General features: G+C 40.9%; 5 protein-coding genes, 1 long non-coding RNA gene and 1 pseudogene across 7 annotated transcripts; 3 read left to right on the forward strand and 4 right to left on the reverse strand.

Moving 5' to 3' along the window:
- The first annotated feature begins 8,244 nt into the window (after nucleotides 1-8,244).
- LOC136694276 (uncharacterized) lies at nucleotides 8,245-9,899 on the forward strand. Its single transcript, XR_010802164.1, has 3 exons — nucleotides 8,245-8,393; nucleotides 8,528-8,652; nucleotides 9,738-9,899. It is a non-coding gene; the product is annotated as an uncharacterized lncRNA (long non-coding RNA).
- Nucleotides 9,900-52,000: 42,101 nt separating this feature from the next.
- Nucleotides 52,001-242,093, reverse strand: LOC136694205 (zinc finger protein 420-like). Of its 2 annotated transcripts, XM_066667585.1 has the most exons (4): nucleotides 240,504-242,093; nucleotides 97,397-98,221; nucleotides 64,316-64,329; nucleotides 52,001-54,050 (listed from the first exon to the last, which is right to left on the reverse strand). In XM_066667585.1, exons 1-4 carry the CDS (start codon nucleotides 242,091-242,093, stop codon nucleotides 52,463-52,465), a joined length of 4,017 nt encoding a protein of 1,338 aa, XP_066523682.1. In that variant the 3' UTR covers nucleotides 52,001-52,462. The 2 variants fall into 2 exon arrangements, with proteins under 2 accessions (XP_066523682.1, XP_066523683.1); XM_066667586.1 differs by lacking the exons at nucleotides 64,316-64,329; nucleotides 97,397-98,221; nucleotides 240,504-242,093 and adding an exon at nucleotides 55,198-55,301 and having other exon boundaries at nucleotides 52,001-54,255.
- Nucleotides 65,766-67,947, reverse strand: LOC136694258 (uncharacterized). Its single transcript, XM_066667671.1, has one exon. It carries the CDS (start codon nucleotides 67,815-67,817, stop codon nucleotides 66,879-66,881), a length of 939 nt encoding a protein of 312 aa, XP_066523768.1. The 5' UTR covers nucleotides 67,818-67,947; the 3' UTR covers nucleotides 65,766-66,878.
- Nucleotides 105,461-109,059, forward strand: LOC136694268 (zinc finger protein 850-like). The gene is made up of 2 exons (XM_066667684.1): nucleotides 105,461-106,374; nucleotides 107,598-109,059. The coding sequence occupies exons 1-2, from the start codon at nucleotides 105,549-105,551 to the stop codon at nucleotides 108,926-108,928; spliced, it is 2,157 nt and encodes a 718-aa protein (XP_066523781.1). The 5' UTR covers nucleotides 105,461-105,548; the 3' UTR covers nucleotides 108,929-109,059.
- LOC136694016 (zinc finger protein ZFP2-like) lies at nucleotides 134,526-140,201 on the forward strand. The gene is made up of 4 exons (XM_066667355.1): nucleotides 134,526-134,759; nucleotides 135,304-135,574; nucleotides 135,726-135,735; nucleotides 136,109-140,201. Exons 1-4 carry the CDS (start codon nucleotides 134,526-134,528, stop codon nucleotides 137,442-137,444), a joined length of 1,851 nt encoding a protein of 616 aa, XP_066523452.1. The 3' UTR covers nucleotides 137,445-140,201.
- Nucleotides 151,909-185,464, reverse strand: LOC136694212 (NLR family CARD domain-containing protein 3-like). Its single transcript, XM_066667593.1, has 10 exons — nucleotides 185,352-185,464; nucleotides 176,926-177,255; nucleotides 170,881-170,935; nucleotides 170,430-170,631; nucleotides 167,620-169,390; nucleotides 161,581-161,754; nucleotides 160,440-160,613; nucleotides 160,118-160,291; nucleotides 154,013-154,059; nucleotides 151,909-152,749 (listed from the first exon to the last, which is right to left on the reverse strand). The coding sequence occupies exons 2-10, from the start codon at nucleotides 177,189-177,191 to the stop codon at nucleotides 152,202-152,204; spliced, it is 3,411 nt and encodes a 1,136-aa protein (XP_066523690.1). The 5' UTR covers nucleotides 177,192-177,255; nucleotides 185,352-185,464; the 3' UTR covers nucleotides 151,909-152,201.
- On the reverse strand, nucleotides 191,239-199,907 carry LOC136694223 (NLR family CARD domain-containing protein 3-like; annotated as a pseudogene).
- Nucleotides 242,094-265,059: the final 22,966 nt, after the last annotated feature.

Consider the following 265,059-nt stretch of genomic DNA (forward strand, 5'->3'; position numbering starts at 1 on the left):
TCCAGGAAAAATAAGTGTCGGCTCTGCCAACATGACCAGAGCACATGTACCTGTCCAGTTTGAAGGAAGGGTTGATCTAAGATGACCTCCGTTACCACACCGCCAAAATATGTCAGCGTATTTGTACCTGTTGTGACAGCGTATTTAGCTTATTGATACCAAAGATTTGTACCTGAATGTATGGTGCCGCTGGGATACAGTGGACACGGTGTGTAACTGTAGAACTACAGAGTGACTGGTGTGTGGACGGTGGAGCTGAGAGAGTGGACAGTGAGTGGACATGGTGTGTAACTGTAGAACTATAGAGTGACCGGCGTGTGGACGGTGGAGCTAAGAGAGTGGACAGTGCGTGGACAGTGTAACTGTAGAACTACAGAGTGACCGGTGTGTGGACGGTGGAGCTGAGAGAGTGGACAGTGAGTGGACACGGTGTGTAACTGTAGAACTACAGAGTGACCTGCGTGTGGACGGTGGAGCTGAGAGAGTGGACAGTGAGTGGACACGGTGTGTAACTGTAGAACTACAGAGTGACCTGCGTGTGGACGGTGGAGCTGAGAGAGTGGACAGTGAGTGGACACGGTGTGTAACTGTAGAACTACAGAGTGACCAGCGTGTGGACGGTGGAGCTGAGAGAGTGGACAGTGAGTGGACACGGTGTGTAACTGTAGAACTACAGAGTGACCGGCGTGTGGACGGTGGAGCTGAGAGAGAGGACAGTGAGTGGACACGGTGTGTAACTGTAGAACTACAGAGTCACCTGTGTGTGGACGGTGGAGCTGAGAGAGTGGACAGTGAGTGGACACGGTGTGTAACTGTAGAACTACAGAGTGACCGGCGTGTGGACGGTGGAGCTGAGAGATTGGACAGTGAGTGGACACGGTGTGTAACTGTAGAACTACAGAGTGACCAGCGTGTGGACGGTGGAGCTGAGAGAGTGGACAGTGAGTGGACACGGTGTGTAACTGTAGAACTACAGAGTGACCGGCGTGTGGACGGTGGAGCTGAGAGAGAGGACAGTGAGTGGACACGGTGTGTAACTGTAGAACTACAGATTGACTGGCGTGTGAATGTGGGGCTCAGAGAGAGGACAGTGAGTGTAGAAACAAGGAGGTGTTCATAATGTTGTGGCTGATGGGTGAACACACTCCTGTAAGTTTGAGCTGTAAAACCACAGAAGTGCAGCCCCCCACTGCGGTGATGAGGGGGAGGAGCTGAACCCAGCGGGGGGCATCACATGACCCCGGTGTTGGGGGAATGCGCTTATGGTCACAGCCCTAGTTTCAGGTTGATGTGGAGTTTAATGAGTTTATAAATGTGTGTGTTTGATCTTTAGAGTCCAACACGGAGGAATCAGCAGAATGAGACCAGGACTGAAGAAATGTAAGATACACACACACACACACACACTCTATACACTAACACACACACACACACAATACACTGTACACACACAGACACACTACACACTATTCACTAACACACACTCACACACTTACACTAACACACTATACACACACACACACACACACTATACACACACACACACACACACTATACACTAACACGCACACACTGTACACACACACACACTATACACACACATATACTATACAGACACACACACACACTATCGTACAACACAAACATACTCAATCTAACACAATGTAATGTGTGTGTGTGTGTGTGTTACAGATTACTGTGATCTGACTCTGGATCCAAACACAGCACACACTGCTCTCTCTCTGTCTGAGGGAAACAGGAAGGTGGAGAGTGTGGAGGAGACTCAGTCGTATCCAGATCATCCGGAGAGATTTGATGATGTTCCTCAGGTTCTGAGTGTGGAGAGTTTCACTGGACGCTGTTACTGGGAGGTGGAGTGGAGCTGGGGGTGGGTTTATATCTCAGTGTCGTACAGAGGAATCAGGAGGAAAGGACGAGGAGATGAGAGTTGGTTTGGAGACAATAAATTCTCCTGGAGTCTGTTCTGCTCTGAGAACAGTTACTGTGTCAGACACAATGATCAAAAAAAACTGAGATACACCCCCCCTCTCGCTCTAACAGAGTCGGAGTGTTTCTGGACTGTGGGTCCGGCACTCTGTCCTTCTACACCATCTCACCTCACACACACACACTCACACACTTACACACACTCACCTCCACATTCACTGAGCCCCTCTACGCTGGGTTTAGGTTCTGGGATTATGACTCCTCAGTGCGTCTGTGTGATTTGCACATCATTGTAAGTTGTTTTTATTTACATGTTGCACACTGATTTAGAGCAGTGGGGAAATACACTAATATGGAAGGAGAAAGAAGTAAGGAGATATGGTCAATTCAAATTAAGAAAAAAATATTATTTCTCTGATAGTGTTAGCATTTTCAGCCTGTTAAATGCAAAGAGACCAAACGGTGGAGCGAGAAAGTCTGGTTTAACTTTGTGTACTTACTTAAATAAGCTGCCATTGTATTACTTTATTCTGTTCAAATGTATTTGTGGCATATTCAGTTTTAAAAGTGAGCAGGTGCATGGAGGTCTTTTATTTTGTAAAGTAAATGAAGCTAGGCGACATGCTCATCATTACCACGTGTTAGTGAGCGCACCTCGGAGGTGATCACCGCTGTAGTATTTGCACTAGCTCTCAGTCTTGGTCCTGGTGCCGCTGCCCTCTGCAGATTGTAGTTCTCTCCTCACTCCATAAAGGTTCAGAGAGCTTTGTTCGTTAGCTGCATCTGGTGTTGGGCGGCAGAGAATTCTCCAACAACGTGCAGAGCAATGGCCCTTGGCTTATCATATTCTGTCAGGTTTTAGAAAGTGACGTTTGATCTAGTCATTACACTCTGCGTTTGACATCTGGAGGAGAATTATTAAAGGGTGAACTGAAGGGTGCAGATTCAATAAGTGAGTCCTCAAACAAACCCACAATGTACTACAAAAGGTGGTGTATGACCCATTGTGGGTTTGTTTGAGGACACTGAAAATGGTCCACTGTAGTGGAGTATGGATCGAATAAAGAAATGAAAAGTTCTGAATGAAAGACTCTCCACTCTCAATAAGGATTTCTTGGGACAGAACCCCACATTCCACAAAACTGTGTGTGTGCGTACAAACTCTGCACCCCTCCCCACACACACACACACACACCAACTCACGCACATCAAAGTCTGACCAGGACACTTGTCCATGACCCCCTCCTCGTCTTCAGAAATGGAAAGATAACAGGCCCAGTTTATGAGGCTTTTAGGAAAAAGAAGATCAAACAAAGTGGTGAAGACCAGAATTAATGAACCTAGTTTATGGCCCTCGGCGTCAAGATGGCAAGCCTTATCGTATGCAGAATCACACAGATGGCCCTTATGTTATTCTCAAGTGAATGTCTACTAACTAATGAAGTGATGTGTATTACTGTTTCAATCATGAAGGAGAATTTCTGTCTCTGATTAGGAAAACGAATTAGTTTCTAACATCTAGCATAATATTGTAGTGGGATGTAATTGTAACGTACCCAAGATATATAGATACATAGATATTTGATAAAAATAATCCAGGACACTCATTATGCTGTACCCCAAGTATGTATAATGTATTTTACCCTAGTCATTATTCTATATTATTCAGTATATGTGACTTCTTTCTCTCTCTGAAATGTGAAACAAGTCACGTGAGCCTCAGACCCAGGATCCAATCAAAGGAAGGAGACCTCCCAAATGGGCGTGACCGCACCACATCTGAAAAGGGAGTGCCCATCTCTGTTCACTCTCTTCTCTTGTTACTCTTCTGCTACCCTTTTCTTTCCGCTATGCTCCTCACGTCGCTCTTCACTTCGCTTGCGACACTCTTCCTTCTTCCTTACGCCGACGAAACTACTCTTCAAAAAGACTCTAACAAAGGATCTCACTCAACTTCCAAGGGACGCCTTGTGCTAGTTAGCAGTGTGATACAGAAACTACCGAGTAACATCGAGTAACTCTCAGTAATCTTTTCTTTGCTTATTTGAGTTCATGTTTTGTCGCCCAATCAAAGTTTAATCTCACGACTGATCAAAGCAGGTTAAACTTATTTTGGCCAGAATAAGATATCACCCCTGAGATTAGTTGATAGCGGATTTGTTAGAGTTATACTCTGACTTCTAAGGGCATCGCTTCTGGGGACTCGAGTAACGAGTGAATGACTCTTCGACGCCCCCCCTCACTCCGGGGACGAACCAGCCAGGCCAGCAGTTCTCCGTGAAGGGAATCCCCCGACTGATGTCACACTGTCTAAGGCCAAGAGTGTCTGACTCACCCTGGAAGGAATCCCCTCCCTAACGAGCCTACCTTCAGTGACACGGGGAGGACGAGAAGCAAAGACCCGGAGAATGGAGATTGAATTGTTGGACCCAACGGCTTGGTGATAACGGTGACAAGAGTAAGCAAGCAAAATTTACTCACTTTTCAGAAGCTGATGCCTAATTAAGTCTCTTGATAAATTTATACATTGATTAAATCTCATTTAGCAACACATTAGTCAAGTCATATCACCTAGCCTATCTTTAAATTCGAACCGGTTTGACCTGCGTTGATCCACTGAGAATTTCTAGGATCGTGCTATGTTTAGTAAATAGTCTCTTTTCTCTTAATAAAATATTTCCATTACTTGAAATAACAGTGTGTGGAGTCTGTTCATTAAGAGTCTGAAAATCCCGAAGAACTCACGTAGCGATGACAGTATTCACTCTCTAACTACTTGTTAATGTTTTTGTCATTTAAGTCAATCATAACAATAACAATTATTATCATTAGTCAAAACGTCATTATTCAGAACGAGATCGAATAAGGTCAAACGCTACATATATACTACACCACCATTGTGTCTCAGGTCATGGCTTACAGAGGAAAAATAAAAAACAAATTGTCTCCTGTGTTTTAATTTTAGAGGCAACTTTGAAAAACCTTTCCATGGAATGTACACAGCTCTATTTGGCTGTTTTTTTCCCCTTAGGACACTGCATGATAATCTTTATTCTAGGTCCTGTGCTCTTAATGGCCATTCATTAACTAAATAAACCCATAGAGATCATCACGGTTGGTGCTGAAAAACTACTCTGGTTTCAGTTGTGAATGAAACTTTGTGATTCCAGAATTTTTATGTTGGTTGAAATGTGCAGACGGCTTTCAAAATTTGGGGTAAGTTTGGGGTGTTAAATGCCTGTTTAATCCCCACTTTGGGGGTTGATGTGCATGTCCTGGGGCAGAGGTCACCAATTGTATCCACAAAGGGCCAGTGTGGCTACAGGGTTTTATTCCAGTGAAGCAGAGGCACGCCAGATTATACTTTTGTAATCAAGTCGTCTCAGCCTTAAACAGTCATGTAGGGCCTGGTCCCGCTTCATTTGAATGAACGCCTGCAACCAGAGAGAGAGAGAGAGAGAGAGAGAGAGAGAGTGTGTGTGTATGTGTGTGTGTGTGAGAGAGAGAAAGAGTGTGTGTGTGTGAGAGACAGAGAATGTGTGTGTGAGAGAGAGAGTCTGTGTGAGAGAGATAGAGAGTTTGTGTGGGAGGGAGTGTGTGTGTGAGAAAGAGAGTGTGTGTGTGAGTATTACGCTGCGCTATGTATGTTTTTTTTCTCTCTCTCTCTCACTATCTCTGTAAAATTATAGGTTCTGCAATCTGTTCCAGTCCATGTTTGTTCACCCGTCTAGAGTTCATTCCAGTTTCCAGTTCGTGTATTTGTGCGTCGACCTGAGTCCAGTCCACCATCCAGTCCATGTGTTGTGTCTGTCACCATTTCGTCATGTCGGCAGGAGTCATAAATATGTCTGTGTGTACACTGCTAGTCAGCTTTGTTTTTGTGCTATGTGATTTGTGTTGTGTATAATGAATTCTGAGTGTTTTCCTGGTTTTGACTTTGTTACATTCCCACTTCGACTACGAGTTTGTTTTTGCCCCTTTTTGAATACTGATGTAGAGTAGAGCTGGCTGCCGTTTGTTTTGGGAGTGGGTTTTGTGTGAGTTTTTGTATATACATAGGGGTGTAAGGCATTGTCTTTTGTTTCCTTTTTGTTTTCACTTAGGTAAGTTAGAGCTGTTTGTGCGTCAGTTAGGAGGGGTGTTTGTTTGTTGTTTTTGTCGGCATAAGGCCATCCTGAAGTTCACTGGTGTTTGGCTCATTGTAAATATCACATTTACAATATATATTCTATTCATTATACATTCTGTGGTTCCGTTTGTGTCCTTTTGTTTCACAGTTTACATCTCTGTTACAGTTATTCCCTTCTCATACATTAATTCCAACACACACCTCATTCTGTTACGGCTCAACCCTAGACTGGGTCGTAACAGTGAGAGAGAGTGTGTGTGTGAGAGAGAGAGTGTGAGAGTGTGTGTGTGAGAGAGAGAGAGAGTGTGTGTGAGATAGAGTGTGTGTGTGTGAGAGAGAGAGAGAGAGAGAGAAAGAGAGAGTGTGTGTGTGAGAGAGAGAGTGAGAGTGTGTGTGAGAGAGAGTGAGAGAGAGAGAGAGAGCGTGTGTGTATGTGTGTGTGTGTGTGTGTATGAGAGAGAGAGAGCAGACATGCTTCACTGCTTAACCAGATCATATTATCATCCACACTGGCACTAATGACTTAAGGTCACAACAAGAGAGAGTAGCTGAGTGCATAGAAGGAGTAGCACAGACCACACAGACCTTCCCCACCACAAAGATCTCCATCTCTACCATTCTGCCCTGGAGAAACCTCCACCCTGCTACTATCTACAAGATAAATGCAGACATCTCCCGCAGATGTGCATTAATAGCCAATGTCCACCTGGTACACCACCTCAACCTGAACATCCATAATCTCCATGACCACGTTCACCTGCACAAAGACTATGTGGGAACCTTTGCCAAAAATTTGAAAGATGTGGCCCTAGGATGCAATGCAGACCCCCCTTGAGAAGCCAAGGAGCAGACCTACGCTACAGTGGTGAAAAACCCAGCCCCCACCAGTGCTGCAGACCTAGGCGAGATCAAACAGCTGCTTAGTCTTATATGCAGCAGACTGCTGAGCTAAGTGACAATCACTAAACACAATCAAACCACAGACTGATTAATAAATAAAATGAATGTCCTTGCACACAGGTTGTAAATAGTTTACAAAATCAAAAGCTATACTACACAGGTTTATCTCCTTTTAAAAACTACTTGTATTTGTTTTATCACTTCCATATAATTTAAAATGAAACCTCTGTCTATCTCGATGTGGAACATTCAGGGCATAAAATCATCTCTATTCGGGTACAAAAGTAAAAACACTGAATTCATACAGAACACAAAAAACACTGACATTATTATTTCAGTATAAACTTGCTGTAAATCTGATTCCATCACTCACTGTCCCCCCAACTACAAAGAAATCATTCTTCCATCTGTTAAACACCCTGACGTTAAAAGAGGTAGAGATTCTGGTGGAATTATTATCTGGTACAAATCAGAACTGTCTACATTTATAGTCCCACTAAAACTAGAAAAATCACTAATTTGGCTTAAAATTTATAAAGAAATTACAGAAACTCCAAAAGACATCATCTTATGTTCTGTCTACAGCCCTCCCAGGGAATCCCCTTATAGAGAAGATGTATTCCCCCATCTCCACGACCAGATCAGCTTTAGACTTTCAAAAATGGTTGACTCAAGTCAAAGAAAAAGACGACTTAGGACAAAAGATGAGGCTGAATATTATGTCCGAGCAGCGCTTGACAAACCAGGATTTGAGAAACGCTATATTGGTGTTCACAAAGGTATGTTAACTAATTTGGATGTTTGAAGTATTTTTAGACATGGACTATAGTTGCTACATTTTACTATTTTCCCCTGTACTATGATATTATAGTATTAATATTAGTCATCCACGTTATTTCCAAAATGACATTTTTTTTCTGAAGATGAGAGGGTCCAGTAATGAGATAATAATAATGTTTACTTATGTTTAAAGGTCGTGGAGTGTTTGCCATGGAGGCTGTACCTAAGGGTGATTTTGTCCTTGAGTACAGGGGTGAACTCATAACACAAAAAGACTGCAGCTGTCGTATGGCTTATTATACAGAGAAGGAACAATTTTTTTTTGTTTGATTTTTAGTGGAAGGGAAAGTGCTGGTGGTAAGTGCCTTGAAATGTCTGTATTTATATGATAGCTACTGGTTATATTAAGATTTTTTAAATTGTTCTGTGTTTATCTCAATGCAGCGTGGATGCTTCTCAGGAAGATGATTCTTTGGGAAGGCTGGTTAATGATGATGCAAAACATCCAAATTGTAAGATGAAAACTATTGAAGTCAAGGGCAAGCCACATCTGTGCCTTTTTGCACTAAAAGATATAATACCAGGTGAAGAGCTTCACTATGATTATGGGGATGGAGACTGGCCTTGGAGGGAGCAGGTAATGTTTCCAGACAGTTTGGCTATTTTGAGTAATGTGTTAAGTAATTATGAGTATCTAATTATCATATGAATACTCAAACCTTTTTTACGTGGATGTGATATTGCTGTCAATATGTCTATCACTTTGTAAAGTCCAAAAAACAGAATCTTCATGATAATCTCGCAAAGTTCAGACTGCAACAAGTTCAGACCAAGCAGGGCTGCAACTTGAGCCATCTGCAGTGATCGGTGATTGTCCCCAACAAAAGAAAAAAAAGGTGAGAACTGGAATTGTTGTAGAGGGGATGAAATCATGATTTAAATGAATCTAACTCAAGCCTTGAATTCAGCAGAAAGAAAAGAGTGGAATAGGGACCCCATTTGTGACCACACACGAGTGTGACAATACGCTGTGTCGACTCACTGCTTTTGGTAAATGTCAGTCTGGAATTGAACAGTGCGTGTCGTCCCAATTCTGACTATAGAGGAGGGTACCTTCCCTAGGATGATAAGACTGTGATTTTGTTCACTCTTTCAGACCTAGAGTAGTAAGAATGTCTGACCCTTTGCCACAGTTAATGAACAATACCATCAGAATTTTTGCAATCCAGTGCTTTTCCTCATCCATGTTTTAATCGCTCTTTCTTTTGTGATAGGGTCGTGTTTAGCCAGTGCTCTGAGATCATCATGAGTATTTCTCTGTTATCATTTGTAGTTGTTGAGTAAGGAAGAGCTTGGCAGTGCATTATCTCCGACAGAGATTATGGGAAGCAGGCCTGCTCCCTATACTGTTTTAAAAGGCTATGATCAATATTGCTTCATATTGGTTAGTATACAGGAGTGGTATTAGTGTACTAGTAGTGTCTGTTTCTTAAAGCTTTGCTCTGAGCATTCGTCTGTTACTATAGAAAATCTGAAAAGGGAAAAACTCACAGCTTCTAAATGTGCATGTCGTACTGTCGAGTTTAAGGTGTATGTTGCTAATGTGATAGACCACGATATGTTTTAACCACACAGATGTGACGTCTCCGTTTTTGTACTTGTGTGTGAATGCATGTTTTCATGCAGGATTTCAAGTGGGTGTGTATCGTCCCCTTTCTGACTCTAAGGGAGTGTCCTTTTCCTAGGAGGACAAGACTGTGACTTTGTTCACTATGTCAGTGCTAAAGTTTCAGAATATGTTACGCTTTACCACAGTTAATGGTAATACAGTCAGAAGGTTCATATTTTCAGTAGTCCTCCATATGGTGTTTTTCAGCACATCCGCTGTTCATCTTTTGTTAGTCTTTGAGTAATGTAAGCGTATTTCAAATGATGATTTGTCTTGATGTGATTATGAGTATTTCTCTGTTTTTGTTTGCAGTTTCCAAATGAGGACAAGGTGAGCGGTGAATTATCCCTGACTGAGACTACAGGACGCAGGTCTGGCATTTCAGCATCAGAGTCTGCCAAGGTAACAGTGTCTCGCTATGTATGTGACATGCTGCACTAAGCTAGGTTTGTCGATGTGTCCTTTTAGGCAGTATACTAGTACACCATACTACACAGAATATAAGTTTTATGCATTCTACAAGTAGCTTTCATTAACTTCAAGTGATGCCCATCACTTGAATTGTGTCCCAAAAATTACAACATTGTCTAGAAGTTCATTCAGTTAGGTACATTCAATAAGGTAAAGTGACATTTCAATTAATGTCATATTTCAGAAATTATGTATTATTAGAATAATATAGAATAAACCTCAATCAGAAAAGTACATTCACTTTTAACCACCCTACTTGTTTCTGGATCTTTTACTTCAAATTGCTGTGTTAATGTAGTGTGGCATGGAGGCAATCGGTTTGTGGCAGTGCTGAGATGTTATTGAAGCTCAGGTTGCTTTGATTTTAGCCTTCAACTTGTCTTTATTGCTGGGTCAGGTGTTCCTCATCATACTCTTGAGAATACTCTGTATGGAGTTTGGGTCCAGAGAGTGAGCTTAGTATTCATGCATGATGTCATGGACAGCAAGCCATCTGGAAATAGTTTTGGCAGATGCCAAGTCCTACTGGACAAGGGAATCTGCATGTCGATAAAGCTTGTCAGCAGATGGAAGTGTGACGTCTTCTAAAATCTCCTGGTAGACACCTGAGTTGATATTGGACTTGATTAAACACAGTATGTCAACAGCAGCAGATGACCTGGCACCCCAAACCATCACAAAGTGTGGAAACCTCACACTGGACTTCAGACACATTTGATTCTGTGCCTTTCTCCAGACTCTAGCACCTTGATTACTAAATAAAATGCAAATTTGACTTTAATCTGAACAGAGGACTTTGGAGCACTGAGAACCAGACCAGCTACTATTTTCTGGCTCAAGAGTGGCTGGATTTTAGAAATGTGGCTATTGTAACCCCTTTCATGAACACGTCACATTGTGGTAGCTTTTGATGCAGTCACACCAACCTTGTTGATTTTTCTGAGTAAAATGGGTTAACAGTCAATTCAAATAGGCCACAGTTAAAATAGTTTTGTATCCCATCATGGTAATTGTCAGGAATCACAGGGTGGGCTGACTGAGACGGACGCACACGCTAAAGCACAGATAAACTTTAATTTACAAAAGAACAACAAACAGAGAGCTTTAAATAACAAGATAAGCTAACAGAGATCTAACAGAGACATGGACAAAGGAGCTAAACAAACTGAAGAGGAATAAAGACAAACTAGAGATACGGACAGACTGGATAACATAACTGACTCAACACGATACAAAGAACGAATGACCAACAAACAGGAAGTGCAGGAAGGGGACTTAAATACAAAACACAGACGAGACGCACCTGAGACAGATAACAAGGGGGCAGGGTAACAAATGACACAGACGAGGAGGCGGAACAAAGGCGGGACTAGAACAACAACAAACATAGCCATGTGCTAAAAGAGAAGCCACGAAGAACCACGGAAGACAAGACTCAAGACAAGACAGAAACAGACACAGGAACTGGGGACACGACAGGACCGGATATGTGAGATGAGACATGGGACATGACAGGAGACTGACAAAGGGGGGCAACAAGAGACTGAACAAAAACTGGAACGGCCTGGACAGGACGGAGTGGACACATGAGACTTGACTGGAGACTGGGGTTGCACATTGGACAGGAACTGTGACAAGACAGGGGACTGAACAGGTTTGGGGACAGAAGACTGGACATGGGCAGATGACAAGACGGGACTGGAATGGAGACAAGACAGGTGACTGAACACTGGACGGATACGGGGACTGGACATGAGGCAGGACAGGTGACAGGACTGGGTGCTGGGACTGGACAGGAGACGGAATGGATAACTGGGAATGGACAGGGGACAGGACTTGATGGCCGGGGAAAACAGACATGACGAGACGAGGGCGTGACAGTAATTTTTAAATGTGATGTAATTTTTGGGGTATATGTAAGATTTAAAAACATGTTTTACTTTACTGTAACATTACAAAAAATAAATAAACAAGATGGATTGCCATGACCTTTCATTTCTTTTAACATTATCTGATGTATATTTATATATAAGAAAGTCAATCATCAGTGAACAACTCCCAGCACTTTCAGTGTCCATCAAAATGCAGAACACTACAGAACACACTGAATCCAGTTTCTTTAGCAGTAACATAGTAATACATGCAACATCATCTTCCAAAAAGGAACGGGTCTATGACAAAAAGCAAAACTGTCTTTTTTGTGGAAAGGCAGTCTTTAAAATGGCACGTCATTTACTATCTGTCCATCGCAACGAATCTGATGTTGTCAAGGCAAGCATACCCCAGAAATTCCAAACAGCGTAGTTTGCAGCTAAACCTGCTTCGAAAGCGAGGGAATTTTGCACACAACACAGAAATTATTAGACATGGATCTGGGCACATGGTTGCATGCTATCGTCCAAAGCAAAATAAAACATCACAGCAGTTTATACACTGCATTCACTGTCAAGGCTTGTATTAAAAAAAAAAAAAAAACATTATGGAAACGTGAAAAACTGTCCATTTAAGTCAGCTGATAACGAAGACTCCCAAGGTCGAAAGAAAGTATGCGATCCCTTTGTGCATTCTCAACTCCAGTTGGGCTTGACTTGAGTAAAGGCCTAAAAGATATTCTCTGTCACATGACTTATGATGAGGTCTCATTTATTGTGAAGAGTGACAAATGCATTTTGCAATTTGGTGAACATTTATTCAGGAGAATGGAATCTGACCAAAGTAAACATGACTACATACGACAGAAATTAAGGGAACTTGCCAGACTGGTACAAGAAGCAAGCAAGACAACTCCTCTAATAAAGATGGAAGACTTCATTATCCCTGCAAACTTTCCCCATGTTGTCAGTGACATAATTATTTGAATACAAAAAAAAAAAAAACATTACGAAAACTAGAGCGGAAATGGCGATCAACCAAGCTTGAAGTGTTCCATTCTGCCTGGAAGGACAGCCTTATAGAGTATAGAAATGTCCTCACTAAAGCTCGCTCAGCATATCTGGCCTCGCTGATCTCCCATAATAAAAATAATCCGAGAGCACTGTTTAGTGTGTTTTCTAGAATTACAAAAAATCAAGCAGGTTCTGAACAACTAATTCCAGCAACTCTCACCAGTAAAGATTTTATGGACTTTTTTAATAATTAAATTGAGAATATTAGACAACAAACTCAAGCCACAGGATCAAATCCATCCTGGCTGCCACCCGATGTGAATGATATAAAACATAATATAACTGTAAAAGAAAGACTTGAAACCTTTTACCCACTCCCACAATTAGAACTAGAGAAGATTATCACCTCCGCAAACTGTACAACTTGCACACTTGATGCAATTCCCACAAAGTTGCTCAAAGAAGTACTACCAGCTATTATTGATCCTCTTTTAACTATAGTAAACTCATCCCTTAGTCTGGGCCATGTACCCAAAGCTTTTAAACTAGCAGTTATTAAACCTATGATCAAGAAACCAAATCTTGATGCTAGTACACTGTCTAATTAGAGGCCTATTTCTAATTTGCCATTTCTGTCCAAGATCTTAGAAAGAGCTGTGGCCCAACAACTTAGTTCATATCTACATAAGAATCATATATATGAAAAATTCCAATCTGGATTCAGGCAACATCATAGTACAGAGACAGCTCTAGTCAAGATAACAAATGATCTTCTTCTTGCCTCTGATCAAGGCCACGTATCCCTGTTGGTGCTTCTTGACCTTCGATACAATAGACCACAATATTCTCATAGAAAGGTTAGAAAACATGGTTGGAATCACAGGGACAGCCCTATTATGGTTCAAATCTTACTTAACGGAACGTTATCAATTCGTAAAAGTAAACAATCTAAATTCAAATTATTCTAAAGTAAGATTTGGAATTCCACAAGGCTCTATTTTAGGACCATTATTATTTACATTCTACATGTTACAGCTAGGCACAGTTATAAGAAACCATGGCATTAACTTTCACTGTTACGCAGACGACACACAACTGTATATTTCAGCCAAGCCCAATGACAAACACAGATTAAAGAAAATAGAGGACTGTGTAAAAGACGTGAAAGGCTGGATGTTGCGTAACTTCCTCCTTCTAAACAGCAACTAAACAGAGGTCCTGCTTTATGGTACAAAAGTGGCAAGAAATAAATTATCAGATTTAATTTTAAATCTAGCAGACTTTCCAGTTAAACCTGGTTCAGCAGCAAAAAATCTTGGTGTCATAATTGACCCGGATTTATCATTTGATCAACACATAGGTAGTATCACTAGGACAGCTTTTTTACATCTTCGCAATATTGCTAAGATTAGAAATGCCTTATCCCTTCAGGATGCAGAAACATTAGTACATGCCTTTATTACTTCAAGGCTTGACTACTGTAACGCACTACTGTCAGGATGCACCAGCAGCAATTTAAGAAAACTTCAACTAGTTCAAAATGCTGCAGCCAGGGTCCCCACTAAAACTAGAAAATTTGAACATATCAGCCCAGTTTTATCATCACTTCATTGGCTACCTGTTAAATTCCGCATTGACTACAAAATTTTGTTATTAACATATAAAGCTCTACATGGGCTTGCTCCTGAATATCTTCAAGATACAATTTCCTATTATGAGCCTCCACGTTCACTCAGATCACAGAATACTGGATTTTTAATTGTTCCCAGAATTCAGAAGGCCTCAGCTGGGGGAAGAGCCTTTTCTTATAAAGCCCCCAGACTCTGGAATGATCTTCCAGAAAATGTTTGGGACTCAGACACAGTCGCAATCTTCAAATGTAGGCTAAAAACTCATCTATTTAGTTTATCATTTGGTAGCTAATACTCCCCCATAGATAAAGGCAGCAGATCCGGGGGGTCCATGGACACAGGAAATTATAGTAAACTGAGACGCTGGTGCTGTCGTCCCGCCACTTCTTGCGATCACTCAGGTTTGTTGACGGTGGAGCGGAGGGATGCCAGTGTTTCAGGATGCTCCCGTGTCTGTGTGTCCTCCTGGTTCTCTCCTTTTAGTTAAAGCTGTCATAGTCAGATCTGCCGGAGTCTTTAGCCACACTCTGGAAATTTTCATATTTTCTACTTTACAAACACAAAACAGTTCAAAACTAATTCCATCCCTTTACATCTTTCCGAGTAAACAACTGCCCACCTGTCTGTCTGGACACTGATGGATGAATGTCGAGACCCTCCTCCACGCTTCAGACCAGCTGCCCACGCTCCAGCAACCACCAAGTGCCTTGAAGCTGTCCCTACACTGAAGTTCTCATGGACTACTAACTATCATCACCAGTAGATTGACCAGAGGAGATTCTGGCTCAGGCTCGGCACTGTCGGCTGGCTGCCCTCTCGGCGTGAATGCGGCACGCCGCGTCTGGCCCAATTCTGGCTGCACGTTGGCACTGTCGGCTGGCTACCGTCTCGGCGTGAATGCGGCACCCTGTATCTGGCCCAAGTCCGACTGCACGTTGGCACTGTCGGCTAGCTGAGACTCGGTGTGAATGCGGCACGCTGCATCTGGCCCAGCTCCGGCTGCACGTTGGCATTGTCGGCTGGCTGCCGTCTCGGCGTGAATGCGGCACCCTGTATATGGCCCAAGTCCGGCTGCACGTTGGCACTCTCGGCTAGCTGAGGCTCGGCCTGAATGCGGCACGCTGCATCTGGCCCATTTGCGGCTGCATGTTGGCACTGCCGGCTGACTAGGCGATTGCCATTGCAGTTAGCACACTACACTGATCAGAGCATTTTATTAAATACTGCGTATTAATCGTATGTGGCCCACATCTAAAAATAAAAGAAAATACTGGTAACTGTCTGGAAAACGATGTAATAAATTTTAAATAAAATAATCATTATTTTAACTTGTTAAATGCCCTACAGTTATCGGTAAGCTCTGTAATATTTTAGAATATAGATGTAATGACTGGGACACGAACGACAGAAATGATTATGATAAATAGGGTTAATAAGGAGACAGTGCCGTGCGGAAGGGAGGAAATTGTTATTTAAGTTTTTGAAGACGACAGCTTTAAAATGAATGAACTCTGAATGAGAAAACGGAAGGTGGCAGAAGCGAACCACTGTAAAAACACAGAAGAAGAAGACAATGAAGATTCGCGCTCTTTTCTGTGACCGCGGCGCGTGAGCAGCTCTCACCGGCCTCAGGGAACAGCTTCATCCCGTAAGTATTTCAATTTAACCTTATATTTTCATATACACAAGTATTTTGGTATCTCCCAAATGTAGTTAACATCGTTAATGTTACGTATGTTATTTTATAAACTGATATACGTTACATACCTAATATTGAACCGTTTGTTTTTCAAATGACAAACTTTATAGCTAACCGGTTTAGCTAGCTCTTTTTTTTCCTCTGACATAGAAAACATTGAAATGACATGACAATCGCTCATACATAGAGTTATTTTAATTTGAGTAATTATGTGGTTTGATGGTGTATTTTACAAGACAATGTGAGCATTTGTGTGGGTTTTTGTTTCACACAGAACTGCATACTTCAGTATAAGAAATAAAATAAATAAAACTGCTTAAACACATTAAGGTACTAGCTAAGTAGGTTAAAATACATTCTCAATCTCAGGGCTGGTTTTTGGGTGTAATGTAATATTTTAAATATATAATTCCACATACACTAATCCTTTATTAGGCAGTAGCAGTGATTTTGGGCAAGTGATTAATGCACTGTAAAAAATCTTCAAATTTAGTTGATTATACTTGAAATAGTGTGTTGGGAATATAACTCATTTGTGTGATAGTTCATCTAACTCGAAATGTATTGTTCTGATCAACCTGTAGGCACAACATAAAAAAAATGTGTTGAGAAAATTTGTTTGGAAAAGTTACTGATCAAGATAAACCTGCGCATGCTCAGTGGGAGGTTCGGGAATACGCGCGAAGGACGGTTGACTTCTCTTTGTTGTGGCTCGAAGTTTGGAGAAGTTCAAGATTGAGGTAAATAACTAGTTCACAAAGCATTTTAAAGTTACGTTTCTATTTTTAACACTATCTTAAAGCCATGAATATGTGAGGGAAATTGCCGTGGCATTGTTATATTAGCTAACTTTGCCACCTCGACGGTAGCCATGGAAAGTTCGATTATGAGCTGTTTGTTTCATTTAATCAAATGCCCAATGTAACAGACTCAAACAGGCTGTGTAACAAGCCTGAGCGATTTCTTTTAAGTTCTATTTTGAAAATGTTAAGTTGGCATCTTGTTGGCTGGCTTTTTTCCACCTTATATACTGGAGTAGGTAACGTTATATTGAGCCTCCTCAGTGTTTGCTGAGCTGTTTAAGGTAGAACGGAAAATTCAGGAAGCTGTCTACAACAACGCTCCTTTAGTCTGATATCATTTATATGAAGGCAGCAGGATGTTATTACAAGATTAAGCCGTAAAAGATACAAAAATAGCCGTATTGTCTGAATTGGTTCAACAGATGCACAGACATGAATCAGTTTGGTAAAAACATTTCTCATTACTTTTCCACACTAGGAATAGGCTTAAATAGTGTTCAGACCTACTATTTGTTTTTTGTTTTGCTTTTAAAAAGTTCGTAGGTGTCTAACAGCACTAGTACTATACCTGACACTATACCTAGCAACGTCTGTTTATCAAAACATTTAGCTAAATGTAAAATATATATATAATGTGTGTGTGTGTGTAAATAAATTACAAACACATTAAATAACGTTACATCGTTTGTGGTTCTGTAATTGCATTTACAAACTATACTTGTGTACAATGACAATACTAACATTAATATTGTTTTCATTTTTAAGGGAAAAAGGGATACATTAGATGAAGTGGAAAATCTGCTCTTTCACAAGCCAAGACCCGGATGTTCGGTTGAAGGACCACAGAGTATGCCATGGATTCCATGGTACACGCTGGCCCTGTTTTCACTCCAATTGTGTGTGTTCCTTTAAAACAGTTCCTTGAGATGTCATCTTTCAAAATGTCATAATAAAGTATCTACATGTCACCAAAGTTCTACCTTCAAATGTGAGTTTTGTGATTACGAAGATGTTTGCGATAAAACCCTGCAGGGCTGAGTGAGGATTCCTTGGAAGAAAAAAGAAAGGCAATGAGGGCAAAGATGGATAAAAAGGGTCCAAACATGAGTTGGACCAAACCTTTTTTTTTTACAGCGGAAGGAGGTTGTTAAGCAGGAACCTTTGGTTGGTCTGGTTCGAGAATGATGGTCAGCACTGTTCTTGGAGAGTCAGGTGAGTAGTGTGTTTGTTTGCTGTACTTGTGACTCTGGCCCATTTCAGCATATTTTTCTTTTTATAGTTTTTGTAGGATTGTTTCACACTGCAAAACCTAGTGTGAACCAATCTAGTTTACTTGTCTAAAATGATACTTAACTTTTTTTCCCCAAACAGTTCCAAAACTCTTATAATGCGAAGTCATCAGCTGTTTGGATTATTTATTTATTTATTTACTTACTTATCAACCAAGAAGCGTACAGCATTGTCCAACCACAGTAATGTTATTTAAAGGCAACAAGTTTTATCGCACACAACACTTCTCATGAAAGCGTCCCAAAAGAAGGCTATTTTTTTGGCCTTGGGATGATGGGATGGTTTTAGTCTGGATCCCTTCATAACTATTATCAACTGAACCAGTGTTGGTCTAGAAATGTACAGGTTCTGTACATAATGACTATTAATTTGTATTCTCTATTGTTTACTCTTCTCTCTCTTCTCTCTCTCTCTCTCTCTCTCGATATGCAGTGAGTTTCGTAGAATAACTGCCATCAACCTGAAGAGTCAGTTGCATGGTGCACTGGACACATGTGCCAAAACTCCTTAAACTGTACAGGAATGGCAGCCTTTGGAGGAGATGTCCAGGCCATTCTTGATAATCTAGATGAAAACGTTTGTTGCTTATTTTAAGCACATTTGTTGCTACTGCATTTCATCATGATTGGGGCATAGGGATTGGAGGCTGAATAGACTACAGATCATAGTGTGAAGGCTGTATAGTGTTGTATAATTATTCAATTTTGCCTTCAAATTTATTGCATTCAAAATTATTGTGCAGTATTTCTAACTCACTTTTTTTTAAATGATTGCCATTTTTTCCCCTTTTAGACATCAGTTATATTGAAAACGGTAGAAGCCTATTTACTGAGAGAGAAAAAATAAACAAAAGCATGTGAAGTAGTTTATTTTTGGAGCTGTGAAGTTAGTTAAATTTTTCAAAATTAACTATGAACATGAACTAATTCATTTTCTTTATGTAATTATGTAAAGATGGACTGCAGTAAGAAAACTAGTGGGGCAGTGAATAATGCAGGTGGGCAGGGAAAAAAGCGGATAGGAGGTTAATTTAATTTATTTAGATGAGATCTTTAGCATCAGTTGTAGCAGAATTGTTTGTGTAATCGTTTGTACTATAACCTGATAATGTTTTACATTTGAAGTCCTGTAGTTAATGAATCTGCATGCATAAGCAGTTTAGTTTTTCATTCAATATTTTTATAGAAAATATATTGAAGAGAACAGAACATGTACATAATCTCTATATGTTTAATTATAGAGCTGGAATTCAACAAGGAATACAACTGAGGTGACTACACTTGAGTGTTCTTTCACTACACTGCACATCCTGAAGATCCCTGTTGTCCAGGCTGACAGAGATGAGGATATGGCTGATATTTCCATCATTGTTGAGGGCAGTGAAGTATTGACAAAGCGTGAGAACACAGCAGAGGCTTGCAAACTGTTGATCAAACTGATGTGTGCCATGAATAAGTGTCAAATGTGTGCTATTGTTATATGGCCTTAGCATAGTATATTTTTTAAGGAAAGTCTGAATGTAAAATGTCAGTTCTTAGGGTGTAAAACCAATTGTTTTGTTTTTGTTAAACAGTATTTGAATGTTAATTGGATTTAGGAAATCATGACACTGCCAATTTCAAATTTCAATGCCAGTTACAAGTATATTTTCTATGTATTGATTTTATGTACTATTTGTATACATTGCAATTGCTGTATGTTTCCATTGTTTAAAGGTTTTCATATGTTGTCATTGTGGTGGTACCCTCAATTGTACATATTTGTACATTTAATGAGGGAACATGATTATATTATAATTGTAGATTTTAAAACGTGTTGATTTCATACACCCTGTTTCATCTCCAGGACTTTTATTATGTTTTTTGTTATATGACATTTCCATAATGAAATACTACAAACGTGTCTCCCACCGGAGAAGAGAATGCAATGTACAATTAAGTAACAAAACTGGACTTTTAAACACTTGTACCTTTTAGTGACCAATAATGTGCCTTTTTTCTTTTTTTCTGAGAGTGTAAGTTATTTAATAAAGCAATAATTTCACCATAAACCTGATTGTACCCTTTTCTGAGGGAAGGGAAGGGAGGGGTGTGTGTGTGTGTGCGTGCGGCGTATAGAAATAAACTATTAAAACCGATAATGAGCCAGATCTGGGCCGAGTCTGGCACTAATGGCGTGCTTCTGGCTCAAACTCGGCCGTGGTCCGGTTATCGCAATTTAGTTATGGCTTGCCGGACTAGGGCTGAGTCATTTGAGCCGCGCCTCAGCCACAACACTCGTCTTGCAAGTATTCAGGGGCGAGACCATGTAAGGATTTATACGTTAGTAAAAAAAATTTGTAATCAATACGGAATTTAACTGGAAGCCAGTGAAGGGCCGATAATACTGGGCTGATATGATCAAATTTTCTAGTTTTAGTGAGGACCCTGGCTGCAGCATTTTGAATTAACTGGAGTTTACTCAAGTTTCTGCTGGAGCATCCTGATAAAAGTGCATTGCAATAATCTAATCTTGATGTAATAAAAGCGTGAACTAATTTTTCCGCATCTGGGAGGGATGAGGAATTTCTTAACTTAGCGAGGTTCCGATGATGTAGGAAAGCTGTTCTTGTAATGTTACCTATATGCTGATCAAATGATAGATCTGAATCAATTATAACACCCAGATTTTTAGCTGATGAGCTCGGGAGAACAGGGAAGTCAAAATTATGTATTAAGTCTGATACCTTATTTATAGCAGGTTTTGGACCTAGAAGGAGAACCTCGGTTTTGTCGCTGTTTAGCAGAAGGAAATTGTATGACATCCAATGCTTCAATTCTTTAACACAGTCCTCCATTTTCTTTAGTGTAGGTTTGTCATCTGGTTTGGCTGATATGTATAAGTGTGTGTCATCTGCATAACTGTGGAAGGTAATGCCATGCCTGCTAATAACTCTGCCCAGTGGCAGCATGTATAATATGAATAGTAAAGGTCCTAAAATGAAGCCTTGGGGAACTCCAAATCTCATTTTTGTATGAGTAGAAGAAACATTATTTACGTTTACAAACTGATAGCAATCTGTGAGGTAAGACTTAAACCATGATAGGGCTTTTCCTGTTATTCCAACCATGTTTTTTAATCTTTCTAGCAGAATAGTATGATCAATTGTATCGAAAGCTGCACTGAGGTCTAGTAGAACTAGCATGGATACGCAGCCTCGATCAGAGGCGAGAAGAAGGTCGTTTGTTATCTTAACTAAAGATTGAAGATAAACCAGATTGAAATTTTTCATATATGTTATTCTTATGCAAGTATGACCTAAGTTGTTGGGCCACAACTTTTTCTAAGATCTTAGATATGAAGAGAAGGTTAGAGATGGGTCTGTAATTGGATAGTTAACTAGGATCAAGATTCGTTTTTTTGATCAGGGGTTTAATAACTGCTAGTTTAAATGCTTTGGGTATGTGACCTAGTCTAAGGGACGAATTTATGATTGTTAAAATGGGATTGATTATGACTGGTAATACTTCTTTAAATAGTTTTGTTGGTATTGCATCAAGTGTGCAGGTCGTACAATTTGACGAGTAGATGATTTTCTTTAGTTCTAGCTGTGGTAGTGGGTCAAAGTCCTCTAGTCTTTCTTCTATGTTTTGTTCTATATCATCCACACCAGATGACAGACAGGCTGGATTTAGTAATATGGTATTTATTGTTTGTCTAATATTTTCAATCTTATTGTTAAAAAAGTCCATAAAAGCATTGCTGGTGTGAACAGCTGGGATCTGTGGATCAGTAGCTGCCCGATTGTTTGTAAGTTTAGAGATTACATTAAAGAGTGCTCTAGGATTGTGTTTATTATTTTCAATCAGTGAGGACAGATGTGCTGAACGTTTATTGATGAGTGCCCTTCTATATTGGATAAGGCTGTCTTTCCAGGCACAGTGAAATACTTCCAGTTTAGTCGACCGCCATTTCCGCTCTAATTTCCTAACAGTTTGTTTTAGGGTGAGTGTTTCTTCATTATACCAGGGAGCGAGTTTTTTCTGTTGTAGCTTTTTACGCTTAAGCGGTGCTACACTATCTAAAGTTGATCGAAGAGTGTTATCTAAGTAGTCCATTAGTCTGTCCAGCTCCAGTGGGTCTGCTGGACTACTGACTGAGGTCAATAAATCAGTGATGTTTTCAGTAAATTTAGGGGCTGTAGATGGGGTTAGTGAGCACTTTAGATAATAATGTGGGCATGTACATTTTTTAATATTGTAGTGTATGTTGTATGTTGATATACACCGTGATAAATATATAAATATATATTTGATTTATTTATGGCCGTGGCGCCTGAACGACGAAATGTTATCTCGGGTGAAATCTCAAACAGACACCCCAGATGGTAGAACTGACTGAACTCGGCTTGACCTCCTGGAAGCTCATCCGCACCGGACAAACGGCATGGACCAACAGCGACCCCAGGTGGACATTTGCGAGATCACGTCTCGCCTAAGGCCGTCTAAATACATAATGGACTTAATAAAATTTTTGTAAATATGTTTATGCAATATGTATGAATGTCACTCTCTGTTGTCCTCAGATGAACGTCCACCCTCTAATGAAATGATGTGTATTACTGTTTCAACCATGAAAGAAAGTTTCTGTCTCTGGTTAGAAAAACGAATTAATATCTTCTAACATAATATTGTAAATGGGACGTAAACACGACGTACCCAAGATAAAATCTTATGTAAATGTTTGATATTAATAATCCAGGACACTCATTGTGATATGTTACTAACATGTATAGGAAATTTCGATACGCAAAATTTCTATCTTATTACTGTTTGAATCTCTGATCCAAACCTTCCCCCTTTTCTCTTTCGGGAGGTGAGTCACGTGAGCCTCGGACCCGCACCCAATCAAAGGAAAGACACCTCCCAATAGGGCGTGACTGCACTACCTTTGAAAAGAGGATGTCGACTCATTTCTCTCACTCTCTTTCTTTTTGAAACCCTCTCTCATTTTCTGGCTCTCTTAACTTCCGCTCTTAACTTCCTTTCCTGAAGCTCTGAACTTCGCTCTCTAACTCTTAGTTCTTAGCTCTTAGCTCTTGCATTTTCAACTCTAAACGTTTAGCTCTCTCTTACAACTCTTAACTTCGTCTCCGCTCTGAACGTCTGTACGCGTTCTCTTTGTTTTAACTCTTCAAGCTCCAACCTCTCCAAGCGAGACGTTTTCCCCTCCTCACGCCGACGAACAAAGACTTTTGAAGAAATCTCACTAAGCTCCCAGGAGACGTCTTGAGTTAGCTAGTGCGAGAAAGTCTACGAATACGTTGAATGATTTGAATACCTTCCTTTCTTTTAATTGTGTTTGTTTTATCGCCCATCGAAGTTTGATCTCACGAGTGATCAAAGCAGGTGAAACTTATTCGTGGCCAGAATAAGATATCACCCTTTTTGATTAGTTGATAGCGGATATATTAGCGTTATAAGCCGACTTCTGAGGGCACTACTTCTGGCGAATCGAGCGACGAGGCAACCACTCTGAAGACGCCTTCCCTTTCTCAAGGGAAACCAGCCAGGCCCGCGGTCCTCCGTGAAAAGCTCAATCCCGTCCAACGCCATTACGGCTGAGGCCGAGAGCTTCTGACTCACCCTGGGAGGAACTCCCTTTTCAACGGCGCTCAGAGGACGAGAGGCGAAACCCGGAGCACCGAAATCAAACCGTGGGACCCGACGGCTCGGCAGAAAAACGGCGAACGAGTAAGCCAGCTAAGTTCTCACATTCTCCAGAAGCTGATGCCTAATTAAGTCCCTTTATAAATTTATACGTAATCAAACCTCAGTTAGCAACATTTTAGTCACAAGCCATAGTGCCTAGCTTATCTTTAAAGTCGAATCGGCTTCACCTGCATTGATGCCGTGAGATTACAAGATTATGCTATGTTAATTAAATATCCTTCTCCTTTGTTAATAAAAACTTTCATTATTTGAAATTACAGTGTGTACAGTCTGTTCAGTAAAAGTTCTGAAAATCCTGAAGATCTCAATTAGCTTGACTATTATTCATTCTCAAACTAATTATTCACGTTTTAATTGCTTAAGCCAATTATAAACTTTAATTACTATCATTAGTCAAATATCAGTAATCATAAGAGTCTGAATAAGGTCAACGCTATAAACACAATATATAAATATATGGGATTATGACTCCCCTCTTCTGTTTGATGTCCTTTTGGTCTAAGAGCATCATAAAGTGGATTTGTTATCTTTACGTTTCTGAAGGGAGGAAGGGGCTGTGGGCCAGGTATCCTGGTCAGTCCTTTGATGCCGACCTTATGTGGGTGCGTGAGGGTGTGTGTGTGTCTGATAAACGGATCTGCGCACACTGTGGAATGTGAGGTTCTGTTACAAACGCAATCCTGATCAGAGAGGAGAGTTCCCCCCTCAGAATCTTTCATTTCTTCATTTCTTCATTTGATTTGATCCATACTCCACTACAATATCTAAACTCAGTTCATATGAAATTAGGTAGTGGTCTGAGACCGTGGAAGACTGAGGGAGAATATCTAGGTTTTTTATGTTCGTGCCCAGGGTCAAAACCAAGTCTAGTGTGTGATTACAATAATGCATAGGACCTGATACATTTTGTGTGAAACCAACAGAATCTATGATTGATGTGAACGCCTTTTTTAGGGGATCATCACTTTTCTCAAAATGAATGTTAAAGTCTCCTACAATTATTAACTTATCACATGACACTGCTAAATTAGCAGCTAGTTCACCAAATTCTTTTATAAATTCTGAATAGGGCCCTGGTGGTCTATAAATGTTTAATAAGGAGATTGTGTTCTTATTTGTGGCGGGGTTAATTATGTTAATGTACATAATTTCGAAGGAAGTACAGTTGTAACCATGTTTTTAGTTAATAATTAAATTATTTTTGTAAATTATACATAATCCACCCCCTTTGCCCGTCAGTCTGGGGCTGTGTACGTATTTATAGCCTGTAGGAGTGGCTTGATTTAGTGCTAAATATTCATCATTTCTGACGCAAGTTTCACTAAGGCATAAAATATCAAGTTTCTGATCCATTATTATTTCATGTATAATGACTGCTTTAGAGTTAAGTGCTCTTATATTGAGTAGGCCAAACTTTAGGTCTGTGGGGATGATACTACCCTCTGTTTCTGATGGTTTAATAGTGATTAGCTTATTGGGGCACGCTGTTTGATATTTTCTGGGTTTATGTTTGATTCAGAGGTCAGACACAGTATTGATACTGTATCAAATGTTTATATTTCTTAGAGCAAGCTTTATTATCTGTAAGTGTATCCTTAAAATCACTTACCTGTTCGCTGTGTAATCTACTTGCCTGGTTTCTGCTGGTGGGTGGGGTTAGTCAAGCCTGGCGAAGAACATCCTCGATGTTCCCAGAGAGAACTGCAGAACCTAGACGTCTAGGGTGAAGCCCATCCCGGCGGTAGAGGGCAGGACGTTCCCGAAAACACTCCCAGTGGTCGACGTAGTCCACACCGACAATGCCACACCAAACCCGGAGCCAGGAGTGGAGTGCGAAGAGCCTGCTGTACGCTTCACATACTCGTCTGTAGGTGGGTAGGGGGCCAGAGACAACGATCCTTGCGTCCGTCTTCTTCCGAGCGGTATCCAGAAGCGAACGGTAGTGCTCCTTCAGGACCTCGCTGCGGCGGGCGGAAGTGTTGTTCGTCCCCACGTGGAGAACGAATGGTGCCGAGATACTCACGCTGCCGCAGCGCCAAGGGAAGTCGCCTGGCAACATCCAGGACACAAGCACCTGGAAGACAGGACACAGTAGCGTTACTCTTTGTGCCTGAGACTCTTAAATGTCTGACTATAGAGTCGCCGATGATAAGAACACCACCCTGTTTAGTTCTCGGTGCCGGTTCCGGAGCAGGTGAGGGCCAGGAGCTGAGCACCTCAAACCGGTTAGTAGAGGTGAAGACTGGCTGCGGTAGAGGGGGAGACGACCTCGGCTTCCCACGCCCACGCTGACGCTCCCAGCTCGGGGCTGGACTGAAGATGGCCGTCCCGGGGAGCCGTTGCGACAGAGGAGCCAATAATATTGCAGGATAATTCTTGCTGAGCCAAAATAGAAATGCAGTCCAAAAGCCTTTTAGTTTAGGTTAAAACGCACTTGATTGTGTGTAAAAATAATAATAATAATTATATATATATATATATATATATATATATATATATATATATATATATATATATATATATATATATATATATATATATATATATATATTAGGCCTTGAATTTTAGTGGTAACTGGGGTGATAAGGCTGAGGAACATTTGATATGTATTATTTTCAGTAATTGTCCTAGCATCTGATATTTTTTGTATTTTCTGTTTTTCTCTTAGCACTGCCACAGAAATGGGATGAAGCTGAGGTAAAAGCTGTTGAATGGCATTTGATGAAATTCATTAGTATGTGTAAAGTTCCTGGTAAGAGAGACTGTTTGCAGTGTCTGAATGCTGAACCACATGCTCTTCAGAGAAGATCATAGACTGGTATAAAATTTTATGTAGAAATTCGAATAACGGCCTTGAAAAGGCAAACTTGTTAAACTTGTTTTTAAGTGCAAAAATGTTCTAGAAGAAGTGATGCATTTTCTTAAGGCTGTGCAGAAATATTGGCAATGATGTATAAACTCTGTTCTGATTGCACTGCATTGTGACTCAACACTTTTTAAAAAAAATAACTTTATATTTACCTTCAAGATGAATGGATGGATGGGCTAAACTGCTGTAGTCTGAGTAGGTAATGCTGTAAATGTTCAATGATATGGGCCCTTTTATGTAAAAGACAGAAGCAAGTGTTTTATCATATGATGATGGTTCTGATGAAATGTTTGAATTGAGAGTGCTGCCATGTTTTTATAGATGGCCAGTGGTACGCTTTAGTTTTATTTGGTTAGACTATGTTAAATACTTCTGCAAAATTGTAACAAGCAGTAGAACCCTGTTATATTTTTTGAAGGTGTTCTACCAGTTTATAACATTGCATTGTTCACTTTTTGAGAGTGGTTCATTCACAGTGGGGTTTGGTGTGAAAATGTGTTCTATTATATGGAAACTTAAATGACTCAAGTTTCCTTTTTAATTGTATAAAAATATTTTTTATTCAATTTTGTGCTTATTATCTTTTATCTTATTAAAAGCCCTTGGTTGACTTTCAGACCCAGATTATTTAATCTCTGTTGCCATACTAAGAGAGTAGTAATATGACTATTTAACAGAAGTAATTAACTAATAGCTGTTTCAGTTTGTGTTGCAGAGGAGTGATGAAAGATATGCTGCACCAGATGGATAAAGAAAGATAAATGTGTTTTGCCAAAATGTGGTGTTCAGATAAACATCACGGTCAAATCTAAAATATTTTCTAATAAAAAAAGAAAATGTATACTAAATAAATAGTATGATCACAAGTATTATGATGTCTATGAATCTTCGTTACATTTATATATGTACCCATCACTGTCCTCACACTTTAATGCATCCATTATGTTGGAATGAATGTTAAACACTACACTAGAGGCCTTTCAGAGTCAACATTTTCTGATTACAAAAACAAACATGGCAACAGTGGAGGAGGTTCTTTGTTCATGCTTCACTACAACAACATATTTGTGTGTGTTGTGATCAAGTAATGAAGCTGTTTTCAAATGATATTTATTTGGTTTGTGTTGGATGAGGAAGCTATGAGCGTTTTCTGTTGGTGCAGACTTGCAGAGTATGACCAAGGATAACTCTAGAGGGTCTGTCTGGAAAAATCCCTTTAAAAAAGGAGTGTGCTTAATCAGCTGTGCACACAGAGAAAATGGTGCCTAACCCCACTGCCGGAGCTGTGCTAGTGGAAAAGTGACCAGGTAAAAGCATGTTAAGCTGAGCAGAATAGAGCTGGTCTTAAGCAGTGGGAATAACACCATATCACACCACCCCCCCCCCCCCCCACTGCAGCACTGAGAATGACTGAAATGTGTCCTACCCGGTCTCTCTCTCTCTCTCTCTAAAGAAATGAAAGTTCAGTCGTTCCTAGCTGAGTGTGGACTGAAGAAGAGTGTGTTGGTTCAGTGATGATGTCTCTCTAAGTTTCTGCTGTTGGAAATGAAATCAGATTAGACTGAACTTTCTCTCTGAAGACGTCCAGACAAAGCTCAGAAAAGGTAGCAGTGTTTTCTCTTTCTCTCACACATCACTCTGATCTCCTCACACCAATGGAGACATTGTGGTTTTGTTTGTATTGTGTGGGTGAGGTATATTTATCAGACTGTCTCATAAGACAGTATTAAAAAATGTTCAGTGTGTTTTTTATGTTCAGCCATATGTATGTGCGCTACAGAGAGGGATGTTTAGGATGAGCTGTCAGTGAGGCAGGACACTATCAATTTTACACCCTCCCTTTAGAACATGCTAATGTAAACTATTCTCTATGTTTGCCTTATTTGGAAAGGAGAGAACTATATAGACGAAAGGATCCGAGCCAGCGGGGAGAGATCATAAACATGGGGGAGAGAATCGGAGCGCTCAATTGAACACTACTCTCACGGGATCCTTAAGAAGCCGTAAGACACTGTTTCTGTAAATAAAGATGTATTTACACTTTTAACCGTGTCTGCGGAGATTCTTTTCCATCACCTGTCTTTACAACACAGCAAAAGTTAACAACCAAGATGGCGACGAGGATGGGATTTGAGCTGTGACCTGCCTGCTTCAGATGACCCCAGCATTCGAACTCCCGCTTAAAAGCCGGCAAATAGAAGGTGAGATTTTCACAAATTTGAGCGCTGGTTGGGTGTTTGGGCTGTCTGATGCAGAAAAGGTTGCACCGAAATAGACTCAATAGTGTATGTAGTGTTGTGTTGATAATGGTGTTGGATAAAGTTCTCCGTTCTAAATTTTAACTATAGTCATAGTAATAGAGAAATGAAGAAAATAAAAGGGAATAATAAAGAAAAGAGTAAAGAGGAAAAAGAAAAGGAAATGTTGAAGTATAAGTGTAGAATAGCTTAATTAGTAACGATGAGGTGAGCTGATGATGACATGCACGTTTGGGTAAACAGGGCCCTATTTTTGCTTGAAACTGTAAGACATGAATCACAGTCATTGCGTGAAAGTAAGCTTTGAGTATTGTGGAATTGGATTGTATTGAAATAGTGAGAAGCCCTGGGCCCTGTGGCATTTGGTTAAAATTTATTTAAGGTTTAAAGGAATTTAAGGTTTTAAGGTTAAAAGTAAAAGGAATAAAAGAGGAAAAGAGACAATAAGAGAGTTAAATAAAGAAAGGAAGCCACTGATTCGAATAAGCCCTTGTGGAGGCGGGATTAGCCCGGCCGCAAATCCTGAAAAATTCACTAGGTGATTTTTTGGGTCAGTTTGATGAGAAACTGGAGGTGTGATGCAGAGATTTAATTAGGGGTGCCCACTCGAAACACTGTTGACGAACAGTGTATTGATGCTGCCTCTTTTTGAATTATTACACCTCATAAGGTAGCATAAATTAAAAATAAGGAAATAAAGGAATAAGGAAATAAGGTAAGGGCGGCAATAAAAAGCATGCTGTTAATGTGTGAATGGGTCGACTATGAGAAATTGTGTTGAAAATGATGAGTGTGTGTAAGCGCTGTTTGGAGGATGTTGGAATATGTTTGTGTGCCTAGTGAGTTAAGAAAAAAGGAGTGTCTTGCTGTGCATGTGTGTGTGTCAGCTGAGTATGTGTGCCTCACCCCCTCCCTTTTCCCTTTTCAACTTTGTCCCTTAGTCTGTAACTATGTGTGTGTGTGTCAGCTGAAAGAATTTTTTTGGGAGAAAAAGGAGAAAGTGGGGGAGTGATCAACCCCCATATTGAGTGTGTGTGGGGGAGAACTGGTTTCTCCCTTGCGCTGTAAAAAAGCCATGAATGTTCTGTGGGTGTTTTTAGAAAAAGTGGGAAAGGACACCTCTGCCCAGAGAGTGTCAGAGAGAGAGAGAGAGAGTTTAAAGAAAAAGGGGAAAGGTGATAAAGAATTAGAGATTTAGAAATTAATAGGGAAAGAAATTTGTAATGGTAAAAATTATGAGCTTCGTTCAAGGACAGTTATTTAAATGAATATGAACCTCAATAACATGAGGGGTTTGTTTATTTATGAAAATGAGCCTGAACGGAAGACGTTTTTAAAGTAAAAATATATAAAGTAAAAATAAATGAGCTTTCTGGGAGACAGTAAATTAAAGAAAACAGTAGAAAATGAGCTCCAGAGAGACGATTTTATGAGCTTTCTTGGAGACTATACATTAAGAAAATATAGACAATGAGCTCCAGAAAGACGTTTTTAGATGTTGAGAATAGGAGAAAGGAGAGCAAGGTGTAAAGCTGAGTAATTAATAGGGTACATTGAGGAAACTGTAATGTTTAATCATGGGAACTAAAGGGAAAATTGTTATTGGGGAAAGGAGAACAATTTTGAAATCTCCATATGATGGCTTTTATTGAGAGAAAAAAGGGACAATGAGTCTAGTTCCTCTCATTTTATTGAATTTTTGAAATCTTATGCTTTGCAAGGGGGGTCTAAGTGACAAGTGTGTAAGGCCTAAAATTCACTCTTGAAAAAGAGAAATGGCAGGACTTTGATTTGTGATGTACTGATAAAAGCCACGTTGATTTGATTTAAATAGAAACTAATAGTTATTGGGCAAATTAGAAAATATTGATGTATAGTGCTGTGCAGGGGTTTGAAGCTCCTGATAATGGGTGTGGTGCTTGTGCTGTGCTTATGATCTAAAATAAAAGGGAATAGAGGATTAATTTAACATAGTGGGTGAGAGTGAATTGGTGGAGCAGTAATTTGGTTGTGTTCCCTTTGAATGCAATAGTTTGAAATTGAGATACATTGAATGGGGTAATTGTTTTAGGCCAGTGGAACTGAGGAATGGCCTTATATGGAGAGAGCTGCTACAAGATGGAAATAAAGTGTGTTGGAATGGTGTTATTTCAGTTGCTCAGAAAAAGGGGTTGAATTTTATAGTCTATGGTGTTGAGATCTCTGTGAAGTACTGTTACTTTATATGAGAAAAATAATAATTTTTAGCTGCCAACTGATAAATGAAAAATACTGCCGATGTGTGAATATTGGATAACTCTGAGTGTTTGGCATTGGTGCTTTCTGGGGTTTAAACATACCACTGCGATGTTTATATGTGAAGAGTACAACATAGTACATTAATCTTATTTTAATATATATATCTTAGGAACCAAGATGCAGGGTTGGAAATTTACTATCATGTGGTCATAGAATAGTATGTGAAATGTTTATGCTAAACTGGTTAAGACGAACCAGATGTTAAAGGAAGCTGCATTAAGGGTGAACTTATTGCCATCAATCACTTTAGACCCTTTTTAGGGGGGGGTTGAGATTAAGGTCATTTAGGCTTCAAGCCAATGAAGAGATTTGTTGGAGGTGTTCACAATATTGAATGAAGGGTAAAAATGTTGGTAAATAAAATACAAATAAGCATATTGAATGTTTAATTACTAAGAAATAAGCTGAATGTATTAAATTTCTATTTGTCTTTTTATCCTGTGGGGTGTGTGTGTGTGTGTGAGTTCTCTCATCTGTGAGAAGAGGACCAGGAGGAAAATAGGGGGGTCAAATTTGCCCAGAACAGAGCAGACTGCACAAAGGCCAGTCATTTTATCCACAAAATTCTTTCACAAACACCTGCATTGATACATTTAGATTAAATCATTAATATGTCTCATTATTAAAAAGTAATAATTGGAAATTCATTGATTTGTTTATCTATTTGCATTTAGTCCATTATTGGTGCAATAGTACATGACATAGACTCCTTCAAAGAAACGAGGTTTATGAAGAAAAATTATTATTTGTAAATGGGTTTTTTGATTTAAGCTTTGCTATAAGTGTATGGGGTTGCAAATATTTAGTGGTAATCATATTTAGCAGTGCTTGTTGAGTCTTATATAAGTTTGTATATTCTTTAATTACAAGATAGTTACTGAATGTTTAATAAATCTAAGTTTATGGTGCACTTAGTAGTTATATCACTTAGTAAAGGGGATTTAGTGGTGTGAATTGTATTGCATATTAAGGTTTGATTTCTCTGAAGTTGGCAAATTCAATTGGGGATTAATTTTTATTGATTGTGGTAATATAGTGGCCTATAAACAGAAAAAAAAGGGAGAGAAATAATTAATAAGTGTAAGTTGGGAACATATTTAGTCATTATTATGCCAAAAATGGGCACTAATGTTTCAAAAGGGGTTACTCCTGTTGATATAGTTGAGAAAAATAATCCTTTAATAAAAGGCATTGCAAGAATATCAGAAAAATTTTATAAGCGATGGCCTGACATAACCTAGATGTAATTAAAACAATAGAGGTGAAAATAAATAATCGACCATTGACAATAATGGCACATAGTGGAGCTGCTTTCACCTGTATTCGGCCTGAAGATGCTATACACCTCCCCAAGTCTGGTCAGATGAATCGGACAATCGGGTTTGAGAGAGTAAAACAGCCGATTCCTCTCACAGAACCAATTGAGCTCTTCTATAAACATCTGAAGACTACAATACCCATACTGGTATCAGAACATACACATATTGCACTTTTGGGAAGAGATGCTTTGTGCAAACTGAACTGTACAATAAAATGCACACCAGTAGGCTGCCTGGTGGAAGTGCCAAGTGAAATGATTGATCAACTGATGATGAAAACAGAGACTGAAGCTTCTTCAGTATTTTGGATTGGAAATCTTAGCGAAGAATTCTTGGAACCAGCCAAGATGTGGGAGAAGTTTATTGTAGCAAACATGCCTGATGCAAAGACTCCAGAGTATCCATTTCATTGTACACTGAAATACTTTAAGGATGCTGAACAATCAGATGGAGAACAATGGCTGAGTCATCAAACAAAGCAAGTTGAATTACGTTCATGTTGCATAATTTTGGGACCACAAGGAGCTGCTATGAAGATAGACAAAAATGATTACTTGCATAAAGAGTTTGAGATGGGAAAAAGTGTACCACATGTGACTTTACTGGTGTCTGAAGATTGTGAGCAGAAACAAATAGGTGAAATGATTGCAGAAGCAGAAGAAGTTGTCTTTAAACCGCTTAAAGAGAATCTTTCCATCTGGAGGAGTGAAGATCAGCGATTTATTAAGATTATGATTACTGCTCAAGGACAAGGACAGCCACAAGTCGTCAGGATGACACATGAATCACTTTACAATGAGAAGATGGATTCAAACTCTTTGAAAGAGGAAATGCTGCGATGTGTTCCAAAATGTTTATGGTCACAACATAGTACTGACATTGGATTTGTGAAGTCAGCTCAACCAGTGAAAGTTGAACTACAACCAGGAACAAAACCTCCATGGAAGCCTCAGTATCCTTTGAATGAAGAAGCAATCAAAGGGATCGAACCACAAATTGAAGGTCTTGTGAAGGCAGATGTTCTGAAGATAACACAGAATCCGCAGAGTAATACACCTTTGTTGCCTGTGAAGAAGCCAGATAACTCTTATCGTTTAGTACATGATTTGAGAGCAGTAAATGAAGTAGTCGCAGACTTTCCAGCAGAAGTGCCAGATCCACATGTTTTGTTAGCCCAAATTCCTCCGGATGCAAAGTATTTCACAGTATTAGATTTATGTGGTGCATTTTTTAGTGTTCCACTAAGTGTAGAAAGTCAGGGTTTATTTGGGTTTACTTACAAGGGACAATTCTATGAGTATAAGAGATTACCACAGGGATATAAACATAGTCCTCACATTTTCAATAAAGTATTGAAAGCTGATTTAGTTGGGGTAGATCAGAAGTTAAAAAGTACTGTCATTCAATACATGGATGATATTCTTCTCTGTGCACCAGATGAGGAAACATGTCATAAGGATTCAATTACTTTGTGACAGATGCTGGCAGAGAAAGGGCACAAAGTCTCTCAGAAAAAATTGCAGTATTGTCAGGAAAGGGTAGTTTATTTAGGACAGACCATAACACAGGGACACAGATGTATTTCTGATAAGCAGTTAGAAGCTATTCGCAAAGCTCCCAAACCCAGAACAGTTAGAGAAATGATGACATTTTTGGGTATTGCAGGGTATTCCTCAGCATGGGTAGAGGACTATACTAGTTTAACAAGACCTTTGATGTAATCTTTCCTGGACACAGGATGGCCTTTTAGCTTTTGAGACAATAAAACAGAGGTTACAAGAGGCTCCAGCATTAGCTCTGCCAGATTATTCTAAGAATTTTTTGTTATACGTGTCTACTTCTACTGGAGGAAAATATGCATGTGCAGTTCTTTGTCAGCCAACAGGTACGGGAACCAATCCCCAACCAATTGCTTATTATTCAACAGCTTTTTCAGAAGTGGAATTGGGGTTACCAAGTTGCTACAGAGCAATGGTGGGAGTGTACTTAATGTATGAGAAAGCATCATCTGTCACTATGGGTTACCCAGTGACAATTCTTACACATCATAGTCTTAGAAATCTTTTAAATTTTGGTAAATATACTCTAACTATGCCTAGAATTAGAGATTATCATAGGCCCTTAGAACAAGAAGATGTCACCCTAGCGAGGTGTGTAACAGTAAATCCAGCGGAGAACTTGCCTACTCCAGAAGATGGTGAACTACATGACTGTGTACAAGACGTAGAGAGGTATTCGAGACTTAGATCTGATTTGCAAGCTATTCCGTTGCGTGAGGCTGAAGTGGAGTATTGGAATGATGGGTCCTGTTATCGTGTAGGAGATAAATTGAGGGCTGGCTATGCAATAGTAAGAGCACAGGGGACAGAATTTGTTGTTGAAAAGGCTGAAGTGATTCCACAGCCTGCATCTGCACAACTTGCTGAACTTGTGGGGTTAACAGAAGCATGTTTGTTGGCTGAAGGTAAACGAGTGAACATATATATAGATTCGGCGTATGCCCATAATGTGTGTCATTTGTTTGGATCAGTGTGGAAAAACAGGGGGTTTAAGAAAACTGATGGGTCACCAATACAGCATCATGCTCAAATAATGAAACTGTTGCTTGCTATGATGAAACCTAAAGAAATAGCAATAGCTAAATGTGAAGCTCATAAAATGGATGCATCAAAGGTCTCTCAAGGGAATAGAGCAGCTGATGGAGCTGCCAAAGCCATTACAGGAGCTGACAAACTCGGGGAAGTGTTTTTGGTAATTCATGAAGTGGACTTCGAAGAGAAGGTGACACTTAATGATGTACTTATGCAGGAAGCTGTTCCTGAAATAGATAAACAATTGTGGTTAGATCGAAGTGCCAGCAAGGATTCTACTGGTCTCTGGAGAAACCATGAGGGGCTGATAGTAGCACCCCCGGACTTGTTAGGTCTGATGATTCAAGAGGCACATGGGTTAGCTCATGTGGCTAGGGGAGAAGTTAGGAGGAAGATTACAAAGGAGTATGGTTTTTGGGCACCATATTTGCTTGAACAGATTGATTACGTAATTGGCAGATGTATAATTTGTTTGAAAAATAATGTTCGCAGGGGGTTGATGGTTCCGCCTGGTTACATTCCAACACCAAGGGGTCCTATGCGTGAGTTAGTTGTGGACTTTGTTGACATGATAAAACCAGTTGAAGGTAAGAGGTATATGCTGGTTGTTGTGGACAGGTTTTCACAATGGCCTGAGGCATGTCCAACTAAGCGTAAAGATGCTGAGTCGGTTGCCAAGTTTTTGTGTTGAGAAGTCATAAGCAGGTGGGGACTTCCAGATCGAATATCCTCAGATAATGGGAAAGAGTTTGTGGATAAAACGGTGAAATTAATTTAGCAAAAATTGGGAATTAAACAGTGTTGGGAGCTGTGTACCATCCGCAAAGTCAAGGGATTTGTGAAAAAATGAATGGTGTCTTGAAAAATCGGATTGTTAAAATCTGTCAGCACACGGGGTTAAATTGGATAGCAGCCCTTCCATTAGCATTAATGGTGTGTCGTTCAAGTGAGCTGCGTGATTTACACATGACTCCTCATGAGTTGATGACAGGCAGACGAATGCCAACGCCATGTTTGCGTACAAGTGGGAAAGGTCCAAGTTTAGCTCTTTTAGAAGATGATATGAGAGCATATGTTTCATACTTAGCTAATTTACATAAAAGAATATCCACATACGTTTCAGAAAAGCAAAGAAAAGAGGAGGAGCAGGAGAGGCTGGATGAGCAAAGGAAGAATACAGTGCAGCCTGGAGACAAGGTGTTTGTAAAGGTATTTAGAAGAAAATGGTATAAGGAACGCAGAGAAGGACCTTTTGAAGTTGTTTGCAGTACTGGAACGGCAGTCCAAGTCAAGGGGTCTCCAATGTGGTATCATTTATCTCACTGTGTTAAAGCACCAAGTGAAGAGGAGCCTTCCTCAAAGGGAGGAGAGGTTGCAGGTTCAGGAGAACCAAAAGAACATGGAGAACAGGTTGAAAATAACATGCAAGAAACAAACCAGAGTAGATCTCCTGAAGAGGAGATTGTCCTTGGTTTGGATGATGCTGATGACTCTGTGTATATTTCTGATGATGCCAGACATGACACAGCAGATTGTAAACGAGACAAAAAGTTTGGAGAAATTGAATTTCAATATGTCCCAGAAACAGCAGGTCCCATTCCAGAAAGCAGTAATTCCATTTCAAAAGACTTGGATCAAGAAAAGAGTCCAAGACCAGTTCGGAAAAAGGTTACACCTAAACGGTATGAGAACTAAAGAGAATGAAACTTTAAAGAATTTTACTTTTCCAGTGTCAAAAGTTAGTGAGGGGGTAAATGAATCACATCTAACTACACTAGTGCCTTTGGTAATTTCAACAACGTCATCACCTTTCAAGACGCAATTCATCTTCCCTGTAAATGTGGAAGATTCAATACAGGGAGTAATAGTCCTCCTAAGTGGAAAAAAGTTGTGGTGAAGAAGTGCTGTTAACAGGACCGGAAGTTGATCATTTGCCTTGTGACCAGAGAAAGTATCTTTTATTTAATGCCTTTAGGTGGTTCAAAGTTAGAGACCATTGTTCAATTCTTTTATGTAATGTTACATGGGAAGATCAAGGGGAATACACTTGTACTTATTTGGAGCCAGAGCTTAAATTTGTGCTATTTCAAAATGTGTGGAGAGAAGGGTACATAACTCGTACACAAATAGTGACGATAAAGGACCCAAGTCCTATTGAAGTTTTTACCTCTACTAAAAGAGTTCAGGACCAAACCACTATAGCAATGACTCTGACGGTTACTAAAGAACAAATTAAGCCAATTACTTTAGCTCCAGAAATAAGTAAAGGAAATAATGTAACAAATCAGATTACTACTTTAGATATGCCATTAAAGGAGATGAATTTTACTACACTGCCAATGATAACTTCTGCTTCGGGTACATCTGAATCTATCAGAACTGTTGAAAATGAAAAAATAACAAGATCACATAATGTTGTAACAGTAACCCAGACTCCTGAAGTAATGTCCTTTCCATTGTAGAAGAAAGTAAACATAGAACAGGGACAAGAGTTAAATATAGAACATGAAGTGAATATTAGTCAAATGACTTTTGAAGCTAGAAACCCAATGGAAGACATGGATTCAAATGGTTTAGTAACCACTCAGAAAATCACTTTAGAAGGGCAGAGAGAGTTTTTTGATTTTGACTGGACATCTGAAGAAATGACTGACCATTGCCATGTATTACAGAAAAGAGAAGCAAAATGGAAAGCATATGGATTTGATTCTTCAGTGTTACAAATCACAGACCCATGGGCAGCTAGAAATGTATGGTTTCAGCAAATAACCCATTCCGTAAGAATGAGTAAGAAGTTGACTGGTCCATGTTCCAACACCAAGCACATGGCCATCAATTTTAGAGACAGTACCAGAACCACTGCATGCTATGTGTCAATCTTATGGTTTATCATGGTTATTATATCAGCAAAACTCTGAAGAAGATAGAATAATGGCTTTATCAGTGCATTTGTTTAGACTTAGATTAAATTGTACTTGGTTGATGAAGCTGCCATATGTGAATTTCCTTGATCAGCATGAAAATATACTGACTGCACGGCCTGATGCGATGGAAGTAAAATATGTGGAGACTAAAGACTGTTTTTGTTCCAATGATACTCACAATGGACAGGGGATGTTTATGGGAATATCTGATTGTGCTCTTTATATGATGAATTTTAAAGAGCCTAAACCTAAGGATGCTTTGTTTAAAGTGAATTTTCACAAACCAGATAGGAAACAGAGTAGAACATTAATGGTGCAATATGACATTTTGCCTGTAAATGTGACTATAGGAAATTTTAAGGATATTTGGTGGGTTTGTGGAGATAAAGAATACATATTTCTACCATATGGGTGGACAGGCTGTTGTTATATGGCAACATTAAAGCTTCCTTATGAGGTTTATACTCTCCAAAAAGGTGAAGCAAGTGATGAAGCAAGGGAATTCTGAAGATAATTCTGTGAGAAGAAAGAAAAGGGAAATGGCTCAGTTTCATAGCTTGGAAGCATATCATTGGAGAATCAGTATAGGAGAAAAATGGGGTATAGGATTATTTCATGGTAAGGTGTGACATTTTTAGCAGATCATATATTACGTACACTTTACAAGGGTTTGCTAATGAAACAATAAGAGGTTTTCAGTATTTGTCAAATACACAAAAAAGTCACAGATTAACATTTTTGAAACATGACATGGCTCTGGATTACATTTTAGCTAAGCAAGGGGGTTTATGTGTGGCTTTGAATCTAACAGGGGATGCCTGTTATACCTTGATTCCGGATAATTCTGATAATATGAATAGTGTTATAGAAGCATTGAAGCATATAAGGGAGGCGTTTGGTCCATCAAAAGGAGCTGGATGGTCTGTGAATGCTTGGTTATTGGAGAAATTAGGACCACTAGGAGCAATGTTGGCTCAAGTTTTTGGAGCAGCTCTTTTAGCAGTGTGTATAATGTTTTGTTTTTGTACATTATTGTCAACTTGTGCAAAAGCTATGATTTTGAAATGGGTTGGAGTTGTAATGCCTGGAGATCAAGTACAGATGCCATTATTAAGTAGGACCGACTCAGACAAACATGAGGAGGAAATTTTGGAAAACAACCTGGTGGAAAGATATCCATTTTGAATATCCATTATATATTTTTACTATTCAATTATGACATTATTCTATTATTTTGTTAGGTTTATTATTTAGTAATCGATTATAAAGATTCTAGGATGTGTACACTGTAGCTTAAAAAATGTATTAATCTATTAGTATTACTATTATTAAAGTTGTATTTGATGCTTATTTGCATCTGTAATTTTTGCAAAAGATACTGGCTGTTGTTTCTTTCTTCCAGAAAGAAAAAAGGGGGGAAGATCACTGTAAGGGAGGATGGTTGTTCGAGATTCCTAAATTGCTACAGGGATTCAAAAACTCAAAAGAGGACAATAAAACAGAAGGACTTTGAAACAGAATGGTGAAAACTTGTTCAATATGTCACCAACATCACATCAGAAGACAAAATTGCTGAAAAGACAATATTATGTCATATGTTCCTATTGAATTGTTTATTAGTAGTAATCTTTGATATTGATAAACCATTATACGAGTGATATTAAAAATTGTAACAACTGTTTATTATGAAGACTTATAGACTGATGAAATGTAATCTGTGTAAGTGTATTGAAATCTCAGATGTTTTGCTTTTATCGATGTTAGGGCCAAGGGGTGTGTCAGGTAGGGACAGGTCCTTTGGAAGGTCCGATGGGTCGACCAGCCTGAATTTGGACATTGGTTTGATTTTATTTTCTGAGATTTCTATACACATTTACTTAAGTCAACTCCCTACACATATAGAATAAATTTAATTGGACTGGAGTACAGTTTGTGATTGCCTAGGCAGAGGGATCATGGGAGAATTTTTCCTGTCTAAAATGTTTGAAGGATTTTCAAGAGAGATGGCTGCCTGGCAGGTTTTTTCACCCTCACACTCCATGAAATTTTGTTACATCATAATGCAAGTAATGTTAAAATTGTGTGTTGGAAGGTATCACCTATTTGTTATGACATTAACATGTATGGGTTGCTTAAAATTTGCGAGACTTTAACAGTCTCGAAGGGAGGAAATTATGAGGTATATTTAATCATAAGACCTTAAGCGCAGTATTAAGAAATGTTCACTGTTTATATGTATGCTCTCTGTCTGTGCTCCACAGCTGTCAGTGAGGGTAGGAGACTATGCAAAGAACCCTTTAATTATGCAGAAGGTTCTTTGAGTGTTTAGGGTTCTATATAGAACCATTTCCTTTACTAAAGAACATTTGAAACAATATAATTTTTAAGTGTGTAGTTTATGGACTTTTTTGTTTTTTATGCCCTTTGTTGTTTGCCTTTTTACTAAAAGTTGTTTTGAAGAGGAACTTGGAGTGCAGCTTATTTTTGTTTACTGTTGCAAAGAAAAAAATAAAGAAAATTGTGTCCCCTTAAAGGGTCATCAGTCAAGCAATAAATCATCATTCAGTTCCAAACCTTCTGTGTCCCGTGTTTTTGGAATAACAGCACATATGCTTATGTTGTATGTTGATCATACACCATGATATATATATAAATATATATTTGAAATATATATTTATATATTGTGTTTATAGCGTTGACCTTATTCAAACTCTTATAATTACTGATATTTGACTAATGATACCAATTAAAGTTTATAATTGGCTTAAGCAATTAAAACGTTAATAATTAGTTTGAGAATAAATAATAGTCAAGCTAAGTGAGATCTTCAGGATTTTCTAAAATTTTAATGAACAGACTGTACACACTGTAATTTCAAATAATGAAGATATTTATTAACAAAAGGAAGGAGGATATTTGATTAACATAGCATAATCTTGAAACCTCACGGCATCAACGCAGGTGAAGCCGATTCGAGTTGGAAGATAAGCTAGGCGATATGGCTTATGACTAAAATGTTGCTAACTGAGTTTGATTATGTATAAATTTATAAAGGGACTTAATTAGGCATCAGCTTCTGGAGAATGTGAGAATTTAGCTTGCTTACTCGTTCGCCGTTTCTGCCGAGCCGTCGGGTCCCACGGTTCGATTTCCGTGCTTCGGGTTTCGCCTCTCGTCCTCTGGGCGCCGTTGACAAGGGAGTTCCTCCCAGGGTGAGTCAGAAGCTCTCGGCCTCAGGCGTAATGGCGTTGGACGGGATTGAGTTTTTTTCACGGAGGACCGCGGGCCTGGCTGGTTTCCCTTGAGAAAGGGAAGGCGTCTTCAGAGTAGTCGCCTCGTTGCTCGATTCTCCAGAAGTAGTGCCCTCAGAAGTCGGCTTATAATGCTAATATATCCGCTATCAACTCAAAAAGGGTGATATCTTATTCTGGCCACGAATAAGTTTCACCTGCTTTGATCACTCGTGAGATCAACTTCGATGGGCGATAAAACAAACACAATTAAAAGAAAAGAAGATATTCAAATCATTCGACTTATTCGTAGACTTTCTCGCACTAGCTAACTCAAGACGTCTCCTGTGAGCTTAGTGTGTTTTCTTCAAAAGTCTGTGTTCGTCGTCGTGAGGAGGAGAAAACTTCTCGCTTGGAGAGGTTGGAGCTTGAAGAGATAAAACAAAGAGAACGCGTACAGGCGTTCAGAGCGGAAACGAAGTTAAGAGTGCAGGTTAAGAGAAGTTGAGAGCTGAAAAAACAAACGCAAGAGAGCGAGAAAAAGAATGTAAGAGAGCTTGGATTAGAGTTTAGATTCGAGAAAAAAGAGAAGTCAAAAATATGAGAGGGTTTCAAAAAAGAAAAAGAGAGTGAGAGAAATGAGTCGACATCCTCTTTTCAAAGGTAGCGCGGTCACGCCCTATTGGGAGGTGTCCTTCCTTTGATTGGGTGCGGGTCCGAGGCTCACGTGACTTGCCTCCCAAAAGAGAAAAGAGGGGGACAGGCAGGAATCAGATTCACAAAGAACAAGATAGAAAATTCGTGTATCGAAATTTTCTAGACATGGTAATGACATATCACAATGAGTGTCCTGGATTATTAATATCAAGCATTTACATAAGATTTTATCTTGGGTACGTCGTGTTTGCGTCCCATTTACAATGTTATGTTAGAAAAACATTAATTCGTTAATTCGCGGGGGTCTTTGCACCCCCGCGGTCTGTGGAATGTGGATTCTGTCGCAGACGAAGATCCTAGTTAGGGTGGAAAAGTTTTTAATGAAGAACTCTGATTTCTTCATTAGACTTTCATCTTCTTTATTCGGTCCATACTTTATAACTAACCCTAACCCTAGAACATGCTTCTTGACTTTCTTTCACATTGCATTTGAACAGACACGTGTCCCAGTGGTGTATTTTAGCACTTTGGAGAGGTCTAAGACCCCAATGACACCAAAAGAAAACACATTTAGGACGAGCAGTGAGTCCAGCGTGGCCTGTCAGAGACTAATAGAGCTAAGTCACGCCCAACAAACAAACCAAGCACTGTATATTTGTAGTGATTCATTGTAGAAGCTGTTTTTACAGATTGAAGACCAAAAGGACACTTGAAGATGTTCAGAAAGACACCGGGGCAACACTGGATTCAGACTTGAATAACTACAAAATAAATAATGTCAAACACACAGTTTTTTTCTGGTAAATGTTCACACACAGACACAGACGTCTGAGCCACAAAATGGACCCCTGATGATTGCCTTCACAGTGAAATGAAGTGTAAAATACTGTTTCAAGACAAAAAAAACACAGTGAGTGTTTCCTAATGTTTTTGATGTTCAGCGCTAAGATGGAGGCATATGGAATCATTCTTATGATCAAACAAACACATGTACATGTCATTTTAAGTGTTTTATTGAAGAAAACACCAATATTTTACACCTTTTCCATACAGTCAGTGAATAATGATCCTTAAGATTTGGGTATCTGTACTCAGACGGAAATTCAGAGAGATGGCATAGTGCTAAAAAGGAAATGGTTCTATGTAGAACCCTGTGCACACAAATACACACATTCTGCATAATTAAAGGGTTCTTTGCATCATGAAGGGATTCTTCAGATTGTTAAAGAATGTGCTATAGATGGTTCTATTTAGCACCTTTTAGAAAAGTGTTCTATATTCCACCAAAAAAGGCTTCTACTCTTGTTACAATGTCAAGCTTGTTAGAGGATACAGGAACCGTTTGTTGGTGTCGCATAGAACCCTTTTCTGAAAGGTGCAATATGGAACCCCTTCATGATGCAGAGAACTCTTTAATCATGCAGAAGGTTCTTTGAGTGTTTAGGGTTCTATATAGAACCATTTCCTTTACTAAAGAACATTTGAAACAATATCATTTTTAAGTGTGTAGTTTATGGGCTTTTTTATTTTTTTATGCCCTTTGTAGTTTGCCTTTTTACTAAAAGTTGTTTTGAAGAGGAACTTAGAGTGCAGCTTATTTTTGTTTCCTGTTGAAAAGAAAAAAAATAAAGAACATTGTGTCCCCTTAAAGGGTCATCAGTCAAGCAATAAACCATCATTCAGATCCAAACCTTCTGTGTCCCGTGTTAGTTTTTGGAGTAACAGCACATATGCTGTTTTTGGCAGCTTTTTAAAGCTTCCTCTCTGTGCAGAACTGAGCTACACAGCTTGGTGAGCAACAAGATTTTGGCCTCTGTACATTTAAACTAGTGAGTAAAGCAGGGTGTTGTTGTTTTTTTTTTTTCTTATGACAGTGTAGGCATAAAATTAAGTACCTTTAATAAGCAATGCCACGTTACGTCCCGTGTTATTTTGGAGTGTTTGTTTTTCTTTCTCTGTTAACAACTATGTGTGCAGCAACCCGCTTCCCAGAGGCAGTGCCTTTACGTTCTTTGAAGGCAAAACCTATAGTAAAGGCTCTTATAAAGTTTTTCTCTACTTTTGGGCTTCCACGAATTGTACAAACTGATCAAGGGTCAAACTTTATGTCACGGTTGTTCAAGGCGGTGTTGTCCCAATTAGAGATAAAACATCTGACTTCTAGTGCTTATCACCCCGAGAGTCAAGGTGCGCTGGAGGGATTTCAAACATTGAAGTCGATGTTGCGTACCTACTGCTTGGAGTCAAATAAAGACTGGGATGAGGGACTTCCATTGCTTTTGTTTGCCGTTCGTGAGACTCCTCAAGAGTCTTTGGGGTTTAGTGCTGGCAGATTTGGTGTTTGCGCACACAGCACGAGGGCCCTTAAAGCTGTTAAAAGAAAAGTGGATGGCTGAAGGAGTTGGTGCCACTTCAAATGGTAATGTACTGGATTATGTCAGTTCATTTCGTGAGCGTTTGCATCATGTATGCGATCTAGCTTGTGCTTCTTTGTCATCTGCTCAGACGAAAATGAAAACAAATGTTTTCAGCAAGGTGATAAAGTGTTGTTTATTACCTGTTCCTGGTTCGGCTTTACAAGCTCGTTTTTCTGGCCCTTATGAAGTTCAGTCTAAATTAAGTGAGACTGATGGTTATTTGTACTCCTGACAGAAAGCGTAAATCTAGGGTTTGCCATATTAACATGTTGAAGCCCTGTGTTTGCAGGGATGAAGACACCCCTGAGGTGACATCGGCCACTCCCCCTGCTGCTTCTGTTTCTGTGCTGCCATATGGAATTGGTTCTGATTTTGATCTGGATGGTTTATGTATCCGTAACATTCCTGTGTCTGGTGCTCGATTACAGAATTCAGAGATTTTAACAAATCTGGGTTCACTTTTGTCTCATCTACCTGAAGATTTTCAGAGAGATGTTGTTGCATTGATCCAATCGTATCCTGCATTATTTTCGGACATTCCTTCACGCACAAATGTTTTGTTTCATGATACTGATGTTGGAGAACATGCTCCTATAAAACAACATGTATATCGGGTTTACCCAAGTAAATGCCAGTCTATGCAGAAGGAGGTTGACTACCTTCTTGAAAATGGGTTGGCTGTTCTAAGTTTCAGTGCATGGAGTTTTCCCTGTTTCCTAGTGCCAAAGCCAGACGGCACAGTGCGTTTTTGCACTGATTATAGGAAATCAATGCCATAACAAAACCTGATTCCTATCCTTTGCCAGGCATGGAGGATTGTGTTGACAAAGTGGGTTCTGCTGCATATGTTTCAAAACTAGATTTGCTCAAGGGCTATTGGCAGGTATCTCTGACTCCTCGTGCAGCTGACGTTTCTGCCTTTGTCACACCAGATAATTTTCTGCAATATACAGTTATGGCCTTTGGCCTCCGGAATGCACAAAGTACTTTTCAGCGGCTTATGAAACATGTTTTGATGGGGATTTCTGACTGTGAGGTTTACCTAGATGATATCGTTGTTCATTCATCTACGTGGAGTGATCATTTGAACTCTTTATGCTGTGTTTGATAGACTGCACCAAGCTGCACCAAAGTGCAGGCAATTATTAATTTTCCTGCACCGTGTACAAAACGGGAGTTAAGACTTTTTTGTTGGTATGGCAGGATATTACCGTGGGTTCTGCAGGAACTTTTCTAATGTTGTTTTACCTCTAACTAATTTACTACATGCCTCTTGTAAATTCGTTTGGTCTAATGACTGCCAACATGCTTTTGAATCTGTGAAAACATTGCTCTGTAATGGTCCTTTGATCTCTGCTCCAGATTTTACACGGCCATTCAAGCTGGATGTGGATGCTAGTGCAACTGGTGCTGTCCTTCTGCAAGAGGATTTAAGTGGTATCGACCATCCAGTGTGCTATTATTCCAAAACATCATTTTTAAAACATCAGCTTAACTACAGCACTATAGAAAAGGAGGCATTGGCATTGTTGTTGGCATTACAAAATTTTGAGGTCTATGTTGGATATAATTCATGGCCACTTGTTGTGTACACATCATAATCCGTTTTTCTCTCTCGAATGAAAAACTCAAATCAACAAATTATGAGGTGGGCACTTATTGTTCAGGAATTCAATCTGGAGATTTGTTATAAAAAGGGTCAGAGAATGTATTAGCTGATGCTCTTTCTCATGTTAAAATTTTTAAAATAACATGGTATGTTAAATTTTGGTGGTGGGGTGTTACGTCCCATGTTATTTTGGAGTGTTTGTTTTTCTTTCTCTTTGTTGGAGATTTTAGGTGAATGCTCTTGGGGCTGATTTGCTGGCTGTTGCTCCACCCACATGCTTCACTTCTGATTGGCTGGCTCTGATGGCGGGAGATTTAAAAAGAACCATTGTCCTGGAGTTGGGGAGCTGCTCCTTTTCTTCTATCCAAGCCGATGCTTTGATTCAGCTGGCTGCCCAACAGTGTCAGACCAAAGTTCTTTTCATGTTGTATTCTGTGGTTGTTGTATTTTAAGCAGGATTTGTAAGGGAGACCTGTCTTTTTGTTTATACTTTTGGGCCCTGTTTTTGGTGAGAGTAGACAGGGCAGCTATTTGTATTTTCTTTTCTGTAAGTTTAGTTAGTGGAGTTGGTTTATTTTTAGTCATTGTTTGTTATTTTGGCCTGTGGTCCCCCTGAAGCTTTATCCTGCTTTCTAAGAAGCTTTTAAAGCTGTCATAAGGCAATATTGAATGCTAAAAACAATAAATTATTACCTTCAGTATCTGTTTCTTTCTTTTGGTGACTTTATTTAAGAGTTACTTTGGTCTGAGGCTGAGTGGGCCATTTTTTTAAAAATAATTTATAAACTTTTATTATGTCCAACCCCTAGTGGACATAATACACAATTTATGTCACTTATACTATTTCCTACATTAGATTATTGCAATGCATGGTTTTCCAGGGCCGCAGAGTGACGCAGTAAGTAGTGTCGCTGTCACACAGCTCCAGCTCCCGGGGTTGTCGGTTCGAGCCCCACTACGGGTGACTATCTGAGGAGTTGTGTGTGTTCTTCCTGTGTCTGGGTGGATTTCCTCCCAAACACATACATTTGTAGGTGGATTGGCGACTCAAATTTGTCCATAGGTGTGAGTATGTAAGTGTATGTGCGAGTGTGTGTGTTGCCCTGTAAAGGACTGGCGCCCCCTCCAGGGTGTTATCCCACCTTGCGACCGGTAATTCAAGGTAGGCCACGGACACACCCCTGAATTAGAAAAGTGGATACAGACTATGAATGAATGAATTGTTTTCCTGCCTTTGCCTGTATTACTTTTACGTTTTACAGATTTATTGATGAGTATTTTCTCACTGACATCACTGATTGATTGCTGGCAGAGACACAACATGAAAGCTGTTGTTTTGTACTCTTTTAAAAGAAAAAGGACTGTGTATTAATAAAACAAATTTGACAAATTTGTAACCAAAATTGCAAAGTTTTAATGTAAAAGGACACATGAATATAAAATTAATAAGATTTTCAGTAAAATTACAAAGAAAATAAAGTTATGAAAGTAAAGCTTTAAATAACTAACGCAATGTTTAATTACAGAAAATTGCTGTAAGTTTACATTGGTTTATAATTTAAGAAAGCAGAAAAAAACTGTATAAATACACAATAACACTAAATAATTTAAACTCCCAAAATCACACAACCTCCACCACAAAATAAACCCAAACACACAATAATAAACTGCTTGTTCCCCAACACCTGCACAGCTGTTTGTGAAGGTAACACTTCCATTTCAGGTCAATCTCACGGCTACCATTTAGCCCTTGATCACAGGACGTTTTGGACTGAGACTGAGATGCTCATGTTCCAGTGTGAGCTCCATATCTTCAGTTCTCTCCACTGTTGTGAGGAAACCCTCACCCGTTAAGACCCTGGGAGACACCTCAGTGATGACATACACAACAGCAGTGTGCACTTCAGAGGATGGTTCTGTTATGGCAATAGTCTAAGTGCAACCAGGAAGGAAGACCGATTCTCAGGCCCAAAGAAAAATCAGCGGAATAAAGACACAGAGTCAAGTATATTGCATTATATTATTATATTGCATTTTCCCATCACATTCCTCCCTTTTTGTGATTAATTAAACATGTAATATGGAACAAGGTAATCATAAATTTGGGCGGCACGGTGGCTTGGTGGTTAGCACGTTCGCCTCCCATCACTGGGATCTTGGGTTCAAGTCTCATCTGGGTGGAGTTTCCATGTTCTCCCCATGTCTGCGTGGGTTTCCTCTGGGGTCTCTGGTTTCCTCCCACAGTCCAAAAACATGGAGGGTAGGTGAATTGGCTTCTGTAATAACTGTCCTGGTTTGTGAGTTAATGAGTGTGAATGTGTGTGTGCCCAGATATGGATTGGCGCTCTGTCCTGGGTGAAATCCTAGTGCCCGATGCAGTCCTCCAGGTGGACGGTCGTTTCTGGTTGAGAGTACGCTGTGCGCGTTTGGCTGCCGCTTCTCGCCATTGAGTGTTTTGAGCAGTGTAGATTGTAAAGCGTCCTTGGGTATCTAGAAAGGCGCTATATAAGTGTAACGATAATAATAATAATAAATCAATGTAAAGGAATAAAAATGCAAACAATAACATCATCCTCAGACTAGCTAGTTATCATGCATTGAAAAATGAGCAAAAGTAAATTAAAAATGGTAAACCAATTGAGTGATTAAATGAGTGAGTGTTAAAGAAATATTGATGAAATGTATAAAATGATTAAATGATTTACTCATCCTCTTCAGTAGAATCATGGTCCAAGGAGGCATAAATTGGCTGAGGCATTTCAAGGGGCAACTCGTCCAGAGGATTACATGTCCACTTCTTCACTAACCATAGTGAAGGTGACAGAACACTCAATAGTTTTGGTGATCAAACTTCTAACACAGGGAATAATGCAGCGTCTGATTACTGCCAGCACTAATAATTAAATTATTACCATGATAGTTAATTTCAACACCAATGCTCCCCATTTGCCAAAACATGAATCAAACCATGCCATCCAGTCATTTATACTCAAAAATTCATGAAACTCAGCAGTGAAAGCTGTCAGTTCTTCCATAATTGTTAGAGATGGGGTTTTGTGATTCATTTTCCTAGGGAGCTGTGCGAGTGGAAAAGCAACAAATTTTAAGCGAGAGAGGCATGTAGAGCCAGACCCCTGCAATGGAAAAGCACATAACTACATACAAAACACCTGAGGTTTATTATTGTGATGCTTCACTGACTGGTAATAGAGCCTCTGTCAATGCTATACAGGTGCTACTCTTAAAATTAGAATATCATGAAAAAGTGGATTAATTATAATCATTCCATTCAAAAAATGAAACTTGTATATTATACTCACACACAGACTGATATATTTCATGTGTTTATTTCTTTTAATTTGATGATTATAACTGACAACTAACGAAAACCCCAAATTCAGTATCTCAGAAAATTACAAAATTGTGAAAAGGTTCAATATTGAAAACACCTGGTGCCACACTCTAATCAAGGCCTTTAAATGGTTTCTCAGTCTAGTTTTGTAGGCTACACACTCATGGGGAAGACTGCTGACTTGACAGTTGTCCTAAAGATGACCACTGACACCTTACACAAGCAGGTCAAGACACAAACGATCATTGTAAAGAGGCTGGCTGTTTACAGAGCTTTGTATCCAAGCTAATTAATAAAGAGGCGAAGGGAAGGAAAAGATGTGGTAGAAAAAAGTGTACAAGCAATAGGGATAACCACACTCTGGAGAGGACTGTGAAACAAAACCCATTCAAAAATGTGGAGGAGAGACTCCTTCAGTTCACAAAGACTGGACTTCAGCTGGAGTCAGTTCTTCAAGAACCACCACGCACAGACGTATGCAAGACATGGGTTTCATGGGTCGCATTCCTTGTGTCGAGCCACTTTTGAACAAGATACAGCGTCAAAAGCATCTTGCCCCTGGGCTAAAGACAAAAAGGACTGGACTGCTGCTAAGTGGTCCAAAGTTATGTTCTCTGATGAAAGTAAATTTTGCATTTCCTTTGGAAATCAAGGTCCCAGAGTCTGGAGGAAGAAAGGAGAGGCACAGAATCCACGCTGCTTGAGGTCCATTGTAAAGTTTCCACAGTCAGTGATGGTTTAGGGAGCCATATCATCTGCTGGTGTTGGTCCACTGTGCTTTCTGAGGTCCAACGTCAACGCAGCCATCTACCAGGAATTTTTAGAACACTTCAGGCTTCCTGCTGCTGACCAACTTTATGGAGATGTAGATTTCATTTTCCAACAGGACTTGGCACCTGCACACAGTGCCAAAGCTACCAGAACCTGGTTTAAGGACCATGGTATCCCTGTTCTTAATTGGCGAGCAAACTCGCCTGACCTTGGTATTGTGAAGAGGAAGATTCTATACGCCAGACCCAACAATGCAGAAGAGCTGAAGGCCACTATCAGAGCAACCTGGGCTCTCATAACACCTGAGCAGTGCCACAGACTGATCAACTCCATGCCACACCACACTGCTGCAGTAATTCAGGCAAAAGAAGCCCCAACTATGTATTGAGTGCTGTACATGCTCGTACTTTTCAGTTAGCCAGCATTTCTAAAAATCCTTTTTTTGTATTGGACTTATGTAATATTCGAATTTTCTGAGACACTGAATTTGGTGTTTTCATTAGTTGTCAGTTATAATCATCAAATTAAAAGAAATAAACACTTGAAATATATCAGTCTGTGTGTGAGTATAATATACAAGTTTCACTTTTTGAATGGAATTACTGTAATGAATCCACTTTTTCATATTTTAATTTTATGACCAGCACGTGTATGTGCTAATAATGATGAGTCTGCAAATTTGTATGAATTTTCCAGCATTCCAGAGGTGTGGAAATCACATTTAAACATAGGTGGCACTATAAAGACAATGAGACAGGCATATCTTGAATTGTCCTAACTCCAGTAGACCTGCGTTATGATAAAACCCAGTGATATTTGCTTGGTGATGAGATCAATGAACAAATATCTGATCAGCTTCATCCAGACAATTGTCTGCACTTGGGGGCGCTATGGAGCTCCTGGTCCTCTCCCAAACCCATGCTCTATGAAAATTATAATTTGTATTATAACAAGTGGAAGGCCTGTGTCAATTTTCATTTTCATTTTTTGACCTTTGAAAAAAATCTCAAAAATGTATGACTACTTCCACTGTGGCATCTACAACATTATTACTTATATTTATATCCAATTCCTCACTTTATAATTTAAAAACATTTAATTTCATGATGTTCATTAAAATGTCTTCTATTGTTTACAAAAGAGAGAATGGTGATGCTTGTGAATATCCACACAATAAATAAAGAAATAAAGTAACAAACAAGCAAGTTGTGTCCTTGTGGCCTTTAAAAAGTAAATTTTAAAAAGATCAATTTGTCATATCAAAAGATAACTCAAGTGACGCTTATGGATTAAAAAACAGTTTAATATCCTACAGAGGGCAAACTAAAAGCATAAACATAAAAGTCTTTAATCAAGCCAAAAATACAAACAGATCCAAAGGGCAAATCCAAAGAGAGAAAAATAGAAACAATAGAAAAGCTCTGAATGCACAGATAAGGCAATACTCTTAAACAATCTTAACCAACACTGCATTTAAATACTCTGTCTAATGAGCATGAAGGAGAAACAGGGGTGATTGATATTCAGAAGATTTGGAACAGTGAAAAGATCTCAGATAAATGGAGGTGGTCATGTGATACTGCTGAGGATTCTGGGAATACCATCTTTCATGTTCATTTTCAGTGAGAGTCCAGAGAGTCATCAGATGATCATAGGATGGGAATCTTTAGAGCAAGATACACATTATTATAATGTTTGTACTCAGGACACTGTAATATCACCTGAGTGACTCTACTATAGACATAGATACAATAGGAAATAGACCAAATCATTATAATTCAACTGGTTTTGAACTTATAATAAATGCTTTTCCACGGCACACTTGTCTTGCTGCAGTGATAAGCAGGTATGCCCTTCATGGCGATCAGAATGAGAAAAACAGTCTGTCTGGATGTGTGCTGAGCTCCATCAACACTGATCTTTCCCCTTCCAAGGGTATACAGTCCAGCCCCAGAAATAGGGAGGAACAGTGATGATGGGGGGCAGACGGGCAGTAGAAGCTCAATAGGGAGTTGTATTGTCTCTATTTAGAGCACAGTGAAACACAACAATGACAGTGTGATTGAGAGGGTAAATAGGACCTGTAATAATTAATTCTGAGATCACATCTTGAAAATAAAAATAAAAGTTCCATAAACAATCCATGGCATCTAGTATCACACAGTTCAATCACACATCTCCAAATTCCCAAGCACTACACAATTCAACTTTAAGGATATTTTTTTTACATTGAATTTGACCCAAAACAATAATTAAATCCCAATCTCTGAAGGTAATCCCTCACTCAGTGCTAACCTTTCTGGTTCTGGATGAACGCAGTGATGTTTCCGGACAGAAATCTGACGACTAAAACACTTCCCACACTCTGAACAGTGATACGGTTTCTCTCCTGTGTGAATGCACTGGTGTTTTTGGAGATTACTCTGTACAGTAAAACTCTTCCCACACTCTGAACAGTGATACGGTTTCTCTCCTGTGTGAATGCGCTGGTGTGTTTGGAGACTACTCTGTACAGTAAAACTCTTCCCACACTCTGAACAGTGATACGGTTTCTCTCCTGTGTGAATGCGCTGGTGTGTTTTGAGACTACCCTGTTCAGTAAAACTCTTTCCACACTCTGAACAGTGATATGGTTTCTCTCCTGTGTGAATGCGCTGGTGTTTCTGGAGATTACTCTGAACAGTAAAACTCTTCCCACACTCTGAACAGTGATACGGTTTCTCTCCTGTGTGAATGCGCTGGTGTGTTTTGAGATGACCCTGTTCAATAAAACTCATCCCACACTCTGAACAGTGATACGGTTTCTCTCCTGTGTGAATGCGCTGGTGTTTTTGGAGATTACTCTGTACCGTAAAACTCTTCCCACACTCTGAACAGTGATATGGTTTCTCTCCTGTGTGAATGCGCTGGTGTTTTTGGAGATTACTCTGTACCGTAAAACTCTTCCCACACTCTGAACAGTGATATGGTTTCTCTCCTGTGTGAATGCGCTGGTGTTTTTGGAGATTACCCTGTACAGTAAAACTCTTACCACACTCTGAACAGTGATACGGTTTCTCTCCTGTGTGAATGCGCTGGTGTGTTTTGAGACTACCCTGTACAGTAAAACTCTTCCCACACTCTGAACAGTGATACGGTTTCTCTCCTGTGTGAATGCGCTGGTGTGTTTTGAGATGACCCTGTTCAATAAAACTCATCCCACACTCTGAACAGTGATACGGTTTCTCTCCTGTGTGAATGCGCTGGTGTTTTTGGAGATTACCCTGTTCAATAAAACTCTTCCCACACTCTGAACAGTGATACGGTTTCTCTCCTGTGTGAATGCGCTGGTGTGTTTTGAGATGACCTTGTTCAATAAAACTCATCCCACACTCTGAACAGTGATATGGTTTCTCTCCTGTGTGAATGCGCTGGTGTTTTTGGAGACTACCCTGTACAGTAAAACTCTTCCCACACTCTGAACAGTGATATGGTTTCTCTCCTGAGTGAATGCGCTGGTGTGTTTTGAGATTACCCTGTTGAGTAAAACTCATCCCACACTCTGAACATTGATACGGTTTCTCTCCTGTGTGAATGCGCTGGTGTCTTTGGAGACTACTCTGTACAGTAAAACTCTTCCCACACTCTGAACAGTGATACGGTTTCTCTCCTGTGTGAATGCGCTGGTGTGTTTTGAGACTACCCTGTACAGTAAAACTCATCCCACACTCTGAACAGTAATGCGGTTTCTCTCCTGTGTGAATGCGCTGGTGTTTTTGGAGACGGCTCTGTTTAGTAAAACTCTTCCCACACTCTCCACAGTCATAAGTTTTCCGTTTGTTTTCACTTGTCTGAGATTTCCTGTTGGATGTGTGAGTGTGGGGATTATCCAAGGATGCTTCCTGAGAACGGGAGCTTCTGTCCTCCATATCCTCACATTTAATCCCTCCTGATCTCAACATTGTTTTATATTCCACTTGGAAATGTTTCTTGATGCACCTGTGGAAAAACTCTGGAACTTTCTTGAAAAACAGGAGCCAGAGAATGTATCCAAAGAGATGGGCTTCTGTCCCGGAAGACAATAAAGAAACAAAGATAAATTAGTTAAATTCACTCTCCCCTGGCTCTCTGTTGGTGACCAATATTCTTCTGAATTTGTAGTCAGTTCCACCTTAAGTACTGCTACTGAAGCAGCAAAAAATGAGTCACTGTTGACAACTCATGGTGCAGGAATAGAGCAACATCTAGGGCTGGGCAATATAAGTGCAATCAATATCACGATTAATTGTACATTTTGCCACAATTACGATTAATGAATGATTATTTTGTTTTTGTATTCTTGACCCTCATAGTATAGTGGTGAGGTTTGTGCTGTAAATATTCTCCAGTATTAAATGTTTTTTTCTAATGAGAGCTTGTTTACATTTAACTTCTTTTTGTTCAGTGTCGTCTTAATTATACTCAAACACAGCACGTCCAAAACCAGACACTAGCTACTCCAGTCGCTTGGTCTGATTTGGCATTTAGGTTGGGTCCATATGGCAGATAGGGGCAGAATCACGTGACTAGTTTGGTAGTGTGGTTTTAAAAGGAGAGTACATGAACACACAGTGGGGACATAACAGAATAAAAATAATCAATATAATTGATATAGACAAGATTATGTTTGTTAGAAATTCTATATGTGAATTTAGATTAATTGCCCACGTATATTCAGTAAAACACGGTACAAACGTGGTGTAAATATCTTAAACACGTTTGTCTTCAGTAAAACACGGTATAAACGTGGTGTAAACACCTTAAACGCGTTTATCTTCAATAAAACACGGTATAAGCGAGGTGTAAATATCTTAAACCCGTTAATCTTCAGTAAAACACGGTGTAAACGGGGTGTAAATATCTTAAAGGCGTTTATCTAAAGTAAAACACGATATAAACGGGGTGTAAATATCTTAAACGCGTTAACCTTCAGTAAAACACGGTGCAAATATTTTAAACACATCTTTACCTTCAGTAAAAACAGGACTTGATTTCTCTCCAACACACAGCTCTCCTCCTGCTTCTCCCTCTCACACACACTCACACTCTCTCTCTCTCTCTCACACACTCACACTCACTCTCACTCTCACTCACACTCTCTCTCTCTCTCTCTCTCTCTCTCAAACACACACACACACACACACACACTCTCTCTCTCTCTCTCTCTCTCACACACACACACACCACAACACCCGCCCCCTCTCACACGATTGGCTGGAAAATCATAACAGCTGCTCTCCTATTAGACAGTCCCCACAGAGACAGCGCCCTCAGTCCAGAGCATCATTCCAATAGGTTGTTTTCAGTCACGTGGTTATTCCATACAGCGCGCAGAAAAATAACGTGTATGGCATGCATTTGGGGCCAAAATCGTCTTAATTCTAATGCCTGTAACCTAAAAATATAATGTGTACAGACGAAAAGTATATGCGTGTTGTTGTATTGAGAGGTGTTTTTTTTATGTCTACGGAATTTTTTTTTTCAGTGTACAGCATGTTTTTACATCTAAAGAGGTTGTTTTTTTTCATGTACAGACAGAATATTTTTAGGTCTACAGAGTTTTATTTTTTTGTTTGTTTGCTTTTGGTTTTTTTATTTGTTTATTTAATTTATTTCATTTACCTGTACAGACGTTATTCTACAACATCTTGACCTTTTCACTAAAGTTGCAACATTTTGCCAGTAGATGGTGGTATTTACTTACATATTGAATAATGTTGCAAGGTTATCATAAGTGTTTTATTAACCTGCTGGTTTATTTCTTTATAATCTGTAGGATAATTTACTTTAGTCTGAACACTTTAGTTTTGATTATTATGGTAAATGTAGTATGATGAATATACACATTTATAGTATTAAACACCACATTATTGCTTTCAACAAGCAATTATTTTAATTAGTTCCTCAACAAGTAGCTTGATGCTGCGTCAGCAGAGTCAATATAAACATCTGCTGACAATCCAGAGCCGGGACCAGGCCGCAGACAGACAGGCTAAACCGACCGTCTGCAAACTGCCTTGAGGCGTCACCTAGTTTCATCTGGATTGAAACTATGCCTTTGCCTCGAATTAAATGTAAAGGTAGAAAAACTTAATCAGCTCGTTTCAACAACCTAATCAATATTAAATCATATTCAGATGATAGCAGCAACACCTCAGATTAGATTTAGATCAGATGAATATTCAGCACTAAACTGAGCCACCTGAGCTAGACTATAATTATGAACATAGGCCATCAGTCATAAACTATGTGACACCTTCACTTCTTTTGAGTTTCTCTCCACCATTATGACAAATCCGCTCACAAAAAAGAAAACATTTTTATTCTGTAACATTTACAGACCTCTGGGGCTCTACTCAGAATTTCTAAAATAATTCAGTGATTTCGCTGCAAACCTAGCTGTGTGCAAATCATAGAGTTAAAATTGTAGGAGATTTCAATATCCATTTTGAGAAGGAAGATGACCCACTGAAAAGGCTTTTACTTCAATCCCAGACTCTGTTGGTATTACTCAAAAATTAACAGTGCTTACACACTATTGTAGTCACACTTTAGACTTAGTTTTGACCCTAGGTCTTAACATAGACTAACTTAATATTATACGCAAACTTCAGAAATCTCTGACCATTAACTAATTTCATATGAGCTATGTCTTAGCCATGATATATGTATGTCCCCTCGCTATTCTACAAAGCATATAATAAAACCATCTACCACTCTACAGTTTATAGGAAACCTCCCAGAACTATCAACCCCAGTTCCCACTCCATCAGACCCAGTGGAGCTAGATGTACTAACTGACTACTTAGAAAATACCTGTTGATCTTCTTTAGAAAATGTGGCACCACTTAAAAGAAAAAGTATGGGACAGAAAAAGCTCGCCCCATGGTACAATGATGAAACCTGTACCTTAAAACAAATATCACAGACACTATAGCGGAAATGGAGATCAACCAAGCTGTAGGTGTTCCACTCTGCCTGGAAGGACAGCCTTATAGAGTATAGAAATGCCCTCACTAAAGCTCACTCAGCATATCTGGCTTCGCTGATCTTCAATAATAAAAATAATCCTAGAGTACTGTTTAGTGTGTTTTCCAGAACTACAAAAAATAAGGCAGGTTCTGAACAACTAATTCCTGCATCTGTCGCCAGTAAAGTCTTTATGGACATTTTTAATAAGAAAATCGAGAATATTAGACAAAAAACTCAACCCACAGTATTAAATCTGACCTGGCTGCCACCCGATGTCACCATGTACCCAAAGCTCTTAAACTAGTTATTAAAACTATGATCAAGAACCCAAATCTTGATGCTAGCACATTGTCTAATTACAGGCCTATTTCTAATCTACCATTTCTATTCAAGATCTTAGAAAAAGCTGTGGCCCAACAGCTTAGTTCATATCTACATAAGAATCATATATATAAAAAATTCCACTCTGGATTCAGGCCACATCATAGCACTGAGACAGCTCTAGTCAAGATAACAAATGATCTTCGGTAACACTTTATACCCCCGTGTCTTAACATGTACTTTCCTGGCACTTACTGCGTATCTTTTTGCTTTTTATCACTTCCTGCGTTTTTTGTTTTTTACATTTCATGTCAAATCTTTGTCTTACTGGAATTCTGTGAAGCTGCTTTGTGACAACATCAGTTGTGAAAAGAGCTATATAAATAAATTTGATTTGATTTGATTTGATATCTTCACACGTTTTATGGTGTACATATGGTGTTTTAAAGTGTATTTAACGTGTACTTACAGTATATCTTCCCATACTTCCCTTGGAATTCAGTGCATCTACACCCCAACACATAATGTATCTTCTCGCAATTTAAAGTGTATTTACAGCGTACATCTAAAATATTTACCAGCCCACGTTTTTACAAGTACGACTCAGTCGTACTATATGTCCTTGTGTGTATATATGTATGAGTCAATTCTACAAAAGATGCCAAGCTCTAAAACAGTTTCTGTCTGATTGCATGCAAAGGTAGACATCACATTTACTTCGGTTTTCCATGATGGTGGCTGAACACAGTAATAAATTAAATGTGAGTAATTGCCCTGTGAGCAGTAACAAAGATTTACATAGCAGTATGTATTGGAGCAGCCCCTGCAAATATTTAGTAATAACTCAAGTACAGTATTTACACTGTTGTTTATTTACTGTATTGTGAAGACAGATGACGGAAAAGTTTACATTTGCACATTCAATTTTAAACATATTTATGTGTTTAATATATATGTCAGGAGCAGTCTGTATGTCCATCAGACCGTGCTAGAAGCAGAGTACACAGTAATAACAGTTATGAGTAATAAATATCACTGCTTTAAAGTGACGGTGAACACTTACTGTGCAGTAGACACTACAGAACAGACAGAGTATAGAGGTGTGCTCTGTATGTGCAGAGTGAGTGTTCACTGATTGCAAATGTACAGAATGAACACATTCACAGTACAAGGTCCTAGTGTATGGGGGGTGATGTGGTCAGGAAGGGGGTGGAATGGGAGTCATTGCGGTTAGGAGATCAGGTTAGGTGTTTGTTGATGTGGACACAGAGGAACTTCACACTCTCCACATAGCTTCTCCAAAGATGTGGAGGGGGAGGTGGTCTGTCTGTCTTTGTTCTTCTGATGGTCCACGATGATCTCCTTTGTCCTAGAGGTGTGAAGAGCCAGGACCTAGACGTTCCCCCTCATTCCTGCAGACTCCCTCATCGCCATCTGAAATGAGGCCCACTATTGTTGTGTCCTCTGAGAAGTTTATGTTGTTTTACAGGTGAATGGGGTCTACAATGTTCATTACACAGAGAACAAAGAGTGATCTGAGGTGTGGCTGACAGAGTAAATGAGAACTCAACTGAACAGACGATGAAACACTGAGTTAAAGTTAGGGTCAATCTGCAGAACTGATCAATGGAAGGACTGGTTGTGATTGGTTAAAGAAGTCCTTACACAGCTGTTACTATGTCTTTGACTTATAAGTGTCACATGTAGTGTGAGTACGCATTAAGCCCCACCAGAATCTGTTTTTCAGGTTTATTTAATAGATATCAACCTGGGTTACCACGAATATCTGTTTGGAAAATGCCAGATAAACCTCTCATTTAAAAACATATGAACTAGTTCATGTACATTTTAGAATAAGATACAGATATTTTACGAAACTTTTCAGAAGTCTGGGTTTAATTGGTACTGTTCCACTATGTAGGCCCATGTGTGTTCCAAATAAACCTATATCACGATTTGTTAATTCATTAAATACATTTGTTTCCAAATAAATACAGCAGCACGTTAATTCTGTAATATGTTAAGTGTTTGAATAAATGAACCAGTGACTCAACATCAGAAACATAACACAGATCAGATATTTAATGCAGAACAACTTAGTTTGTTTTTGTAATGGGTCCATTTCTTCCTGCGCCCTTGCCGTTCAGACGCTTCGCTGCTTAGCTCTGCTATCTTTTATTTCTTTCCTTTTTATGTTTTTTAAACCTACTTGTTTTTCTGATAGAGAATCTGAGCTTTTAAATATACACAAGTCAGCAGCACTATGAAGCCAAAACTGGATATTTTCTGCTTTTGATACTTTTTAAAGTAGTGCGATTGCTCTAGGAACCAGGACTGTTCCAACAACCAGGACAGTTTCAACAGGCTACAGTAGAAGAAACTTGTGAAATGCCTCATCATTTTGTTCAACACATGTGCTGTCAGAATTGTTACGGACTTCTACAGAGAATGTCAGCTTTTGAAAGGGATTTTTGGAGCCTGCTATCAGAGTATAAAAAAGACTGGCATTTCGGAGCGGTGTGAGGAGTAACAGAGAGTGCACTGTAAATAATTGCAGTAAATTTACATTAATTTTCAACAGTAAGGTACTGTAAATCTGTTTTACAGTATTTTACTGTTTTAAGCAATGCATTGTGGGACATGCCAAATGATCAAAAGAACTTACAGTATATTACTGCTTTTAATGAACAAATCACCAGGAAGTGCGATTTTATCATCTGTTCCACATGAAAATTGATTATCAGGGTGAGGTGTAAGAAATATTTTCTTGTTTAGAAAAATACAGAAGTGTTGAATAGGGTGTTTTATAAACTTGTCTGCTTTTATTCCATTTGAGTTTAATATATTTTAGTCTAAAGTCATTATATATATAAATATATTGTGTTTTAATTGCTCTCCGTAGGCTGCTTAACTGAGTCTCCGTCTCGGACGAGTTCCAACACTGTGGAAGACATCATGTCTCACCCCTGTCCCTAAGAAGCCACACCCAAGTGAATTTAACGACTACAGGCCTGTGGCTCTAACATCACATGTGATGAAGACAATGGAGAGACTGGTCTTATGCATACTGAGACCCCAGGTACGCCATGCACTGGACCCACTACAGTTTGCATAAGGAGAAAGTGGGCGTGGAGGATGCCATCACTTATCTCCTACACAGGACACATTCTCACCCGGGAAAGGGGAACAGTGCTGTGAGAATCATGTTCTTTGACTGCTCAAGCGCTTTCAACACCATCCAACCTCTCAGACTGGGAGACAAGGTCCAACAGATGGACGTGTGGACGCTCACCTGGTAACCTGGATTACAGATTATCTGTTAGAGCGGCCACAGTACGTGAGACTGAAGAACTGTCTCTCCGACACTATGATCTGCAGCAGAGGAGCTCCACAGGGAACTGTGCTCTCACCAGTCCTGTTCACCCTGTACACATCTGACTTCTGCTACAATACCGAGTTGTGCCACATGCAGAAGTTCTCTGATGATACTGCGATTGTGGGGTGTATCAGGAACGAGCAGGAGGAGGAGTACAGGAGCCTGGTGGAGGTCTTTGTACAATGGTGCAAACTGAGCCACCTGCAACTGAACACTTCAAAGACCAAGAAGATGGTGGTGGACTTCCGCAAGTCAAAGCCTGTCCTGCTACCAGTCACCATTGATGGGGTTGACGTGGAGGTGGTGGACACCTATAAGTATCTGGGCTTACACCTAGACAATAAACTGAACTGGCCAGCCAACACTGAAGCACTCTACAAGAAAGGGCAGAGCAGGCTGTACTTCCTGAGGAGGTTGGGGTCCTTCAATGTCTGCAGCAAGCTCCTCAGGATGTTTTACCAGACTGTTGTTGCCAGTGTCCTCTTTTATGCTGTGGTATGCTGGGGAGGAAGCATAAAGAAGAGGGACGCTGGGCGACTAGACAGGCTGGTTAAGAAAGCTGGCTCTGTGGTGGGGGCTGAACTGGAGTGCATCACTTCCATATCAAACAAGAGGACCCTGAACAAACTGATTAGCATCTTGGACAATGAGTGCCATCCACTCCACAGTATCATAACTAAGCAGAAGAGGTTGATCAGCAGGAGACTTCGCTCACTGCCAGGCTCAAATGACAGACTGAGGAAGTCATTTGTCCCCAGGGCTATTGAGCTGTTCAACGCTTCACTCAAGGGGAGAGGAGAGATTGACTTCTCCGCATAGTCTGTCTGCCTATCCACCACCACCACCACCTCCTCCATATTTGTACGTGTACCTAACTGGACAATAGACAAGTCAACCACTGGACAAGTCAACCATCTCATCTACCTCATGTATACTTTAATCTGACAGCTACAATAGTAGTTTTTGTAGTGGATATGATGAATGTGTATTAATTTCTAATAAGAAATTTTGACTTTCTGAAGATGTGATTTTAAATACCCAAGCTTTCGCTAGTTTTGGAGACATCTCCAACAAAGATCGGAATGCAAGATTAGCATCCAGAGCAGGCTCGTAAAACCTCACTCCAGGACGTTTACAACCCAAGGTCCCAGGGTCAAGAGGAGAATCTCAGCAAAGTGCAGAGAGACACACAGACTCAAATTTGATTAAAACTGTTCTCTCACACCTTTTGAAAGATTGTTAAACAAAACAATCACAAACCTTAATTCCCATTGGTTTAAAACAATTTGAAGTTACATATGTGCACAACTGTTTGGGATTAATCCTGTTTTGACAATCAAAATAGGTGGAACTAATTTACATGTATTTAAAGTCACTTTTGTTTTATATGAATTTATGTAGAACCAAGGTAGCCACATACTATGTGTTTAGTTGGTTAATAATTATATAGAACATGGTTGTATTTTTCTTAATGATATTACTTTGTGTTAACATATAATCTTTTATATTGCAAAGTATTCACTTAGGGATGGTCAAGTCTTTGTCTTGTCAAGTGTCATAAATTCTATGTGATGCCACTCCCAAGGTACAGGAAACAGCCAATCAGGAGCAAAAAAGGCTCCAATTCTCCCTCATTGAGGACGAATCAGGTATTCGGGGCGGGTTTTCTAAATTCAGGTTAAAAACCTGTGGCGCCAAATGACACAAGCTTTTCTGAGATTTTCGAGCTTTTTGAGCTTTTCAAGCTTTTTGAGCTTCTGCCCCTTTTTCTCCGATGTTCGACTCTTCACTTCAAGGCTCCAGAAACTTGGGGCGTTGTCTCTTTTAGCTTTTTCAAGGCTAATAGAGTAAAATGACCTGAGGTTTGGAAATGACTCTGCAGGCGTCAGACTCATGGTATTCTTAAACAGTCTTGCACCTTTAAAGCGTGGTCCAGATAGAAACTACAGATTAAGAAAAGCTATAGTTTACGCCTCGCAAAATTTCAAACAATAGCCTTTCTTAGAACTTAGGGCAATAATTATCATAGAGAAATTCCCTCATATATTAATCTCCCTGTTCCCTCATATATCGCTGTAATCCATTTTATCATATGAATGTCTAATCAATATTCATTATTTGATATTATTATTAATAAACCAGTTGTGTGATAAAACCAATCCTTGGTTATTTGTTTGTGTGTGCACCTTTCTTGTATGGAATTATAACTTCTAGTTCAGATTCCATTTCAGAGTCAAGAACCCACGATGGATCAATGAGCATAATTCATTAATAACAGTTAATTCTAGCTAATTTTGCTGTATAATATGTGAAGATGACCTATTTGTCTAAGTTAAAATTAATGGCTCCAAAACATGGAGCTTAGCAAAATGAATTAAATAATTAATTATTAATAAAATAATAATTAATTATCATTGACTCCGCTATGTAGTGCAAATGCCACCGCAACGTGTGCATACTATTTCCACTATATATTTATATATATATATATATATATATATATATATATATATATATATATATATATATAATTTAATTTTGGCGCCCATCGTGGGGCATAATTATTATATATATATTTTTTTAATTTTGGCGCCCAATAGTAAGGCTTTTGATTAATAGTCGTGATCAGAAGTTATGATTCCTTTACAAGAAAAAATTGCACACCAGTAAGTTAAGCGCAGCCTTGTGCTTCAGCGATAAGAGTGGCCTGTTTAAGAGATAGGGGCCTCACAACTGCTTCCTCCCAACCTTAGTCCCCTCTAATTCATAACTAGGACCTGTTCCTAAATTAAGCCTTGAATGTGAGCGATGATTGTCATTTCACTGTTGTTTTGATTTAATGATTAGTGTGAACATGCTTTTCATTCGTGAAATTATTAGGCTGCCGCCGTGCGCCTAATTGTGAAGTAATACTATGGGTTTGTCAGCTGTGCTGCGTCACTGTTTAATTGCCTGCATGAAAACGTATGACACACCCGTGAGAGGTTAAATTAATCACAATGCGTGATTCTCTGTGTATGTGTAAGTTCTGAATCGCCCAAAAGTCTGCTACTTCCAGCTTTTGATCGACAAATTTTGTACCTCTGATGTACAGCTCGTTAAAATACGTTCATAAATGCAGGAATTGTTTGTGTCAACCCATAAGTAGTGAGACCGTGAATCCCGCGCTCATAATTGCAGGCAGAATCTCGTGCCTTGAATTTGTAAAACAATGGGAATAGTGAACTCGCTCTAAAGTGGCCCAAACAAAGGTCTCTGTTTTGTTTAAGACTCGCAATGGTGTGTTTTCCCTTCAGTTTCCGAACTGGAATGGTTTAAATTATGCCAAACCAGTGAACCTACCCCAGGGGGAGGAGTTAAGTAAATAAGGTGTTGCCACTGACCCAGCCCTGGAAACACCAGGAGCCCTGTGGCTGACTTGTGCTTTTGCAACTGAAGTCAATTTATGGTGCCCCCTTTCGTATGACTTGCGCTACTGCATGTAAGATTTCTGTGGTGCACCCTTGTGCATAACTTGTGCTATTGCAACTGAAGTTAATTTATGGTGCCCCCTTTCGCATGACTTGCGTTACTGCATTTAAAGTTTCTCTGGTGCACTCTTGTGTATGACTTATGTAAGTGCAAGTTAATTAAAAGCACTTGTCTTTCATATAATATACTAAATTTGCATGTAAATTGTAAGTTATAATTGTTGTACTGCTTCTATCCTTTACTCATTCTTCCATAAGTGGAAGTAACCAATTACTGATTATAAAATCTATATTGGTTGAGGTGAAATAAATTAAAACTGCAGTAATTAGACATTAATGAGCATTAAATCTGACATACAACCCAGTCACCAAGCATCAGTGGTAAGACCCCTGACTAATTTTTATTTGTAATTAGCAAGCTCAACAGGAGCCACAGTGTCAAAATATACAGCTATGATCCACAGCGCTGAGCCCTCTCACATGGCAAATCTGATGTCACAATTAATGGCCCTCCATTTAATGGAGAAACCTAAAGGCGAGGCCTTAATGAAGGTAGCCAGTCTTATGGCTACACTAGCAATAGAAAAACTCAAACACACTGTCCAGGACATAGACTTAGAAGCAGTGAAAACACAAATGATGAGCCCAGAAATGGAGAACATCAGAAATTCTCGCAAAGAGCCTGATCATTTAATGGCACTACATGCAAAAACAGCAGAACTTGCAGCAGTCAAAGATGAACTCCAATTCAAATCAAATCAAATCAAATTTATTTATATAGCGCTTTTCACAACTGATGTTGTCACAAAGCAGCTTCACAGAATTCCAGTAAGACAAGATTTGACATGAAATGTAAAGACAAATGTAAAACCCTCAAGTGAGCAAGCCAGGGGCGACAGTGGCAAGGAAAAACTCCCCCAGCTGAGGAAGAAACCTTGGGAGGAACCAAGGCTCACAAGGGGTGACCCATCCTCCTCTGGTCAATCTACTGGTGATGATAGTTAGTAGTCCATGAGAACTTGAAAATTTCCAGAGTGTGGCTAATGACTCCGGCAGATCTGACTATGACAGCATTAACTAAAAGGAGAGAACCAGGAGGACACACAGACACGGGAGCATCCTGAAACACTGGCATCCCTCCGCTCCACCGTCAACAAACCTGAGTGATCGCGAGAAGCGGCGGGACGACAGCACCAGCGTCTCAGTATACTATAATTCCCTGTGTCCATGGACCCCCCAGATCTGCCGCCTTTATCTATGGGGGAGCATTAGCTACCAAATGATAAACTAAACAAATGAGTTTTTAGCCTACATTTGAAGATTGCGACTGTGTCTGAGTCCCGTACATTTTCTGGAAGATCATTCCAGAGTTGGGGGGCTTTATAAGAGAAGGCTCTTCCCCCAGCTGAGGCCTTCTGAATTCTGGGAACATTTAAAAATCCAGTATTCTGTGATCTGAGTGAACGTGGAGGCTCATAATAGGAAATTGTATCTTGAAGATATTCAGGAGCAAGCCCATGTAGAGCTTTATATGTTAATAACAAAATTTTGTAGTCAATGCGGAATTTAACAGGCAGCCAATGAAGTGATGATAAAACTGGGCTGATATGTTCAAATTTTCTAGTTTTAGTGAGGACCCTAGCTGCAGCATTTTGAACTAGTTGAAGTTTTCTTAAATTGCTGCTGGTGCATCCTGACAGTAGTGCGTTACAGTAGTCAAGCCTTGAAGTAATAAAGGCATGTACTAATGTTTCTGCGTCCTGGAGGGATAAGGCATTTCTAATCTTAGCAATATTGCGAAGATGTAAAAAAAGCTGTCCTAGTGATACTACCTATGTGTTGATCAAATGATAAATCCGGGTCAATTATGACACCAAGATTTTTTGCTGCTGAACCAGGTTTAACTAGAAAGTTAGCTAGATTTAAAATTAAGTCTGATAATTTATTTCTTGTCACTTTTGGACCCAAAAGCAGGACCTCTGTTTTGTTGCTGTTTAGAAGGAGGAAGTTACGCAACATCCAGCCTTTCACGTCTTTTACACAGTCCTCTATTTTCTTTAATCTGTGTTTGTCATCGGGCTTGGCTGAAATATACAATTGTGTGTCGTCTGCGTAACAGTGAAAGTTAATGTCATGGTTTCTTATAACTGTGCCTAGGGGGGTGGCTTCATTTAGTGCTAAATATTCATTTGGTTTAACCCACGTTTCCGTGAGACAGAAAACATTGAATTTATGATCACTTATAATATCATTTACGATGAGTGCTTTTGAGTTTAGTGATCTTATGTTGAGTAACCCAAATTTTAGTTCTGAGGTGTTGCTGCTAGGTGTTGTGTATGATTTAATATTGATTAGGTTGCTGAAACAGGCTGATTTTGTTTTTCTACTTTTACATTTAGTTCGGGGGAAAGACACAGTCTCAATACAGTTGAACCTGGGTGACGTCTCAAGACAGTTCGCAGACGGTCGGTTTAGCCTGTCTGTCTGCGGCCTGGTCCCGGCTCTGGATTGTCAGCAGCTATCTACACTACTCTGCTGACTAACTAAAAGACTATGTGCTATACTGCAAGAAAGTAAGGCAGCACCCTCCCGCGTGGGGTGGATACCATCCCTACCTATAAGACCAGGCTTGCCCTTGAAACGTAACCAATTGTCTATAAAGCCCACTTGATTTTCGGAACACCACTTGGACATCCAGCAGTTTAACGCCCAAAGTCTGCTGTAAGCTTCGTCGCCACGCCGCATTGGTATGGGGCCAGAGCAGATTACGGCATCGGACATCGTCTGGGCCAGTTTAATCACCTCTGTAATATTACCCTTAGTTACCTCAGACTGCCGCAGACGAATATCATTGGCCCCTACATGAATGACTACCCTCGAATATCTCCTATTAGCTAACAGTCTAAGGTTGCCACTAATATCCGGCGCTCTGGCTCCCGATAAACAGCTAACTGTTACTGCCGGCGCCCCTAAAGGAGTAGCTAATTTCACGTGCCGAACAATAGAGTCTCCTATAACCAGAGCACTCTTAACAGGCTCCTCAGCGGGTGCTTCACTGAGCAGGGCAAACCTGTTTGACACGCGAATCGGAGGAGCGTGGTGTCCCGGTGGGCTAGCTTTGGCCTCAGCGTTAGCATCAGCCTTAGCTTTCCGGCTATGACGCCGAGACGTCACCCATTCACCCCGCTGTGAGGGCTCTAACGCCGGAGTCGTGGGGGTGCTAACTCTCCCTAAGGCACCCGGAGTTGCTAACACTGAATCTCGCTGTTTATCCCTCAACAATAATAAGCTCCGGATGCGCACTTCTAGCTGGTCCACTTTATCCACCAGAGAGCTAACTAGCTGACACTTACTACAAATACAACCACTATATTTATCGCTAGAGGTGGAAAAGGGCGTTAAACTAAACATGCCACACTCTGAGCAGGCAAAACAGCCAGTAGTAGCCATGGAATTGCAGGTACTTACCGCTTTTAGTGAATTTTAGTAACTTACACCAAGAATGTTACTCCAGGGTCCGGTGGCAGTTTTAGTGCCTCTGTAATGAATATTCCTGCGGAGACAATCTAAAAGATAGATCTATGGATGGTTAGTAGGTTATAAAAACAGATATAAATATAGAAATAACAATGGAAACAAGTAAACAGGAAAACCCGAGCCTGTCTCAGCACCTGCAGTCAGAGACAGAAAGCAAAATAAACATTGTTAAAGCAGAGCTAGAGAAGGTACGCTCACAGCTATTTAGTAACCAACAGAGAACCACTCTGAACACATTTATAGGGAGCTGCAGATTCCAAAGTTCAAAGGTATCCCTGAGTCACTTTTACCAGCACCAACAGCCCCTACACCAGCTCCACCACTGGAGGCTAACGGAGTCCTCCCAAACACAGCTGAACATAGGTTCTCTCAGGTTAGCTATGTGCCCCCAGCACATTATCAGACTCCCTCCTACAGGGACCTGGACAGAATCGCGCACCACATAATGCGCTTCGAGCCAAAGCCGGATGGCTCAAATGATATCTATTTGTACCTAAAAGACATAGATTTATTTTTGCAAAGGTTCCCTGGAGCCATGGTAGATGACAGAATCTACCTGATCAGAATGACATCCAGCAAGGAAGTCAGCAGTTTCATTGAACGGCAACCTAACTATGTCAGGAGGCAATACGATGTGCTCTGTGACGCTTTGGAGAAGGAGTTCTCCAATCAGTTGTCACAGGCAGGACTGATGACAGCACTGCAAGTTAAACAACAAAGGCAGGAGTCACCCCATCAGTACTATCACCACCTTAGACAAGCTTATTTCGGGCCCCGAAATGAACCAGGAATGGAAGAAGAGTTGGATTTCAAAACACTGTTTGTCCTAAATCTCCATCCCAACACTAGTTACTATCTAGGGGTTGCAGCATGTCCACGCACCTTGTCTAGCAAACAGCTGCGTGACTTAGCACTCAAAGGCTTTTTAAAAGACCAACAAACTTTAAATCAACAGCCAGAAATGCCACAAAATTTTAGCTGTTACATTCAGCCTTCCCCCATGGAGCTAGACGAAGCCCCTAGGGCTGAATCGTGGTATCCAAGACCCACGCAATCTCACAGGCTTACTGAAAATCAGGAGAATAATAACCCTTTACAATCCAATAGGAGATCTCCTCCAGTCCTCACTGGTCAGGTGAAACGCAACATCACTCAAACCCCTGTGTTAATCAGTTAATGTCATGGCACCCTCAGAATAAATTCCCCGCCAGTAGGCATGAGAGTCCAGCACCCAAGGAAAATATTTTGGACCACGGATGGTCCCAAAACTCTCACACACGTGACAAACCCCTAGACAAAAGCCCCTGTCCTAACTCGACTAATGAGAACAGGGATGAGAACTGCCACCAGTGTGAAAGCTCAGATGATGCGAATAAGTCTGAAGTAACTGGAATTAGCACAGAAATTCCAGTAACCGCTGAACAGGTGTTTTCGCACCTGTGTAAAGAGGAGCGTCAGACAGCTGACCTCTTCTCAGACACCTCAGGTGAAACTGAGCATGTCCCAAGGACCCCTGCAATTCAGACTTGCACATCTGACCAGTTTAATAAGGGGGGTGAAAATCAGACTCCTCTTAATGTCACGCTTGTTCAAGGTGATCCACCTGCACCACAGTTCCTTGGCCATTTAACAGAAAAGGGGGGTGCTCGTAGATTAAACCTGACCACAGTCCTGGAAAAGAAGCGTGTACAAGAAGCTCTCTTGGACACTGCGTCAGACATCACACTGATATCATCCACACTCTTTGATGAAGTGTGGGCTGCAGCAGACCATGCCCCATGAAGATTACAGTTACAAAACTGCTCCCTCCAAATTGTGCCTTATTCATACACTGGTATCAAAATAAAGTCTGTGGCAAGAGTGCTCATAACAATAGGACCCATAAGTCTGGTTCACCCTGTATATGTGTCTCCTATTGAAAACATTCCCTTCCTTATTGGTAAGGACCTGCTCAACAGGCTTGAGCCACTGATTGACTTCAAGTGTTTGAAGATCTGGGCCCAGTGAAGTGGAGTATGGACCGAATAAAGAAACGAAAGTTCTTAATAAAGACTCTCCACTCTGAATAAGGATTTTGTTTGGAACAGAACCCACATTCCACAGAATTTTGTGTGTGTATACAGACCCTCCCACACCTACACACACACACACACAAACTCACATCAAAGACCGAGCAGGACACTTTCCGGTGGACCCCTCAGTCGTCTTCAGAAATGGAAAGATAACAAGCCAGTTTATTGTGCTTTTAGGCAGAGGGGAGATCAAACAAAGTGGGGAATAACTGTGGGTGACATTTTGGCTTTATGGCTGTGGCGCCTAAACGGCGAAACGTTATCTTTTGTGAAAATCAGCAGGTGACTACACTGACTGAACTCGGTTTGAACTCCTGGAAAACCATCCGCACCGGACGAACAGCATGGACCAACAGTGACCCCAAGTGCACGTTTGCGAAATCACGTCTCGCCTGAGGTCGCTTAAATACACAACGGAAATAATCAAATTCTAATAAATATGTGTATGTGATATGTATGAATGTCACTCTTTGTTGTCCTCAGATGAACGTCTACAAACCAATGAAGTGATGTGTATTACTGTTTCAGTCATGATGTTTCGATGAAAAGTTTCTGTCTCTAATTAAGAAAATGAATTAATGTTTTCTAACATAATATTGTAGTGGGATGTATTCATAACGTACCCAAGATATATATATACGTAGATGTTTGATATTAATAATCCAGGAGATGCATTATGCTATACCACAAGTATGTATAGGTGATTTTTATGTTGTTCAATTTTGTGTACACATGAATCTTTCCTCTCTCTCTCTCTCTTTCTGAAACGTGAAACAAGTCACGTGAGCCTCAGACCCAGGATCCAATCAAAGGAAGGACACCTCCCAATTGGGCGTGACCGCGCTACCTTTGAAAAGAGGGTGCCGACTCATTTTTGCTTTCTCTTGACTTCCGCTCTCTTGACTTCCGCTCCTCTTGACTTCCGACTCCCTCTGCTTTTACACGCTCGTACGCGCTCTCTCTGCTTTACGCTCTCTCTCTGATTTTCAACCTCTCCAAGCGGGACGTTCTTCTCTTCCATACGCCAACGAAACAAAGACTCTAAAGGACCTCACTCAGCTCCCAAGAGACGTCTTGCGCCAGCTAGAGTGTGAAAAAAACTACAAGTAACGTAGAGTGACTCTGAATACCTTTTTTCTTTTTATTGTGTTCATGTTTTATCGCCCAATCTAAGTTTAATCTCACGACTGATCAAAGCAGGTGAACTTATTCGTGGCCAGAGTAAGAAACACCGCCGAGATAGAAGAAAGTCGTAGAATAAGTATAAGCCTATTGAATTGATTTTCAGTTCTGGATCTGCAGGAACCAGCAAAACTTTCCGTCCCTACATCCATATAGTTGGACCCTCCTACTCAGGACAGTGAGCCAAAGAGGGAACCCTGTCGTCTGCGTCACCACGCTCTGAGCACGCCCGAGGTGACTCGACCAGCGGAGGAACGAACTCCACGCTGACCCAGCCTGAAAACGTCCGCCGAAGAACTGCGGAACTAAGCGAGACTCCATCACTTCCAGGACCTCAAAGAGCCTCTGTACCCATCGAGTAGTGGAGAATCGACGAAAAAGTAAGCTAAACCTACGCATTTCCAGAGCTGAAAATGGAATTAAGTCTCTTGATAAATTTATGCGTTAATTAAATCTCAGTTAGCAACACATTAGTCACAAGCCATATCGCCTAGCTTATCTTCCAATTCGAATCGGCTTCACCTGCGTTGATGCCATGAGGTTTTAAGATTATGCTATGTTAAGTAAATATTCTTTTTCTTTTTAAGAAATATTTCCATTATTTGAAATCACAGTGTGTGGAGTTTGTTCATTAAAAGTCTGAAGATCCTGAAGAACTCACTTAGCTTGGCCATTGTTCATTGTCAAACTACTTGTTAATGTTTTAATTATTTAAGTCAATCATAAAATTTTAATTATTATCATTAGTCAAACATCAGTAATCATAAGAGTTTGAATAAGGTCAAACGCTATAAACACAATATATAAATATATATAATATATATATTTATATATATATATCACAGTGTATACACAACATACACTACATATACCATTATTATTTTTAGCGCCCAACGTGGGGCCAGGAAAAAGTCTTTTAATGAACAAACTGTAAACACTGATAAATCTCAGCTTGCTTTCCGCTGTTTATGTTTCTGAATAACGATTGAGATTCAAAGCTTGATGTGGGCAATTTCGTGTTGTGTATGTTACTGTTGAAAATCTGTTCTCTGGTATATACCGTTGGAAAAAAAATATAAGCTTGGTTGTTTTTAAAGTGTGCGGCTCTGCGCCATTTTGCATGCATTAAATTTAGGCCTCGGCACCCCCCCATTGCGCATATTCTGCTTTGGGACATTGCCGCGGTTCGACCCTCAGCCGAGAATTCCGGCGAGAAGGACCATCGAACCGAATTCCTCCGTTCGTTTAAAAAATGGGTCGCTACCAGTGTTAATAACACTGAACAGCCGAAAAGACGGCTTGTGTAAAGAGCGGTCTGCTCTTCTCAGCTCTTCCTGTTAGACAGAACGCGAATTCAGGAAAGGAACGACCCCTTTGAAGGGGCGGAGCTGAAACTAAGGAGGGAAATTCAAAACGCCCCCAAAACAGAGGAAGACTAATTCCCTCTTATGGTTAAAGTACGTAATTGCAGGGAAATCACTTCATAAGTAGCGTCTATTGAAGCGCGTCCTCCCGTGCTCCTCCTTGTGGTCAAGTGTGGTGCTACCCTTGACGTTTGATTCCCGTACACCCTCTAGTGGTTGGGAGGTTGTCCGCCGAGGCAACCTTAAGTGTTTAGCAGCCCTCTGGTGCTTAAAAGCTGTCATTAAAGATGAAATTCTTTTAAAGTACCTTAGTGTAAAATCTCTGTCCCCTTTTGAAGTTTAATTTTGATAAAGTACCTGAGTGTTTAAAATCTTTATCCCATTTTAGATTTTTAATTTTGATAACGCCCTCTAGTGTTAAAACTTCCCGCTACAGTGGAAATTCCCATTTGTGTTACACTGTGTCTGCTCGTGCCGTGTTTATTACAATTCCCACCAGCGCCGACTGGTGTTCATTGCTGCTATTGCTTTATAAACTTGCTTGTCGCCCTCTGGTACCCCAGTCTGGTATTACAATTTAAGTCCAACTTTAATACTGAAGCTTTCTGTTGCCATTCAGATTTACCTTCAGTACCCTCTAGTGGAGAAACTTGCTATCACAATTGAAATTGTTGACCAGTTCACACTAACAAGATCTGGTATTACAGCTCTGGTGGCTGTCTCTAAACTCTGCATATCTGAATAACAAAGATTAAAGGCTTGGAAACATAGTAAGCTGATACAGCTATAGCAAACAGTGTGCAGTAATTAGAGATTGACACTTTAACTTGATACCAGGCCGTAAACGCAGTTAAAAGGGAAAGCCTTTTAATTTCGTTATTCTTAATAATTCTTTAATTTGGAAAATTCTTTTACTTTCATAATTCTTTAATTGGAAATTTTATTTAGTTTAATAAATTTTAATTTAATTTTTTTACTCTTTAATCAGAATTTTCAACAATTCTCTAATTCCAATTTTTATTTTTTGCAATAATTTTTAATTACTGAAAAAAAATTTTTTTTTTTGCTCACTTGCGTATAGCAACTTTCACTCCACACTCTACTACTAACAGACTTCCTTTAGAGATTCACACGTGAACTCCAACACCATACAGACTAGCAGCAGTAGAGTACTCTTAGAGCACTCGGTACAGGTGAATTTAGTTCGGTTTAGTTAAAAAGGGATTAACGGAATTAATCCTAACTAAATAGAAGTAAGGTACACCTCGCAGCTAGACACAAGTAACATGGCAGAAGGGACTTCTCCCTCGGAAGTATATGTAGAAGGCTTGTGGGATGAGGCATTCTCTGTTCTGACCAGCCTCACCAGTGATGTGATGCCTGGACTCGCAGAAACTGTGCAGAAAGCCTCCCAGGTCGATCGTGACCACATGGTGACTAAGTGGATAGAGAACCACTTAACCCACATGGTCAAGGGCAAGTCCCTAACCAAGGCATTCGGTCAAATAGCCATCCTCACTGTAGTACAGCTCAGGGCCAGTGAACGTGAACTTGAGGTATCACAGCGACAGCAGGCAAAGGTGGAGGCAAAATTAAGCCAGCTCCAGCATAAAATGGCAGAAAGGAACACACTGCCCCAGGTCACTTCTGATGTGCCACCTAGTGTCGCTACAGAAAGACAAGACCAGCAGGAAGATAGTGAGGATCAGGAACCAGACTCAGGGACCATAAACTTTAGAGCTGCTGCAGCACCTTCTCTGGTATCAACAGGTATTTCGCCTTCCCCTGTGTCTCCCGTCAGCCGTCCCTTACAACGCCTTGCTAGACCCAGAGCACTGCAACCCAATGCCTGGCCCCCTCAACCTTTACCCTCTCCCGGTCCCTCATACAAGGACCTAGATAAAATCGCGCGCAATATAACCCGCTTTGATCCCAAACCTGATGGTTCTAATGATATCTTTTCTTACCTGAAAGATATTGATTTCTACCTCCAACGGTTCCCCGGAATCACAGTAGATGACAAACTATATGTGATTAAACTGACCTCCAACCGAGACGTCAGTAACTTCATTGAACGTCAGCCAGACTGTGAAAGCGCGATATGATGTGCTGTGCCAAGCATTGCAGGAAGAATTCTCCAATTACCTGTCACAGACAAGACTGGCTGCTGCTTTGAACATAAAACAGCAACGCCAGGAATCCCCTCAGCAATATTATAACCGACTCAGACAGGCGTATTTCGGACCTAGAAATGACTCCGGAATGGAGGAAGAGTTAAATTTTAAATCACTATTTATCCAAAACCTCCATCCCCACACCAGTCATCAGCTGGGAGTCTCAGCTTGCCCTCGCACCCTGTCTAGCAGACAGCTACGTGACTTAGCACTCAGAGGTTTCTTAAAATCCCAACAAAATCCCAACAGACGGTCCGAAACACCCCAAGTCTTTAATGTCGACTCCAACTCCCCACATTTAGAGTTGGTGGGTACCAGCCAGGCCGATCCACAAAGATCCGCCCGGGACCCTTCCCCCAATCCGTGGGCCAGTGAGGGCCCGAAACCTCCTCCGCTCTCACACCAATACAAACGCTACCCTCCTCGCAGGCCAGACAGAAATCGCGACAAAGATTTCTGGAACCCTCGGGACAGGGCTGGGTATGGTCGTGACTACTACCCTGCAGAAAACCGCAGTGCAGGCCGTGGAAAACCTTGAACATCCAGAATCAAAGATGTTCTATACTCATCCAACACGAGCTGTTGCTCTCTTCTCAGCTCTGGACATGGGTAAAGATGCCATTTGCAGAATAGATCTCACTGACAATGATCAAATGACGGTCATGGTTCTTTCTTTAGATTAATCCCCAGAATCCTCCTGGGAACCATCTCTTCTTCCCGAAGCGGTAGAAGACACTTCAAATTCACGCAATTCGAAAGAACTATCTGACTCCGAATTTCGTATCCAAGTCAAAAAAGTCCTAAAGGAGGCCGATGCCCTCCAAAGCGAATAAGAACGTGAGAAACTCTGTGAAGTGCTTCTTAAATACCAAAAATCTTTTGCCAAAGATTCAGCAGACTGTGGTCTCACTGACATTCATTCAGTGCACATTCCCACTCGTCCAGGAGCACCACCCACATTTGTCCGCCAATGCAAAATTCCGTTGGCATCCTATGAACCGGTACAAGAAATCATTGATGACTTGCTGGAAAAGGGCAAAATTTGACCCTGCAACAGCACGTACTCGGCACCATTATGGCCCGTCATAAAACCCAATGGTAAATGGCGCCTGACCATCGACTATCGGAAACTAAATCAACAGGTTCCCTTGTCTCGGTGGCCGATGACACAATTAGAGCAAGAACTTCCCTCTGTCCGAAACGCTAAATACTTTTCCACCATCGATGTAGCCTCTGGCTTCTAGACCATCCCGGTGCAAGCAGAAGACCAACACAAGCTAGCTTTCACCTTTGCAAACCGACAGTACACATTCACTCAGTGCCCCTTTGGATATGCCAACTCGCCAGCGGAATTCAACATTTTCTTGAAACTCTGCAGTTTCTTAGGAGTATGCAACTACTCACGCCAGTTCATAGAAAACTATGTGGATCTAGCTCGTCCACTTTATGACCTATTGAAAAAGGATAATCCATTCGCCTGGGGCGAAGCCCAGGAACAAGCCATGCAGGCACTGAAATCGAAACTGTGCACGGCCCCATGCCTTGCCTACCCTGACAGTAGCAAAGACTTCTACCTAGAAATGGGATTCTCTGACCACTGTCTCAGCTCCGGTCTGTATCAATTACATGACAGAGACAAACGTGTCATAGCCTACGCTAGTAAAACTATGCTGGCTGCTGAAAACAAAAAGCACTGACTGCGAAAAAGCACTACTAGCAACAGTGTGGGCAGTCAAAAATGTCTCCAACTACCTAGGTGGTCAGAAGGTGATTGTTGAAACTCATCATCAGCCAGTCAATTTCCTGAACAGCCAACGAATTCGAGAGGGTGTACTAACTAACGCTCGAGTTGCCTCCTGGCTAATGGCTCTCCAAAGCTTTGATTTGGAGGTACGTTACCCGCAAAACTACAAGAGCCCCCTAGGCACAGGCCTTGCTTCCTTCCCAATTCAGTCTGCAGTCCAGAAAAGCGTAAAAACATTGGTGATCTGCACAGACTCCAACTATGCGCGCCTAAGCTTCACATGCCACTTGAAACTGTGGAAAACCAACAACTACACCACGTCAAACAAAAAGCCAGTCAAATACAAAGAGCTTTTTGCGGCGTGCGAACACTTGGTAGAGACACATGACCTGCAGATCTACTGGAAGAAAGTGAGGGGTCACTCCCGAGTCCTGGGAGATGACAAAGATTTCAATTACCAAGAAGATAGCTTAGCCAAACACGGGGCTCGCAAAGGCACACCATGGATATTCGATCCCTCCCTTTATCCAAACCCGCCAGACATCGAAGTCCTAGCTATTACACGGTCTCAAACTGTAACGAAGGCGTCGCCTGACAAAACTAAAACTTCCATTATCTCTATTAACCCTGCTTCTTCTGACGCTGACTTAGTTACTCTCCAAGCTTGAGACCCATCTATTTCTAAAATGCTTAGCCATGTCTCTGACCCATCTACATGTCCCATCTCAGCCCAAGATCTTGACACCATACCAGGCCTTAAAGACCTATACTGCGCTAGAGCATCCCTCCAAGTCATCAAAGGCTTGCTTGTACATGCCAATGACTCGCATACTTTACCTGCGTTCGTGGTTCCTCATTGCCACAGGGGGGTGATGCTGATGCACGCCCATGACTCCCCATTTGCGGGACACAAAGGGGTCAAAGCAACACACCATGCGCTCCGGCAGGTGGCATATTGGCCCCACATGGTAAAAGATGTGGCTGATTACATTAAAGGCTGTCTGTTATGTTGCCAATTTCAACCCTCAAATCCTCTTCATAGAGCCTCCTTGCAAAAGAAAGGGTTATCCTTCCCTTGGTCAAACCTCCAGATAGACTGGGTTGGACCACTCACTCGAACAGTAAGAGGTAACAAGTACTTCCTCACAGTCACGTGTGCATTCACTAAATGGGTAGAATGCCTCCCTGCACCGAATGACATAGCTAACCACTGCATACTTACTGATGAACCATGTCTTCTCACGATTTGGCCTACCCAGCCGTGTCGACTCTGACAGAGGGACACATTTCACAGCTGAGGTCATGCAGCAGCTCTGGCAACTCTTAAAGCCAGCCTTCACATTAGCTACCATCCTCAAAGCTCAGGTCAGGTAGAACGAGCCAACCGAAGTGTTGTTAGCATACTGAAAAAGTACATAGCAGCAAACCAGCGAGACTGGGATGTCAAACTACCCCTTGTACTGATGGCCATACAGGCAACCCCACACGATGTGGTCGGGGTCTCACCCTTTGAGTTGATGACAGGGAGACAGATGACTCTGCCTCTACATCTGTTATATCAGCCAGGTGAAGCTAGCATAGCAGTAGCCTACACCACTCATCAGTATATGGAGGATTTGCAGAAACACCTCAAAGCCACTTTTGCTTTTGCCCAGCAGAAACTGGAAAAAAGTGCAGAAGGTCGCAAAGCGTACTATGATCACAAGGCATCCCTCGACGAACTCCAAATAAGGGACAAGGTATGGTACTACATCTTTGTCCAACCTGTTGGAAGGTCGTGAAAAACGGGGGAATCTGGCCCGCAAATTACTACCCCGATGGTCCGGTCCCTATAAGATCACAAACAAACTGTCCCCCGTTGTTTACAGGATCAAGATAAACAAAGGTCGGGGCAGTACTGAGCTCAAGTGGGTCCACCGCAACCAAATCAGACCACACATAACCCCCATGAGACTTGTAGGGGATACTAACGCTTGTGTTAGGTCATAAACAACAGAACCAAAGGCAGGAAGGGTGTTGGTTAACAAACAACAACAACCTTCTACTCACACCTTAGTTCTTCTATCCCTCTTTCCTTTTTTTTCTCTCACTCTTTAGCAGGCAACAAGCTTCTAACCAGACTGAGGACACTCAGGGTGCAAGACCCTAGTCCCTCATCGTCAATTATTGTAGAGTACTTACACTAGAAAATTTTAATCAAAAGGGGGGTATAGTGAAAAACTTTATAACTTGTCTAAAACGACTCGCCGTAAATAACCTAAATCTAACCATGAGCATCTCTCCCGGTAGGATGGCCCCGCTGCTCATTCTCCTGATCGTCGGCTCCCTAGGAACCGCCATGCTCCCTGAAGTGATTGAACCGGGTCCTGACTCCGGAATAATACTGAAAGACCAGCCGGGACTGCTAATCACTAATTGCCGCCTCCATACCCAGAGAGTATTTGTACGGTCGAATCCCGCCGAAGCGTGTAGCAAACACCTACTGATAACCACTTTGCAGACTGGCCGGAATGGAGTTAGATGGACTGAGGAAGCCATCAGCCATGCTGAAGCTGATGTAACTCATATGCTCCACCAGCTACAAAAGTTTACCGTGACGCAATCAGAACTAAATGGTTTTAACAAACGACCTAAACGCTTCATAGGCGGATTGCTAATGGCAGCTGCAACTGTGGGATCACTACTGAGTCTCGGAACGTCCGCCGTCAATGTAGCCACTGTCAAACGTCAAGTAGGAGAATTGCAAGCTGAAATTCCAAACATTAAAACCCAATTAGACAAGCAGCAGCAGCACCTGCAAACAATTGGGCAAACCCTACGTGGCACCATCGTAGTGCTCAATGCTCACAGTGTCGCTTTGAACAAAACGCTCCAGACGGTTAACTCTATGCTTTCAGTAGTGCAACTTGACCATACCCAACTTGCTTATGTGCACACTCACTAAAGACATCCACTACTTGTGCCCTAGCAAACCTTTTATTCGTGACAGCGCAAATGGGATCTGTGGCCTTAAGCCTATGATGAGTAATACTCAATGTCCGGTAGTCGTCACACCCCGACGTTTGGTAACTAGTACCCAAGCTGAGATTGTTGGAAACCGTTGGTTGGTTAACACCCCCTTTAGAGAGGCCCTACTAACCTATGATCAACATGACACCTCAGAAAGGGTACCCCTTCCTAGCCAGACTTTCTGGGTAGACGTCCCCATAAACGCAATCCTACATGTAGGAGACCTGGCCCTAAACCCTGACCAATATGAGAGTGACATAGAAATCTCAGAGTTCTTCTCCAAACACACCATCGAGCTAGACACTAAAACACTAACTCGCCTAGAATATGAAGGAACCCAAATCATTGATCTAACCCCCATTGATAACACTCTTAGAGAGCTGTCGTCTCAACCCCTATGGCCAGTTCAGCCTGTCACCTATGCATGGTCTACTCCAGACACCTTACTAGTTACACTGGTAGGATTAGGATATCTTTTGACCTTTGGTATAGCTTGGTTCTATTTCAAACGCACTCGAGCCCTCCAGAGCAGGTTAGAAACTTGGTCTAATAAAATGGTCAAATTCGTTAGACACAAGAGAGCCCAGAGAGGTGAACCCCCAAGTTTTAGATATGAAGCCGAAGGCCATGTCGAAGAACCAGCTCTCGAGGTTGTGTTTGAACAAGACCTACCCCTAAATAATTAGACTCCCTTCAGCATGCAAACATCAACACTCCATATGCACCCATACACTGATAGGAAGATATCAGCTCTGGAAATGTGTTTGAATATGCTTGCTGATCTCACCTTCCTCCACAGCAAAAGTTCTTTTCAGCTCCATTCTCCCTGCCGGACTATAAAACTGAAAAAGGGGGGAATGTAGTGGAGTATGGACCGAATAAAGAAATGAAAGTTCTTAATAAAGACTCTCCACTCTAAATAAGGATTTTGTTTGGAACAGAACCCACATTCCACAGAATTTTGTGTGTGCGTACAGACCCTCCCACACCTACACACACACACACACACAAACTCACATCAAAGACCGAGCAGGACACTTTCCGGTGGGCCCCCTCCGTCATCTTCAGAAATGGAAAGATAACAAGCCAGTTTATTATTTTAGGCAGATCGGAGATAAAACAAAGTGGGGAATAACTGTGGGTGACAATTTGGCTTTATGGCTGTGGCGCCTAAACGGCGAAACATTATCTCTTGTGAAAATCAGCAGGTGACTACACTGACTGAACTCGGTTTGAACTCCTGGTAAACCATCCGCACCGGACGAACAGCATGGACCAACAGCGACCCCAAGTGCACGTTTGCGAAATCACGTCTCGCCTGAGGTCGCTTAAATACACAACGGAAATAATCAAATTCTAATAAATATGTGTATGTGATATGTATGAATGTCACTCTTTGTTGTCCTCAGATGAACGTCTACCAACCAATGAAGTGATGTGTATTACTGTTTCAGTCATGAAAGAAAGTTTCTGTCTCTAATTAAGAAAATGAATTAATGTTTTCTAACATAATATTGTAGTGGGATGTATTCATAACGTACCCAAGATATATATATATACACGTAGATGTTTGATATTAATAATCCAGGACACACATTATGCTATACCACAAGTATGTATAGGTGATTTTTATGTTGTTCAATTTTGTGTACACATGAATCTTTCCTCTCTCTCTCTCTCTCTCTCTCTCTTTCTGAAACGTGAAACAAGTCACGTGAGCCTCAGACCCAGGATCCAATCAAAGGAAGGACACCTCCCAATTGGGCGTGACCGCGCTACCTTTGAAAAGAGGGTGCCGACTCATTTTCGCTCTCTCTTGACTTCCGCTCTCTTGACTTCCGCTCCTCTTGACTTCCGACTCTCACTGCTTTTACGCGCTCTCTCTGCTTTAGGCTCTCTCTCTGATTTTCAACCTCTCCAAGCGAGACGTTCTTCTCTTCCTTACGCCGACAAAACAAAGACTCTAAAGGACCTCACTCAGCTCCCAAGAGATGTCTTGCGCCAGCTAGAGTGTGAAAGAAAACTACAAGTAACGTCAAGTGACTCTGAATACCTTTTTTCTTTTTATTGTGTTCATGTTTTATCGCCCAAACTAAGTTTAATCTCACGACTGATCAAAGTAGGTGAACTTATTCGTGGCCAGAGTAAGAAACACCGCCGAGATAGAAGAAAGTCATAGAATAAGTATAAGCCTATTGAATCGATTTTCAGTTCTGGATCTGCAGGAACCAGCAAAACTTTCCGTCCCTTTGTCCATATAGTTGGACCCTCCTACTCAGGACAGTGAGCCAAAGAGGGAACCCTGTCGTCTGCATCACCACGCTCTGAGCACGCCCAAGGTGACTCGACCAGCGGAGGAACGAACTCCACGCTGACCCAGCCTGAAAACTTCCGCAGAAGAACTGCGGAACTAAGCGGGACTCCATCACTTCCAGGACCTCAAAGAGCCTCTGTACCCATCGAGTAGTGGAGAATCGACGAAAAAGTAAGCTAAACCTACACATTTCCAGAGCTGAAAATGGAATTAAGTCTCTTAATTTTTACGTTAATTAAATCTCAGTTAGCAACACATTAGTCACAAGCCATATTGCCTAGCTTATCTTCCAATTCGAATTGGTTTAACCTGCATTGATGCCGTGAGGTTTTAAGATTATGCTATGTTAAGTAAATATTCTTTTTCTTTTTAATAAATATTTCCATTATTTGAAATCACAGTGTGTGGTGTCTGTTCATTAAAAGTCTTAAGATCCTGAAGAACTCACTTAGCTTGGCCATTGTTCATTCTCAAACTATTTGTTAATGTTTTAATTATTTAAGTCAATCATAAAATTTTAATTATTATCATTAGTCAAACATCAGTAATCATAAGAGTTTGAATAAGGTCAAACGCTATAAACACAATATATAAATAGATTTATTGATCCCCAGGGGAAATTCAAGGTCTCAGTAGCCTACAGACATTACATCCAACAATCACAAACAATGCAATGGACTAATTAAAAAATTAATAATAATAAAAACCCTAAAACAAATATCAAAATTTTCAAAATATCAAAATCAAATACCAAGGTAACATAGTGTGCTTAAGAATGATCAAACATAGCCTGGCAAGAATCTGTGATACAGTGAGCAGCTGAGGATGATCTCTTTAAAAGTTGAAAAAGTGTTGATAGTGCAAAGGGTATGGAAAGTGCAATATCAGTACAGTGCAATATCAGTGCAGTATCAGAATTAGAAATAAATATAGTAAAATAAATAGTGCAAGGGAAGGCAATTTAGTGCAATGTTTTTGTATTAAGTATAAAATGTAGTGGAAATAGTATGCACATGTTGCGGTGGCATTTGCACTACATAGTGGAGTCAATGATAATGAATTGTTATTTTATTAATAATTAATTATTTAATTCATTTTGCTAAGCTTGATTGTTTGGGAGCCATTAACTAATATGTAGTGTCCTTACCTGTCTTAATTTTAACTTTGACAAATAGGTAATCTTCACATATTATACAGCAAATTTAGCTAGAATTAACTGTTATTAATGAATTATGCTCCTTGACTGAATCTGAACAAGAGGTTATAATTCCATACAAGAAAGATGCACATACAAACAAATAACCAAGGATTGGTTTTATCACACAACTGGTTTATTAATAATATCTTATTAGAAATTAATACACATTCATCATATCCACTACATATCCCCCCTTTCAGATCATGCTTTCTTTCTAGAAGCATTGAGCTGATAATGCAGAGATGAATGTGAACAGCAAGGTCAGGAATCATTCATTCATACACTCAGGGTTGATACCTTTCTGGGATCATTTAATATGAGAATAAACCTTTATTGGACTTGATCCAATATGCTGGTATGAGTGTTCCTCATACTTTAAAAGTGTCTGTTAACTATGAAATATTATTTTTATCAAAGGAAATGTTCAAGGGTAGTTATTCATGCAAATACTTAAAAACATATCTTTGCCTTAGTGATAATTACTGGATAAGCAGGGTGTTCCTCTATAGTTAAGCTAACTACTAAGAACTCTGATTTAACATGACTAGTGGGCATAGGCCTGTTAGGCATTGAATGTGAGCGTTATCACCTTAGATTGCTGAAGAAATAAATAAAAATAAGTTTTCCAGAGGAAAGAAAAAGATTTAAAACAGTACTGTGTGCTGACTGCATCACCCCCCTTTTGAATAGTCGTGGCTTAATGAATAAGCTGTGCGTAGCAACGGACAGCAATACACAAGTTAGAATGGAATACAATGCTTGAAGTAGAAATTAGAATTTTTATTTCTAGATTTATATACCACGGATTACTTTATCAGGCGGACGCAACGTAAGTACAGATGGAAATTTGTTTGTTGTTTTTTTTTATATATATATAAAAAAATTATATATATATATATATTGTGGAAGCTGATGATTAATACCATTAAAGGTCTTCTGGGTGTCTGCTGCTCTTTTATGACTTAACAAGGGTGTTGTTGTTCCCTACAAGTCTCATGGTGATTTGGTGAGGTTCCATCTGGTTGTGAGGAACCCATTTGAAGTCAGCACTTTGCTGATCTTTATTCGTCCTGCACTTGAGAATTGAACGGAATCAAAATCACATGGAAGGCTTTTGTGGTTACCCAGGTTTGTCAGGTCTTTTAATTTATCTCTTTCTGGAGGCCATTTGGGATCCAAATGGGTGTTAGCAACAGGGACTGTTATTGTGTGGACAGTCATTTGTTCATCATGAACTGAGATTCTCTGGCTCATGGCATCCTTTGCCATTGTTGGAGTGTGAAAGGTGTTAGTAGTCTCTGTGTACCTGGTGTTTAGGTGACAGGACTGAGCTTCAAGGTGGTGTGAGTGTGAAATGGGCAGGGGTTTGTGAACTTGGTGTAGTGTATGTTGTGTATACACAGTGATATATATATATATATATATATATATATATATATATATATATATATATATATATATATATATACCCTTCCTGGATCAGGGCCTTGTTGTGGTGGAAGGGCTTGTGTGGTCTCATGACCTCCAGGGCTATGTCGTCGGGAGCTGTTAGCTCCCAGTAGAGTCTCCCATGGTGAACAGGTCTGGAGTGAAGATCCAGGCAAACATGATCCAAAAGCATTCCTATGAGTACACCCATTAAAATTCAGTGTGCCCTGCCCGGGAAAGGATTACCGGGACCTTCTCCTGGAGCCAGGCCTGGGGGTAGTGTCCGGTGGTGAGCGCCTGGTGGCAAGGCAGCCCACGTAACCTGGCCGGGCTCAGCCCGAAATGGCAACGTGGGAGGATCATGTGGGCTCACCACCTGCAAGATCCAGAGTAGGGGTGTGGTGCAATGCCCATCGGGCACAGAGCGGGGGCGAAGGGGCCCCTGGCATCGTGAAACTTGTCAGCGGAAACTGGTTCTTGGTACGTGGAACATAACCTCACTGGGGGGGAAAGAGCCAGAGCTGGTGCATGAGGTTGAGAGATACCAGCTAGATATAGTTGGGATCACCTCTACACACAGTGTAGGCTCTGGAACCAAACTCCTCGATAGGGGTTGGTCTCTCTCCTACTCAGGAGTTGCACAGGGTGAGAGGTGCCGGGCGGGTGTGGGGATACTCCCCGGCTGGCACCTGTACAGCTGGAGTTTAACCCAGTAAACGAGAGGGTCACCTCAATGCAGCTCCGGCTTGCAGAGAGGAAAACTTTGACTGTTGTGTGTGCGTATGCACCGAACAGCAGTTCAGAGTATTCGGCCTTCTTGGAGGCAGTGAGGGGAGTTCTAGAGGGGATTCCATGCACTGACTCTATTGTTTTACTGGGGGACTTCAATGCTCACGTTGGCAATGACTGGGAAACCTGGAGAGGAGTGATTGGGAGGAACGGACTGCCTGATCTAAACCCGAGTGGTGTGATGTTGTTGGACTTCTGTGCTAGCCATGGTTTGTCCATAACGAACACCATGTTCGAACATAAGATTGCTCATAAGTGTACTTGGTACCAGAGCGCTCTGGGCCAAAGGTCAATGATCGACTTTGTGGTTGTGTCTTCTGACCTGAGGCCATATGTTTTGGACACTCGGGTAAAGAGAGGGGCTGAGCTGTCAACTGATCACCATCTGGTGGTGAGTTGGATCTGATGGCGGGGAAAGCTGCTGGACAGACCTGGTAAACCCAAACGTATAGTGAGGGTGTGCTGGGAAAAGCTGGCTTCTCACTGAACTTCTCACATGTTCCGGAGGAGGTAGGGGGAATGGAGTCTGAATGGACACTGTTTCGGACCTCCATCGTGGAAGCGGCTGCATGTAGCTGTGGTCAAAAACTTGTCTGTGCCTGTTATGGCGGCCACCCAAGAACCCGTTGGTGGACACCGGGCGTGAGGGAAGCTGTCAAGCGGAAGAAGGAGGCTTTTCGAGATTGGCTAGCTCGGGGAACTTCCGATTCTGCGGATGGGTACCGGCAGGCGAAAAAGGCTGCAGCTGTGGCAGTTGCTGAAGCAAAATCCAGAGCATGGGAGGGGTTTGGAGAGGCCATGGAGAATGACTTCCGGGCGGCCTCAAAGAGGTTCTGGAAAACACTCCGACAGCTCAGGACAGGGAGGGGGGACACTGTCCAAGCTGTGCTCAGCAAGGATGGTGAAACCCTGAACTCGACTGAGCGTATTGTTGGGCGTTGGAAGGAGCACTTTGAGGAACTCCTTAACCTGAGAGATATGCCTCCTGTGCAGGAGGTAGGGCCAGAAGTGTCTGGGGGGTCAGAGTCCATTTCCTTGGCTGAAGTCACTGAGGTGGTGAAAAAGCTTCGCAGTAGCAAAGCTCCAGGAGTGGATGAGAATTCGCCCAGAGTTACTGAAGGCACTCGATACTGCGGGGCTGTCTTGGATGACACGCCTATACAATATTGCATGGACCTCGGGAACGGTGCCTTTGGATTGGCAAACCGGGGTGGTGGTTCCTATTTTCAAAAAAGGAGACCGGAGAAAGTGTGCCAATTATCATGGGATTACACTTCTCAGCCTCCCGGGGAAAGTCTATGCCAAGATGCTGGAAAGGAGAATCCGTCCGATAGTGGAACCTGGGATTTTGGAGGAACAATGCGGATTTCGTCCTGGCCGTGGAACTATGGACCAACTCTTTACTGTTGCACAGATGATTGAGGGGGCGTGGGAATTTGCTACTCCACTCTACACATGCTTTGTGGATTTGGAGAAGGCATATGACCGTGTTCCCTGAGAGATTCTGTGGGAGGTGCTCCGGGAGTATGGGGTGCCAGGGTCGCTCCGGCAAGCCGTACGGTCCTTGTACTCTCAGAGTTTGAGTTGTGTTCGCATCCTTGGTAGTAAGTCAAGCTTGTTCAGTGTGGGCATTGGACTCCGTCAGGGCTGTGCCTTATCTCCACTCCTGTTCCTGATATTTATGGACAGGGTGGCGCGGCGTAGCCTGGGGCAGGAGGGCTTCCGTCGAGGAGCTCAGGAGGTGGCATCTCTGCTTTTTGTGGACGATGTTGTTCTTCTGGCTTCTTCGCACGGAGGCCTCCAGCGTTCACTTGAGTAGTTTGCAGCTGAGTGTGAAGCAGTCGGTATGCGGATCACCACCTCCAAGTCTGAGGCCATGGTTATCTCCCGGAAACAGATGGCATGCTCCCTTCAGGTAAGGGGTGAGAACCTGCCCCAAGTAAAGGAGTTCAAGTATCTCGGGTTCTTGTTCACGAGTGATGGGAAGAGGGACGGTGAGATTGACTGTAGGATAGGTGCAGCGTTTGCAGTACTGCAGTCACTGTACCGCACCGTTGTGGTGAAGAGAGAGCTGAGCCATAAAGCAAAGCTCTCAATTTAGCAGTCAGTCTACATCCCCACTCTCACCTATGGTCATGAGCTCTGGGTAATGACCAAAAGAACAAGATCGCGGATACAAGCGGCCGAAATGAGCTTTCTCCGATGAGTCGCTGGGCGTACTCTCTGTGATCAGGTGAGGAGCTCAGTGACTAGGGAGGAGCTCGGAGTAGAAGGAGTGCTCCTTCGCATTGAGAGGAATCAGTTGAGGTGGTTTGGGCATTTGATCAGGATGCCTCCTGGACGCCTCCCACTGGAGGTATACCAGGCACCTCCAACTGGAAGGAGGCCCCGGGGTTGACCCAGGACACGCTGGAGGGATTATATCTCCTGGCTGTCCTGGGAACGCCTTGGGATCCCCCAGGAGGAATTGGTGGATGTTGCAAGGGACAGAGATGTCTGGGCTTCTTTGCTCGCCCTGTTGCCACCATGACCATGAAATGGAGAAGCGGAAAAGAAAATGATGATGATGATTATGATGATATATATATGATAATGTCGTCTCCACTAGCTGAGGAGGCTGAGATCCTTTGGAGTGTGCAGGACACTGCTGAGGACTTTTTACAACAATGCAGTGGCTTCACTGATTTTCTACGCTGCGGTCTGTTGGGGCTGTGGAAGCTCTGATAGGGACAGGAAGAGGCTAAATAAACTGGTCAGAAGGGCTGGCTCAGCCTTAGACTGTCCTCTGGACTCCATAGAGGAGGTGGGGGAGAGGAGAATGTTAGCAAAACTGACATCAATTGTGGATAACCCTTCTCACCCCCTATATGCAACAGTAGGGGCCTTGAGCAGCTTCTTTAGCAGACGACTGTTACACCCACAGTGTAGGAAGGAGAGATACTGAAGGTCATTCATACCTACTGCTGTTAATTATACAATACTCACAATATTTAATATATACTATTATCTTGCATATATTTTTTGCACTATCTGTCTTTGCACTATCAGTATTACTACCTCTGCCCTTTTCCCAACAATGCGAATAATCATGTGCAATAATTTGTGGTCCGATTTTGACTTTTTCACACTCTTGCCTTGAGTCATTCATTACGCCCATTGATTCCAGGTAGGCTCTGGACCCACCGCGACCCTGAACTGGACAAGCGGTTAGAGATAATGAATGAATGAATGAATAATTTCTCATGTGCAGCCATCTCTGTACGGTTGTACGGGGTATATGTTTTGTGAGTATGTAAGTTTTTAAGTATTTTTCTCCATTGTTTTTATTGCGTTACTGTTTTTTTCCAACTTCTTGTCCAATGCCTAAGATTGTGTGCTGCTGTAACAAGAGAATTTCCCTGATGTGGGATCAATAAAGTCAAGACTAAGTCTAAGTCTAAGTCTTGAGTACTCATGAACACAAATGATTTAACATTTAGTATTAAACACAGTGCATAATAATCACTATTTGTGATAGTGTTGAGATCTAAATTTATCCTCTTTACACGTTAACTCTGCATTTTTTATATCAATTGAGAGCATTATATATAATATATAACTCATACTGCTGTAAAAAATTATTTTGGTAATTCAAAGCTGAACCTTTGCAAAACTGTGTCAGAGAGAATTTCTACATTCATCTTAAAAAGACATTATTCTGAAATAATTTTAACTTTCAGTTTGGGGAAAAATAAATAATCACCCAGTTTCCTATTTCTTTGCAAATATAAGCCCTATATTGGCAAAAAACTTGAAAAAGGGAGAAAAGTACATGTAAACATAGAACATTGTGTTATGGCAAATCTAAAATTAATCTCACTCTTTTTAGTATCACCAGGAGGGAAGATCGATGCTCAAAGAATTCTTTTAGGAGAAGAGAGGAATAAGACACGCAGTCAAAGATTTTCTCTTATCTCTCGAGTTTATTGAAAGTCCAAGCCATATATAGGACCCCAGTCACGTACACCATTTTTACACCATGTCTCGTTCCATCAACCCAAACTTTCCCTTATTGGTGCCTCATTATCTCCAACTTTATAGTTGCCAGGGAAAAATGGGGAGAGATGTCCTTCAGTCGTTGACTGCCTTCCTTCTAATCTGCTCAGCACCTTCCTCCCACAGGTCACCGTAACCACACAATGCAATAAGTCCCTTCACCTTCAAGCACTAAGGCCTACATCATTTAGTAAGAATTAATCAAAACCATTACTCCCTGAATATATTATGTCATTAGTTATTATTTACCATTACACATTAGTGTCTGCATTTTTCCATCACATTCCTCCCTTTGATTATGATTTAAAATGTACTTAAAAAAACATATTGAATAATTACATGTCAAATGATTAAATCTAATGATTATTTAAACATAAAATCATCAAATCAACCTGAAATCAGCATTAATAAATGAAAAGTGAGTTTAATGTAAAGATTTACTCCCCATCCAATGAGGCATAGATTGGCGTTTCAAGAGGCATCTCATCCAGCGGATTTCTTTTGCGACCAGAGGCTGCAGGGTCAAGCTCCATGTACACATCTGCACTCACCATACTGAATGTAACAGAACGCTCAATAATTTTGATGATCAGACTTCTGACACAGGGAATAATATAACATTCGATTAGTGCCTATTTGTACTAATAGAGAAATGATTAACGTGACAGCCAGCTTCAGCCCCAATGCTCCCCATTTATTTTATTTTATTTATCTTTATTTGCACTTTGCATATCAGCGTCTGGGACTGCAGCCAGATCCTCAGGAGGAACTGAAACCCATACACAGCTCTGGTTTGTGTGTGTGTTCATGTCAATTGAGAAAACAGAAACCACAGCTGCGTATTAGATACACAACACTTTAGAATTTTTTCACCCTTTTTTTTTTTTTTTTACACCACCTCCATGATCCCGCCAATCATTCGAGGAGGTGCACTTGCACTGCCATGGACCCAGATCTCTCCACCCATCCTCAAGATGTTTAGACAGTGATATATGAAGCTCAGAATACAAAAACATACTTCTCTTTTGAACAAACAGTTTAAACAATTGCTTTTGTGAGGGTGAGAGGATGATCTGAGCCATGGAGAGACAATTTTCCCACTAGAGATACACAAGCTTTAGCTTTTCACTTAAAACCCATCAGATTCCTTCATCAAAAAATCTTCATCAGGCCCTTCATGCATGTGCACAGTGCGATGAAGGTCCTATACTGACATGACACTGACCCAGTCTGTAAGGAGGTCAGTGTACTGCAGAAATTTAGAATTAACAGTGGACAGTAAATCTGCTGATAAAACTCAGGTGATTAATTGGGCGAAACTTAGAAAACAAAAATGCATTTTTTCTTCTGTCTGCACAGAGCATCCTAAAGATTCTGTTACTACATCTGTAACTTTGGCTAAACACCCCTTATGCTGAGGTCTAATTGAAAAAACATGAAGCTCAAAAGTGGTTGCTCATGAATCTACTAAAAGCTAAATTCTATCCTTGCTATTGTCATCTTTATTCTAAGCATGACAACATAGCACTCAGTTTGTGTTAATAACAAAAATTGTTCACTTATCGATTCTGGTGTTTGTCCAGGCACTCCATCCCAGTCCAGCTCCTCCACCCCCAAGGCCTCCTTTCAGTCGGAAGGCTCCATTGCTTGCGGGGCTTTTCTCTGGTCTCCATGTCTGTTGGGACAGTCCCTTATGAAGTGATCAGGGCTTCCACAGACGAAATACCCTGCGCTTCTGCCAGCGCTGCCATGGCCTCTTCTGCGGCCTTGGCCTCTGCGCCATCTCTCACATCTTTGATCGTGGTCTGTTGCCTGCTTCCACAATGCCAGCTGTGCATCAACCAGTTTGCACTCCTCCTTTTTCGTCGTTTTTCTCTCTTGGCGTTCAGGAGCTTTTCTGGATGCGCTGCATACTTTTCCGCCTCTTTCCGTTGGCCCACGTCCACATCTAAACAGTTGGTTTCAACACAGGCGCGTAGATCGGGGCGTAATCCGCACACACAGAGTTATTTCAGCTGGTTTTCCCAGGCTGTTATGTCTGCAGTCTCCCAGTCCTCCGTTGGTGGTCCGCCGCCGTGTGTTAATAAACCAACGGTTTGGAAATTACATCTCTTTGTTCTTACCGGACAACCTGAGGCTATGTCGCATTAATCCCACAGAGGCTAACTCTCTAACAGCACACGAAGCACCGTACTGTTGAGACAGATGCACGGAGTGGCTAGCAAAAAACTAGCTTGACCCTCTTTCTATTTCAGCTGACTAAACAGTGATTATTAATGCTAAACTGAGTAAAGAACATTAACATAAACTTACAGTCTCGTGGATGCACGATAGAAACAATGATAAATAAACTGTCCGTCACAAAGCCCGCAGTATCCAAGAGCACACTCTGCTAATATCCTTCACTGCCCTGCTCCCAACTCCGCACAGCAGCAGGTATAGGTGACTCAGTTACGAGGCATCCGGCAGAGTGTTCTGATTGGTTCTCTCTAGTTGATCACTGTCCGACCACCAACTCAGTGAACAGTTCACATTATCCACTATCCACACAACAAAGGCTACTCAGCAGGGCACTGCAAGTTAGGCTGACTGCATTTTGAACAGGAAGGTATACTGTAAATACCCGTTAAATACACTTTAAAACACCGAAACGTACACCGTAAAGCGTGTGAAGATACGCAGTAAGTGCCAGGGAAGTACACGTTAAGACACAGACTGTATTATAAAGTGTTACCGAAGATCATTTGTTATCTTGACTAGAGCTGTCTCAGTGCTATGATGTGGCCTGAATCCAGAGTGGATTTTTTCATACATATGATTCTTATGTAGATATGAACTGAGTGGTTGGGCCACAGCTTTTTCTAAGATCTTGGATAGAAATGGTAGATTAGAAATAGGCCTGTAATTAGACAATGTGCTAGCATCAAGATTTGGGTTCTTAATCATAGTTTTAATAACTAGTTTAAAAGCTTTGGGTACATGGTGACATCGGGTGGCAGCCAGGTCAGATTTAATACTGTGGGTTGAGTTTGTTGTCTAATATTCTCGATTTTCTTATTTAAGAAGTCCATAAAGACTTTACTGGTGACAGTTGCTGGAATTAGTTGTTCAGAACCTGCCTGATTTTTTGTAGTTCTGGAAAACACACTAAACAGTACTCTAGGATTATTTTTATTATTGGAGATCAGCGAGGCCAGATATGCTGAGCGAGCTTTAGTGAGGGCATTTCTATACTCTATAAGGCTGTCCTTCCAGGCAGAGTGGAACACCTACAGCTTGGTTGATCTCCATTTCCGCTATAGTTTCCATGATGGTTGTTGTAAGGTACGGGTTTTATCATTGTACCATGGGGCAAGCTTTTTCTGTCTCATACTTTTTATTTTAAGTGGTGCCACATTTTAAAATATATATATAGTAAATTATCCTAGTTTTAAAGAAATAAAGCAGCAGGTTAATAAAACACTTACGTTAACGTTGCAATATTTTTCAATGTGTAAGTAAATATCGCCATCTACTGGCAAAATGTTGCAACTTTAGCGAAAAGGCCAATGTGTTGTAGAAAAACATCTGTACAGGTAAATAAAATAAACGAAATAAACAAATAAAAGAACCAAAAGCAAACAAACAAAAAAAATTAAACTCCATAGACCTAAAAATATGCCGTCTGTACATGAAAAAAAACAACCTCTGCAGATGTAAAAACATGCTTCATTTAAGCAATATTTATTTTAAAGTATATCAGGAAACATCTGAACAAAAGACAGATCATCTTCTTGGTATATTGCCTTTAATATTTACTTTAATAAACAGAAACATGTATATAAAAACAAATAATTTAGTTAGCTACTACTTTACTGTCACCCTACACTCAATCTGGGCGGCTTCTCCAACTTCTTCATTGACCCAAAATATGTCGCCCTCACACATATTTCTCCTGTCACCTGATCTCTGTTTGACACTAAAATACAAATGAGAAAACAACTAATCATTCTTACTGTCATAGATGCTCTTTGCTTAGTACCAAGTTAAAAATGATTCACCTTAGATTGTGATAGTTTGCTAATATTTATGCTTAATATACAAATAAGACAACTTCAACGCTGAATTAAGAGCTTATGATGCTTAGTAAGATTTAGTTTAGCTTAATATGCTGGCACTAACACCTAGCATTATGCTATCGTTCATAGTTGTCAATATAACTCAATATATACATTTTGAACCCTTTTTCTTATTTGCTTGAAGAAGCCATGGCCCATGTCTTGACGATCTGGTGAACATCATTGATCGTCATTTGAGGGAGGTCTTACAAACACTGTGTGTAGAACGCCTTTGCCATTCTCTGCTCTATGTCTCTAGCCAACCGGAACTTAAAATACCAGTAAACGCGAATGCAGAAGCGTTACGTGCACAGAGGCAATTCTGTTCAAAAAGTTGTATATTACACTCATTCATTACACACAGCCTGATATATTTCAAGTGTTTATTTCTTTTAATTTGACGATTATAACTGACAACTAATGAAAACCCCAAATTTAGCATCTCAGAAAATCTGAACACCTGGTGTCTCACTCTAAACAGCTAATTAACTCAAAACACCTGCAAAGGACTTTTCTCAGTCTAGTTCTGTAGGCTACACAATCATGGCGAAGACGGCTGACTTGACAGTCCTAAAGGCGACCATTGTCACCTTACACAAGCAGGGCAAGACAGAGGCTAGCTGTTCACAGAGCTCTGTGTCCAAGCTCATTAATAGAGAGGCAAAGGGAAGGAAAAGATGTGGTAGGAAAAAGTGTACAAGCAATAGGGATATCCACACTCTAGACAGTACTGTGAAACAAAACCCATTCAAAAATGTGGGTGAGATTCACAAAGACTGGACTGCAGCTGGAGTCAGTGCTTGTAAAACATGCGTTCCAGCTGTTGCATTCCTTGTGTTGAGCCACTCTTGAACAAGAGACAGCATCAGAAGTATCTAACCTGGGCTAAAGACAAAAAGGACTGGACTGCTGCTGAGTGGTCCAAAGGTATGTTCTCTAATGAAAGTAAATTTTGCATTTCCTTTGGAAATCAAGGTCCCAGAGTCTGGATGAAGAAAGGAGAGGTACAGAATCCACGTTGCTTGAGGTCCATTGTAAAGTTTCCACAGTCAGTGATGGTTTGGGGAGCCATGTCATCTGCTGGTGTTTGTCCAATGTATTTTCTGAGGTCCAAGGTCAACGCAGCCATCTACCAGGAAGTTTTAGAGCACTTCAGGCTTCCTGCTGCTGACCAGCTTTATGGAGATGCAGATTTCATTTTCCAACAGGACTTGGCACCTGCACACAGTGCCAAATCCTGGTCCATGGTATCCCTGTTCTTAACTGGCCAGCAAACTCACCTGACCTTAACCCCATAGAAAATCTATAGGGTACTGTGAAAAGGAAGATGCAATACACCAGACCCAACATTGCAAAAGAGCTGAAGGCCACTATCAGAGCAACCTGGGCTCTCATAACACCTGAGCAGTGCCAGAGACTGATTGACTCCATGCTACGCCACATTGCTGCAGTAATTCAGGCAAAAGGAGCCCCAACTAAATATTGAGTGCTATACATGCTCATACTTTTCAGTCGTCCAGCATTTCTAAAAATCCTTTTTTTGTATTGGTCTTAAGTAATATTCTAATTTTCTGAGATACTGAATTTGGGGTTTTCATTAGTTGTCAGTTATAATCATGAAACTAAAAAAAATAAACACATGAAATATCAGTCTGTGTAATGAATGAGTATAATATACAAGTTTCACTTTATGAATGGAATTACTGAAATAAACTTTTGTATGATATTCTAATTTTATGACCAGCACCTTTATGTGCTAACAATAATGATGAGTCTGCAAATTTCCAGCATTCCAGACATGTCAAATATGCATTTAAAGATAGTTGGCACTATAGAGAAAATGAGACAGGCATATCCTGAATTGTCCTCCAGTAACTCCAGTAGACCTGCTTTATGATAAAACCCAGTGATATTTGTTTGGAGATGAGATCAATGAACAAATATCTGATCAGCTTCATACAGACAATTGTCTGCACGTGGGCGCTATGGAGCCCCTGATCCACTCCCAAACTCATGCTTTATGAAAATTATAATTTGTGTTAATATAACAAGTGGGAGGCCTGTGTCAATTTTCATTTTCATTTTTTGACCTTTGAAAAAGCCTCAGAAATGTATGACTTCTTCCACTTTGGCATCTACAACATTATTACTTATATTTATATCCAATTCCTTACTTTATAATTTAAAAATATTTCATTTCATGATTTTCATTAAAAGGTCTTCTATCGTTTACAAAAGAGTGAATGGTGATTAATGTGAACATCCACACAATAAATAAAAAAATAAAGTAACAAACAAGCAAGCTGTGTCCTTACGACCTTTAAAAAGTAAATTTTAAAAAGATTAATTTGTCATGATATCAAAAGATAACTCGAGGGACGCTTGTGGATTAAAAAACAGTTTAATATCCTACAGAGGGCAAACTAAAAGCATAAACATGAAAGTCTGAAGTCAAGCCAAAAATACAAACCGATCCAAAGGGCAAATCCAAAGAGAGAAAAATAGAACCAATAAATAAAGCCCTGAATGCACAGATAAGGCAATACTCTTAAACAATCTTAACCAACACTGCATTTAAATACTCTGTCTAATGAACATGAAGGAGAAACAGGGGTGATTGATATTCAGAAGATTTGGAACAGTGAAAAGATCTTAGATAAGTGGAGGTGGTCATGTGATAGTGCTGAGGATTCTGGGAATACCATCATTCATTTTCAGTGAGAGTCCAGAGAGTCATCAGATGATCATAGGATGGGAATCTTTAGAGCAAGATACACATTATTATAATGTTTGTACTCAGGACACTGTAATATCACCTGAGTGACTCTACTATAGACATAGATCCAATATGGAAATAGACCAAATCATTATAATTCAACTGATTTTGAACTTAGTTATAATAAATGCTTTTCCACGGCACACTTGTCTTGCTGCAGTGATAAGCAGGCATGCCCTTCATGGCGATCAGAAAGAGGAAAACAGTCTGTCTGGATGTGTGCTGAAGTCCTGGTAGCACAGCCGAGTGACTCCTGTGCTCCGTGAGATTAATAGCTCCATCAACACTGATCTCTCCCCTTCCAAGGGTATACAGTCCAGCCCCAGAAATAGGGAGGAATGGTGATGATGGGGGGCAGATGGGCAGTAGAAGCTCAATACGGAGTTGTTTTGTCTCTATTTGGAGCACAGTGAAACACAACAATGACAGTGTGAATGAGAGGGTAAATAGGACCTGTAATAATTAATTCTGAAGTCACATCTTGAAAATAATGTTAAGACCTGGTCTAGGGCAGACCAACACAAAAATGAAATAACAGACAGTGTGATGAGTGCAAAAAAAACTACAACTTAGGACAGTTTTGTGAAATGTATTAAGGTGACTGATACAGTTTAGTGACCAGAAAATTGACTTCAGGAGTGATCCAGGCCAAAACAACAAACAAACCCCACACTAACTACTTTTAGGTACACTAACTAACCTGTGCAAGATGACAAAAACAAAGACAATGTGCTAACCTTACTCCCTTGCTGTGTATAAACAGAGACAAACCCCAGTTCCCAAAACAAAAACGGGAGCCACTCCCTACAACTGGTACACGTTTACGAATATGTACATCTTACAGACAGGCAACACACAAAAAAATAACATTCAACAATTAACAATTCAACACTAAGCGAGTTCAACAGCACAAAATGTAAACAGTCGAGTCAGGAAGCATTCCTCCCGTGTGTGACGTAACCCTCTCTTTTATAGCCGATGGTTAAAGCCAAACCATGGACCCCGATTCCGGCATCCGGCATGCAGTCACTCAGGAATGGATCCTATAACATATGGACAGGACAGAGATACAAGAGAACATCCATGCCCATAACAATAAAAATAAAAGTTCCATAAACAATCCATGGCATCTGGTATCACACAGTTCAATCACACGTCTCCAAATTCCCAAGCACTACACAATTCAGCTTTAAGGATATTTTTACATTTAATTTGACCCAATACAATAATTAAATCCCAATCTCTGAAGGTAATCCCTCACTCGGTGCAAACCTTTCTGCTTCTGGGTGAACACAGTGATGTCTCTGGACAGAGCTCTGATGACTAAAACTTTTCCCACACTCTGAACAGTGATACGGTTTCTCTCCTGTGTGAATGCGCTGGTGTGTTTGGAGATTACCCTGTTGAGTAAAACTCTTCCCACACTCTGAACAGTGAAACGGTTTCTCTCCTGTGTGAATGCGCTGGTGTGTTTTGAGACCAAGATGGTGAGTAAAACTCTTCCCACACTCTGAACAGTGATACAGTTTCTCTCCTGTGTGAATGCGCTGATGTGTTTGGAGATTACCATGTTGAGTAAAACTCTTCCCACAGTCTGAACAGTGATACGGCTTCTCTCCTGTGTGAATGCGCTGGTGTGTTTTGAGACTAAGCTGGTGAGTAAAACTCTTCCCACACTCTGAACAGTGATACGGTTTCTCTCCTGTGTGAATGCGCTGGTGTCTTTGTAGATTACTATGTACAGTAAAACTCTTCCCACACTCTGAACAGTGATACGGTTTCTCTCCTGTGTGAATGTGCTGGTGTGTTTTGAGACTAAGCTGGTGAGTAAAACTCTTCCCACACTCTGAACAGTGATACGGTTTCTCTCCTGTGTGAATGCGCTGGTGTCTTTGGAGATGACCCTGTACAGTAAAACTCTTCCCACACTCTGAACAGTGATACGGTTTCTCTCCTGTGTGAATGCGCTGGTGTGTTTGGAGATGACCCTGTTCAGTAAAACTCTTCCCACACTCTGAACAGTGATACGGTTTCTCTCCTGTGTGAATGCGCTGGTGTGTTTGGAGATGACCCTGTTCAGTAAAACTCTTCCCACACTCTGAACAGTGATACGGTTTCTCTCCTGTGTGAATTATAATTTAATTTTATGAATCTTGTAATGTTTAAGACTTCATATCTACAGATCATATCTGTAGTCTTGAAAAGAGTTTTTAAAGTTTGAAAGTTATTGTCTTATTGTTTTCAAGACTACAGATATGATCTCTAGCACTTTTTGAATTTAACATTTTTAAAATTCTATTATAACTGTCATTTTCAGGAAATATGATTTACTAGCAGGAGATAATCATTAACTGCTTTTACCCACAATACCAAAACTAAACGATAATGAAATCGTATGCACATTGTACCTAAGAAAAAAGGTTTTAAAGACTGTACTTGGCTCCCTGGTAACACTGCAATTGTATTCAACCATAATTTTTAGTGAAATTTTAAATATTACTATTCCGAACTGTTGTATAAAACAATTTTATTACTTTGTGTTTGTTGACAAATATCCTTAAATGATGATTAGTTAAATTAGCATTTATAACTACATACTCATTGTGTGAAATCCTGTACCCTATATGCATGTATATGAATGACTAACCAGTATTTACATTATTAATTACTTACACATGTAGTTAAACATTTTTGCTTGATTCTGCACTACTAACTCATATGATAATTACTCCTAAAGACATATTATAAGCTAACTTCACTATATGGCATGATAACTTGATATTTACACATTTTTAATTCTTAACGTCTAACCTTGAACAGATGTGCACTCCAGGATTGTAACACACTGACATCATAGTGTTGGGCATGGAGGCGCTGATCTGTAGCTTCTGTTTGTGGCCTTGAAGTGTATTTCTGACTCCCTAAATTTTAGTCTCTTGGGAAAAAGTGCTGAGAAGAGAGGCCCATGGTCAGCCTGACCAGATAAAGAATGTCTTCAGGGTCACAACAGGCACCTGAATATTGCACGTGAAGAGCTGAGTACTAACACGTGAAATTATGCATATTAATATACGCTAATCAGCCAGAAACGCCTCACCACCAGGCTATATGTCATCTGGGGTATAACTGTTGGAGTCAGATCATGGGAGGTCAGAGTATCACACTATTCTCAATGTGTTAATTCTCTTGGATCCAATATTTTGTAAAATAAATACTTTGATTTGCTTTGAACTTCACTCGACTGGTGTCTGCGACTCTCTCGTAACGGACACGCCTCCCCCGAAGAGGGAGAGTGTATTTTTGGACCTTTTTGTTATTTTCTCATGAGTTGGTAAATTTTAAAATACTTTGAGAACGGTCCAAAGAACATTTTTATCTTCAGAACACACAAAAAAAAACAACAACAAAAAAACATATACTTACCTGAGACCATGTTCTTTGAAAATGCAGTACATATCCATGGTAATTACTACCTAGTACTATAAACTGAATGGTACTGAATTTTACCATACTATTCCTCCAAATTCCTAGAGTAAAAAGTTATGGGAATTATACCCAGGGAAACTGAAAACATGTACTTTAAGACTACAGTGGACAGTTTCTGGTAAATTATCTGGTAACATTTTGATTTAACCCATTATTAGCACTCAATTTTGCAATATGTGCAAATTAAACATAATATTTTAGTGAATTTTGCAATGCTATTACTTCACATTCCTATAGTAAAAATTATTCTCTGGGTACTCTAGAACATGTTCTTCAAGGCGGCATTGGAATAGTCTGGTAACAGTATGATTTAATGCTTTAATAGCACTCAAAAATGCTATATATGTAAATCAAACATCATTTTTTATGAGAATTAAAATAATATTACTCCAAATATGTATGAAAAGTATAATCTGGGTACTCTAGAACATGTTCTTCAAGGCTGCAGTGGAGTAGTCTGGTAACAGTTCGATTAAACCCTTTAATAGCATTCACAATATTGCAATATGTGCAAATTAAAAAGTTTTACTGAATTTGCAATGCTATTACTCCAAATTCCTACAGTAAAAATGTATGACGATTTTTCCCTGGGTACTCTAGAACATGTTCTTCAAGGCTGCAGTGGAGTGGTCTGGTAACAGTTTGCTTTAACCCTTTAATAGCACTCAAAATTTGCCATATAAGTAAATTCAACCATTTTTTATGAGATTTGAAATAATATTACTCCAAATTCCTACAGTAAAAATGTATGAAAATTATTCCCTGGGTACCTCAGAACATGTTCTTCAAGACTGCAGTGGAGTGGTCTGGTAACAGTTTCATTTAACCCTTTAATAGGACTCACAATTTTGCAATATTTATAAATTAAACAGCATATTTATAAGTTTGAAATAATATTTCTCCAAATTCCTACAGTAAAAATGTATAAAAAAGTATTCTCTGGGTACCTGAGAATATGCTCTTCAAGACTGCAGTGGAATGGTTTGGTAACAGTTTGATTTAACCCTTTAATAGCACTCAGAATTGGCCACATATGTAAATTAAGCATCATTTTTATGAGATTTGAAATAATATTACTCCAAATTCCTACAGTAAAAATGTATAAAAATTATTCTCTAGGTACCTTGGAACATGTTCTTCAAGGCTTCAGTGAAGTTGTTTGGTAACAATTTGATTTGACCCTTTAATAGCTCTCACAATCTTGCAATATTTGTAAATTAAACAGCATATTTATAAGTTTGAAATGATATTTCTCCAAATTCCTACAGTAAAAATGTATAAATATTATTCTCTGGGTACCTGAGAACATGCTCTTCAAGACTGCAGTAGAGTGGTCTGGTAACAGTTTGATTTAATCATTTTATGGCCTTCAGCATTCTGCAATTTGTGGAATTGTGTTGTTATTCTTATGAAGTTTGTAATGCTATTACTCCAAATTCCTACAGTAAAAATGTATGACTATTATTCTCTGGGTACCTGAGAACATGTTCTTCAAGACTGCAGTGGAGTGGTCTGGTAACAGTTTGATTTAACCCTTTAATAGAACTCAAAATTGTCCATACATTTAAATTAAACATCATCAAATAATATTACTTCATATTCCTACAGTAAAAATGTATGAAGATTATACAATGAGTATCTGAGAACATGCTCTTCAAGAATGCAGTGGAGTGGTCTGGTAACAGTTTGATTTAACCATTTTATGGAATTTAATATCCATAGAGTTTTTTGAAGTTTTTTTCAAGCCTATTACTTCTAATTCTTACAGTAAATACACATAAAAATTATACCCTGTGTACCTGAGGACATGTTTTTCAATACAATAGTGAGATTTTCTGGTAACAATTTGATTTTTATGGATCTTTATGGACTTTTTAAGGGTTGCAAACCGTTCTTTTTGCCAATCTGGCCTGTTTTTAATATTAACTGTATTGAATTAAATTAATTTCTTATGAATTTTCAATATCTGCGCTTTTCTGCGAGTCCCCTCTCTCGCTCGCACACGTTCTACCGTAAACCGTGATGTAGACGCGCACAAGAAATCCTAGTGTAGATGGCGTGACTGCGCTTTCACGAATTGCAGATGGCGTGACCGCTGTGTTTATACCGTGTTTTACTGAAGATAAACGTGTTTAAGATGTTTACACCCCGGTTATACACTGGAGTCAAGCCAGCCTCCACTTAGAAAAGCTTGGTCAAACTAGCCTCCACTTAGTTTTGGTGGAACTGCGTATTCTGAACATTACGGTAAGAGTGTGTAGAGGAACGAATTTCGAAATAAAAGAAAAAAGTCACTGACATGAAATCTATGTAATAAATAATTTTCTAAACAAATAATAAACGGATTGAAGATTTCAAGACATGACACTCAAGTCACTCTGATGTGCCATTTCAAAATAAAGGCCCTTTGAATGGTCCCTTTTCTGTAAATTTATTTCCAAATTTATATAATTATTAAAAGGATACCTTTAGTTTGCACAGAACAATTTCACTTCATAATCATAGTACAACACCTGCTTATGTCACTCACTGAATATCAAGTCATTCTGTGTCATTTCAAAATAAAGGCCCTTTGAATGGTCCCGTTTCTGTAAATTTATTTCCAAATTTATATAATTATTAAAAAGAAACCTTTAGTTTGCACAGAACAATTTCACTTCATAATCATAGTACAACACCTGATTATGTCACTCACTGTATATTTTGAAATGACACATCAGACTGACTTGATAAAGGTCCTTTGTGTTGTCCTATCTCTGTAAATTTAATTTCAAATTGAGATCATTATTAAAAGTGAACCATTAGTTTTCACAGAACAATTTTACATCATGATGATAGTACAACACCTGATTATGTTACTCACCTAACATCAAGTCATTCTGATGTCATTTCAAAATAAAGGCACTGTGTTGTCCCATTTTTGTAACTTTAATTCCAAATCTATATAATTATTAAATGGAAACTATTCGTTTGCACAGAACAATTTCACTTCATGATGATAATACAACACCTGATTATGTCATTCACTTAACATCAAGTCATTCTGATGTGTCATTTCAAAATAAAGGCCCTTTGTGTTGTCCCACCTCTGTAACTTTAATTCCAAATTTAGATCATTATTAAAAGGAAACCATTAGTTTGCATAGAACAATTTAACTACTATCATCATACTATGATGATAGTCATTACTATCATCATGACGTGAAACTGTTCTGTGCAAACTAATGGTTTTATTTCAATAATGATCTCAATTTGGAATCAATTTTACAGAAATGGGACCATTCAAAGGGCCCATATTTTGAAATGACACATCAGAATGATTTCATATTAAGTGAGTGACATAATCAGGTGTTGTACTCTCATTAGGAAGTGGAAATGGTGTGTGCAAGATGGAGGATTTCTCTTACCAATTAGAGTAAAATGACAGAAATATAAACATTTAAAGATCCTTTATTTTGAAGTGACATGTGCTGATATCTTCATTTTATCCAAAAAATAGCAAATATTTTTTTTTAGTCATTTATTATTTGTGTAGAAATGTATTTATCTATAACATACATCTCCTGTCAGTGACTTTTGGCTTTTATCTTGACATTCGTTCCGCTACACGCTCTTACCGTAATGTTCAGAATACGCAGTTCACCAAAACTAAGCGGGGGGGCTAGTTTGACCATGCTTTTCTAAGTGGAGGCTGGCTTGACTCCAGTTGTGTGTTGGAGAGAAATCAAGACCTGTTTTCACTGAAGGTAAATGTGTTTAAGATATTTGCACCCCGTTTATACCATGTTTTACTGAAGATAAACGTCTTTAAGATATTTACATCCCGTTTATACCTTGTTTTACTGAAGATAATATACCTGGGCAATAAATTGAAATTCACATTCAGAATTTCTAACTGACATAATTTTGTCTATATTGATTATTTTTATTCTGCTATGTCCCCCCTGTGTGTTCATTTACTCTACCTTCAAAGTACACTACCAGGCTGTAGTCATATGATTCTGCCCCTATCTGCTATATGGACGCAACCTAAATTAAGACAACACTGAACAAAAAGAAGTTAAATGTAAACAAGCTCCCAGTAACACAAAAAATTCCCATATTTAATACTGGAGCATATTTAGATTAGATTAGATTCAACTTTATTGTCATTGTGCAGAGTACAAGTACAGGGCCAATTAAATGTAGTTAGAATCTAGCCAGAAGTGCAATATATAACATTATTTACATGAAGTGCAGTTGTGTATGACATATATACATAGTATAAACACGTTGAAGTGAGATACGAAATTTACAGGATTATGTATAAGTATACATGACATTGTGATTATGGAAGTTGTAACCATATATACATATTGAAATATAAAACATGTAAACAAAGTAACATTGTGTAGATGATGCATTATGTACTGAAGGATGAATGAAATGCATCATTACAGAAGGTGCAGTGAAATGATTGTGCAATGTTTGTTTAAGGTGTCTGAATCGTGTTCAGGTAGTGTCACAGTCACACAGCTTCAGGGGCCTGGAGGTTGTGGGTTCGATTCCCACTCCGGGTGACTGTCTGTGAGTAGTAGGTGTGTTCTCTGGGTGCTCCGGTTTCCTCCTACAGTCCAAAAACACATGTTGGTAGGTGGATTGGTGACTCAAAAGTGTCCGTAGGTGTGAGTGAATGTGTGTGTGTTGCCCTGTGAAGGACTGGCGCCCCCTCCAGGGTGTATTCCCACCTTGCGCCCAATGATTCCAGGTAGGCTCTGGACCCACCGCGACCCTGAATTGGATAAGCGGTTACAGATAATGAATGAATGAATGAATATTGTTCATCAAGCCTCAGGAAAAAAACTTTTACGAAGCCTGCTAGTGCGGGAACGGAGGCTCCTGTAACGTCTGCCAGATGGTAAAAGGCTGAAAAGTTCATGATTTGGGTGGGTGACGTCCTTGACGATATTTCTTGCCCTGCCCAGGCAGCGTTTGCGGTAGATGTCCTTGATAGTAGGTAATTCTGTGCCTATGTTGCGGTGTGCTGTTTTTACCACCCGCTGGAAAGCTTTGTGGCCTGCAACTGCCGTACCATACAGAGATGCAGTTGGTAAGTATGCTCTCGATGGTACAGCAGTAAAAGTTCACCAGTATCCTGGGAGACAAGTGAGCTTTCTTCAGACTCAGAAGAAAATGGAGGCGCTGCTACGCCTTTTTGATGAGGACGGAGGAGTGCAAGGACCAGATGAGATCACTGGAGATGTGGAGACCAAGGAACTTGAAACTGAACACCTGATCCACTGCAGTTCCGTTGATGTAAATGGGGGCGTGAGCTTGGTTTCTAGCCTCTCTGAAGTCTATGATGATCTCCTTTGTCTTGAGTGTGTTTAGTGCCAGGTTTACAGCACAAGCTTCATCACTGAACTATGAGGGTCAAAAATACAAAAACAAAGTCATTGTTCATTAATCGTAATTGTGGCAAAATGTACAGTTAATCGTGATATTGATTTGTGCTTATATTGCCCAGCCCTAGCTGTTGCTCTATTCCTGCACCATGAGTTGTCAACACTGACTTATTTTTTGCTGTTTCAGTAGCAGTACTTAAGGTGTGGGAAGAGATTTACTGAACAGGGCAATCTTCAAATACACCAGCGCATTCACACAGGAGAGAAACCGTATCACTGTTCAGAGTGTGGGAAGAGTTTTACTCAACAGGGTAATCTCCAAATACACCAGCGCATTCACACAGGAGAGAAACCGTATCACTGTTCAGAGTGTGGGAAGAGTTTTACTCAACAGGGTAATCTCCAAATACACCAGCGCATTCACACAGGAGAGAAACAGTATCACTGTTCAGAGTGTGGGAAGAGTTTTACTCACCAGCTTAGTCTCAAAACACACCAGCGCATTCACACAGGAGAGAAACCGTACAACTGTTCAGAGTGTGGGAAGACTTTTACTCACCAGCTTAGTCTCAAAACACACCAGCGCATTCACATGGGAGAGAAACCTTATCATTGTTCAGAGTGTGGGAAGAGTTTTACTGTACAGGGTCATCTCCAAAGACACCAGCGCATTCACACAGGAGAGAAACCGTATCACTGTTCAGAGTGTGGGAAGAGTTTTACTGAACAGGGTCATCTCCAAACACACCAGCGCATTCACACAGGAGAGAAACCGTATCACTGTTCAGAGTGTGGGAAGAGTTTTACTGTACAGGGTCATCTCCAAAGACACCAGCGCATTCACACAGGAGAGAAACCGTATCACTGTTCAGAGTGTGGGAAGAGTTTTACTCACCAGCTTAGTCTCAAAACACACCAGCACATTCACACAGGAGAGAAACCGTATCACTGTTCAGAGTGTGGGAAGAGTTTTACTGTACATAGTAATCTACAAAGACACCAGCGCATTCACACAGGAGAGAAACCGTATCACTGTTCAGAGTGTGGGAAGAGTTTTACTCACCAGCTTAGTCTCAAAACACACCAGCGCATTCACACAGGAGAGAAGCCGTATCACTGTTCAGACTGTGGGAAGAGTTTTACTCAACATGGTAATCTCCAAACACATCAGCGCATTCACACAGGAGAGAAACCGTATCACTGTTCAGAGTGTGGGAAGAGTTTTACTCACCATCTTGGTCTCAAAACACACCAGCGCATTCACACAGGAGAGAAACCGTTTCACTGTTCAGAGTGTGGGAAGAGTTTTACTCAACAGGGTAATCTCCAAACACACCAGCGCATTCACACAGGAGAGAAACCGTATCACTGTTCAGAGTGTGGGAAAAGTTTTAGTCATCAGAGCTCTGTCCAGAGACATCACTGTGTTCACCCAGAAGCAGAAAGGTTTGCACCGAGTGAGGGATTACCTTCAGAGATTGGGATTTAATTATTGTATTGGGTCAAATTCAATGTAAAAATATCCTTAAAGCTGAATTGTGTAGTGCTTGGGAATTTGGAGACATGTGATTGAACTGTGTGAAAAGGCTGAAAAGTTCATGATTTGGGTGGGTGACGTCCTTGACGATATTTCTTGCCCTGCCCAGGCAGCGTTTGCGGTAGATGTCCTTGATAGTAGGTAATTCTGTGCCTATGTTGCGGTGTGCTGTTTTTACCACCCGCTGGAAAGCTTTGTGGCCTGCAACTGCCGTACCATACAGAGATGCAGTTGGTAAGTATGCTCTCGATGGTACAGCAGTAAAAGTTCACCAGTATCCTGGGAGACAAGTGAGCTTTCTTCAGACTCAGAAGAAAATGGAGGCGCTGCTACGCCTTTTTGATGAGGACGGAGGAGTGCAAGGACCAGATGAGATCACTGGAGATGTGGAGACCAAGGAACTTGAAACTGAACACCTGATCCACTGCAGTTCCGTTGATGTAAATGGGGGCGTGAGCTTGGTTTCTAGCCTCTCTGAAGTCTATGATGATCTCCTTTGTCTTGAGTGTGTTTAGTGCCAGGTTTACAGCACAAGCTTCATCACTGAACTATGAGGGTCAAAAATACAAAAACAAAGTCATTGTTCATTAATCGTAATTGTGGCAAAATGTACAATTAATCGTGATATTGATTTGTGCTTATATTGCCCAGCCCTAGCTGTTGCTCTATTCCTGCACCATGAGTTGTCAACACTGACTTATTTTTTGCTGTTTCAGTAGCAGTACTTAAGGTGGAACTGACTATTGGTCACCAATATAGAGCCAAGGGAGAGTGAATTTAACTAATTTATCTTTGTTTCTTTATTGTCTTCCAGGACTGAAGACCATCTCTTTGGATACATTCTCTGGCTCCTGTTCAAGAAAGTTCCAGAGTTTTTCCACAGGTGCATCAAGAAACATTTCCAAGGGGAATATAACACAATGTTGAGATCAGGAGGGATTAAATGTGAGGATATGGAGGACAGAAGTTCTCAGGAAACATCCTTGGATAATCCCCACACTCACACATCCAACAGGAAATCTCAGACAAGTGAAAACAAACGGAAAACTTATGACTGTGGAGAGTGTGGGAAGAGATTTACTGAACAGGGCAATCTTCAAATACACCAGCGCATTCACACAGGAGAGAAACCGTATCACTGTTCAGAGTGTGGGAAGAGTTTTACTCAACAGTTTAGTCTAAAAAAACACCAGCGCATTCACACAGGAGAGAAACCGTATCACTGTTCAGAGTGTGGGAAGAGTTTTACTCAACAGGGTAATCTCCAAATACACCAGCGCATTCACACAGGAGAGAAACAGTATCACTGTTCAGAGTGTGGGAAGAGTTTTACTCACCAGCTTAGTCTCAAAACACACCAGCGCATTCACACAGGAGAGAAACCGTACAACTGTTCAGAGTGTGGGAAGACTTTTACTCACCAGCTTAGTCTCAAAACACACCAGCGCATTCACATGGGAGAGAAACCTTATCATTGTTCAGAGTGTGGGAAGAGTTTTACTGTACAGGGTCATCTCCAAAGACACCAGCGCATTCACACAGGAGAGAAACCGTATCACTGTTCAGAGTGTGGGAAGAGTTTTACTGAACAGGGTCATCTCCAAACACACCAGCGCATTCACACAGGAGAGAAACCGTATCACTGTTCAGAGTGTGGGAAGAGTTTTACTGAACAGGGTCATCTCCAAACACACCAGCGCATTCACACAGGAGAGAAACCGTATCACTGTTCAGAGTGTGGGAAGAGTTTTACTGTACAGGGTCATCTCCAAAGACACCAGCGCATTCACACAGGAGAGAAACCGTATCACTGTTCAGAGTGTGGGAAGAGTTTTACTCACCAGCTTAGTCTCAAAACACACCAGCACATTCACACAGGAGAGAAACCGTATCACTGTTCAGAGTGTGGGAAGAGTTTTACTGTACATAGTAATCTACAAAGACACCAGCGCATTCACACAGGAGAGAAACCGTATCACTGTTCAGAGTGTGGGAAGAGTTTTACTCACCAGCTTAGTCTCAAAACACACCAGCGCATTCACACAGGAGAGAAGCCGTATCACTGTTCAGACTGTGGGAAGAGTTTTACTCAACATGGTAATCTCCAAACACATCAGCGCATTCACACAGGAGAGAAACCGTATCACTGTTCAGAGTGTGGGAAGAGTTTTACTCACCATCTTGGTCTCAAAACACACCAGCGCATTCACACAGGAGAGAAACCGTTTCACTGTTCAGAGTGTGGGAAGAGTTTTACTCAACAGGGTAATCTCCAAACACACCAGCGCATTCACACAGGAGAGAAACCGTATCACTGTTCAGAGTGTGGGAAAAGTTTTAGTCATCAGAGCTCTGTCCAGAGACATCACTGTGTTCACCCAGAAGCAGAAAGGTTTGCACCGAGTGAGGGATTACCTTCAGAGATTGGGATTTAATTATTGTATTGGGTCAAATTCAATGTAAAAATATCCTTAAAGCTGAATTGTGTAGTGCTTGGGAATTTGGAGACATGTGATTGAACTGTGTGATACCAGATGCCACGGACTGTTAATGGAACTTTTATCTTTATTTTCAGTATGTGACCTCAGAATGAATTATTACAGGTCCTATTTACCCTCTCATTCACACTGTCATTATTGTGTTTCACTGTGCTCTAAATAGAGACAATACAACTCCCTATTGATCTTCTTCTCTCCGTCTGCCCCCCCCCCGTCATCACCATTCCTCCCTATTTCTGGGGCTAATTGGAAACTCTTGGAAGGGGAAAGAGCAGTGTTGGTGGAGCTATTAGTCTCACGGTGCACAGGAGTCACGGGGCTGTGCTACCAGGACCTCAGCACACATCCAGACAGACTGTTTTCCTCTTTCTGATCGCCATGAAGGGCATGCCTGCTTATCACTGCAGCAAGACAAGTGTTCTGTGGAAAAGCATTTATTATAACTAGTTCAAAACAGTTGAATTATAACAATTTGGTCTGTTTCCATATTGTATCTATGTTTATAGTAGAGTCACTCAGGTGATATTACAGTGTCCTGAGTACAAACATTATAATTTGTATCTTACTCTAAAGATTCCCATCCTATGATCATCTGATGACTCTCTGGACTCTCACTGAAAATGAACATGAAGGATGGTATTCCCAGAACCCTCAGCAGTATCACATGACCACCTCCACTTATCTGAGATCTTTTTACTGTTCCAAATCTCCTGAATATCCGTCGCCCCTGTTTCTCGGTCATGCTCCTGCATGCTTGTTTCTATTTTTCTCTCTTTGGATTTGCCATTTGGGTCTGTTTTTATTTTTGGCTTGACTTCAGATTTTTATGTTTATGCTTTTAGTTTGCCCTCTGTAGGATATTAAACTGTTTTTTAATCCACAAGCATCACTGGAGTTATCTTTTGATATCATGACAAATTAGTCTTTTTAAAATTTACTTTTTAAAGGCCACAAGGACACATCTTGCTTGTTTGTTACTTTTATTTATTGTGTGGATATTCACAAGCATCACCATTCTCTCTTTTGTTGACAATAAAAGGCATTTTAGTGAAAATCATGAAATTAAATATTTTTAAATTATAAAGTAGGGAATTGGATTTAAATATAAGTAATAATGTTGTAGATACCACAGTGGAAGAAGTCATACATTTTTGAGACTCTTTCAAAGGTCAAAAAATGAAAATGAAATTTGACACAGGCCTTCTACTTGTTACAACACAAATTATACTTTTCATAGAGCATGGGTTTGGGAGTGGATCAGGAGCTCCATAGCGCCCCCAAATGCAGACAGTTGTCTGGATGAAGCTGATCAGATATTTGTTCATTGATCTCGTCACCAAACAAATATCACTGGGTTTTATCATAAAGCAGGTCTACTGGAGTTAGGACAATTCAGGATATGCCTGTCTCATTGTCTCTATAGCGCTACCTATGTTTAAATGCATATTTGACATGTCTGGAATGCTGGAAAACTCATAGAATTTGCAGACTCATCATTATTAGCACATACAGGTGCTGGTCATAAAATTAAAATATCATGAAAAGTTTATTTCAGTAATTCCATTCAAAAAGTGGAACTTGTATATTATACGCATTCATTACACACAGACTGATATTTCAAGTGTTTATTTCTTTTAATTTGATGATTATAACTGACAACTAATGAAAACACCAATTTCAGTATCTTAGAAAATTAGAATATTACTTAAGTCCAATACAAAAAAAGGATTTTTAGAAATAAAAAGTATGAACATGAAATGGACGAGTGGGAATGTGCACTAAATGAATGTCAGTGAGACCACACTCCGTTGAATCTTTGGCAAAAGATTTTTGGTAATTAAGAAGCACTTCACAGAGTTTCTCGCGTTCTTCTTCGCTTTGGAGGGCATCTGCCTCCTTTAGAACTTCTTCGACTTGGATCCGAAATTCAGAGTCAGATAGTTCTTTTGAATTGCGTGAATTTGAAGTGTCTTCTCCCGTTTCGGGGAGAAGAGATCGTTCCCAGGAGGATTCCGGGGATGAATCTAAAGAAAGAACCATGACCATCATTTGATCATCGTCAGCGAGATCTATTCTGCAAATGGCGTCTTTACCCATGTCCAGAGCAGAGAAGAGATCAATTGGAGATCGTGTTGGATGAGTATAGAACACCTTTGATTCTGGATGATCAAGAAGCAGGGATTCAGGCATTGGTCCTATAATCGGGATTCGCAACTCGAAGTCATGGAATTTCATACTGACCAACCAACCCAGAGGAGATGAATGAGGAATTGTCAAGGGTTGAGTCGTTTTATTTCGTACGAACAGATAGGTGGACCTTGCTCGTGTTTCCACCAAAGGTGTGGCTTCGAGGGTGAGACCTAGTTCAAAGAACTGAGGTGACGGTTGGGAAAGTGCATGCGTGTGGCTTAAGTGTTGCCCAGGTCGCATGACCAAGCGCATGGGTACGTTTGCGGTGTTCGCAGGTACCACAAGTTAACCTTGGTTAGTAACCTGACATACCTCAGGAATAGTTTGTCCTGAGCCTAGGTTGCTGGGATCTGAGGACCAGGTTTCTGTTGAAACATCAGTCAAGGACCACAGCACACTATTGAGGGTGTCTACGTGGACATCAAGGCGCACCAAGAAGTCACTTCCAATGTAAGCATCATGTGGCAAGTTAGGGACGACCAAGAAATAATGGGTGAGTACCCTTTTGTTCCACTGGATGGTTAGAGCGCAGGAAGAGACTCACGCACTTGTGCCCAGATTTTTGACCTTTTGAAGTCAATCAGTGGTTCGAAACGATTAAGGAGATCTTTGCCGATGAGGAAGGGAATTGTTTCAATGGCTAAGTGTATTAGTGTCATAGATTGGATCGTGAGGCCTGCATGTGAATACGGCTGAATTTTAAGAGAACAGCTTTGGAGCTGTATCTTGCGATTTTCACGCCGCGCAATGGCTCGAACCTGGTGGAACAAGGCGGAAGACATGAGGGTAACATCTGATGCAGAGTCCAGCAGGGCCTCATGTACTAGCCTTCTCTCCACAATGGTGGACAAATAGAATTTGCGTGCAACCCCTTTCTCAGTTAAGTGTCCCATGAATTGTTGGACGTCTTACTGAACAACCAAGACAGCACTGGAGGGTGTTTGTGAGTCACCCCCCTGTACCATTTGGTCCTCAGCGCTTGCCTGGGTCACGAGGAGATTGCACGGTACGCTAGAAGACGGAGCTTCGCTTGTTACTTCTCCTACATAACTCTCTAAAATTTCTGGGGTTAGAGGATGGCTCTGGGTCAGACCGCACAGAGGTGATAGAAAGAACGTCAGGTTTTTTCTTTTTCTCTTTGCAAATCATTGCAAGCCTTCGGCAGATGTCCTCTAACTCCTTAGAGTTAAATTCCTTGCCTTTAATCTTGTCTTTGGCGTGATTTTCTTTATTTTGATACCAGTATTTTTCTTTCTTTTCTTGATTTGGCTGATGACTAGTGTGGGGATGGAGGTTTTGGATAAATAGTGATTTAAATTTAACTCTTCCTCCATTCCGGAGTCATTTCTAGGTCCGAAATATGCCTGTCTGAGTCGGTTATAATACTGCTGAGGGGATTCCTGGCGTTGCTGTTTTACGTTCAAAGCAGCGGCCAGTCCTGTCTGTGACAGGTAATTGGAGACTTCTTCCTCCAATGCTTGGCACAGCACATCATATCGCGCTTTCACATAGTCTGGCTGACGTTCAATGAAGTTACTGACGTCTCGGTTGGAGGTCAGTTTAATCACATATAGTTTGTCATCTACTGTGATTCCGGGGAACCGTTGGAGGTAGAAATTAATATCTTTCAGGTAAGAAAAGATATCATTAGAGCCATCAGGTTTGGGATCAAAGCGGGTTATATTGCGCACGATTTTGTCTAGGTCCTTGTATGAGGGACCGGGAGAGGGTAGAGGTTGAGGGGGCCAGGCACTGGGTTGCAGTGCTCTGGGTCTAGCAGGGCGTTGTGAGGGATGGCTGACAGGAGATACAGGGGAAGGCGAAATACCTGTTGATACCAGAGGAGGTGCTGCAGCAGCTCTAAAGGTTATGGTCCCTGAGTTTGGTTCCTGATCCTCACTATCTTCCTGCTGGTCTTGTCTTTCTGTAGCGGCACTAGGTGGCACATCAGGAGTTACCAGGGGCAGTGTGTTTCCTTCAGCCATTTCATGCTGGAGCTGACTTAATTCTGCCTCCATCTTTGCCCGCTGTCGCATTGATACATCAAGTTCACGTTCACTGGCCCTGAGCTGTACTACAGCGAAGATGGCTATTTGACCTAATGCCTCAGTTAGGGACTGGCCCTTGAGGTTGTGGTTCTCTATCCACTCGGCCACCATGTGGTCACGACTGACCTGTGAGGCTTTCTCCACTGTTTCTGCAAATCCGGGCATCACATCACTGGTGAGGCTGGTCAGAACAGCAAATGCCTCGTTCCACAAGCTATCTACATATACTTCCGGGGGAAAAGTCCCTTCTGCTATGTTAGCTGTGTCTAACTGCGAGGTGTACCGTATTTTCCGCACTATAAGGCGCACCTAAAAAACTCAAATTATCTCAAAAGCCGACAGTGCGCCTTATAATCCGGTGCGCCTTATATATGGACCAATATTGAGCCACAACAGGTCTCGCAACTACGGTAAGCAGCCGCCTACTTCATTTTCTTCCGCACACGGTGCATGCTGGATATATACCAGTATATATATTTCATTTCCATTTGTTTTTTATGTAAAGACCCCAAAATGGCTCCTATTAAGAGACACGCATATGATGCAGAGTTTAAACTCAAGGCGACAAGTCATGCAGAAGAACACGGGAATAGAGCAGCAGCAAGAGAATTTAACATTAACGAATCAATGGTGCGAAAGTGGAGGAAGCAACAAGATGACCTACGCCAAGTAAAGAAGACTAAACAGAGTTTCCGAGGGAATAAAGCGAGACACTACATGTTTTACCTTAAACTACGCTGGGTTGTAATCTATTAATAAAGTTGAACTGACCTATCTGCGGGCGGCACGGTGGCGCAGCAGGTAGTGTCGCAGTCACACAGCTCCAGGGGCCTGGAGGTTGTGGGTTCGATTCCAGCTCCGGGTGACTGTCTGTGAGGAGTTGGTGTGTTCTCCCCGTGTCCGCGTGGGTTTCCTCCGGGTGCTCCGGTTTCCTCCCACAGTCCAAAAACACACGTTGCAGGTGGATTGGTGACTCGAAAGTGTCCGTAGGTGTGAGTGTGTGAGTGAATGTGTGTGTGTCTGTGTTACCCTGTGAAGGACTGGCGTCCCCTCCAGGGTGTATTCCCGCCTTGCGCCCGATGATTCCAGGTAGGCTCTGGACCCCCCGCGACCCTAAATTGGATAAGCGGTTACAGATAATGGATGGATGGATGGATGGATGACCTATCTGACTGTTTTGTTGACATTCCCTTTAGCGCAGCTCCATCTAATTGATGCATAACGTAACCCCCAGCCTCTACTGTAGCGTCTATTGTATGCGCCTTATAATCCGGTGCGCCTTATATATGGACAAAGTTTTAAAATAGGTCTTTCAATTAAGGTGCGCCTTATAATCCGGTGCGCCTTATATATGGACAAAGTTTTAAAATAGGTCATTCAATGAAGGTGCGCCTTATAGTGCGGAAAATACGGTACCTTAATTCTATTTAATTAGGATTAATTCCGTTAATCCTTTTTAAACTAAACCGAACTAAAATTCACCTGTACTCTAAGAAGAACTGCTAGTCTGTATGGTGTTGCAGTTCACTTGTGAATCTCTAAAGGAAGTCTATTAGTAGTAGAGTGTGGAGTGAGGGTTGCTATACGCAAGTGAGTGGGGAAAAAAAATTATTAAAGAATTGTCAAAAATTTGGATTAAAGAATAAAAAAAATTTTTTTAAATAAAATTCATTAAACTAAATAAAAATTTCCAATTAAAGAATTATGAAAGCAAAAGAATTTTCCAAATTAAAGAATTATTAAAAATAACAAAAATAGAAAAAGACTTTCCCTTTTAACTGCGTTTACGACCTGGTATCAAGTTAAAATGTCAATCTCTAATTACTGCACATTGTTTACTATAGCTGTATCAGCTTACTATGTTTCCAAGCCTTTAATCGTTGTTATTCAGATATGCAGAGCTTAGAGACAGCCACTAGAACTGTAATACCAGATCTAGTTAGTGGGAACTGGTCAAACAATTTCAATTGCGATAACAAGTTTCTCCACTAAAGGGTACTGAAAGTAAATCTGAATGGCAACAGCAAGCTTCCGTATTAGAGTTGAACTTAAATTGTAATACCAGACCGGGGCACCAGAGGGCGACAAGCAAGTTTATAAATCAATAGCAGCAATGAACACCAGTCGGCGCTGGTGGGAATTCTATTAAGTATGGCACGAGCAGACACAATGTAACACAAATGGGAATTTCCACTGTAGTGCGAAGTTTTAATACTAGAAGGCGTTATCAAAATTAAAATCTAAAATGGGAACAAAGATTTCAACACTAAGGTACGTTAAAAGAATTTCATTCGGAATAACAGTTTTTAAGCATCAGAGGGCTGCTAAACACTTAAGGTTGCCTGGCGGACAACCTCCCAACCACTAGAGGGTGTACGGGAATCAAACGTCAAGGGTAGCACCACACTTGACCACAAGGGGAGCACGGGAGGACACACTTCAATACACGCTAGTTATGAAGTGATTTCCCTGCAATCACGCACTTTAACTACAAGAGGGAATTAGTCTTCCTCTGTTTTGGGGGCGTTTTGAATTTCCCTCCTTAGTTTTAGCTCCGCCCCTTCAAAGGGGTCGTTCCTTTCCTGAATTCGGGTTCAGTTCGCCAGGAAGAGCTGAGCAGAGCAGACCGCTCTCTACACAAGCCGTATTTTCGGCTGTGTTCTATTATTAATCTCCAATCGCCTAGCGCGCGATTTCTTTATTAACACTGGTAGCGACCCAGTTTTAAAACGAGCGGAGGAATTCGGTTCGGTGGTCCTTCGCGCCGGAATCTGCGGCCGAGGGTGGAACCGCAGCAATGGCCCACTGCGGAATACGCGCAATGGGGGTGCCGAGGCCTTAGTTTAATGCATGCAAAATGGCGCAGAGCCACGCACTTCAAACAGCGACAAGCTTATTTTTCAACAGTATATACCACAGAACAGATTTTCAACAGTAACACACACGACACGAAATTGCCCACATCAAGCTTTGAATCTCAATCGTTATTCAGCAACATAAACAGCGGAAAGCATTTCTATAAACCCAAGCTGAGATTATTTATCAATGTTTACAGTTTGTTCATTAAAAGACTTTCTCCTGCCTCGCGTGGGCGCCAATAAATATATGTATATGTAGCGTTTTACCTTATTCCAACTCGTTCTGATTAATGACGTTTTGACTAATGATAATAATTGTCATTATTATGATTGACTTAAATGATAAAAACATTAACAAGTAATTGGGGAGTGAATACTGTCATCGCTACGTGAGTTCTTCAGGATTTTCAGACTCTTAATGAACAGACTCCACACACTGTTATTTCAAATAATGGAAATATTTTATTAAGAGGAAAGAGAATATTTACTAAACATAGCATGATCCTAGAAATTCTTACAGGATCAACGCAGGTCAAACCAGTTCAAATGTAGAGATAGGCTAGGCGATATGACTTGAAAATATATGTTGCTATGGTTTGATTAAGAGATTATTTTACCAAGAGATTTAATTAAATTTTCAGCTCTGGAAGTGCGTAATTTTAGCTTACTTTTCTGTCGATCTCAACCACTCGATGGGTACAGAGGCGCTTTGAGGTTATGGGAGAGAGGAGTCCCGCTTAATTCCCGCAGTTCTTCCGTGGGAGCTTTCAGACTGGGTCAGCGTGGATTTGGTCACCCGCGAGTCAGGCATACTCAGAGCCTGGTGGCGCAGATGAAAGGATTTCCTCTGGCTCACTGTCCTGAGTGGGAGGTTCCATCCATATGGAAGCTTTGGAAGAGAAGTTCGCTTGTCCTTGCAGTCTCCAGAACTAAAAATCGAATTAATAAGCTTATACTTATTTTAAGATTTTCCTCTATCACGGCGGTGTTTCTTACTCTGGCCACGAATAAGTTTCACCTGCTTTGATCAGTCGTAAGGTTAAACTTGGATTGGTCGACAAAACATGAACACAAATAAACAAAGAAAAGATTACTGAGAATTACTCGACGTTACTCTGTAGTTTCTGTATCACACTGCTAACTAGCACAAGGCGTCCCTTGGAAGTTGAGTGAGGTCCTTTGTTAGAGTCTTTTTGAAGAAGCGTCTTGTCGGCGTAAAGAGGAAGGAAGAGCGTCACAAGCGAAGTGAAGAGCTACGTGAGGAGCGTAAGAGTAAGAGTGTCAGCTTGAAAAAGAGCAAGAGAGCTCAGACAGAGTAGCAGAAGAGACTGAACAGAGTTGGGCACTCCCTTTTCAGATGTGGCGCGGTCACGCCCATTTGGGAGGTCTCCTTTCTTTGATTGGATCCTGGGTCTGAGGCTCACGTGACTTGTTTCACATTTCAGAGAGAGAAAAGAGGCACATATACTGAATAATATAGAATAATGTCTAGGGTAAAATACATTATACATACTTGGGGTATTGCATAATGAGTGTCCTGGATTATTTTTATCAAATATCCATGTATCTATATATCTTGAGTACGTTACAATTACATCCATTACAATATTATGCTAGATGTTAGAAACTAATTTGTTTTCCTAATCAGAGACAGAAATTCTCCTTCATGATTAAACAGTAATACACATCCCTTCATTAGTTAGTAGACATTGAGAATAACAGAGAGTAACATTCATACATATTGCATAAACATATTTATAAATACTCGATGCGTCCGTTATGGACTTAAGGTAGCAGGGCGAAACGTGATTTCGCAAACGTCCACTTGGGGGCACTGTTGGTCCATGCTATTAGTTTGGTTTGAGCCAAGTTATGGGAGTTCACCGCAAGGTCAACTCTGGGGGCCATCTGTCGATTTGCAAACAATAATCAGTGCCTATCTAGGCGCCAATCTAGGCACCCATGGCTATAACTGGGGTCCTTTTTGATCCTGGTCTCCAAACTTTGTTTGATCTTCTTCTGCCTAAAAGCGTCATAAACTGGGTCTGTTATCTTTCCATTTCTGAAGATGAGGAGGGGGTCATTGGAAAGTGTCCTGGTCAGTCTTTGATGTACACATTATGTGTGTGCGTGAGTGTGTGTGTGTGTGTGTGGGGGGGGGGGGCGTGCAGAGTCTTTCGCACACACGCATTCTGTGGAATGTAGAATTTGGTCCCAAAAAAAATCCTTATCAGAGTGGAGAGTCTTTCATTCAGAACTTTTCATTTCTTTATTCGATCCATACTCCACTACAACTTACAATATAAGTACAGGCACGCCTGGTTTTCAACCAGCCTAAAAGAGCACATGTCACACCCGTATTAGTTGAGCTGCATTGGCTACCCTTAGCTGCTTGCGTCAAATTTAAATCACTTATGATGGCCTTCAGAGTATTCACTGGTTCTGCTCCCATCTACACCTCAATAGACTCTTAAAACCCTATGTTAGCGCCCGCCCTCTCCGTTCCTCAAAGGAGCGCCAACTAACACGGCCAACCCCCCGTACAGGTCAGTCGAGGCTATTCTCATCTCTGGTACCACCCTGGTAGAACGAGCTTCCAAGCACTATCAGAGCAACAGAAACCCTCTCCGCATTCAAGAAATCCTTGAAATCTCTTGCACTGAAAGTCTTTCTTTAATGCACTTATTACTTCCTGGCATATTGCACTCAATGTAAGGTATTTTGTATAAATTGTGCTGTAGTTTGAATGTTAGAACCTCTTTTGTAAGTTGCTTTGGATAAAAGCATCTGCCAAATGCATAAATGTAAATGTAAGGAGGAATGAACTGTGGGGAACCACATAATCCTGCCCACTCCCCGTTGTTTCACTGTAGTTACAGTGTAAGAAGCAGAGAACTGTAAGGAACAATATAATCCAGCCCACTCCCCATTGTTTCACTGTAGTTACACTGTAAGAAGGAGTGAACCGTGTGGTTTCTTTATAATTATTAAAAAAAAAACACGTTTATGAAATTTTATATGTCTCATTATGAATACACACACACACACATCTTAATCTGTTTGTTATGGGAAGGTACACTGTAAGAACCAGTTAAATCCCCCTTTAAAACGCTGAGAAGATGCAGCAAGTGTCTGAGTCGTACATGTAAAAACACGGGCTGATAAATTTTTTAGATGTACGCTGTAAATACACCTTAAGATGCGAGAAGATGCATTACGTGTTGGGGGCGTACTCGTAAAAAACATGCATTTTAGATGCACTGAATTGTAAGGGAGGTACGGGAAGGTATACTGTAAGTACCCATTAAATACACTTTAAAACAAGGGAAAGTACACCGTAAAACGTGTGAATATATGCAGTAAGTGCCGGGAAAGTACACTTTAAGACACGGGCTGTATAATAAAGTGTTATTTTATTTAAAACATATCAATAACAAGTTATTTGTTATCTTGACAAGAGCTGTCTCATTGCTATGATGTGGCCTGAATCCAGAGTGGAATTTTTCATATATATGATTCTTATGTAGATAGGAACTAAGTTGTTGGGCCACAGATTTTTCTAAGATCTTGGATAGAAATGGCAGATTAGAAATAGGCCTGTAATTAGACAATGTGCTAGCATCAAGATTTGGTTTCTTGATCATAGTTTTAATAACTAGTTTAAAAGCTTTGGGTACATGGTCACATCGGGTGGCAGCCAGGTCAGATTTAATACTGTGGGTTGAGTTTTTTGTCTAATATTCTCAATTTTCTTATTAAAAATGTCCATAAAGGCTTTACTGGTGACAGTTGCTGGAATTAGTTGTTCATAACCTGCCTGATTTTTTGTAGTTCTGGAAAACACACTACATAGTACTCTAGGATTATTTTTATTATTGGAGATCAGCGAGGCCAGATATGCTGAGCGAGCTTTAGTGAGGGCACTTATATACTCTATAAGGCTGTCCTTCCAGGCAGAGTGGAACACTTCCAGCTTGGTTGATCACCATTTCCGCTCTAGTTTCCATGATGGTTGTTTTAAGGTACGGGTTTTATCATTGTACCATGGGGCAAGCTTTTTCTGTCTCATACTTTTTCTTTTAAGTGGTGCCACATTTTCGAAAGTTGATCGACAGGTATTTTCTAAGTAGTCAGTTAGTACATCTAGCTCCATGGTGTCTGATGGAGTGGGAACTGGGATTGATAGTTCTGGGAGGTTTTCTATGAACTGTAGGGTGGTAGATGGTTTTATTATACACTTTGTTGAGTAGCGCAGTGTCACATCCTGGCCCAATCCTGTTTGTTTTCCCCACCATGTGCTCTCTCAGCACATGGCCCTGTCTGTTATTGTTCATGTCTCCGCCTTAGTTCTGCCTTTGTCTCATTTGTTACCCTGCCCTATGTTCATAATTACAGTCTGGAGGGGTGGCTTAGTTTAGTGCTGAATATTCATCTGATCTAAATCTAATCTGAGGTGTTGCTGCTGTCATCTGAATATGATTTAATATCGATTAAGTTGTTGAAACGAGCTGAGTTTTTTCACCTTTTCATTTAATTCGGGGCAAAGGCATAGTTTCAATCCAGATGAAACTAGGTGACGCCTCAAGGCAGTTCACAGGCGGTCGTTTTAGCCTATTTGTCTGCGGCCTGGTCCCGGCTCTGGATTGTCAGCAGATGTTTATATTGACTCTGCTGACAAAGCATCAAGCTACTTGTTGAGGATCTAATTAAATTAAATGCCTGTTGAAAGCAAATCTGAAGTGTACAGACTAAAGTATATTATCCTACAGATTCTAAAAAACAAAGCAGCAGGTTAATAAAACACTTACGTTAACTTTGCAACATTATTCAATGTGTAAGTAAATACCACCATCTACCGGCAAAATGTTGCAACTTTATTGAAAAGGTCAAGATGTTGTAGAATAACGTCTGTACAGGTAAATAAAATAAAGTAAACAAACAAAGAACCCTAAATCAAGCAAACAAAAATACAAAACTCTGTAGACCTAAAAATATGCCATCTGTACATGAAAAATACCTATGCAGATGTAAAAACACTGAAAAAATAGTTCTGTAGACATAAAATCAAATCAAATCAAATCAAATTTATTTATATAGCGCTTTTCACAACTGATGTTGTCACAAAGCAGCTTCACAGAATTCCAGTAAGACAAGATTTGACATGAAATGTAAAGACAAATGTAAAACCCTCAAGTGAGCAAGCCAGGGGCGACAGTGGCAAGGAAAAACTCCCCCAGCTGAGGAAGAAACCTTGGGAGGAACCAAGGCTCACAAGGGGTGACCCATCCTCCTCTGGTCAATCTACTGGTGATGATAGTTAGTAGTCCATGAGAACTTCAGTGTAGGGACAGCTTCAAGGCACTTGGTGGTTGCTGGAGCGTGGGCAGCTGGTCTGAAGCGTGGAGGAGGATCTCGACAGTCATCCATCAGTGTCCAGACAGACAGGTGGGCAGTCGTTTACTCGGAAAGATGTAAAGGGATGGAATTAGTTTTGAACTGTTTTGTGTTTGTAAAGTAGAAAATATGAAAATTTCCAGAGTGTGGCTAATGACTCCGGCAGATCTGACTATGACAGCATTAACTAAAAGGAGAGAACCAGGAGGACACACAGACACGGGAGCATCCTGAAACACTGGCATCCCTCCGCTCCACCGTCAACAAACCTGAGTGATCGCGAGAAACGGCAGGACGACAGCACCAGCATCTCAGTTTACTATAATTCCCTGTGTCCATGGACCCCCCGGATCTGCCGCCTTTATCTATGGGGGAGCATTAGCTACCAAATGATAAACTAAACAAATGAGTTTTTAGCCTAGATTTGAAGATTGCGACTGTGTCTGAGTCCCGAACATTTTCTGGAAGATCATTCCAGAGTTGGGGGGCTTTATAAGAAAAGGCTCTTCCCCCAGCTGAGGCCTTCTGAATTCTGGGAACATTTAAAAATCCAGTATTCTGTGATCTGAGTGAACGTGGGGGCTCATAATAGGAAATTGTATCTTGAAGATATTCAGGAGCAAGCCCATGTAGAGCTTTATATGTTAATAACAAAATTTTGTAGTCAATGCGGAATTTAACAGGCAGCCAATGAAGTGATGATAAAACTGGGCTGATATGTTCAAATTTTCTAGTTTTAGTGAGGACCCTAGCTGCAGCATTTTGAACTAGTTGAAGTTTTCTTAAATTGCTGCTGGTGCATCCTGACAGTAGTGCGTTACAGTAGTCAAGCCTTGAAGTAATAAAGGCATGTACTAATGTTTCTGCGTCCTGGAGGGATAAGGCATTTCTAATCTTAGCAATATTGCGAAGATGTAAAAAAGCTGTCCTAGTGATACTACCTATGTGTTGATCAAATGATAAATCCGGGTCAATTATGACACCAAGATTTTTTGCTGCTGAACCAGGTTTAACTGGAAAGTTAGCTAGATTTAAAATTAAGTCTGATAATTTATTTCTTGTCACTTTTGGACCCAAAAGCAGGACCTCTGTTTTGTTGCTGTTTAGGAGGAGGAAATTACGCAACATCCAGCCTTTCACGTCTTTTACACAGTCCTCTATTTTCTTTAATCTGTGTTTGTCATCGGGCTTGGCTGAAATATACAATTGTGTGTCGTCTGCGTAACAGTGAAAGTTAATGTCATGGTTTCTTATAACTGTGCCTAGCGGTAACATGTATAATGTAAATAATAATGGTCCTAAAATAGAGCCTTGTGGAATTCCAAATCTTACTTTAGAATAATTTGAATTTAGATTGTTTACTTTTACGAATTGATAACGTTCCGTTAAGTAAGATTTAAACCATAATAGGGCTGTCCCTGTGATTCCAACCATGTTTTCTAACCTTTCTATGAGAATATTGTGGTCTATTGTATCGAAGGCTGCGCTTAGGTCAAGAAGCACCAACAGGGATACGTGGCCTTGATCAGAGGCAAGAAGAAGATCATTTGTTATCTTGACTAGAGCTGTCTCTGTACTATGATGTTGCCTGAATCCAGATTGGAATTTTTCATATATATGATTCTTATGTAGATATGAACTAAGTTGTTGGGCCACAGCTTTTTCTAAGATCTTAGACAGAAATGGCAAATTAGAAATAGTAATTAGACAGTGTACTAGCATCAAGATTTGGTTTCTTGATCATAGGTTTAATAACTGCTAGTTTAAAAGCTTTGGGTACATGGCCCAGACTAAGCGATGAGTTTACTATAGTTAAAAGAGGATCAATAATAGCTGGTAGTACTTCTTTGAGCAACTTTGTGGGAATTGCATCAAGTGTGCAAGTTGTACAGTTTGCGGAGGTGATAATCTTCTCTAGTTCTAATTGTGGGAGTGGGCAAAAGGTTTCAAGTCTTTCTTTTACAGTTATATTATGTTTTATTTCATTCACATCAGGTGGCAGCCAGGATGGATTTGATCCTGTGGCTAGAGTTTGTTGTCTAATATTCTCAATTTTATTATTAAAAAAGTCCATAAAATCTTTACTGGTGAGAGTTGCTGGAATTAGTTGTTCAGAACCTGCTTGATTTTTTGTAATTCTAGAAAACACACTAAACAGTGCTCTCGGATTATTTTTATTATGGGAGATCAGCGAGGCCAGATATGCTGAGCGAGCTTTAGTGAGGGCATTTCTATACTCTATAAGGCTGTCCTTCCAGGCAGAATGGAACACTTCAAGCTTGGTTGATCGCCATTTCCACTCTAGTTTTCGTAATGTTTGTTTTAAAGTACGGGTCTTATCGTTATACCATGGTGCGAGCTTCTTCTGTCTTATACTTTTATGTTTAAGTGGTGCTACCTTTTCTAAAGTAGATCGACAGGTATTTTCTAGGTAATCAGTTAGTACATCTAGGTCCATTTGGTCTGATGGAGTTGGAACTGGGGTCGATAGTTCTGGTAGGTTTTCTATAAATTGTAGGGCGGTAGATGGTTTTATTATACGCCTTGTAGAATAGCGAGGGTTCTTACATATATTATGGATAAAACGTAGCTCATATGAAATTAAGTAATGATCGGAGATTGCTGAGGATTGCGGTAAGATATTAATTTTGTCAATGTTAAGACCTAGTGTCAGAACTAAGTCTAAAGTGTGGCTGCAGTAGTGTGTAGGCCCTGTTACATTTTGAGTAATACCAATAGAGTCTAAGATTGAGGTAAATGCCTTTTTTAGTGGGTCACTTTCCTTCTCAAAATGGATATTGAAATCTCCTACAATTATAACTTTATGATTGCACACCGCTAGGTTTGTAGCAAAATCGCTGAATTCTTTCAGAAATTCTAAGTAAGGCCCTGGTGGTCTGTAAATGTTGCATAATAAAAATGCGTCCTTTTTTGTGACCGGATTTGTAATAATAGTGGAGAGAACCTCAAAAGAAAAGAAGGTGTCACATTGTTTAAGACTAATTTCTAGGGTATTTTGGTAAATTACACATACTCCACCTCCTTTGCCTGATATTCTTGGGCTATGTGCATAATTATAGCCTAGGGGGGTGGCTTCATTTAGTGCTAAATATTCATTTGGTTTAACCCACGTTTCCGTGAGACAGAAAACATTGAATTTATGATCACTTATAATATCATTTACGATGAGTGCTTTTGAGTTTAGTGATCTTATGTTGAGTAACCCAAATTTTAGTTCTGAGGTGTTGCTGCTAGGTGTTGTGTATGATTTAATATTGATTAGGTTGCTGAAACAGGCTGATTTTGTTTTTCTACTTTTACATTTAGTTCGGGGGAAAGACACAGTCTCAATACAGTTGAACCTGGGTGACGTCTCAAGACAGTTCGCAGACGGTCGGTTTAGCCTGTCTGTCTGCGGCCTGGTCCCGGCTCTGGATTGTCAGCAGCTATCTACACTACTCTGCTGACTAACTAAAAGACTATGTGCTATACTGCAAGAAAGTAAGGCAGCACCCTCCCGCGTGGGGTGGATACCATCCCTACCTATAAGACCAGGCTTGCCCTCAAAACGTAACCAATTGTCTATAAAGCCCACTTGATTTTCGGAACACCACTTGGACATCCAGCAGTTTAACGCCCAAAGTCTGCTGTAAGCTTCGTCGCCACGCCGCATTGGTATGGGGCCAGAGCAGATTACGGCATCGGACATCGTCTGGGCCAGTTTAATCACCTCTGTAATATTACCCTTAGTTACCTCAGACTGCCGCAGACGAATATCATTGGCCCCTACATGAATGACTACCCTCGAATATCTCCTATTAGCTAACAGTCTAAGGTTGCCACTAATATCCGGCGCTCTGGCTCCCGATAAACAGCTAACTGTTACTGCCGGTGCCCCTAAAGGAGTAGCTAATTTCACGTGCCGAACAATAGAGTCTCCTATAACCAGAGCACTCTTAACAGGCTCCTCAGCGGGTCCTTCGCTGAGCAGGGCAAACCTGTTTGACACGCGAATCGGAGGAGCGTGGTGTCCCGGTGGGCTAGCTTTGGCCTCAGCGTTAGCATCAGCCTTAGCTTTCCGGCTATGACGCCGAGACGTCACCCATTCACCCCGCTGTGAGGGCTCTAACGCCGGAGTCGTGGGGGTGCTAACTCTCCCTAAGGCACCCGGAGTTGCTAACACTGAATCTCGCTGTTTATCCCTCAACAATAATAAGCTCCGGATGCGCACTTCTAGCTGGTCCACTTTATCCACCAGAGAGCTAACTAGCTGACACTTACTACAAATACAACCACTATATTTATCGCTAGAGGTGGAAAAGGGCGTTAAACTAAACATGCCACACTCTGAGCAGGCAAAACAGCCAGTAGTAGCCATGCAATTGCAGGTACTTACCGCTTTTAGTGAATTTTAGTAACTTACACCAAGAACGTTACTCCAGGGTCCGGTGGCAGTTTTAGTGCCTCTGTAATGAATATTCCTGCGGAGACAATCTAAAAGATAGATCTATGGATGGTTAGTAGGTTATAAAAACAGATATAAATATAGAAATAACAATGGAAATGAGTAAACAGGAAAACCCGAGCGATCAAAACAGCTTCCAAACGGGTACAGAAACAGCCAAACGGGTTGCTGTTTCAACGGGTTGCTGTTGTATTGAGACGTGAGAACACGTCTCAATACAACAACACGCACATACTTTTTGTCTGTACAGGTTATAATTTTAGGTGTACAGGCATTAGAATTAAGACGATTTTGGCCCCAAATGCATGCCATACACATGTTCTTTTCCTGCCCACTGTATGGAATAACCACGTGACTAAAAACAACCTATTGAAATTATGCTCTGGACTGAGGGCGCTGTCTCTGTGGTGACTATCCAATAGGAGAGCAGCTGTTATGATTTTCCAGCCAATCGTGTGAGAGGGGGCGGGTGTTGTGGAGCGGAGAATGTTTGTGTGTGGGGGAGAAGCAGGAGAGCTGTGTTTCGGAGAGAAATCAAGACCTGTATTTACTGAAGGTAAATATGTGTTTAAGGTATTTATACCCCGTTTATACCGTGTTTTACTGAATATAAACGTTTATAAGATATTTACATCCCGTTTATACAGTGTTTTACTGAAGATAAACGCGTTTAAGATATTTACACCCCGTTTATACCGTGTTTTACTGAAGATAAACGCGTTTAAGATATTTACACCCCGTTTATACAGTGTTTTACTGAAGATAAACGCGTTTAAGATATTTACACCCCGTTTATACCGTGTTTTACTGAAGATAAACGCGTTTAAGATATTTACACCCCGTTTATACAGTATTTTACTGAAGATAAACGCGTTTAAGATATTTACACCCCGTTTATACCGTGTTTTACTGAAGATAAACGTGTTTAAGATATTTACACCTCGTTTATACCGTGTTTTACTGAAGATAAACGCGTTTAAGATATTTACACCCCGTTTATACCGTGTTTTACTGAAGATAAACGCGTTTAAGATATTTACACCCCGTTTATACCGTGTTTTACTGAAGATAAACGCGTTTAAGATATTTACACCCCGTTTATACCGTGTTTTACTGAAGATAAACGCGTTTAAGATATTTAAACCCGTTTATACTGTGTTTTACTGAAGATAAACGCGTTTAAGATATTTACACCCCGTTTATACCGTGTTTTACTGAAGATAAACGCGTTTAAGATATTTACACCCCGTTTATACCGTGTTTTACTGAAGATAAACGCGTTTAAGATATTTAAACCCGTTTATACTGTGTTTTACTGAAGATAATGTGTGTTTAAGATATTTACACCCCGTTTATACAGTGTTTTACAGAAGATAAACGCGTTTAAGATATTTACACCCCGTTTATACCGTGTTTTACTGAAGATAAACGTGTTTAAGATGTTTACACCCCGTTTATACCGTGTTTTACTGAAGATAAACGCGTTTAAGATATTTAAACCCGTTTATACTGTGTTTTACTGAAGATAATGTGTGTTTAAGATATTTACACCCCGTTTATACAGTGTTTTACAGAAGATAAAGATGTATTTAAGATATTTACACCCTAGCAAACACACAACGTTGTCTATTTTCTTACAAGGTTGCTACAACTTTGTCAAAATGTGGAACTGATTACGTTGTCTGAACAAGGTTATTATTAAATTACATTGCCGTATGGTAAAATGACAACCTATTGGCCACTTTGAAAACATCCACAGAGTTCCATACCGACATAATTTTATTACTTATGTTTTAATTACTACTATTATTTCAGACAGAAGTTGATTTGGGTTAAAAAAGTGTATTTGGTAGCTTTTACAGATTGGACTAAGTTTTTAGTGAATTAACACTGCTTTTGTGTGTGGGGTGGCGTAGTTTTGTTTGTTATGACAAGATGTCCTCGCAAGGATAAGTTTCTCACATTTTATGGTACTATCAGGACACTTTATTGGTCCTCAAGTTTTTTACAAAGGGGTACTTTTGTGTGAAAAAAAAATTAAGTAAACAGGTCTATTTTTGGTTACTGAAGTTTTTGTAGCATTATTTATTTACAGTACCCAGTAAACATTTAGCCGTTGATTCAACGTTGAAATAACATACTTGACTGTCGTCTAATCAACGTTTTCTTAAGGTTGAAAAGACGACTAAAAATGTCACATTAAAGACGTCCTTTTAAAGCCGTTATTTCAACGTTGTAATCACGTACCTAAATGTCGTTCAATCAGGGTTTTTTTAAGGTTGAAAATGAAAGATGAAAAGACGTCCAAACATAGATATTGAAAAGATGACTAAAAAAATTCACATTAAAGACGTCCTTTTAAAGCCGTTATTTCAACACTGAAATCATGTACCTAAATGTCATTCAATAAACACTGAATTAAAGTTGAAAAGACATCCAAACATAAACTTTGAAAAGACGAGTAACAGAGTCACATTACAAATGTACTTTCAAAGTACAGTAGGTTCCATTAAGAATTTAATGGTTCAGACTGGATTTTAATGGTGTCTACATCTAATAGTTTTTATCATGTAACCCATTGGTTCCTAATAGTTTATCCATTATTTCTTTTAATAGTTTCCATTATGTAACACTTCTATTAGTATTTAATTGTACCTGTCAGTTCACAATCCTGGTTGGAAAAAAACATTACACCCATAAGTAAAAGCAAAATATTTATAAACATATTGGAAAATTTTTGTAATTAGCCCAAAATATGTGACTCAAACATGGCACACAATTACATGTGTGTGTGTATATATATATATATATATATATATATATATATATATATATATATATATATATATATATATATATATATATAAAATGAAAATATATAAAAAATAATATTCTGTATTCAATTACACATGTAAATGAAACAAAAATTTGCATACTAAGAAAATGAAGTACAGATTTGAACAAAGTACAAAGTATAGAGTGTACAAAAGCTTGTCACTGGGGCTGTACCTCTTTTAGGTACAATACAGTACCTTTCAGTGTTCTTTTATGTAGTCATGTTTTTGTACCTGTAAATGTACTTGGAACCATAAGGGGCTAAAACATTAGCTTTATATATATCACACCAGTGACAAACCATTTTGTACCCTGTGGTGACTAAAGTGTACCAGAATTATTAACACAATTATTCATAATGGGCGGCACGGTGGCGCAGCAGTTACTGTCGCAGTCACACAGCTCCAGGGACCTGGAGGTTGTGGGTTCGATTCCCGCTCCGGGTGACTGTCTGTGAGGAGTTGGTGTGTTCTCCCCGTGTCCACGTGGGTTTCCTCTGGGGGTCCGGTTTCCTCCCACAGTCCAAAAACACACGTTGGTACAACATAATCAACAGTGTACGAAACAATTACTTATGTAAAAAGGCAAAATCAAAAATAAAGCAATTTATAAATTAATAAAAATCCACCTGAAGAGGAAATACGCAAAACAGACATTTTAATATATACATTAAATTTTACCTTTTTTTTTTTTTTAAATCTGTTTAACCCAATACATTTAATTAATAAAAATATGACAGTGGAAGGAAAATTATTGCTTGTGTTTTCAGTACACATCTTCCGTTAGAATAAAACTTGAAAATAGTGTACTGGCAGTCATATACCACAGGTTATACTGTACATGTCTACACACAGGCCAATGTGTTGTTTGAGTTTGGCAGAGGTAAACTTTCTATGCAGAAATTGTGTGCATTGGTTCAGTGGAGGCTTGAAAGGTTTAGTACAGGAGTCTGATCACTCAAGTCACACTCTGCAACTACATGTTTAAAATGCCTCTCTGGAGAAATGTCATGATGTTTTCAGGTGTGCAGGGTATTCAATTTTGAAGTCGTGATACATACAGGGGTTTGTGAAGAAGGCATCATCTACTGCACTATGACAGCAAACCTCAACTCAGCTTTCACCACACTCTGGCTTCCTCTGGAAACACCAGTTTCCCAGTCCTGATCTTTCAGGTGAATTATCAGATATAATGTTGTAGGTTCACCCTACAGAAAAACAGAAATAGACTTGGCATGACACACTAAGACATAATACTGACTTTCCATTGACTGTGACTATTTCAGTTGGTGTGGCAACAGTTTACTTTATCATACTTAATGAGGGGGTCAGAGTTGTAAGTCAAGAAAAATAAGTTTATTCTTGAAGTCAGTGCCTATACATCATGAAGGAAAATGCTTTAATAATGATCCCATACCTATTAACTATTAATTTACATTGGTGCCCCCCTCTGGAGTTTGGTGTTTTCTTACTGTGTCTGTATGGGTTTCCTCTGTGTGCTCCTGGTTTCCTCCCATGATCCAAACACACATTGGCAGGTGGATTGGCTACTCAAAAGTGTCCATTTTGTGAGTGCGTAAGTGAAATTGTGGGTGTGTGGTGCCCTGTGAAGGACTAGTGCCCTGTCTAGGGTGTGTTCCCACCTTGCGCAGAGTGACTCCAGGTAGTATGTAAATATTTTGTACCCACCACAACCTTGAACTGGACAAGCAGACAATGAATGAATACATGAATGAATGAAAGCACAGAAGCCACATTGATGCAATAATCGTTAAATTATTATTTAGGTCAAATGTTTAAATCAAACCTGTAAGCTTTGAAGTCCTCTCTCATCTCAACGTCAGTGTGGCGATGTGTATTTTAGAGAGTACAGCGGTAAATCCATTGCTGAACTGGTGAATTTTGTTCACTGTTAAAGTATGGATTCCATCAACCTCATCAGACAACTGTAAAAACAAAGCAGAACACAATAGATGAAAGCTTTATTATAATAATCCAATAAATTATATCAATAAAGACAATAGTGTAGCGCAAATAAGATAGAATAAGGAAACGATATTAGACAAATATTAATATAATAGAATATTAATAATGGTCTTACAGTAAAAAACTATATAAATCTAGTAGTATATTATAGTATTATATTATAAATATTATAATAATATTATACATATTATATATAATATTTTCAGAATTATAAAATATACAATAATACTTATGATGTTGGTTCACTTGCTACCAGCACTGGGCATTTGGTGACAATGCTGTTGATGCATCTGTTGACTTCCTTGCCTGATAAAATTACCGAAACCTTCAGATCTCTGCAATATTGAAAAGTGGCACATTTTCTAGCTTTTGCTTGAGTGACACATGCAAGGTGCTGGAGGATGGACAGTATTGACTCAAAACATGTATGCTTTCATTAATAATCAGATCACAGCTTATAAGTTGTAAAATATTATTACTAATTCTACAATATAATAAAATACATACTTGCATTAGTGTTCCCCACAACATTTATATTTCACAGTTAAACCTTGGGGAATGTGTACATACTCCAAGTTAGTTGGATACCTGAGTGGGAATAAAATTGTCAGTCTAACAATATATTGTATCATATGTAAATGTTTTGGTGCACCTGATAAAATTATATGTATTGATTTTCTAAGTAAAAGTAATAACAGATTCCATACATCGATATTTTACACACAACTTCAGATAAAAGTACCGTTCATCCGATGATTTTCACATATTTGGAAAAGCACAAATGGTATTGTATGATTTTACTTTCCAGCCCAGCACTTCTTTTGATATTTGGTTAACATTCGCATTGTTAGCAAGGTGGCTTGCATGTAACTGCAACCCAGACCTGCTGAAATAAATGTCAAAAATATTACTGCTAATAATGTAATATTACTTTTAATTTTTTATACAGAATGGGTTAACTAATATCCTCCTCTACTCCTTCACTTGTCTTCACTGAGATGCTAACCTAGCATAGCTGTTGCTTTGCTAGAGCTCTAGCAAATACATACTTATACTTTACCAGAATGAGTGAAACTAAAGTTTTATTAAGATTAAATATCACTTACCTCTGAATATACGAGCCTCCGGACACACTCTCTCTCTCTCTCTCTCTCTCTCTCTCTCTCTCTCCTGATTTAAAACGCATTCCGGATGTCCACTGACAATATTAATTTGTCCCAAAATAACACACATTTTGGACGTCCACTGACGTTAACTGGTCCTGAAGTAACTGACTTGAAAGTAAAATGACATAAAATGGGCAGTATTAAACTCTAGAAGCAGGGTTGTGAACGTTTAAATATGTAGCACTTTGAAAGTGTAAAATGTGTTCTTTGTCGAGTTTTAACTGAGATATGTGCTCTGTGGCTGCACGCCCGCCATGTGCATTTCTGCTAACAGGAGGCTGATGACCTGCGTGTATGAGAGAGAGAGCAGTGTGTATGTTCACTGCAGGGCTACATGTTCACTCCAGAAATGTATGAGTTTATTTGTCTATTTATACAGGTATGTAATTCTCCCAGTCATTTCTGTTCACTGTTCAAACATACATTTATTAAGTTACAGTGTTTTTGCTCATTGTATTTACATACAGAGCTGGTTTATGTAATTTTATGACAAATTCATATTTAATTTATTTCATTTTCATGTGCATTTATATAATTTAGAGAATATTTAGAAAATCTCAGCCTGTGAATGTCTAATTGAGAGGAGGAGGCTGATAACCTGCGTGTATGAGAGAGAGAGCAGTGTGTATGTTCACTACAGGGCTACATGTTCACTTCAGAAATTTATGAGTTTATTTGTCTATTTATACAGGATTAAAGAACCCGAACCAGCAGTGGCCATGGTCCGAGTCCTTCCTTTGTGCATCACAGATCTTACAGAACACAACCTATTTATGGGTTAACAGGAGTGCGGACGGACGGTCTTGACAACTTTAAAGTCCAGAAGCACACCCGTTACACTGGGTTGATACTTCACAACTTTTGAACCTGGCTTAAATTCAGCACCTTCAAAAACAATGCAAATAGATGGTCTGCTTTTGTCGCTTGCACCACTCTAAAGCATGGAACTGGTGGTAAATTCAGCAATAGCTAGGCATCTGTTTTTTTATTTTTTTTAATCCATTTGTGGATATCAGTGTTAAATTTAAAGGTTTTTTAACTGATTGAAAAATGTTCAGATGTGGACTAAATGGACTAGATGTGGACTAAATTCTGCAAAATTCACCAGTTTGGGATTAGAAAATTCAGCAATTTAAAATGTAAGTAGATTGTCTGGTTTGGTTTACAGTGGTGCAGCCAAAATAATCTGATTTGTATTGGCTGTAAATTCAGAAATAATTTTTTTTTTGTTAATAAAAAAATTAACAAATCGTTGTTGGATATCGGTGATAACAAATGTTCAGATATGGACTAGACTTACAGTAAATATATATAATATTTTGTATTTATGTTTTACTAGTCTAAATTAAGCACATAGTCAATAATAATTTGCATTCTCCTCTTGATAGTGGAATTAAAGGATTGTTGATAAAAAGAGGTTTTGGCTGGGTTTATCTTAGAATTATACAATTTTTTTTTTTTTGCATTTCCTAAGCCTCTGAGATTAATAAAACCACACTTGTTCCTTCAAAACTAATGTTTCTTATTCCTTTATACTTCACACTAGCTTTACAGCGAACACAATTATGTTGTGACAACGTTGAAATGAAATTCCTCAGAAGGTTGTGACAACGTTGTGGCAACCTCTCAGAAAGTTGTCAGACAACATTGTCATAACTTTCTGAAGAATTTCATTTCAACTTTGTCACAACGTAGTGACAAACCAAAGAGACAACATTGTGGGCACCAAAAAAACATCACAACGTAACCGTGTTTGTTGGGTAAAGTGTTTCACTGAAGATAAACGTGTTTAAGATGTTTACACCACCTTTATACCGTGTTTTACTGAAGATAAATATGTATAAGATATTTACACCTTGTGTTTTACTGAAGATAAACATGATTAAGATATTTACACCGTGTTTATACAGTGTTTTACAGAAGATAAATGTGTTTGAATATTTGCACCCCGTTTATGCCTTGTTTTACTGAAGGCAATATACCTGGGCAATTAATCTAAATTCACATTTAAAATTTCTAACTGACATAATCTTGTCTATATCAATTATATTGATTATTTTTATTCTGTTATGTCCCAACTGTGTGTTCATGTACTGTCCTTTTAAAACCACACTACCAAGCTGTAGTCATGTGATTCTGCCCCTATCTGCCATATGGACGCAACCTAAATGCCAAATCACACCAAGCGACTCGACCAGCTAGTGTCTGGTTTTGGATGTGCTGTGAGTATGTGCTTTTGAGTATAATTAAGATGACACGGATCAAAAAGAAGTTAAATGTAAACAAGCTCCCAGAGACGTTAGAAAAAAAATCCCATATTTAATACTGGAGCATATTTACAGCACAAGCCTGGTTACTAAACAGCTGCTGAAGGTTAGATTTGCTGCCTTTAAAGCTGGAGACCAGGCAGGCCTGAAGACAGCTAGGGCCAACCTGTCCCGTGGCATCAGAAAGGCTAAAAGGCAGCACTCTTAAGAGGATAGCCCAATGCTTTAGCGACAGCAGAGACACTTGTAGCCTGTGACAGGGAATTCAGTCCATTACGGATTACAAACCCCGCCACAGACCCGTGACAGCACCTCCTCTCTGCTGAATGAGGTTCTTCGCTCAGTTTGAGGCACTAAACCACACCCCGGCACAAATCCACCCCCCCCTCCTGGAGACCAGGTGCTCACACAAGGTGAGGAGTGTATTCAGCAGGATCAACGCTCTGAAAGCTCCTGGACCTGACAACATACCTGGTTGTGTGCTGAAGGACTACGCTGGTGAACTTGCAGAGGTGTATTCTAACATCTTCAACACCTCACTGAGTCAGGCTGTGGTCCCTGTATGCTTCAAAGCCACCACTATAATCCCTGTCCCAAAGAAGTCATCACCCTCCTGTTTCAACGACTACCGCCCGATTGCACTTACCTCTATACTCATGAAGTGCTTCGAGTGGCTAATCATGCAACACATCAGGACTCCCCCCCCGCCCCCCCCCCTCCTTGGACCCCTACCAGTTTGCATATTGATCAAATTGTTCGACTGATCATGCTGTCTCCACTGCTCTCCATTCAGCCCTTACTCATCTGGACAAGAAATGCACCTATGTCAGAATGCTTTTTATTGATTTAGGTTCTGTGTTCAAAACAATCATCCCCCAACAGCTCATTCAGAAACTGGACAGACTGGGACTGAACACATCACTGTGCAACTGGCTGCTTGACCTCCTGACTGTAAGACCACAGGCAGTATGGGTTGGCAGTAACTCGTCTAGCACCATCACTCTGAACACAGAGGCTCCCTAAGGATTTGTGCTGAGCCCCCTTCTGTTCACTCTACTAACCCACGACTGCTCTCCATCACACACTTCCAACCTCTTTATCAAGTTTGCAGATGACACGACTGTGGTAGGCCTCATCAGCAACAACGATGAGTCACACTACAGGAGCGGGGTGAGCTGGCTGGCCTCTTGGTGCAAACACAACAATCTCTCTCTGAACACTGAGAAGACCAAGGAGATTGTTGTGGACTTCAGGAGAACTCACAAAGAACATGCCCCTCTATCCATCAACGGGGCTGCTGTGGAGAGGGTGAGCAGCACCAAGTTCCTAGGTGTGCACGTCACAGAGGACCTCTCCTGGACCATCAACACAGCACGTATACTCTGCCTTGTACATCCAGTATCCTACCTCCTTCTATTACAGTTCTTTGCACTATTGTTTACACTGCCTTGTACATCCATTATCCTACCTCCAAATCAGGTTATTTTCTCCAGTCAGTGTCCCGTTGTCTCATGTATGTCTATCAGTGGGCTGCTGGTATCATATTTCCTGCACTTGTCTTCTGTTTATTTATATACTTAGCTTAGTTGAATTTGGTCTATTTTTCTTAAAAGTTACTGTAGCTTGGAGAGGAGAGTAACGTAATTTCAAGCCTTTGTATCGTTCATTAATCGTAATCAAGGTAAAATGTACAATTAATCATGATATTGATTTGCGCTTATATTGCCCAGCCCTAGATGTTGCTCTATTCCTGCACCATGAGTTGTCAATACTGACTTATTTTTTGCTGTTTCAGTAGCAGTACTTAAGGTGGAACTGACTACAAATTCAGGAGAACATTGGTCTCCAATAGAGAGCCAGGGGAGAGAGAATTTAACTAATTTATCTTTGTTTCTTTATTGTCTTCCAGGACAGAAGACCATCTCTTTGGATATATTCTCTGGCTCCTGTTGTTCAAGAAAGTTCCAGATTTTTTCCATAGGTGCATCAAGAAACATTTCCAAGTGGAATATAACACAATGTTGAGATCAGGAGGGATTAAATGTGAGGATATGGAGGACAGAAGCTCCAGTTCTCAGGAAACATCCTTGGATACTCCCCACACTCACACATCCAACAGGAAATCTCAGACAAGTGAAAACAAATGGAAAACTTATGACTGTGGAGAATGTGGGAAGAGTTTTACTCAACAGAGTAGTCTCAGAAAACACCAACGCATTCACACAGGAGAGAAACCATATCACTGTTCAGAGTGTGGGATGAGTTTTACTCAACAGGGTAGTCTCAGAAAACACCAGCGCATTCACACAGGAGAGAAACCATATCACTGTTCAGAGTGTGGGATGAGTTTTACTCAGCTGGGTCATCTACATAGACACCAACGCATTCACACAGGAGAGAAACCATATCACTGTTCAGAGTGTGGGAAGAGTTTTACTGAACAGGGTAGTCTCCACACACACCAGCGCATTCACACAGGAGAGAAACCGTATCACTGTTCAGAGTGTGGGAACAGTTTTACTGTACATGGTAGTCTCCTAACACACCAGCGCATTCACACAGGAGAGAAACCGTATCACTGTTCAGAGTGTAGCATGAGTTTTAACCAACTGGGTCATCTACATAGACACCAGCTTATTCACACAGGAGAGAAACCGTATTACTGTTCAGAGTGTGGGAAGTGTTTTACTGAAGAGTGGAGTCTTAAAACACATCAGCGCATTCACACAGGAGAGAAACCGTATCACTGTTCAGAGTGTGGGAAGAGTTTTACTAAACAAGGTAATCTCAAAGTACACCAGAGCGTTCACACAGGAGAGAAACCGTATCACTGTTCAGAGTGTGGGAAGAGTTTTACTGAACAGGGTAGTTTTAAAAAACACCAACGCATTCACACAGGAGAGAAACCGTATCACTGTTCAGAGTGTGGTAAGAGTTTTAGTCAACAGGGTAATCTCAAAACACACCAGCGCATTCACACAGGAGAGAAACCGTATCGCTGTTCAGAGTGTGGGAAGAGTTTTACTGAACAGGGTAGTCTCAAAACCCACCAGCGCATTCACACAGGAGAGAAACCGTATCACTGTTCAGAGTGTGGGAAGAGTTTTACTCAACAGGGTAGTCTCAAAAAACACCAGCGCATTCACACAGGAGAGAAACCGTATCACTGTTCAGAGTGTGGGAAGAGTTTTATTCGTCAGAGTTCTGTCCTGAACCATCACTGCATTCACCCAGAACAGAAGTAGTAGCACTGTGTGAGCAACTACCTTCAGAAATTTGTATTTAACTACTGTACTGGGTCAAATTCATTCATTCATTCATTATCTATAACCGCTTATCCAATTCAGGGTCGCGCTGGGTCCAGAGCCTACCTGGAATCATTGGGCGCAAGGCAGGAATACCCCCTGGAGGGGGCGCCAGTCCTTCACAGGGCAACACAGACACACACACATTCACTCACACACACACACCCCTACGGACACTTTTGAGTTGCCAATCTACCTACCAACGTGTGTTTTTGGACTGTAGGAGGAAACCGGAGCACCCGGAGGAAAACCACGCGGACACGGGGAGAACTCCTCACAGACAGTCACCTGGAGCGGGAATCAAACCCACAACCTCGAGGCCCCTGGAGCTGTGTGACTGCGACACTACCTGCTGCGCGACCGTGCCGCCCTGGGTCACATTTAACGTAAATTTATCCTTAAAGCTGAATTGTGTAGTGTTTGGGGATTTGGAGATGTGTGATTGAATTGTGTGATACCAGATATCACGGACTGTTTTGGGAATTGTTTTTATTTTCAAGTTGTGGCTTCATAATTAATTCTTACAGATTATTTTTCCCTCTCCGTATTGAGCTTCCACTGTTTTATAAAAGACCTTGAACTTTGTGTGACTTTTTACAGTGAAACAACCTCATCTTATTTTGTTAAACCACTTGAGACAGATATGCAGCAGACATTTTAGTAGTAACTAATTTATCAGTAAATCACAGAGAAAAAGGATGTTGAAAGTCGGTTCAGTTCCCTCTTTAGTTCAGTGGAACAACTGCACTAAACCACAGACACAGTCCGGGGTTTGAGAGCCCGGCACACCGCCCATCCAGTCCAACCCTGAGGAGCCAGAGGAGATCATCCAGCAAATGGATGAGTAGGGGTGCCAGTCGTTGTGGACAATGCTTTTGAATCTGAATGTTTTAAATACAATTATTCATTTATAAGAACATATCAAATTTTGGGTAAGTGAGTGTTTTTAAAGCAATAAAAATGTGAAGAGAGGTCAATTTCCTATCAGTTCTGTGTTTAATAAGCTATAGGTGCAAAGCTTGGAGCAGGTGAAGGAAGCGAGGCGCTGTGTTAAACAGTGTTACAGGACTCTGTTGGTGCCCAGATCGGCCAAATGGCCCATGGCTGTCCCTGCCCTTTGTTTACTTTCAGTAAGTAGCTGAATCTGGGCTTTCTTCCTTGGAAGAAAAGAAGTAGGGGAATGCTGCCCTAGCCCTTCCCTTAGACACAATCAACTATGGTTTATTAATAGCCCATGTTGTGTTTTTCAACACAAACTGATTTTATTGAACTTTAATTATTAAAACTGTGAAACGTTATGTCATTTACACATGAACATTTGTCAGTTTCAGATTTTTAGTTATTTCCTTCATCCATTGTCCACAGTTTATCCAGGTCTGGGTAACAGGTGAAGCAGTCAGAGTAAAGAAACCCAGTCCTCTCTCTCCCTAGCCAGTTCTTCCAAAGGGACACTGAGGCGTTCTCAGGCTAATTGAGACATCTATTCTTAATTCTTTTAAGAAGTAGCCTAGTTCATTTTTGGAGGTCATCTGACGTAGCTGAAGCAGCAAGTGGTGGAATCACTTATACCAGTGGTATGTGTGCTACTGTTTGAGGACCACTGATATAAGTGATTCCAGGCATGGGGAAGTCAGACCATTTGGAATTGCTGCATTTTTTTTATACATGTATACACATATGTATATATTGGAAGATAAATTGTGAAGGGCTATTGTAAATTTCAAACGAGGAAGTAACTGCAGGCAGTTTGTTGTTTCTGTGTTAGTGATAAGTTTTATTGACTAAAAGTGAAAGTGAAGTGTAATAATCAAGTTTTTGAGAGTCACTGAGCAGTGAGCCTGGGTTTGCAGCTCCTGACTTTAGCTGGATTAACTCACTTTATCACATTAGACATTGATGTGGCTGTAATAACATGGTCCAGTGTGTATTTTGAGTGATATATGAGTATTATCATGTAGTCAACTTTATCTTATTTGATTACACACATTCCTCCAGCTCAGAATTCTGGTAAACATTACACATACACTTTTATGAGATAGTTTTAAAACTTGTATCAATTTGCTTTATTAGCACACAGGGCAACTGTGAGAAAGGACCAGCTCAAGGTCTGAGACCTGAAGTCTGAGGTTATTTGATAAAACTTGGCTGGAAGATACTGAAAGCATTGTTAATGATGCAACAAATAATGTCTATACAACAACCTAAAAAATCATGTGGGATCATATTTGGGAGGACAGGGAGAAGCCAGGTGTTAGTCAAGAGATTTTCAAAGGCTATGAGAAAATTGAAGAACAGGAACATACTGAATCGGAATAAAAAAGTGTGGGAAAGAGTAAAATGGCCTTGAGTATAGATAAGAACCTTTTCTAAAAAAGCACACAAACTTTCTTTTAAACCTAATAGTGTTTAGTAAACAAGGTCTGAAGAGTTAACCGGAAGCAGAAGTCCTTATATGTACATGGGGAATAAGGTACCCTTTGATTGTAATGGAATCCAGCTCAGCCTATGGAGTGCATGAAGAAGGTGGGGTAATATCCTTATCACCACTGAATACTGATTAAAAATGAGAGCTTCACAAATGTGTATGTATTCCTAGACCTACCCAGGTTAATGTGTCTATACCTTACCCTGTTTAATTAATGCTTTTGGTATCACTTTTTAGACTTACCAGAGTTGATGTGATTATACTTTAACCTGTTTAAATAAAGTATGAAACGTGTTCTCTTTTAAATCTGAAACCAGTGTCTGTGATTTTTTTTAGTTATTGATTTTCTATAGAAATTGTGATTTTTAATAAGGTGTATTCAAAGCTAAGTCAGGCTTTAAAGGTGAAAGCCTTTGTCGCCTGACATTTTGGTGGCCGGTACCACAGGGAGCTGAGACAGATCCATACCGCTGGTGCTGATCAACACCATGATCAGCAGCAAGTCAATGGGGGACACCGCTGCATTCTTCTGTGAGTGAGAGTCTGACGCACAGCCGACATACATAAAAGAGAGGTAAGCAGAACCTATTTAAAATTTTGCATTGGTGTTACTCAGGCTTTGTACTTTACAGAGGTTTGTAGTTGGGTCCTGGAACCGTGTAAATTATTGACCAGGTTTCAGAAAAAGAAATGTGTAATAAAAAGGAGTAATAGTTGAGAAAACAGTCAAGGTGAATAAATGAATCATTCTGAATGAATTCAGACTGATACCTGGCCAAGTAAAATGACTGCAGCACAAATATTACAGTAGAAGACTAGCTTGAGAGAAAAAATGCCAAAATGTGCACCTTGTATGTTTTATTTGTTTGTTTGTCTTGCCTAAGGTTTTGCTGTGTTTTGTGTTTATTGTTGTTTGTCTGTTTGGGAAAACCTTGCCTAAGGTTTTGTTGCGAATATGGAATAGAAATGGTGATTGGTAAATAGAGGCCTTCTGAGATTTGAATTGGATAAAACTGTTGTTTTTAATGGGAACTAAATTTTAATGATGTGATTTGATTTAAAGCTGTATCAAGTGGGAACTGAATTTTGAAAGGTTGCAACTTATTAAAATGCTAAAACTTAAAATGAGATGTTTAAAATAAGGAGGATATGTCCATTTGGGAGATTGGTACAATCAGATGAGTCTCATTTAATTCCATCTACATGTAAGGAAGTGCCTACGCTGTCTTTTGAAGCTTTTAAAAGGTTGATTCTTGGAAATAGAGAATACAGATTAAATGATTGAGTTGGTTAACATCAAGCCTTAATGTCAGATAGAATGTAAGCAATTAACTGTAACAATATCTACAGTTAAGTGTTATAATGTAAAAGTAAAAAGATTTGTTGATCAATACAGAGGGATTGAATTCAGAGAAAAAGAATATGGGGAACGGATTTGGAAACTAATTTGAGAAATAATTTGGAATGAGGAACTGTTAATTTATTCAAATAGACCTTGGCTGAGTCAGTACATTAATAAGGAATATAAAATATATTTACAAGGGTGTATAATGGGAGTAGATCTCTGAAAAAAAATATATATATAATAATGGAAAGTGATTTATTAATAGAGACAAAGGGGATACGTACACATTTTTGGTTAGAAAGATTGTATTGAAATAGAGAAGGAATTGAGAAATGTCGATCAGCAGAATTAATTAATAATTAATTTAATTTAATAATTTAAGGGATGCTGAAATTATTTTTCACCATTTGAGAATAAAAGATAGAATAAAAAGAATTTGGAAAAAATAATTATTGGGACCTGTACTAGACTTATTATTAAATAGTCAAGAGTCAGTAAATGCAGAGCTTGGCATGGAACCGCTTCCATGGGGGAGTTCAAACCTGATAACATGAAACAGTAAATTTACTGCAGTTTTTTACAGTGCACTCACTTTCCAAAGCTGACAATCTCTGTAGAAATCTGTAACAATTCTGACAGCACATGTGTTGAACAAAATGGTGAGGCATTTCACAAGTTTCTTCTACTGTAGCTTTTTGAAACTGTCCTGGTTGTTGGAACAGTCCTAGTTCCTAGAGCAATCACACTACTTTAAAAAGCAGAAAATATCCAGTTTTGGCTTCGTAGTGCTGCTGACTTGTGTACATTTAAAAGCTCAGATACTCTCACAGGAAAAACAAGTAGGATTAAAAAAAAATAAAAAGCAAAGAAATAAATGATAGCAGAGCTAAGCAGCGAAGCGTCTGAACGGCAAGGAAGCAGGAAGAAATGGACACATTGCCCACATGTTTAAGAAGAGCAATTATATAAATCCATCCATTATCTGTAACCGCTTATCCAATTTAGGGTTGCGGGGGGTCCAGAGCCTACCTGGAATCATCGGGCGCAAGGCAGGAACACACCCCGGAGGGGACGCCAGTCCTTCACAGGGCAACACAGACACACACACATTCACTCACACCTACAGACACTTTCGAGTCGCCAATCCACCTGCAACGTGTGTTTTTGGACTGTGGGAGGAAACCAGAGCACCCGGAGGAAACCCACGCGGACAACACACCAACTCCTCACAGACAGTCACCCGGAGCGGGAATCGAACCCACAACCTCCAGGCCCCTGGAGCTGTGTGACTGCGACACTACCTGCTGCGCCACCGTGCCGCCCAATTATATAAATCTCAACATATATATATAATGATTGACTTTAGACTAAAATATAAATGTAAAATGTAAAAGCACTACTAATATTTGAATACTGGAACTCTGAGTGTTTGACAGTGGTGATTTCTAGGGTTTCAAACATACCACTGTTTTATATGTTAAAATACAACCTGGAACTACTAAAATAATATTGATATACTAAGTTTTTAAGAACCAAGATGCAGTGTTGAAACTAACTGTCTAGTGACCATAGAATGATGTGACATATTTATGTTTAACTGGGAAAGCAGAACCAGATGTTAAAGCGTGCTTCATTGAGGATGGACTTAGTTTTTCTTTGCCATCAATCACTTTTAGACTCTTTCTCTGTGCTGTTTAGAAAAGGGGGAGTTACTCAGGCCTTAAGCCAATGAAGATATTTGTTGCAGGTTGTTTTACATGTAAAATAATCATACATTATTGAATGAAGGATAAAATGTTATCAATGAACTAAAGTGTTGGTAAATAAAATACAAATGATCATAGGGAATGTTTAATGACCAAAAACTAAGCTCAGTGTATTAAATTTCTATTTGTCTGTTTCCCTTATCCTGTGGGGTGTGTGAGACGAGCGGAGACGGTGGAGGACCACAGACAGTGGCCCACTGGTCAAAAAAGAAAAAGGGGGTTGAAGTTTGAAGTCACCCAGAGCAGACTTCAGAAAAGTCTTAGTGTTATATTTTTATCCACAAACTGTCTTTCACAAACACCTGCATCAATACATTTAGGTTTAATCATTAATAGGTCTCATTATTAAAAAGTAATAGTTAGAAATTCATTGATTTGTTTTATCTTTTTGCATTTACTTCATTATTTGCAATACTCTATATGACATAGCCTTTTTCAAAGAAAACTTGGCAACAGGTTGTTTCTTTTCTTAAGATAATATGTTTATTTCATTATAGTTCTATTAAGAGTTATAAATGTGGTTTATGAATATGAATTATTATTTGGGCAGGGGGTTTCTGATCTAAGCTTTGCTGCAGACTTAATATTGTGTTTCAAATATTTAGTGGTAATTATCATATGTAGAAGTGCTTGTTGAGCCTTATATAAGTTTGAATATTCGTTAATTACAAGGTAGTTAGACAATGCTTATTTAAATCTAAATTTATGGTGTAATTACTAATTGTATTACTTAGTAAAGGGGATTTAGTGGTGTGAATTTGTATTGAATATTAAGGGTTTGATTTCTCTGAAGTTGGCAAATTCACTTTGGGTTTAATTTCTGTTGATTGTGGTAATATAGTGGCCTATAAACAGAGGAAAAAGGGAGAGAAATAATTTAAAAAGTGTAAGCTGGGAACATATTAAGCCATTATTATGTCACAAATGGGCACTAATGTTTCAAAAAGGGTTACTCCTGTTGAAATAGTTAAGAAAAATAATCCTTTAATAAAAAGCATTGCAAAAATATCTGCTAAATTTTATAAGCGATGGCCAAACCTAGACCAACCATGGCTGGTAGAGGGGACACTAACCCAGATGTAATTAAAACAATGGAGGTACTTGTATCAACATACAAAGCAGGATAGAAGAAAGGTCATCAAGGAGAAAAGTGAAATGAATAAAGACGAATAGAGCTTGGCATTCTGCAGATATTTGAAAAAGAGAGTCAGAAACTGATAAAGGCTGCAAAAGAAAAGAGGGAGAAAAGTGCAGAAGCAATAAATCAGCGTACGAACGCAATAAAAAACAAAAAAAAAAACAAATGGCAGAAGTTAATGTGCCACATTTTCACTTGTGGACTCAGTTAAGACACCCCCACCTTACGAGAAAGAAGTGAAAACTGAGGAAGTCTACCCTCAGCTTCCAGTGATCAGTCAAGGAGGAAGCTATCACATCCGAGATGAGGATGACTACAAAATAGAAGCAGGACAAGCAGAGACGGTGCTAAAGCTGTATCTGAGTTCCAAAAGCAAGAAGAGAATACGACATCTGCAGACTAAAGGTCATCTGAGAATTTTTTTTCTTTTTTGGTGATGTCACAATAAACACTTAAAAAGGGAGGTTTGTGTTATGTTCTTTCTATGTGTGTCTATATATGTGTGTGTGTGTTTGTCTTCCTTACAGATCCACTGTTTTCCAGTCCCACCAATTCCCCATTCCGTGCTTTGGTTCTTCAAACATTCAGATATAGCGCTGTATTTGAACGCAATCCCAGGAGAGAAATCCTTGCTTTTTGTATTGCTGACGTTTGTGTTTATTTTGTGTGTTATATCGTGTACCTCACTTAGTTGTCTCGTTCCTCGATGCTGATTTCTGCCTCTTGCTCTTGATGTTTTTGTTGATTGTAGAAATATTGTAAACATATACAGTGCCGGGTGTAGGGAGTGGCTGCCGTGGGAGTTGCTGAAGTAGTTGTATCAATGTTTGTCTTCACTTGGATTGTCAACCAATTTGAGTATCTTGTTCTTTTCATTTCTTCTCATCATACATTTACTGTCAGTAAATCACTACATACGCTGTCATGGCCGCTTTCCCCTAGACCAGGTCATAACAATCATGACAACTGAACATTCCAGCTAAATCATTTCAGAGTTGAGGGGCTTTATAAGAAAAAGCTCTTCCCTCAGATGAGGCCTTCTGAATTCTGAGAACTATTAAAAGTCCAGTACTCTGTGATCTGAGTAATCATAGAGGATCATAATAGGAAATAGTATCTTGAAGGTATTCAGGAGCGAGCCCATGTAGAGCTTTATATGTTAATAACAGAATTTTGCAATCGATGCGGAATTTAACAGGCAGCCAATGAAGTGATGATAGAACTGGACTGATTTGTTCAAATTCTCTAGTTTTAGTGAAGACCCTGGCTGCAGCATTTTGAACTAGTTGAAGTTTACTTAAATTTCTGCTGGTGCATCCTGACAGTAGAGCATTACAATAGTCAAACCTTTAAGTAATAAGAGGCAGGTACTAATGTGTTTGTGTTCTGCAGGGATAAGGCATTTCTAATCTTGGAAATGTTGTGAAGATGTATAAAAGCTGTCCTAGTGATTACTGCCTATGTGTTGATCACATGATAAATCTGGGTCAATTATGAAGCCAAGGTTTTTTGCTGCTGAAACTGGTTTAACTAAATCTGAAAGTCAGCAAGATTTAAAATAAAATCGATAATTTATTACTTGCCACCTTTGGGCCCAAAAGCAGGACCTCTGTTTTGTTGCTGTTCAGAATGAGGAAGTTACGCAACATCCAGCCTTTCACGTTTTCACCTTTTACACAGTCCTCTATTTTCTTTAATCTGTGTTTGTCATCGGGCTTGGCTGAAATATACAACTGTGTGTCATCTGCGTAACAGTGAAAGTTAATGTCATGGTTTCTTATAACTGTGCCTAGTGGTAACATACATAATGTAAACAATAATGGTCCTAAAATAGAGCCTTGCAGAGTTCCAAATCTTTCTTCAGAATAATTGAAAGATAGATTGTTTACTTTTACAAACTGATAATGTTCTGTTAAGTAAGATTTGAACCATAATAGGGCTGTCCCTGTAATTCCAACCATGTTCTCTAAATTTTCGAGGCCTTGATCAGAGGCAAGAAGATCAGGTAACACTTTATAATACAGCCATCGTCTTAATGTGTACTTACCCCGAACTTACAGTGTATCTTCAGGCATTTTATGGTATATTTTCCTGTGATTTAAAGTGTATTTACCCAGTACTTAGTGGACCTTCCCATAACGCCATTATATGTGTCAGTACCTCTAAGACACTTACCAGCCCGCGTTTTTACGTGTACTTCCTTGGCACATACAGTGCATCTCCTCGCTTTTTTATGGTGTACATTCCAGCATATTAAGGGAATACTTATAGTGTATCTTCACATAACTGACGGATTCTTGAATATGAATTGGTTTCCTTTTACTTAAAGTGTAAAAACAGAGAACTGTGAGGAACTACATAATCCAGCACGCTCCCCATTGTTTCACTGTAGTTACACTGTAAGAACGAGTGAACTGTGAGGAACTACATATTCATGTAATTACAGTCATCATAATTACAGTCTAGAGGGGTGGCTTAGTGATGAATATTCATCAGATCTAAATCTAATCTGAGGTGTTGCTGCTATCATCTGAATATGATTTAATATTGATTAGGTTGTTGAAACGAGCTGATTGAGTTTTTCTACCTTTACATTTTGGGGCAAAGGCATAGTTCCAACTAGGTGACGCCTCAAGGCAGTTGGCAGACGGTCGGTTTAGCCTGTCTGTCTGAGGCCTGGTCCCGGCTCTGGATTGTCAGCAAATGTTTATACTGACTCTGCTGATGTAGCATCAAGCTACTTGTTGAGGAACTATTTAAATTAATTGTTTGTTGAAAAGCAAATCTGAAGTGTTCAGACTAATGTAAATTATCTTACAGATTAGGGTTAATAAAATAGTGATGTGTCGGTCGCAAACAAACCGGTTCAAAGAGCCGAATCTTGTAAGTTAACGATGAGAGCTGGTTCCCGTCTAAGACCGAGCCATTTTTTTCTAAGGCTTGTCATTCAACCAATCAGAGAACAACAAGCAAGCTCCAACCCTCCAACCCTCCAAGCTGAGACACTTGGACACGTCTGCCTTATAAAAAATAGATTAAGAATATGTTAAATCAGTTAAATGTTTGTTGACAGTTGGTGTCATAGTGGTTGTTTTAATCACTACCATTGAATGCTGCTGTTTTGCACTTTGCAGCTATTTTGTAATACCTACCTTTTGGGTTCCATTGGCTATATTTCAGAGTTTACAAGTGATTTTTTTATTAAGGTGTTTAAATAAAAACGAAAAAAAAAAAGTTATTTATAATTAAAAATTATTATTTAAAGTTATTTATACAATTGAATGTGTGAGTGCAATCAGTGACAGCTATAAAAACAATTGGCCATTGCAACACTATTTATTTTTAATATTGAACAATAATATTTTGTCCATATATTATGTAAAATGTAGGTAATATTGTTCTGTACCAGTGGAAATAAGCGGTAAAACAAAGAGCCATTTAGGAGCCGAAAGAGCCGGCTCCTTATGAAGAGCCGAGCCAAACGAGCCGGCTCCCCAAAAAGAGCCCAAAATTCCCATCACTACCAGACACACGAGATATCCCGGACGAGCCCCCAAATTGTTATGGCAATTTTCTAAGTGCAAACAGGGAGGAAGACCGATTCTCAGGCCCGAGGAGAAATCAGAGAAACAAAGACACAGAATCAAAGATTCTCTCTAATCTCTCAGTTTATTGAACAAAATCAAGTCATATATATATAGGACCTCAGTCATGTACACCATCAGCATGTCTCATTCCGTTAACCCAAACATTCCCTTATTGGTGCCCCATTATCTCCAACTTTATAGTTGCCAAGGAGAAAAAGTGAGAATGTCTCATTCCATTAACCCAAACATTCCCTTATTGGTGCCTCATTATCTCCAATTTTATAGTTTGCCAAGGAGAAATGGTGAGAATGTCCTTCTAATCTGCTCAGCGCATTCCTCCAACAGGTCATCGTAACCACACAATGCAATAAGTCCCTTCACCTTCAAGCACTAAAGCCTACTTGATTTAGTAAGAATCAACCAAGATTAATCAAACCCCATATAGATTATGTCATTAGTTATTATTAATCATTACTCATTAGTGTTAATCTGCATTTTTCCATTACAAATATTATCTCACTCAGAGACAAATCTACAGCATCACATATGAAATGGTGCCTTTCAAATAGTCAGTTAAATCCTTACATTCCTCAAACTATATCCAACAGTCTTTTGAAAAGGCAAAACTGAGGACAGCAAGTCTGTGTCTGCACAATGGCATCTGAAGGTTCATCCAAAGAGTGGAGGTTCATTAAAAGACAACAGCGGTATGTGAGTGGAGAATCCAACCAAACAATGTTTTCACAATTGGTTGGTAGTTATTTGCAAAATTAAGAAGTATAGTAATATTGTGTAGGGCGGCACGGTGGCGCAGCACGTAGTGTCGCAGTCACACAGCTCCAGGGGCCTGGAGGTTGTGGGTTCGATTCCCACTCCGGGTGACTGTCTGTGAGGAGTTTGGTGTGTTCTCCCCGTGTCCGCGTGGGTTTTCTCCGGGTGCTCCGGTTTCCTCCCACAGTCCAAAAACACACGTTGGTAGGTGGATTGGCGACTCAAAAGTGTCTGTAGGTGTGAGTGAATGTGTGTGTGTGTGTCTGTGTTGCCCTGTGAAGGACTGGCGCCCCCTCCAGGGTGTATTCCCGCCTTGCGCCCAATGATTCCAGGTAGGCTCTGGACCCACCGCGACCCTGAACTGGATAAGCGGTTACAGATAATGAATGAATGGGTAATATTGTGTAGCGCAGTGTTGGGGGTATGCAAGAGAAAAAAATAAATTAGCCCCATAAGCAGTAAGCAAGCTTTAGCACACTACATCCACTACCACATCCTGGCAACGTCTTTCTTTCAAGAAGGATGGATACATCTTCGGGATCCTCTCCATCATCACCACAGACAACCAGGATCCTGATGTGTCGAGTTACGTCACTACGTCTGTCCTCTTCCGCAATCAGAAAGCAAAATCAAGTTAATTATATTGAAGAACCTATCAAAGTGCTTGGATTTTATATTACATCATTATTAGGACAAAAAAAACAACAACACACACACTAAAGACAACCATCATTAAACATAGCTCAAATTACCTTTTTTTCTATTTGAAACCTATTTTATAGTGAGCTGGCATTAGTAAAACATTTAAGGAACATGCTCTTAGCCATAAATTGTGTGTCCATGCAGCTTTACTTTGCCTAGTAACGCTATAGTTTTGTAATGGCAAAGCATGTGTAATTTTAGATATTTATTTATTTTTATGTGTTATATGGGCTCCAGTCTCACCACCTTCTGCCCTAGAACCTTGAAGGAAATTCCTTGATTAAAATGGTTGAATTGGTGACTGTCTGTGTTGGTGTGTTCTCCCTGTGTCTGCATGGGTTTCTTCTGGGTGCTCAGGTTTCCTCGCACAGTCCAAAAACACACATTGGTAGGAGGATTTGTGACTCAAAAAAGTGTTGGTTTGAGTGAATGTGTCATTCTGTGAAGGACTGGAGCCCCCCTCCAGGGCGTGTTCCCATCTTGCACCCAATGATTCCGGTTAAGCTCTGGACTCACTGGCACCCTGAACTAGGTAAGGGGTTACAGACAATGAATGAATGTAGATGGTTAATTGGATCAGAAATATTATTGAATGAACCATTAAATACTTATTTCAAGACTTTCCCAAGTCATTGTGATTGTGTTTTGTGTGATTTGTGATATGATACGGACAATTATTTATCCATTTAAAACATTTATCAAATGAAAATGATCATTTACATCATAATTGTCAGTAATATAACTTGATATAAACTAAAATATCAAATAATAAACTCTACTTAATTCATAAAACACTGACAAGTTTTACTTAATATTTTGATGAGTCTGAAATATTTATTTTATAAATAAGTTAAATAGAATAAAGTAAGATTTATTTAATATTTTCAAATGTTACATTTGATGTCAAATAGATTTTACTTAACATTTGCAAGTAAATTTGATATTACAACAGTAATATTTAAAGTGTTACAAGTTTTTAGTGTGTATTGAAAGTAATTTCATAGGACAGTTCTGTTAAATTAATTTTCTTTTGGTTTTATGATGTTTTTATTATTAATTACAGCAAACATAAAAAACTATATTCTGTATCTTTAAACACACAGAGTATGTAATAATACATTATTGGTCTGTGTTTTTCCACCAATTACTGTTTTTTTACACTGATAACTTAAAACCCTTAAAAACTTGTACAATTCTGTTATAAAACAGAGGATTCTAGTAATTTAAAAATACAGACTTTCACTGTGCTTTTACAGTAGATTTGTTTAAAAAGGTGATTTTCCTGTATTTCAACGTTATATCTTCTTTTTACAGAAAAAAACGAAAAATATCTATAATTTCTTACAGTTAATGTCTTTTTTTACAGTGTACATGGTCTGGCTCCATTATATCTGTCTGAATTAATTTCTTTATACGGTCCTTCCTGCTGTCTCCACTCCTCCAACTCTGGATATTTCTGGGTGTTTGCTGAGGTCTTTAGTATTAAACACAAGTACACACACACACACACAAACGCTGTGTTTGAGGCTCTGAGCTCTTTCTTGGATTACTAAACCTGGACATGCCCACGGACAATGCCGTGGTTTGCCCAGAAGATCCAACTCTCTGGTTCCAGCTGGGAATTACATTTTCTGGTTTGCAAACCAGTTTATGTCAATGGAAACGTGCTGAATGGTGCCAAATTTACTTCATGAACTGGAACTGGTCCATCGTTTGTTATTTTATTTTGATAATCTGTTTACATTTATCACTGTGCCGGTCCATTGTCTGTTATTTTATTTTGATAATCTGTTTACGTTTATCCCTGTCCATTGTCTGCTGTTTTATTGTGATAATCTCTTTGTTTGTCACCGTCCCGGTCCATCGTATGTTGTTTTATTTTGATAACTGTGTATGTTTATCACTGTCCCGGTCTATCGTCTGTTATTTCATTTTGATAATCTGTTTAGAATTATCACTGTCCCGGTCCATCGTATGTTGTTTTATTTTGATAATCTGTTTATGTTTTTTCACTGTCCTGGTCAGTCGTCTGTTGTTTTATTTTGATAATATGTTTATCACTGACCGGTCCATTGTGTGTTGTTTTATTTTGATAATCTCTTTATGTTTATCACTGACCGGTCCGTTGTATATTATTTTATTCGGATAATCTGTTTACGTTTGTCCTGGTCCGTCGTATGTTATTTTATATTGATAATCGCTTTACATTCATCATGGTCCAGCACCATCTTCTGTTGTTTTGTAAAACTCCAGTGCAGCTGATAAAGGTGGAGATAAACTCCTCTTCTGTAATGAACAGTCTCAGAGGATCCTCACACCCTGGAATAAATGCTTTTAATGGTTTAAATACACTGTACACACAAATATGATCAGAGTTCAAAAACATTTCATACATTTAAATTATAAATTATAAACAGTGCACACTCTGTTGTTTAAAAGGCAATTCTTTAGAAAAAAAAAAACACTTTAAACATAGGGCGGCACGGTGGCGCAGCAGGTAGTGTCGCAGTCACACAGCTCCAGGGACCTGGAAGTTGTGGGTTCGATTCCCGTTCCAGGTCTGCGAGGAGTTGGTGTGTTCTCCCCGTGTCCGCCTGGGTTTCCTCTGGGTGCTCCAGTTTCCTCCCACAGTCCAAAAACACACGTTGGTACTCAAAAGTGTCCGTAGGTGTGAGTGAATGTAAATGTGTGTGCCTGTGTTGCCCTGTGAAGGACTGGCGCCCCCTCCGGGGTGTATTCCCGCCTTGCGCCCAATGATTCCAGGTAGGCTCTGGACCCACTGCAACCCTAAACTGGATAAGCGGTTATAGATAATGAATGTTCGCAAGTTTCAGGACATCTCTTCCCTCTCTCAAACACACACAGGGCTCTGTCCTTTCCATTTCTACTTTTTCCTCATATTTCTTTTTCTAAAACACACACACACAGATCACTTATTCCTAAAGCTGAGGGTGCATGAGAATTTATTCTGTCTCACACAGATGCACTAAGGAGTAAAGACCAACCCTGAACCCAGCGTAGAGAGGCTCAGTGAATGTGGAGGTGAGTGTGTGTAAGTGTGTGAGTGTGTGTGTGTGAGGTGAGATGGTGTAGAAGGACAGAGTGCCAGACCCCCAGTCCAAATACACTCCGACTCTTTTAGAGTGCGAAAGCAGGACAGGTATCACAGTTTCCTGATTATTGTGTCTGATCCAGTAACTGTTCTCAGAGCAGCTCAGACTCCAGGAGAATTTATTGGATCCAAATAGGTTCTCAGCTCCTCGTCCTTTCCTCCTGATTCCTCTGTACGACACTGAGATCGAAACCAACCCCCTCCCCCAGCTCCTCTCCACCTCCCAGTAACAGCATCCAGTTAAACTCTCCACACTCAGAACCTGACGAAAACCATCAAATCTCTCCGGATGATCTGGATACGGCTGAGTCTCTTCAACACCCTCCACCTTCCTGTTTCCCTCAGACAGAGAAAGAGCAGTGTGTGCTGTGTTTGGATCCAGAGTCAGATCACAGTAATCTGTACACACACACATACGCACACACGTTAGTATATATGTTTGCTTTATTGTGTGTGTGTGTCTATCTGTTTGTGTGAGTGATTAAGATAAGACTTGATCCTTAAGGTAACTGTTCTTTACACTGTGAACAAGAGAATACCTATGTTAATCAGAATAAACAGAGCAGATTTTCACAAAAACTATTAATATTATAAAGATAAAAAACAGATGAATGTGTGTGCGCATTTGTAGACCCATATGGAAAATTTTATCTTAAATAACAGATATGATTACCTCAAGCATATAAATTCTATATATGACACTAAGAATACATATACAAGCCATATTATCTTTATGTATGTCGCACAAAGTGAGATTTTACAAAGTAGAATAAAGTATGAACATAAGAGAACTAGTCTGGTTGTAGCATATACCTTCCTTGGCTACACTGTAAATGAGGGTACTTCTTAAAGTTCCCCAAGTACACAAAAGTTGATCAAGTAATATAAAGGTGCTGTGGCATTTATGATCAGACTTCCCCCATTTCCCAAAGTCACACAATTAGTAGAAGCAGCCAAACTATTCAAAAGTCCTTGGCCACTTTTACCAGTAATTTCTTTGGGCAGGTCAGTGAGGGTTACAGCTGATTATTAATATGTTTTACATTTCAAAGGATTAACAGAACAATTATTTAACTGAGCAAACTGAGACTCAAGACTCTAATCCAGTCTTCTGTGTCCTTCGTGTGATGGTAAGGATGTTATTTATAAGTGCTTTCCTCTCTCTGTCTACCCATCAGCATTGATCCCAGCCCTGGCTTTATTCCAACAGAAATTTCCTCAAAAGCAGCATGGTTTTCTCTGACTGATTTTGTGAACATTTTATAGGTTTCTTTTGGAGTCCCTTATAATGTCATGTGTGTGTGTGTGTGTGTGAACTTGGCCATAATCATGCATAAAATAACTTCTAGTGAACATATATAACAACCTTTTTTGTTTTTTATCTAAGCAAAAACACCTGTTTGCCTTATATGAAACAGATTCTGTTTCTGTGTGTTTGTGATTAAGATAAGCCTGTATTTATCCTATAGCAATCAGCAATGTGTTGCAGTTCTATACACAGTGAACAAGAGAAGACATTAATCAGAATAAACAGAGCAGAGTTACACAACAACTATTAACCGTGGGATAATAAATGGGAGAAGATTGTGTTAGTGTAGTGTAGTGTGTGTGTGTGTGTTAGTTAGTGTATAATGTGTGTGTGTGTGTTAGTGCACATCTTACATTTCTTTAGTCCTGGTCTCATTCTACTGATTCCTCCGTGTTGGACTCTAAAGATCAAACATTTGTAAAACACATTTATAAATTTATTAAACTCAACATCAACCTGAAACTATGGCTGTGACCATAAGCACATTTCCCCAACACCGGGATCATGTAATGCCCCTCACAGGGTTCAGCTCCTCCCTTTCATCACCTTAGTAACACACTAACACCACCATGTCACACAACTACAGAGTGACTGGCGTGTGGATGGTGGAGCTGAGAGAGTGGACAGTGAGTGGACACGGTGTGTAACTGTAGAACTACAGAGTGATTCTGTGCATCATTCTCAGACCTCCTACTACTGAAATGGTGTTAAGTCTGGTGAAACAATCTCAGACCTCCCTCTATACCATAGTTTTAAACAGTGCAAAGGCTCCATGATGTTGTTATCATAGAGTGAAACACTAAGACAGCAGCCAGGAACTCCTGTAGACCTTCCTCTTGTGGATCACACTCCTCCCTAAAGATCTCAGATCCCAGAATACAGGCCTAAGTGACATCAATGCTGCTCTCTATCAGGTCCTCTTCATAGAACATCACATTGCCCTTCCGCAGCCGTGTAAAAGCCAGTTCAACCAGTTTCAGAAGCTAGGTTCTGTTCGACTCCAGCAGTTCCTTTGAGAGATCAACAGCCAGTGTGAGCGTTAACCCAAGCAGGCAGTCCACACTGACTCAGCATAGCATCTCTGTGTCTTTGGAAAACTGCACTCCATATGAAAGAAAAATCAAATGCTGGAAAGAAATTTCTGAAGCCATTGCATTTTGTATGGCTAAAGTTATACTAATTGAAACAGTTGAGAAGGAAAGCTTCACACGGCTTATTTAAAAGTTAGACCATCAACACTGCAATCCTAAAAGTTAATAATATTCAAGACAGCACTCCTGGACATTTATGAACAATGAAAATGTAGCAGACTGTAGACATATGGTCAAGCAGAATTACAGAGCCGTATCTTAGCCTAACAGTGCATTAACAGCAAATCTTCAGACAAACTACTTTCCCAAGGACCACATGGGGGAAAACAGCAAGTGTTTTAAGGGAGTTCCTAAACTAGTGGTGTCTCAAAGAGTGTGTGAAACTGGTCTTCAATTGCATTTAAAATGGCATATAAGAAATTCATGAGAATATTACAGGCAAGTTTATATGAATTTTAAATTTCCATGGCCAAACCTATGGATGGTCACTGTAAAATCAATATCAACCCATCCAATCAGAAGTAAGTTTTGTTTCACTAGGGAGGTCCTTGAGGTGATTAAGTACTCTATAAATTGAGGAATGTTAAGAAGTTACATAAACTGATTTAACTTCACTGTGTTTTTTTCCCTTGCACTGCAGAGAGAAACGTTAAGGATGGCAGGGTTGCCAGAGCAGTGGGAGTTTGCAAAAAGATTGTCAGTGCTTTTTCTCACAGCTCTCACCAAGAACAGACCAGCCCCTCCCTACCTTATGGCAATGGTCAAGAGTCAGGCTGCACATTAAGCCCTTCAAGCTTCAAGTACAGCTTGACCCACCATCCGTCAAGACACAATTTGCAAAGTGAGGACCATGCCTGATGTAAGCAGGGCAAGGAAGGGAAACTCAGAAGGACTTGGGCTGGAGTTCTGGGTGGCTTCTGCTAGTGGAGAGTGAAGCCAGACCCCAAAAGCTCCGGTTCAGAGAGAAGCAAGTCTCTCCTGTGCTAGTCTGAGATCATTGATTTGGGAATGGATGTAGCTGTGGTATGCCTGAGAGGACCAGCGCCCGAGGAGTTGAATAGTGTGATCTTGTAGTCTCTGATGGGAAGCAGTAGAAGCTGCACCGATTCTGAATGAATGGCCTGAGAAATATTCTGGATGTTAACCACTGAGGAAGAGAATGTAACGGAGATGAGTATGAAACCAGTGTCTTGATATGACAGACCTGGATTCTGTGATAAAGAGTGGGTCTGATGGTTGGGCATTCTGAGAATTTCTAAGATTGATGTACCATATGAAGGGTTCATAGGGACTGAGTGGAGAATTTAATAAAAAAATTGTAGGTGGGTAGGTTTGCCAAATTGATCAGTTTTGCTGCATTTGATGTTAAAAATTAATGTATTAGAATTGAGGATGGTGAGATCTGAAGTAAGGAAAGCTGTGGTTATGGAGAGGTTGTTAGAAGGAAAGGCAATGTTATGCAAGGTATGGAAATTCTGGAGCTGAGCGTATTGTTTCCTGGGCTTGAGATATCAGTTGTTGCAGATGGGGGTTAGGTAGTGGTTGGGTTCCGAAAATGGTGGCATTGGTATGGGTTGATGTTCCACTTGAGGTGCTAAGGTTTTGAATTTCTAAAAATGAAAACGAGAAAGTGAGTCAGCTATTGCATTTGAGTGGCCTGGAATATGAACTGCCTTATGAATGAATTGTTGGAGTATGGAGTGGCAGGTGAGGCAACATAGTAGGAAAGGCATGAGTGATAGAGATGTCATGCCCCCAGACAAGTGCTGCAATGACAATGTGGTAAAGTTCCTAAAGAGCAGAAGAGTTGTTGGTTTTGGCAGCAAAGCTGACAAATTGCGCGGGGAAGGGAGAAGCGAACCAATGGCCTCTGTAGTAACCACCGCAGCCAATCGAAGGAGCAGCATCTGTAAAAAGCTGGATGTCCAAGGGGTTGGAAAAAGTAATGTTGTAAAAAAAAAAAGGAGGTGCCGTTCCAGTGGCGAAGCAGGGTGAACCAGAATTTCAGCTCAGAGAGGCAAGAGTCATCTAAAGTGACTGAATTGTGCAGTGAGCAGACTGAAGAGGCAAGATGTGAAATGGGAGAAAAATTAGTGTCCCTGAGGGATGATTCGGATGGCATAGTTGAGGTGGCCCAAAAGAGAGAGGAGCTGCTGTTTTTTACAGATAGGAGAGTCGATAAATGTGGAGAAAGCACAGGTGATATGCTCGAGTTTATCCTGGGGCAGGGAAGCTTGGAAGAAGACGGAGTTTAACGTGATGCCAAGAAACTCCAGAGAGGTTGAAGGGCCCGCAGTATTTTCACTGGAGAGAGGAATCCCGAGACGGTTAAAGGTGATGGATAAGACAGTGATGTACAGATGTAGTGGGGGGCCGGTACGAAGAGGAGTGTTTGTCAATGAGCGAGCAGGAAGACACGGGATTGGAAGGGCAGGCACACACATCACATGAGAGTGCAGTGCGACTTGCAAAAACACGAGAAAGCAGAGGAAAGTTGTGGTAGTCATAAAACCTGGTTCCCCCGAAGCAAAGCCAGATCCAGAATTATGGCTAGGTAATCATCCAACTCCTGGCGATGAGAAGGGAAGACGGAGCACAAAATTTTGCGGTAGATGAAGAAGGCAAGAGCCAATTCTGGGACTGTAGGGGATTTGGAAGCTCGTGGTTCAGAGAGCCGTAAAGTGAAGGAAACATTACTGGCATCTATGGTGCGGGGAGTGGAAGGGGTGGAAGAAGGGAGCAACAAGGAGGGGAGAGTGACATCTGCACCTTGGATAATGCGTTGCCATAATGACGGTGAGACAAGAGGTGGGTTTAACATGTGGGCGTTACTGGGTGGCACAGTCGAAGGAGCAGTGGAGAGGGTGAATGGCGTATCCATGGAAGCAGTCCGGGGTGGAGCAGGAGGCATGGCAGCAGGGGGATCTGGAAGAGAGACGGAGGGAAGGGGTCTTGGGATGATTGGGGAATGGAGCTTGGGATGATTGGGAACAGAGGAGGTGGGGGGAGAGGCAAGAGAAGACACCAGGACAAGGCAGCGAACCAAAAGAGCCAGGCACAGAGCGGGTAGGGCAGTAGAGGTAGATTCAGGCTGCGCTTACACTGGAGCAGAAGCAGGGTGCAGCAAAAAACCACTTAGAGGGTGTCTGAAAGGATTGACTATCCCAGAGCATGGGGGGGGGGGGGGGGGTCATTGGATTTTGAGACCAGAACTGCGGTGCGCACTGGTTGTTTACCTCAGAGGGAGGCCAGATACAAGGAAAAGGGTTCAGCCTTGAGGGTGGTGCGAGAAGGGAACATGGCATTCCCTAGGAACCTTTTGTAGTTTAGCAACAGTCCAGTCCGTGATGCGAGGGGAGTAAGATTTCGAGGAGGAAGCACAAGAAGGCTTGGAAGGCAGAGAGGAGTCAGGCAAGGTGTTGTCAAGCAGGCGGGAAGAACATCTTGCGTGGGCAGATCGGCCATGGGAATATGGGGAGGCAGGCGAAGATCGGCGGGAGCCCTGAGAACCAGAGTGATGTAAACTGGAGCAACCGTGCTGGGGAGAAGATCCTGACAAAGTGGCACCAAAAGGAATAGCAGGGACAGAGAAGACTGATCTTAGAGACATGGAGTAGAACGAGGGGGAACAGGAGGAGGAATGGGTTGGCTAGCCGAGAAATATTCGGTGTCCGAAGCGGTTATGTCGAGGTCCATGGCGAAAGAGAAAACACAGCTGAATGGGAGACAGCTTCGTTGGTGCAAATTTCATCATGAGAAAGTGAGTAGAGAGGAGTGGTTTTAATAGGGTGCGTAATTGTGAAGAGGAAGAGTCTGAGCGTGGTCCTTCTCCCAAACTTTAGTTATTTCATAAATAACAAGCATCAAGACTCTTCTTAGTCCTGGCGCCCAAATAGTGGAATGAATATCTACTGGCTGTCCAAACAGCCTATTCTCTTGCTGTTCTCAAGAGCAGACTGAAGCCCCATCTCTTTGTGACCCACTTAAGTGAGCACTAATCTAAGTATGTACCATAGCAGAGTGTATTGCACTGAGCACTGACTAGATACTGTGTATTGAATTTACTATATTTTGTTCTTTCTAGGTATCAGCATTGGCCCTTGTTCTGACAGCGTCTGGGCTCTAAGAGAATTTGGACTTGAACCTATTTTTACACTAAACACTAAGCAATTTTGCTGTTGCTGTGGATAAGAGCATCTGCAAATTGTTGTATGTAAATGCAAATGCATATTGAAAGCTGCATGAGATTAAACTGTCCTCAGGTTTAGCAAAACAAAACAAAACCAAAAAAAAAAAAACACAACTTTGCATCCCAGATACCAGTGCAGTGTCTGAAAGGCTTTATATCCGAGGAGGCAATATCATGGCGTTTCAAAGTTCAGTGCTGAAGCCAGCTACAATTGCGACAATAATGTGACAACAGTTAGAAGGTCATTAATCTATTTTTGATTTAAATTAACTCCAAACATAGACTTTGCAAATAAACTAATTTTAGAAGTGCTTGCAAAAGTATTCATACCTGCTACGGCTGGGTAGGAAAGATGAGGAGGCAGACAGTCATGCAAGGAATGATAATTACAAAGAACAAAAAACTACTAAACAGAACTTTACAGGAACAGACAGGAAGACTTGAACAGATAGCCGTGAATCAGGGTAGACATGGGTAAACTAGCAAGACTAGCAAGAGAAACACACATCCACCCACACACAAGACAAGACTAGGGAGCACTGAAACAAAGGGACAATATATATATATATATATATATATATATATATATATATATATATATATATATACAGAGCATGGACAAGAAATACCTGGGGACGATAATGTGAGGGCAGGACGACAAAGGAGACACATGTGGAGACACTGACAGGAGGGCGAGGGTTAAGGCGGAACATGCAGATAACCCCCCCCCCCAACATTGTCAAAGGTATTGACCCATTAGTCTGCCATAAACCCCACATAAACAGCAAAGCTGTATTTAGTCAACCCTGATTTTCCACCTTTGACTGCATGCATTTGTAACTGGTTGTATTTATTTATTGACCAATGACACTGCTTTGGAGCTACAAAATCATAAATAGGAGCTTCTGAGGAGCACCTCAAGGCAGCATAGTGCCTCTCTGTGGCGAAAAGAGCAGACAACTAAATAATCCAGTAAGAGCTGCTGGATTGCTATGTTCTGATCATCTGAATATGTGGGCTTGTGAATGGGTGGCCCATCATGGCTTGCACTCAAACTGGAATGTACATCTTGTTACTAATATTCCTATAAAAAGAATATACAAAAAGTGAAAAAAGAATAAAGAAAGAACATTCTGTAATACGTACAAGTAGTGTCAAGCTGTGTGTGTAAGACTCACTGTAGTTTCTCCAGTGCACAGTGTGGATCCTGCAGTAGATCAGAGAGCAGCTTCACTCCGAACTCTCCTGGGTGATTGTAGGTCAGATCTAATTCCCTCAGGTGGGAGGGGTTTGATTTCAGAGCTGAAGCCAGAGAAGAACAGCCTTCACCTGTAATCATACACCCAGACAATCTGCAAAAAGGAGGGAAACAAAAACATGTCACTTGCAAAGAAAATCAGCTGTAGTACAGTATACACATATCACTAAATTCTGCATACCATACCGAATTCTGACAAATGTATGTCTTTTCATTAAAAAAACATATATGGAAAGATTTACCTGAGAGTCTCCATTTTACAGAATGAACTCTCCAGTCCAGCAGAGAGTAGCTCCACTCCTGAATCCTGCAGGTCATTGTTACTGAGGTCCAGCTTTTTCAGGGAGGAGTTTACTGACTGTAGAGCTGATCCCAGAGTTTCACAGGAGTCCTTGGTGATATTACATCCAGCAAGTCTGTAAAAACAGTGTAAATACAGTACAAGGTATGATGACGTGGAGTGATGATACTGTCCATGTGCCTCTTTTTCATCTAGAAAAGTTCACTGGATTGATATGTCGTTTGAAATTTGAGTTAAAATTTCTGATTTCTTTTTTACAGACACTACCTGAGAGTCTCCAGTTTACAGAGTGAACTCTTCAGTCCAGCAGAGAGCAACTTCACTCCTGAATCCTGCAGGTCATTGTTACTAAGGTCCAGCTCTTTCAGGGAGGAGTTTATTGACTGTAGAGTTGATCCCAGTGCTTCACAGGATCTTCTACCAATTTTACAGATAGATACTCTGGAAAGGCAGAAATATTAAAACAGAAATAAATTACACAAAGTAAAACTTCTAAATTGAAAAAACATATTTATCCCATTATTTACAACAGAAGCTACATGTTTCTTTGTTTAAATGTTAGTGGGTTAATTTCATAAAAAGAATGAATTATTCGGAATGAATAATAGAGTCTTCTGTGATACAGCACTGCGCAGTAAAACAGTCCTGTCCCATTCCTTGAGTTCATATATGAAAGTGCTTTGTATAAAAAACTGTTTCCTGATGGTCAGAGATCAAAGCACCATCCTTTTGCACGTGGGGGTCAGTTAAGGAGCATGATATGTTCAGACTGATCAAATCAGAGATAAAAAGGTGTGACAGCCAAATCAAACAGTCAAAATTAATTTCATGCAATGAGAGAAAATTCAGCAATAAATCTAAAAGTATAATAAACATTTATTAATGATGAACTCTGCTTTATTTTTCTGGACGCTTTGATCACTGCCAGCAGTCTATTATATTTCCTCAGGTCAAAACTCTTTTTTTAAATGTTTTAAACTTTGTTTAAATGTTAGTGTGTTAATTACATAAAAAGACAATAAATAAACTAACTAGAATTAATCTACTTGTTCATTTTAGACTGATTCTACAGAATATTTGACCTGAGTGTCTCCAGTTTACAGAGTGAACTCTTCAGTCCAGCAGAGAGCAACTCCACCCCTGAATCCTGCAGGTCATTGTTACTGAGGTCTAGCTCTTTCAGGGAGGAGTTTACTGACTGTAGAGCTGATCCCAGAATTTCACAAGAGTCCTTGGTGAGATTACAGCCAGTGAGTCTGTAAAAAGAGAGTAAACACAGCACATGGTAAGATGACATGGAGTGATTGTATTGTCCATGTGCTCCTTGTTTCATCTAGAAAAATTTCACTGTGGATGGTTGTAACCTGATTTTTCCTTCTTGGATGGTCCTTTCCATTAAAATGTATTTAAATTACTGCTGTCATTACTTTGTCTTGTCGTCTGCCTCTCTCAGTCTGCCCTGCGATCCTGACAGCTGCTAATTAATAAATTGGTATTTGATGTGTTTTTATTACACTTGTGGTGTTTTAAATAGAGCCTGTTAACCTTTTTTTCACCTTAAAATATAATTATTTTGTAACATGGAAGTTAACTACAAAGTCATTTGAATTACCCAGTGTTTTGAAAAGGTTTTTTTTAAAGCCAATGTAACATGGAGTAGAAAGAAGCAGGCAAACATCTCTTGGAAAGAGATGTTAATATGAAATATCAAAATCAGTAAGTCAGGAAAGGAAGCAAATATGTCAAAAAGCCAGTAAACGCAACCAGGCAGAAAAAAAACACCATATGCATTTCAAGAGAGAAGACAAAACTTGAAAACAATAGCTCAACCATGTGGAATAAGAAAATCAATATATCGTTTAGTAGAACCATGGCAACCATAAGGCTACATTCACACAGCATGTAAAAGTGCCTCCAATCTGATCTGTTTCATATGTGACACAGATATGCCTTTTTTGTGGCTGTGTGAAAACAAATTATTTGGGCCACTTTCGTGTGTGGTATTGAAATTCAATCCACATATGATCTGTGGCAATGCGACTGTCTGAACAGCCAGATCAGAATTCATGTGACTTTTATGTTACTCTGGCCATGTGTTTTGTAAAAATATTTGGAAATGAAAAATGTGTGAAACTTCCTAATTCAGGGTCCTGTGACTATATTATGAGAATAGAAAACTTGTGGAAATTTGTATGGTGTGTTTCTATGAAAAATAAGAGCTCATTGTTAAATATATATATATATATATATATATATATATATATATATATATATATATATATATTGTTCAGATCTGTATGAAGCTGTTTAAATGTGGATCATGGAAATATTAAACTCATTTTGTCTGTGCTTGTCTCCTCCGCTTTGGAGACGTGTTTTCGAGGGACCAGATAAATCTGTGCCTAGAAACATCAGTTTGCTAGTACAGACCACGCCCGTAGAGGCTGAAACGGGGAGGCGAACTCAGAAGTCTTTTGGGGAAGAGTTCGGGCGGCTTATGAATGTGTATGAAGCCGGACCCCAAAAAATGTACAGGAATGCTGGTCATTAAGTGCTACAGAATGGATAGGTTCAGGTACTCTGGTCAAGGGTTTGATTGGTGTCATTTAGGTGAATGAAGGGGTTAGTGAGTCTTTGAATGAACTACCTTTAATAAACTGGTGTATGACTGAGTGTCATGTGAGACGGTAGAGAAATAGCATGAGTAAGTTGAATGTCCTTTATTGATTATGATAATGGAAATTCTATTGTGACTGGTAATTCGAGTATTCAGATGACGCATCGGTAAAGGGGTGATGATTGCAAAAAGTGATATAGAGTCAGAATTGGTCTTAAGATGGACAAGATCATCGCATTAGCAGAAATCTAATTGATCAACTAATAATAGAATTTTTACGTATCACCAGCTAAATGTCATTAAGCTACGGTGTAACAATAATAGTGACATTTATCTGGGGCCACCATGCACTGGACAGAGTGTTGCTAAGTCCAATTTCTACTTCAGTGTAATTGATTGTGATTGGGTAATAGTGAGGGGTCTGAGGCTGGCAACAATAGGTGGAAAGTGGATTATTAGCAGCCTTGAAGTCAAGTACTACAGAGGGGCAGTGTTAATAAAGCGAGATAATCTTCGTTGGCAGGTGTGCCCTGGTGGTGCCTTTCCAATGGCATAGAGGAAATCGAGAACGGAATGGTGATCTAGAGGGATGACAGATGAGGCATGTTAAGAAGCCCAAAAAGGTCAGCACCTCACGAAATGCGAGATAAAGAGAAGGCATTTTGTCACACAGGAGAAAACTCTGAAAGAGAAAAATCCAAAAGGTGCTGAGGAGCTCAAGCAAAGTGGCAATGTAGAAAGTTGACTACAAGATAACGAAGATGCCTAGAGGGTGTTGAAAAAACAGGTGCCAGAGGTGGCATCAAGTGCCTGAGTGCTGGTTCAAGGTAACCTAAGGAGAGAGCATAAGCTGGAACTTAGGGGCTAGATAGCAGCGTGGTTGTGAAGACAGGAGGACAGGTTGAAAGTCCACAGCGCCTGGAGGAATCAGTGCGAACCGTACCATAGGAGGCAGGGTGAGGTGCTGTTGCTAGCAAGAGATGAAAGAGTAAGGTCTTCCATGTGAGAGGGTGAATTGAATTTGAGGTGGCGTCAAGGGCCTGAGTGCTGCGTAGGGGGGCTGGTCCAAGGCCTGAGAAGAGAGCATAAGCTGGAACTTAGGGGCTTGGAGTGGCATGATCGCCAAGAGGAGAGGTCAGGTTGAAAGCCTGCAGCTGCTGGAAGAATTAGTATGAATAGTACCATAGGAGGCAGTGTGAGGTGCAGTCGCTAGGAAAAGCTTAGCTGCAAGCAGAAGCAAAAGGTAAGATCCAGCAGGAGAGAGTGCAAGCCGTACAGTGGACGCAGGGCGCCATTTGTTTGTGAGGGGAAGGCATAGGAATGAGCGTCCACAGCAGTTTCTAAGGAGACAGTGCAAGCTGAGAAGTTGGAGGTGGGCGGTGCGGCCGCAAAGCTATGGGGTTGAGACGAAGGTCTGTGGCATGAGAGAGGAGGGCTGTAAAGGAAGAGGCAGGATGCAGCGAAACCACGAGGGGAAGGGGATTAGGATGAAGGTCCACATCAGGAGAGAGGGTGTGCTGTAAAGGAAGAGGCGGGGTGCGGGACAGCCGCAAAGCAGAGGATTAGGACATGACCTGTAACTGCACCCGGGAAGACGATGAGCTGGAAAGTCAGAGACTCGGAGTAGTGCAGCAGCAAGAAGTGGGGGATGAAGGTCCACCAAAGCACCTGAAAACAGAGCAGGAGCTAGAAGCTGTAGAGTGTGAGTAGCAAGGCAGCACAGAGGAGGGTCCCGTACGATAGTCCACAGCAGCATCTGAAAAGAGAGTATAAACTGGAAGCCGGAGGATTGGAGAAGCACATCAGCAGAGGAGTCAGCATGAGGGTCTGCAGCAGCACCTAAATAGAAAAATGAGAATTGTAATGTTAGAGGCAGGGTATGGCGTGGCCGCAAATTGAAGAGGTTGGGATGAGCATCCATGAAGTATGCAAGCTGCTGGTGTAGAGGCTGGGAGAATGAGATGATCGGATGGGAGCGAATCTAGGGTGAGGAAGCTGTGCAGCAAGGAATCTGCATAGAATGCCCAGAATGCCAGGCAGGAGGCAGGCCCGCAACAGCAACCTTTAGAGGGGGTGCAAGCTGGAAAGTATGAGGCATAGAGCAGCAGCAGGGGAAGAGGATGGAAAGAAAATTAATCAGCAATGAGGAAGCCATGCAGTGAGAAGAACGCATCGAGTACCCAGAGCGCTGGACAGGAGACAGGCCCGCTGCAGCACCTATAGAGGGGTGCAGGCTGGAAGGTCTGAGGCATGCAGCTGCGGCTGAAATGGGGGGAGAGGTGGGATGATGAAGGGAGGGGTGGGATGATGCATAGAGTAGATCGTAGAATAGACCGCGTCGAGTGCCCAGAGCGCTGGACTGGAGACAGGTCGCCGCAGCACCTATAGAGGGGTGTGGGCTAGAAGATCTGAGGCATACAGCTGCGGCTGCAATGGGGGAAGAAGTGGGAAGATGAAGGGAGGGGTGGGATGATGCGTAGAGTAGACCTACGAAGAGTAGACTGCGTCGAGTGGTCAGAGCGCTGGACAGGAGACAGGCCCGCCGCAGCACATATAGAGGGGTGCGAGCTAGAAGGTCTGAGGCATGCAGCTGCGGCTGCAACGGGGGAAGAGGTGGGATGATGAAAGGAGGGGAGGGGTGGGATGATGCATAGACACAGATGTAGAGGAAGAAAAAGGGGGAGGGGTGGGATGATGCGTAGAGACAGATGTAGAGGAAGAAAAAGGGGAGGGGTGGGATGATGCGTAGAGACAGATGTAGAGAAAGAAAAAGGGGAGGGGTGGGATGATAAAGGGAGGGGTGGGATGATGCGTAGAGACAGATGTAGAGGAAGAAAAAGGGGAGGGGTGGGATGATGCGTAGAGACAGATGTAGAGAAAGAAAAAGGGGAGGGGTGGGATGATGCGTAGAGACAGATGTAGAGAAAGAAAAAGTGGAGGGGTGGGATGATGCGTAGAGACAGATGTAGAGGAAGAAAAAGGGGGAGGGGTGGGATGATAAAGGGAGGGGTGGGATGATGCGTAGAGAGGATAAGAGAGAGGATAAGAACTCGGAGGGCTGTGTCTAAATGGGTGCAATGCTGTCAATCAAGGTAGTGTTCAGATGGAAAGAGCAGCCGATTTGGAATGGGGGCTTAAACATGCTGCCTGCTTTTTTTTCCCCCAACATTTCAGATAGGACCATCTTGGCAAGCAGTGTAGGTAAACTACTGCATTGAAGATGGCATAAATATTGCAGATTCTAAGCCATTATCCAATTCAGCTCAGATAATTATATTATTATCAAAACAGCCCTCTAAGGCACCGACCTGTGAGACAGCAAAGACTATAAGACATTGAGGCTAATGTCTCCAGCTTAGACACAACCAGAAAGGGTAACGGGAAGACAAAGGATACTCCAGCAGGGTGTGTTAAGTCGGAGATAGAAGGTTGTGACGTCATCGCATTGCTGCGCAGGGGATTCTTACACCGGCAGACGGGTTTCTCTCTTTAGCTGAGTGAGCGACGCCATTGTTTCGGAGCACATTGCTGGAACGCAGAGGCTGCTCTGCCGGAGAGGAGGAAATGGGAGTCTCAAGGCGCTGTAGAGCTCATAGCTGTGGAGCCGCAGCCGTGACTACGGTAGATTTGCATTCCCCAAAACACGAGGCAGTCCCGTAGAAGCGTAGCCGGAGATGAAAATAAGGGGAGGCTCGAAGCCTTGCGCTAGCGTCGAAGGGAGATGTGGGGGGTCACTCGGGAAGCCGAATGCAGCGGGAGGAGAAGCAGGAGAACAGAGCACTGATCCGGAGCGTGTAAGACAGCAGACCATAGAATAGTTGAAGCAGTTGCAGGCGTGACAACGGCCGTGCGTAACTTCAGATACCAGGCAGTCCCATAGCTGTTTAGCCGGAGCGAGTTTAAAACAGGAGGCTCAGTGGGCTTGATAAAGGCCGAACACAGCTCCGAATATGGGGATCAGCAGGAATGACCCAGCGCGGAGGAGCAAGCTGACATCATGAAGCAGTCGAGTCGAGATCCGTCACCTGAACTAAATGAGGATAGTTTGTCTGACACGGAAATTACGTGAATTTGCAGTGTATATATAGGCTGAGAGGAGTTCGGGCATGGTCCTACTCCCAAAATTATGTTATTAGCATAACTTCACTTCACGTTTTATTATTGTATAAAATCTTTAATTAAAATTCGGCTCTTGGCATAGAGCTCTTTCGGAATGAATAATAGGGTCTTTTGTGGTACAGCACTGCACAGTAAAACAGTCATGTCCAATTCCTTAAGTTCAAATATGAAACTGCTTTGAATAAAAAACTTCCTAATGGTCAGAGCCTGAAGCATCATCCTTTTGCATGTGGCTGTCAGTTAAAGAGCATGATCTGTTCAGACTGATCAAATCAGAGAGAAAATGGTGTGACAGCAAAAACAGTGAAAATGAATTTCATGCAATGACAGAAAATTCAAAAATAAATCTAAAAGTATAATAAACCTTTATTAATGATGAACTCACACAGCTTTTCTGGACGCTTTGATCACTGGCAGCAGTCTCAGAACACCTTCCTCTGATGGATTATATTTCCTCAGGTCAAACTCATCTAGTTCTTCTTCTGAATTCAGCAACACAAACGCCACAGCTGACCACTGATCAGGAGAGAACCTGACTCCATCAAGAGAACCTCCTCTGTTCAGGTATTTCTGGACTTCCTGCACTAGAGAGTGATTGTTCAGTTCATTCAGACAGTGGAATAGATTGATAGTTTTCTCTGGAGAGGGGTTCTCCCTGATCTTTTTCTTGATGTACTGGACTGTTTTCTCTCTGCTGTGAGATCTGATTCCTGTCTGAGTCAGTATTCCTTGTAAGACAGTCTGATTGGACTCCAGTGAGAGACCCAGAAGGAACCGGAGGAAAAGGTCCAGGTGTCCATTCTCACTCTGTAAGGCCTTGTCCACTGCAGTCTTCAGGATCTCTGACATTTTGTACGTTGTGAAAAAACAAAGAAATCCAGTGCTGCCCGGTTCAAACACATTTATGTTGTTGGAGATTAAGGAGAGTAATGTGTATAAAGCAGCCAGAAACTCCTGGACACTGAGGTGGACAAAGCTGAACACCTTCCCCAAGTGCAGCCCCAACTCCTCTCTGAAGATCTGGGTACAGACTCCTGAGTACACTGACACTTCTCTGACATCAATGCCACACTCTCTCAGGTCATCCTCATAGAAGATCAGATTGCCTTTCTCCAGCTGTTGGAATGCCAGTTTTCCCAGAGCCAGGACACTTTCTGTCATTATCTGAGGACCAACCTCCTGTTTTCCCTGGTACTTTTGTTCTTTGTGTTTGATCTGAAAGGTCAGGAAGTGTGTGAACATTTGAGTCAGAGTCTTAGGTGTCTCTCCACCCTCTGCTCCACCCAAAATTTTCTCTAGAACCATGGCTGAGATCCAGCAGAAGACTGGGATGTGGCACATGATGTAGAGGCTTCTGGAGGACTTGATGTGCGAGATGATTTGAATGGCCAGGCTCTGTTCACTAATCCTCTTCCTGAAGTACTCCTCTTTCTGAGGGTCACTGAACCCTCGTACCTCTGTTACCTGGTCAACACACTCAGGAGGGATCTGATTGGCTGCCGCTGGTCGAGAGGTGATCCAGAGGAAAGCAGAGGGAAGCAGATTCCCCTTGATGAGGTTTGTCAGCAGCACATCCACTGAGGCTGACTGTGTTACATCCCACAATCCCTCATTGTTCTGGAAATCTAGAGGAAGTCGACACTCGTCCAGACCGTCAAAGATGAACAGGATTCTGTAGAGATCATAGTCTCTTGGTTTTAATTCTTCTGTGTCTCTGAAAAACTGATGAAGAAGCTCCATCAGACTGAGCCTTTTCTCCTTCATCAGGTTCAGCTCTCTGAAAGGAAGTGGAAATATGAAGAGGATGTCCTGGTTTTCTTTTCCTTCGGCCCAGTCCAGAATGAACTTCTGCACAGAGACTGTTTTTCCAATTCCAGCTACTCCTTTAGTCAGCACAGTTCTGATTGCTTTATCTTTAAAGAGCTGGCTGCATTTGATAGGTTTCTCTTGTGCTGCTGGTCTCCTGGACACTGTCTCAATCTGTCTGACCTCATGTTCAGTATTGACCTCTCCACTCCCTCCCTCTGTGATGTACAGGTCTGTGTAGATCTGATTCAGAAGAGCTGAGCTTCCAGGATTAGAGACTCCTTCATTAATTTTCTGGAACTTTTCCTTCAGGGTTGATTTCAGCTTTTGATGACAAGAAGGAGCCAGTTCTAGTAAAAAGAGGAAATAATCACAGTAAGATACATGTTTAATACTTTTATTTAGCATTAGTTTAATCATAAACACAATACAAAATACTAGGAAAGTACAGATCTTATATTACCATCCAGTTTCGGTCAGATACTATCAAAATTACCGAAATTTTGATAGTAATTACAGAATTACCGAAAAATATCCGAATTGTTAATGTGCACCCTGTTTGGGACAGGGTGACTCAACCTGACTCTCTGCAGGACATAATGCTGACTATGGAGAAGTGAGAGTGAAGATGGTAATAAAAAGTTGTATGGACTAATCTGGGACTTGGGGAAATCTGAGACATAATGACAGAATGGTAACAGGACAAGTGTATGTGACAAATGTCCTATACATACTGCTGTGAATGTCTAAATAAACTAGAGATTGGAGTGAATACTTGACTTTGTGTCTTTATTCCTCTGATTTCTCCTCAGACCTGAGTATCATTTTGGAGCTCAGTTTTCCTTCCTGGTGGCACTTAGACAATTGCCATAACACTCTGAGTTGAATTTGCAAGTTGAATAACAGAATGATTGACAGCAGCATCTTCATGGCAACATAAACAATGCAGCATCATTAGCAGAGGGAAGCTTCCTCATCCTGCAGTGATGTTAATGATGTCCAGATGCTTCATTCCAGCAGCCATTCCAGACTCTCTTCCACTCCCAGTGGGGCTTTAAAGGCTGATTCTAAATGTTTATAGAGGGGAGGGACATAACTTGTCACTCACTCTGATTGCTTACATGGCAGACCTGGTGTCACATCAGTCAAACTGAGCCCCACCCACCAAAATACAACAGAATTAAATGAACTTAACAATTATCTAAATAAAAATCTGCATTGTTCTCTCTTTGCAGCTTCAGACCTCATTCAAAATTAAACACAAAGATCATGGTCAGAAGAATAGTATGAAAATGAGTTGACAATGTCTTTAATGTTACATTATCATGATCCTTTTATCTGTTTCTATCAAAGTGTATAAAGGGTAAAGACAGGATCCTGAAGTCTTACTGCTCTGCAGTGTGTGAGCGAGGTGTGTGTGGTTCATGTTCCTCAGGACATTCAGTGTGATCTTCATCACTCCGTCTCTAACAACATTCTCCTCCTCCTCTTCCTCCTTTCTCTCAGAGCATGCTGGGTAATCCTCACTCAGCAGCTTCATAAACCTCTTCAGATGATTCTTCACCACAGAGATCACTCTCTGCTCCAGCTCCTGATTAAAATAGAAATATTAACACAGAGTCCATCAGACAGTGCGGTGTGAGCTGAGGGGTGGAAGTGATAATGATTTATATTTTATTATTCTAATTCATCCTATCATTCTATTATTCTATTCATCACCAAACTCTACATCACTCTCCATCATAACACTGCTACAGTGAATAAACAGTAGCCTTTATTACTGTCCTATAATAACAACACTGGAACACACACACACACCTCCAGTCTTTTACACACACACCTTGAATATTGACTCCATATTCTTCCTGGTCCTGTCAGGAGTCGTCTTCTGGATTCTGTGGAGAATCAGAACGCAAACTGAATAATGTGGAGAACCTGATCAATACATTACATCATCAGATATTATTAATTATTCAGACTGTTCTGGGTCCATATTCAGTAGGAACTCCTAAATATATAATGAAGGTTCCACTGCTGTTATAACATACAGATTTCAGCTGCACAGATCAGCAGGGTCTAATCTTCTCCACAAAGAGGCGCTGTTACTGCAGCTTTTAAGTCCAATAAAGCAGAAACACACCTGATTCCACTCCTTCATCAGTTCATCTTCAAACAGTGGATCATGTGCGCTCCTATTTCTGAAAATCTCATCTTAATCTCATCTGTTTAGTTTTCATCAGATCTTCAGTTAGGACTGAACTGAGGACAATAGCTATTACAGCAAAAACACTTATAAACATATTTGAATGCAAACTAATGTCTGGATATTTACCTTAAATGGAACCAGCTGACTGAGAATATTAGAAGAGCCCCGACTTTAGACACTTATAAATCAAGGCTTAAAACATTCCTGTTTGAGCAGCTACAGCTTGGTTTAAAATATTAATATTTATCTATCAGTGGTCCGCTGCCTGCAAGGAGCATAAATATGTTTTCCAGGATACTTGCATTAAACATATGGCTACAAAAAAGCTGCAGGGCAAATGAACTGAATTTTGTCCAATTTAATCTGTTTATTTGGGAAAAGAGAATTTAATAGGTGAGATGGGCTGCACACCAACTAAATCGGTGTCAAATTGCTGATTTTCTATTTCTGCAACTTCCCTGTTCCCAGTAGCCAAGATATGTCAGAGTTAAAAGCCAAGGACTTTGCCGTCACTTCGGAGACACAACATCTTCCCTCTAGTGAGAAGGCAGAGTTGTTTGCACCCAAGGACTCTGTCACTTCAGAACAACAACATCCTGCCCTTACTGAGTGCAGAATCACTGGATGAGAGCCATGCTTTACAGTATCTGATACCAGAGACACAGAAACTGCATGAGCAATCTACACCATCCTCCATCTCTACCTCACCATCACCCCACCTGATTTTCAGTCTGGATTTAGACCAAATCACAGCACAGAAACAGCTCTAACAAGAGTAACTAATGACCTACTCCTTTCACATGATAAGGGCTATATCTCTATTCTGGTGCTGCTTGACCTTAGTGCAGTGTTTGTTACCATAGATCATGTGATGCTTCTTGATAGGCTGGAAAATCTGGTAGGAATAAAAGGATCTGCCCTCTCTTGGTTCAGATCTTATTTATCTGATCGTTATCAATTTGTTTATCCGAATAATAAATCCTCTAAAAATACTTTAGTTAAATATGGTGTTCCACAAGGATCAGTGCTTGGCCCTGTATTGTTCACACTCTACATGCTGCCACTGGGTAGACTAATCTGTAAGCATGGTATTCAATTCCACTGTTATGCTGATGACACACAACTGTATATATCAGCCAAACCCAATGATGTTGCTTGTCTACGTAAAATAACAGAATGTCTAACTGAAATTAAAAACTGGATGATGCAAAATTTTCTCATGTTAAATTCTGATAAAACTAAAGTCTTGTTACTAGGTACAGATACTCAGATACATTCACTCAGAAATGCTGCTATTAATCTTGATAATTGGCAGGGAGCTCGTGCAAAGCGTTACACAAGCTTCAGTTAGTTCAAAATGCAGCAGCCAGGGTGCTCTCTAGAGCTAGAAAATTCGAACATATAACCCCAGTTCTCTCGTCCCTACACTGGCTACCTGTAAAATTTCGCATTGACTATAACATACTCCTCTTAGCTTATAAATCTTTAAATGATTTAGGCCCGCAGTATCTTACTGAACTTCTCATACCTTATCGCCCGTCACGTACACCTCGTTCACAAGATGCCCATCTACTCTTAGTTCCTCGCATTAAGAAAAACACAGCAAGAGGAAGAGCCTTTTCTCACAAAGCTCCTCAACTCTGGAATAGCCTTCCGATTAGTGTTCGGGGCTCAGACACACTCTCAATCTTTAAATCTAGATTAAAAACCTACCTTTTCAAACAAGCTTTTGGTTAATCATTCACTTTCAGGTTACTCCTTCTCTATTAGTGTTTGAGCTGGTTTTCATATTATCACTGTTCTGTATTAACCCTGTCATATCACCATAGCTACAGCATTCTTAGTTAGCTTTGTAGTAACCGCCAACACGCTGTCTGTCGCTGGGTTCTCTTGCCTGACCCGTGGAAGCTTTTTTCGCAGGACAAATTTGCCCGTTCTTTACCATGACCCTACTAACCTCTGTATTTTTATTTGTTCCCTTTGTCTGGTTTTCTTTCTCCTGTCTCTCTCATGCTTTGAGATGTCCTGCTGCTCTCCAGGTGTTGCCCTGATCGAGCCCCTGTGTATCCTGTACAAGATCCTGGCCTTGTCTCATCTACAATATCATGCTTGGCTATGCTGTTTTATCTCAGATTAACTCTGCACCTAATTTTAACTCACACAGAATCCCTGATCACCTTCTCCTTCATCAGACTCATACATCACTAATATCATCATCATCATCATTTTTTTTTCTGCTTCTCCATCATCACTAATATACTACATTTATATTATTATAACCCCTTCATCTGTCATCATTTCACTTTTACTTCTGTTCTGTTCTCTGTTGTGTCTCCGGTGTCGACCCGAGGAGGATGGGTTCCCCGTATGAGTCTTGGTTCCTTCCAAGGTTTCTTCCTCGTGTGCTGAGGGAGTTTTTCCTTGCCACTGTTTCCCCTGGCTTGCTCATAGGAGGCTTGGACCCGGATCTCTGTAAAGCTGCTTTGTGACGACTTTTTGTTGTGAAAAGTGCTATATAAATAAAATTTGATTTGATTTGATAATATTAGGTCTTACATATAAATCAATTATAGTCAGTGAACTTATCACCTCGCAAGAAAACAGCACCAATGCTGCTGTCCTTTTAGAATCCGCTCCCCCAGACTATAGTTTTAATAGTGTATGTAGAGAAAACAGAAAAGGTGGTGAAATTGCTGCACTGTTTAAAAATATATTTCAATTACACACAAAAGTGTGTGTAATTGCTATAATTGTCTTGGAGAAATACTTAATTTTCTGGAAATATTGGGTAAATGCTGGGGTGTGTGTTTTTGCTTATTATGAAAAATTAGCTCAAAACATAAGTGGGCAGAGCTCAGGGGTCCTTGAAGTTTTTTGTAGGGTCTGACCCAAGAAAAATCAGAATTTTTCTTTTTTGTTTCTACATCACATGGGGTAGGAGATGTGGACCTCTCTGCATTATGCTTGCTATAGCACCACCATCAATCAATGTGCTTGAATGATGAAAATTTTGAGAAAACAAAATTTGAAAAAACACTTTAAAATTAGATAAGGAGCTCCACCTACCAGTCCTGAAATCCAATTCATTTGAACTTCATATGTCCAATCATTGACTGAGAAGATTAGACCAGCTCAGTTCACTACAGGGCTCATATTCCAAATCAATGTACATTTTAAAGAGGTTTCTGTGAGATCTATTATTTAACTCACACACTAGTATTTTAGGTAAAAGTCTTATTGTTTTTCTTTTCTAGAGCTTTAAATAATAAAGGCAAATACCTTTTGTTTATGTAGTTTTATTTTTTTTATGTATTGTTTCATAAACAGCTCCGGTTTCCTCCCACAGTCCAAAAACACACGGTAGGTGGATTGGCGACTCAAAAGTGTCCATAGGTGTGAATGTGTGAGTGAATGTGTGTGTGTCTGTGTTGCCCTGTGAAGGACTGGCGCCCCCTCCAGGGTGTATTCCTGCCTTGCGCCCAATGATTCCAGGTAGGCTCTGGACCCACCGCAACACTGAACTGGCTAAGCAGTATCAGATAATGAATCTGGTGTAATTAGTGAATGCTGAGGTCTTCTACCTTCAGTAAAGGAGAATATATTTGTAACGTGTATCTTTGTCCTTGTCTCCGCCCATGTCCTGCCTTTGTTCCACCTCCTTGTCCTTTACCCTCGTTATCTGTCTCAGGTGTGTCTTGTCTGTGTCATGTATTTAAGTTCCCTTGTCTAGTTCCTGTTTGTCGGTCATTTGTTTCATGCCCCAAGTCATTAGTGTTCCTTCCAGTTTTGCTGTGTCGTGTTACTCAGTCTGGTCTGTCTGTCTATTTCTGTCGTATTCTGTTATTAAGTCTGTCGGTCGTGTTTGCTATAGCCCTCTGTGTTTAGTTTTAGCTTTAGCTTCTGTGTTTGTTTAGATTTCTAGGTCTCTGTTAAGTATTTCTGTCTAGTTCTTTGTCTTAGCTTAGCATCATTAGCTCTTTCTGTTTAGGTTTCTGTTTAGCTCTGTGTCCAGGTTTGTCTATTTAGTTCTATGTCTAGGTTGAGTCTGTTTCTCTGTCTGTTTAGCTCCTATTAGGTTTCTCTGTCCTGTTCCCTCTCTATCTGTCAAAGTCTCTCTGTCTTATATCATTTATCTAGTTATCTAAGTCTGTCTCTGGTTTATTATTATCTTGTGTTTCAATAAAGTCACTGTGTTTTAGCAAGTGCGTCCGCCTCCGTCAGTCCCCCCCCGTTATCGTGACAATCTTACTCGGTCTGCTCCTAACAGCAAGAGAAGTGTACATTAGGAAATTCTGGTTATGAACCAGAAGAGGATGGGTTCCTCTTTTTGGTCTTTGTTCCTCTCAGCGGTTCTTCCAATTACAATGAAGAGGTCATTCCAATCACCCCACTGTGTTTGAACAATCACTGAATTAGGAACATCTACCTTGTATCTACACTCATTGTCCATGTTATCAGCTCCACTGACCACACAGGAGCAATTTGTAGTTCTACAATTACACAATGTATTTCTGTCCTATGTTCTATTATCACTTTTGTAACAAGATGTGTGATTAATCAATGCATTGTAGATGAAAAGCCTTTAGTGTCACTCTTGTTTCACAATTCTTTTAAGAGAATATTTTTAAATAGTCTGACACTGATATGAACAACAGAAATGGCCAAAGATTAAATCTATTAATTAATTAATTCATTGTCTGTAACCCTTATCCAGTTTAGGGTGGTAGTGGGTCTGAAGCCTACGTGGAATCACTGTGTGCAAAGCAGGAACACACCCTGGAGAGGGTGCCAGTCCTTCACAAGGCAACATACACACATTCACTCACATCTATGGAAACTTTTGAGTCACCAATCCACCTACTAATGAAACTGGAGTATCTGGAGGAAACTCACACAGACACAGGGAGAACACACCAAAACTCCTCACAGTCACTCAGAGCAGGACTTGAACCTACAACCTCCAGGTTCCTGGAACTGTGACTACGACACTACCTGCTGTGCCACCATGCCGAGCAGATTATATACAATGAATGTTATATCAACTATCACATAAACCCAAGGTGTTTCCCAGCTAAACAAACTGAGATTGCTGTCTCCTGAGTATTTAAGCCCAATTTATGATTCTGCGTCGAACTGTAAAGCACACATCAAACTGAACCCTACACCGTAGGGCACGTAAATATAACTAAGCATCACATCTAAGCAGACCGCAATGACTGTGATTGGTCAGCAATTAGACAAACAGGGATCAAGTCCAAAAATATGAACTCCTCCACACTTCAGAGATTGCAGACAGCAGCAAATTCAGTGCCAGAAGTTTTTTCAGATATTGAATTGGACATCACAGAAAAAATAAAATGGTTAAATAAAGGAAAATCACAAACATCTCAAACAAAAAACTTGCAGGACTAGAGGATGACCAACACAAATAGTGCAGCAATAGATGAGCTACTGTGTCTGAGGTGGACCAACGAGGTAGGAGTGTCTAATTGAGCGGAAAGTGATAGTATTTTATTTAGATCATTTTAATGTTTGAGACTGCTGTTGTGTTCCTGTGTGTGATTTACTGACTGTTGGGGTGGTGTGTGATGAGGCCATCACTTCATCATAACTTTCACTCACTCATCACAATCCTCGTACCCCAATCTGATTACACTTCACTGAAAGATGGCAACTCACTCTAGATCAGAAGATACAGATCCACTGCTGAAACCAGGAGGATGCATTATGGACCAGTCACTCTTCATAGACACGCAGCTGGGTTCTCCTCCTTCTTTACTGAATTTAGGAGGATCACCAATGGACAGGTCACTTTTCATAGACACACAGCTTGGTTCTCCTCCTCCTTTACTGAATTTAGGAGGATCACTAATGGACCGATCACTCTTCATAGACACACAGCTGGGTTCTCCTCCCCCAGTGCTGACTGTAGGAGGGTCCTCCATGATTTGGTCACTCTTTACAGACACACAGCTGGACACTGGAGAATCTGCTCTCTGGGTTTCAGTCCTGTGGATATTAAACAGAGTGAACAGGACAGTAAATTGAGTAAGAGAACACAGGAAGGGATACTGTACGTATTCCACCTACATGAATAATCACAAAAAACACAAACCAATTGTACATTGTTTCACTTTAGAAATAATACATGAGAGGGAGTGCTTTACATGATATTCTGGTGCTGGTGTGCTGTATTCGTAGGTATGGACCAACAGGCAGCATCCTAAAGATCAGTACAACAGTGCCTATATCTCATGTTATAGCACAAACCTCAAGTATGTTATTACAATTATATCACAGTTTGTTATCGGTGTTTATTATTAGGTTTTAAGGTAAAGAAGACAGAAAAAAATTGATAGTCAAACATCTGCAAGGTAATATATTTCCATTCCGTCACGCATTCCTTTTTGCCCCTATCAACAAACTCTGGACACTGAACTGCTTCTGTTCAGGATTTCTGAACCTTGGTTCTCTCAAGCACAGGCTGCATTTACACTAGATGTGATGGAAACCAAGACTGCATTATTCAAAGCTGCTCTGGGTCTAAATCAACGGAGATAAACGGTGAGAGTCAGTAAAATGTTATAGTTTAATCACTGTTTAGCAGGTTCAGGTCCAGTGGTGGATGCTGGTCTTTCAAGGAGGGGAAGCTCAATTTCAGCCTACATCATAAAATGTGTCGGTTTATTTATACGTAAATTCTACCCTCCGTTCCTTTTCAAGAAAATGATCTGTGACCCTGTCGTACCAACAAGGCGTCTTTTGCAGGGACTTGACTAGTGTCCTCTCAATGGCCAGCAGCGCTAGGTTGCTTAAACAGCCTTGGCCCATGTGAAGTGTGTCCGCCTGTGCTCCCACGGATCTTTACACCAAAGAATTGCTGATTCGCTCATTTTGCTGTCAATCAAAAAGGGATTCAGCCTCAGACAGATCATCCAATCATCATGCAGAAGCTGAGCGTCCGGGCCAGCCGAGGCCAGCCCACTGCCCCATAGACCCCCAGAGACGGTGAGCGTCCGATGGGCGGGACAAAGCCCAGCATTTATCCAATGACTCGTCTCGTTTTGTTGCACTTCGCTGCTTCGCTATTGAACTCTGTGGACGCTCAGCGTCCACACTGTTTAAAGGACCGTAAAGCGGGAATGATTGAGAGGAAAGCCGCGTCTTTACCAGTGATAAGAAGCTGATTCTGAACAAAAGTTGAGCGCGTTGTAGTGCATATTTATTCAATGACATGTACACACAACAGTATACATTTGATAACTTATTTTTTGACATTTTAGGGGAAGCTGAGCTTCCCTTGCAGTCTTAGAGCAATCGCCACTGTTCAGGTCAGAGATATCACACACTAAACAATGCTGAATTCTCTTTATTTAAATTCAAGTGAATGTGGCTCCATGTGCTCTGAACCAGTTCCCCATGCACTGAACCAGTTCTCCATTGGTTGAAAAAGTCCAGGCCGCTACTACTCCATCTCTGGTTATGGATATTTTTAAGAGGACACAGAAGGTCCGGTAAAATCTAATATAATCTCTGACCACTTGGTCACTTCATGGCTGCAGGAAGCTATATCTGTGTAAAATATTGTGTGTACATGGCAACACAGTGGGTTTGAACTGTAATGCGATTGGACAGAGTGATCTCAGGCTGAAACTCCAGTCCCAGACCTCTGCAACAGAGTGGGCACTTCTCAAAGAGAATATACTGCTCCAGCACTGCTCTCAGAGACACCAGGGCTTCAGCTTTCTTAATCTATGACCATATTACCTGGACATTTATGATTGAGTACAGTAAATATTTTACAGACTACTCCTTTGTGTGTGTCCACCATGATCTTCCAGAACATCTTCAGTTCTCCTGAGCATGGAACCCCATTCTTCCTAAAGAATTTCCATCTTGAAAGGTTTTACTCCTGATCCAAATTTCTATGTGCCACTTTTTTTGTTAAGGATCAAATTGATCTCACAGATTTTGTCCTAGTTTTTCAAAACATTTTCAGACAGGATACATTTTAGTCTAATCCAATGAAAACACAATGAGGGAGGAGCTGGATCACATCCAACTCCTTCCTATGGATTTCTGTGTGGGCCTTCTCGTTTTCTGTGTAATTAATTCCTCTGCTGGACAAATCAGATATTAACATAGTTTTGATATTCTGAAAAGATAAACTTTTATTTTGCCAACATAATTAAATAAAAGTAATTATCATTTGTTACATTGTAAAAAAATATGTTTTCATGAGTTCTGTATCAAGAGTTCATGGTTTCTGTAAAAAGTGTGCCCTCAGAAAGTGTCAGTTCAGCTTTATTCCCCGCCTCTCAGAATGGGATATAATCATCCTGGTGTTTGGTATCCAAGTATTCAAGATTTCTGTTTAACGTTTTGAAAAACACCGTTGAGTTAATCCACATTCCTCCTTTTCACACACACTCCTTTCTGACATTTACACACAAACGCACATTTGGAATCACAGTGGGACCGCAAGGGGACATGATAAGCTTATTAATTCTTTAAGAATTGACTCTAGAACAGGAAACTGGAAGTGTCCTGTTATTTCTAACTGGGCTTATTTTAACTCTTTACCAGGGTTTTATCACTTTAACTACAGTGGATATAAAAGTTTTCCGTAACCGAGGATCAGAATGCCAGGGTCCCCACCCACTGCTGCTACCCAATCCACATTGCACCAGATCCTGATTACTACCACTTCCACAGGTGCTGAGCCCATGGGAGTGTGGACACGTTACTCTGGCCGGGCTCCATAGGTGAAGGTCTGGCCACCAGGTACTCTTGAGGCGTTCACGAGTGAGGGAAAGTAGGAGCAGGAGGTTGACAGGTGAGTCTGCAGGAATGTGTACTCTCAGGGTTTCCAGCAGTAAATCAGCTCCCTTCACCAGAACGGACCGGTACAGAGTCAGGGTTTCCCACACTGCTTTACAGTTAGGGCGGCCGCCTTGACAACAAAAGGACGACTGTCTTGACAATGTCGTCCACCCACCTCCCCCGAATTTGTTTTGTGCAATTTGTTCAGTTTCTTATCAAGGCTTCTGACATGTTTGTGTGTGGTTTTCTGATTCATTGAATGTGTTATTGTTCAGTTTTCAGTCACAAACATGTGTTCATTATAATCCTATGTTTAAGGCAAGCTGTGTGTCATCTCTGAATTACCCCACAACTGTGTGTACACAAGGTGAGAGCATGTTGCAGCGCATTTATGAACAGATTCACTCAATGAGTTCACTCTGTTATACCGCGCCCCCATCCCCTGTCAACAAAGGTGCCACCCTGACTAACTGATTGCTGCAGATGCTGCACCAATCTGCCTGTCAACCTCCTGCTCCTTCTTTCCAGGAGGCATTCCGGATCATATGTCCAAACACGGATAAGTGGTAGCCAATAGATAGATGGATATAAAATTTTACACACTACATTTCAGATTTATTTCCACCTTTAATGTGACACTTTAGTCTCAAAAATCAAACTGAATTTTTGAATCAAACTTTCCCTCATTTAGAGGGAAAATAAAAATACAAAAATAAAATGTGGTCATGTGGTTATCATGGAGGGCCCTCCTACAGTCAGCCCTGGGGGAGGAGAACCCAGCTGTGTGTCTATGACATCTTATAACTGGAGATGTGTTCAGAATGAACCAATCACATTCAGACTCATGTTCAGTAGCAGTCATTTCATACCTGCCGTCAGTTAAAGTGACTCTGTTTAACCCCAGGTTTAGTTCAGCTGTTACAGGAGGACTTTCCTCATATTTACTGAGTTACATCTCACAGAAAATCCATGATCCACAGTGTCATGCTTTTGCTCTGTTTAGGGTATTCCTGCTTTGTTTTCATTTCCTTCTCTGCCATGTGTTAAAGGAGCACATGGCTCTCTGTTATTATTTTGCTCTTGTCTCTGCCTTAGCTCCACCCTCTCGTTGTGCCTCCTTTGTGATCCTACCACCTTGTTACCTGTCCCAGGTGTTCCTTGTCTGTGGTGTGTATTTAAGTTCCATTGTTTCTTGGTTGGACATTTCTACCATCATACCAGCCTGTTTGTATCGCTAGTCTGTCTGTATCTCTCGCTCTCACGTCCGTTTGTACAGTTGTATCTGTCTAATCTGTTGGTATCTTCTTTGTATTACTCTAGTCTGTTTATTCCTCTTTGTGGCTCTTGTCTGTTTGTGCCTCTCTCTCCTCTGTTCCGTTTATGCCTGCCTATGTCTTGTTCTTACCCTGGTAGTATCTCAGTCTTGGTATCTGTCTAGTTCTCTCTATTTAAGTATCTCTGTTTATCTTTTGTCAAAATAAATCTGCTGTGTTATTGCGTTTGCGTCCGCCTCCGTTAGTCCCACCAGTCGTGACACAAAAAGCTCACAGAGCATCAGAGGGACCTTGCTGTAGAAAACTATCAGTCAAGAGAGGAGTACAGAGACATTTCTAGGACATTAGATTAATTATGGAACACAGTGAAGATGTTCACCAATGAAGAATAATATGGGACAACATTGACTTTACTAAGAATGTTCCTCTGAAACTTCTATAACCAATCTGAGCAGCTGCCCCCCCCCCCTGTATTCTTCACATGTCTGAGCTGGTAGGGGGGCATGACGACCCAATCCCGGCTTCATTTCCCAAAACCCTTGTCACATCTTGACACTTTCTGGTTTGTTTTCCTCTTCCATGTGGCTCTGTCTGTTTGTTGTCATTCCTAGCTCCGCCCTCGTTTCACTCTTACCTCCGCCTCTTTTGTCATCGTTTCCCTTGTTATCCGTGTCAGGTGTGTCTAGTTAGTTCATGTATTTAAGCCCTCTTCCCTCACTTCCTGGTATCGGTCATTTTGTTTCATTGTGTTTGTGTTTGAGTTTGTTTGTTAATTCTGTTGTTCTCTTGCTCGTTTTGTTTCCTAAATGTTTTCGTAGTCTTCGTGCTTCTAATCTAGTTCGTTTGTTTCATTCCTCAGTCAAGTAAATGTTATCTCGTGTTTCTCGTAAAGTTTGTTTTGTTATTTCATTATTAAACCTTTCCGTGTTGTAGCGAGTGTGTCCGCATCCTTTAAATCTACTCCTCACACCATCCTGACAACCCTACACTGCATCTGCCCTGGTTGTGGCCATTTTGTGCTCTGTAGCTGTTTATCTTCAGCTGAAAATAGGGCATTAATCGAGGAGTATTTTGAGAATTATGAACAGTTGTAAATATTTGTTGATTTTAGCACAAGACCTTCAGGACTCTGCTGAAAACATGAAGATGAAGAGGAATTTCACCTTTCAGCAAGAAAACAACCAAACACATCAGTTCTTGACAGGACAAGTCAGAGTCCACATCAGAGTCCAGGTGAAAATGTGTGTGAGACTTGAAGAGGGCACTGTATAGGAGAATCCCTCTCAGTCTGATAGATCTGGAGCACTGTTGTGGGGATGAGTGTTTGAAGAATGCTGTGTACAGACCTGACATGCTCTTAGACTCCTGCCCAAATAGACTCAACACTGTCAGGAAATCACATGATGTTTCAACACAAAAGTTAAACCCCTTTCACACAAACTCTGGAGCATTGGTTCTGGAGACATCCATTTACACATGGACTCTGGAGAAATTCTAGAGAAACTCCAGAGTAATGGGTCTGGAGACGTCCCAGAGTCATTCTGTCACACATACAGCACACAGCAGGAGATCAGTGTCAGGCATGGTCTCACAGTGGGAAATGTGATGCATGCTGTAGGCGTGCAGAAAATATTCCTGAAAATTGCGACATTAAAGTGGATTGTATATTAAATACAGATTTTAATGTCATGTTTTATGTAAATTGGCAAAACATTTATTACAGACCAGACACAATCAATAAACAATTACACAGATATATAATCTGGGGGGTTAACATAATGCAGGATTTCTCAAATTAACCAGATTACTTAAGCCCAAAATCAAACCTGTCCAATAGAAACAGAGCTAAAGGAGATTCATATTGTACAGTCCTCAACTTTGGCCTAAAGTTATCCTGCTTTGTGAAGCACCCCATCAAAATACTCCTTTTGGTTATGAGGTTGAGACATGGGACAAAATAAAGAACAGTGTGTGGGCAACATTTTTTCAACTAATTGTATTCATTATTCCCTGCTTTAAAAAACCCATAAGAATCCTTTAGTGATTTCTAGTGGTCCTTAGTGGATTTTACTTGGTTCCTGTTGCTCTGTAATGGCAGTCTAATGGCGTGTGTTGTGCCTAGTGGTTCCTGTTGAGAAAATTGTTTTGATTCTGTTGGTTGCTGATGGTATTCTATAGGAACCTGATAGTATCTATGGGAAATCATTAAAGCACTTTACTCTGTTGGAAACCATGAAAGTGTTTTCTAATGGTTTGTAATATTTTTTCAGCAGGATTCTCCTTTACACCTCTGCAATAAACTGTGTGTTATGAATGACTGCAGAAATTGTCTTTTCTATTAGTTGTATTAGACAAATGTGGTCTAATGATTGAACACATTATTATATTTTTCATACGATGAGGAACTTTCAGTGGAAACTCCACCACTTTGTGATCTATTTGCTCTTTATTCTCATATGAAATGATCTAATGTGATTTTTATGTATAAATAATTTTGATTCTATAAATCACTTTTACTGTCATTTCTTCTCATCACAGATGTGTTGAGGGAGAAGTGGAATGTAGTTTCTCCAAGACACAGTTTTAACAACTTACATCTCTGCTTTAAGATATGACTTAAACGCTATAGTGTTTCAGCACCGACCTGGTCTCAGTGCCACTGCTAAACCACCCCCTGTAGGTGGGACTGTGACTCCACTGGCAGCAGCACTAATGAGGGACAGATAACTCTGGCTCTGATTGGCTTAATAAAAGTGATTGACACTAAATATCCAGTGTGACCTTGGGACATCCAGTGAGAATCTCATCAAGTGTAAAATTGACTTCACTCAAAACTTATTGAGAGGTCCATAAGACTGATGTCCAGTGAGAATCTCATTCTCTATTTAGGAGCAGTGGAGTAATGGCCCCTCCCTCCATTTGAGGGAGAGCAGTGTGTTTCAATCTCAAACAAATCATCTTCTTAACAGTCTCACCTGAGAAATATGGAACAAGTGTCCTGTGTTGGTGCAATAGAGAACACATCCAAATGCAGCTGTGTTTTAGGAGATGGTTGGCGACTACATACCAAACATTGGCCTTCAAATCTGCCATAGCAGTGTGAGTGGACACAGTCCAAAAACACACGTTGCAGGTGGATTGGCGACTCGAAAGTGTCCGTGTGTGTGAGTGAATGTGTCTGTGTTGCCCTGTGAAGGACTGGTGTCCCCTCCAGGGTGTATTCCCGCCTTGCGCCCGATGATTCCAGGTAGGCTCTGGACCCCCCGCGACCCTAAATTGGATAAGCGGTTACAGATAATGGATGGATGGATGGATGATCTGCTGTCTTTATTTATTTTCAGGAAGAAAATGTTTAATAAAATGAAGAGAACCATAAACAATAATGCAGTGTGTGTACAGGATTACAGCTGCAGACACCAGATCTACAGTCAGGGTAGGTTGACCAGGCACAGCGGCTCTAGTGAGACCTCACAACTCTCAAATAACACGCACTGGGCTCTTCCAGTGTTGCCCCTTTGGGCTCCACGTGGACATGTGTCTGAGACATTCTCTGATGATTTGCATAATCCATAAACACTTGCTCCAGTGTAAATTACAAATGGAGTAAAACAGGTCGAGCTGCTGTAGTCTCTACACACACAGCTTCTGGAATTCACTTCCTCCTAAAGTCTATTACACACCCCCAACACAAACACAGCTTTAAACTGATTTACTCCAGAGTTTAATGAGGTTAATGAGTCCTGTTTCGTGTCCACTGCACACTTTCAGGATCAGAACAGAGGATCAGAGCCATGACCACAGACTGGACGTCCAAATAAAACTGACACAGAGCAGATCACTACAGTCACTTTCAAACTGGACATCAGAAAATCCAATATGATCTAATTTTACATTTCACATTTTACTGTCCCCCAGTTTAAAATACACACAATACAAACAGAACCACAATGTCTCCATTGGTGTGAGAAGAGCAGAGTGATGTGTGAGAGAAAGAGAAAACACTGCTACCTTTTCTGAGCTTTGTCTGGACATCTTCAGAGAGAAAGTTCAGTTTGATCTGATTTCATTTCCAACAGCAGAAACTCGGAGACATCATTACTGAACCAACACAGTCTTCTTCAGTCCACACTCAGCTAGGAATGACTGAACTTTCATTTCTTTACAGAGAGAGAGAGAGACCGGTCAGAGCACATTTCAGTCATTCTCAGTGCTGCAGTTGGTGGTAGTGTGATATGATACTTTCCCACAGCATGGGATCGGCTCTACACTGCTCAGTTCATGCTTTTACCTGGTCACTTTTCCACAGTGGTGTGACATTTTCTTGTGTATTCAAGTGGGTGTTTTGTTTTTCTTTTATTTGGGATCCATGCCCCAGTTCTCACAGATCAGCACACTTTGCCTTGTCACAGCGCCTGGCTCTTGCTGGACTTTTTCGTTTGCCACTGATCCAAAACTCATTTAAGCCTTTTCAAAAGACCATGGTGTACTTTTACGAGCTTTGAGTCGGTAAAAAACAAACGTGATCTCTGCTGTAACTTGGAGAGTTAACAAGCTGCTAGTTTGCATTTTGCTGAAAACTTTTTCATAAACCTGTTGTGTGACATCATCACAGGAGCTCAGATTTGAGTCTGAACTACAGCCAGAGTCCACTACAGAATCATCACACACTCTCAGAGGAATACACCACACTGTACCTTTCAGGGTATCAACGCTCCTCACTGGGGTGGTCCCCTCAGGTGGGCATCTCCTGTACCTTTAGTTAGGGAACTGAACTGTACCATACCACACTTTGCCTATAATAGAACAATAAACACAGACAATACTGTACCATAAGTGTGGTGGGGGGCACGCTCCAGGGCTACTATGCACCCTCTATAGAATAAAAGAGCTTATCACCACATACAATAACCACGACTACGCCACCCCAATTGTCTAAAGGGTATGGGGATCCCTGTCAGGATTCTCAAATAAATGAGTAATAAGACTGCTTAACAAAGGGCACTTTATTCAGTCAACACAGCATAAAATCAAGCCACATTAACACATTAAGTCTTAAATTCAATAGTGAACAAAGGGACCACACCCATTCAGCCCAACACTTCTGGCACAGTCTAAAAGGTTAATAGAAAGATGCCCACAGAGTAATAAAGGGGTTCCATTTAATTACCCCAAAGAAACAAAAAAAGAAAACACCTCTAAAAATAAACCACTCACAAGAAGAAAAAAAACACCAAAAGTACTCAAACTTAAGCCTTGGGGCAGAAACTAATAATTACTCTAGGGCCATCACGATTAAAACTTATTCAAATGTGTTAAACACTAAATGGGCATAAAGGGCAACCCCTAGTAACACTGAGTAAAAGTAGTGGTCCTATGGTCCACTAAGAGAAGGAAATTAAAAGACAACAGTACAGGCGGCTCAGTAAATCAATACAGTACTACTAAAATTTGGCATGAGAAGTAATATCAAGGGAGAGGAAAAAAAAAAGAAAAGGAACAAAAGAAAACAATGGCCTACAGGCAACCAGGCCTGGCGCCACTAAAACATAAAACACAGGATCAGTCTACATTTCAGTACACTCCTGTCCTTAAAACATAACACACCTGGTCCCCCCTGATCAGAAAAACCCCACCACTCGCAAGTCACAATAAAACCTCCCCATGTACATACATCTGTATGTCTAAAACGAATATAAATACATGTACAGATATAAATACGTACACTAATACAGAATGGTTGTCATAACAATCAAAAACGCTAAGATGAGATGCACTAATAAAAAATTAAACACCCACCTAGATGCTGCAAAGCACGATCAACCGGCACAGGAAGTGTGACATTCAGGCCACCGTGGGCAATTACTATATTGAAGTTAAAACACAAATCGCATTAACCGCATTGCTCCCCATATCACAATTCCTAACCCACCAAGATAAGATGCACTAATATAAAAAAAAAGAGAAACACCAACCTAGCTGCTGCAGATCAACCAGCACAGAAACAATGACATTCAGGCAACTGCAATCAAGTATAAGCCTTAACGGCGAAGTCAGTTATCCGTGGCCTCGAACCACCATCTACCCTATAGCTCGCTGGGTAGTCAAGCAAGGCTAGAAACCTGCTTAAAACTCGGACACTTGGCTTCCAATTCAGCCAGAGAAATACGACTCAGCTTCCACCGCCATGACGACACTGCACGCCCAAACACACCACCTTGGTTGATCAAAAGCGGAAGTCGAAATTATTGGTGATCCTGGGGCTTTTATCGTCCTATCCAACCCACCAGGTGGCGTCAATAATACCCTCTTTAGCACTCCCTGTCAACCATACCACATAAGGAACAATCATGAACCCTAATAGTAACGGATGGAATGAAGCTGAGGAAAGTTTGCAAGAATCATGTGCAGGATTTATTCTGACAGAGACAAGGAGGTACACAGTGCAATTCAGAAAAGCAGAGTCGGGGGCAGAGCAATAAGGTCGTCAACCAGAATCACACACACAGGAACAAGGAAAACAGTCCAATAAACCAATCCCAAAATCCAGAGTCAAGGGGTAGGCAAAAATTAATCAGCAGGAAGACATAGTTCAGAGAAGGCGTGTGAGTGAGGGGAAGTAGAAGTAGTGGAGCCGATGAGGCTATTGAGAACAGGTGTGTGTAATGAGGCCATCACTAGGGGCAACAGTTAATACTCAGGGGATCTGGTGGCCAGGTTGGGCATTGCACAAAACACCAGAAATGTTCTAAACAGAGTGAGTCAAAGCATGGTCAAAGTGTTTTCATTTGTAAAAAAATACTGGGAAAAGAGAAACGTGTGAAACTTTTTAATCCAGTTCCCTGTCTCTAATTTATGGGAAAATAAAGCTCATGGAAACCGGTGTTAAGTATTTTACAAACAAACAGGAGAAGACCTGCTGCCCCTACAGTGCAGTGTGTCCATGCCTACAAGGTCCTGCAGCAGATCCATGTTCTATAACATAGTGTATCTACACATCATTGCAGTGCAGCGTTTCTCAAAATGTGGGGCACAAGGAAACGGAAGAAATTAGCATTTTATGCCTGTCTTCATTATTGCCTTTCTGTTCTGCAAAACCTACTCATTAAAAAGCACCTACTCACAATGGATTCATTAAACATATTAATGGAGCATTAGATAGGAGACCAGAAAAAGTGGATGACACAGTCAGCACACACCGTGCTACTTTAAACCTTTTTATTTCATCTGGACATTTTTTTCTTTGTTCCTTCTGTAAACTAAGGTGACAATGCTCACATTCATTGCTGAACAGGCTTATGCCCACATGTAATTTAAATCAGTGTTCTCAGTAGTTAGCTTAACTATAGGTGAACACTCTGCTTATCCAGTAGTTGTCACTAAGACAAAGATTATTAAAAGTATTTGCATGGGTATCTACACCAAAAAATTATTTTATAACAATAACTCTTCCCTAACTAACTAATGTTCTTAAAGTAAGGTGAACAGTAATACCAGCTTACAGATTGGATCAAGTCCAATAAAAGATTATTCCCATATTAAATGATCACAGAAAGGTATCAACCCTGAGTGTATGAATGAATGTCTACCTTCTATCTACATTCATCTCTGCATCATCAGTCCACTGCTTCTAGAAATAAAGCATGTCTTGAAAGGGGGGACTATAGTGGAGATGAAAATGTTTTATTAATTTCTAATAAGAAATTTGACTTTTTGGGATTGACTTTAATACTTAGACTGGCCTCTCAGAGACATCAACCTGAATAATAATACATTTTATTTTTGGCGCCCTTCAAGACTCTCAAGGTCACCGTACATAAGAAAATCAAAGCAAAACAACAGGTATAAACAAAGCTAATTAAAGCAGGCTAATTAAAGAGATACGTAAAATCAAAGGACTAGGCTAAAGACTGTATGCTGTCCTGAACAGGTGGGTCTTGAGGCGTGATTTAAAAATGTCCAGGGAGACAATATTACAAATGTCCGGTGGGAGGGAATTCCAAAGACGGGGGGCGGTGCAGCTAAAAGATCTAGACCTCATGGTGGCCAGAAGGGCTGGAGGGACAGTGAGACTGATGGATGAGGAAGAGTCCAGCAGGGTCTGTTAATGTGGAGGAGCTCTGAGAGGTATGGTGGGGCAAGGTGATGGATGGCCTTAAAAGTAAGCAATATGAGTTTAAAGTCAATGCGAGATTTAACAGGGAGCCAGTGGAGCTGTTGAAGAACAGGGGTGATGTGATCAATGGATGGAGTTCTAGAGATAATACAGGCTGCAGCATTCTGAACCAGTTGTAACTTATGAAGGGACTTGAAGGGGAGACCAAATAAAAGAGAATTGTAATAGTCCAGACGGGATGTGACCAGGGAGTGGACCAGGATGGCAGTATTGTCAGGAGTGAGGGAAGGACGAAGGCGGTTGATATGACGAAGATGAAAGTATGCAGAGCGAGTAATGTTATTTATATGGGTTTGGAAAGACAGAGTGCTATCAAGGATGACACCCAGACTCCTTACCTGAGGGGAGGGGGAAAGAAAAGTATTGTCAATGGGGATGGAGAAACTGTTTACTTTTGCAAGAGTGGATTTTGAACCGATGAGGAGAACCTCTGTTTTATCACTGTTGAGTTTGAGAAAATTGGAGGAGAACCAAGACTTGAGTGAAACTTCAACCTGAAACTAGGCCTGTAATTATAAGCGCATTCCCCCAACACCGGGGTCATGTGATGCCCCCCCGCGGGGTTCAGTTCCTCCCCTTCATCACCGCAGTGCACTTCTGTGGTTTTACAGCTCAAAATTACAGGAGTGTGTTCAACCATCAGCCATAACATTATGAACACCCACTTGTTTCTACACTCACTGTCCTCTCTCTCAGCTCCACCATCCACACGCCGGTCACTCTGTAGTTCTACAGTTACACACCGTGTCTACTCACTGTCCACTCTCTCAGCTCCACCGTCCACACGCTGATCACTCTGTAGCTCTACAGTTACACACCATGTCCACCAGTGGCGGATGCTGGTCTTTCAAGGAGGGGAAGCCCAATTTCAACCTACATCATAAAATGTTTCAGTTTATTTATACGTAAATTCTACCCTCAGTTCCTTTTTAAGAAAATGATCTTTGACCCTGTCGTACCAACAAGGCGTCTTTTCCAGGGACTTGACTAGTGTCCTCTCAATGGCCAGCAGAGCTAGGCTGCATAAACGGCCTTGGCCCATGTGAAGTGTGTCCGCCTGTGCTCCCACGGATCTTTACACCCAAGGATTGCTGATTCACTCAGTCCAGGATTTTTCCAATAACTCGTCTCGTTTTGCTGCACTTCGCTGCTTTGCTATTGAACTCTGTGGACGCTCAGCGTCCTCACTGTTTAAACCACTTTGAAGGGAATGATTGAGGAAAGCCGCGTCTTTACCAGTGATAAGAAGCAGATTCTGAACAAAGGTTGAGCACATTGTAGTGCATATTTATTCAATGACATGTACACACAACAGTATACATTTGATCACTTATTTTTTTTAAATTTTAGGGGAAGCTGAGATTCCCTTGCAGTCTTAGAGCAATCGCCACTGGTGTCCACTCACTGCCCTCTCTCTCAGCTCCACCGTCCACATGCCGGTCGCTCTGTAGTTCTGCAGTTACTCCTGTAACCTACTTATATATCTCTGCACTATTTACTGTTATTTCTTTCTGTGTGTCTTCTCTTGTGCATTATATACAGTAATTAAGTAATTCAAATTCTTTCAGAATCAATGAAGTGTTCTCTTCTTATCTTAACAACAGTCATTATAATAAACACATAATTAATCTTGTGTAGTTGTGTAAGTTGTGTCAGGCACCATGTGTGTGTGTGTGTGTGTGTGTGTGCGCATGTGTGTGTTTATGTGCATGTGTGTGTAACTCACTCTAGTTTCTCCAGTACACCATGTGAATCCTGCAGTAGATCAGAGAGCAGCTTCACTCCGGACTCTCCTGGGTAATTGTAGCTCAGATCCAGCTCTCTCAGGTGGGAGAGGTTTGATTTCAGAGCTAAAGCCAGAGAAGAACAGCCTTCATCTGTAATCATACACCCACACAATCTGCAGAAAGGAAAAGATGGATTTTACACAGAAAAAAACAACAGCTGTAGTACAGTACACACACACACACACATCACTAAACTCTGTTTAAAATGAATTAATGCTGTTACAAAACACACACTACAGCTAAAAGGACATAGTAGTAGTTTTTTACTTTTAATTATTACATGTTAAAATATATATTTTATTCTGAGCAGCAGGAGATGATTATAAAACAATTAGAATGGACCCAAGACAAAGTAGAAGTCATTCTCATCTGGACAGTGAGTCTGAGTGAAGATATGGTTAAATGAGACATACATGATATTACATAGGCACTATTACACCAAACAGTTACATAAAATATTAATCTAGAGGGTGAAAGTTCAAGAACTTCCATGAATTTGGCTTGTCACATATTGCTAGAATTGTTGCAGGGTAAAAACAGATGAGTTTGACATATAATGGGCCTTGGTGTGCCCGGGTCCAACCATTTGAAATCTCGTGGCCATAGCTTCAAAATTGACCAATTAGAGCAGGCTGAAAGTTTTGCCAATGCATTACAATGGGAAACATTCCCACTTTAGAAGCTCGTATTTCAAAATTTGTAAGTCACAAGCACAAGCAACCTGAGTTGGCATGGGATCGATGACCATGTGAAGTTTCATAGCTGTAGCATGAAAACCCTAGGAGGAGTAGCATTTTACATTTTGTGAATAGAATAATAAGAAGAAAATGAAAGAAAAGAACATTAGTTGAAGAACAGTAATTTGGCTTTGACAAGCCAAATTAATAATCTGAATCAGAAACACTTCTATATGAGTTTAACTTTAATAAAATAAACAAGTCCATACCAAATTCTGAAAACAATACTTTATTTTAAACCTATCTTTTGAAAGTTTTACCTGAGAGTTTCCAATTTGCAACGTGAACTCTTCGGTCCAGCAGAAAGCAGCTCCACCCCTGAATCCTGCAGGTCATTGTTACTGAGGTCCAGCCCTTTTAGAGTAGAGTTTACTGACTGTAGAGCTGATCCCAGAGTTTTACAGGAGTCCTTGGTGAGATTACAACCAGCAAGTCTGTAAAAATAGAGTAAGTACAGCATGTGGTATGAAGACATGGAGTGAATATATCGTCCATATGCATCTTTTTTCATTTAGAATAGGTTCACTGGATTAATATGTTGTTTGTAACTAGAGTTAAAGTTTCTAATCTACTTGCTCATTCAGGATTGATTCTACAGAAATATTTACCTGAGAGTCTCCAGTTTACATAGTGAACTCGTCAGTCCAGCAGAGAGCAGCTCCACTCCTGAATCTTGCAGGTCATTGTTACTGAGGTCCAGCTCTTTCAGGGAGGAGTTTACTGACTGTAGAGCTGATCCCAGAGTTTTACAGGAGTCCTTGGTGAGATTACAACCAGCAAGTCTGTAAAAATAGAGTAAGTACAGCATGTGGTATGAAGACATGGAGTGAATATATCGTCCATATGCATCTTTTTTCATTTAGAATAGGTTCACTGGATTAATATGTTGTTTGTAACTAGAGTTAAAGTTTCTAATCTCCTTGCTCATTCAGGATTTATTCTACAGAAAGATTTACCTAAGAGTCTCCAGTTTACATAGTGAACTATTCAGTCCAGCAGAAAGCAGCTGCACTCCTGAATCCTGCAGGTAATTGTTACTGAGGTCCAGCTCTTTCAGGGAGGAGTTTACTGACTGTAGAGCTGTTCCCAGAGTTTCACAGGAGTCCTTATTTAGATTACACCCAGCAAGTCTGTAAAAACAGAGTAAATACAGCATGTGGTGTGATTATATGGCGCGGTGAATAGGTCCCTTATTTTTGAAACTAGAAAAAGTTCACTATATTGTTGTAGCCTGATATTTCCTACTCAGTGTTTAAACTCCTGACTGCTAGAGTGTGATGTTGTACTGTGTTCTGTCATTAGACTCTCCCACCCCATTGTAAACAAGTAACTTCAGAATGCACTGCTAACGTTAGCATTAATGAATTAGCTATCTGATGACATTCGCCAAATATGGCATGAGTTCCAGCGAATTTCTAGAGAAATTCCGGTTCAGGTAAAAGTATCAGGTTCGGAGATGTCCTGGAGTAGGACTTTAACACAAGGAGAGCACTTTCTGTGTCAGGTACATTCTCACAGTGGGAGATGAAGCGTGGAGCAGCGCTTGTGCAGGAGAATCATTTCTCGCTCTTTTCTCACATGCGCTGATTCTGACAATACCAGTCTGGGTAATGTCCACGATGAATGTTGCGTTTGTTTCTGTGTGAAAGCTAGAGTGGCTCCCGTAGTGTACAGAGCTAAAGTGTGGGCTTATTGTGGATTTTTGGATTCCACAACAAAGGCAACATATACTACATACATGCTCACCTGTATATGTATTTTTTGTTGTTTTGTTTATTTTTAAGAATCTTGCAATCTCTTTCATTTCTAGATAAAAATTTCTGATTACATTTTAAATATATCGAATTATAACCCCTGTATTGTGATATGTATCGTATTACCACATTCTCACACAGCCCTACTGGAATATGTTTTATCATTAAAATTAACTTAAACTAACAAAGCTTGTGTTGGTTAATACATTTGCTGATATGTGTGTAGTGCGCAGTGTGAGCATGGCTGTAACTAGCTACGAGGACACAGAGGTCTGGACCTCGGTTGTGTTTTATGTTTTTCCCATCTCCCATATTTCAAGGACTTGGGTTTTTACGACGGAGTTTTAGGGCCACAGCGGTAAAAAAAAAAAAAACAAGATTCTGAGATTAAAGTCAGAATTCCAAGAAAAAAACTCGGAATAATTCTGAGAAAAAAAGTCGGAATAATTCTGAGAAAAAAAGTCGGAATAATTCTGAGAAAAAAAGTCGGAATTATTCGCTGCGTATAATGGAGCAGACACAGTGTAACTGGAATGCAGTGTGTTGCTTAAGTTATGCTATGGTATAGATTTCAGGAATAAACACTCTTCTCTTCCACATTAGGGCCACAGTGTGATTAGTGTTTAAAACCTAAATCAGTGCACGAACCCATGGCATGTAGTTTCACGATACAATTAATGATCACGAAAATGATGGATACAGAACGAGTAGAACTCTGGCGCCCACGAGGCTCCATCGCGTTACGGCTCGGACTCGTACAAAAAACTAAAGCCTTATGCATGAATTATTTATTAAACGCATTCACACGACATGATGCAGCCCCTGACTGAGATGCATAAAGGCTTTAGTTTTTTGTACGAGTCCAAGCCGTAACACGATGGAGCCTCGTGGGCGCCGGAGTTCTGTTATACTGTGTCTGCTCCATTATACGCAGCGAATTATTCTGAGATTTTTTCTCAGAATTATTCCGACTTTTTTTCTCAGAATTATTCCGACTTTTTTTCTCAGAATTCTGACTTTAATCTCGGAATCTTGTTTTTTTTGTTTTTTTTTTTACCGCTGTGGCCCTAAAATTCCATCGTAGGTATATTTATAAGTTGCACATTCCTATATCCTAATCACTTCCTGCTTTAAGCAATTATTATTAAAAGTAACGTGATATGATGTAATCTATGCAGTATATTAGTACATTATAAGAACATGAACTGTTTTAATTACTGCATTAATACAGTAATTTTGATTGTTCATCCAGTATATTACTAATATAATGCATGGTGTTTGTGATTATAATAGTATTTTATGGGTTTTTTAGTAATAAGAAAGGAGAAGTGAGAGGAGGAAGAACGCACACAGTGAGAGACAGAAAGAGAGGTAAAACTAAACACATATTCTAATTGGGGTCAAAGCAGTTTATGGGAGTACTGATGGGTAACATAATTTAGAAATCTGCATTAGAAATTGTAAACATTTGGCATTGTGAAGTGAAGTGAGTTTGCATTCCCACAGTGTGTCCCTCACTAAAACTTTAATTCTAGTTACAGCCCTGAGTGTGAGTGTGTGCACTTGTGGTGTTTTAAGTAGAGACTGTTTACTCTTTAACGCTATTCAATAACATGAACATTGACTACAATTTCATTTGAATTACTAACTATTTTGATGTTGTTTTTTATAAAGCCACTGTAACATGGAGGAAGAAGAAGCAGGCGATTTCATGTTACTGTTAATTGTTAATGTTTGAGATGTGAATGTTTAATATCAAAAATAAGTGAAAAACAAAGTTACAGTTGGAAACAAACAGGTCAAAATGTCAGTAAAAAACCAGGCTGACTACATTGTGTCAGGATCTATTCTTTCTGTGCTTTGGTTTTTTGTTTGATTTGGTTATTTTCACTTGTGTTCATGAACCCACAAAGCTTTTTATCTTTAATTTTGTACGTGCTGACACCTGCTGAAGTGAAAAATTAAACTGAATATTAACTATTTCACTTTTAATTGTATTAATGAATCTAAAAAAAAATCAGCTTTATCGTGATATTTGTGCACAAGTTTGGAAAAATATATTGTAAAACTTATTTGTATTTTCTTATTGTTGTCTTCACTTCAGTTTTAATGTTGTCAGGATTTCCCTCCCATATCAGGGGGAGGACAGATGTCCCTATTCATGTGATCCCCCATGGAGACATGGGAGTTGTAGTGAGGGACAGATGAGAGTGAGGATGGTGGGAAAGAAAATCAAACAGTGAAAGGATTTCAGACAATGAGAGAAGATTCAACAGTAAATCTAAAAGAATAATAAATATTTATTAATGATGAACTCACACAGCTTTTCTGGATGCTTTGATCACTGGCAGCAGTCTCAGAATACCTTCCTCTGATGGATTATATTTCCTCAGGTCAAACTTATCTAGTTCTTCTTCTGAATTCAGCAACACAAATGCCATAGCTGACCACTGATCAGGAGAGAACCTGACTCCACTGAGAGAACCCTCTTTGTTTAGGTATTTTTGGACTTCCTGCACTAGAGAGTGATTGTTCAGTTCATTCAGACAGTGGAACAGATTGATGGTTTTCTCTGGAGAGGGGTTCTCCCTGATCTTCTCCTTGATGTACTGGACTGTCTCCACTCTGCTGTGAGATCTGATTCCTGTCTGATCAGTATTCCTCGTAAGAGAGTCTGATTGGACTCCAGTGAGAGACCCAGAAGGAACCAGAGGAAAAGGTCCAGGTGTCCATTCTCACTCTGTAAGGCCTTGTCCACTGCAGACTTCAGGAACTCTGACATTCTGGACTTTGTGAAAAAACAAAGAAATCCAGTGTCTCCCTGTACAAACACATTTCTGTTGCTAGAGACAAAGGAGAAAAATGTGTACAAAGCAGCCAGAAACTCCTGGACACTGAGGTGGACAAAGCTGAACACCTTCCCCAGTTGCAGCCCAAACTCCTCTCTGAAGATCTGGGTACAGACTCCTGAGTACACTTACACTTGTCTGACATCAATGCCACACTCTCTCAGGTCGTCCTCGTAGAAGATCAGATTGCCTTTCTCCAGTTGTTGGAATGCCAGTTTTCCCAGAGCCAGGACACTCTCTCTAGTTTTCTGAGGGTCCTCCTCCTGTTTTCCCTGGTACTTTTGTTCCTTGTGTTTGATCTGAAAGATCAGAAAGTGTGTGAACATTTGAGTCAGAGTCTTGGGGGTCTCTCCTCTCTCTGCTCCACCCAAAATTTTCTCTAGAACCATGGCTGAGATCCAGCAGAAGACTGGGATGTGGCACATGATGTAGAGGCTTCTGGAGGACTTGATGTGCGAGATGATTTGATTGGCCAGGCTTTGGTCACTTATCCTCTTCCTCTGTTACCTGGGCAACACACTCAGGAGGGATCTGATTGGCTGCCGCTGGTCGAGAGGTGATCCAGAGGAGAACAGAAGGAAGCAGATACCCCTTGATGAGATTTGTCAGCAGCACATCCACTGAAGCTGACTGTGTTACATCCCACAATCCATCATTGTTCTGGAAATCTAGAAGAAGTCGACACTTGTCCAGACGGTCAAAGATGAACAGGACTCTGTAGAGATCATAGTCTCTTGGTTTTAATTCTTTTGTGTCTCTGAAAAACTGATGAAGAAGCTCCATCAGGCTGAGCCTTTTCTCCTTCATCAGGTTCAGCTCTCTGAAAGGAAGTAGAAATATGAAGAGGACGTCCTGGTTTTCTTTTCCTTCGGCCCAGTCCAGAATGAACTTCTGCACAGAGACTGTTTTTCCAATTCCAGCCACTCCTTTAGTCAGCACAGTTCTGATAGCTTTATCTTTAAAGAGCTGGCTGCATTTGATGGCTTTCTCCTGTGCTGCTGGTCTCCTGGACACTGTCTCAATCTGTCTGACCTCATGTTCAGTATTGACCTCTCCACTCCCTCCCTCTGTGATGTACAGATCTGTGTAGATCTCATTCAGAAGAGCTGAGCTTCCAGGATTAGAGACTCCTTCATTCATTTTCTGGAACTTTTCCTTCAGGGTTGATTTCAGCTTTCCATGAGAAGAAGGAGCCAGTTCTATTTAAAAAAAGAGGGAACAATCACAATAACAAAACATGATAAATATATTAATGTAGTTTTAAACAAACTATAAAGACCATATTAAATATTATGTAGTGGTCATGAAGAGTTTTTGATTAAATTAAACCTAAAAGTTCTTCAGCTGTAGTTTAGTTATATTTTCACAGAACAAATATTCACACAATGAAAATATATTTGTAATTAATTTTAGTAATATTCCATCATGATGATCCTTAGATCTGTTTCTGTTAAAGTGTATAAAGAGAAAAGACAGGACCCTGAAGTCTTACTGCTCTGCAGTGTGTGAGCGAGGTGTGTGTGGTTCATGTTCCTCAGGATGTTCAGTGTGATATTCATCACTCCGTCTCTAACACCATCCTCCTCTTCTGCCTCCTCTCTCTCAGAGCATGCTGCGTAATCCTCACTCAGCAGCTTCATTAACCTCTTCAGATGACTCTTCACCACAGAGATCACTCTCTGCTCCAGGTCCTGATTAAAAGAGAAATATTAACACAGAGTCTGTCAGACAGTGCAGTGTGAGCTGAGGGGTGGAAGTGATAATGATTTATATTTTATTATTCTAGGAAAATAGCCTTTATTACTGTCCTATAATAACAACACTGGAACACACACACACACACCTCCAGTGTTTTACACACACACCTTGAACATTGACTCCATATTCTTCCTGGTCTTGTCAGGAGTCTTCTTCTGGACTCTATGGAGAATCAGAACACAGACTGAGTAATGTGGAGAACCTGATTGTCATGGCATATATAATGTGTCCTTCCATTTGTCTACTAATGCCACCGTGTGGTGGTTTGTTGTAAAATAATTTAACTCCTACTATTTTCTTATTGGTTAATTTAGACCATGTGACTCTAAGGTTAATAGCTAACCAGAAAAAGTCTGCAGTAGTCAGAAATCTCTCCATGCGGTTAGACAGAGAGCTTCTTCTCCATTTCCTTTTGTTGTGCCTTGGAAAGCCTATGCTTTTAAGGTAATTATTTCATAGTTTTTGTAATAAGTAAATACATATGTTGTATATATTATTTTGGAGCCAAAGATAAGGAACAGTTGTTTATGTAGTAAAACTAAAATGCTAAGATAAGCTAAATGCAGTTCATTAAAATAAATGCAAGCTATCTGTAACCAGCTGAAATTCTTATGTACATTATGTTGAGAGTAGTCTGTAATCAAAGCAATGTATATTTGTTCTCCTTTCAGTTTACATGAATAAACAAATAAATCATAAAGAAGAGAAAAGGACTCAGTAAAAAACTTTAATATCTGTTCAACTTTTTCTGGATTCTGTGTGTTAGCTATATGTCATAGATGCATAGAGTGAATGCGCATTGGGGACAGAATACTGATCAATAAATTACATCATCAGGTATTACTAATTATTCAGACTGTTCTGGACCCATATTCAGTAGGAAATCCTTGATATATAATGAAGGTTCCACTGCTGTTAAAACACAGTTCAGCTGCACAGATCAGCAGGGTCTAATCTTCTCCAAAAAGAGGTGCTGCAACTGCAGCTTTTCATTCCAATAAATCAAAAACACACCTGATTCCACTCCTTCATCAGTTCATCTTCAAACAGTGGATCATGTGCACTCCTGTTTCTGAAAATCTCATCTTAATCTCATCTGTTATTTCTCATCAGATCTACAGTTAGGACTGAACTGAGGACAATAGCTATTACAGAATAAGAGTCCCTGTGTTTATGATCTTATCCTAGTGTTCCAGAAGAATCAGAACTGGACAAAATGTCCTCAGCTCTGTCTGACACATCCACTTCAGTTTCATTTAATAGATCTTTAACTGATTCTTAGTTAAACACAGACTGAACATCTACAAAGCTCTGGACTGTCTTTCTCCACTGTGTCCTCTCTCATTCTTAGAGCAAGAGGAGTTCTAACCTTCTTTATCTGTTCATTTATCACTCATCAGTATTTCACTGAAGGACAGTAACTCACTCTGGATCAGAGGGGACAGCTCCACTGCTGAAACCAGGAGGATCCCCCATGGACCGGTCACTCTTCATAGACACACAGCTGGGTTCTCCTCCTTCTTTACTGAGTGTAGGAGGATGCTCCATGGACCGGTCACTATTCATAGACACACAGCTGGGTTCTTCTCCTTCTTTACTGAATCTAGGAGGGGCCTCCATGGACATGTCACACTTCATAGACACACAGCTGGGTTCTTCTCCTTCTTTACTGAATGCATGAGGTTTCTCCATGGACCAGTCACTCTTCATAGACACACAGCTGGGTTCTCCTCCCCCAGTGCTGACTTTAGGAGGGTCCTCCATGATCTGGTCACTCTTTACAGACACACAGCTGGACACTGGAGAATCTGCTCTCTGGGTTTCAGTCTGTGGATATTAAACAGAGTGAACAGGACAGTAGACTGAGTAAGAGAACACAGGAAGGGCACTCAAAGCAGATAAGACTACCATCTCTGGAGTTAATACCTGACTGGTTTATACAACACACACACATACACACAAATGCACAAATGAAAGGAAACCTTAACCCAGAGTGAGGTGTGTGTCCACCATGATCTTCTAGAACATCTCCAGTTCTCCTGGGGGTGGAACCCCGTTCTTCCTACAGATGTTCCCTTAGCTGGTGATCTGATGGCACTGGAGCAGAAGGAGAACTCCTAAATCTCACGGGAATAACTGTACTGTCCTCTTCTCTGCTTCCTACTTTTCCTCATAACTATGTCCATGGATCAGATCTTGCTGTGGATGAGGAACAGCTAAACCCAGCTCTGAGGTTCTGCAGAAGTCTCGGACACACGGGAGCTGGCTGTGTGCGGTTCTGCCGAAGCTGGGGGAGGAACCGCTGGATTGTGGTGTGAGAGGAGACAGTTCTGAGCTGCTCTTCTCATCACTCTGGAGGACCAGAGGACTGGGGTCAGCGCTGGGGGGAATTTTTTTCACACAGCACAGGAGCCACTGAAGACTTGGACACACTACAGGACTTTTACAGTGGGAGCAGATTATAAACAGACTGGGGTCCCACACTACACCACTGTTTCTGATTATTTTTATGGAGTCTGGAACAATGTGAAACACACACTACACGACCTCAAACTCCTGAACCACACACACACTCGCCTTCCCCAGGAGACACAGATAAACACACACACACAACAACTCTCTGTGGTTATTGTCTGCACTGCTGTTTGTGTCGATCCACAAAGAAAAATAATGTAGAAATGTCTTTGCAAGGTGGATGTGAAGACGTGGTCAGCACGGTCTCTACACACTGCAGAGGGAGCTGGAGATCAGTAGAACAGCACACACCTGAGACTACACTCCACCTTAAATGGTTCAGAAGAACTAGACGAGCAGCAGTAGTTTAATAACGGGTCAGTTATCAGTCTTTCACTTTATCCTTTGGTTGTGGGGTGACTCTTCTTTATTATAGAGTGGAGATTCAGGGGTTGTGTTTGTAACTCTCACTCATATCTGGGCGTGAGAAAATGCTGTGGAAGACTAACGTTACCCACAGTCAGCTCTCTCTTTCCTGTTGGACCTACCAGTGACTTGCCTTTTGACAAGGCCATATTTACCACTATGTGGCATCCTCCCCTTCTTCTTACAACACTCAACAGACATCTGGGGACAGAGGAGACCAGTTTCTCAAGTTTAGAAATAGGAATGCTCTCTAATACAGGCCTTTAACTGTTCAATCGTCTTGGGCCTTCTTTGTCGCACCTTCCTCTTTATGATGCGCCAAATGTTCTCTATAGGTGAAAGATCTGGACTGCAGGCTGGCCATTTCAGTACCTGGATCCTTCTCCTACGTAGCCATGATGATATGATTACTGCAGAATATGGTCTGGCATTATCTTGTTGAAAAATGCAGGGTCTTCCCTGAAAGAGATGATGTCTAGATGGGAGCATATGTTGTTCTAGAACCTGAACATAGTTCCCTGCATTAATGGTGCTTTTCCAGACGTGCAAGCTGCCCATGCCACAAGCACTCATGCAACCCCATACCATCAGTGATGCAGGCTTCTGAACGGAGCGTTGATAACAACTTGGGTTATCCTTGTCCTCTCTGGTCCGGATGACATGGTGTCCCAGTGTTCCATAAAGATCTTCAAATCGTGACTCATCTGACCACAGAACAGTCTTCCATTTTGCCACAGGCATTCCTGTTTGAGGTGCAGTGATGTTTAAGGGCCCGGAGATCACGAGCATCCAGTAGAGTTTTACAGCCTTGACCCTTATGCACAGCAATTGTTCCAGATTCTCAGAATCTTTTGATGATGTTATGCACGGTTGATGATGATAACTTAAAAGCCTTTGCTATTTTATGGTGGGTAACACCATTCTGGTATTGCTGCACTATCTTTCTGTGCAACAATGGTAAAATTGGTGATCCTCTTACCATCTTGGCTTCAGAGAGACACTGACACTCTGAAAAGCTCTTTTTATACCCAATCATGTTGTCAATTTGACCTAATTAGTGTTAATTGGTCTTCCATCTGTTCATTATATGCTCAATTTCCTTCTTCCAGCCACTTATTGCTACTTGTCCCAACTTTTTTGGGATTTGTTAACACTGTGAAATTTTGAATCAACATCCATCCATCCATTATCCACCGCTTATCTGGGTCCGGGTCGCGGGGGAAGCAGTCGGAGCAAAGAAACCCAGACCTCCCTCTCCCCAGCCACCACCTCCAGCTCCTCTGGGGGTATACTGAGGCGTTCCCAGGCCAGTCGAGACATGTAGTCTCTCCAGCGTGTTCTTGGTCTGCCCCGGGGCCTCCTCCCCGTTGGACATGCCCGGAACACCTCAGCAGGAAGGCGTACAGGAGGCATCCGGACCAGATGCCCGAACCACCTCAACTGGCTCCTCTCAACGTGGAGGAGCAGCGGCTCCACTCCGAGTCTCTCCCGGATGTCCGAGCTCCTAACCCTGTCTTTAAGGGTGAGTCCAGGCACCCTGCGGAGAAAACTCATTTCAGCAGCTTGTACCCGCGATCTCGTTCTTTCGGTCACTACCAAAAAGGACATGACCATAGGTGAGGGTTGGGACGTAGATTGAACGGTAAATCGAGAGCTTTGCTTTTCTGCTCAGCTCTCTCTTCATCACAACGGACCGGTACAGAGCCCGCATTACTGCTGATGCTGCACCAATCCGCCTGTCAATCTCTCGCTCCATCTTTCCCTCACTCGTGAACAAGACCCCGAGGTATTTAAACTCCTCCACTTGAGGCAGGATCTCACTTCCAACCTGGAGAGAGCACTCCACCATTTTCCGACTGAGTACCATGGACTCGGACTTGGAGGTGCTGATCCTCATCCCTACCGCTTCACACTCGGCTGTAAACTGGCCCAGCAAGAGCTGGATGTCCCGGCTCGATGAAGCCAGCAAGACCACATCATCTGCAAAAAGCAGACATGGAATCCTGAGACCACCAAACCAGACACCCTCCGGCACTTGGCTACGCCGAGAAATTCTGTCCATAAAAATTATGAACAGAACCGGTGACAACGGGCAGCCCTGACGGAGTCCAACTCCGACTGGAAACCAGTCGGACTTACTGCCAGCCATACGAACCAGACTCCTGCTCTGTTTATACAGGGACTGGTTAGCTCGTAACAAAGAGCCCAGTACCCCATACTCCCTGAGCACCCCCTCACAGAATACCCCGAGGAACACGGTCGAATGCCTTCTCCAGATCCACAAAACACATGTAGACTGGTTGAGCAAACTCCCATGCACCCTCCAGGATCCTAGCGAGGGTAAAGAGCTGGTCCTGTGTTCCACGACCGGGGCGGAATCCGCATTGTTCCTCCTGGATCCGAGATTCAACTATCAGTCGGACTCTCTTCTCCAGTACCCCCACATAGACCTTACCGGGAAGGCTGAGGAGTGTGATCCCCCTATAGTTGGAACACACCCTCCGATCCCCCTTTTTAAAAAGGGGAACAACCACCCCAGTCTGCCAGTCCAGAGGCACTGCCCCCGATGTCCACGTGATGTTGCAAAGACGTGTCAACCAGGACAGCCCCACAACATCCAGAGCCTTGAGGAACCCGGGGTGAACCTCATCCACCCCCGGGGCCCTACCGCCAATGAGTTTCCCTACCACCTTGGCCACTTCAGCCCCAGTGATAGACAAGCCCCCCCGGGGGTCCCCAAGCTCTGCTTCCTCTGCAGAAGACGTGCTGGTGGGATTGAGAAGATCCTCGAAGTATTCCTTCCACTGTCTGGTGACGTCCCCAGTCGAGGTCAACAGTTCCCCAACCCCACCATATACAGTGTTGGTGGAAAACTGCTTTCCCCTCCTGAGTCGCCTGATGGTTTGCCAGAAACTTCTCGGAGCCGAAAAGATAACCAAAAAATAAACCAAACAAATGAGTTTTTAGCCTAGATTTGAAGATTGCGAAGTCCCGAACATTTTCTGGAAGATCATTCCAGAGTTTGGGGGCTTTATAAGAAAAGGCTCTTCCCCCAGCTGAGGCCTTCTGAATTCTAGGAACAATTAAAAATCCAGTATTCTGTGATCAGAGTAAACGTGGAGGCTCATAATAGGAAATTGTATCTTGAAGGTATTCAGGAGCAAGCCCATGTAGAGCTTTATATGTTAATAACAAAATTTTGTAGTCAATGCGGAATTTTACAGGCAGCCAATGAAGTGATGATAGAACAGGGCTGATATGTTCAAATTTTCTAGTTTTAGTGAGGACCCTAGTTGCAGCATTTTGAACTAGTTGAAGTTTTCTTAAATTTCTGCTGGTGCATCCTGACAGTAATGCATTACAGAAGTCAAGCCTTGAAGTAATAAAAGCATGTACTAATGTTTCCGCGTCCTGAAGGGATAAGGCATTTCTAATCTTAGCAATATTGCGAAAATGTAAAAAAGCTGTCCTAGTGATACTGCCTATGTGTTGATCAAATGATAAATCCGGGTCAATTATGACACCAAGATTTTTTGCTGCTGAACCAGGTTTAACTGGAAAGTCAGCGAGATTTAAAATTAAATCTAATAATTTATTTCTTGCCATTTTTGGACCCAAAAGCAGGACCTCTGTTTTGTTGCTGTTTAGAAGGAGGAAGTTACGCAACATCCAGCCTTTCACGTCTTTTACACAGTCCTCTATTTTCTTTAATCTGTGTTTGTCATCGGGCTTGGCTGAAATATACAATTGCGTGTCGTCTGCGTAACAGTGAAAGTTAATGTCATGGTTTCTTATAACTGTGCCTAGCGGTAACATGTATAATGTAAACAATAATGGTCCTAAATTAGAGCCTTGTGGAATTCCAAATCTTACTTTAGAATAATTTGAATTTAGATTGTTTACTTTTACGAATTGATAACGTTCCGTTAAGTAAGATTTGAACCATAATAGGGCTGTCCCTGTGATTCCAACCATGTTTTCTAACCTTTCTATGAGAATATTGTGGTCTATTGTATCGAAGGCTGCGCTTAGGTCAAGAAGCACCAACAGGGATACGTGGCCTTGATCAGAGGCAAGAAGAAGATCATTTGTTATCTTGACTAGAGCTGTCTCTGTACTATGATGTTGCCTGAATCCAGATTGGAATTTTTCATATATATGATTCTTATGTAGATATGAACTAAGTTGTTGGGCCACAGCTTTTTCTAAGATCTTGGACAGAAATGGCAAATTTGAAATAGGCCTGTAATTAGACAGTGTACTAGCATCAAGATTTGGTTTCTTGATCATAGGTTTAATAACTGCTAGTTTAAAAGCTTTGGGTACATGGCCCAGCCTAAGGGATGAGTTTACTATAGTTAAAAGAGGATCGATAATAGCTGGTAGTACTTCTTTGAACAATTTTGTGGGAATTGCATCAAGTGTGCAAGTTGAACAGTTTGCGGAGGTGATAATCTTCTCTAGTTCTAATTGTGGGAGTGGGTAAAGGGTTTTAATTCTTTCTCTTACAGTTACATTATGTTTTATATCATTCACATCGGGTGGCAGCCAGGAAGGATTTAATCCTGTGGCTTGAGTTTGTTGTCTAATAACCTCAATTTTATTATTAAAAAAGTCCATAAAATCTTTACTGGTGAGAGTTGCTGGAATTAGTTGTTCAGAACCTGCTTGATTTTTTGTAATTCTAGAAAACACACTAAACAGTGCTCTCGGATTATTTTTATTATTGGAGATCAGCAAGGCCAGATATGCTGAGCGAGCTTTAGTGAGGGCATTTCTATACTCTATAAGGCTGTCCTTCCAGGCAGAATGGAACACTTCAAGCTTGGTTGATCACCATTTCCGCTCTAGTTTCCGTAATGTTTGTTTTAAAGTACGGGTCTTATCATTATACCATGGTGCGAGCTTTTTCTGTCTTATACTTTTATGTTTAAGTGGTGCTACCTTTTCTAAAGTAGATCAACAGGTATTTTCTAGGTAATCAGTTAGTACATCTAGGTCCATTGGGTCTGATGGAGTTGGAACTGGGGTTGATAGTTCTGGGAGGTTTTCTATAAATTGTAGTGCGGTAGATGGTTTTATTATACGCCTTGTAGAAAAGCGAGGGTTCTTACATATATTATGGCTAAGACGTAGCTCATATGAAATTAGGTAATGGTTGGAGATTGCTGAGGATTGCGGTAAGTTATTAATTTTGTCAATGTTCAGACCTAGTGTCAGAACTAAGTCTAAAGTGTGACTGCAGTAGTGTGTAGGCCCTGTTACATTTTGAGTAATACCAATAGAGTTCAAGATTGGGGTAAATGCCTTTTTTAGTGGGTCACTTTCCTTCTCAAAATTGATATTGAAAACTCCTACAATTATAAATTTATGATTGCACACCGCTAGGTTTGTAGCAAAATCGCTGTATTCTTTCAGAAATTGTAAGTAAGGCCCTGGTGGTCTGTAAATGTTGCATAATAAAAATGCATCCTTTTTTGTGATTTGTAATAATAGTGGAGAGAACCTCGAAAGAAGAGAAGGTGTCACATTGTTTGAGACTAATTTCTAGGGTATTTTGGTAAATTACACATACTCCGCCTCCTTTGCCTGATAGTCTTGGGCTATGTGCATAATTATAGCCTAGGGGGGTGGCTTCATTTAGTGCTGAATATTCATTTGGTCTAACCCACATTTCCGTGAGACAGAAAACATTGAATGTATGATCACTTATAATATAATTTTTTTTGAGTTTAGTGATCTTATGTTGAGTAACCCAAATTTTAGTTCTAAGGTGTTGCTGCTAGGTGTTGTGTATGATTTAATATTGATTAGGTTGCTGAAATACAGTTGAACCTGGGTGACGCCTCAAGACAGTTTGCAGACGGTCAGTTTAGCCTCTCTGTCTGCGGCCTGGTCCTGGCTCTGGATTGTCAGCAGCTGTCTACACTACTCTGCTGACTAACTAAAAGACTATGTGCTATGCTGCAAGAAAGTAAGGCAGCACCCTCCCGCGTGGGGTGGATACCATCCCTACCTATAAGACCAGGCTTGCCCTCGAATCGTAACCAACTGTCTATAAAGCCCACTTGATTTTTGGAACACCACTTGGACATCCAGCAGTTTAACGCCGAAAGTCTGCTGTAAGCTGCGTTGCCACGCCGCATTGGTATGGGACCAGAGCAGATTACGGCATCGGACATCGTCTGGGCCAGTTTAATCACCTCTGTAATATTACCCTTAGTTACCTCAGACTGCTGCAGACGAATATCATTGGCCCCTACATGAATGACTACCCTTGAATAGTTAGTTGCCACTAATATCCGGCGCTCTGGCTCCCGATAAACAGCTAACTGTTACTGCCAGCGACCCTAAAGGAGTAGCTAATTTCACGTGTCGAACAATAGAGTCTCCTATAACCAGAGCACTCTTAACAGCCTCCTCAGCGGGTGCTTGGCTGAGCGGGGCAAACCTGTTTGACACGCGAATCGGAGGAGCGTGGTGTTCCGGTGGGCTAGCTTTGGCCTCAGCGTTAGCACCAGCCTTAGCTTTCCGGCTATGACGCCGAGACGTCACCCATTCACCCCGCTGTGAGGGCTCTAACGCCGGAGTCGAGGGGGTGCTAACTCCTCCTAAGGCACCCGGAGTTGCTAACACTGAATCTCGCTGTTTATCCCTTGACAATAATAGAAGTGCTCCGGATGCGCACTTCTAGCTGGTCCACTTTATCCACCAGAGAGCTAACTAGCTGACACTTAGTACAAACACAACCACTATCATTGTCGCTAGAGGTGGAAAAGGGGGTTAAACTAAACATGCCACACTCTGAGCAGGCAAAACAGCCAGTAGTAGCCATGGAATTGCAGGTACTTACCGCTTTTAGTAACTTACACCAAGAACGTTACTCCAGGGTCCGGTGGCAGTTTTAGTGCCTCTGTAATAAATATTCCTGTGGAGATAATCTAAAAGATAGATTTATGGATGGTTAGTAGGTTATAAAAACAGATATAAATACAGAAATAACAGTAGAAACGAGTAAACCCGAGCGATCAAAACAGCTTCTTCTAAACGGGTACAGGAACAGCCAAACGGGTTGCCAGATCACACATAAAAACACACGTAGGTAGGTGGATTGGCGACTCAAAAGTGTCCGTAGGTGTGAATGTGTGTGTGTGACTGTGTTGCCCTGTGAAGGACTGGCGCCCTCTCCAGGGTGTATTCCTGCCTTGCGCCCAATGATTCCAGGTAGGCTCTGGACCCACCATGGATGAATGAATGAAAGTTACGTAGGTGTTTTTACTCCTATATGGTTGAGGAGCTCAAGATAAAATGGCCAATCAAATAAAGTAAGTATATATATATATATATATATATATATATATAGGGCGGCACGGTGGCGCAGCAGGTAGCGTCGCAGTCACACAGCTCCAGGGGCTTGGAGGTTGTGGGTTAGATTCCCGCTCCGGGTCTGAGAGGAGTTGGTGTGTTCTCCCCGTGGGTTTCCTCTGGGTGCTCCGGTTTCCTCCCACAGTCCAAAAACACATGTTGCAGGTGGATTGGCGACTCAAAAGTGTCCGTAGGTGTGAGTGTGTGAGTGAATGTGTGTGTGTGTGTGTCTGTGTTGCCCTGTGAAGGACTGGCGCCCCCTCCAGGGTGTGTTCCCGCCTTGCGCCCAATGATTCCAGGTGGGCTCTGGACCCACCGCGACCCTGAATTGGATAAACGGTTACAGATAATAAATGAATGAATGAATATTTATTTATTTGTTTGTTTGTTTATTTAAATATATATATATATATATATATATATATATATATATATATATATCTTATCTTATTTATATCTATATATATCTATATATATATATATATAAATATATCTTTTAAACAATGCAGCAGCAGCACAGCCCAGAGATCAGAGCAGTAGCAACACAGACCAGAGACCATTGCAGCAGCAGTACAGCCCAGAGATCAGAGCAGCAGCAGCACAGCCCAGAGATCAGAGCAGCAGCAACACAGACCAGAGCCACAGCAGCAGCGCAGCTCAGAGACCAGAGCAGCAGCAACACAGACCAGAGCCACAGCAGCAGCACAGCTCAGAGACCAGAGCAGCAGCAGCACAGCCTAGATATCAGAGCAGCAGCACAGCTCATAGATCAGAGCAGCAGCAGCACAGCCCAGAGATCAGAGCAGTAGCAGCACAGCTCAGAGATCAGAGCAGCAGCAACACAGCCCAGAGACCACAGTAGCAGCACAGCTCAGAGACCAGAGCAGCAACAGCACAGCCCAGAGACCAGAGCAGCAGCAGCACAGCCCAGAGATCCAAGTACGTCTCGCTGCAGCCTGTAGGTCCAACCCCGCCCACACAAATTACCACCATGACCAACCCGCCCACGTGCAGCCTCGCCCTCATGTTCAAGAAGCACTGTGTGGCACTTGAAAGCACTTTAAAGCGTATAATTTAATCCTACTTCTTAAACTTTTTTCCACGTCTCTTATTCATTATTAGGTTGTACAATGGGGGATTATTTTTATGATCTCAATTTTTTTATTGTCAACAATTGGTAGACTGTATACAGCTAGAAGGTTTCACCTTTCATTTAAATGTTGTTCACCCAGTAATCCATTGTGCTATATAGTGTTAGTCACAGCCACAAAGGCTGGTCTCATCAGTCCTGCATTTAAACTAGTGTTTTGTCATCTATGATGTATTGGATGGTTAGTAAGTTGGTGTATTAAAATGGCAAAAGGTTTAAAATCCAATCTTATTAAGTATAGGCTACTGAGACTACAATGAATTATTAACTATCGTAATAAAATATAAACTGACTAATACAAATTTCCAACTGAGCAGGACTGGATTGATAAAAAGAAAGTGAGAAATGCATTACACACCTTCAACTCCATTTGCAAAGCCCTACAAATATGGTTGCTTCAAATAAATCTAATAGAATTTCCTTATAGTCATGTAGAACATCAAACTTTAAATGTGGTTTGGTCACACTTGTACAGTTTGTAACAAAGACAAGAAAACACAGATAAAGTAGTTTTATTTTATTTATTTTTTTTCAAGTCTTACTAATGTATATGCATGCACTCATTTACTTATTAACACAAACAGATCTTCACAAACTTGTCTGAAGAATGGGCTGCAGAACCCAGGTGCATCAGTGTAGAACGGCAAAAGTTCCCGTCTCCAGTGCCCAAAGCAGTCTGTAGACAACAAATAATAAACAGAAGCATACTCTTCATATCAGTTTATAACAGACAGCATAACAGCTTTTAATTGCATATTTTCAACAAAGTTTTCAGTTCTTGACACATTTTTGTGTTGGCTTTTTTGCAAACACTGGTCTGAAGAATAATCCTCAAAACCATACACAGTGCACATATATTTTTTGCAGTTTTATGTCTTTCAGCAGTTCATGCAGCACTCCAGTCAACACATGGTACAAAACTCTTGGTATTGGTATATATTGGTATTCCACACTGTAGAGATTCCAATTACTACACCTGTACATTTCAAATTTGAGAATCATTCATTAGAGTACAACTCTGTGTCTTAGAGTATTGAAATATCATAATACTACTTACACTTACTGTCAAGCCACTGAGATTGTGCTGAGGCCTGGAATGATTGTTTTCCAACAATGTCCTAAGAGGCAACACACTAGTGCCAGCATTAAAATAGCTTGGCTGTCCACATTCAGGACTACATTTAATAGTATGCCCTCCAGGACAATAAGGGGCATCCCTGAAAGACATCACAGAAACATGTAGGTATTGTTTTACAATTTTAGTGAAACAAAACAGGTAGCTATAAAATAACCACATAACCTACATTCCAATTCAAAATTTTTAAAACAAACCCCAGTTTTATTCATTGTGAAGGCTACAGCACAGTAAGCAAAATGAAAAAGTGAAATGCCCAGTTCAGCTGTAAGAACAGTCACACAACTACCTGGTGAATGCCTGGTTGTATCCAGTAACTCTCCTTTACCTTTCAGATTCAACAAGCTGAATTCTTCTGAAAGACATTAGTATAAACTAACACAATGCTGTTCAGATATTATAGAGTACTATGTGTATCAGAAGTAAGCTACATGTACATGACATTTAATTTGACTGTCTGTGTACCTTACAGGTGACATTCTCTAAACGTCATAAAATCAAATGGCCATCTATGTGCCATGTGTAGTGTGTACAGAAACATACACCATATTCAGCTGATGACATTAAACAACCTGAATGTAATCACCATGGACTGTTGTGTGTTTTTGATGAAGGTATGTGAAAGACTAGATTATGTATTCCACAAATGTTCAAATTACATAAACATTGTACCAGTAGAACTGTTTTCTGTTTATTTCCAACTTACCAACAGCTTGAGAACAGAGCAGTCATTAACCTTCATCTGGACTAGAATGTTCTGTCAGATACGACATTTATAAAGATTTGTTAATATACAATGACTGTGTGAGGAATGAAAAAAATCTTGATAGGGTTTGTACTCATATACCTTGTTTTTGATAAACCTCTACTGGCCAGGATCCAGTTGTGCTGCAAAAGACAAAAATATTCAGCTCTTTTGTATCATAATGGAGGACACTCCAGACAGCACAGAGCTGGGACTGGACATCAGGACGACACACAAACATCACCATTCCCTGATGCTACAGACAACAGCCAAAGATATATATTAAACATCCATCCATTATCTGTAACCGCTTATCCAATTTAGGGTCGCGGGGGGTCCAGAGCCTACCTGGAATCATCGGGCGCAAGGCGGGAATACACCCTGGAGGGGACGCCAGTCCTTCACAGGGCAACACAGACACACACATTCACACCTATGGACACTTTCAAGTCGCCAATCCACCTGCAACGTGTGTTTTTGGACTGTGGGAGGAAACCGGAGCACCCGGAGGAAACCCACGCGGACACGGGGAGAACACACCAACTCCTCACAGACAGTCACCCGGAGCGGGAATCGAACCCACAACCTCCAGGCCTCTGGAGCTGTGTGACTGCGACACTACCTGCTGCGCCACCGTGCCGCCCATATATTAAACAAAAATGATCTAATTTGCCAACATTAATTGCACTGACAGTACAAACCTGGCTAAGACTTTAAGAACATGCAGTAAGTAAGAACATCTTGTATATTAAAAAAAATATGACCTGTAGAACTCTGAAAGTTATGAGGAATACTGAACATGTTTTTCACAGCAACATTTCATTAGGAACACTTAACAGTTCTGATACGTGCTAACATCAAACCTGAAAATGGTCATTTTCTGTCTCCAAAACCACTAGGGTTAGTTGTGTCCAGCTAATAAATCCAGGAACTGTGAAGTACAGAACTTGTGATGGAAATGTATGTCAATATTTACTTTTGTTTCACAAATTCAAGCCATTAACTTATAGAATTATTTCAATAAATGTTTACCTAGAGGTGTATCACTAGCAGAAAATAAGTGATTTATGTTATGGCAAATCTAAAATTAATCTCTAAGTATCACCAGGAAGGCAGATCGATGCTCAAAGAATTCTTTGGGGAGAAGAGAGGAATAAATACATGCAGTCAAAGATTCTCTCTTATCTCTTGAGTTTATTGAACAAAGCCAAGCCATTACATCATGTCTCGTTCCATCAACCCAAACATTCCCATGAATCAAACCATGCCATCCAGTCATTATTATGTTGCACCTGCTGCTTTAAGCATTTATACCTGAAAATCCATACAACTTCTCAGTAAAAGTTGTTAACTCTATCATAGCCTTAGTGAATGACCTGTTTGCTGCTGTGTGATTAAGAATGAAAGTGCAGCAGTGATCACCAAACATGTGACATACACCTCCCTTTTCAGCCAAAATCATATCTAGGGCAATTTGGTTCTGATATGTCATTTGTGAAGTGTAACGCAACTGTTCCCCCAGAATTTTCAGTGCGCCACAGGTCATATTAACCAGACGCTGTTGGTAATACCATATGAAATTTATCCAGTCCACGTTTTTGTTGACCGTTACACATACAAAAATAGACTCAAACCCTACTGCTATAGGGTTCCGTGCTTTGAATTCATTGGGGACCCCACGTGGAATACCTATTGCATCTAAGTAAATCAGACAGTCCCCCAAGAAATTTCTCTTGGCCCTGTGCATCACCTTTTTAGTCGGAAGGTCAGACAATTTGGATTCAGGAAAAATAAGTATCAGCTCTGCCAACATGACTAGTGCACATGTACCTGTCCAATTTGAAGGTGGGGTCGATCTAAGACGACCTCAGTTACCATATCGCCAAAATATGTCTGCCCTCCGTTGAGTCACCAAGAATGTGTAACATGGGGGATCGAGAGTATACATGTTCTGAAATGTAGTTGTGTGATCAGACCCCAGTTGAAACACTCTTTGATTTTGATCAACCACCCACATGATGGAGCAATGCCCTGGAAAATGTCCCACTTCTATCGTGCAAGGGCGCAAGCGGTTTGCTACGACACACATGTCCTTTGACAAGTTTCTGGTTTAACACCCATAGGGAGCATCCAAATTGTCAACATAATCATCTGGGTTTTCAATCATCCCTGTAGGGGACAACATTAAGAAAGATTTAAGCCATGTGGGACATTCACGATGTATAACTGAATGGTTTAAAGTTTTTGAGCCAGCTGCTATAGCACAATCTCTAGGACACATAAAGCTCCCCTTTATTGACAGATCTAGGATGTCTTCATGCTTACACATTTTACTTTTATTCCCCTGCAGTAAGCATTCTATCTTTAATGTATCTGGATGCATTTTTCTCATGTATTTGTCACAAGTGGAAGCATTGTAAGGAAATGGCATGATAATTGGAACTTCCTGAGCACCCATAATACACACAACATGATGAATTTGTGGCTGTAGTAACAGCATATTTAGCCTTTTGATACCAAAGATTTATACCTGAGCGTATGGCGTTGCTGGGATAGCTTGAATCTTGAAATGACCTAGTCAATGCTGGTGCCAACAACATCAACCAAAAGATAAAGATTAACAGTTGGAAAACATTTATTCTTGCTTCACTGCATCACTGTCGTCCCCCTGTAAGGTTGGTGCCATTTTCGCAGTGCGTCACGTGGATCCAGGGTGTGAATCCCTCGACCTTCATCGCAGTTTCAGTAGTCAGCAGGACTTGGAAGGGCCCCAACCACCACTGTTCACCACCCAGTCTCCTGTTTCAAGGAGTGTAACTTCCCCTCTAATGGCTTGAACAAGGCTGCTGACTGTGAGTGAACAGAACGCAAGATAGTAATTTCTTACAATAGGACAACATGTGGTCTTCCAAGAGTCCCACGTCATCTACATGGCCTGGTGGATTCAAACCCCATCTCGGTGGCCTGCCAAAAAAAATTTCAAAACGTGTTCAACCAGTTTTGGTTCTGGCTCGCATACGTATATACATCAAAACCAGTGGTAACGCCTGCACCCATTTGAGCCCTGTTTCTACACAACATTTCTGAAGCTTGCATTTGATTGTTACTCTGCACTCTGTGGATGATATGCACAGTGTAATTTCACATCAATGCCCAATTTCTCTTCTAGCTGAGTGAGTGCTGTGCAGATAAAAGTTGGTCCATTGTCACTCCCAATGCGTCGAGGGACACCCCAACAAGGAGTAATGTGCTGAATTAAAACTTTGGCCACTGCCTGAGCGTCTTGTTTGCTGATAGGGAAACACTCAACCCATTTAGAAAACATATCCACTACCACCAGACAATACCTTTTCCCCTCGCACTGGTTGAGTTCAATGAAATCCATCTGCAAATGTTCAAATGGCTCACTGGGTGGAGGATGTGCCCCTGGTGTTATTTTAATGCCTCAAGCTGCATTGTGCTGGGCGCAAAAATAGTGAACCCTTTTGTTTACCAGATTCGCTGTACTGCATAGCCCCATAGCCCCTTTAGATGCATGATCTTTCCCATGAGACAATTTTGCAAAATAGGGAAAATAAGCAGAGGATAGGCAAGGCCTACCATCTAAAGCTTGCCACATTCCATCCTTGAAAATACAGCCTGCTTTGCGCCAAGCAGAACGCTCTGCTTCTGAGGCCTGCAAGGTTAGTTCTGTGTGTGAGAGTGTGACAGGGTGGGGCTCCGGAACACAGGATTCCTGAAAAAGAGAAAACATTAGATTTCTTTTTTTTTTTTTTTGCTGCTTCATCTGCAAAATGTGTGATGTGCAATGTGTTTCTATGTGGATGTCAGAAAAATTCCTGTAGAATCATATCATTCAAAATCAAACACACAGCATTATGCATTATTTGGAGTCAGTCCAAATATTCACAGTCTTACCCTCAGCCAGTTTACATGCCTCTGTGAGAGCCACCGATTCAGCTGCTTGAGCTGAGAATGACCCTGGCAACCTGCCAGAACACAAACACTCATGCAGAGACACAATAGCCAACTTGGTTCTTTCCACAAGTGTCATGGGACCCATTAACAAACAAATTAAAATCAGTGTTAGGAACTGGAATATCCTTTAAAACAGTTCTCCAGGAGCAGACCTGAGAGATGGCTGTCAAAAATCATGAGGTTCTCCATCATCCTGTGTAAGGAGCAGGCTTTAGAATTGTGTAGCACTGAATAGTAACATTCAGCAGTTAAAGCAACAAGGCAACAAGTAACCAGCGTGCAGCTGACAAATTACATGTTTTCTGTTCTACCAAACATCATTAACACCTCATGTTGAACCACCAACATCAAAAATTTTTTAACACCATATCTCTGGAAGCTAGGATCGCCAGTTTTGCTGGAGAAATATGCACCTGTGCATATTAATATTAATTATAAACAACCCCATGAGAACACAACAATGCATCATTATCTTCATGACATGCTTCAGCATCAGACAAACACACCAACAAATACTCTATGTACTGAAGATGTGCACTGCCTCCTGGAAAAATAAATCCTTAAATCAGCCTTAAGGGCTGCATTAAAAATAATCAGTGATTCTGAATAACCCTGAGGCAATCGGGTCCATGTCCACAATTTACCCTTAAATGAAAATGCCAACCAGTGCTGGATTTCTGGGTGCCCCGGAATGCTGAAGAACGCATTCACTAAATTAATCACAAAAAAAGTGCTGTTAACAGGTTTAACAGGTGCCTGGGATAAGAATCTCAGAATTTACTGCAGGTCTTACACAAGTCTCCACTCTCCAGATTCCCCCTGAAGCACTGAATTGTATTATTCTTCACCAAATAAATTAGGGTATGAACCGCTGAATTAGGGCAGAGAACAATCACACCAGCAGTGACGAGTGAATTGAACACTGATGTGATGCCCTCAATAGTGACGCGCTTGAGCAGCTTTTTCGGTTGATAGTCCCTTTTAGCATTAACTACTACAGGTTGGGCGCATATCATCATCCCCAACTTTATATTTGCACTTTGCATATCAGCAGTCTGGGATACAAGTCCCTGAACAAACAGTTTAAACAATTGCTTTTGTGAAGGTGAGAGGATGATCTGAGCCATGAAGTGACAACCCCCCCCACCCCCACATACACTCATTCATTCATTCATTCATTATCTGTAACCACACATAGACTCAGTATATATTAAATTAAATTTACACATTAAATCCCTAAATTCCTGAATCCCTGCCCAGGAGATTAATTGGGCGAAACTTTAGAAAATAAAAATGCCTTTTTTTTCTTCTGTCTGCATGGAACATCCTAAAGACTCTGTTACTACATCTGTAACTTTGGCCAGACACCCCTTATGATGAGGTCTAATTGAAAAACATGAAGCTCAAAAGTGGTTGCTCATGAATCTATCATCATCATCATTTTCTTCTCCGCTTCTCCATTTCAGGGTCGCGGTGGCAACAGGGCGAGCAAAGAAGCCCAGACGTCTCTGTCCCTTGCAACATCCACCAATTCCTCCTGGGGGATCCCAAGGCGTTCCCAGGACAGCCGGGAGATATAATCCCTCCAGCGTGTCCTGGGTCTACCTTCCAGTTGGACGTGCCTGGTATACCTCCAGTGGGAGGCGTCCAGGAGGCATCCTGATCAAATGCCCAAACCACCTCAACTGACTTCTCTCAATGCGAAGGAGCAGCGACTCTACTCCGAGCTCCTCCCTAGTCACTGAGCTCCTCACCCAATCACGGAGAGTACGCCCAGCAACCCATCGGAGAAAGCTCATTTCGGCCGCTTGTATCCGCGATCTTGTTCTTTCGGTCATTACCCAGAGCTCATGACCATAGGTGAGAGTGGGAACGTAGACTGACCGGTAAATTGAGAGCTTTGCTTTATGGCTCAGCTCTCTCTTCACCACAACGGTGCGGTACAGTGACCACATTACTGCAGACGCTGCACCTATCCTACGGTCAATCTCACCATCCCTCTTCCCATCACTCGTGAACAAGAACCCGAGATACTTGAACTCCTTCACTTGGGGCAGGTTCTCACCCCTTACCTGAAGGGAGCATGCCATCTGTTTCCGGGAGATAACCATGGCCTCAGACTTGGAGGTGCTGATCCGCATACCGACCGCTTCACACTCAGCTGCAAACTGCTTAAGTGAACGCTGGAGGCCTCCGTGCGAAGAAGCCAGAAGAACAACATCGTCCGCAAAAAGCAGAGATGCCACCTCCTGAGCTCCTCGACGGAAGCCCTCCTGTCCCAGGCTATGCCGCGCCACCCTGTCCATGAATATCAGGAACAGGAGTGGAGATAAGGCACAGCCCTGACGGAGTCCAATGCCCACACTGAACAAGCCTGACTTACTACCAAGGATGCGAACACAACTCAAACTCTGAGTACAAGGACCGTACGGCTCGCCGGAGCGACCCTGGCACCCCATACTCCTGGAGCACCTCCCACAGAATCTCTCGGGGAACACGGTCATATGCCTTCTCCAAATCCACAAAGCATGTGTAGAGTGGAGTAGCAAATTCCCACGCCCCCTCAATCATCTGTGCAAAAGTAAAGAGTTGGTCCATAGTTCCACGGCCAGGACGAAATCCGCATTGTTCCTCCAAAATCCTAGGTTCGACTATCGGACAGATTCTCCTTTCCAGCACCTTGGCATAGACTTTCCCCGGGAGGCTGAGAAGTGTAATGCCACGATAATTGGCACACTTTCTCCGGTCCCCTTTTTTGAAAATAGGAACCACCACCCCGGTTTGCCAATCCAAAGGCACCGTTCCTGAGGTCCATGCGATATTGTATAGGCGTGTCATCCAAGACAGCCCCACAGTATCGAGTGCCTTCAGTAACTCTGGGCGAATCTCATCCACTCCTGGAGCTTTGCCACTGCGAAGCTTTTTCACCACCTCAGTGACTTCAGCCAAGGAAATGGAATCTGACCCCCCAGACACTTCTGGCCCTACCTCCTGTACAGGAGGCATGTCTCTCGGGTTAAGGAGTTCCTCAAAGTGCTCCTTCCAACGCCCAACAATACGCTCAGTCGAGTTCAGAGTTTCACCATCCTTGTTGAGCACAGCTTGGACAGTGTCCCCCCTCCCCCTCCTGAGCTGTCGGAGTGTTTTCCAGAACCTCTTTGAGGCCGCCCGGAAGTCATTCTCCATGGCCTCTCCAGACTCCTCCCATGCTCTGGATTTTGCTTCAGCAACTGCCACAGCTGCAGCCTTTTTCGCCTGCCGGTACCCATCCGCAGAATCGGAAGTTCCCCGAGCTAGCCAATCTCGAAAAGCCTCCTTCTTCCGCTTGACAGCTTCCCTCACCCCTGGTGTCCACCAACGGGTTCTTGGGTTGCCGCCATAACAGGCACCGACAAGCTTTTGACCACAGCTACATGCAGCCGCTTCCACAATGGAGGTCCGGAACAGTGTCCATTCAGACTCCATTCCCCCTACCTCCTCCGGAACATGTGAGAAGTTCTCTCGGAGGTGAGAGTTGAAATCCATCCGGACAGAGTCTTCTGCCAGCTTTTCCCAGCACACCCTCACAATACGTTTGGGTTTACCAGGTCTGTCCGGCAGCTTTCCCCGCCATCGGATCCAACTCACCACCAGATGGTGATCGGTTGACAGCTCAGCCCCTCTCTTTACCCGAGTGTCCAAAACATACGGCCTCAGGTCAGAAGACACAACCACAAAGTCGATCATTGACCTTTGGCCCAGAGTGCTCTGGTACCAAGTACACTTATGAGCAATCTTATGTTCGAACATGGTGTTCGTTATGGACAAACCATGGCTAGCACAAAAGTCCAACAACATCACACCACTCGGGTTTAGATCAGGCAGTCCGTTCCTCCCAATCACTCCTCTCCAGTTTTCCCAGTCATTGCCAACGTGAGCATTGAAGTCCCCCAGTAAAACAACAGAGTCAGTGCATGGAATCCCCTCTAGAACTCCAGTCACTGCCTCCAAGAAGGCCGAATACTCTGAGCTGCTGTTCGGTGCATACGCACACACAACAGTCAAAGTTTTCCTCTCTGCAAGCCGGAGCCGCATTGAGGCAACCCTCTCGTTTACTGGGACAAACTCCAGCTGTACAGGCGCCAGCCGGGGACTTGTGAGTATCCCCACACCTGCCCGGCGCCTCTCACCCTGTGCAACTCCTGAGTAGGAGAGAGACCAACCCCTATCGAGGAGTTTGGTTCCAGAGCCTACACTGTGTGTAGAGGTGAGCCCAACTATATCTAGCTGGTATCTCTCAACCTCACGCACCAGCTCTGGCTCTTTCCCCCCCAGTGAGGTTATGTTCCACGTACCAAGAACCAGTTTCTGCTGACAAGTTCCTCGACGCCAGGGGCCCCCTTGCCCCCGCTCTGTGCCCGATGGGCATTGCACCGCACCCCTACTCTGGATCTTGCGGGTGGTGAGCCTACATGATCCTCCCACGTTGCCATTTCGGGCTGAGCCCGGCCGGGTTACGTGGGCTGCCCAGCCACCAGGCGCTCGCCGTCGGACACTACCCCCAGGCCTGGCTCCAGGGGTAGGTCCCGGTAACCCTTTCCCGGGCAGGGTACACTGAATTTTAATGTGTGTACTCATAGGAATGCTTTTGGATCATGTTTGTCTGGATCTTCACTCCAGACCTGTTCGCCATGGGAGACCCTACTGGGAGCTAACAGCTCCCGACGACATAGCCCTGGAGGTCATGAGACCACACAAGCCCTTCCGCCACGACAAGGCCCTGATCCAGGAAGGGCTCATGAATCTACTAAAAGCTAAATTCTATCCTTGCTACTGTCTTCTTTATTCTAAGCATGACAACATAAGAATCCATCCATCCATCCATTATCTGTAACCGCTTATCCAATTTAGGGTCGCGGGGGGTCCAGAGCCTACCTGGAATCATCGGGCGCAAGGCGGGAACACACCCTGGAGGGGACGCCAGTCCTTCACAGGGCCAACATAAGAATCAGTTTGTGTTAATAACAAAAATTGTTCACTTATCGATTCTGGTGTTCATCCAGGCACTCCATCCCTGTCCAGCTCCTCCACCCCCAAGGCCTCCTCTCAGTCGGAAGGCTCCATTGCTTGCAGGGCTTGTCTCTGGTCTCTGTGTCTGTTGGGACAGTCTCTTATGAAGTAATCAGGGCTTCCACAGACAAAACACTGTGCTTCTGCCAGTGCTGCCATGGCCTCTTCCGCATCCTTGAACCCTGCCTCAAACTCGGTGCGATCTCCTTTTTTCTGGCTTTGGGCTTTACGCTCGGCTTTGTGATTCTCTCAAGCGTGTCTAGAGAGGGAGGGCATGGGAACAGTGTCTCTGCTTCTTCATCAGTCTCGTCCTCTTTTGCCCTTATCTCTTGCGCTGCCTGGATGGGAGGGTCCCTTAGCGGAGTCTGCAGCTGTTGTTGAGCGGTTGTTTGTGTCACGGTGGGTGGAGGGAGTGCAGGTGAATGCGGAGGAGGTGCTGAGGCCTCTTTTATCTGCTTCTCAAACGGCTCTGGAAGTTTTTTACAACACCCACACCCACTAAGCTGAATATTTTGTCTGAGTATTTCAGTCTCCTGTTCTTTATGTGTTAATTCATCTGTCAACAATTCCAACTGGTTTGGACTGAAGCTTCCTCCCTCAGGAAACCCCAGTTCAACCCATTCTTCCATCTGCCTCACAATGCTTGGGCCATACTCCTTCAGCATGTATCTGTATTGTGATGCAGCTTTTTTAATTTTATCTTTTTCCTCAGCCTGGTTCTGTGCCGTTTTGCTGTAACAAAACCCCATAATTGTATTTTAATATAAATCCCAAGTTAGTTGAATTAATTCATCAAAATTGAAAGAAAAACCCTTTATTTGTATATATATATATATATATATATATATATATATATATATATATATAATTTTTTTTTTTATTATACCAACCAAAGGTTGATAAAACGCTTTTTTTCTGTTTCTCTCATAGAAACAAACCAGACGTCACCTGTATGTTCCTCTTTAGCGGACTCTTTCTAAAGGCACCTTACTCAATAGAATATCCTGCCCTAGGAGCTCGTCAGCTCTGGAAACATAAAATCATCAACACCTTACTGCGTTTCAATCGGTGTTCCCTCCTGGCGTCCCGTGCCAAGTTCATTTTCATCGGTGCCGGTGGACCCAAAACAGAGCCACCTCCCCACTCTGGAGGCTTCTGGTGGATAGCTTGATTTGCTCTTTCAATCCGCCTTTTTTCCCTGCTCGGAAGACACCACACACACGAAATATCCCGCACAATGAGCCCCCAAATTGTTATGGCGAATCTAAAATTAATCTCTAAGTATCACCAGGAAGGAAGATCAATGCTCAAAGAATTCTTTGGGGAGAAGAGAAGAATAAAGACATGCAGTCAAAGATTCTCTCCTATCTCTCGAGATTATTGAACAAAGCCAAGCCATATATAGGACCCCAGTCATGTAAACCATTTGGGTGTTATTACATCATGTCTCATTCCATCAACTCAAACATTCCCTTATTGGTGCCTCATTATCTCCAACTTTATAGCTGCCAGGAAAAATGGTGAGAGATGTCCTTCAGTTGTTGACTGCCTTCCTTCTAATCTGCTCAGCGCCTTCCTCCCACAGGTCACCATATCTACACAATGAAATAAGTCCCTTCAAGCACTAAGGCCTACATAATTTAGTAGGAATTAATCAAGAGTTATCAATACCATTACTCCCTGAATATATTGTATCATTAATATAAATTATTAGTTATCATTAACCATTACTTATTAGTGTTAATCTGCATTTTTCCATCACAATATATATATATATATATATATATAATTAGCAGTTTCTGCGGGCGTTATGCTCGTTTACTCATTGGTGAAGGAATAACGGAGAATATCGCGAGGATATTCTATGCGGAATTTCAAAGTATTAAACATGCTGCGGTTTATATAAATAATTTTAGAATATGTTCAGCTCTTAGTTAAAAAAAAATCCTGAAGATACCACTGAGTTAAATATTTGTATAATAACTTCTGCAGATTCAACCCATGGATTTTTTGATTGTCCAACAAATAAATAAATAAATAATAATAATAATAATAATAAAAGTGTCTCACGAATAGCACTCCTAGGGCTGCAACTAATGATTATTTTGATAATGGATTAATCTGTAAATTATTTTTTCGATTAGTCGATTATTAATCAGATATAAAGACAAGCCAAATTTGGTTTCCTGTCTGTTACTAGCATATTCAGGATACAATCAGTGAGAACAGCTGCTTGCTGTGGTGTGCAGATCTTCTTCAAAACATTGTCAGCAATGCTGGGCTATTTTTATCTGAGGTGAGAGAGAAAGTGTAGATATTAACATACATCTTTTTTAAGTTAATAACTACTGATCTAAAATGCAGACAACAATGCAGGCAAATTGAAATTACATAAATGGATATTGGGTGATGCTGCCATGTGCTAAGAATAAAAGGGAAATTAACCAAACACATATGATCAGATATTGTTAAGATATTTAAGATTTTAGAGAACTAATGTTGTAATTGTATAAGGAACACACAACCTACCATTATTAAAAATTAGCGTTTACATGAAGAATTAACCCAACTGTTACATTAATTTTATATTTATCGATATTTAACAGGGGCAGCACGGTGGCGCAGCAGGTAGTGTTGCAGTCACACAGCTCCAATGGGAATTGGGTTCAATTCCCGCTCCGGGTGACTGTCTGTAAGGAGTTGGTGTGTTCTCCCCGTGTCCGCATGAGTTTCCTCCGGGTGTTCCGGTTTCCTCCCACAGTCCAAAAACACATTTTGATAGGTGGTTTGGCGACTCAAAAGTGTCCGTAGGTGTGAGTGAATGTGTCTGTGTTGCCCTGTGAAGGACTGGCGCCCCCTCCAGGGTGTGTTCCCGCCTTGCGCCCAATGATTCCAGGTAGGTTCTGGACCCACCGTGACCCTGAACTGGATAAGCGGTTACAGATAATGAATGAATGAATATTTAACAGTGTATGTAATGTAATATACACTTGGCTGTGATACTCAAACACTAACACGCAATGCCAGTCAGAAAAGACCTTGAAAAAGGCTTTAAATATATTATTTAAAAAAAAATGTTTGGATTTTTTTTTAACTCTGAATGTAACTGCGGCCACATTTAAGGTGGAACGGAAAACTCGCTAAATACAAGAGTGGTATAAATTTACTAAAAATTAGACATCTTGTTTAACTACTCTAGCAGGCTCTAGTGACACAGAGTGAGAGAAAAACTAACGTCGGTAACGTTAGCTTGACTAAAACTACGGCTTGTTTTGGAACTGCTGGTAGAGCTGACACATTTAAGGTGGAAGAGAAAACTCGGTGGGTGCTAAGGCTTGTTCGCTAAATGCAAGTGGAATATGAATGTACTAAGAAAAACAAACGTTGTTTAACTACTCTAGCTAGCTCTAGTAACATTGAGTGAGAGAAAAAGTAGAAACAACTTACTATACTTAATCTCTTTCACACATAGCTCCAACAAGCTTCCTTTTCAGATGCTCATGCAGTGATGTTGTGCTGCTGTGCCATGCGAGATCAGCTGTGCACATTTTGCACCTAACGCTGTTCCTTGAAGGCGTTAATGTGAAGTGTTCCCATATTTTTGATGACTTGGGTCGTACATTTTTCTCTCTGCTTGTGCTAACATTATCCTCTGCTGTGACTGCCTTCGCCATTTTTCAAATCCTTCTTCCAGATTTTGTCACGTGTAGCAACTGTACCTATGTGCATAATTACTTAGACCCAACTAATCGATTATTAAATTAGTTGCAAACTATTTTAACACTCGATTTTATTTGATTTAATCAATTAGTTGTTGCAGCCCTAAGCACTCCCATATTTTGTTCAGTTTAATAAAATTAATATCAGATGTGTTCATATTCATGTCCTCAAACTGAGGTAAGAGCACTTTTACGGAGAGCGATGTCTGCCGAGCGTCAGACTTGAGACGTTCAGGGGACGTTTAACTACTGTTTTAAAGGAATTTGAATGCAAGTTGCTTTCGGGTATATTTTTAAAGACGAGGATTGAGTTAAAATGATAAAAGTGCTTTTTAGAAACCACACAGATTAAACCGACCCCATATGATGACTGAGGCTACTAAAATATTTTCGCTACGAACCTCACAGGTCCATCAACGTCGAATTAAAACTCAGGAGAATTTACCTCGCAGTGGGACTGCCGTGAGCGTCAAAATTTTATGCAATAGGTCACCTTCGGTGTGCATTTACTGACTCCAAGTGGTTCTGCCCAAGTTTCAAAACAGGATGAATTGGGAATGAGAATGGAGTGAGAGGCAAGTAATTGATTGTGAATGAGACTGAATGAGTGGGAGTGTTAGCAGCTGAAATTCCTGGACCAGCTGTGGTAAGACAAAACTCCACAGCGCGGTGTTTAGGTGTAATTTCAGTCTGCACCCATTGTCCATCTCTAGCTGCACTCACGGCAGTGTTGCCATCCACACGATCCTCTGGTCTGAATCTGTGTCCCTTCACTGTGCGCTGCCCTGTTAAATCCTTAACCCGCTGTCTGCTGCCCGTACTCCCACATTGTAAAATATATATATATATATATATATAAATTTTACAGTAAATTACTGGCAGCACAGACACCAGTAAACTAGTGTAAATTTACAGTAAAAGTGCCATGTGTTAGCTTTCCCACTGTTCTAATCCTTCTAATGGGTTAAGTGCAATATTCTCACAGTTCAGCACTTGGGAGTGTTCATTTATTTATTAATTTATTATGTTAAACTTTTCTTAATCTATTTTTTACTGTTTCTGCTTCTTTAAATGCTTGAGGTGGTAATGCCCTAAGAATGTTTTCATGACACAAGACACAGATATTTTTACTTTTGTGTGGTAAGAAAATTTTGTTCCAGTGAAATTTTTACTTGTGGATGATTAATGGACATACTATGTGCAGATACATGGTAATGAACATTTTGTGTATTCAGGCTACATTTTCAGAAAGAAAATGTTAACCCTCCTGTTGTGTTCGTTTGTCAGGAACAGCAATGGTGTCAATTTGACCCGGTGCATGTTTAATTATCAAAAAGATGTCTGAAACAAAAAAAAAAACTAACAAGCAGTGTGAATATGTCATTACTAACTCCATTACTAATTATTCAATCAATATTTAGTGCAGTGGTGTTCCTTACCTCTAACAGGTAATGGTTCAATTAGGATATTCACTCGTTTTACATAAAAATACAACTTATTTAATGTTTCACCACTTTATTACTTTGAAAGACTGGCTGTCGATTCTTCCTTTGACTTACAGACCCCAGCCAGGATGAGGAGCCCCAAATATGCATATAAATGTGTTTTATTTAACATTACACTTGTATAGTGCCTTTCTAGAAACCCAAGGACACTTTACAATCAACACTCAACATTCAATCCACACACACACTGGCGAGAAGCGGCAGCCAAACGTGCAGCGTACTCTCAACCAGGAACGACCGTCCACCTGGAGGACTGCATCGGGCACTAGGGTTTCACCCAGGATAGAGCGCCAATCCATATCTGGGCACAAACACATTCACTCACACATACAGACATTCTTTCACATACACACTCATTCACTCACACACCAGGACAGTTATGAGAGAAGCCAATTCACCTAACCTCCATGTTTTTGGACTGTGGGAGGAAACCAGAGACCCTGGAGGGTTTGTCATTCATTCATTATCTGTAACCGCTTATCCAATTCTGGGTCACGGTGGGTCCAGAGTCTACTTGGACACTTCCTGCTTCCTTGCCGTTAAGACGCTTTGCTGCTTAGCTCTGCTATCTTCTATTTACTTATTTTTTTTTAAAATAAAGGAAAATATCTATTTTCTTTTATTTTTTTGAAACCTACTTGTTTTTCTGTGATACAGTATCTGAGCTTTTTAATATACACAAGTCAGCAGCACTACAAAGCCAAAACTGGATATCTTCTGCTTTTGATAATTTTTAAAGTAGTGCGAATGCTCAAGGAACCAGGACTGTTCCAACAACCAACACATTTTGTTCAACACACGTTACAGACTTCTACAGAGAATGTCAGCTTTGGAAATGGATTTTTGGAACCTGCTATCAGAGTTTAAGGACTGGCATGTCGGAGCTGTGCGAGGAGTAACAGTGAGTGAGAGTACAGACAGCGGGCTGAGGACCTAACAGAGCAGCGGACAGTGGAGGGACACAGATCCAGACCAGAGGATAGAGTGAATGGCAACACTGCTGTGAGTACAGCTAGAGACGGGCAATGGGTGCAGATTGAAGCTAGACCCAAGCACCGTGCTTTGTATATTTCACAGAATGTTACATGAAGCACACATTGTCATGGTCACACGCTGGATTTTGTTATCTCAAAGACTCAGCATATCAGTGACTGTGAAGGACGTCGCGTTGTCAGATCACTACTGTGTGTCCTTTGATATGTGAGCCTCACCAGTCATCAGAGACAGAAGAGTTTGTGTCAAGAAAAGGATTATAAAGGACTGCACAGCTACACTTTTCGTGAGTAAAATGTGCACTAAACCATGTGAACGATCCAACTCTGTTGATGATCTGCTGAATAGTTTTAATACCAAAATTGTTAGTGTTATGGATGAGATTGTGCCAGTTAAAATGAAGGCTATGTCTTGCAAACAGAAAGCACCATGGAGAAATGCTTGTGTTGTTCAAATCCAAAAGAGGGTGCGTCGCAAGGCAGAAGACAGATGGTGTAAAACAAGTCTTCATATTGACAAAGAAATCTACAAAGATAAGCTATGTGAATACAACGCCACCATATGCAAAACACGACAATCCTATTTCTCTAGCATCATCAACAATAACATTAACAACAGCAAAATCCTCTTCACCGTGGTCAACAGACTTACTAACTCACCCACACCAATGGCACCTGAATTAGTATCAACTGAGAGACGTTAAATGCTAAAATCCAGAATATCAGACAAGGGATTAGTACATCTATATCCAACAATGAGTCTGTACCCTCTCCATCACCTCATAACCACTTGAAGTCTTGACACACTACCAACCAATTTTTTAAAGAGTGTGTTTCACACTATAGCACCAGACATACTCCACATTGTAAACACCTCACTCATGTCGGGGGTCTTTCCAAGCTCACTAAAAACTGCAGTTGTAAAGCCTCTTCTAAAAAAGAAAAATTTAGAATCATCTCTGATAAGAAACTATAGGCCAATTTCTAATTTACCGTTCATTGGCAAAATCATTTAGAAAATAGTGTTCAGGCAAATCACTAGTTTCTTGTTCATTAACAGTAGCCTAGACAAATTCCAGTCCGGGTTCCGGTCTAATCACAGCACTGAGACTGCTCTAATCAAGGTAATTAATGACATCCGCTTAAATACAGAGGCTGGAAAGGTATCTATTCTATTAATTCTTAACCTTAGTGCTGCCTTTGATACCATTGACCATAAGATTCTTATAGATAGACTCGCAAACTGGGTTGGACTCTCAGGAACAGTCCTGGAGTGGTTCATTTCTTACCTGGAAGGCAGGAACTACTTTGTAGAAATAGAGAATAATATTTCAGAGAACATGCCAGTAACCTGTGGTGTCCCCCAAGGCTCTATTCTTGGTCCACTTTTATTTAATTTATATATGCTTTCTCTTGGCCAGATTCTACAGGAGTATGGGCTGTCCTATCACAGCTATGCAGATGATACTCAGATTTACATGGCCCTGTCCCCAAACGACTCTGGCCCAGTTGACTCATTAAGCAAATGCCTTGAACACATCACAAACTGGATGGGACACAACTTTCTGCAGCTGAATAAAGATAAAACTGAGATTATACTATTTGGGAATAGCACTGAGACACAAAGATTGGCTACGTATCTGGACTCGAGAGCCCTCAAATCTAAAGAACTGGCTCGCAACCTTGGTGTATTAATGGACTCAGATCTCAGTTTTAGTAGTCATATTAAAGCGGTTACTAGATCAGAATTTTACCATCTTAAGAACATCAGTAAGATTAGAGATTTTCTGACTAAACCAGACCTGGAGAAACTTATCAATGCCTTTCTTTCTAGCAGGATTGATTACTGTAATGGTCTCTTAACTGGACTTCCAAAAAATACCATTAAACAGCTTCAGCTGATTCAAAATGCAGCTGCCAGAGTTCTCACTAGGAGCAAAAGAAGAGATCACATCACCCCCATCCTCAAATCCTTACACTGGATACCAGTGTTACAGAATAGATTTTAAGGTATTACTACTGGTCTATAAATGTCTAAATGGGGTAGGACCAGCGTATTTATCAGATCTGCTACAGAGATATGACCCGAGCAGAGCTCTCAGATCTTTAGGAACTAGTCAGTTAGTCCTGCCTCAGGTCAAAACTAAACATGGAGAGGCAGTGTTTAGCTACTATGCCGCTTTTAAATGGAACCAGCTGACTGAGAATATTAGAAGAGCCCCGACTTTAGACACTTTTAAATCAAGACTTAAAACACTCCTGTTTGAGCAGGCTTACAGCTCAGTTTAAAATATTCTGCACTTTTCTGTAACGGCATTTTATTTCTTTTGTTTTACTGTCATTTTAAATTGTTTTAATCATTTAACTTTTTTATGTAATTGTCTCATTGGACATTTATGATTTTATTCTGGCTGTTAATTTAATTGTTTCTTTTTCTGTAAAGCACTTTGAATTGCTTCTGTATGAAAGGTGCTCTATAAATAAACTTGCCTTGCCTTGGAATACCCTGGAGGGGGCGTCAGTCCTTCACAGGGTGACACACACACACTCTCACATATTCACACCTACAGACACTTGAGTCACCAATCCACCTACCAACGTTTCTGAACTGTGGGAGGAAACCGGAGCACCTGGAGGAAACCCACGCAGACACAGGGAGAACACACCACACACCTCACAGACAGTCATCCAGAGGAAACCCATGCAGACACAGGGAGAACACATCACACTCCTCACAGACAGTCACCCGGAGGAAACCCACACAGACACAGGGAGTACACACCACACTCTTCACAGACAGTCTCCCGGAGGAAACCCAAGCAGACACAGGGAGAATACACCACACTCCTCACAGACAGTCACCTGAAGGAAACCCACACAGACACAGGGAGAACACACCACACTCCTCACAGAGATTCACCCGGAGGAAACCCATGCGGACACAGGGAGAACACACCACACTCCTCACAGACAGTCACCCGGACAAAACCCACACAAACACAGGGAGAACACGCCACACTCCTCACAGTCACCCGGAGGAAACCCATGCAGACACAGGGAGAACACACCACACTCCTCACAGACAGTCACCCGGACGAAACCCACACAAACACAGGGAGAACATGCCACACTCCTCACAGTCACCCGGAGGAAACCCACGCAGACACAGGGAGAACACGCCACACTCCTCACAGACAGTCACCCGGAGGATACCCACGCAGACACAGGAAGAACACACCACACTCCTCACAGACAGTCACCCGGGGGAAACCCAAGCAGACACAGGGAGAACACACCATACTCCTCACAGACAGTCACCTGAAGGAAACCCACACAGACACAGGGAGAACACACCACACTCCTCACAGAGAGTCACCCGGAGGAAACCCACGCGGACACGGAGAACACGCCACACTCCTCACAGACAGTCACCCGGAGGAAACCAACGCAGACACAGGAAGAACACACCACACTCCTCACAGACAGTCACCCGGAAGAAACCCACGCAGACAAAGGGAGAACACACCACACTCCTCACAGAGAGCGGGACTCGAACACACAACTTCCAGGTCCCTGGAGCTGTGTGACTGCGACACACTACCTGCTGCACCACACTGCCACCCCAATCAGAATCAATAGAATCAGAATTTAGCTCAAGATAGCCTTCGTCTTCAGACACATCCTCCTCTATTTCACAATCATGATCAATGATGACTTCCAGAGCCTCCTAGACTGTAATCCTTTTGCTTCAAGATCCAAGATGGCGCCGGTGTGTGTGGCTGGCCGTCTGCTGCTCTCACTTTGCCTTGTGTTGTTGGTGTTGCTAAGCTTTGGCACTTCACATGTGAAGTCTCTACTGGTGTATGATCGCCAGTTTCTCCTGGATCTTAGATATAATACCTGTGATGTAGGTGTTTTTAATCACAGTGGACAGAATCCTGTGCCCCCGCACCTATCGGGTATTCCGAATCACCTGCGCCGGGCCTCGGCCCAAACAATTCAGCGAAAGCGTCGCCGCCGCCGCAATAAACGTGGCGGTCGGCTAGTGAAACTAAAGGTCTGCCTCTCACAATCGTCATCCAGTTCCCGGCCACGACGTGGATTATCCCCCCAATTCGTTGTGTCCTGGCGTTTCCTGGAGCCCATCGGCATCGGCCGCTTCGTGCTCCTAATCTGTCTAAAGCACAGGCCTCAGCTCCTGCCAGGATCAGCCTTGTGAACGCCAGATCACTGGCAAATAAAACTTTTATCCTGAGGGACTTCTTCTCTTCTCAAAGCCTTGATTTTCTTTTTGTGACAGAGACTTGGATTGGTGCTGGTGAGTACAGTGCTCTCGTTGAACTTCTGCCGGCTGGCTGTGGTTATTTTAATACCCCGCGGACGTCAGACCGGGGAGGAGGAACGGCGACTGTTTTTAAAAATAATTTTAAATGTAAACAGCGCGCTGTATCACCCTCATTTTCCAGTTTTGAAGTCACTTTATTTGAGGTGGGCCGCTCTGACCTGGTGCTGTGTGCTGTCATCTATCGACCCCCTAAATACAATAAGGATTTCATAAATTACTTTTCTGATTTTCTGGCAGGACATATGCCGAAATATGATCGCATCCTTATCGTCAGGGATTTTAACATTCACGTCTGCTGTCCAGATAAACCGCTGGTGAAGGACTTTGTAAACATCATTGACTTTTAATTTAGTGCAGTATGTGTCCGGGCCCACACATGAACACGGACATACCTTAGACCTTGTTCTGTCTTATGTGTTGTCTGTGTTCAATTTAGAGATCCATGATGGTGGGTTTTCTGATCATATGCCTGTTTTATTTGATGTTGCTTTATCCTGTGCTGCTTTTAAACCTTGCGCTCCTGCTCGGCTTGGTCGGAGTTTTAACTCTTTCACTGCCGGTCAGTTCACCTGCGCTTTCGACCAGCTTTGTTCTCCTCCTGACTCAGCCTCTGTTAATACGGAGGAGCTCAGCTCCTGGTTTCACTCTTCCTGCCGAACCATACTGGACTCAGTGGCTCCATTAAGAACTAAACAGCCCAAAGTTAAACCTGAGCCCTGGTTCAATGACCGAGCGCGTGCAGCAAAGCAGAAGTGTCGCAGAGCTGAACGCCGATGGAAAAAGGATAAGCTGCAGGTTTCATTTCAAATGTTAAAAGACTGCTGGCGTTCTTACCAGAGCACTATCAAAGAGGTTAAGAGAGAACACTTGTCAAATATTATTATGGCAAATATTATTATGGTCATAAGCCACGTGTGTTATTTAAAACCATTGACTCTGTTCTTAAGGCCCCTCAGCCTGTCTGTTTGGAAGCATCTCCTGACATGTGTAATGACTTTCTGCACTTTTTTATTGATAAGATTCTTACTGCAAGAGCTCTTATCACAGCTCCTGCTGTTGACCCCTCTGACTCTGCCCCTTGCTTGGCTGTGTTTGATAGGTTTGAGCCGGTGACTCTGTCGCACTTGGAGGATGTGGTGGGCCATTTAAAGCCCTCAGGTTCTCCTTGTGATGTTTTGCCTCCTCACTTTCTAAAAGAGATTTTTCATACTATAGGGCAGCAGGTTCTGGCCATTATTAACAGCAGCCTGTCTTCTGGTGTTGTTCCTGTGAGTTTTAAACATGTTGTAGTACAACCCCTGCTCAAGAAACCTGGCCTCGACCATACTGTATTGGCTAATTATAGGCCTATTTCCAAGCTGCCTTTTATTTCAAAGATCTTGGAGAAAGTTGTTTATGCTCAACTGAAAGTATTTTTGGATGAGCATAATATTCTGGAGGATTTTCAGTCTGGTTTTAAAACCTTGCATAGTACAGAGTCAGCGTTGCTCAGGGTTTTCAATGACATTCTCCTGGCCAATGATTCTGGGGACCATGCAATTCTTGTCCTGCTGGATCTAACTGCTGCTTTTGACACAGTGGATCACAACATTTTAGTTTCCCGCTTGCAGCATCTAGTCGGCATTTGTGGTAGTGCTTTGGAATGGTTTAGGTCCTATCTGATGGACAGAACTTTGTGTGTGAGTTTTGCTGGCTCAGAATCCTCTTCAGCTCCCCTATCATATGGAGTTCCACAGGGTTCAATCTTAGGACCCCTCCTTTTCTCACTTTATCTGCTCCCATTGGGTTCTATCTTGAGAAAACATGGCATTGCATTTCACTGTTACGCTGACGACAGCCAGATATATGTCCCTTTAAAGAAGAAAGATGCTTTCTCGATTAAACCACTGTTGTTATGTCTCAATGACATTAAAGACTGGATGGCTTTAAATTTTTTACATTTTAACGAAAACAAAACAGAAGTGATGGTGTTTGGTCCCAGTGGTCCCTGTGAAGCCCCTCCAGTTGATTTGGGCCCCTTGACTTTGTATGTGAAGCCAACTATCTTAAATTTGGGTTTTAAGATGGACAGTGATTTTAAATTGGACCGCCAAATAGGCACAGTAGTTAGGTCCAGCTTTTTCCACCTGAGGCAGCTGGCAAAGGTGAAGCCAATTCTCTCACACGAGCACTTTCAAACAGTAATCCATGCCTTCATCACATCCCGGTTGGATTACTGCAATGCACTGTATTTTGGAGTCAGCCAGTCCTCCCTCAGACGTCTCCAATTGGTGCAAAATGCTGCTGCCCGACTCTTAACGGGATCACGTAAGAGGGAACATATAACTCCCATTCTGGCCTCTCTCCACTGGTTGCCTGTGCATTTTAGAGTACATTTTAAGATTCTCTTATTTGTTTTTAAATCTTTAAATGGACTCGCCCCACCTTACCTCACTGAGCTGCTACACCCCCACGTCTCTGCTCGGTGCCTCAGGTCAGCTGATCAGCTGCTCCTGGAGGTGCTGAGGTCAAAACGTAAGCTCAGAGGAGATAGAGCTTTTTCAATTGCTGCGCCAAAACTGTGGAATAGCCTACCATTACAAATTAGGCAGGCTTCTTCACTTTCAGTTTTTAAAACTTATCTTAAAACCCATTTTTATTCCTTGGCTTTCAACTCAGCATGAGACGTTTGTTTTGTTTTATTAATTTTATTAGTGTTGTTTTTATTTAAGTTATTTATTTTTCATTATTGGTTATTTTATTTTGTTTTAGTTTGTTTTATAAACATCTTTTGTACAGCACTTTGTTTTAACTGTTGGTGTTTTTTAAAGTGCTCTATAAATAAAGTTGAGTTGAGTTGAGTTGCTTCAACTGCTCATTTTGTAAAGGTTTGCCTGAGACAGTGTAATGTTGGTAGGACTCCCATGCAGAGAATCTTTTATGTTTTGCCCCTCCCCTGTTGAGTGTCCACCGAATGTGGGGAGTTTTCCCACGAGAACATGAATGATTCATGTCAAAAGTCATAACATCTGCACCTGTGTACGTGTGTGAGATTGGGCTGAAATATGTCTCACAGTTGCAAACAAAGAAATACTCTTGACATTTCTGACACCCTTTTACCTCCAGTTTGACTGCAGGGTCAAATTGACCCGAACAGTATCTATGTGATATAAACATACAGGGAGTGGCTGCAAATATGTGAGAGAAACCATCTTCATATTATATGTTGATTACACTAATTAAGGCAAGCAGAAGAAGTTTCACACTAAAAAAATACTTTTAACTGTTTTTCTAGATCTTAAAACTTTAAAACGAGTCAATTTGACCTGCAATATAACAGGAGGGTTAATATTGCAATAAATATTGAGATTGACCAATATATAAAAACTTATCGTGATAACATATTTGGCAATATCACCCAGCACTAGTATAAATGCAGAAAAAATGTAAATAAAAAAAGTTTAAACACAAAAGAGGACTCTTAAGAAGAAAAATACTGAATAATCACTTGATTATCTTGTTTCTACACTTGTCGTCCCTTTTTTTTCAGCTCCACTGTCCATACAGGAGCACTTCATAGTTCTACAATTACAGACTGTAGTCCATCTGTTTCCCTGCATACATTCTTATCCCCATCTCACTCTGTTCTTCAGCTCTCAGGACCCCCACAGAACAGGTGTGATGTAATGGTGGATCATTCTCAGAGGTGCAGTGACACTGACGTGGTGTTGTTAGTGTGTATTGTGCCGATGTGAGTGGATCAGACACAGCAGTGCTGCTGGAGTTTTTAAACCCCTCAGTGTCACGGCTGGACTGAGAATAGTCCACCGACCAAAAACATCCAGCTGACAGCGTCCTGTGTCAGGACTAGACAGTGAGTGGACACAGTATTTAAAAACTCCAGCAGCACAGCTGTGTCTGATCCACTCACACCAGCACAACACACACTAACACACCACCACCATGTCAGTGTCACTCCATAACTGAGAATGACCCACCACTACATCACACCTGCTCTATGGGGTTCCTGAGTATTGATGAAAATGGGGAAAGGGGGATTACAAAGTGGGCAGAACAACATATGGACTACAGTGTGTAATTGTAGAACTACAGAGTGATCCTGTGTGGTCAGTAGACCTGATAAAATTAACAATGAGTGTGGAAATAAGGTAGGTGTTCCTAATCCAGTAATCATTCAGTATAAAAGCACAGGGTAAACTAAAAAGCAGTAAATACCCTATGAATGTACTGTACATTATTTAAATTGTATAAATAAGCAGCAGCATGTACCTCAGATGAAGTCTCACTCAAATCCTGTATGCTTCCTCAACAGGGCTGAAACGTGTGGATTAATGGCCATGTTCTTTTGTGAGTTAGCTGCCCTGTCATTTTGCTTTTCCTTTGCCTCTGCCTGCTTTTGGTCCTCTCTTTGGATTGATACTGAAGAATATGAGTTAACATGCACTTTTATGAAATTATGATTATGCTGTGGAAGAATAAACCTGATGTTGATTTTTATGGAAATACGCCCAGGTGAGCTTTTATATAAAACAAATTTCCAAATTCAGATAAATGTTACTAGTAATATTCTAAACACCTTTTAGTATATGTGCCCTTTGAACAAAGCAGGAATTATTGGATGGTAGATATTAATGGTTGGTGGACTATTCTCAGTCCAACAGTGACACTAAGGGGTTTAAATCTCCAGCAGCACTGCTATGTCTGATCTACTATTATCAGCACAACACACACCAACACACCACCCTGGGAGTGTCGCTGCAAAGCTGAGAATGACCCACCACCCAATAAGGTGCTCTGTGGTGGTCCTGGTCATTAAAAACTAGTGTGATGGGGGAAAGAATGTATGCAGAGCAACAGATGGACTATATGCTGTAACTGTAGGACTACACAGTATTACAGTACCGAAAGTGGACAGAGAGTGTAGAATGGTGTAGTGGAGTATGGATCGAATAAAGAAATGAAAAGTTCTGAATGAAAGACTCTCCACTCTAATAAGGATTTTTTTTGGGACAGAACCCCACATTCCACAGAATTGTGTGTGTGCGTACAGACTCTGCTCCCCACCCCACACACACACACGCACACACCTAAGGTCTGCATCAAAGGACGCCTGGCTATGACCCCCTCCTCTAAAGATAACACACCCAGTTTATGATGCTTTTAGGCAAAAAGAAAATCAAACAAAGTGGTGAAGACTAGGATTAACAATCCAGTTTTATGACGAGCGGCGTCAAGATGGCAAACCTTATCGTATGCAAGATCAACAGATGGCTAACAGGATTGACCTCGCCCTGAACTCCTGTTAACCCATCCGCACAGGACGAACAACATGGACCAACAGCGACCCCAAGTGGACGTTTGCGAAATCACGTTTCGCCCTGCGGCCGTCTAAATACATAAAGGACTTAATCGAATTTTAATAAATATGTTTATGCAATATGTATGAATGTCACTCTCTGTTTTCCTCAGATGAACGTCTACCAACTAATGAAGTGATGTGTATTACTGTTTCAATCATGAAGGAAAGTTTCTGTCTCTGATTAGGAAAACGAATTAGTATCTAACCTCTAACATAATATTATAGTGGGATGTAATCGTAAAATACCCAAGATTTATATACATAGATGATTGATATTAATAATCCAGGACACTCATTGTGCTATACCACAAATATGTATAAGTAATTTTTGTATATACGTGAATCTTGTCTCTCTCTCTCTGAAACGTGAAACAAGTCATGTGAGCCTCAGACCCAGGATCCAATCAAAGGAAGGATACCTCCCAATTGGGCGTGACCACGCCACCTTTGTAAAGAGAGTGCCCGGCTCACGTCGCCGCCTCTTCTCGCTCTTCTAGCTTCCGCTCTTCTGCCGCTCTCCAGCGACCTTCTCACGTTGCGCTCACTCTCTTCAAGTGCGACGCTCTTCATTCTTCCTTACGCCAACGAAACGACTCTAAGAAGGACCACACTCAGCTCCAAGGGACGCCTTGTGCCAGTTAGCAGTGTTATACAGAAACTACAACGTAACGTCGAGTAACTCTAAGTAATCTTTTTGTAATCGTGTTTATGTTTTATCGCCCAATCTAAGTTTAATCTCACGACTGTTCAAAGCAGGTGAGACTTATTTTGGCCAGAATAAGATATCACCCCTGAGATTAGTTGATAGCGGATACGTTAGCGTTATACGCTGACTTCTGAGGGCATCGCTTCTGGAGACTCGAGTAATGAGCGAACGACTCTGAGACGCCCCCCCCCCCTCACTCGGGACAATCCAGCCAGGTCAGCAGTTCTCAGTGAAGGGAATCCCCCAACTGACGTCACCCCGTCTAAAGCCAAGAGTGTCTGACTCAACCTGGAAGGAATCCCCTTTCCAGCAAGCCTACCTTCAGGGACACGGGGAGGATAATAAGCAAAGACCCGGAGAACGGAGATTGAAACTGCGGGACCCGACTGCTCGGTGAAAAAAGGCAAAAAGAGTAAGCCAGCAAAATTTACTCACTTTTCAGAAGCTGATGCCTAATTAAGTCTCTTGATAAATTTATACACTACTTAAATCTCATTTAGTAACACATTAGTCAAGTCATATCGCCTAGACAAACTAGTTTGACCTGCGTTGAGCCAGTGAGAATTCCTAAGGTCGTGCTATGTCTAGTAAATAGTCTCTTTTCTGTTAATAAAAAATTACCATTGTTTGAAATAACAGTGTGTGGAGTCTGTTCATTAAAAGTCTGAAAATCCTGAAGAACTCACGTAGCGATGACAGTATTCACTCTCTAACTACTTGTTAATGTTTTGTCATTTAAGTCAATCATAATTATTATCATTAGTCAAAACGTCAGTAATCAGAAGAGTTTGAATAAGGTCAAACGCTACAAACACAATATATAAATATATATCATCATCATCATCATCATCTTCTTCTCCGCTTCTCCACTTCAGGGTCGCGGTGTATAAATATATATATTATATATATTTATATATTTTACAGTGTATACACAACATACACTACAATGGGTTTATGTAGATTTTAGGTGTACAAATAAGTTTTAAAGCATTTTTTAGATTATCATGCCCTTTTTCATTTTATGGTAAATATTGGGGCTTTTATTAAACATAAATTAACCTAAAATTAAGGAGTTTGAAAATGATGAGTGAGAAGATTATATTCATTACTGTATATGTTATGAGATCCATCAAGGAAAAAAGTGCTGAAAAAGCATGGGTATAGATTTGTTCTGTCCTTTTGGATAATATTGTTTCCAAAAGTTTGTGAGTTTTGGTTTAGACAATTTAAAGATTTTGATGTTAGCCATTGTGAAAGTAGCATATTAAGCGTTCATTTTTAGGTTTTTTTTTTAAATAAATAAAATGACAATATTATTTTTAAACACCACACAACAGTTACCATGAAATGACAAAAGAGTGGGAGAATGTTTGAATTATTAATTAAAATTATATGTTACACACACACATGGTTATAAAACATACTTGTATACCAAATAATTTGGATTGTAATTACCATATGTTTACCTTTACATGACTTCAACAATACAGGCAGCACCCTCTCGATTCTGGAGGTTAATGTTTTATTAACTGACCTTCAGTTTGTTAAAATAGCTAAATAAATGCAGCTAATTTCACTTAACCTAGCTAGCCACATACTTCTCAGATTATCATCAGTAAGGTTAGCCAACTTGCAGATTAATAAACGATAACTCAGGCATGCCCATTAACTTACATTCTGTACTTTATTTAATTTACATTGAGCCTGTCATCCGAGTACCTCAGATATGACGGAGTGGGCTTACTGAAGCCCCGCCGAGGCTTTAGCAGGCTTGCTAAGTAATATTAGAGGATTAAAGTGCTTTGAAACAAGTGGACAGCAACATATTTCTCTCATGAAACGAGACTTAAGTTGATAATTAAAGCTTCTACAATAAAAAAACTTAACAAGTTGCAAAGAAATGTAAATTTTACTCACCTTTATGACCGTGTACAGTGAAGCTGGAAGTCTGAGGTGATTTCAGGTCTGAGGTCAAAATGTCACGCGCTCACGTCCAAATTTAAAAATGAGTGTTGCATTAGACAGCCTACTGAGAGCAATTATATAAAACTCGACATATAATAAATGACTTTAGACTAAAATATATTAAACTTAAATGGAATAAAAACAGACAAGTTTATAAAACACCCTATTCAACACTTCTGCACTTATTTTTCTAAACAAGAACATATTTCTTACACTTCACTCTGTAAAAAATAAAGAAATAAAGTAACAAACAAGCAATTTGTGTCCTTACAAACTTGAAAAAGTAAATTTTAAAAATATTAATTTGTCATGATATCAAAAGATAACTCGAGTGACGCTTGTGAATTAAAAAACAGTTTAATATCCTACAGAGGGCAAACTAAAAGCATAAACATGAAAGTCTGAAGTCAAGCCAAAAATACAAACAATCAAACAGATCCAAAGGGCAAATCCAAAGAGAGAGAAATAGAAACAATAGAAAAGCTCTGAATGCACAGATAAGACAATACTCAAACAATCTTAACCAACACTGTATTTAAATACTCTGTCTAATGAGCATGAAGGAGAAACAGGGGTGATTGATATTCAGGAGATTAGGAACAGTGAAAAGATCTCAGATAAGTGGTGGTGGTCATGTGATACTGCTGAGGATTCTGGGAATACCATCCTTCTTGTTCATTTTCAGTGAGAGTCCAGAGAGTCATCAGATGATCATAGGATGGGAATCTTTAGAGCAAGATACACATTATTATAATGTTTGTACTCAGGACACTGTAATATCACCTGAGCGACTCTACTATAGACATAGATACAATATGGAAATAGACCAAATCATTATAATTCAGTTAGTTATAACAAATGCTTTTCCACGGTACACTTGTCTTGCTGCAGTGATAAGCAGGCATGCCCTTCATGGCGATCAGAATGAGGAGAACAGTCTGTCTGGATGTGTGCTGAGGTCCTGGTAGCACAGCCCCGTGACTCCTGGGCTCCATGAGACTAATAGCTCCACCAACACTGATCTTTCCCCTTCCAAGGGTATACAGTCCAGCCCCAGAAATAGGGAAGAATGGTGATGATGGAGGGCAGACGGGCAGTAGAAGCTCAATACGGAGTTGAATTGTCTCCATTTGGAGCATGGTGAAACACAACAATGACAGTGTGAATGAGAGGGTAAACAGGACCTGTAATAGTTAATTCTGAGGTGCACTGGTGTTTTTGGAGACTTCCCTGTTCAGTAAAACTCCTCCCACACTCTGAACAATGATACGGTTTCTCTCCTGTGTGAATGCGCTGGTGTCTTTGGAGACTACTCTGTTCAGTAAATCTCTTCCCACACTCTGAACAGTGATACGGTTTCGCTCCTGTGTGAATGCGCTGGTGTCTTTGGAGATGACCCTGTTGAGTAAAACTCTTCCCACACTCTGAACAATGATACGGTTTCTCTCCTGTGTGAATGCGCTGGTGTCTTTGGAGACTACACTGTTCAGAAAAACTCTTCCCACACTCTAAACAGTGATACGGTTTCTCTCCTGTGTGAATGCGCTGGTGTGTTTGGAGACTGTTCTGTTGAGTAAAACTCTTCCCACACACTGAACATTGATACGGTTTCTCTCCTGTGTGAATGCGCTGGTGTGTTTTGAGACTACCCGGTTCAGTAAAACTCTTCCCACACTCTGAACAGTGATACGGTTTCTCTCCTGTGTGAATGTGCTGGTGTTTTTGGAGACTTCTCTGTTCAGTAAAACTCTTCCCACACTCTGAACAGTGATACGGTTTCTCTCCTGTGTGAATGCGCTTGTGTGTTTTGAGACTAAACTGGTGAGTAAAACTCTTTCCACACTCTGAACAGTGATACGGTTTCTCTCCAACGTGAATGCGCTGGTGTTTTTGGAGATTACCCTGTTTAGTAAAACTCTTCCCACACTCTGCACAGTGATACGGTTTCTCTCCTGTGTGAATGTGCTGGTGTTTTTGTAGACTTCTCTGTACAGTAAAACTCTTCCCACACTCTGAACAGTGATACGGTTTCTCTCCTGTGTGAATGCGTTTGTGTTTTTGGAGACTACCCTGTTCAGTAAAACTCTTCCCACAATCTGAACAGTGATACGGTTTCTCTCCTGTGTGAATGCGCTGGTGTCTTTGGAGATGACCCTGTTGAGTAAAACTCTTACCACACACTGAACAATGATACGGTTTCTCTCCTGTGTGAATGCGCTGGTGTCTTTGGAGACTAGTCTGTTCAGTAAAACTTTTCCAACACTCTGAACAATGATACGGTTTCTCTCCTGTGTGAATGCGCTGGTGTATTTGGAGACTGATATGGTGAGTAAAACTCTTCCCACATTCTGAACAGTGATACGGTTTCTCTCCTGTGTGAATGCGCTGGTGCGTTTTGAGACTAAGCTGGTGAGTAAAACTTTTCCCACACTCTGAACAGTGATATGGTTTCTCTCCTGTGTGAATGCGCTGATGCGTTCTGAGATTACCCTGTACAGTAAAACTCATCCCACACTCTGAACAGTGATACGGTTTCTCTCCTGTGTGAATGCGCTGATGTGTTTTGAGAGTACGCTGTACAGTAAAACTCATCCCACACTCTGAACAGTGATACGGTTTCTCTCCTGTGTGAATGCGCTGATGTGTTTTGAGACTACTCTGTTCAGTAAAACTGTTCCCACACTCTCCACAGTCATACATTTTCCGTTTCTTTTCACTTGTCTGAGATTTCCTGTTGGATGTGTGAGTGTGGGGAGTATCCAAGGATGTTTTCTGAGAACTGGAGCTTCTGTCCTCCATATCCTCACATTTAATTCCTCCTGATCTCAACATTGTGTTATATTCCACTTGGAAATGTTTCTTGATGCACCTGTGGAAAAACTCTGGAACTTCCATGAACAACAGGAGCCAGAGAATGTATCCAAAGAGATGGTCTTCTGTCCTGGAAGACAATAAAGAAACAAAGATAAATTAGTCAAATTCACACTCCTCTGGCTCTTTATTGGTGACCAATAATCTCCTGAATTTATAGTCAGTTCCACCTTAATTACTGCTACTGAAACAGCAAAAATATATCAGTGTTGACAACTCATGGTGCAGGAATAGAGCAACATCTAGGGCTAGGCAATACAGGGGGTCCATACGTACATTCTGTACGTACATAACATACTGTAAGCACTTATCCTCCTCGATCCCGAGCCACGTAACCGTGTATTCTTCCGCCGCACACACCAAACAAGTTCGCGTTACGACGTTTACAATGTAAAACCAAGTCGAAACATGGCTTTATACAGTAAATGGGACATGTGTCGTAACCACGAAACATCATAACTCGGAACTGACGTAACCCGAGGACCTGCTGTATAAGTGCATATCAATATCATGATTAATTGTACATTTCACCACGATTACGATTAATGAATGATTATTTTGTTTTTGTATTTTTGACCCTCATAGTTCAGTGACAAGGTTTGTGCTGTAAATATGCTCCAGTATTAAATATGGGATTTTTTTTCTAATGTCTCTGGGAACTTACATTTAACTTCTTTTTGTTCAGTGTCACCCTAATTATACTCAAAACACAGCACGTCCAACCAGACACTAGCTGCTCCAGTCGCTTGGTCTGATTTGGCATTTAGGTTGCGTGCATATGGCAGATAGGGGCAGAATCACGTGACTACAGCTTGGTAGTGTTGTTTTAAAGGGACAGTACATGAACACACAGTGGGGAAATAAAATAAAAATAATCAATATAATAGATATAGACAAGATTATGTTGGTTAGAAATTCTATATGTGAATTTCGATTAATTGCCCAGGTATATTGCTTTCAGTAAAACATGGTATAAACAGGGTGTAAATATCTTAAACGCATTTATCTTAGGTAAAACAGAGAAGGGAATCTCTGCAGACCGGAGGCAGCTCCAAGTGAGCACGGAAGAACATTTTAAGTACAACTCAAGCAACTCAAGTCACTGGCTTCGAAATATGTAGATGGCATGAAGGCTCTGGATGAGGTCATGTATGGAGATGACCCTGAGGCTAAAGAACCGTTTTTATTTGTTTTTAAAAACGGGTGATATGGAGCTGTTTCTAAAAGCTTAGAGTGTCAGGGTCAATGCGATGTTTGTGGTTACGCCATGCCCCTCACCCCAGACTTTTTAAGGCATGGAAACTGAACTGTAGCTGGCCACTCACCTCAATTCTTAAGGCACAGATACAGTCAGTGCGTATATTTTGATACTTTTAGAAACCTAGGCGGTCTGGTTAACTGTGATGTCCTGCTTTGCATAAAATAGGTATCCTAGTTATTTTCTTTCTTCTAACAAATCTTTATAACTAATACAAATAGTACAAATAGTACATTATATGGAGTACATTTTCAGCATTATGTGATTTACAGACTTGCACATTTGCACTGTGGCAGATCGCAAGTCCCTCCAGCGGATCGTGAGGACAGCTGAGAAGATTATCGGTGTGTCTCTTCCCTCCATCACAGACATTTACACCACTCGCTGCACCCGCAAAGCACTCAGCATTGTGGGAGATCACACACACCCTTCACACACACTCTTCAGCTACTGCCGTCTGGAAAAAGGTATCGAAGCATTCGAGCCCTCACATCCAGACTCCGTAACAGCTTCTTCCCACATGCTATCAGACTCCTGAACACCTAGAGACTGAGACTGGACTGAAAGAAGCACACACACACACACAACTTCACAAAACACTGGTTTGTTGGACTGAAAATGATATATGGAAAACGAGTGTACTGTTTACACATATCCTGTTTAAATCATGGTTACATCATCCAGTTACCGTTTACAGAACAAACCCCCCCCCCCCCCCCCCGACTTATGGTTTTGCACTGTCTTGTATTGTATTGTATGGATATTGTTTTGTATTTTCTTAACCATGTCTTTTGCACTTTAATGTTGTGTATTGTTTTATGTAGCACCTTGATCCTGGAGGAAGGCTATTTCATTTCAATATGTACTGTAAACACTGTATACTGCTGAAATGACAATAAAATCCTTGAACTTGTTTGTGTTTGGCTTAATATGTGAATTTCTTGCAATAAACAAAGAGAATAGCCATTTAAGTGAGACCACATGTACTGAGAATGATAATGTTTGCATACATATGGGCTACTACTCACTTCCTAACAAGAGACATGACAGTAAATATGGGTTCATCAGCACAGCTCAGTGCTGGGGTGCTGTATATTCCTTGCCTGGAATTAGGTTCATGTTTCTCTACTCCAGAGAATCCAGTTCTATTGTCAGTATTTCTCTACAGGGATTAGAGAGGCGGTGTGTGCACGTTTGTGTTAGTAACGGTTGCAACTTAATGTAGAATATATTCGTTACAAATTTGTCCTCAAATATTTGTACATATGGTGTATTTCTAAAATAAATTAAACTGAATAAATGAACTGTATTAAAATAAATTGATAGCCCTTCGGGCGGCACGGTGGTGAGGCAGGTAGTGTTGCAGTCACACAGCTCCAGGGACCTGGAGGTTGTGCGTTTGAGCCAAACAACCTGTGACTGTCTGTGAGGACTTGGTAGGTGGATTGGCGACTCAGTGTGTGTGAATGTGTGTTTGTGTCACCATATGAGGGACTAGCTCTCCCTCCAGGGTGTGTTCCTGCCTTGTGCCCAGTGATTCTGGTTAGGCTCCGGACCGGACCCACTGCGACCCTGAATTGGATAAGCATTTTCAGACAATGAATGAATGAATGAAAGTCCTTCTACAAATTCACATGCACAATCCAGTTAAGAATAAAGGGAGGCTTTCTGACAGTCTAAGCCAGTGTTATTCTGATCCTATTCTACCTGTTCAAACAAACTTGATTCAAATAATTTTGTGAGTAGAGTGTTCCAGGACCTGCTTCTGATGCCAAATCAAAGCATTTGTGATAATCCGAACACAAAGAGTACTCTACAACAAGGACATACTTCTTTAAAGAATCATTTAAAACCATCCAAAGGAACTAGATGAAGTACAATGAACTTCTCTGAATGTCTATTTATATTCTTAGTTTTCAGTTCAGTCAAATTTCCTGAAAGGTTGCACCACTATCGTGGAGTTCATTATACCATAACTACAACATACAGTGAATTTCCATCTTATTATGTTCACCTAACTCATGGGTCAGCAACCCGCGGCTCTTTGATCCCTCTGGTGCGGCTCAGCTTTTGAAAATAATGAGTATTTAATTAAAATGTATTTTATTTTAGTTCGTTCATTTTAAAAATGTAATTCTATGGCGATCTTGTAACATCTAGAATATATTAATCATTAAAATATTTTTGTCGCTGTTAATACACGTCACAACTTCCAACGTGCGACACCCGCCAGTGTGTGGTTTCGTGAACGTTTTGACCGCTGACTGCACCGCGCCAGTAAAATAATGACGGCACGCAGAGAGAGGACAGCATTTTTGTTTGCTGCCAGTGGATAATTTAAGTTCAAATAGACATTGTGTATTTTACTTAACCGTCAACACGTCTTTTTTTCAGAGTTAAAAATGTTTTGTTGCATGCAGAAATGTTATTTAATTTTCTCTGCAGTCGTTCATTGATTTCAGAAATGTAACACAGTATAGTTCGTTTATACATAGCACAAAGGCAAAAACCCTGTTATGCGCAGTGCTATGTCATTTAAAATTTCAAAAGGGTTTTGTGACTCCCAGTGTTTTCTTTACTGTGTGAAATGGGTCCAAATGGCTCTTTGAGTGGTAAAGGTTGCAGACCCCTGACCTAACTTGTAGCTACATGCACTGACTCTATTGTCATATACACCCACTATGACTGAGTGGTCATGGGAGGTTTGCTGAATATCATGATTATTTGCTAATGATTAGCACCATTTATCCCATGTCCATTAATGGAAAGGAGCTGCTTTAAATATTTATTTGAATAGTGGGTCATTTTCTATAGTGTTACTTAAGGGTTTACACATTTAAACTGATTATAATCCAATACTGTGCTGAGTACAAAACAAATAACACAGTCCTATAGTTCTGTAATCAAATTAAAATAATGATTGTAGACATGAGAGACCTAAAGGATTTCATAAGTTTGCAGTTCACCCCTTAATCAGATTACCAAAAATATACAATTAAAATATCAGAAGTGCTATGTATTTTGTTTTCACTGAAACCTAATATTTTAAACTATATACATAGCAGAGGGAACCTAGTTCTGTTGGAGAGAAACTATGCCCTTTTTTCAAATCACAAAGGCTGCTTTTCATACATTCGCCTTCCTACAAAACATAGATCGCCCACTTGTAAATATCTTAAACACATCTTTATCTTCAGTAAAACACGGTATAAACGGGGTGTAAATATCTTAAACACATCTTTATCTTCAGTAAAACACGGTATAATCGGGGTGTAAATATCTTAAACGCGTTTATCTTCAGTAAAACACGGTATAAACGGGGTGTAAATATCTTAAACACATATTTACCTTCAGTAAAACACGGTATAAACGGGGTGTAAATATCTTAAACACATCTTTATCTTCAGTAAAACACGGTATAAACGTGGTGTAAATATCTTAAACGCGTTTATTTTCAGTAAAACACGGTATAAACGGGGTGTAAATATCTTAAACGCGTTTATCTTCAGTAAAACACGGTATAAACGGGGTGTAAATATCTTAAACGCGTTTATCTTCAGTAAAACACGGTATAAACGAGGTGTAAATATCTTAAACACATATTTACCTTCAGTAAAAACAGGTCCTGATTTGCTTCTCCACACACACACGCACACACACACACACACATTCTCCGCTCCACAACACCCGCCCCCTCCCACACGATTGGCTGGAAAATCATAACAGCTGCTCTCCTATTGGACAGTTCCCACAGAGACCGCACCCTCAGTCCAGAGGATCATTTCAATAGGTTGTTTTCAGTCACGTGGTTACCACATACAGCGGGCAAGGTGCCTGGAAGGACAGCTTTGCAGAGTATAGAAATGTACGACGGAGTTTTAGTGCCACAGCGTTGAAACAAAAAAAAAAAAAAAAAAAAAAAAAAAAGATTCCGAGATTAAAGTCCGAATTCCAAGAAAAAAACTCGGAATAATTTGCTGCGTATAATGGAGCAGACACAGTGTAACTGTGGAATGCAGTGTGTTGCTTAAGTCATGCTATGGTATAGATTTCAGGAATAAATACTCAGTTCTCGTCCACATCAGGACCACAGTGTGATTAGTGTTTAAACCCTGAATCGGTGCACGAACCCATGGCATGTAGTTTCACATGATACAATTAATGATCACAAAAATGATGGACCCAGAGTGAGTATCGCGAGACTCCTACAAAAAACTAAAGCTGCATTACGGCTTGGACTCGTACAAAAAACTAAAGCCTTATGCATGAATTATTTGTTAAACGCATTCACACGGACATGACGGAGCCCCTGACTGAGATGCATAAGGCTTTAGTTTTTTGTACGAGTCAGAGCCGTAACGCGATGGAGCCTCGTGGGCGCCGGAGTTCTACTCGCTCTGGATCCATCATTTTCGTGATCATTAATTGTATCCTGTGAAAGTACATGCCATGGGTTCGTGCACCGATTCAGGGTTTAAACACTAATCACACTGTGGTCCTGATGTGGACGAGAACTGAGTATTTATTCCTGAAATCTATACCATAGCATGACTTAAGCAACACACTGCATTCCACAGTTACACTGTGTCTGCTCCATTATACGCAGCAAATTATTCCGAGTTTTTTTCTTGGAATTCGGACTTTAATCTCAGAATCTTGTTTTGGGTTTTTTTTCAACGCTGTGGCCCTAAAACAATGTCGTAGAAATGCCCTCACTAAAGATAGCTCAGCATATCTGGCCTCGCTGATCTCCAATAATAAAAATAATCCTAGAGTACTGTTTAGTGTGTTTTCTAGAACTACAAAAAAGTCAGGCAGGTTATGAACAACTAGTTCCAGCAACTGTCACCAGTAAAGTCTTTATGGACTTTTTTAATAATAAAATTGAGAATATTAGACAACAAACTCAACCCACAGTATTAAATACGACCTGGCTTCCACCCGATGTCACCATGTACCCAAAGCTTTTAAACTAGTTATTAAACCTATGAGCAAGGAACCAAATCTTGATGCTAGCACATTGTCTAATTACAGGCCTATTTCTAATCTGCCATTTCTATCCAAGATCTTAGAAAAAGCTGTTGTCCAACAGCTTAGTTCATATCTACATCTACAAGAATCATATATATGAAAAATTCCACTCTGAATTCAGGCCACATCATAGCACTGAGACAGCTCTAGTCAAGATAACAAATGATCTTCGGTAACACTTTATAATACAGCCTGTGTACTTAACATGTACTTTCCTGGCACTTACTGGGTATCTTCACATGTTTTACGGTGTACGTTCAGGGTTTTAAAGTGTATTTAATGGGTACTTACTGTATACTTTCCCTTACCTCCCTTACAATTCAGTGCATCTAAAATGTATGTTTTTAAAAGTACGTCCCCGACACGTAATTTATCTTCTCGCATTTTAAAGTGTATTTACAGTGTACATCTAAAAACTTACCAGCCCTCATTTTTACATGTACGTCCCTGACACAAAGGGGGATTTAACTGGTACTTACAGGGTACAGCTCATGACAGGATGAGTCAAAGAAGTTACCCCTCAAGAGCACAGATATGCAAAGCTTGTCATCCAAAGACAAATATATATATATATATATATATATATACACTGAAACTAGAGAATTTGAACATGGGCTTGCTCCTGAATACCTTCAAGATACTATTTCCTATTATGATGCTCCACAATTACACAGATCACAGAGTACTGGATTTTTAATAGTTCTCAGAATTCAGAAGGCCTCACCTGGGGGAAGAGCTTTTTCTTATATACCCACCAACTCTGGACTGATCTTCCAGAAAACTTTCGGGACTCAGACACAGTGACAATCGTCAAATCTAGGCTAAAATCTAATTTGTTTAGTTTAGCCTTTGGTAGTTTTCTGCTTTACATACACCTAAAGAGATTTAGTATAAATAATTTTAAGATTTTAATAATTTTAAGACCAGCTGCCCATGCTCCACCCGTGTCCGCGTGGGTTTCCTCCGGGTGCTCCGGTTTCCTCCCACAGTCCAAAAACACACGGTAGGTGGATTGGCGACTCAAAAGTGTCCGTAGGTGTGAGTGAATGTGTGTGTGTCTGTGTTGCCCTGTGAAGGACTGGCGCCCCCTCCAGGGTGTATTCCCGGCTTGCGCCCAATGATTCCAGGTAGGCTCTGGACCACCCACGACCCTGAATTGGATAAGCGGTTACAGATAATGAATGAATGAATGCCCATGCTCCAGCCACCACCACTTGCCTTGGAGCTGCCCGCCCCCTACACTGAAGTTTTCACAGATTCCTAACTGTTATTACCAGTAGATGAACAACAATCAATACTTATACTAGGATACTTGTTAAGATACTTGTAAGGACCTCCATAGAAACAATGATTACTGCAGCTTAATAACACAACCCAACCTTAATTTCAGTAACCAAATATAGACCTGTTTACTCTTACAAACAGGATTCCAAAAAAGTTGGGTCATTAAACAAATTGTGAATAAAAATTTAATGCAATTAACAGAACATAGATGACAGTTCAAAAGTTTAATCTGAGTAAATGTAACATTTTAAAGGAAAATATGTTTATTCAAAATTTAACAGTGTCAACAAATCCCCAAAAAGTTGGGACAAGTAGAAATAAGTAACTGGAAAGAGGAAATTGAGCATATATAACGAACAGCTGGAAGACCAATTAACACTAAATAGAGCAATTGACAACATGATTGGGTATAAAAAGAGCTTCTCGGAGTGTCAGTGTCTCTCTGAAGCCAAGATGGTAAAAGGATCACCAATTCCACCATTGTTGTGCAGAAAGATAGTGCAGCAATACCATAACGGTGTTACCCAGCATAAAATAGCAAAGACTTTTAAGTTATCATCATCAACCGTGCATAACATCATCAAAAGATTCCGAGAATCTGGAACAATTGCTGTGCGTAAGGGTGAAAGCTGTAAAACTCTACTGGATGCTCGTGATCTCTGGGCCCTTAAACGTCACTGCACCTCAAACAGGAATGCCACTGTCAAGGAAATAATAGAATGGGCTCAGGAATACTTCCAGAAAGCATTGTCAGTGAATACAATCCACCGTGCCATCTGCCATTGCCAGCTGAAACTCTACAGTGCAAAGAGGAAGCCATTTCTAAGCAAGCTCCACAAGTTCAGATGTTTGCACTGGGCCAGGGGTCTTTTAAAATGGAGTGTGGCAAAATGGAAGACTGTTCTGTGGTCAGATGAGTCACGATTTGAAGTTCTTTATGGAACACTGGGACGCCATGTCATCCGGACCAGAGAGGACAAGGATAACCCAAGTTGTTATCAACACTCCGTTCAGAAGCCTGCATCACTGATGGTATGGGGTTGCATGAGTGCTTGTGGCATGGGCAGCTCGCATGTCTGGAAAGGCACCATTAATGCAGAGAACTATGTTCAGGTTCTAGAACAACATATGCTCCCATCTAGACGTCATCAGGGAAGACCCTGCATTTTTCAACAAGATAATGCCAGACCACATTCTGCAGCAATCACAACATCATGGCTACGTAGGAGAAGGATCCGGGTATTGAAATGGCCAGCCTGCAGTCCAGATCTTTCACCTATAGAGAACATTTGGCGCATCATAAAGAGGAAGGTGCGACAAAGAAGGCCCAAGACAATTGAACAGTTAGAGGCCTGTATTAGACATGAATGGGAGAGCATTCCTATTTCTAAACTTGAGAAACTGGTCTCCTCTGTCCCCAGACGTCTGGTGAGTGTTGTAAGAAGAAGGGGGGATGCTACACAGTGGTAAAAAATGGCCTTGTCCCAACTTTTTTGGGATTTGTTGACGCCATGAAATTTTGAATCAACATATTTTTCCTTTAAAATGTTACATTTACTCAGATTAAACTTTTGATCTGTCATCTATGTTCTATTATGAATAAAATATTGACATTTGCCATCTCCACATCATTGCATTCAGTTTTTATTCACAGTTTGTTTAGTGTCCCAACTTTTTCGGAATCAGGTTTGTATATTTCAGTCAAGCCTGATGACAAACACAGATTAAAGAAAATAGAGGACTGTATAAAAGATGTGAAAGGCTGTGTCACGCCCTCGTCAAGTCTGTTTTTTCCGGCCATGTGCTGAGAGCGAGCACATGGCTATGTTTGTTTGTTGTTTCCTGTCTCCGCCTTTGTTCCGCCTCCTGGTTCGTCACCCTCGTTATCTGTTTCAGGTGTGTCTCATCGATGTTTGGTATTTAAGCCCCCTTGTCTCACTTCCTCCTGTCGAACATTTGTCCTTTCTCCTTTGTCCTATGTCTAGTCGGTCGTGTTTTCTAGTCTCTCCGTCTGTCTCCACAGTTACTCCGTGTTTGTTTTCCTAGTCGTTGTTTCATGTCGTAGTTTTTTTTCCTCTGTCGTTATTTGGTTAAATCTTTAGTCTGTCAGTCCCGTTTGCCCTGTTTAGCTCCCCGTGTTTAGTTTAGCCTGCTTGGCTCCCTGTTTGTTTTCGTTCTCTTAAAGTCTCTTTGTTTTGTTATATTCCTTTATTAAAAGTACTGTGTTTCAGTGAGTGCGTCCGCCTCTTTCAGTCCGCCACCCTGTGATTCCTGACAGGCTGGATGTTGTGTAACTTCCTCCTTCTAAACAGCAACAAAACAGTTCTGCTTTTGGGCCCAAAGGTGGCAAGAAATAAATGATCAGATTTAATTTTTAATCTAGCTGACTTTCCAGTTAAACCTGGTTCAGCAGCTAGAAAATATCATAATTGACCCAGATTTATCATGTGTTCAACACATAGGCAGTAATCACTAGGACAGATTTTCTATATCTTCACTACATCGCCAACATTAGAAATACCTTATTCCTGCAGAACACAGACACATTAGTACATGCCTTTATTACTTCAAGGCTTGACTATTGTAACGCACTACTGTCAGGATGCACCAGCAGAAATTTAAGAAAACTTCAACTAGTTCAAAATGCTGCAGCCAGGGTCCTCACTAAAACTAGAGAATTTGAACATATCATTCCAGTTCTATCTTCACTTCATTGGCTGCCTGTTAAATTCCGCATCAATTACAAAATTCTGTTATTAATGTATAAAGCTCTACATTGGCTTGCTCCTGAATACCTTCAAGATACTATTTCCTATTATGAGCCTCCACGTTTACTCAGATCACAGAGTACTGGACTTTTAATAGTTCTCAGAATTCAGAAGCCCTCAGCTGGGGGAAGAGCTTTTTCTTATAAAGCCCCCCCAACTCTGGAATGATCTTTCAGAAAATGTTCGGGACTCAGACACAGTGACAATCTTCAAATCTAGGCTAAAAACTCATTTGTTTAGTTTATCTTTTGGTAGTTTCCTGCTTTGCATACACTTAAACAGATTAAAAATAATTTTAAGGTTTTAATCATTTTAAGACCAGCTGTCCATGCTCCAGCCACCACCACTTGCCTTGGAGCTGCCTACCCCCTACACTGAAGTTTTCACAGACTCCTAACTGTTATTACCAGATTGGCAAGAGGAGGACAGGTCCCCCCTGTGATGGGAAATGCAATATAACATTGTATTGAGATAATAATGATAAGTATCCACCAATATACTTTATAATGACTGTTATAGACAAATACATACTGATTGAAGTATAGAATATATTGTGCTTAAGCTCATGACCTTAAAGTGCTTATTACATGATGTACTCAGGACATGACTGTGGAGTGGGGAGGGAAAGTGCTTAACAATGCACTTCTGTAGTTAAATTAGAGAAGTAACATCTCTAGATAGATTAGAGAAGTCTTATAATATGTTGAAGAACATCCTGAGTGGAAAACTTGACCTAAACGTCTGCAAACATTATGCTGACAAGAGAAAACAAGACAACAGATACAAGCATAGCATAAGATGCCAATTAAGGGAATGTCTGGATTTGTGCAAAGAGACATGATGTAATAATGCCTGAATGGTACACATGATGCTTGGTGTACGTGCAGAAGGGGCACATGACAGTGGAGTGTATGTGACTGGGGTCCTATATATACTGCAACAGATGTTTGAATAAACTAGAGATTGGAGTGAATACTTGATTTGTGTCTTTATTCCTCTGATTTCTCCTCAGGCCTGAGAATAAGTCTCCCTTCTTGGAATTTCTATCAGCTGCTGGAGACACCAAAAAACTCCAAGAGGAATCCTTCATGTCCTCTAATCCCTATCCTCTAATCCTAATGTCCTCTAAGAGGAAGAAAGGTGGGAAAAAACAGAGGCAATATAATATGCTGAATTAACACTATAGTGTATGTTGTACAGTAAAAGTTTCCTTCAGAAAAATAGTTACTAGCTAGCAAGTGATAGCTTCAGTTACCCTCTTCCCTAAACTCATTAAAGAAATTTGAAAATTTCGTCACTCTTCATCTCGGCAGTTCTTGGGAGTCGATAGAGGTTAGAATGTTGGCCTGCTGCTGACCTAGCTGAATGTCGTGGAGGGGCCTGTATTGGTAAGGTCTCTTCATCAAGGGTAGGGGGCACTGATGGCTCACATGCTTCCTGGGACCCTTCTACACACAAGAATATTGAGTCACCTGACGAATCATCAGCAGAGATTTGCAACCTAGGTGAATCTAGCTCAGGAGCCATGCGGGTTATGTCCTCCTGTCCCTGCTGCTGCACTTCTGGGACTGCCCTCAACTCAACTCAATGCACCTGTCAAACCGGTCCTTCTTCATATGCTGGAACCACAGAATAAACAATTCCTGCACCAACTGGATTACAGACTACCTGATAGATGCAGGGGTCCCAGTGATCTTGAATCTTGTTCCGCCCAGTGCAGTGATTTCTTAAATAGACCAGTTGCCCTTCCTCAAACCCCACATCCTTCCCCTGTTCATTATTGTTCCGGTTTCACCTCTGAGCCTGCTCCTCTGATCTCTGCCTCACATGCTCATGTACCAGCTGAAGACTTTGTTGATGCTTCTGGATCCATTCATCCAATTTTCTCCAGTTCCCAACAGAAAATCCACAGGCAACCTTGGTTTACGGCCAAACATAAGAAAGTAAGGGGTCTGACCAGTGGTCTGATGAGGGGTAGTGTTATACGCAAATGTCAGCTGCGGCAGGTGATGTCTCTTTTTGTCAGAGGGGAGTGTTTGCAACAGGTCATGTAGAATATGGTTAAACCGTTCACATTGCCCATTCCCTTGGGGATGATATGGGGTAGTTCTACTTTTCTGAATGCCATACACTTTACACAACTGCTTGATTAACAGGCTTTCAAAATTCCATCCCTGGTCAGAATGCATGTGGACTGGGGGGCCAAACCGATGGAACCAATGCTGCACCAATGCCTGAGCTACAGTACTCACCCTCTGGTCTTTAGTAGCAATAGCTTGGGTATACTTGGTAAAGATATCAGTTAAGATTAAAACATTTTCTTTGCTGTCGCTGGCAGGCTCCAAGACTGGGAAGTCAATTGCGAAAATTTCATTTGGGTGAGTAGCCTGTAGGGTTCCCCGAAACGCCCGCATTTTAGGCTGAACAGCCTTTCCCAGTGTACACCTTTGGCACTGTTGGCACCACTGTTGCACATCTTGGTTGTTCTTCCACCACTGCCACCACCACTCATGGTGGAACCTCTGTTCCCACACTGAAGCACTCCAAATATTGCCTCAACAGAGCATCGGCATTCTGGTTATGCTTTCCAGGGTGATATTTGATAGTAAAATTAAAAGATGCCAGCTGAGAGGCCCACATTTGCTCCACTGCTCCAAGCTTGACAGTCTGCAAATAACACAATGGGTTGTTATCCGTGAAGATGGTAAACTGATGACCAAGTAGATATTCTCTAAACTTTTCAGTCACTGCCCATTTTACTGCCAAGAGTTAAAGCTTCATGGAACTGTAGTTCTCCATATTGCTCTCAGTGGGTCTTAACCCTCTACTGGCAAAGGCAATCGGCCGCACTTTTCCATCCTGCTCCTGCGAGAGAACTGCTCCAAGTCCCCCATGGCTGGCGTCCACTTCCAAGATGAAGGGTTTGCGAAAATCAGCATATGCCAAGACAGGGAGGAAGTAAGTCGTTCCTTCAACATTTGAAATGCACGTTCACATTCATCACTCCAGGATGCATCCAATGACACCTGAGGGGTTTTCCCTTTCCACCGTGCTCCACTTAGCTTACCTACCAGATGGTGTAGCGGTGCTGCCCATTTAGAGAAACCCTCCACAAAGCGTTGGTAATAACTTGCAAAGCCAAGGAAGGAATGAAGCTCCGCTAGTTGACGGGGGAGCTTCCATTCTTTGACCACTTTGACCTTTGCTGGATCAGTTGCCACCCTCTCAGCCGAAACCACATGTCCCAGGTAACTTACATGATGTTGGAAAAACCGACATTTTGACAATTTAACTTTTAAATCCTGCTTCTGTAGTTGTGAAAACACTTCCTCCAATCATTCCAGATGTTGCGCTACTGTGGCTGAAAACAAAATAATGTCATCGAGGTGCAAAACCACAGATTGATACAGACAATCCCCAAATATGTGCTTCATGAGGCGCTTGTAATGGAAAAATGCAGATTAACACTAATGAGTAATGATTCATAATAACTAATGACAAAAGATCTTGGTTAATTCTTAGTCATATAGTAGGCCATAGTGCTTGAAGTTGAAGGCCATTTATTGCATTGTGTGGTTACAGTGACCTGTGGAAAAATACAGGCCTGAGCCGTTAGAAGGAACTGAAGGACATTCTCACCATTTCTCAACCAATAAGGGAATGTTTGGGTTAAACGTTGATGGTGTACATGACTGTGGCTCTATATGTATGACTTGATTTTGTTCAATAAACTCGTGAGATAAGAGAGAATCTTTGACTGTGTGTCTTATTCCTCTGTTCTCCCCAAATAATTCTTTGAGCAATTGATCTATCGATCTTCCCTTTCTGGTTTCATTTATTAAAAAGGAAAAATTTTCATAACAGTGCTGAAATGTACCTGGCGCATTGCAGAGTCCGGTTAAATTCAAACAAACTGAAGGGAGTACAAAAGGCTGTTTTAGCTTTGTCCTTTTCAGCCACTGGCACTTGATTATACTGGCCAGGTCGAGAGTAGAAAACCATTTGGCCCTACCCAGTGCATCCAAAGATTCAATTCTTGGAAGTGTATATGCATCACGGCAGGTTTTTGCGTTCAGCTGTCGATAGTCTACACACAATCGCAAACTTCCGTCTTTCTTGGACACCAAGATAATAGGAGAAGAGAATGGACTGCTATTTTCTGGAATTACCTGGCTATCAAGAAGTTGCTGAATGTGGGCTTCCACAGTTTCATACTGGGAGGGGGGAATCCTCCGATAAGGCTGGTGCACTGGAACATCATCTACTAGTGGAATTTCATGGCTAATCAAGGAGGTACACCCCAAATCTCCCTCTCGTTTAGCAAAGATGTCGCCATATTTGGAGAAAAGGGCCATAGCCTGCAAAACCTGTTGCTCCGTCAAACCCTCAAAATCAACCCCCACCAGTTCCACAGGACTAGTACACAACACCTCTTGGGTGGTTATGACCGCCAGACCATCTTCCCAAGAAGGTGTAACAAAAACAGATGGCACTGGGCCTGAAGAATCCACTGCTTGCACAGTGCCTAGTACATGGCGAGGTGGAAGCCACACAGCAGCTCTGCCCACATTTACAACTGGAGCATAAAATAAACCTTTCTTTGCGGCCACCAGAAAGTGCCCATCTTCGAAGCCCAATGGTTCCAACAAGAACTCCATGGATTCCAGCTCAAGACATGTGGCAGGAACCATAGACAGAGTACCAGCCACAATACAGACTGCAGACCTACCATACACTATAGCCTTAAATGGTGGAGCAGCATTTAAAACCGCTTCTATCTTCTCACAATGGTGCAGAGCATGCCGTACCACCAGGATCGCCATACGCACTGGGGAAACATGAAAAAGCTGAGAACCATGCTGTAGCGTATGTTAGGTTTTTAATCACACGTCACGATACCTTTTTGAATATATATTTAATATATATATTTATAATTTGTGTTTATATCGTTGACCTTATTCAAACTCCTCCAATCTCTGATATTTGACTTAATTATATTAATTAAAATTTATAATTGGCTTAGGCAATTAAACATTAATAATTAGTTTGAGAATGAATAATAATCACGCTAAATGAGTTCTTCAGGATTTTCAGAAATTCTAATGAACAAACTGCACACACTGTGATTTCAAATAATGGAAGTTTTATTAACAAAGAGAAGGATATTTACTGAACATAGCGTGATCTTGAAATCTCACGGCATCAAAGCAGGGGAAGCGGATTCGACTGCGGCAATACGCTAGGCACTCTAACTTGTGACTAATGTGTTGCTAACTGAGGTTTAATTAATGTAAAATTTATCAAGAAACTTGATTCAATTTTTCAGCTCTGGATATGCATAAGTTTAGCTTACTTTTCGTCGATTTTCTCCACTCGTTGCGTACAAAGGCTCTCTGAGGTCCTGGGAGTGATGGCGTCTTGTTTGATTTCGCGGTCTCGGAAGTTTCCAGGCTGAGTCAGCGTGGAGGTTTTCTTCGTCGGTTGAGTCGCCTTGGCGTACTCGGAGCGTGATGACGCCGGCGGCAGGATCCTCTGGCTCAGTGTCGTGAGTAGGAGTGTCCAACTATATGGACGTTTGGACGAAAGTTTCGCTGGTTACTGCGGATCCAGAACTGAAAATCGATTCAATAAACTTACTTATTCTACGACTTTCTGGTATCTCGGCGGTGTTTTCTTACTCTGGCCACAAATAAGTTCAACTGCGTTGATCAGTCGTGAGATTAAACTTAGATTGGCAATAAAACATAAACAAGATTAAAAGAAAAGAAGATATTCAAAACACTCGACGCATTATTAAAACTTCATACGATCAGCTAATTCAAGACGTCTCTTGTAAGCTTTTTTATGAAGTCTGAGAGGGTTTTCTTTGTCTTGTAGTCGGGAAGGAGAAAGCGTCTCTTTGTTGTTTCAAAGTTTCTCGGATCTTCTCGTTGTTGTTGTCGTCGGCGTCCTCTCTTTTCCGCTTTCTTTCGTGGTCCGTTACTTCTGTCGAGCTCTCGGGACTGCTGTCGAGCTCTCGTAACTGAAGTGCGAGCAGTCGAGCTGCTGTTTTGCAAAGTCAGCGCGATCACGCCCTAATGGGAGGCGTTCTTTTCTGATTGGACACAAGTTCAGCCTCACGTGACCCTCACGAGGGGGAGAGAGTAGGAGGGGGTTTGAGTCAGTGATTCACAGAAAGAATATAAATTTCGCGTATCGAAATTTCTTATACATGTTAGTAACATATAACAATGAGTACACTGGGCTGTTAGTATCAAACATCCATATAAGATCCCATCTTGAGTACGTTGTTTACGTCCAATTCATGATGATACACTGGAAAAGAACATTAATGCGTTTTCTCTATTAGGAGACAGAACTTCTTTTCATGATAGAAACAATCGGCAATATACACCATTTCATTAGAAGGTGGGCATTCATCTGAGGACACAGAAGTGACATTAACACATTTGTTTATACACATTTAATCAGAATTTGACTATTTTCCGCTATTGTTTTAGGCGACTCCGCGCGAGGCGTAGTTTCGCCAGTGTCCATTTGGGGTCGCTGTTGGTCCATGTGTAGGTTGTCGTGTAGATGAGTCAATGGGGTTCAACTCGAGGTCACCCCTTCTAAACATCTGCTGATTCCCGTGGGAGATAACGAGAGACATTGAGGTGCCACTTCGTCATAAACGGGATTGTAACCCTTCCTTTTGTTTGAGGTTCCTGTCTCTTAAAAGCATTATAAAAATCGGTTATCTCGACAGTTCCTGGCCATGTGTCACTTGAAAGTGTTCTTAGGTGGGTGCGTGTGTGTGGGGGCTGCAAGGCCTTTGCCCCCTGTGGTTCGTGGAATGCTGACTTCGGGACCAGATGAAAGTTCTGGTCATAATGGAAAGTTTTGAATTAAAACTTTTCATTTCTTCATTTATATTCTGTCCATATCTATCTTCGGTCCATACTCCACTACAATGCTTTTCAAACAGAACCCGGTAACATTCTCTAAGCACATTCATTCCTAATAACCCAGGTATTTCCACCTTCCGACTCTGTAGAGAATGCACTGCCCCAGAACTACCACATCAAATTCAAGGTAACTCATCTATGGTATGTCAAGAACATTAGCTGCTTTTAGGCCCAACCACCTACAGTCTTTCATGGGTAAATGAGAAAAGTGTTTAAAAAAAAAACGCTCAGTGATGGTGGTCACCATTGACCCAGTGTCAATTAAGCAGGGGGCTGAAATGCCTCCTATAAATACAGGTAACACTGGTAAATTTCCTATTAGCTGCTCGCTAGAAGAAAAAACATAAGGCATTGAGCCAGAGCCATCCCTTTCCAGCCCTTTCCAGTGTGTGGCTCTGCACACTGGGGATTTCTAGTTTTCCTGCTGACTAGAAGTGTTACCTGATGTTGGGCAAACTAGCCCATCACTACTTAGAGAAGTGGCAGCCAGGCAGTAACGGGCTATGTGCCTTGGCCTAGCACATTTAATACAAATGATACCAAGGGGGCATTAAAAATTTAGCTTGGACTGACCGAAATGTCTGACCAACCTATCCAACTGGGCTTGCTGTTTCAAAACTAACTCTTTTAACTCAGCAAACTCAGAGGACTGTGCAATAGTGGACTCGCACCGTGATGCAAGTTGAATTTTGCTACTGTGCCCCATTACACGAGGTACCCGATCATGGCCCGACTGACCCTCCTCCAACCACCTGATGGCTTCTCGCCGCATGTCTAACAGGGTTACATCAGAATCGTCTCGCACCAGCATTTTAAGTTCTTGACGTAAAGCAGAGTCCCTCACATTTTCACAAAGCTGATCCCTTAAAACCACATCAGGGACTGCAAAAGCCTCACTCTTACATTGAATAATTTTATCCATTAACTCCACCAATGCATGGGAAAACTCAAAGATTCACATTCCCTCTGCTTTCTGTCAAAGAACCGCTGCTGCCAGTACACATATGACTTGGCACACCCATAAACCTCTCGTAAAATTTTAATAATCTCCCCTGGGTCTTCTCTGACCGTAACAGATCTATATTTGATTTCATTATGAGCCACCCCTTCCAAATGATTGAATAAAAACAATGCTTTGTCCAAATCAGACAGACATCTAGATTGAATACAGCATTGCACCTGTTCTACCCACTCTTCTATGGAAAGGGCCCCAGCAGCTGCAGAGCCAGAAAACTTGGGACACTTTCTCTCTCTGGGCAAATAAAATGCCTGCTCCCGTCGTACAGGTTGGGTACTGTTCACCCCACTACGGTCCCCAGTACCTCCATTTTGTGACACAGACAGTCTCTCATTCTCTCGTTGGAGCTGTTCCACCTGCTCCCGCAATCTCTGCAGTTCATTGTCCATAATGGGATCCCGATGAAGTCCTCGTTTGAACTGCCTGCTGCTTCTCTCTCACAATAAAATATATCTTCTCGCTGCTCCAATATACCCAATTAAAAGCCAAACTTACAGGGAAACAACTTCAGAAAACAGGTAATCCTGCCGACTACGCCAAAAATGTGGCACCCACTACCTACTAATGCCAGACTACGCCACCCCTGAGTTTTAGCCCAGAGCAAAGGGGAGCTCCGTGTTAAACAATCTTGACACACAGATTTAGAAAAAAATACAGAAAGGGTTTTTATTAGTTATTCTGGATGTTGCACAATCAATGTCAGTTTGGGTTAAAAAGAAACTAATACTGGGCAAACTGTGGGAGTTGGGAGTCAAACTACAGAGAAATCCTTAACACTCGTGAAAGGAAGAGACTTTACTCAAAATAAGAATGCACTATAAATCGCATGGCACTCACACTATATTGCACTGCAATGTAAATCACACTAGTGAAACCCCCACGTCAAGATTAACCTCCCCGCTCCACACATTTAATCCTGTAAACTGTCTCCTTTGGGCATCAAGTTTAAAAAAAACACATAAGAATAAATAACAGATAAAATAAAACACAAGAGAAAATCAGCTGACAACCCAGTTGCCGTAGAAATCAGCTCCAAGCTGAATATTTGACACCCAAACTCAAGGGTGGTAGTTACTCAACCTGTGCTAATAACACAGACACGTCAGTTAGAGGCTAAGCGGATGCAACCAGGCTTTTCAGATCCGTTAAAAACACTACCGGGAGTCACGACGTCTCCTCTGTGCCAATCCCTCGCTTTCACCAGTAAATACTTAAAAATACAGCTCCACGTCCAAATACTGCCACTCCACTCTGCCGTGCTAGCCTAGCCACACACTCTGAAGGACCCCGGGGTATCTAACTAAATACCAGGACCATAGCTGACTTCATAGTTGCCTGTACCCACCTTAATGTCTCTCCCTGGCAAAGACAATCTAAACCAGGGCTACACTCATAAACCCCTCACCCATTTTCCCTAAATAAGCAGGTCTTAATCCTCGTTGATTAGAGACTACAATACGCAGAAACTTCAGATGTCGCTAAAGTGATCGCCTTCTATCGTCTCTTTTGTATTGGATTTGGCAAAAGCTCCAATTAAAGTGGTATCGTAGTCCAGACCTTTCTAGCACCTGCTGAATTGTAATTGAAGGGTGCTTAGTTTTAATATGAGAATGCATGTTTGATGTGTTTCCATATTTGGTGGAAAATTTTTGTAAGCAGATCTTACACACTGACTCATAAGTTTGCTGGCTCTTCCTTTCTATTTGAAACAAATCCAAAATGTTGCCATTCTGTAGCAGTGGTGTTTTTCTTTGAAACCAGCTCGCTTGACTCACAACTAACACTCGTTGTCATTTTGGCTTTTTCCCTTCTGTATGATCTTAGTGAAAACCACCACTCCATAACCAATCAGTGTGCTCCATCTGCTTACCCCTCCCACAGATCTTTTTAATGGATGCACAAAATTTCTTAAATGTTGCATTTTTCAAAGTACAGATTTGGCACATTTTGTCACGTTACGTGGTCTTTTTAATTAATTATTAATATTTAAAAGTTTTTCTCTGCACTACTCTATGTAAAATTGTTTTAAAATATTTTTGTGCAACACCTTTATATTTATTTATTGTTATACTGTAATATTTATAACTTCTTTGCTTTTTATTTGTTTCTTTAATACTGATTTTACTGTTTCACTGTTCTTTTTGTTCTAAAATGTAAAAGAAAATCAAAAACTGCAAAGCTTTACAGTGTCTGTGTGAGTGTTTAAAGCTGATGATTGATGATGCAGGGGGCACCAACCAAAATCTCGCCTAGGGCACCACATTGGTCAGGGTCGGCTCTGCTCCCAGCAGCCATGGAGAAGCTGGAATGTTTTATTTTCCATATCAGATTTTAAAGAGTACAATTCTTAAGACTGTGGCTTGAGCATTTACAATATGCATAAAATAATAGATAACTCATTAAATACAAATTACACATGACTAATTAAACATTGTAATGTAAAATAACTGTAAATATATTAATCCATGTAATTCAACAAGTGTGCTTTTACATTTATGATTCACATGCAGGCTGACAATGTGTATCTACACTGGTATAATTTCAGTTCATTTTCCATGTATTTTATTTGTTTATTACCTGTGATATATAGAGCAAAACATTGCACAAATACGGTGTTTGACAAATATATGGTATATGCAATATGGCGTTCAAGCACTCCACTTTGTGACTGGTTGCAGAGGCTCAAATGCTGTTTCTCTTGCATATTAATCTAGTGTCGGTTAAGAAGGCAACAGTATTTGATTGAATGGATGTCTATCGACATTGGTGGCCAGCTGAGTACACTGATAAGAATTAGTGCCTCTAAATAGAAAGTTACATGATTTGTATTATTAGCCTAATTATATGTAGTATAAGGAATTTCTTTGCAAGATTGCTGTAAGCATAAAAATAATTCCCCCACAATTTACACTATACATGATGAGTGACTGCAATATTTCTGTACTCACTTATCCAGATCACCCAAGCAGAGTTCAATTAAACAAGCAAAACACACGTATAAATGACTAGTAGTGCTCTTAAATTGTCAATTACATAGAGTATGTCTGGATTTTCCTGGAACAGGTAGGAGAGCAAGAGTATTGCTGCACAGATGATGTGTCCTATAAGGAAGAAAAAAACCCAAATAAAACAAAACAAAAACAAAAGGATTAGTTTTTATAGCAGTGAGACCATAACTTATTTGAAGAATGTCAAATTTCAAAATACCTTTGTGTGTCTCATCACAGTCCTGACTGATTGCCCTCTTACTGCAGTAGAATCTTCTTGCCTAGGCTCCTCCTTTTGCCTTCTGCAACAATTTTGTCTGCTGCTTTTCCAAAACCTTCCATCAACCTCTTGTCCAGATTAATTTATAGATGTGCTCAGTTTCAAAGATCTAAAATATGAGTATTCTATACATTACAAATATGTCTAGAAGAGTAACTTAATAAAACTGAAACTTTTGCACATTAGTCCCTTGCAAGGTTTATAGTCACAATGCTGATAAGCTGTAAAGCTGGGAATTCCAGAAGAATGTCACTAGTGGAGTGGCTTTGAATAAAGCACACTCTCTCAGAATATGTCCTCTTCATATTCTCCCTCAGGATATTCATATTTGGATGGCCCTTTTTGCACTCTTCTTTCATTCTTGTGACATGTATATGTACACTATAGCTGTCTTCAATTCCCTGTAAATTAAAGATGTATTCTTATAATTAAAAAATTAGGATATATATATATATATAAGTGAAAATGAACCATTTAAAAACTTACATCTGAGTTGAAGAAGATATCACAGTGGTCAAGACCATCTGCATCCTTGCGAGCATGTGTATTGTCAGACAAAAAAAAAAAAAAAAAAAAAAATATATATATATATATATATATATATATATATATATATATATATATATATTGAGTACATTACCAACTATTCTAGATGTTAGAAATTAATTCGTCTTTCTAAATGGAGACAGGAATTTTTCCTCATGATTGAAACAGTAATACATATCACTTTGTTAGTTAGAAGACATTCATCTGAGAATAACTGAGGATTATTAATACACATTGCACAAAAAATGTTTATAAACAATGGTACGTATGCGTCCGATTACGAGGTTTAGAGGAAAGTGGGCGAAACGTGATTTCGCAAATGTCCACTTGGGGGCACTGCTGGTCCATGCTGTTTGTCTGGTTTGAACTAGGGTTGCGAGAGATCACCACAAGGCCAGTTCTGGGGCCATGTGTTGATTTTGTAGAAGATAAGGGTTGCCATCTCGACGCTGATGGCAATAAAACTGGGGTTCTTTAATCCTGGTCTCCAAGGCTCAAATTGATCTTCTAGGTTTAATGGGTCATAAACTTGGGGGTTTCTAATTTTACTGTCCAGAAGAAGAAGGGGGAGTAGTCATCTGGCGTTGTAAGTTTGAAGATGGTGACTCATTCATCCTGGGGTCACTGAAGTGTGTTCTGCTTAGTCTTTGTTGTAGACATAGGTATGTGCGTGAGTTTGTTTGTGTGTGGGGGGTGTGCAGAGTCTTTCAACACACACACATTCTGTGGAATGTGGGTTCTGTCCCAAAACTTATCATCAGAGTGGAGAGTCTTA

Source organism: Hoplias malabaricus, chromosome 4 (assembly GCF_029633855.1).
Source record: "Hoplias malabaricus isolate fHopMal1 chromosome 4, fHopMal1.hap1, whole genome shotgun sequence".
NCBI classification, from domain to species: Eukaryota; Metazoa; Chordata; class Actinopteri; order Characiformes; family Erythrinidae; genus Hoplias; species Hoplias malabaricus.

What these genes read in the sequence shown, in the direction of transcription:
- LOC136694016 (XM_066667355.1), top strand. Translation starts at nt 134,526, where the DNA reads ATGAGGTTCTTCGCTCAGTTTGAGGCACTAAACCACACCCCGGCACAA. An exon ending in TGAGTCAGGCTGTGGTCCCT is followed by an intron (nt 134,760 to 135,303) that starts GTATGCTTCAAA and finishes CTCTTTATCAAG; the next exon opens with TTTGCAGATGACACGACTGT.
- LOC136694258 (XM_066667671.1), bottom strand. Translation starts at nt 67,817, where the DNA reads ATGGCTACTACTGGCTGTTTTGCCTGCTCAGAGTGTGGCATGTTTAGT.
- LOC136694212 (XM_066667593.1), bottom strand. Translation starts at nt 177,191, where the DNA reads ATGGAGGACCCTCCTACAGTCAGCACTGGGGGAGGAGAACCCAGCTGT. An exon ending in CGCTCACACACTGCAGAGCA is followed by an intron (nt 169,391 to 170,429) that starts GTAAGACTTCAG and finishes TCTTTTTACTAG; the next exon opens with AACTGGCTCCTTCTTGTCAT. An exon ending in AAAGCGTCCAGAAAAGCTGT is followed by an intron (nt 161,755 to 167,619) that starts GTGAGTTCATCA and finishes CTCTTTTTACAG; the next exon opens with ACTCACTGGCTGTAATCTCA.
- LOC136694205 (XM_066667585.1), bottom strand. Translation starts at nt 242,093, where the DNA reads ATGGAGGACAGAAGCTCCAGTTCTCAGAAAACATCCTTGGATACTCCC. An exon ending in GAAGTCTCCAAAAACACCAG is followed by an intron (nt 98,222 to 240,503) that starts TGCACCTCAGAA and finishes TAAAATTAAATT; the next exon opens with ATAATTCACACAGGAGAGAA.
- LOC136694268 (XM_066667684.1), top strand. Translation starts at nt 105,549, where the DNA reads ATGGGAGAGAAACCTTATCATTGTTCAGAGTGTGGGAAGAGTTTTACT. An exon ending in TCAGAGCTCTGTCCAGAGAC is followed by an intron (nt 106,375 to 107,597) that starts ATCACTGTGTTC and finishes ATCTTCAAATAC; the next exon opens with ACCAGCGCATTCACACAGGA.